This window comes from Rhamphochromis sp. 'chilingali' (genome assembly GCF_963969265.1).
Source record: "Rhamphochromis sp. 'chilingali' genome assembly, chromosome: 12".
In the NCBI taxonomy this organism is placed as follows: domain Eukaryota; kingdom Metazoa; phylum Chordata; class Actinopteri; order Cichliformes; family Cichlidae; genus Rhamphochromis; species Rhamphochromis sp. 'chilingali'.
Window position 1 is genome coordinate 32,625,620 of NC_137939.1, and position 208,253 is coordinate 32,833,872.

The window sequence follows — 208,253 nt, forward strand, 5'->3', positions numbered from 1 at the left end:
AGTGTACTCCTAGTGCATCTCTCAAGCTAGGTTAAGTTGGGAGGAGGGGCATTTGGTGTAAAATATTTTCTAATTTTCAAATATGTGAAAAGAGTTCACATCAGATGGGTCAAGCCTGGGTTAACAGCAACCACCACTGCTGGTGTTGACTGGAGCAACTGGAGCGGCCTGCTTCAAATCCACCTCCATCGTCCCAATACCCATCAGTAACTAATTACTGATTACTTCCCCAAAAAGTAATCCTGTTACTTTACTGATTATTTATTTTCAAAAGTAATTAATTAGTTAGTTACTTAGTTACTTTTTAAAAACACGATTTACAACCTGAATAGGTGATAAAGCAGTACATCTTTCAGCCCAATTTTACTTTTTCTGCATAATCTATCATACAAAATGTAATCAAATGGAAAAGTCTATTTTTAAAACTTGTTTTATTAGTTTTAATCTTTTACTTTATGTATCAAGCAAAAATTTAATTATATGCAACATTCTCTGACTGGAAGAAATTTGTTTAACATTTAAACCTATTTTCTGCACATTCCAGCACATAAAATAAAATAGTTTTTGTGTTTACGTCTTTCAAATAAATGTAAGTGAAACACAGCAGAAAATAAACAAAATCAAAGACTCAGCGGTCCTGTTGCTCTGTTTTCACCTGTATAGCAGGCGGATGTTTGCCCTGGTGCAGGTGTGCCGCAGCGGTCAGTGGAAGAATCCGCGAGTTTGTCTGTGAATTTCCCATTCCGTGGTTATTGTACTCGGTGCTTGCTCGGAAGTTAAGGGTTTTTTTTTTCGCTGTAAAAAGAAGTTTTCTTCCCACGCAGTGAACAGCGGACAGTAATGTTTTTGTCACTTTTTACGGAATCAAACTCAAAGTAAGGTCAGTACTGTCACGCTTTAAACGCTGCACGCTCATACTCTCTCCCGCACTCGATATATTATCCATTGTTGATCTGCACACAGCTGTTGCCACGAATGTCGCACTCGCTTACGTCATTGTCATGAGACACTCTCGCAAAAAAATCACGGTTTTAGTAACGCAGTAACGCAGCGTGCTCACGGGAAAGTAACAGTAATCTAATTACCGTTTTTGCAATAGTAATCCCTTTACTCGTTAATTGAAAAAAGTAATCGGATTACAGATTACTGCCCATCTCTGGCCCTCACTCCCATCATCACAAAGTGCTTAGAGCACACTTCAAATCCTGTCTCCCCCCCACCCTGGACCCCCACCAATTCGCATACTGTCAGGACAGGAGCGCAGAGGATGCAGTCTCCATCGCACTGCACTCTGTCCTCTCACACCTGGACAACAACAACCCCTCACCAGAGTGCTGTTTATAGACTTCAGTTTAGCGTTCAATGCAATCCACCCCTCACAACTCATCAGGAAACTGACAGACCTGGGCATCAGTTCCCTCATGTGCAAATGGTTACTGGACTTCCTGACCAACTGCCCCGAAACATGTCCGGCTGGATAACCGCTGCTCATCTACAATCACAATGAACACCGGTGTACCACAAGGCTGTGTGATGAGCCCTTTCCTTTACTCCCTCTTCACCCACGACTGCAGACCTGCCAATGGTTCCAACACCATCATTAAGTTTGCAGATGACACCACGGTGATTGGCCTCATCAGTGACAACGATGAGGCCGCCTACAGGGAGGAGGTAGATCGTCTGGCTGAGTGGTGTGACACAAACAACCTGCTGATTAACACTGAGAAGACCAAGGAGCTCATTGTGGACTACAGGAGGAATGCTGACCCACATCCACCCATCTACATTAAAGGGACGGCTGTGGAGCGTGTGAGCAGCTTCAAGTTCCTGGGAGTCCACATCTCCGAGGATCTCATCTGCACGACCAACTGCTCCAAGCGGGTCAAGAAGGCTCACCAGCGCCTCTTCCTCTTGAGGACTCTGAGGAAGAACCACCTGTCCTCAGACATCCTGGTGAACTTCTATTGCTGCACCATCGAGAGCATCCTGACCAACTGTATAACAGTTTGGTACGGGAACTGCGCTGCCTCGGACCGGAAGGCGTTGCAGAGAGTTGTGAAAACTGCCCAGCGCATCGCCGAAGCACCACTTCCTGCCATAAAGGACATCTACAGGAAGCGGTGTCTGAAAAGGGCTGGGAAAATCATCAAAGACCCCAGTCACCCATCACATGGACTCTTCACCCTCCTGCCCTCTGGGAGGCGCTACAGGAGCCTCCAGACTAAGACCACCAGGTACCGGAACAGCTTCTTCCCCACAGCTGTCAGACTCCTGAACTCTGCCTCCTGACATCTGACCCACATTAAACACATGGACAGGACATACACACACCCACAATGGACAAAAACAAATAATGGACAACTGTACCCTCATACACACAATAATAACATGGACTGAACCACCACTCACAACCACTAGCACTTTATATAGCCTCTTTAGAAATTATCCACATATTTCACTTATCTTACCTGCACTACTGTATAATTCTGTATAAATAATCATTCTGTACAATACGATAATTTTAATTCTACAACTGTTTATAACTTGCATAGTTCACATTTCTGTATAGTTTTTCATATTTATATCCTGTTCATGGCCTCTACATAGCTTGTACACCACTACAGCCTGCACATACTTATAGTTATAGCATATAATGTACACGGTACCTTCATACCGTGTACATTATAACATACCCATAATAGACCCATATTTTGTACCCTCATACCTACAACAGACCCATTTCTGTCTATATTATTGCTAATATATATTGTAATATATCTATATCATGGCTAAAGCACTTCTGGATGGATGCAAACTGCATTTCGTTCCCTTGTACCTGTGACATGACAATAAAGTTGAATTCTATTCTATTCTATTCTATTCTATTCTATTCTATTCTATTCTAGCAAGACACAGGTAGAAACTATGCTACTGAAGCCAGAGGAGGGTGAGGAGGAGAGAGGGAAGGTGTATTCAGAAGCAAAGAGAGAAGGAAAGGTAGGCATGTGGGTCTGAGAGTAGGGTTTTAAATGTCCGTACTGCAACAGAAAAGGGAACATATGTATGTGTTGCCTGCACAGGAGATCAGGTGGAAGGGAAATAAGGCCAGAAGCATCGCCAGTGGATCCAAACTGTATTAACATTGTGTAGATAGGAAGTGAAATGAAACAGGGGTAATCTTAAGCATGTGAAGATTTTCATTGGGAGTTACCAAGAGAGACAGGATTAGAAATGAGTACATCAGACAAACTTTCAGTTTGATCAGTTTGGAGACAAAATTTGAAGAAGTAAATGCCAGGCAGGAGAAAAACAGGAAAGCCTCAGAGAAGATTCATGGATGAAGTGAATGAGGATGTGCAGAGGGTTGGTGTGACAAAGGAAAATAGGGGCGGTATAAAGATAATCCATTGTAAACGACAAGCAAAAACAATAAAGAGGAGATGATTTCCAGTTAATACTTATACTACACTTTATTCAGTAAGACTTCAAACCAGCAACTGAACCAATCGATCAATCAATACGGCGTTTACTCAGGTTACAAGTCAAGTGAGCCAAGAGCCACTTTTCGATGGACTTCTTTTTGGAGCAAGTGTTGCCCCCTGTTGACCATTAGAAAAACTACAGGACTACAGGACTAAGCATTTTGGCACTGGCTTCCTTTCTAAGGAAGCAAGATTCACTTTTTATATAAAAAGCTTGAGAATTTTGTAAACCTGCCACCGGATCATGAGTGAACATCTTCAGTCACATGGGGAGGATGCAAAAGAGCAATGTTCCAACCACTATCAGGCTTCTGAACACATTATGACCTTTTTATTTATTTATTTAAATTAGTTGTCTATTGCCAGACATGCTCCAATATTTTTGTATCTAACGGTGTCTTGGTGTGTTTCTTTTTATTGTGATCTGCTATTCCAGAGTTTTTTCACCCACTTTTTTACTTTTGTTAATCTGTGATGTGACAATAAAACTGAATCTTAATCTGAAATCGATTGAGTAACAGTGTCCCTATACTGAAGGTAAAAAAGTACAGAAAACCTATTCTGTCCTCTGGTTGTGGCCAGAGATTTTCCATAAATGAGACCATTGTTGCTAAAAAGATCACCTGTAAGGATCCAGTACACTTACATAATGTGAGCAAACTCTGTAATAATGATAGGCTCAAAGATATTTTCATATTTAATATCAGTTTAATTTTATTCATGCAGGCACTTTATATTATAAGGTGAAGATGCTGAACATTATAGCTAGAAACTCAAAAATCCATTCATGCCAAATGACCAAACACTTGGTGACAGTGGGGTTAAAAAAAAGCTTTTCTTTTAGCTGGAAGACATCTCCAGAAGGACCAGGCTCTGGAAGGGGAAGCCATCCGTGACAGGCTGGGGGATTAAGAGAAAGAGAAGACAAAAGAGAAGAGCATAAAAACAGACGTACGACAAACAGGACTAAACCTAAACCACAGGAGACGGTAGACAAGCAGTTGACAGACCTTCCTGCTTGCATAAACGGGCAATTAAGAGGTACAACTGCCCCATGATGATATGACCAACGTAGTGAAACACAAGATTCAAAGACTGTGAAGAAGCTAACAGTTTGGTCCTGACTGTAATAATGTTTTAAGGGTAAAAAACACTGTGAGGCCTGTGAGGACGAGTCTGTCTTTAAAAATATATTTTGCACCAATAGATAGCACAAAAGCTTTCTGTGTCTACTAATATATATAGGAATGCATATAATCTGGATATAAGCTGTGAGTAATATGAATTGATAGATATATTGACAGTGATGTGCAAGGAGAGCAACACTGTTCCCTTTATTGCCCTGCTAAAGCTAATTTCTGACCCATGAAACCACGATTTTGAAGAGAGGAAACGTTCCAGGATGCCCCGACTTTAGCACAACCCCTAAAGGTAAATCATTGCATTACATGGTCAAGTAGTCTGAGCCGATAGGGATGGTTAAGAATCACCTGTTGGCTGTACACTGGAAATAACTGATCTTAAGTTCAAACACACACCTACCTCTCATAGGCCTCAAAATGTGTACTTGCCCCACCCATTTCTCCCTCCCTCTTTTCCTATTTGTAATCCTCCCTCATAGCAGAATCTCTTGGCCCTGAGGAGCCACTACAGAGCATCACAGATCATTCGTTCTTATTTTGTGGTGATCTTGGCAGTTGTTAGTTCTGTCAAATCAAAGTAAGAATTTCCTGGGTTTGACTCCACCGGCTGGCCGGGGACTTTCTGTGCAGAGTTTGCATGTTCTCCACATGCTTGCAAGTGTTGTCATTAGGTCCACTGGCTTCCTTCCACAGTCCAAAGATATGTATGGGTTAGGTTAACTGGCATTTCTCTAGGTGTGGATGTTTCCAGCCTGTTTACTGTCTCAGCATCCTCCCAGCTTGTACCCTGCCTTTCACACTATGACAGCTGGAATAGGCTCCAGCCTCCTCGCAACCCTGAATTTGATAAATTCAAGAAAATTGATAAATAAAAAGTTTTAAGCCAAAAAGTAGAGAGAGTAGGCCTAAAGTGGGAGCTGGTTGTACAGGAGAGGGGTCTCACAGGTGAAGACGCTGCCTCCCATTCTGCTTTTCAAAGCTTCACAAAATGAAAGTAAGCCTGCACCCTGAGAGCAAAGTGCTCTTTTGTGATAATATAATGTTATGAGACATGAGACACGATGATTCAGGACTTTGTACGTGAGAAGAAGGATTTTAAATTCAATTCCAACCTTAACAAGGAGCCAGTGAAGAGAAGCTAATAAGAGAGAAATATGATCCTTCTTTCTGGTCCCTGTTAGCTCTCTCTCTACAGCATTTTGGATCCGCTGAAGGCTTTTCAGGGAGCTTTTAGGGTGTCCTGTTAATAAAGCCTGTAAGTAACAAATGCATGGTACAGCTTTTCTGTATTGCTCTCTAATTAGAGAACAGTACAAATACTGTATGCACCAAACAACAACATCAGTGCTACAAAGCTGCTGCAAAGATTGGGCAAAAATCTGGTTATGGTGAGATCCTGTGCACGTGACCAGCATGTCTGACAGCAGTGGATATTTGCTCAGATGCCAGCCAGTCTGCAAAACAGTGACATATTTAACTATTAAAACACAGAGTCCTCTAATGTAGGTTCAATATGTGACTAACACAAACTGTGATAACAAACTGTGTCTCAGATTATCATGCTTTATAATATTCTTTCCTTGGTAGTAACAGTTAAGGTGTTATGTGAGTTACATGGACGCTTCAGACGCCTTTTCTGTCGTGTGAAATGACAGCACTCAGAGCCGCCTCACAGTGAAGATTTGAAATAAGGAAGTGAATTCAGTTCAGTTCAAACCTGCAGAGGAAACTGAGACGTGCATTGTCGTGATCCGACTTTGTGGTCTAGAAAGACAGAGCGAGAGAGAGCGAGTGAAAGAGAGACACCCCGAGCCGCCTTTGCTTCTTGTTTCTGCTCCATCTGTGCGTCTGGAGCTCTTCTTGTGGAACAAACAGCCAGGAGTTCAAATGGGCTGAAGCAGCTGTTTGCTTCACTTTACCACCGATCCATGTGTCAGGATGACCAGCAACAGCAAAACGGTGAACTCCGCTGCAATAAAAGCAGAGATCAAGAGGCATGATTCCCTTCAGACTGCAATCAACAGACTGGCCAAGCAGTTTGAAAGGGTGGGGGATCAACAGCTGCGCTCAGGCCTTAAAGTTTACCTCCACAGTATTCAAGGTAAGCTCCTCTTTCTTAAGCTTGGCTGCTCTTTGTGATTGACCTTTACCTGTAAACTGCAAAAGCTGTTGTCACAATAACAGGATATTCATTTTAGTGTTATTCTTGGCGTGTTAACATGGGAAAACAGCTTACAAATGATAAGTTTTAATGCTATGGTGGGTGAGAACAAGACAGTTTAGGTGATTTATATCTTCCCCTTCACTTCCTGTGTCAGTCGGTGTGACTTTTCAGTGGAAGAGAGGCTCATTTCCATTATCGTTTTACTGTGAAGGAAAACATTTACCACATTGCTGCAGGTGTGTACTGGCATTTATTTATCAGCCAGGCTCTGGACATGGGCAACCAATGGCGACACCACCTCAGCAGCCATCGCCATGGCAGCAGCATAAAACCTGCTGTGCGGCCTACTTCCTTTCTGCCAATCTGCAACTGCCCTCAAAGCCACTTCCTTTCAAATAAACAGGGCCTTACATGTAACGCTGATCAGTTTTACATCATTTCCTCATCCTACTTCCCACCTTTTCTTGTTAATGTGACACGAGTTACTGTTGATCTACCTGTGATTTTGTTTTTAGATTTCTGTGGAAAGGTAGTGCACAGTAAGTGAGATGTAAAAGTAGGGGAAGTACTAAAATTGTATGTTTAAGTTAAAGGAACAAGAGCACAAAAAAGCTTTTGTCACTGCTGCGTGGAAAGGACCCGGCTTCACAATTTGATGTTGCATTGTCAGTTCAGTTCACTTCAGTTTTTATGTGTATAGTGCCAATTCACAACAACAGTTGGCTCAAAGTGCTCAATAAATACTTAAAGCACATTTAAGTATGCCAATTAATTGTACTCACTATATAAGTGGTGCAAAGTAGGGCAAGGTCAATTTAGTGCATGGCAAACACACAGCTCATCTTAATCTCAGCTAGCATAACCACTGCATATTTAAGAAACAGCAATCAGAAACCAAACACGTTCATGTGTTTCCATTTCCTTTCATGTAATGAAGTAAATCCTAAAGAAAAGGTCAAATTTAACTAACCACACATTTATAAAACTGATGATTAGGAGCCTCAGACATCTTAAGCAAAAAGTCTGACTTAATGTGGAAGTTAAGTCAGCCTGCTCTTACTATATGTGACTCTTTAAAGGCACAATACCTTCACACTTTGTTATTAGTTAAGATTCAGAGAACTTGCTGAGATGCTTTCCACTGATTTCCGTTTCTGTTTAACACTAGTGGCGTCACAAACAACAGGAGTAGTAATGCAATTTCCTGAAAACAAATTACTTTTCTGTGATTCCCACACTTTGATGTTACTTTCTGCCCCACCTCGGTGCCTACTACACATAAGACCAGCATTTAGGTTAAAGGTTATTTTTAAATCAGTGTAATTGGCCGATGACCGGTCCACTGTGTACCCTGCTTCTCACTACCTGTGAAGGACGTGATGGACTCTCAAAGCTTTGATCACTGAGTCATTGCTTCTGTGTGACTGAGAAAAACACACACATCAAACACTTTCAGTTAGTCCTCTGTTCAGATGACGGTGGTTTATGTTGCCAATTGAGTAAAACAGGTTTTAAAAGAAAAAGAGGAAACATCTTTAGTTCTAGTTTTGGCCAGTTAATATAATTTTAGAAGTATAACAAACATGAAGAGGCTTGATATATAGTTTGGGTCTCATATTTTCACTGAGCATAGTTTTGATTTTGATACCAATTCTTTTTAGATCTTCCTCTGATGAACCGCAAACTCACACTGAAAAAACTTAAAATCAAACTAAACATCCGTGGACTAAACAGGAGGAACTCAACACTCCTCGGAAACGGACTGAGTCGAAAACAAAAGTGGAAAAATGAACTAATGAGAAATTTACCGTTAACTAGCAGTGTGGTGAACTGTTTAGTATGCTGTGACAGCTAGAGGAGTTTCAAGATGAAAGGAAACGCTCACATGGTGTCATCCTGTGCAGCTGTGGATGAATGAAATGTGCAGTAGTATGCGAGTAGTATCAGTCTCTCTTTGCTTCCCACAGGCCCACAGACTGACTGTGAGAGGCAATGTTTTAAAGGATATTTTGATATTAAACAACGTACATAGTTTAGTTCACTGACCTCTTTTTATAAGGCCAAGCTGTTAACAGTTCCATCCATAGCTTGTACTTAAAGACGAACAACAGATCACCATTATAATGGGAATGGCTGAGACTATTTTATATATATATATATATATACATATATATATATATATATATATATATATATATATATATATATATATATATATAAAACACCCAGCACGCCCCTGCGGGCGGTTTATCCTTCAAGCTCGGGTCCTCTACCAGAGGCCTGGGAGCTTGAGGGTCCTGCGCAGTATCTTAGCTGTTCCCAGGACTGCGCTCTTCTGGACAGAGATCTCCGATGTTGTTCCTGGGATCTGCTGGAGCCACTCGCCTAGCTTGGGAGTCACCGCACCTAGTGCTCCGATTACCACGGGGACCACCGTTACCTTCACCCTCCACATCCTCTCGAACTCTTCTCTGAGCCCTTGGTATTTCTCCAGCTTCTCGTGTTCCTTCTTCCTGATATTGCTGTCATTCGGAACCGCTACATCGATCACTACGGCCATCTTCTTCTGTTTGTCTACCACCACTATGTCCGGTTGGTTAGCCACCACCATTTTGTCCGTCTGTATCTGGAAGTCCCACAGGATCTTAGCTCGGTCATTCTCCACCACCCTTGGGGGCATCTCCCATTTTGACCTCGGGACTTCCAGGTTATACTCGGCACAGATGTTCCTGTACACTATGCCGGCCACTTGGTTATGGCGTTCCATGTATGCCTTGCCTGCTAGCATCTTGCACCCTGCTGTTATGTGCTGGATTGTCTTTGGGGCATCTTTACACAGCCTGCACCTGGGGTCTTGCCTGGTGTGATAGACCCCAGCCTCTATGGATCTTGTGCTCAGAGCTTGTTCTTGTGCTGCCATGATTAGTGCCTCTGTGCTGTCTTTCAGTCCAGCTTTGTCCAGCCACTGGTAGGATTTCTGGATATCAGCCACCTCCTCTATCTGCCGGTGGTACATACCGTGCAGGGCTCTGTCCTTCCATGATGGTTCCTCGTCTCCCTCCTCTTTCTTGGGTTTCTGCTGCCTGAGGTATTCACTGAGCACTCGGTCAGTTGGGGCCATCTTCCTAATGTATTCTTGGATGTTCGTTGTCTCATCCTGGACTGTGGTGCTGACACTCACCAGTCCCCGGCCCCCTTCCTTCCGCTTAGCGTACAGCCTCAGGGTGCTGGATTTGGGGTGAAACCCTCCATGCATGGTAAGGAGCTTTCTTGTCTTTATGTCAGTGGCTTCTATCTCCTCCTTTGGCCAGCCTATTACCCCAGCAGGGTACCTGATCACGGGCAGGGCGTACGTGTTGATGGCCCGGATCTTGTTCTTACCATTCAGCTGACTCCTCAGGACTTGCCTGACCCTCTGCAGGTACTTGGTGGTTGCAGCTTTTCTAGCGGCCTCTTCATGGTTCCCATTCGCCTGCGGGATCCCCAAGTACTTGTAACTGTCCTCTATGTCTGCAATGTTGCCTTCTGGTAGTTCAATCCCCTCAGTTCTGACTACCTTCCCTCTCTTTGTTACCATCCGACTACACTTCTCCAGTCCGAACGACATTCCAATGTCATTGCTGTATAGCCTGGTAGTGTGGATCAGTGAATCGATGTCTCGTTCACTCTTGGCATACAGCTTGATGTCATCCATGTACAGGAGGTGGCTGACAACTGCTCCGTTCCGTAGTCGGTATCCGTAGCCAGTCTTGTTAATGATCTCACTGAGGGGGTTCAGGCCTATGCAGAACAGCAGTGGGGACAGAGCATCTCCTTGGTAGATCCCGCACTTGATGGTGACTTGTGCTATGGGCTTGGAGTTGGCCTCTAGTGTTGTACGCCACATCCCCATTGAGTTCCTGATGAAGGCTCTTAGGGTCCCATTGATCTTGTACAATTCTAGGCATTCCAGTATCCAGCTGTGGGGCATTGAGTCATAGGCCTTCTTGTAATCAATCCAGGCAGTGCACAGGTTGGTCAGTCTGGTCTTGCAGTCTCGGCTGATTGTTCTGTCTACCAGTAGCTGGTGTTTTGCGCCTCTGGTATTCTTGCCAATTCCTTTCTGTGTCCCGCTCATGTATTGACCCATGTGCCTGTTCATCTTAGCCGATATGATGCCTGACAGGAGCTTCCATGTAGTACTGAGGCAGGTTATTGGTCGGTAGTTGGAGGGGACCGGTCCCTTCTTGGGGTCCTTGGGGATCAGGACCGTCCGGCCTTCAGTTAGCCATTCCGGGTGTCTCTCGTTAACTAGCAGCTGGTTCATTTGTGCTGCCAGACGCTCGTGGAGTGCAGTCAGCTTCTTCAGCCAGTAGGCGTGAACCATGTCGGGCCCTGGTGCTGTCCAACTCTTCATACTGGAGACCCTTTCTTGGATATCTGCCACTGTGATGGTTACTGGACCCTGTTCAGGGAGGTCGCTGTGGTCAGCCCTCAGATCCTCTAGCCACTGAGCATTGCCGTTATGGGTTGCATCCTTCTCCCATATGCTCTTCCAGTATTGCTCCGTCTCCAGCCTTGGTGGTGCTGTTCTCTTATTGTTCCCTTGCCACTGAGAGTACACCTTTGCTGGTTCTGTGGATATATATATATATATATATGAACTGACCTTGTCATTTTGAAATAGCATTAACTTACTAATTAACAGATCCTTGCTTTAAGGTTAGAGTTTTTTTTTCCGGTCTGAGTATGAATTCTATGCATCTATAGTTTTCTTTAGCATTAAGTATTACATTAATGAATTACATTAATGAATACATTAATCATCATTAAGTATTAGAGCCAGTCCCAATGAATTTTATCCATTAGATTTAAGCCAAAATTATCGTTTAATTTAGCCTACAAAAATGAATTTTGTAATAAGAATTAAGATTTTCAGTTAACTGAAAATAGAAATGTTTAATTCCTTTATTGTAAATCGCTAGTCAAGGCCTATCTGCAGTACCTTCATGGTCCACAAGGGGGCCAGAGAATGCACTTTGGGATTAACTGACCTAATGAATTCAACCTCTCAAGTCAATCATAGCTATCATTTGCTAACCTTGGTCATCACCTCAGAGTTGAGAGACGTTTAACTTGGGGTTCGCCCATTTTTTCTTGCTCACAGGTCTTTTTCGTGTCGTTGCTTCAAGTTTCAGAATCTTACATTTCTTTGGTCACTGTTCTTATCTTTCTCATATGATTAAAGCTAAACTAAGCAGAAATCTAGAAAAGGCCAAAATACAAACCCAAGCAGATCTCCTCCTCCTTTTTCTTCATGCATCTCCTTCCAGAAAAGCAGAGTCCTGTCCAGGTGTGTCACAATAAATAAAAGATTCGTCTCCTAATTTTGTTTCATGTAGGATTGAAACTCCACCCTATTAGGTGAAAGCCGTTTGCTTAATCCATTGTATCAACATAACACAACCAGACAGATTTTCTGATGCCTGAAAACAGATCCAAGAGGAGGTGCAGTCGGGTTCACATTATTATCATTTTTTCCCTCTAATGAAAAAGAAAAAATCACAACCACTGCTTTATTCAGAGCAAATCTCAATTATGCACACTTTTTTATTTTCTGTAAAATAACTCATCTAAAACAATCGGATCTTTGTTCACTTTAAAAGTATGGAAAAACTTGGGGAAAATGCATTTGAGCAACATGGCGTGTCATTTCGCCCATTCAACTAAGTGAAACACAGCTGTTAACGTTTTGTTTGTTTGTCACGTAACAGCTCAACAAGATGTGCAAAAAACAGCAATCCCACAGTTTTTAGGTGGTTTCCATTGTCATTTGGGTCACTGATGATGAGCTAACGGGGTTACATGCTAGCCTGTTGCTCTGCTCGTCTGTGAACTGAAGGTCAGTAGGCTCCCTGATGGATTCTTTTGAGCTTTGAGGTCTTTTTAGGGCCTGGCAGATTTTGACACACTCTCAGAGGCATCCCCTACCTCTAAAAACATTCAGCTGAATTTTCTGTGTAATTAGGCTGCTGGAGTGTTGGCGCTGTAGTGAGCGTATCCTCGGCGGGGGCCTGGATCTGTGAGTGTGAGAGTTCACTGCTGCTAAAAAGAGAGCCACCGCTCGTTTGGACTTAATGAGCGAGTGGGACGTGGTCGACTGACTGTGTGCCAAGGAAAAGGCTGAAAAAAGGCAGAGGCGAGGCGTAAGAAAAAGGTGCTCCTGGGAGCTAAATGAAGACATTTAAATGTGAATCTGACTGGTGTTCACTGCAGCACGGCAGCAGAGCGAGAGGCTGAGGTGGGGGGAAGAGAGTGAGGGCAGCTCATAGTGAAGGAGAAATAAAAAATCACCCAGCATGACCACTGCCCTTGGCCACTGTCCATCTGACAGCACCCGCTGCATGAGTGTCAGTGTGTATGTGTTTGTCTGGGGGTAGCTTTGTCTGCATGCATGCCAGTGACAGTATTTATGTGTGTCTGCCTAATTTGGTTTTACATGTGGGTGTCTTTTTCCCAATAATGAGATTCACCAACTGCAGCACCCCAGCCTGCACTTTCGTGTCGTGTCCCTGCTCGCACTTGTTAAAAATGGATTTTACACTCACATAATGTCACAACTCGGTGTGTGTGTGTGTCATTTAAAAAGCAGCTCAGCTTGATCTTCCTGTCTGAGGTTTTTTATCACGACTCCTCTTCGGCGTTTGATTCATCGGCCGCTGCTCCTCTCAGGTCGTGTGTTTTCCCCTTGAGCCAAAGGCTGGTTGTCAGAGGTCCTTTGTATTCAGCGCGAGTAGTTATTGCCCTCTCGCTGACTGTGGAAGGGAGGGGGAGCGGGCTGAGCAGGTGGACAGTCACATCCTGTATTATGGGATGATGGTGGGAGGTTGAGAGTGGTGCAACCGTGCCGGGAGACATCCTCTGATTTCACTTTTTTTTTTTTTTTTAAGTCAGAGAGTAATTAACACAAAATTACACCCGGTAATAACTCACGAGATGGATGTGTAATCATGTTTGCTGCAGTGCTTCTGGTGTTGCACACGGCATAATTGCAGCAGTTCCTCTTGCGCTTTTGTCTTAGCCGGCGAGATTAAGATCAATCAGCCACTATTTTAATATTAAATTCCAGTTTTGAAGGAGAACAATGACAAAAATCTATCTTTCAATCTCCTCAAATGTGTGAATTTTCTGTCATTAGAGTGAATGTTTGAAAGTTTTAAAAACCAATTATTTTATTATATGGCATTTCATTCAGATGTTCTTGCATTTTTGCACTAGTTTCCGAACAGTGAAGGTGTAATTATGAAAACAGCAGACAAGTCTTTTTTCCACGTGCTGTTTGTGCACAAGTTTCACTCACAGGCGATTTCCTGTATCTTAAAACACAAAGAAAATCTTTTCATCACATGAAAAAAATGCGAATAAAACATGTGTGATTAATTATTCTGGTCATATTTTCCACTCTGCGGTTCAAAAATTGATGTCCAATACCCTCTTATCCTCTCATGCTGTGAGCCCACCCACTTCTGCTAATGAACACACGCCGTAAAAGGCAATACACTGCAGATCAATACACTCACAGGAAATCTCTTTCACCCACACACACACACATGGACACACACATGTTCACAAAGACTGTTTTTTATATCCAGGGAGCAATTGTGATAAAGGATGTACAGAGGGAAAGAAGGAGGAGGAGGAGGAGGAAGGACATGGAGGAGATGATTGTGCCACCAGAGCCAGGAAGATTGTAACACCTTAGCAACAAACAAGCCAAGCCTCCTACTGAGGAGGAGCTACACGAAGCCCCACACACACACACACACACACACACACACACACACACACACACACACACACACACACACACACACACACACACACACACACACACACACGCACATTCACATAAATAGACAGCTGAATGATCTTGATGAAGATTTTCTGGCACTTGGAAAACACACCCAGCCCACAAACACACATCCTTTTCCCACTCTTTGTCATTCTTGGCTGAACCCTGCACACTTGCCTCTCCTTACCACTGATCTCTTCTCCTGCAGCCTCCCCTCATTTAGCAGGTCCAGTTTGTGTGTGTGTGCATTGATGATTTACCACCAGTCCCTGCCTCTCACCCCCTCCTCATCCTCTCTGGCATACAGGGAGAAAGATGGAAGGGAGGGGATGGGGATGAGCCGTAAAAAAGCAGGGACCCTGCACTGTCTGAGAGGAGCAGCAGGAAAAGCAGAGGGAGAGAAAATAGAGGAGGGAAAAGCAAGGAAGGAGAAGCAGGATCGCTCTGCATTGTATGGATCGCCTATTGGAACAAGGAGGGGCATGTAGAGGGAGGGACATCAGAGATTCCTATCAGTGAGCGGAAAGGAGAGAGAAACGCAGAGTGCGAGAGAGAAGAGCTGTGCATGTGTGAGGGTGCGTTGCATGTGTGTGTGTGTGTGTACGTGATGCGATTTGGACTCGCTGAACCTGTGCGACGGTGTCTCTGTCAGAAGGCTTCACAGGCAGTCGAGGAGCTGTGACTCGCCTCAGCGTCTCCACTTGTGCTTGGCGCCTGATGCGCTCACAGGACACTGGCTGCCCAGGAGACAGAGAGAGGGGCGTGATGGCCGGACGCGCCCTCGCTCGGTCATGCATTTCCCCAGAATTCCATCCATCTTCTCCTGGCTTCTGCTCCCGATCCCCTCCAGCCCTCATCGGTGTCCTTCCTGTGCGTCTCCATGAGGCTGCTTGCTTTTTTGCCGCCGCGCTCTCTGAATGGATGCTGCTGTCAACACGCATGTGAGGTGTGCAATGAGAGCCCATGATTTGGACTGGACTGCATTCAGCTCTGGAGGTTACTGTGCCATGCTGCTTTAGGGTGACGCTAATGAATCTTTAAAGACTTCACCTTTTCACTTTACAGCTGCTCTCCAGCACATCCTTGATGACGTATGATGCAGGGCAGCTGTTATTCCGAATGAATCAAGATTTTTGAAGCGGTTGGACAGAGCAACATGTAAGCTGAGGGAGTGCTGCACATAAAATAAGGTCATGTAAATGATTACCATAAAGAATGAGGCATCAGACACCATAATGAAGATATTTTTGTCTCAGTGGCTGCATGCATGTGTTGTGGATACATTTTAATTGGGTGTTTTCTAGGAACAAAAGAGCTGCTTCCACTGTACTGACAGTGGTCCTGAAGGTTGTCAGGAAGGGTGGGTTTTGTTTTTGAATCACAGAGAAATGACAATTAGAGTGAGAGAAGAAATCCGTGACGGAAATTAAAATCCGAAACAAAGAAAGAGGGATTTGGGGGATGGATGAGCCCAAGAGTCTCTCTGCTGTTGTGTCTTCCGAGGAGAAACTTAATCTTCCTCCGTGTAAGTTTTTCGTCCTTGTCGTGTCGTCAGATTGTTTCACATTCGAACACGCTGGAAAAGCGTCAGTTGCTCATGTTGCTCTGTCTGGTTTCATTCATCTACTGTGTGTCTACTGAAGCCTGACCACATGAGCGGAGGCGGCGCCCTGCAGCAACGCACCACCTACCTCATTTCCCTCACCCTGGTCAAGGTAGAGGCTGTGGAAGAGAATGGAGATGAGGCCAAGAACAGCAACCAGGGGAAGGAGGTGGAGGCCAGACCAGGAGATGAGAGAGTGGAAGCTGAAGGTGGAGCTTCCACACGGACTGAAAATGGAGCTGGAGTGGTTTTAGGGGAACCACAAAGAGCTGAAGATGCTGTCATTGTGAAAGGGGGCACTGATGAACTCAAGGAAGGAGAGAGGAGATCCCTCAGCCCTCTGACAGATAAACTACCCTCAAATGTCCCCAGTAAAGTGGCTGAAAAGCCACCATGCAACCTCTCTATCCCCTTACCTGCTGAGAGAGTCACGATTCAGAAGACAAAGTCAGCAGACGTAGTCGAGAAGCCGTTTTCCAGCCCAGAGGCAAAGCAATGCAGGTCTCCATCTCTAACCACAACACCCCCTATGGAGGTGGCCGAGCCCAGCCGCACCCCAACCAGGACCAGCCTCCCTATCCGCCCTGCAGGACAGCGGCCCGTGAGCCTGCTCAAGTCTCACAGCAGCGTGGCCACCCGCGGCCGCGACTCCCGGGAGGGTAGAGAACGCAGCCCTACCTCAGCCCAGAGCCTCGATCGCAAGGACTGCCGCGTGACGACGCGCTCGCCAGGCCCCTGCAGGGCCTCCTGGGCCGAGGCGAGCAGGACCGAAGGATGGCGGGACCTGCAGGATGAGGCTCAAACTGGAATACAGCTGGAGATTGGAGGTGGCATGGCTGCAGTGATGAGAGACATCCCCAGAAAGGACAGGCTAAAGAGCGGCTCAACCTCCCTACCTGCACCTCCTACCCAGGCCCCCAAACCGGCTCGCAAAGGCAAAAGCCGCACGCTGGATAACAGTGACCTGAACAGCCTCTCTGAAGACCTGGGCCTGGCAAGAGAAGCTCAGCAAGGACAGCAGGGCCAAAGAGGCTCTGCTAAAGACAGAAAGATGCTCAAGTTCATCAGTGGCATTTTCACAAAGAGCAGCTCGGGGGCAGCGGGGTCATCCTCCACAGCGCCTCCCGTCTATATACAGAGAGACTCCAGTGAGGAGGAAGGTAGGAGGTCACAAACACATCATCACTGTCACCTCTTCAACTTCAAATCCATCCTTCAGACAGGGACTCCTGTATGCAGCCAAACATTTATCAGCCTAGCCCCTTCATCCGTGCACGGGCATCCATTAGAAATGATTTGGGTGGGGTGGGGTTGATCTTTTTAAAGAAGCCTGCACAGAATCTATCTGCAGGCTTTAACACTGTCACGTTTCCCCAAAGCCATGTGCGTCTGCAAATTGATGATAGATGAAGTTCTTTGATCTGAGGATTGACAATAGAATCATCTTGGACAGTTTTAACCTAATTCCCCTCAGAGCGCGGGGCCAATTTCACATCGCTAGAGGGGTAATCTGCACGCACAAACACTGACACTAACACCCCCAACACACACACAGTTAAGCAGTGTTCCCAGCATGGCTTTAAGTCTCCTAATGAAGCCAAAAGGGAGACGAGCTGGTGGTCGGATTGCGTCGCTCCATAAAGCTGGAATGATTAGAAAAGAGGAAAGACATAAGATGATATTCGTTCACCCACGTCAAAAAAGGGAAGTGAGGATTCACAGCGAATCAAGAACATCTCTAATCCTGTCTTTGATAGTCCACCCACTGCATGATCTGCCACTATAAGGAGCTTGATTTTTTTTATTTTTGCACCTTCTTTCTCACCCTCTTTGTCTCCGTCAGGTTGAATTTAAATTCATGTGTGAACCTCGCGTGTGCCTTTTCTAAGCTTCAGGATTGTTGGGTTGTGAGTTGAGTGGCTGCAGCGTACAACAGTGCATCTCTTTCACCAACATGTTTGCTCAAAGACGAAGCGAGTGTCGGCCTGTGGGAGCCAGCGAGCGAGGGAGTGTGTGTGTGTGTGTGTTTATGCATTCATTCACTCATTGTGTATTCACACTGTTACACATGCACACTGTGGATTCACTCAAACAGTCAGACCAGCCTCGCCAACCGTGCACACACACACACACACACACACATTCACACACATACTCAAGGCAGGAGGAAGTGTTGCCATGGCAACCGGCAGGACTGCTGCTTCTGCTGCTGCTGCTATAGAGCCTGATGAAACATAGGGTGGAGGAGGTGTGTGTGTGTGTGCGTGTGTGTGCATGTATGTGTCTGTGTGCAGTGACACATGCTTGAGAGACAAAATTTCCTAAAAACAGAATTAAGTTTTGGATGTCAGCTACAGGCTGCACACAAGGGATGTGAGGGATCACTCGTGATTGGTTTGGAGAGGGTACTGAGGATAATTGGCTTTACGTAGGCATGTGTGTGTCGAAGCAGCAGAAGGATCACATTGTCTGATCGTTTTTGGCACCAGCAGCAGGCCATAAAGAGAGCTTTGAGTCAGAAAGACAGACAAAGACATGCAAAGTCTGTGTGTGTGTGTGTGTGTGTGTGTGTGTGTGTGTGTGTGTGTGTGTGTGTGTGTGTGTGTGTGTGTGTGTGTGTGTGTGTGGTAGGAGTTGGCCTTTTTCTGAGGGAGCTGGCTGCAGCAACAGCTCGTGTGTAAGTGCCTTTTTTAATCGTGTGAAACACATCATCGCTGTGTGTGGTTAGACTTAGAACCAGGCCTGAGTTTAATCATCATCTGTTTTTGAAGGACACATCACACATTCACACTGAGGATAATGGGCAGTGTATCTATCAGGGTAGTCTGCCAAAACCTCCCGGTCTCCCGTTGTCTTCCTCTAGTTCCTTTCCTGCTTTGTATTTTCTGATAAATGCTTTTTCTTTATCAGAAAAACAAAAAACAAAAAAGGAGAACACAGGCAGCATGGCTCCTGAATCAAGACTAATGCCTACCGTTATAAAACCTGAAAAACCTTGTAGAGGCATTAGTGGTCCTTGAAGCTGAAGATTCAATGTTGTTTGAGAGGAAAGCCACTCTGCAGCAATCTTGGTTGCGAACCAAGATATTCTACAATCAACCCACAGCAAGAAGAAGTGTAAAACTTTTTTTAACCATGGAGATGGAGCCCTGTGCAGACAGCTTTGCAGCTGTGTGTACTGATCTCCATCAGCCACCACAGTCATCACTGTTTCAGCCTCCAGATCTTCATCTTCAATCTTATTGGACTATTTGAGGCTAACAAGACAAAGCTCATATCTATACAAGAATAGCCTAAGACTATGTACCTCCACCAAGGCTGAAAATGTCCTCCACACTGTGCATCAAGACAATATTTCCCAGTTGTTTTTCAGTTTGTTGCATATATGTGTCCATAAAGTCCAAAAGTTAATAATTTCCAAGTTGGGCAAGACCCCGCCTCTAAAACTGTCGTCCAAAGGACTCCATAACTTTTCTCCTGCTAACAAAGAAAGAGTCATAACCACCTTGATGAGATGGAGATGTTAAACTTCTACAAAGCGTGTGCAGGATTAATGGCATCACGGCTTCAGTCCAGAGTGCTACCTGTCAACTAAGCCTGCTTGACACCTGCTAAACATCAGAATTAATGCTGCTACCGTGAGCATGTTTATCCTGGCTTTAGCATTACAGTGCACTCAATCTGAGCTGCTACCATGTCAGCAGACTCTATTGTACACCTAACAAAAATATGAATCCAGTCTAACACGACAGTCGTTCAGTAAATCCTTTTTTATGAGGTGTTACTGCAGGACTGTCGTGTTTCACTCCTCTAATCTTTGTAAACACACTCTGTATCTGCATGTGAGTTTGCAGATATCTGTGAGCAATGTTTGGTCTTTTTTGGTTACTGTTTGTTGTCTGAGCCGTATAAACCAAACATGTTTGACTGGGTTTGGCTGCATGCAGGTAAACAATCCATGAGGAGAGTGGAGAGAAAAAAGAGCATTTTGAGCCAAGTACAATGCTGAAACCAGCATTTGACCTGTCTGCAGCCTGAAACAAACCCTTAGCTCTCTTCCCTTCCCTATAACCTCTGTGATCTCTGATAGGCTAAAAGTGAGATGACCATAAAAGGGCCACACTGATGTAATTATCTGAAACTTGGCCATGTTTAATACAAATCCACCATCGTAACAGTATGACAAAAAAAAAAAAATACAGGAAAGCCTAGTAGGTTCCCTTTGATGTCTGCATTCATAGTAAAATTGTGAAATCACACGCAGTCTGTGAAACGGGAACTTTAGGGCAAACTATCAGATTTCGAAACATCTGCTGGTTACACCGGAAGCTGTGAAACATCAGCCGCTGCCCCCAGAGGATAGGTCATTAGGCAAGCACTGATGGGTTCCCAGACAGAGCACCTAAACTGGCCACTGATGCTTTTTATGTCTATGAATCAATTTTTCTGTCTGTCTTTCCCTCCAATGGCTCTGGAGCTGCAGCTGGGTTTCTGGGTGTTGGCATCGCATCATATCGGGTGTATGCCACCTCTTTTGCCCAATAGGAACGCTGGCACAGCTGTCTGCGACCGAACCACTGCAGACAACTGTGTGCCACAATCACAGACACAATTTCAAGCCAAGTTTGCAGCTAAAATTGGCCCCTGATGATTTTAGAATTAGTCGATTAGGTAAGTCGCTGAAGAGGAAAGGAACCCCAAATAACTTTTCATATTTATTTTATTTATCCAGTAATTCCTGCCATTTTATTTTATTTATATAAAGTGAAAACTGGATTTTTGGAATTTTGGGCTGTTGACCAAACAAACCAGACATTTATATGATCTTGGTCTCTTGACTCTCTATGACTTAGACAGATACATGCATAGATTATGAGTTTTAGTTTTAATGATAACCTTCCTTTAAATTTGAGAACTTTAAAACAAACTATTTAATATATGAATGTAGTCACTGTATCGTGTCCCACTGAACTTGGACTCAAAGCCTCGAAGATGGACAGACTTATAAAATATACACAAACTTTGCGCAGCAGGTCACATTATCTCTCAGTTAATACCATTAAAAATGCTCCATAAGGCAGAAGTTTGGTGTAGATTTCCAGTTCAGTGGCTTCACTTAGCAGACAGGTAGCAACTGCACACCGGTCATTTAAGATAGCCAGACCCCTAAGTTTAATCCAAACTGGTGATATACTAGAATTTAGGTATATCATGTTAAAACAAAAAGGCAGTTTTATTGCCTATAATAAGTCCAGATAATAACATTAGGTTAAAAAAAAAAACCCAAACAAGCCCTTTAAGGCACAAGGGGTTGAAGATAAGGAACACAGAAATCCACAAAAGACAAGCAGACAATCCAACAGTGACAGAGGGAGAGCGGAGATTATGTATAGACAGAAGGCTGATTGTAAAACGAGAGGCATGAGGGAATAAGGCACAAACAAACAATCACAAAGCAGATGAAAGGAACAAAAAGCAGGTAGTAAAACCAAAACAGGGCATAGGAGAGCACTGAAACACAAGGGCTGACACTAAACAAGGAAGACGGGGGAAAACAAGACAAAGACCTCTAAAAACTGAAACAGAAATCAGCTAAACAGACCAAAATGTTTTATTTATTTGTTTATTTTCATATCTGGCTGTAAACATGATTTTCTTCATGACCGTACAGTTAATACTGGTGGGGGCTCTGTGGGAACTAATTGGTTTTGCAGGCAGTTCATTAGAGGAATCACTGTTTTTTGGCACTCTTGTTTGTTTGTTGTTTACCTCTGGATGCTGCTGCTTGGTAGAAACTGTGCCAGCTGTCAGGCAGAAAAGCAGTTGAGTCACTGAAGTTATTCTATTTTGGTGATCATACTTTACTTTCTCTCATACGCCATTTATAGCTGTTTCACCTCCACATGTGTCCAGGTTATAATTTCATCACGAGTCAAATATAAATATATTTAGCTGTAATTTCTTTTAGTTCAAACCTAAAAAGGTGCCTGACATCTTTGAGCAGCAGCAAGTTGAACACTAAAGGTTTCCATCGCTCAGCGCACAGCTGCCCGTCATTTCCAGCACGGGGAGAGCAAAGTGGATAAAGAGCGGTGTGGCTCCACCTTGTTGGATCCCCCATCGTGACTGAAAGGTTATATTCATTAAGGCGACCTGCCAGGCCGCACGTGAGGCCAGTCACGCAGCAGCTGTGTGATTTATTGCCCTCCTGCAGGCTGTTAAGATGGCTGCCCTTTTTACTGTATGTAATCTAAATGATGTGTCACCGCCTCGCTGACTGTTTGTCCCTGTCTGTCTCTCTCTCTAGTAAATATTGCCAACAGCCAGGAGTGGACGCTGAGCAGATCCATCCCTGAGCTGAGACTGGTGAGAAAACCCCCTTCACTGCCAGAGCATTAGAAAAAGAGGAATCTATTACAGTAATTTATAGTTAATTATCTGTATTGGAGATGAGGCTAATGCAAAAAGATATATGTGTATATGTATATATATTTAATGAAAAATGAAACAATCATCAGTGAACCACTTTGAAGAGAAGACTCAAGAAACAAAATATGTCACATCTTATGTTCTGCTGTAAGATTCTTCTTCTGGTGTGTTAAACAGATACTAAAATTACACAGTTTTTGGTACAACATACCTCTAACCTAAATCTGAGATTTTAATTTGAGATGAGAGAGGATCCTCGGGATCCAGGACAAAGAGGGAAACAAAATAACAAAAAAGCTGCAAATTAAAATCCAAAAATTAGCAAAGACCAAAGGAAACAAAGCAGGAATCCAAAACAAGCACCAGGTAAACTGGAGGGATGGGTTAGCCAGCTAAAAGAGCTTAAAGTCCGATTTTTCAGTGTCATAAAAGTGGCTCTCTCTTTACCTGTTAGATCACCACGGTAACTGATGCTGAAGACATCACCTGATGTGCAACAGGTTCAGAGTTTTTGGTTAAAATCAGATGAAAAAAGTGTGAAATCGTTTCTCTGCTGCAGGAATCTCATTTATATATGTGACTTATTGAGCCGTACCATGCCAGCATCACCAAATGAATCCGTACTCAGTGTACTCAATGTACAGGTAATAAAAAAATGTTTCTTTGACACTGTTAGAATGAAAAGAAAAGCAGAGGCGGCACAGAACAAAAAGCAGTTACCAAAATAAAACAGGAAGTGGAAAACGCTTCGCTTGTCTCTGAACAAATAGACAAGTCAGGGGGAGGTAAGGGTAACAGATAACAGGAAGTTCAGAAACATAAGAAAGGAGAATAGATATCAAAGAAACCAAAACAGGAACCAAAAATACTGTACAAGAGTCAAGGACCGTGAAAAGCAGGTCAGCAGAGATCTGTTGGATATTACGAGCTTAAAAAGGTAAAGATGATTTTTTTTAAGTCCCGAGTTCTGTCTGCAGGAATGAATTTCCAAACTAGGCAGGACGTTTGTGCAGAGTAGAGGAAGTATTCAAATTCTTAAACTAAGTCAGGGGCGAGCGTAGGGTCAAACCTCAGTTTCCAATCATAATGTCATGCATGCAGTGCACTGTAATTAATATTAATGGAACATGTTGTTTCCACATTTGCAAACCTCAGTTCAATTGGATAAACATTACAATGTTACCTTCAGAAGCAGCCTAGTTAAGTGGATGACCTTTTGTAGTGTCTAAGAGTGAAACTAGTACTACTTTTTAGAGTGAAAAGTCAGAGAGTTCAATCTAATCGACCCGTTTAAGGGTGGAGCCTTTAGGCAAAGATACAGTCATTTAGGAAGTTAAAGAACCATTTGTGAAAAAGCAGATAAGATAAGAAACATTATTTCAGTCTGTTAAGCACATAGAGGCAGTCCACCCAATCATCAAGCACTTAAAATATCATTATTCAGTACAGACACTGGGGAATCACCCTGCCAGTCTGCAGACCTGTACACAAAGCAAACTGGTAATAGAGTTGTTTTATATTAAAGTGTTTTAATTCAAACTGTACAAGCCCTCCTTTTAGTATGCAGACTTGTGTGCTACTGGAAAACACACAAAGCCTCCACGACTTGCATGAAAAACTACTTTTGTTTTTCCAGCTAACTTCACTTTTTGGTCTCTCGTTCTTAAACCTCTCTGTCCCCCCCCCCCCTCTCTCCATCCTCCTCACTCAACTAGACACTAGAAAATGACAAAAATATAAGAGCAAGAGGGAGATGCACAATCGACAACAGTACAGCAGACTGTTTAGTTATGTGAAATCATCATCGATGAATGTGTGTAAAACAGAAGCTGCAGCGTTATAATTCTTGGTGAATTTAAATGTTGCAGTGAAAAAATGAGAGAAACTGTAACCTTAAACATAAACCATATCAGCTGTACTGTAAACAAACACTGAAGCCCAATTTGATCAGAATAGGAAAAGAAACTTTTAACAAACTAAAATAATAATACACATCAGCTCCTTGGCTGGCAACTCGCAATATACCAGCCTGACTAGTGGATCAGAAGGTTAAAATGAGCTAATAATCTCTGGTAATTTAAGCTATATTAGTGAACGTGTTTGACACTCTTTAGAGAACTAATAAAAATAAGCAGACACAGTAATGTCCCCACATTATCAGAACAATTTGTACTTTGCTATATTTTAGTTAAAGTCTGTTTTAAATCTGCATCACTGAAATTAGCACTTGAGGACCTCTAAAAAGGGTCTAAATGTACCTGTGAATTAAGTAGAGGTACTCATATTGCACTGCAGTGATGCTAAATAACAATTAAAAAGCCTGGATTAAAATGTTCTGTGAGCATGGCAAATATTAAAAGTAGAAACACTCAAATAGCCAAACAAGCCCTCTGACTAACATCATGTTAATTTATTTTGTAACCGTTTTTGCTGATGAGTTCATTTAAACGGCATTTTACTGTTTTGGTCGGTAATTTTAACTGTAACTAATCATGTTTTTCATAATGGATGCTGATGCTCATTAGCTTCTCATTTGAGTTGCAAATTTTCAGACAATGGTGTGAAAATCTTCTCGCAGTTTCCCACAGTCCAAAGTGAACAATGCCCTTTTTTGTTTAAACAACGGAAACTATTAAAGTAATGAAAAGGGAAGAGAACAAGTCCTCACAGCAGAAAAGCCGGAATCTTTAACAACGGGCATTTTAGCAAGAAAATAAGTATCAGAATAGCTGCTAATTGATTTTTCTGGTGGAAAATACTTGCTCATGTATATATTGGTAGTACTTTGGCTTTAATGGAAAATCTTAATTTTGTTCACCCCCTTTGAGTGTTAGTAGAAATGACATGACATGAAGTGTGTAACCTGAGCGGTGAAATCCGCATACTGACAGAAGCATGTCTTGCAACTCAGCAACCATCTGGGCAACAGCTCAGGGCCGTGATTTTGAACCTCCCAAATAAATGAATGGGTAAAAATCCAAAACCTTTATTTCATTGGTCACTAAGGCCATAAACCCTGTACAGGATCACAAATCACAACAGAAAAAGACAGTCCAAAAAGCTCTGAAAATTTGTCCCAAAACTAGATTTACCCAAGAAAACAATGAGTACATTTACCTACATTCTCAGAGAGATACTAAGGTTGCCACCGCACACCTGTCTTCACTCTAGGCAGTACAACACAAAGTGGTTTTAACGATATTTTATTATATAATTATGACCACTGATTCATAGTCCTGCACCTAAAAATTCCCACCTTTATTTTCATATCCCTAAACATTTTGTCTGTCCGCTCTCATATAAACTGACTCAGGTCCATGTAAACAAAATTCCTGTTTTCCAATTTAAAAAAAATTCCCAGTTGAAGGCCAAAGGGGCTGTGATAGCGATTCATTTCCCTGCCGACACCAGACTCACAAGTTTGAGTCGTATGCTACATATTTTTCACACTTTAGCCAAAATTATCTGGTCACGTTTAATCATAAAAACTACTGGGTTTAGTTTAGAAAAAGATTAAATTAAATTGTATTTAAATAGTGCCAAATCACAGTACCAGTTGCCTCAAGTTGCTTTAGTTTTCCTAAAAAATGAGCAAGTACTCTGTGACAGTGGGAAGGAAAAACTCAGGAAGAAACCTCCGGCAAAATAAAACACTCAACACTTTTTGCATTGTTGGTTTTTTTGGTCGCCATGTTAAAAAAGTAGCTCTATTTTCTGACTAAAAAACAACTTGACTTGAGACTTTGCCAGTGAGCCCAGAAGTTCCGCCCACCTGCCATCCAGACCTTCGGTTTATGAGAGGCAGCCAATCAGAAGGAAGTTGGCTTGAAGCAGTTAAGGATTTAAAAAAAGGGAAAAATATAAAGTGAAACACGGTTAAATGAATAAATGCTGATCTCAAATTAACTAATGTTCAGTTATAGCCATTTTTATTTTTATTTTTATTGTTATTGTTATTGATTGTTCTCTTGTGTGTGTCTGGCTAAAAAAATGGAGCACATGAAATGTTATGTGCCACAAAGAGCTTTAGAACCATGTACAGAGCGGTTCCCAAGCTCTTTGAGTGCCAATACAGGTTGTTTCAGACACCAGATGAACTGAGGTGCTGCACCAAGCCCTCGTACTGAGCAGTGAATCGTACAAAGCCTCTCTAGTGAAATCCAAAAATAAAAATATGGAGCTAAAAATGGGCATCATACTTTCCCCGTATATTTTTGAACACGGGACTTTTACCAGATTGTATTACAATGAAGCACTTTTATAGCACTTTCAGAATTATCTTCACCTACTCACTGCTGCACATTTCTATATGTGGATGACAAAGCAGTCTACAGGTGGAAAATACAGATTAAATAACAGACAGTGTAAACTGCCTAAAAGGAACCAAAGCTTATCCGATGGAGGAACTGAAAGTCTGTGTCTGATGCGTTTTAATTTAGTCTGAGAGTTATATTTGCTGCATGGTGCTGTAAATGTGCATGCAGGCTGAACCTGAATCAACTTGTGTGTGCTGCATTTCCTTCCTCCTTCTCTCAGGGTGTTCTGGGAAGTCTGAAAAGTGGCAAATCGGCGCTGGTAAACAAATACATCACAGGCAGTTACTCCGCAGTCGAGAAACCTGATGGTAAGACACAAGCACATCCTATCTAAAAAGTGGCTTCTTGTGTGCGTGAGTTTTGTATCCCTAACCTCAGAAACCTGGTGCGTGATATGGCTTCATCCTCGGGGTGTCACTCTGCTGAATAACCTGTCTGTCACTGTCACTGTTCCTGACAGGTGGACGGTACAAAAAGGAAGTGCTGGTGGATGGTCAGAGTCATTTATTATTGATCAGAGAGGAGGCTGGACCACCTGATGCACAGGTGCTTCTTTGTGATGATGTGTATGTGTGTGTTTGTGTGTGTGAGTGTGACAGACCTGTAACACTGCACATTTCATCATCCATCAGTGCACAGTAAGATAACATCTGTCCATCTATCCTTTTCCTCCTGCAGTTCAGCAGCTGGGCTGATGCAGTCATTCTGGTCTTCAGCTTGGAGAATGAGGCCAGTTTCCAGGAGCTCTACCAGCTCTACAGCCAGCTCAGCGCCTTCCGCTCAGACATCCCAGTCATAGTGGTCGGCACACAAGGTAAACGCACAAATCAGTCATGTACCCTCATATATACAGAGCCCAAACCTTTATTAACTTAAGTTAAGTTAATCAGTCGGTCACATGACAGGAACTCAGTGCATTTAAGCTTAACTAATGAGAGACTGTAATATTCAGTGAGCAGCAGTTCAATTCAATTTAATTCAATTTTATTTATGCAGCGCCAAATCACAACAACAGTCGCCTCATGGGACTTTATATTCTAAGGTAGACCCCACAGTAATAAAGAGAAAAACCCAACAAACATGACCCCCTATGAGTAAGCAACAGTGGGAAGGAAAAACTCCCTTTTAACAGGAAGAAACCTCCGGCAGAACCAGGCTCAGGCAGGGGCGGGGCCATCTGCTGCAACTGGTTAGGGTGAGAGAGGGAAGACAGGATAGAAGACATGCTGTGGAAGAGAGCCAGAGATTAATAACAAGTACTATTCAATGCAGAGAGGTCTATTAACACATAGTGAATGAGTAACTGAAGGGATGCATCATGGGAATCCCCCAGCAGCCTACACCTATTGCAGCCTAACTAAGGGAGGATTCAGGGTCTCCTCCCTTAGCAGCTCTCTGGGTGTAAATGCCATGTTTTGCCAGAGTTCAGAGGAAAATTGTCACTGCTGCAAGCTGATAGGAACGCTGCAATAATTCAAATAACCACCCGATACAATCAAAATGTCCAAAAGAAGCTCGATAAATGCACAATCCGTCAAACCTTGAAGCAGCAGAGACCCCATTGGTTGCCAGTCCTGTTAGTTAGGAACAGGAAATTGATGCTATAATGTACACGAGCTCACCAAAACTGGACAACAGACAGTCGTCACATGCTCTAATGAGACTGAAATTCTGCTTCAGCATTAAGATGGCACAGTAAGAATCTAGCACCTAGTTGAATCTATGCCATGAAGAATTAAGGATTACTGCCAAGATGTGCAACGTGTCCAGCGAGTTGCATTCATAGGAATGGGTTCCTAACATCCACAACAAAAGAAGATGCTTATGGGACAAGCAGGTGTTACAATGTTGATATTGTTTCTTTCTTTAGATAAAATCAGCAGCACCAACCCTCGCGTGATTGAAGATCAGAGAGCCAGACAGCTGTGTATTGACGTGCGTCACTCCCTCTTTTACGAGACCTGCGCCACCTACGGGTTCAACGTTGACCGAGTGTTTTCAGAGGGTGAGCTGACTCACATTTTATAAGTGATATCAGCATCAACAAAAGAACAGGCTTAAGGATGTGATTCACAAGGAAAATAAAATTTAAAAAATATCCACCCATTACTATTTACACACTGACATTTGAAACAGACTCAACTGTTTGAGTGTTTGTTTTTCAGCTGCTCAGAAGATTGTAGCTCAGAAGAAGCAGGCGGCACTGCAGGCCTGCAAGTCTCTGCCTAACTCACCCAGTCACTCGGGAGGCTCCACACCTGGATCAGCATCGTTCCCTGGACAGGTAACACGTCCTTTTTCGGTTTTACTGCTGGGTCACTCCCATAGGAGATACCCCATATTGCATTTGCAAATTTAATGGTTAATGAAACACAAACCACACTGATAGCCTTATCTTGATAATCCTGACATTTTCAAGCCTTTTTCTAAGTAACTACCTAACTTTTTGCATGTGATCGGTGGACTTTGTGTTACACATTTTGAAGAAACTGTGGCAGAAAAGTGGTAAATAAAATGAAACAGTTTTTTGTTTGGTAAGCAGAACAGATCCGTTTTCAAAACTTAGTGGTAGAAGATCTTATCTCACCACATAGAGCTTTTCACAAAAATGCTCAGCAGGTGTTGGGGGTAACTTCCTTTTGAAATAAATTTTTACTTGTTCACTTGTTTATATCGCTCAGTTATGTGATGATTTTTCTTCCTGACTAAAGAAACCATTCTTTAATGGGGTCGCTGATGAAAGTGTTCTGCTGTTGCTATGCTGATGCTGTCTTCATCATTCACCGTTCTTCTAATGCCAGCTGATCATGTTTTAAGCTGTGCTAGCAGAAAGACTCTGGGGATGTAAGTCAGCAGCACACCAAATGCATTGCAAGGAAATTTGGCACACATATTTATTTACTTACTTACCGTCAGACTGGATCAAAATAACTTTAGTGATTACTTAATCAGCAAATATTCTTTATGTTAAAGGAAGTCCATTGAATACATCACATTTTGCTCAAAGACAAATCCAAAATTTATTTTTCATGAGTAATAACAAAATGTTGCTTATACTGCTGTTGGACTGGTGCCATTTTGTTTTCTGTAGCCAGAAGTGACCATATTTAGATAAAAGGGTGACGTACGCATGTTGCATAGATAAAATGTACAGGTGCAATGCACAGAAAAGACACCAATTAGAGCTAAAAGGCAAATAAAGCATACATGCTCCAAAAGGCACCGGTATTACAGGTGGAGAGGTTAGTCAAAGCAGCCACGCCCCTAACTCCAGAATCCAAGACCAGACCCCAAACTGTCCTTTGTCAGACTGTAAGTACGTTACACAATGATACAAATATGGACACTTTAACATGAGAGTCAATGGAGGTTGACTCTCATCCAGAGTCACCTTCTAGTGGCCATTAGGGGAACTGCAGTTTTTGTACACTGGGGTCATTTTTCCTCTTAGAGCAGGTTTGCGGGAAAATAGTCACCTCTGGCGAGCAACATACAGTAATAAATCATGTTGCTGTTTTTTGGAATCATAACTCCTTTTTCTCATTTTTGAATATGTTGTTTCATGATGACCTGCAGCAGTAGTGACACTTGAGCAGTTTCAGGTTATGTGACATGTAAGTGAACTTTCACTGATCGTGTGAGCAGGTGGAAGTGAGCATTAACCTCAAGGCTTCGTATATTTGTAGCGCAAATATAATCAAAAGAGGATTAAATATATTGTATATTTAAAAAATACATTTTGAAAACTTATGTAGCTTTAAGCAGTGGTGTGAAGCGATACATTTACTCAGGTACATAAGTCTAAATGTTAGATATTTGTTTTGTTTTTTGTGATATTCAGAGGGAAATATTGGATTACTTTGAAAACAATCATGAATCAGGGGGAGACAGAGACAGGAAGTACATGTGAACTTCAAAGTAAAATAGAAAATAATCATAAAACAGACATGAATGCTAACATTTAACAAATTGTTGCTGGTGGACCAAAGCATTATCCCTGGAAATATCCCAGTGACTATAAAAATAAAACCTAAACTCCAAATATTATGCGTTTATATTTATCTCAGAAATATAATCTTCATCTATTACTGGCATCAAGGCACTGATGTTAAAAATGAGCCCACCCTGTAGAGTACAGTACATCGGACACGACTTCCAACTGTTACTATTTTCCTGTTTTTATTTAGAACATATGATTTAATCGTGATATTTAAAATGTAAATGACATTCAAAGGATCATCTAAGGTTGTGTACACCAACGCTTGTGTCGTGTTTGATTACTTTAGCTTAGTCAATGAAAACACAGCCCGCCCTGTTCTTCATCCATCAGTTTCCATCAATCACACCGATCGACTGAAGACTTCACGTTGTCACTCATCATCACCTTTTTGTGACTCTGTTTCATCTTTCACCCCATCCTCACTCTCTCCATCTCTTCTCATTCCCATTCCCATCCTGCATCCTGACCTCCTGACCTCCTCCACCTCCTCCTCCAATTCCTCCTCCTCTCAGGCCAGTAATGGCCCCAGTATCGGCTACGCCTACTCCCTCCCCTCCACCCCTGTGGTGAGCCACAGAGAGCTGCGAGTTGCACAGGGAGACGGGGGAGGCAGCGTCAACGCTCGCTCGCTGAAGAGCATCCCCAGACGCCCCTCGCTCTTCAAGGTCAGTCACCTCCAACTGCTCGTGTCTCACACCTTTTAGTCTCCTTCATCTCATTCTCATTTCACTCCATTCGCCCCCCTCTGACTCTCCTCGCTTAAATCGTCTCCTCTTCTTTTTTAACACTTTAAATTCTGTTGGATTCGTTGCAGAACCGGGACACAGACAAAAAAGGTGGCGACGCTAAAGGCGACCTGAGCAGCCTGCGGGGCGTTCCGATCAAACAGGTTTGGTTTCCGTTACAAGCAAAAATAAGCCGAATATCCAGTGATGGGGGTATTTACACGCTGCAGTTATAACAATAACACGAGCCAATTCCCTTGTCGGAAATAAGATGGGAACAGAAATACATTTGTCTATTTATTTTGTCTTACATAAGCAGCACAGAAGTCTGTTGTTTCATCCTTTTCAACCTTTCTCAAGGGTGTTCTATTAATACAAGAGCTCTCAGCTATTGCTGTCGAACTCTTTCTGGTACACTTTGAAGGGGCGGCTCTAAATTTAGGCAGATTCAGACTGTGGTTTGCTGTGACTGATGCGACCCCCGGTTGATGCTTTTGACAGGGCATCCTGTGGAAGAGGAGTGGGAGCTCTCTGAATAAGGAGTGGAAGAAGAAATATGTCACCCTGTCCAACAATGGCACGCTGTCTTATCACTCCAGCTCCAGTGTAAGAAAACACCACAACACCGATCAATGCGACAGTAAACGAGCAGGGGGGAGAGAAGATCTGCAGCTTTTCACATTTAAAGGGACCGGTTATGCTTTTAGATTGTTTTTGTTATTGGTTTTTGAAAGAAAGACCCATTCTTATTTGTTACATCTACAGAAATTTAGGTATTCTAGCAGAATTCATGAGATGTGATGCTATTTGCATCATATTTTAATTCAGTTGTTTAAATCAGGGCCTTTTGAGAAAAAAAACCCCCCATGACTGACTTAAAGACTGTTTTGGAAAACATTACAGATCACTAAGATGATTAAAAACATGCAACATCTTGTCCTCTTCAGGACTACACGCAGAATACCCATGGAAAGGAAATCGATCTGCTGCGTGTGACTGTTAAAGTTCCCGGGAAACGTCCTCCAAGAGCAGTCGCACCGACAGGCCCCTCGCCCGCCCCCCCTGGAGCTGTACCTGGAGTCAACGGGCTGAGTAAAGAGCTGCCAGCCGCTGATAGCACCAGTACAGGTACGTCTTCTTTAGGAGGATAAATAGACCATACTTTGAAGACTGTATATAAAAGATGGACATGTCTTCTTATCTTTTTGATAAATCCACTTATTTAGAGTAGATCTGACCAAGAAATCGAGGATTGTTGTGTTTACTTTCTCCTGAAACACACCCTCCTTTATCATGCGTTTTAACTCTTAACTGTTACCATAATATTATAAAATGCTAGTTTTGTCATGGCCTTTGATACAATCTGCTTTTTGCACCTAGAGGAGTCGCCCTCTGCTGGCTATTAAAAAGATTGCAGGTTCTAGTTTTATCTTCCTTCCATATGTTTGTTCCTGGAATTTTATACTTGAAAATAAAGCTTTAGATAACAATAAATTTACATTTCTTAGCCTGAAAGATCATAAAAACATGGCCTATTGTACATAAACACTTCACTTTCTCTCTCTTCATCAGTTCCTCAGTTGTGTCCAGCTACCCTCTCTGTCGTTGCCGATGACCGGTCTGGCGGTTTGTCCCCTCAAGGAGGTGAGCGAGGACTTCAGCGCTGCCCCTCCTCATTGTCCACCAAAGCACAAAGTGTCGGTACGTACCGCAGGGAATGAAACCTTTCAGCCACCATCGCCGGCTCAGACACTCTGGGTGCAGCCTCAGCTCCGCTGCGACTGAAAACAATTCTGTCATGTATGTTTTGTTATGTTTGCGCCAAATGTCAGATGCCCTGGAAGCGACAGCCGGTTCGTTTGGTGGAAAAGATCCCAGCCAATCATCTCCCATGAGCGACAGGAAGAAGAACAGGAGGAAGAAGAGCATGAATCAGAAAGGGGATGCAGCCGTCGGGCAAGCCGAAGGTAACATCATCATTCCACAAGGCGCAACTACTGATGCTAACAGTTTAAGTTAAATAAGAAATTGGGTTTTCTATTTGCTTTATATATACAGAAACAATTTTACTCAAAATAATAACTAAATAAAATCTTTATTCTTTAGTTCTGAGAGATTTTTATATTCTTTACTTTCTACTAAGACACACTTGCTTATATTCTGACTTTTCTTGTTTTCCCGTTCTTTCTCTTCTGTGTGGATAAAGATTAATAAACGTGCTTGTCTTTCTCTGAATATTTCGTATCTGCCTTTTTTTCCTAACACTTGCACTCCTCTTTCTCTTCTCTTGCTTATCTCTCGCTCTGCAGCCAAACGCAAAATGTGGAAATTAAAGAGCTTTGGTAGCTTGAGAAACATTAATAAGACAGGTAACAAGTGAGGGTGATGGTGCTGACACAGCTTGTGCTCTCTGACTGTTTTCCTTCCCTGTGTGCCTGACATCCATAATCTACACCCCATTGTTTGTTTGAATTACCCTCAGCGTGAATAACCCAAAGATTTTTCTGTCCTCATGTCTCAATCTAAACCACTTTTTTGTTTTGTTTTGCTTTTCATTCATTTTTCCTCCACCGACTGAAAGTTCAATGGATTCATTCTCTCGGTTTGTCGAATGCAGCAAATCTCATGTCATGTTTCTCCGGCTTCACCCTCTCTTCGCAGAGGAAGAGAATGCCGACTTCATCATAGTGTCGTTTACTGGGCAGACGTGGCACTTTGAGGCTCCGAGCATGGACGAGAGGGACTCGTGGGTCACAGCTATAGAGAGCCAAATCCTGGCAAGTCTTGGTTCCTGTGAGAGTGGCAGAAACAAGGTAAACATGTACAGAAAACACATTTCAGAAATGGATTCTGTACTTATTCTCACCATTTTTCCACCTAAACTAAAATGATTTTGCTGTCTAAAAACATCATTTCTTGGAGGCTTAAAGAGAAGAATATTGCGGCAAAAATAGAATCCACAAGCTGTTCCCTGCTCTTGAACTTTTCCTTTGGATATCTGCGTGAAGGTTTGATTGACTGATCACAGCAAGACAGAATGAAAGTGCAGTGTGGGGGCAGAGAGCAGAGCAGGAAAAGAAAGCTATGCCAGGAAGAATACAGGTCAAATTTTAAAAACACTTGAGTCAAAATCTGATGGTGCTTGAGTCTCTGCTGTCACCGATCCCAGTCATATCCGATCAAATCACACCCGCACAGTCTCACACCTCTTTTCCAATAAAGAAGACACATTTTTTAGAGGCGCTATATATTTGCAACCTAAAAGAAATTCACCAGAAATCCAGCCCACGAGTTATGAAATCACCGTGCACCAAACTTCCCTGAACTATAGCCTTATGAATCTTTTGGTTCTCAAATCTGTTAAAATTTAGGTTGGTTCTTAAAAGGCAGGTGGGTGGGAAACGAGCATTTACCGCGCAGATTACTTAAAGGTTTTGAAAGATAAGGTTCGTGGATGAATTTTTGCAGGTAAATTACTTCAAATGGAAGCGCTCTTAAGTGAAGAACATGCAAACCTACAGTAGTCTATATGCATCACAATCTTAATTTAATTGTTGGAGTGAAACCTTAATGGGAAAAGTATGTCTAAAAGATTTATTTGTTTTTGTTTTTGTTTTTTTAAATAAATTACATATTACAATGTTTCTAAAATCATCCACTCTTTCTGTGACACCACAGAATACGTCTCGTACAACTGCTCTCCTGTTTTGTTTAAAATATAATCATAACATTTTAATACTGCAAGTAGGGAAGAGAAGCAGGGAACTATATAAACCCAGGAGAATGATGCACTAAACAGGAGGGGGAAAATAGCACTGATTTAAACAGATGTCCTTAACTCTTACCCTCATAAAGACAAACTCTGACAGCCTCCTCTGTGCCCTTAATTACTACATATATGACACCTAAGTATATATCAATAAAGATTCACTTTACAATTAGTTGTAAAATCCTGCAGTTGCAAAAAAAGAAGAAGAAGCTGTATAGTTTGATCTTTGACCTCAGTAAAACTTTCCTGATGACTTCATGGGCTCAGCTGATAGCTTCAAGTTGTGGTAAATTATGGTCTTCATTAGGGGAAATTAGCAGAGTATATTTAATGTTGGCGTCTAAGTGACATGACTGATTATTCTGTAAACTACAAGAACGTCTGTTTGGTCCATGTGGCTATCTCTATCTTTAAAACATCCTCATGTTGTGCTGCAGTTATTTTGGCATCTTTACAAAGCCTTGCATGATTGGACGGTTAGCTATGAGTTGTTTGTGCCAAAGCAGAATTTCTAAGTGAAAACATTTACTCACTCCAAATTAAGGCTCTCAAATAAAATGTCAGAAAGTAAATGTTATTAACTTTAAAAAATAGTTCAATTTAAAATGTCTTTGTTTTGCAGTTTTAATGCCACGTGGTGTCATAATCTGCTCTAATCAATGCGTGTTACTATTCATTGTGTTTACTGAGGTAGCGGTTGGATTTTAAGCACCACTTGTTTATGAAACAGAAACACTTGTGTGGATATGAATAAATGATGCAAATGGGTGTTTGTGCAGGCGCGGAGGAGCAGTCAGAGCGAGGCCGTAGCGCTCCAGGCCATCCGAAATGCCAAAGGCAACAGTCAGTGTGTGGACTGCGAAGCACCGAGTGAGTTCCTAAACGTTGGCACATTTCCCGCCAGCTGCACATTTACTCTGGAGCATAATTCACACCATGCACAGACTGTGGTGGTGCAGCCATTGGCTCATGGTTTTTTCTTGCTAAGCAGTCTCTCTTCTCCCATCCTGCAGATCCCACTTGGGCCAGTCTCAATCTGGGTGCGCTGATCTGCATCGAGTGCTCAGGGATCCACCGAAACCTGGGGACTCACCTGTCCCGTGTGCGCTCGCTGGACCTGGACGACTGGCCGGGAGAGCTCACACAGGTGCTGGCTGCCATCGGAAACCACATGGCCAACAGCATCTGGGAGAGCTGCACCCAAGGACGGACCAAACCCACACCGAGTGCGACACGGTGGGTTGAGCCAGATCACAGCACACGTCAAAAACTGCTGTAAACTCCTGTACACCCTATACAAGTTTTAAGCAGATAAAATAATAACGGATTGGATTTATATAGCGCTTTTCAAGGCACCCAAAGCGCTTTACAATGCCACTATTCATTCACTCTCACATTATCACAAGCTACGGTTGTAGCCACAGCTGCCCTGGGGCAGACTGACAGAAGCGAGGCTGCCATATCGCGCCATCGGCCCCTCTGGCCAACACCAGTAGGCAGTAGGGTAAAGTGTCTTGCCCAAGGACACAATGACCAGGACAGAGAGCCCGGGGATCAAACCGGCGACCTTCTGGTTACAGATACGCTTCCCAACCCCCTGAGCCACGGTCGCACATTAAAAATGTACAGAATCATTTTAATAAATTAGAATAATAACGAAGTCTAAAATAATATTAAATATGTTATTTAAGCAGATTTGTACACAAATGATTACATTTGTGTTTAGAGCTACTAAATGAGATTTAAATTATGAATAAAACTCATTGATGTCCATTATTAGGTTTATTAGTAGGTTTAAAAAAAAAAAGGTTCATCAGTCAAAATCAAAATTGATTCATTGTCACAGAAGGGCTAAAAGTAAATACATTAATGAGTAATATTATTTAATTTACCCTAGTTACAGCCATTTAATTATATTGTTGTATGTTATATTATAATGTTGTCAGGTTTCCATCACAGTGTGATCAAAAAGATTTCATTTGGACAACGATCCAACGATCTTCTTCAGGCCCTTTCACTGAAAGCTAAAAGCCAGCCTCTCCCTTAAAACTTGCAAGCGCAAATTTACGGGCCACAAAAAGTCTACAAATGGACACGAGTAGTTAGAGCAGGACTTCTAACAGGAGTACTGGAAGTGCACCAGGAGACAGCTTTGAAGGGGAGATCAGACAAATTTTAATCCTTTTTTTTTGCATTTTATTTTTTGTTTGTTTTTATGGCCGGAGTTGCAGAACTTTTTTGCACTCGTGATTAAACATATATGAAATGCTTAAACTGCATCTGCTCATATCTAATGTACATTTATTTAAATAGTTAAATATGGAGTCAAAAGTGATGCAGAGAAGTTGTCGGTGGTTTCGTGTGTAACGCGGTTAAAGGACCAGGGCGCCTGACTGCAGCCTCATAGACAATGAGCTATCAGAATAAGATTCGACTATGGAGCCTGAGGGTGTGAATAAAACACAGGAAACAAAAGTAGAGCTCAAATATATATATATTATGTTTGTTATGAGAAGTGTATAGACGGATGTACAAAAGAAATAAAAACATATGCATATATATCACAAACAAAAATGTTGACAATACAACACAGCTTAGTAGGTTCCAAAAGGAGGTGGGATGAGGTGTAGTCCAGTATGTGATTTAGTTTAGTTCCATGGACCTGTGATAGGTCATTGTCAACAATTTGTGATTCAGTCCATAGGTTCACAATTCCTACCGCAACGTAGCGGTGGTCGGGTGGCTCGCCATCTCGCGCTGATCAGGGCTGATCGCGGGAGAACAAAAAAAACCTGACCTAAACAAGGTCAAAAAACAGAAATTATGATTCACAGAAGAAAATGAAACAGCATTCTACTGCTGTGACAAAAATACATAAATCCATAAATAACAAAGTCAAGTAATCAATGCCACGTTTCATACAACAATCAATAAACCATCATCTCTTATAATGAATGTCATTCTAAATACTATTATAGAAAGACATTCTCATGGGTCCCATCAAAGTATATCAGCGTTAAAGCTAATAAATATTATCCAAAGTTAATCAAATATATTTACAAAACTCATTTAATCACAGGTGTTGCGCAACAGATTCAATAATGTAAATGGAATTTAACTCAATGCAAAATCTCATAGGCCGTTTCGGCATTTCATCAGAAAAGTAACAAAAAACATCCAAAACGGACAAAACTACAAAAATCAAATCACTCGTTCAACTCTAGATACGTTAAGTCAACATTCGGCCATAATGGAATAAACAAAAACAACAATATTCAATAGATGACACTAGTAATTGCACTTACTGTCGCTAGCCTAGCATTAGCTTACCGGCATTGTAGGATGTGCGATCGCGGCTCCGCATGTACATTAATTGTGACAAAACAAAACAAACAAATAACTCACCGTTGAGTCGAGTGTGAGGTAGTGTAAAGATGAATGAATCGGCCGGGTTATTGCACGCTGTCAACTGGCCTGTAGTGCAAAATTTGTCGTGATCTGACAAGTACGCCAACCACAGGGACAACAGCAGCCAGAGGAGCAGGGACATGCAGCTGATTGACCCGGAACTTATACAGGATTCATTCCCGCCACAATAAAGGGACTGGCGGAAGTGGGGTCAGAGGTTACCGTGGTTACACGTGTGCTTGTGGGAAAAATCAAATCCCAGACCCAAGAAATAAACTAACAGAAAGCAGGTAAAAATCTGATCGCTCAATATCCAATGTGTACAAACGTGAACAAATAACACCCATGGTGGAATTTCTAAAAACCTGCAGATATGTCAAGTTTTAAATGTAAGCAAAGTTCTGATTCGCTTACACTGCAGTGCTTCTAAGAGTGTCTAATCTTACATGTGTGTGTCTCCTTTGTATTGTTTCTGTTTTTCTAGAGAGGAGCGAGAGTCATGGATCCGTGCCAAGTATGAACAGCGAGCCTTTGTGGCGCCTCTTGTGCCGGCCTCAGGGGCGCAGCTTCCAGAGGATGGTGTGCCGGTGTGGCTGCTATCTGCAGTGACCAACAGAGATCTGCCCAGGCTGCTGCTCCTTCTGGCCCACAGCACTAAAGAACAAATCAACGCTCCGCCGGCCGGCTCGCCTTCGCTGCCGCGCACGGCTCTGCACGCTGCCTGCCAGCTGGGAGATGTGGTCATGACACAGCTGCTCATCTGGGTGCGTATCTTCTTTGTGTTCACACTCATTCATATCGGTTTCATATTTCCTCAGGCCCAATGACGAGTGTAGAACAACACGACTAGTTCATTAGTCCTGTAAATCACAGTAAAAGAAATAAGGGTGGAATAAACTACTTCAAAAACTGACCGGTAGAAGTGTGCATGCATGCACACCATGATCGTGTAAATGCTTAGTGATGGACTCTTCTGTGCTTTCGAAACTGTGAATGCCTCTGCAGACACGTACCCTTGCCATTCTGTGATGAGTGTTACTCTCTGTGGAGTCATATTGGCAGCTGCCTCTTTTTTCTCTGAGGGAAACAGGAACTTTCAGTCAGCATCTGCACCAGTTTATACCCTTATCAGATGTGCCTTTGGAGTTTTTCTCAGGTGCTTACAACATTTCAAAAACATGCTGCCCTCTTAATATTAAATTGTTTGTTCTTGTTTGTCATTATTAGCTTTTATAACGACATTAAAAAGCTGCTGTACTTTGCACAGTGTGGTTAGAAGCCTGCACTCCTGCAGACTCCGTGTTTGAGGGCTTTATAATAAGCACTCAGTGTGCCAGACTCTCCACAAAACCCACAGAGTCGACGTCTATAGTGAAGGGTGTAGGAGCTGTAACTAGGCCAATAGATATCTGTCATCAAATATCTGACCAGACATGTGGCATAGATAAGATTACAATCAAATGCAGGAGATATTCATCACTTTACAATAGTGTTTGGTAATGAAATCACATCCTGTGTGAACAGCTGACCCAAAAACTTCAATCAAAAAGAAAAAACTATGTGCGTGTAATTTCAGCCAAGCATTAGTGATGTTAAAACTGCAATTCTATCCAATTTAATGTAAAAGAACTGAAGCTGAAGAACACTGTCTCATTGCTAATCGCAGTATTGCCAGCTGGCCTCTTCACTGAATGTGCTGACTTCAGTAACCTTCAAAAGAAATGATGACAGGCTGTTTTTAGTGCACCTGGACTCTGTGCTGGGATCTCCACAGTGTTCAGGTGGTATTTAATAAATGTGCTCTACCCCTGGAGTTCTTCTGTAATGGAATAATTTTCCCTTACTAGACTGAGTCTGTGTTAACAGACACTCAGCGCACGTTAAAACGAGTAAAGCAGTTTGAATAACAAATTAGTTTAAGAAAAACTAAATGTTGGTCCTGAGATCTGATGACCTGTCATCATAGACAACACTGAACGTCAGGGAAGCAAGTTCTGAAAAATCAGTAATAAATCAAATTATGATTATGCTGGTTAGACTTATTTATTACCTTAACTCTATATACTGTCTATGCAAATCAAAGAAAATCTGTCCAACAGTAATAGAAGAGGAGCAGCACATAATTTTTCAGCTGTATGCTCCACTTCACTTCAAACTGTTCAATCATCTAATCAATATCTAATCAATAAACAGGCTTAAATATCATGTTCTGTCCTTTGCCTCTTCCCTGCAGTATGGAATCGATGTGAAAGCGAAAGATAACCAAGGCCAGACGGCCATGATGCTGGCCACGAAAAAAGGGAGCAAAAGCTGCATCGATATTTTGCTCCAGCACGGCTGCCCCAACGAGACGTCGCCCACCGCTGCCACGCCCATCCTCAGTCGCCGCTCCAGCACCGCCAGCCTGGGTCGGACCAGCTCCAGGAAACGGTAGCGTGGACTGAAAACGCTGCCACAGAAAACATTTTTAATGTGTGGAAACGGGCAGAGCTGATCGTGGAGAGGGGTGTAGTATAAAGAAATGACAGCACTGGATATCATTAGTATAACGGATGAAAAACATTGTTTCTGAAGACTGAACAACATATCAAACCACTTAAAAAGCAATATTCATTCAATTTGTTGATTGCAGGCATATTGCTGAGTTATTGTGCCGTTGACCTCATTTCAAAATGACTCAAGTAGACCTGTAGCGGACTGCTTCTGTTTCACTTCCTCTGCAAGAAGTGCAATAATTCAGCTACGATGATGAAAAGCAACAAATTTTAGCGCAGATGACTCAACTCAGTGCATCCAGAGGGTGATGCTTTTATTCAGACCTGCTGTGACTGGACCAAAACTGCTACTTTTTTTTCTTCCTTGGCTTAAACCAACAATATGTCATGGTGTTAGTTATGTGAGCCTGTCAGTTCGATTGTATAAACTGTTTTCCAGCAACGAATCAGCTGAGATTATTCTACTTAGACTAGAAAAATGAATGGTTTGGAGTATGACCTATGTCAGTGTTAGGACCACAGGTCCGAGATATGACGTTTTATTCTACTATAAATGTATCTAGACTACATGCTTAATGTTAAACTCTGTAACGAAGACACAACTGAAAAAACCAGACTGCATTTTGTAGTGATTTCTTACTGGTAGTTCTAAAAGCTTGTTTTGTTTTGTTTTCCATTGTCTTTTATAATTTCTTATTCTCTCACATAAAGCAGTAAGCGGATGGTTTTACAAGTATGTAAACATGTGGATAAAGTTTTATTTGGGATATCGAGAGCGAATACGTGAAGACTGCGACATAATTCACATTCATCTTACTGTTGTGTAGGTCGATCCCATGAGTTTACAGTGAAGCGGCCGAAGGTGAGTCATGTGAGTCCCTCATGAGCTAAAACAAATGGTTACCAGAATAAAGTAATAAACTTTTTTTTAAATAAGCATTAAAAAAAATGTTGTTTTTATTGTCTTTGTGTGTGGGCCTATCTGCTGCACAGATTTATTTGACTGTTTTTAGCAACGTTTGGGTCAGAGTGGTATGTTCACCATATAGACTGTATATAAAGTCAAGCAGAGTTTTATTGTCAACCCAACAATATACAATCAAGTATACATTGGGACGAAATTTCTTCCTCCTGGATCAAAGGTGCAAATGGAAGAAATAATTTTGGGAGCCTCACCAACAAGTGACCATACTAGAAAGAGATATAAAGCTATCAAGCTTGGCTAGTAAAACGCATCTATTAATTGTTCCAGTGCTATACACTGAATAGATGCCTGCTAAAGAAGTGAATTATAAGGTATTTTGGACATTTTGATGCTTCCAACTTCGTGGGAACAGTTTGGCTGTTCCACTATGACCAAGGCCACGTGCACAAAGCATGGTCCATAAAGATATGGTTGGATGAGTATGGTGTGGAAGAACTCGATTGGACCACCCACATCAAGAACCTTTGGGATAAGCTAGAATAGAAATTGCAATTTAGGCTCTCTAGTTCAATATCAGTGTCTGACCTCACAAATACTCTTTTAGAAAGACTGGGAAATTATCCACACTCCCCTCCTGCAGTCAACAGCAGGAGTTCTATGTTTTGTGGACTAGACAGTGGTCGGGGGCATAGGCCCTGGTAGTCTAAGCCTTGGTCGACAAATCTGGCTTAAGGAAAGTCCTCGGTCATTTAGAGCAGGTCTGGGGAACTCCAGACCTCAAGAGCCGGTGTCCTGCAGATTTTAGATATCACCCTGGGCCAGCACACCTGAATCAAATGATTAGTTCATTACCAGGGCTCCGGAGAACTGCAAGACATGTTGAGGAGGTGATTTAGCCATTTAAATGAGCTGTTGGATCAAGGACATATCTAAAACCTGCAGGACACCTCCTGAATCTCCGTTGTTCCACTGAAGGAAAAAGCACCCCAGACCATTATGGTTACATCTCAGGTGGGATCTGCTTGTCGTGGCAGTAACTTTGGAAACCATCAGGACCATCAAGGTTCAATTTTTTCTCATCAGAGAATAAAACTTTCTTCGATCAATGTCCTATGTTTGGTGTTCTCTTGCAAAGTCCAAACAGTCAGTTCTGTGGCGTTCAAGGAGATGAGGTTTTTGGGGGGGTTTTTTGAAGCCCTTCTGTCTCAGATTATATCTGATTGTTGTGGGGCTGCAGTCAGCACCAGTAAGGGTCTTAATTTGGGTCGGGGATCGCCCAGATGGACAGCCAATTGGATCCTCCGGCTCCGTGCTGGTGAAATTGTCTTGGGTCTTCCACTTAACTTTTTGTTCCATAAACCTCAGGATCATTTAGGAAATTCCAAATGACTGCCTTGCTGTGTCCCACCTCAGCAGCAATGGCGCACTTATGCAGTTTAACAACCTGACCATGTTCAAAAAGGGAAAGGTTTTTTTTGCTTTTGCCATCAGACTGCCATGGCAGTGTGACTACCTGACAGAAAATGACAATGAATCCATATTTTTGCACAGATTGGCCTTTTAAAGGCATATGGTCTTAAACTTTTGATCAGCTGTCAAAACAGCCTGTTTCAGTTTAAGTGTTGTTTTCAATAAATTGCATGATCAAAAAATGTTTTGTCTCACTCCCATTTCTTCTTGTTGCATGTTGAAGCTCAACTTGGAACCTTGTTAACATCCAACCATGCAAAATATGATTTATTTATTTAGTTTTTGCCATTTTTCAAGTGGTCTTGAAACTTGATGAATTCTCCTCCCTGCAGTGACGCCTCCGGCCTGCAGGGGGCAACGCCGCTCAGCTTTGTTGACATGCGTCACCAAACTGCGACGGATGGATGGACCATAAGAGCAAAGGCTTCTAAAATGTAGAATGAGTGCCTGAGCGGTGCAGACCGAATGAAAACAAAAAGGAAAAGGGGATTTCTGAGCGCCGGCGGACACGTCTCAATGGGTGAGTGATGGTAACAGCAACGAGCGGGCCTGCGCTCACAGTAGGAGGATTATTTTTTAATAAAACCTCTGGTTTGGGTGAGTAGAGTTACCATAATGTGTCTGGATTGTCTGCGATAGAGAAAAAACTGTCTGGGATCCTCTAGCTTCTTTTTAAACTGCGGAAAATTAAGAGTAATTGTGCTTTAAACACAAAGAGCAGCAAAAACAACGCGTTAACACCGTTTAAAAAAGAAAAAAAGAAAATTTAATTTACAACATCTGTTACTGCAGAACAGTTAGATCCTGCTTCTTTATACAAAAACATAAATGCTTAAAAAATAGAATCTAAAGGAGTAAACTGTCATTTTTATAATACCTCTGTTATTTATAAAAGTGAACCTATACTGCTTTTCTTTATTTTCTGCCATGCATAAATAAAGAACATACATAAATGCTCCTGTTAAACACGGCCAAAGTTTCAAGCAATGAGAGTAATCCGTACCAGCTAAGAGCTCAGACTGCTATAAACAGTTCGTTTAAAATAACTTTTTTTTTCTATTTTTGACTCTCTGTAATGTCAGGGAAAGGGTATCCTTAATAGCCCCCCCCCCCCCCCCCCCCTTTTCAGTTCAAACCTTCTGTTTGTAGTGAGGGGCCAATCAGAATAAGGTTTCTGTAACGAGGGAGGAGCTAAAATTCCTTCTTTCCGACAGAGAGTCCAAGATAAAAGTCAGAATGGGAGATGCATACATGTTGACTATCATGTTGAAATGTACTATGAATCATCCAACTAACTTCAGGTTTAACTTGATATGATGGTGGTTCACGTCTTATGTCACCATGGTAACTTGTGCTGCTCTGGAGCAGGTTGTGTTTAAGATAAGAGATCAACAGTAATAAAATCACAGCCTGTTGACAAACCAGTTCTCCAGAAACCATTGCTGAAAGATCCCTCAGACCTTGCATTCATAACCCCCGGTTTGTTCGATCACAATGGGGGCTTTATTTACCTGTTCCCATGGCGAATCATGGTATCAGAGTGCAATTAATGGATTTCTTTCATTACTTCCTCATACAGCTTACCTCAGAGTGGATCGGAGAAGACTGAACCGATTCTAAATCTGAAAACTCAGAATTTAGATTTAAACTGTTGTTAAACCTGTTTTATAAAAACTGGAGTGAAAAACTGGTTGCCACATACTGGACTGCTTTTTGACAGCCACTTTACATATTTTATCATGCAGTAACACATTTTATCTATATAGAATAGAATAGAATAGAATTCAACTTTATTGTCATTGCACATGCACAGGTACAGGGCAACGAAATGCAGTTTGCATCCATCCAGAAGTGCTTTAGTGATATAGATATATTACAATATATATTAGCAATAATATAGATATGTGAGTATATTACAGAAATGGGTCTATTATGGTATGTTATAATGTACACGGTATGAAGTATGTTGTGAATATTCTATAACTATAAGTATGTACAGGCTGTAGTGAGTACAAGCTATGTACAGGATATGAACAGGATATAAATATGAAAAACTATACAGAATATGAAATAAATAACTTTACAGAAATCTGAGATATACAGCTATACAGAAATGGGAACTATGCAAGTTGTAAACAGTTGTAGGATTAAAGATTATCGAATGTACAGAATGATTATTTACACAGAGCTATACAGTAGTGCAGTTAAGATAAGTGAGGGTGTAGATAGTTTCTACAGAGGCTGTATAAAGTGCTAGTGGTTGTGAGTGGTGGTTCAGTCCATGTTATTATTGTGTTTGAGGGTACAGTTGTCCATTGTGGGGGTGTGTATGTTCAGTCCATGAGTTTAACGTGGGTCAGATGTCAGGAGGCAGAGTTCAGGAGTCTGACAGCTGTGGGGAAGAAGCTGTTCCGGTACCTGGTGGTCTTAGTCCGGAGGCTCCTGTGGCGCCTCCCAGAGGGCAGGAGGGTGAAGAGTCCATGTGATGGGTGACTGGGGTCTTTGATGATTTTCCCAGCCCTTTTCAGACACCGCTATATTTAACAACTGGATTATCACGCTGTTTTTGTTGTTTGTTTGTGTCTTTTCACTGCATCAGCGTATGAATACATTTTCATTAGTGATCCATCTACCACCAAAAGATGGATGACTAATCACCGAATATTTGTCCCCTGTACTGCTCTGATGATTCTGCATTTCCTTCCCTGCAGTTGGATTGTAGTGCATTAGGAGCTGCGGCAGGGATGAGGATCCGGCTGCAGTGTCCCGGCCACGCTGCCAGCCTTCTCTCTGAGCTTAACCGTTGCCGCCAATCACGTCAGTACTGTGATGTGTTCCTGCAAGTTGGCAACCGGACATTCGCAGCCCACCGTGCAGTGCTGGCCTGCGCCGGGACGTACTTTCGCAACTTGTTCACCAGAACTCCCACCGCGTCCAGCGCCGCCTTCTCTTTGGAGTTTATCTCCCCAGCTAACTTTGAGAAAGTGCTGACATTTGTCTACACCGGGGAGATAGTGACTGATCTCATAGATGTCGGGGTCCTGTACGAGCTGGCCGAGCGGCTCGGGGTCAGTGAACTGGTGAAGGCTTGTCACGCTACCTTCCCTGACCTGCAGGCTTCTGTGTCTGCAAACTGCAATGTCAGCAGTCCCGGTGATGTCACCCTGGACTCCAGCATGGTGGCCGCTCCACCCACAGTGGTTGCAGTTAGTGCAGCTTCTGTGCCGTCTGTGTGCTCCTCCGCCGCCTCCTGCTCCTCTCTGTCTTCATCGGCTGGCCCGTCTGCTGCCCCGACTCCTGCTGCTGCTCCCTCCCCTCTTTTCCAAATCAGGATGGGCAGGTCAGGCCGCGAAGTTCAAGCCGGGCCTCTGTCTCTGGACCTAAAGGCAGAAGATGTCCAGTCACATATCGGCTACGGGCAGATGGGAGCAGATCATCAGTTACCAGGAGGACCGCCTTTAACCACCAGCAGCAGCAGCCTTTCCCTTCAGGCTGACGGCTTGCAGCCTGTGGGACCTGTGCTCCAGCTGAAGACCGAACACGGGCTGAACGATGGGGAGGCGGGAGGCTGCTGTGAGGACGGTGACACAGATGGTCAAATGGTTTCTGAGAGCACGGGCGACTCTTTGTCCCGGAGCAGCAACCCTGTTACGTCTGAGTCTTGCTCCCTCCCTGACTCTTCAGCTCAGCTTGGCGCTGAAGCCTGCGCCCCGACATCATCCTCAGGAGAGTCTCCAGGCAGCCTTCAGGTGGCAGCGGTGGAAGGTGGCGTCGTCGACGTGCAGCAGGACAGCAGGCTGATGTTTGGGGAAGTGGAGGAAGGAGACACTGAGGAGGAGAGGGAGGCTCTGCAAGGTAATGGAGCAGTGGAGGGAACAGAGGAAGAGCAGTGGAGACAGTTGGCAGGAGAGATCATCGAGCTGAGCGATGATGAGAACTTCATGGAGGAGGGAGAGGAGGAGGACGAGGATGAAGATGACCTTGTGTGTGTGGAGAATGGAGATGGAGGGAATGCGAGTAGCCAGGTAATGTTTCTGTTTGTGAGCAGTAGAGTAGTTCATGTAAAAAGTCATTCTGTATAAAATCAAATCAGCTGAAGTTCTGTAATGTTTGTATTTCTAATGAAGCGACCAAGATTTGACATCGTGCTCTGAACGTTTTCTGAGCTACAGACCTTCAGAGGACACAGGGATGGGTCGTATTTTTTTTCCACATAGGAAATAATGGTCTTTGCTCCTCCAGGTGACAGGAAGCACGGTGACATGTAAAGCTTGCACAGTGGCACTCCCAGCAGATCCAGCTGCCATCAGAAGACACGGTGAGACGCACCTGACGGAGCTGGGGCTCTGCAGGGTGTGCGGAGCCTCTTTTCCAGACCGTGCTGCGGGCATCGCCCACTCCTTCACCCATGTGGGAGTGCAGCTCTTCACCTGTGACATGTGCCACTTGCAGTTCTGCAGTCAAAAGAAACTGCTGCGGCACCACCGCCAGACAGCATCCAGTTACACCATCCCACAGGGGGCGCTGACCAACAGCAGCCACAGCCAAGAGCTGCAGTGTGCTGTATGCACCAAATCCCTCAGCAAGGACTTCCAGGTTAGTGGATATTTATGGAGTGTTTTTGACATAAGTCAGACACTTTAAACGATTGCTTGATACATAAATGGCTCCATATGTAAACAGACACTATTTAGTTATGATAAATGCGGACTTGATTTTTACATTAATCGTTAAGAAATTACAGCCATTTCTATCTCCATGAACTGAAATGAAGTCGGGCAGTTCATTAAAAAGCGGTTCTTTTGTTTTATTCACAAATTATTAAGATAAAAAGCCCCAAATGTTGCGTTGGCCTTTGTAGGCTCTTTCTGTGAGCCACAACATGCTGTCGAGCTCTCGTTCATTAAACTGTGTCATGAATGAGCTCACTGTGGTTCACTTTAAGGTTAACTGAAGCGTTTACTTTGTAAATAACGCAAGGACCAGGTGTGTCTAAGAAGCACAAAAGTGAGACTTGAGTTCACAGTGAAACCCACAGGAAGTCTGATGTTTGTATGAACAATGCCTGACAACCGGTTTGGTGGCAAACATGAGCAGGAAATAAGAATGAGGAGTCCCCCTGCTACACACCTGCTTCCTCAGTGAGGCTCCTCAACTTTTAGTTTTGTGTTTCTCTCCTCCTCAGACTCTCAAAGACCACCTGCTGAGCCACGTGTGCCCCCAGAGCCTGAGCTGTGGCGTGTGTCACCTCCCCCAGCTGTCCCTGTGCTCCCTACTGTGGCACGCCCTCGCCCACCTCTCCCTGCCCGTCTTCACCTGCCCGCACTGCGCCCGCTGCTTTGTAGAGCGCGCCCTGCTGGACAGACACATGGCTGTGCACGCTGAGGAGGCGGCAGCTAAGGAGAGAGAGCAGTCGGCGCTGAGGGCTTACGGAGTCAAAGCAGATGGAGGTGGCAGTGGAGGAGGAGCGGAGGAGCTGCATTGCTTCCTGTGCCCGCAGACGTTTCGCTCGTCCTCTGCGTTTCAGTACCACCTCAGTCTGCACACCAGCGACTCCACGGGGAGCGGAGGAACCGCTGGCGGCCAGGGGTGGTTAGGGAAACGTAAAGCGGATCAGTCTCTGGAGTGCCCGCCGTCTTCCTGCTCCTCCTCCTCGTCACGGGACGTCAGCGGGCTCGTTAAAATGAGCAACTTCGGTTTGGGTTTGGGAATGGGCATCAGCGTGTCAGACAAGTTTTTTCAAGGGCCGATGCACGGCGTGTCCTCTGGAGTCCTGACGAACGGAAGCTCCAGTCAGGACAGCGGTGTCGGACCTGCAGGGGTGCGTGGGAAGTGGTACCGGTGTCGCTACTGTGGTAAACGTTTCGCTCACTCGGGGGAGTTCACCTACCACCTCCGTATCCACACCGGGGAGAAACCCTACCAGTGTAAAGTGTGTCTGCGCTTCTTCAGGGGGCGCTCCACCATGATCTGCCACCTGAAGACGCACGCCGGCGCCCTGATGTACCGCTGCACCGTCTGCGGCCTTTACTTCTCCACGCTGAAGCTGGTGTCGTCACACATGGAGCTCCACAAGGACCACTTACCGCCGGACTTCAACATCGAGCAGACCTTCATGTACAATGATCACTCTAAAGAACCGCTGCCCACTGTGGACACCTGATCAGCTCCTCGTTTCCTCCCTGACGCCTCCTCTGTGTCTGGTTGTCGTGGACCACAAGCTGCTGATAGTAGACTAGAGCTTTAGCTAACTGATGCACCAACATCAGTTAGCACCTATCAACAGATAGGACATTTACTGATGACTCATGCACATCTGTCTTGTTACATCAATTTAATGCCGGCTAACTGTTTAAAAAAAAAAGTCAGAAGCGCTAGAAGTTTCCATTCTTGTTTTTATTTGGAGGATTTTTTTCATTTCCTGGCACAAGATGCTTTGGCTGAAATATTATTATAAACACTGTTATTAGCCCAGTGCAGTGATTTTTCTAATGTTTTTAGTTAATCACGTAGTCTCTAAATTATTGTAAAAGATCTCAGTATTGCTTATTTTGTCCAGCTAACTTTCTCAAACACACAAATGGAACCAGAACTACATAAGAACAAAACCTAAAAACTCTAAAACTAGCCATTACTATGGATTAAAGATGGACGATTCTCCTACTAAAGACCATTTGCACTGGTCAGATTCTTGACTGAGTCTGTTTAAAAAAAAAAAAAAAAAAAGTAGCATCATCAAAATGATTGTCTTAATATGTGATTGTAATTACAGTGTAATTACACTGCAATTACCTCAATGTAGAAAAGTAGACAAACACGAAATATTTTCATAAATGTATTATTTTCTTTCCACAGTGTTTTAAAGCATTGATTCCCAAACAGAGAGCGGTACGAGTCACACTGAGGGGCACGTAGCAGGTTTTTGAGGGGCTCTGGGGTTTCACGTAATAATGACATCGCGATTTGAGCGGTGTCTTCTTTGTGTAAGTCCAAATTTTACTTAAATGAATTTAGAAAAAAAATTAGAAATTACAAATCGATAATAGAAAAGCTGTCTGCACTAACACAACAACAACTAGTTAATTCAAAACAGTTCACTTAAGATGTATTTATGTAGCAGTAAGTGCCTTTTATTGTAAGGTAAAGCCTTTTAAAATCTTAGTTAAAATAGCTGAACATAGTGCATGAAAAGGCTAAAATATGGTTGTATTACATTAATAAATTATCAGTATATACGACTACGATTATTTGAGCTAAAATGATGACAATAGTTTTAATAAAAATGCTACGGGTAAATGTAAAAAGCGCAAAACTGGCCTCAAAAACTGTCAACTCTTGCTGGAAGTGCACACTAACTGACTGATAACTGTATAAAATGAATTTTTAACACTATTTAAACTTGACTAAAACAAAATGAACAGTTTTTGGAGTATTATGGGTGTGTGTGTAAGTTAGCACCCAGTACAGGAGTCCAGTCAGCACATAAATGAGTCTCCCCAACAACTTTAACAGAGAAGGATGCTACTTTGGGAGTAAAACAGCTGGAAGAATCATCTCCCTAGACTTTTAATTAACAAAGTCTTCCCAGCTACCTCACCCCCACTGGCCAACTCCATCCCCCCTTTCTCATTTCTTAGTTTCTACATCCTTGCATCCTCTCCTTCCGTCTGGTCCCTTCCACCAGAGATCCAAGCAGAGGAGAGAGGAGTCAAGGCAACAAGGATAAAGTCAGCTGCAGTATCTATTGGTTGTGTTCGTGATGTGTGTTGTAAATGGCGACTGATTCCCTAAAATCCAATACATGTGAAGAATTTTTTTTGAGTTTTAGTAAATATGTAAAAAAAAAAAAGAAGTGGGGACACTTTTAATCATTCACAATATAAGTATGAGAAGATATACCCTTTTTGAGCCGTAAAGGGCAGAAATTCCATCCCTCAGTGGCTTGGTCCAGGTTGCAGGTGCAGCACTCTAAGCAGATATACTCAGATTTCCCTGTTCTCAGCCGTCTCCTCCAGCTCATCCTGGGAGACACTGACGTGGAGGAGTCGTCCCTCCCTAATGACCAAGCTCCTCACCCAGACACCTGTTAGAAGCAGCCTATTTCAGTCATTAGCCAGAGCTTCTGGCCATAGATGTGGTTAGTAATGTAAAACTGTATGGTTGAAACCATCCCTGTGCAAACTGGAGGTTCATTGCTTGAAGCGAGTCATCGCAGTGATGCTCCTATGCTGACAGGCACATTTCTGCAGGAGGATGCAACCCTGCTGCTTACAGCTGGTTTTTGAGGAGATCTTCCCCCCCCCTTAAAAAGGCCTCCGAGAACTCTAGCATCAACCTCTTTTTTTTCTCTTTTCTTTTTTTGATATAGGCCAGAAAATAAATTTTTAAAGCTGGGAATCACTGTTTTAAAACACAAAATTAGTATTTTTATAGAATAGAAGTAAAGAAATAGATTATTTTTCACTTACATCTGATTATTTCTGTATCTGTTGATCGACTGAGCGTTTACCTGGATTTTTATAATGCGGTCGCCATATTTTTTTCTGTTAGATGCCGTTCAAACTGCAGGTTTGGTGTGTTTGAACTAAGATAAGAAGAAGCCACTTGGTGGCAGTGTATCCTGATGTTAGCAGGTGAAAGAAGGCAGCTGTATTATGCAGCAGATTTTATCTACTGTAATATCAGGATAGGTTTTTGATGTCAGTGATTGTAATTACAGAGTAATTACACTGATTGCATATTGAAGTAGCATGCCGTTTGTAGCATACTAATTCTATTTGCAGTCACGGTTTTAAAACCCTACAATTTTATTTAGTCTGTTCTTATGGTGCATGTTTCACTCAGATAAAACAAATCCACAGTAGAGAATATTTTTGTCTTTGAAACATAATGGTGTGCGTTTGAACTTACACAGACTAATTCCATTTTAAACACAAGCTATACTGACTTGTTTAGAGCGTGTGACGTATGTTGTGCTGTAGAAATGTGACATTGAAGTGCCCATTTACACATTTCTGTGCGATTTTTGTGTCTTACCTCATATTTATGACAGCAACTATTTATTATTTTTATGCCTTTCGTTGTCTATTTCTAAAGCTAAATATGTTTATATGTTTTTTTTAATATTGTTTTTGCAATAAATGCCTCTAGGAAGACTGTTATCACCTCTGAATTATTGTTATTTTTTTATCTGTTGGATGAGCTGCTCCATCATCAGAAATTCAGTGATGAATCTGCAGAAATCTGCTTCCCCTGTTTCCAGAAGCTCAGACCTTTGCCCTTGCAAAGCCTGGTCTCTTCCTGTTATTGTGCCGTTTGTGGACACACAGACCCCGCTTCTTTTTTCCCCCCCTGCCTTCTTATTGTTTAACCTGTTGAACATGAAACATTCCAGAAACGGAAGTAAATGTAATAAAGATGAGCAGAAAGGACAAGCCATCTGCAAGAAAGGCAAATTTCCTTGTTAAAATAAACAAGTTTCCAAATGAGTGGCTGTGCTTTGTCATCATCAAATCATCTTACAAAAGCCAACTCAGCTTTTCCAGCTTGGATCGAAACCACCAGCGTTTAAGGGAGTTTTATTGTTTTTTTGTTTTGTTTTGTTTTTTTACAGGTATGACTACATCAGCATCCAGATAAATAAGCATTTAGTAACATTAAGCTTTGATTTTATGCAATTAAACAGTTACATTTTCACATTTGCATTTGTGTATACTGATATGAGGATTTCTCCTGTGGGGCACTGCAGCACATTTTGTTGACACGAATTCCTGGAACATTCACTGTGCCATGAGTTCCAGTGTGAGTTGAGCAGCTTTGCAGGAAGACATCAAACATTTCCTGCCCTCCTGTGTGTGAAACTGATCAGGTACATGCTTAACAAAACAGGAAGTGGACTATGAGAGGAAGGTATGAGCCCGATCGATGCCTGTGATACTTGGAAGCAACAGGGCTGAATTTAGTTCGGTCAAATATACCGCGACTGGAGCTTACTTGATCCTTAGCTCAGCTTCATCTTATGATCCAACATCAGAATGGCTGGTGCTGGCGTTACTCCGCTTTCCCAGGTCTGTACCGCCCTCATTTGCAGTTTTGGCGTTGGCTCTGGGTCCCACCTGTTCTGCAGTCCCCTCTCTGGGAATGTAGTTCAACATGGTGTTGATCAGGTTGTTCCGAAAGCTCTTGCTGAGGAAGTTGTAGAGGAAGGGGTTGGCAACACAGTGCAAAAGCGAAATGGTCTGCACCACGCTGAAAGAAAAGTAGAGCACTTCCACCGTGTTGCAGCTGAATACATAGGGCTCAAGGTCGTCTATTATCATCAAGAACATGACCAAGTGGTAGGGGAGCCAGCACATTACAAACACAAGGGAGTATACGTGCACCAGCCAAACATCCCGTCGGTTCTGCACATCCGTCGCCCTGTTGGCTGTACGAGCAATCAGCACATTGCAGGTAATGATGACAGCAGCGGGGACCAGGAACTGGAAAACCAGGCACAAGAAAGACACAGTGACGAACCATTCGGTGTAGTTGTATTCAGGCAGCATGTAACAACCTGGCTCTTCCCACTCCAGAAGATTCACATGGACGTTCTCTAACAGAGCCAGAAACAAGGAGAGCCCCCAGAGGCCCCCACAGACCACCCACCGCTTCCGGCCTCCCGCAGGGAAGAAGCTTGACGATGACGGTCTTGACAGTGAGAAATAGCGTTCGAGGGTCATGAAGGCCAGGAAGAAGGAGCTGCTGTAGAAGTTGATCACGTAGATGAGGTGGGTGACCTTGCAGAGGAAGCGACCCCACAGCCAGACCTGGTCCATGGTCACCTCCATCATGAAGAAAGGAAGGATCACAATCACCATCAGGTCCGACAGGCTCACGTTGATGATGCAGAAGAGGACCGCATTGGAGGAATGCCTTCGGCGCCAGTTGACCCAGACGACCAGCGTGTTCTCCATCAGGCCCACCATGAAGATGAAAAGGTACATCAGGAAGAGGGCGATGCGCCGGGAGTTCGTGTTGAGCTGGAGGGTGCAGTCGAAGACGAACCATGGCGTGCCGTTCAAGTAGTCAAGCGAGTGGTTGAAAATGGTCATGTTCTGGAGTGAAAAAGCAAAGGAAAGCTTTTCATATCCTGACAGGGTTTAAATTTATTTTGAGGTTAATCTGATTATGTTTTAAGACGTTGCATAAGAGGGGCACAGGAGGAGGAGGAGGTGGTTTACTCAAAATGTTTTTGAGAGGTGAATACAAAAAGCCCAGCAGGTTATTAGAAAACTATTTCACAACCTACAGTGTTCAGTTCAGAGCAGGAGTGCCTCGCGTTGAGGTGAATGCAAGCATGGATATGTTTAGAATTCAGATTTATAGCATGTTTTTCATTCACAACGCTCCACATATATAACTCTGCACATCTAAAACACAGACGGTTTCCATTCCAAGCATTCTTCTTTCTCACTAAGCTGAAACGAAGTCAAAAACTCAGAAACACTCATGCTATGTACAATAAAAACCATGAAATAGATCTTTCTGCAAGAAGTGTTGCACAAGTTTTGACACCTTTAGATTTTATCCTCACCTCCATGCATCTTGGAGGAAGGTGAATTTGTCCACAGTGCCTTTACTTTACTATTCTCATCCAAATCAGCCTCCCACATTTCCCCAAATTGCAACCTGAAACTACTGACAAGCTTGCCTTTACACCAACAGAAAATGCCCAATTAATAGCTTATTTTTCCTGGAGATGATTTCAACAGATTCAACTTTGCACGTCTATAACAGTGAAAAAGAAAAAAAAGTGCTTTTCATTTCACACATTCTTCTATCTAAAAAAAATCCAAAGAGGTCAAAACTCCAGAAACTTGCATAAATAAATCAACACAATCTGAAACACGCTGGTAAAGCATTACACAACAGAGTGTTGCTGGATCTCTGACCTCTTCAGACTTGCAAGTGTCAGATTTTGAAGCCTCCAATCTCTTCAAAATCACCTACACCTAAATGCAACCTAACAACTGACGATCTCTATCTATATTTCTGTGTAAAAATATATTTCTATGTAAAAACAATAACATGATTTTCCACACCTGACAACAGATAGATGTATAAAGTGTTTCCCTTTAAGATCTAGACTAAAGGTAAAGTGGGGTTTAACAACCTTGAAAATGACTGAGTTTTCTCGTACCTCAGTGGCGGTGGCAGCGTACACAGGAGCTGAATGGGGAAGGTCGCTCCTGAGACCTTATCGTCTAGTGGAGAATCTTCTGTGTGAAGTCTGCAGATGGGAGATGTGCCTTTTCAGCTCTGCTGCTCAGGACTATGTGGGCAATCGAACAGGAGTTTCTACCCTCCCATTTCCCATAAACAAACACACACACACATACAGCTATGGCATCCTCAGTGAGCACTGAGTAGGACAACTGAAGTACAGAGACAGCCACAAAGCTAGTGATACAATAATTTAAATAAAGAAATAATGTATTGCGCATGAATAGAGAAGTTATATAAGGAGGATTTCCAAAAGTAATTATTGCTAGAAATGTGCAATAATGAAACTCAAGTTTCTCAGTGACCCAAGTTCCCTTTGTAAAGTTCACGCCCTCGACAAATCACAGCTGTCTTCCATTCAAGTAAACCCATATAAGTATATAAAAATGAGAATTCAATGTACAGTTTTAATCTAAAAAAATTCAAATTTGCTGTTGAAAGCTGATTGTTATTAAATTACATTAAAAAAAAACAGATTAAGCTGTGAATAATGCAAAGGTTCTACTAGTAGAATAAAAGTGGGTTCTATTAAACCCCTTTTAATTAAAGTTGGATGTCTGCACCTGAATCACATCGTGTCTGTCTGATTTGAGATCCACTGTGGTGGTGTACAGGGGCGAAATTGCAAAACATAATGCATCATTGTTCAAATATTATGGGCTTACCACTGGTAGTTTAAAGGCTGTTCTGTAAGAGAGAATAACTGTAATTCTCCCCCTGAAGGGAGAACGTAATCGGTTCTGGTTGCTTGTCTGTCTGTCCAGCATCCATAGTTTCTTTTTAGATATGTTTTTATGTTGTGTGATAGTAGATTGGATTAAAGTCGCACCAAATGTGAAAAAAATCAATTAAAACATTTTATTACCCACAAATTTTTATGAAAAACTTACTTTACTTCACAACAATATACTAGGCCTCCGGGGATATGAGTACCCAGGTTGGCTAAGTATTTAACCTCGACCTTTATTGTTAGTACCCAAGGTCAAAGTTGACAGTGGAAAAAAAAATGTCAAAAAGAACCATATGAAGATGCACGTAGAGAGCTGCACAACACGCTTTTTTATTTTTTCAATGAGACACAATGAAAATGAAATGATGCCATAAAGTTTTTACAGCTCATAGAAGCCAAAGATTTCGGCCAATTCTGCCCCAAACACATGGGTAAAGATAATAAAATACACCATTTTAGTATGTAATGCTTCAGGACCATAGGTCAAAGGTCAGACATCAGCTTGCAGGTAGCATCTGGGTTACCTCGAATTTGATAAGCTGTCATAAGATAATAATAAATCATCATATATATGTTGTATTACACATAACAGTACTACAATGTTGCAGTAAAGTCTGGTTATTTTGCTACAGTAGACCAATGATGGTGCAATGTCGCAGCTGATAATGTTTCTAACATTTCAACATCTCCTTTATTTTCATGGTCTGAGATTCTTTGGGCTCATTTCAAGTTTTCCGTTTATTTTTGAGTTTTTAAGTCTGGTTTTCTTTGTTAACTCTTCAAGTTTGGATTATTATTGTATGTTGAGTTTTTGTTGACTTGTTTCTGGAATCATTTTTGTTTTGTTTGAATTGTTTTTGTGTCTAGTCTCTGTGCTTTCTTGTTGTCAAGTCCCTGTGTTTGTATTAGACGTTTGTTTCCCTGTTTGAATCCTTTCTGTTCGGTTTCATTTTGTCAGTCATGTGTCTCATGTACTCCGGCTTCTTGTCTTCTTACCTTGATTAAGTTCAGGTGTGTTTTGCTCCCCATGCGTTTCCACTGCCCCTGATTAGTCTATTTGTGTGTATATGTATACATGGTCTCAATTTCCTTTTATCCTTCGTCTAAGCATTTATTTATCTTGCCTGTTTGTTCCTTTGTATGCATCATGCTCCAGTTTCCAAGTTTGGATTTTGTTTCTTTTAGACTTCTTACAAACTTTAGACTCCTAACAAAGAGCTCAGATTTTTATTTACCTGTCTGTCTGCAAGTCCTGCATCGTTTTATGCATTTGGAATAATGTCCTTCAACATAAAATTGTGAAGAATATGTCATTATATAGAATATATAATATAACCAAAAGAAATCGCTATGCACAAGAAACAAGGACAAAAGTTAGTATTGGATGCCTGTTATTTAGAATGGTCACGATTCGTTTTTTACCAGCTGGAAGGGAAGCAAGGACGGAGGACTCAAGGTGGATTCAAGCTGCTCTGCAATGGTGTAGACCAGGAGTGTTAAACTCCAGTCCTCGAGGGCCGGTGTCCTGAAACTTTTCCATGTGTCCCTGCTGCAACACACCTGCATAAATTAGTAGTTCATAGTAGAACCTGACTGTATCCTTAGATGGGAACCCCTAACCCTACTGAAGTAAATGTAAGGATTTAGAAAACCCTTCTAAAAGTAGTTTTATTGCACCATGTTCAATAAATCATGAGCTGCTGTGACATGAATCAAATGGGCAAAATGCCACCTCAGCATTCAGTCAAATTCTAGAGTTTTGCTAATGACCTGCTAATTTTATTCATGTGTGTTGCAGCAGGGACACATGGAAAAGTTTCAGGACACCGGCCCTTGAGGATTGGAGTTTAACACCAGTGGTGTAGACAGAGAAATGGAATAACCCTAACCTTGAAGGAATGGCATGAGAATAGTGTTGTGGAGATGAAGAGGGTGTCAGAAAAGAATGAGTTTAAAGCTAGAAACTGAAGTGTTACGTTAAATGTTGTCAGTCCCTATGCCCCACAGGTTGGATGTCAGAAGTGAAAGAGAAATTCTGGAGGAAGTTGGATGAAGTGAGTGTCCAGAGGTAAGACAGCACACTTCAATGTACATGTACATGAAGGGAACGGCGGCGGTGTTGGTTAGGTCTGATGTTAAGGATATAAATGGTTTCGTGAAAATCATGGAAATGGCTGTGGTGAAGACACAGAGTGGAGGCAGGGACACACAGATTGACTGAAGGCCTTGTGTATTTCAGCAAGACAATGCTAGACTACATGTAGAGCATACTTTTGTAGTAGAAGACTGCTGAACTGGCCTTCCAGCAATAATCAAAAAATACAACAAAGTCGAGCAGGCAGAATCTTGTTCAACAGCCTTGGCTTAAGTGGTTAAAAGGTTTGCAGTGACTAAGTGATGGAGGGGGAGGATGCATTTGTTAGTTATCTCACATGATCCTGTAAGTATGATGCCAGTAAGAAGAAATAGTATAAAGAGAAATAGTATAAAGAGGGCCCACATAGCAGAGAACAATGCCAGGAAGCCGTACTCTGTGCTGCGATTTGCCGAGTGTAGAGCAAGGTGGGAGCCCTGGGCCACCCCAGCCTCACTGAGGAAGGAGGCTCTTTAATCTAGAGAAGCACACATCCTCATCATCACAACATTTTAACACTCTTAAAAGCGAGCTTGGCTTCATCTCTGTGGTTATGCATCAGGTGATTTAATGACTGAAGTACTGGGACAAAAGAAAGTTAAGATTGGTCTTGAGGGATGGTGGAGGACAGTGCACGTGATGAGTGAGCCCGGATAAGCCATGGCTTCACAGTTGGGGCTAAACCAAGGTCAGCAATATATGGGGAGAATGCAGGAACGTTTGTTTTGGCCACGATTCACACTGATTAATGGGATCTGTTCTCTGGACTCAACGTTCCTACTGTCTCTGGGGGCGGTCAGCACTTTGTTGCTTACTGACCCTTCAACTGCTCCCTCTTTCTGTGCCCATCCTGTTGACTGGGCCCCCCTTCGGTTTTCTGGTGAAACAAGGAGGAACCAGTCAGCAGATTTGATCTCTGCTGATGAAACAGGAAGGAACCAGTCAGCAGAAACACATCTTTTGGAAACAGTGAGACAAAAAGCAGCCCCTGACCTTCATCACATTATCTAAGAACAGCTCTAATGTCAACACCTATGCTTTATCTGATTATTCTGACCTGCAAAATACTAACAAACTACCTCCAGGGTAACCATTTACTCGCACTGCTTGCAACTCTAATCCAAGACATTTTCACTTGCAGATTTATCACTTTAAATCTGCAAACGTTTGACTGTATAGCCCATATGCAACCTCATTTTTCTTAGGATGGTTACTGACTGAGTATTGTAAGATTAACAGGTGTCCAAACACAACCAATCACCTCAGCTGATGGGGCTTTTTCAGTGTTTTTCCCATTATTTTAAGCTCCAAATAACTGTGCTTCAGCTTTAGTGAGCGAAATACTAGAATTTTATACACTTCTGGTTTCAACTGCCTACATGGTAGTTACCAAAACACCAACAATGAGCCTGAAAAATGGGCTTTATGTATATCTCTCTCGCTCTGGATAACATCGTGGTAACATTATACACCTTTGGAACATCTTGAAGAGGATGTGGGACCTATGGAATCTTCAATATCCAACATCCAAACAATTAGTGGCCCAGCGTTCCAACATTCTGAAAAAAAAAAAAAAAAAAAAAACCTGCTATCACAACTGAAGATTGATGATATATACAACACACATGCTACAGCAAAAGTGAGCCAAGACATCAAAGTTTGACACAAGGAGCGTTGAGTGTGACCTGAAAGATCAGGTCACACTTGGTACCTGGACCCTCCGTAGCCAGGTACCAAGACTACCCTCTGAAGGTCTACTAGATGATGTGAATGCAGCGTTACGGACAATCTCTACAGAGACCATCATGGGAACTAACCAGCTGATCTACACCATGGTAGCAGTGGTCACGGAGATGCTTGGCTACAAGATGAACAGCCAGCAGTTCCCTCCATGGAGGAGGAGCCAGGATCACGGTAGCACGGAGGGAAGTCAGCCAATTATCAGAGCTGCAGAAAGATGCAATGAAGAAAGGGGTGCTAAGAAATACAGCAAGCTGCCCATACCTAAGGCCTTGGAAACTGCCAAGCAAGGTATCACAGCTCATCTTGTACCCGGAAGGTTGCCGGTTCAATCCCCAGCTCTGTCTGTCTTGGTCGTTGTGTCCTTCACCTACCGCCTACTGGTGATGACCAAAGGGGCCGACGGTGCGATATGGCAGCCCCGCCTCTGTCAGTCTGCCCCAAGGCAGCTGTGGCTACAACTGTAGCTTGCCTCCACCAGTGTGTGAATGTGAGAGTGAATGAATAGTGGCATTAAAGGTCTCGAAAAGCGCTATATAAATGCAAACCATTACTATACTGGCCAGCCACTTAAAGAATTAGAGATAAAAGGCAGGAGAATAAAACCAGCTGTACTCACTCCATCTCAAGCACTGATGTTAAGATTTTTACTGGGAGTAAAGAGGGCGGGCAAGATTAGAAGGCCAGCTCAGGTTGAGCGGCTTGGAGACAAAGTTAGGAGCCAAGCTGAAGATAATTTGGACATATGTAGGAGGGATAGTGGATACACTGGTCAAAGGATGTTGACGATGGAGCTGCCAGGCAGGAGGAAAAGACGAAGCCCACAGAGAAGATTCATGGATGTAGTGAAGGAGGGTATGCAGAGTGTTGGTGTGACTGAAGAGGATTCTAGAGAGGGGGGCAGATGATCTGCTGTGGCAACTCCTAAAAGGAGCAGCTGAAACCGTAGAACCTCAAATCTCCCCCCCCCCCCTCATTTTATCAAATTTTTTTTACATTTAGAAGTTGAGATAGTGAGCATACAGCTCTCCCCTCACCCACCAACCCCCCCACACACACACACACCAACACGCACGCACACAGAGTTACACAATTACACAAGAATGATGAGTCGAACACTTTCCAGAAATTCTTGGTAAAATATATTTTGGTCCAAAAGCTGATTTGTAAAAATACATGTGCAATCATGGAGTAGATGAGGCATCATACAGAGAGTATCACTGCCCTGTCACTGTTCAGGAATGCTGTTTAATATCCCACTGCTGTAAGGCTGAGCGACTGAAGTGTTTATATCCAGAATGTTTCACACGGTACTCTGGTCATCACTAAATCTCAAATACCATTACATTACACACATGATACTTCATAATCCTAATGCTACTGTGACTCATATCGGTCATTTTAACACACAAAATACTACACCAGGAGTCAGAATCATGACGGATGGGCTCATTCTCAGAAGCTGTTTTCATATTTATTTTACAACAACAACAACATCAAAAACACATGATTTTTTTAAAAGGCAGAAATGATCCTTAAATATTTGCACCTTCATAAATCACCTTCAAACTACCGAATATCCTAACAGGCTAAGAGATGTGTGCAGGCCAAATCGTCCCATATGCTTTCTATTTTCTTCTTTCTGGTCGTTTAACTGTGACAACGTTGCTCTACACATTTTAATGATGAGAATAATGGAGGCTTTGGTGGAAATCAGCATTTGATCTGCTCAAACTGCGTTTCATTTACCTGCTCAGCAGCAAAACACTCATTCAAAGTGCAAATCCTGCTTTTATAAAGCTTTGATCCCACACATTTGGCACTGGAAATCAAATGGCATCCATATATCCATAAATAATAATATTCTTCAAGTGCAGAACCTAGTGTACTACTGCATTTAATACCAATCTTCATTAAGCTCACAGGGTGTAGGGAATATGTTTTGTTGCCGAGAGAACATCTGCCTACTGGCACCTCTAAACCTCATCAATGACAAAAACTGTCTAAGAAAATGAAGTTGTGGTTTTATCATGTATTTAAAAATCTATTTAAAAAAAGAGATATACATCTTTTGTAGATTTTTTTTAACTAGGTTATTATTTTACTGAGCCATTTAAGATCAGATGGGGTGTATGCAGTCTGTGAGTTGACTGACATGAAAGCATCACTGCAAGTCAAAACTAAACTCTTCTAACTGATTTCTGTCTTTTCATGTGATGAAGTATTTCTCCTGATAGCAGCGCCTCCTTCCACAGAGCACAAGGGTTCGCTGAATTCTCTCGTGAGAATGATGCAAATCTTATGCTACGGCCTTCACAGTCACCAGATTTGAGCCCAGTTCAATAAACCGAGATTTGGGACAATTTTGAATAGCATTTTTGCTTGAAATAAACCTCATTGACATTTTTGGGGGGGGTATCTGTAAAGCAGACTTGATGTGGTGCCTCAAGTCTGCCTCAATCTGAGTCGTTACACTCAGATACTGATGGATCGTTCACACAGAAACCTCTCATCTCCAAATGTATCGTCAATCAGCAGTTATCGTCCAACCCAGAGATGTTAACCACAAGGTTACCTCTGTGGTGCTTTAGAGGTGCATATAAGCAGATTTTTGTTACTTTTGGAAAGAGCTATGAAACCCATTCCCCTCTACTTCCTTTATTCTATTTAAGCCAACATCTCCTATTTATTTAACACATGAAATTAGTGTTCTCATCTAATCCTCTGCAAAAGCAAAAGTTTAATCAATCTAAGTTAAGTTCACAGCTGGAAAACCAAAGTAAAGCAGAGGAAAGAGACATAATATCTGAACTTACACAGATGCAGTTTAACACTTTCAACACTGATCAACAGCAGGTACCCTATTGCTCCAGAGTTAATTCATTAAGTGTTAACATCTACAGAAATACATCTTAAAAATAAATATATGCATCAGAAGTAGTATATTATATTGCTACAACTTAAGTCTTGCCTCAGATCATCAACTCTAAAGAATGACCTGTGTGTGTGCATACTACTTTTAGTCTATAGTAGAAGACTTTTAGCTCTCAATTGGATCGACCTGTGGCAGTGTTACGCAAATATGTTTGAGATGAAATCACGAAACCTTTTGGCGTATTGCTCGGGGTGGACTGTGGAGATTTCAGCACCAGCCTGGAACACAGAGAGAGGGGGGGGGGAACAAATAAATACATAACATTGTCAGTAAGTAAGTAAAGTAACATTTTATTTATATAGCACCTTTCAAGATAAAAATCACAAAATGCTTCACCGAAGCAGAAAATGGACCCTGAACTTAACAGGGAGACACTGCAGTTGGCTCAGCAGGGGAGTGGCATGCGAGTATTTGGGATACTTTGTCAAAAGCCTAGCAGCAGCATTCTGAACACCCTGCAGTCGTTTCAGGGAGGCATTATAAGCAAGTAAACAAGGAATTACAATAATCTAAGCGACCAGCTTCATCTGTAAATTTCTCGACCTCCGTACGGGTACAGCAGAGTGTTTCGAGCGGCTGACAGCAGCCCTCCACCTCTCTTGTGCTACTCACCCCGTGTTTGACAGTTTTTGCTGCATGAGCGGCTTTCTTCTTGGTGTCATACTGCGTGAGCACGTCAATCAGGCCCATGAAGTAGACCTCCCTCTGAGGGGCTCCTGAGATTAAAAGGCAGAGAACAATCTGGGTTATTTTACCAGGCTTGTGGTGACAGCGGTAGTCACAGGTCTCATTTAAAAAGCATCAAACCAAAAGCTCCCTGTTCAGATATTAAAATTAGAACCACTACAGCTATATTATTACATTACAGTCATTTGTAAAAGGCTTTTCTTCTTTTTTTACACTGAATAAAAGAAAATCAACCAAATCTGAAACACCAGGCTCAACTTCCAAAAAGATTTCTTCAGGATCTAAAGTTGTCAGGGTGATATCTCCAGGCTGTTACACAGAACATGTTTCTCCTTTTCACAGCAATAAACAACAATTACAAGGATTAGAATATGACTTTCTTCAAAAATTATTCTCAAACAACAGACAACCTGCCTGGTTGGAGAAAACGGGTAAAAAGGAGACATTTCATATGCCACCTTCTGACATCTTGATATGACCTTTGGTAGTTTTCTCCAGACAGGAATAAGACAGGTAAAAAAAGTCACCGTCCTCTGTGTCATAGCCTTTAAACTGGTGCAGTAGTATTTGAACCATGACACATCCCATAATACTCACGCTCAAAGTTCGCCACACAACAAATCGCAGAATACAAAAACAAGTTAAGGTGCAAGTTTTAAACAGATGTTTATTTTAATCCCTAAATATTACACGACCGTCTCCTGCTCTGGCTCAAAAATGCTGGGAGAAATAAACCAGCTTGAGTGCTAAACCCACCCCCATGTACTTTGGAGCCTGGAGCTCATAAACTATTTATAGCACGACAGCATAATTTTGCATGGCAGAGACAATCGGCTGATTGTGAGGCACTGATTGATTCATCACACAATGACTCAAAACATGTAGAAACAAACGGTTGGTGTTGGTTTAAAAAATAAAATGAAGACAGAAAACAGTCACTGGTACTGGTTTGATCAATGCAGTCAGCTAACTTTCAGGTTTAAGCATCCCCTCCCCACCAGTATTCACCTGGGCAGCTCCTAACTGCATACACGTCCACGTAGGGGTCGAACTCCCCGGGCCCCAGAGGCTTGACGGAGGACATGTAACCAGCGATTCCCTCCGGAGAGTTGCCATAAGAGCCCACCGTAGGACCCGGTGCAAGGCCGTTTTCTGCCTCCGGATCTTCCTCTTTGACCTCTTCCTCACACTCCTCCTCCTCCCGTTCAGCTCGGCCGATGTCGTGGATGCCGAGCAGCAGGCTGTAGTCCATGATCTTCAGCCTCACTAGAAACTGAGCGAGGAGAGGACAGTGTTTTCTAAAAGGCTTTTATAACCAAGCTTAAAAAGAATACCTACTTCGATTTTCAAACTCTTAAAACACGATAGATCTGCAATTTCCTCATAAAACTGAAACTTCTCCTCCTTCACTAGTAATTTAAGTAAATACATTTAATATTTCCTAAACAGCAACAGAGGAGCAACCTCAGCAGGCTGATACTGCCACTGTGTGGCAGAGGAGAGAAACAACAACAACAACAACAAAACCGCTCACCCACCTCGACATCTCTGTTTAGCTTCTCCATGAACTTTTCCTTCTCCTCCTCAGTCACATAAACCTTCTGCATGTTGTTCCTGAAGTCCATGTCTTTGAAGGTAGGGAGCTCTTTGACCTTCGGGGTAAATTAATAAATTATACATCTCAGGAGGACTCTTGGCTTTGAGATAAGACAGAAAACAACATAATGATATGAAAAGAGGACAAAGGAAGAGGTTTCTTTTACCCTTTCTTTGTCGCTTGCTTCCCGATCCACCAGAGAGCCCTACAAAGAGAAACTGCTTTTAATATTACCACTGACACATCAAACAGAAAGAGTGAGAGACCATCTTAAAGAGCAAAACACTAAATTAAACGGATAATCATTTTGTTTTTCTAATAAAATCATGAATAAATTTGGACCATTTCCAAAATCTCAACTTGTGGAAACTAGCACGACTTCCTCATTAATTTGTGAATCACTGATGAGAAGCAGTGATTAAAAAAAAAAAAAAAAAAAGGTCAGACTGCCATGCAGTTCCTCTTCACCTTGAGGTCGTACTTCCTGTGCACCACCAGTCTGTGGCTGAACATGTTCCTCATGACCATCAGGTAGGTCTCCTCGCTGTCCACGGTGACGCGGTACATACCCAGGAACTGTGGCAGCAGCGTGTTCCCGTGACACTTCACTATGTGCTGCAAAGAGGAAATGACTGTGAATTTGCATGACAGGTGGAAAAGGAGGATTAATGTCAACGGCAGAAACAACTTCACAAACACAACGAACAAAAACTGAAGTTAAAGCTTCAAACATTCAAACTCTCTTTTGAAGCAAGAGCGATTAATAACTCTAGTTTCATGTCTGTGCTGGAGAAATTGAGATCAATGTCTCAATTTCAATTCAACTGAAAATTTAAATTGAGGGTCTTTGCAATGCTTCATATCGTCTCTCGTGGAGAAATGAGATTCATCATAAACTTTAAAGCCCTGACACATCATTATGTGTTGTACACTTGGGTCATGCTTGGTCTGCTCCTGTTTCTTACTGATCCATCCTTTGTTGTACCTACGCTGATTTGCATGCAAACATTATTTGCTTCTCTGGTAAACTTCCAACTATTTTCCGGAATATCGTCTTGGTTTGGCTGCCAAAATGTCTCAGGATAAAGTAAACTTACTCTCTGACCTCCCCCCCGCTGGTAAGTAGCAACTGAATTTTTAAAACATGAGATGGAAACACATAAAAAACAAGCAAAAATATACTTGGGCAGTCATTAATAAGCCTGGCTGGCTCGCAAGCATGCATGGGAAACGCTGAAACTCGAAGTACTTCTTGTTTTCATCTGGTACTCCATCACCAACAAACTAAAGTTAGACAGACCTTTGCACTAAGACCGGTTGAACAACTTATTTCAGCAGCTGTGCATAACGGCAGCTTTCCTAAGAACAATATACCAAATGTGGTTTACAAAGTGTTTACTTAGGCATCGAGTTTCATTCACACATCAGTAGGTAGAGGACACGCCCACTGTAGTAAGATGACAGTGCCCATCATTTTTACTGAATTAACAATTGCTTTGACTTCAGAATGGGCCAAAAATCTAGCATCGATAACTCAAAAGATTATCAACAAACCCAAATGTTAACTTCACAAGTGATGGAGGCCAATTACTGAGTGTATCAGGGTCAGACTTTTAGCTGTGCTCAGCACTCGCTATAGCAGTCAGTTAAAATAGATGCTTCCCTGAGACTGGCCTCATTCAGTGTCCCATCAGACCAATAGATGCTCACAGTGTTAAAAAGACATCTCTCTTTGTGTCCTAACACCATTTTCTGACCACGAGGCTGTCAGAGGATCTGCAGCTTGCATACATGTGGATGCTTTTCTGTTCAGCTCAGCTATCTGCATGACTTTTATACATAACTCGATAAATGTTGTGTCAAATTCAAGTTCAAATTGAAGCCTTGACTACATGAAGCCTTCATATTTTACACTCACTTGATTCACTGTGGCACACAAGCATTTCAAAATTATGGCTAAGTCAGTAAACCGCTCCCATCTGTGTTAAGAAAAACTTGTAATGTGTACAAATGAAAACAGTTTGGAGGCACACCAAGAAAACATGCACCATAAGCAGTGGGATATAAAACATCTCAATGTGGTGGTGCCTCACCCAACCAGCCCCACCCTGGAGTGTATCTAGAGAACATTCTTAGATAACTGCATGAACAGGCGGGTGTACATGCGTTCCTAATAAAGTGCTCATTGAGTCTACAGTGTGGGAGGTTAAAGTTTTGAAGGTGTTGTTAAAATTACTACACACACAGAAGCTGTGCTGTTAAGATTTACATGCAAAGTGATCACAGGCATCACCTTTGCTTTCTCCATCACCAACCGAAGCCAGTGACACATGTTCAGCCAACTGTTCATTATCACAACATTATCTAGCAACAAAGCTGGTGAAATGACGTGATGATCAGATGCGCACGCTTAAACTATCTTTTTCCCACGCTGTAAATAAACCAATACATGAAACCCCAAACCAAAATGCAAATACCTACCCAACAAACAAATATCATGAGTTTCCAGATTACTTCAAATAAAATGTTAATCTGCATTTCCAAGACTATCTGGTCAACAGATTGACTATAAACAGGCGCCAGGAAACATTTGGAAGCAAGAAAGTTGCCCATTCTCTGGATGCACATCACTGTTGTGCTGATGCTCTTTTTTACAGTTTGTTTTGCACTCTTTTGTTACTACTGGCTGACGAAGACACAGGACTACACTACTATGTGTGCGAGCAAATATAATGTAATTTTATTGCAATGCATTTAAAAATGTTGCTATAAAAATCCTTCTATTTTTGACCGTTTAGCCAATGAAGCCCATCGCATTTGTCGTAGAGCGAGAGGCGAGGTACACTCTAGACAGCTCACCAGTCTATCACAGCATCAACAGACCAGATCCTCAAGACAAAATCCCTACACCTGCCAAAAAACCTCACCCAAAATATTGTCAAAATTAATTTGAGTAATGCTAAAGTAAAGTCAAAGCTCTCATGCCCGGTCCAAGCGAACAAATGTTCTGCAGGCTAAAAATGTAGCACAGAAGTTAAATATCCTCCAGAAAACTCACAATAAACAAACTGATCTACAAAACAAACTAAAATGCAGAACGCACAAACAATGAGTTCATTCAGTGCTGAATGAAGTAAACGTCCTGAAACAGAGCTGCCATTTTCCTCATCTCCCTCGCACTTTTATGTAGGCTGCACAACCACAGGCTACACATTCCACCGAGAGCCCAAAGCAGCCAAAGGTTTGCTCAGTGGACTGTTTAGCCTGAAGTGAGATCTAGTTTTGAATCATCTACATGACTCAGCTCCACCAGGCCGAACGGCAAATGGCAAATAAAACCTGACGTAAACAAACAAAACAGGAAAGAAAGCATGTCACCGCTCTGATCTCCCCTTCAAATGTACTCTGATATTTACATGAACACAGATGTGGCGATATGAACATTTGAATATCTTTAATAAACCAACAATATAGCGTGTTTGTTCAGCCCTGTGCGCAAAGGTGTCCTGTGACTGTAACAGAAAAACAAACAAACAAAAAAAAACAACCTTGGCTAACCTTGATGATGAGAAATGCTTTGGTCTGCAGAAGGATATCGTCTTCCAGTTGGGCTTTCCGCCCACAGGAAGGTTAACGGCCTGGCTGAGTGTCTGAGAAACACCTTAAACCAAATCCAGGATCTCCATCAAGGATGATTCAAGACAATAAGAAATTATTTTCTTACTCACAGCACCAGCCTGCTGCCAAATCTATAAATAGTTGTTTTCATAATCTGCACGAAATGCTTACTTCCAGACCTCCAGGACAAATGCTTTTGTTTTTTTCAGCTGCAAAGGTCCAAATGAAGGAGACAGAAAATACGTGAAGTAGGACACGCGCAGCAGCAGACACACAGCTCAGGAAAGCAGACAGGAGGTGAGATGGACAGACAGACTCCGGGCTGACTGAATGAGCAGCAGGCAGAAAGGACTCAAGATGCTCATGGGGAGGTTTATTTATAGTTGCACTGCAGGATGAAAAAGAAACAACTGGGACAGTCTCCAACTTGCATGTCACCCTTTTATTAATGTCACTCTTCCTGCAGCTTCTCAGCAGATTACTGTTGAAGGAAACGTGATCTTTCAGTAAAGATGTGAGGTTAAAAGTCTCTTGATGTGCCCCTCACCCTATGACACTAGAAAAAGGTTGAAGTCTGACCCTAAACTGGATAATTGAAAGAAAATGGATGGATGGGAAAAAAGATAATATGAAGCAAGTCAGCCTTCGAATTGGTCTAACTTTGTTTTGACATGAATTTGCATAAACTTAACTAAAATTAGTGTTCGCTCAGCTGTCTTCTTATTATTAAAATCAAATACCTGTTCTATCAACGTTCAGAAAGGGCTTCTTCCTGTTTCTTCCTTTCACAATAAAAGGCCCTGACATCTACATTGTCTGCTTGACTCACAAACTAAGTGCTCAGCCAGACTGAAAAACAGGAAGTTAGTGTAGAGCTATACAAGCATATTAATAAATACAGGAAGCCAGACAGAAAAGAGGAACTTGTACCATATAAGGAGTTGTTGAAACTGTGTGACATGTAAAGTACCAAAATAACACCTATATGAGACACATTTTATGATTCTAATGTTAGAGATCCTGCAACTGGCGTTGGGCTGTGCAGGGCTCTCTCTTCCGGAAGATGATTGAATAAAGAATTATAAATGTTTTGACCACTATGAGTCGGGTTTTCTCTGTTCTATCATGGGGATCAAAGAATCGGGTTTTAATAACATATATATATATATATAATTTTTTGTTTGTTTGTTTTTGCTAAGAATGTGTGTCACCAGTTAAATATTAACTGACATTTACAATATCAAATAAACTCTGTTCCTCAGAAAAGAATGTTTATGAATTCAATTTTGTGATCCACAAACAGGATGGGTTTGAAAAAGATTTAAAAAACAAAAAAACAAAAAACAAATCTTAAGCATTAGTTGCATAAAATAACTATATTCTCCACCTGAATGAAAAAAAGCACAAACACTGTCAGCTTAAAAACTCTCAGCTTTCACACAGAGATATCATTCGGCTCTCTCACTATCATGTCATAATCTTGTTTAACTCACCATTTTAATGTTCTTATTTTTTAATGAGAACAAGGCTTATTTAACAGCGCTGTGTTTTCAAAACTAGCTTGATCACAAAAACCAGCCCTCATAGGAGAGTCTGGACTTCTCTGAAGTAAAGGAGATGCAAAATTAACAGGCAAATGGCTGCGTGGGGATAGTACTGGCTGCTGCACGATGAGGAAGACGCAAACAAGAACAACTGAATTCATATCCTCATTTTTTTCAGAGTCAAATCAAAGGTTTATATACTTTTAAATACTTACTAGAGTATTTAAAAGTAGAATGGGAGCGAGAGCATTCAGTTTTCGGGCCCCTCTTCTGTGGAACCAGCTTCCAGGTTGGATTCGGGAGACAGACACTATCTCTACTTTTAAGATTAGGCTTCAAACTTTCCTTTTTGCTAAAGCATATAGTTAGGGCTGGACCAGGTGACCCTGAATCCCCCCTTAGTTAGGCTGCCAGGGGATTCCCATAATGCATTGAGTTTTTCCTTTTCAGTCACCTTTCTCACTCACTATGTGTTAATAGATCTCTCTGCATTGAATCATATCTGCTATTAACCTCTGGCTCTCTTCCACAGCATGTTTTTTGTATCCCTTTTATCCCCTCCCTGAGCCTGGTTCTGTCGGAGGTTTCTTCCTGTTAAAAGGGAGTTTTTCCTTCCCACTGTCGCCAAAGTGCTTGCTCATAGGGGGTCATATGATTGTTGGGTTTTTCTCTGTATCTATTATTGTACGATCTACTGTACAATATTAAACGCCTTGAGGCGACTGTTGTGATTTGACGCTATATAAATAAAATTGAATTGAATTGAATTGAATTCAGGTATTTACACTTTCTAACAACCACGCTTGTTTCCGAGAGGCACATGTCGGCCGTAGCTCAATCTAATGAGAATATGATTTAGAGGCTAATCGGCCGTCTCCTGTCATGGCAGATCAAACCATACAACTAGAGTCACTTATTGATCAGTGACTCTCCCTAGTAATGCTACTTTTCTGCAACAAATTACTCTAACCATGCAACATCATATTAGTCACTGACTTGAGTGTGTGGATAGTGTTATCTCTGATACACCACAGGTATACATTGACTAATCTGCTCATCAGCATTTATAGAGCTGTACGTCACTGACCTTCAGAGTGTATTTTTATTGAAACCATTTAACCAAAACCATAAAACTTGCAACAGACATTGCCATTGTTGTCTTGTTGATATTAGCTGTAGTCAATAGGAATGTAGGACTTCAGGCAAAACCACTTTGATTTCCACTGAACTCTTCACCAACTCTTCAAAGATCGCATCTCATCTCAAATACCTGAAATAGCTGCGCAGAGTTGTCACAGACCTGTGTTGTGTTAACTTTACCTGGCTGGACCTCATTTTCATTTTTGTTTTGAAGGAACTCTACACAGGCTTTCTGACAGACACCTGCAGCCATCTTTGGCTCTGCATGTGTTGATACAGGAGGATCTAATCTCACAGCACCACACAGGCTTTTGTCTGTTTGTACGCGTGTGTGTCTTAAGAAAGACAAAAATAGTCCCATAAACCACTTGGGTTTTGGTTTTTGGAATTTCGTTTATTGTTAAACTTAGAAACTAACTGCTAGTAAATCTGTTTCTCATTGTTACCTAGATGGTATGTTAACACCTGTAACTAATCACTCGATCGTAGTTGAAGGAATTTACACCCATTTAACTGCCAGTGTTGTGCAAGTATTTATCTAAATATGATCTGAAGAGGCATTTGGACCGGAAATGGCTAAGTGCGTCAGACTTGACTAGAACTCGCGCAATGTAACGTGTAGTTACATTTCAGACAGGCTTTAGCTACTTCAGTTAATGACACTGGGGCGATCGTGGCTCAGGAGTTGGGAGTTCGCCTTGTAATCAGAAGGTCATTGTGTCCTTGGGCGAGACACTGTGAATGTGTGTGTGAATGGGTGGATGACTGAATGTGTAAAGCGCTTTGGGGTCCTTGGGGACTAGTAAAGCGCTATACAAATACCATTTACTGGTTCCACACAACAAGGCAGAGACCCTTTAAAAGTAACCATCAAACAACAAACAAACAAGCCACATGCCACAAACAAATGTGGCGTGTAAACTTATTAACAATAAATAAACTTTTTATCCTGCATATACAATTTTTGTCACCCAAGGCTTAGTTTACCAGACATGCCATAAGCCTAGCCCTAGAATAAAAGCAACTGCAATGTTCAAACCTTTCTTTTAGTGTTAGTCTTAGGTTTAATCCAAGTCTGGGAAACTAGCTGGGAGGATTTAAATACAGTTTTGTTAATAACAGGAAAAGCCAAAGCCTTCTGTAAGGTGAGCCAACACAGACTCTTAAGCCTCAACTATATGCAGACCAGTGCTTCCATGAAATTTAATCTCAAGCCAGGAAAACAAGGTAAATAATCTTTTAAAAAAAAAGTTTTAAATGTCATAAAATACTATAAATAATTACACTTGGAAGAGAAAGAACTAAGAAAATAAAGCCATGGGATTTAAAAATGACGTGTGCTGATCAGAGTTGTAATTAAAGGTTTGGGCAGGCCAGAAAAGCTTTCTACACGTCTAAATGGCCTGCAGACATCACTAGTTTGGCTGACCTGACACACACACACACACACACACACACACACACACACACACACACACACACACACACACACACACACACACACACACACACACACACACACACACACACACACCATGCTATAACCATACCTGGTGATACTCTGACAGGATGTTGTGCATGTCTGCCACATCCTCGCTGGAGATCTGCTTAACCACCAGCGTCCGGTCATAAGAGTTAAGGAGCAGGCCTTCTCCCTGATCATCAACGCTGAAAGGTGGGCTGCGAGTCAGTGACACCTGGAAACGTCACACGGGTTAGCACAGGCACTCATCTTTAGTAAAGTACTAAAGACAAGAAGTAATTTCAGTCATTTTTTATGAAAACAAGCTACGATCATCCCTTATGGTGCATTCGCCCCAAACATGCAGTACCACCAATGAAAGCTCCGCCTCTCAAATGGCTTCAGTACAGCCATCCTCCATTTCTGATTGTCGGTGGTGCCAGGAGATTTACAACTAATACTTGCTGTCTTTGTGTAGCCCAAAGCAAATTCAGGTCAATTCTCTTCGCTGCGCAGACTGTTTGTACTCGAGCCAGGCAAAAACTTCATATTTGTTTTGAATGCGCCATTCAACAGTATCATCAGTGATCACCAGCCAACGACTCAACTTTACACACCTGATAGTCCAGATCCTCAATACCAAACCGTTCCCTTAGATTTCGAAAGACCTGAGGGCAGTATTCTTTGAACTTGAAATGTCCTGGGAGGTTTTCCCTGTGAGAAGAAGCAGTTAGGAAACTTAACTCATTCCAAGACAAACATGACTTATTTCTCACTAAATTTCAGCTCCAAAACATTTGTCCAGCTCTACAGTCCAACACAAACATCCAGTCTTATCACTGATTTATACCCCGATGGTTTTTTTTGTAGTTTCTCAAACGCTTCAAGGGGTCAGCAAGTTACATTTTCACTTGACTAGTTATAAATTTCAATCTGTTCCATGTGAAAATGTGCTCATTTCTGAGTCTTACTTGTTGAAGAGGTGGTTGTTGACTTTGATCTTAGTGTTGGCTTTGAAGTCATCGGGCAGCAGCATGACGGGAACAGGCACCTGGTTGAGATCATTAATCTGCAGAAAAAAAAGAAGCAATCATTAAACAGAATTCAGTGTCTGAAATAAACCCACAACTGACAAATATCATTTTGTTTTTACAAGCAATGAAAGACAACTGATCTTAATGTTACAATGGGCTTCACAGAAAGATTAAAAATGCATTAACCATTCAAAAGAAAATGATTAAAAATACTTGAAAATGACAAGAAACAAGCCAAATGAAGAGAAAACAAGTCAGGCAATAAGAAGAGATTTTTAGAAGAGATTTAGAAAACAAACATTTGTAACTCTCAAGCTGTAAGACAGCACTGTGGGGACTTGTCAGTTTTCTGATGTTGCACAACTAAAGCGGCTCATTAATCATTTTAAGAGAATCCAAAATGAGGCCATCAAATGTCTTTCATGTAAGAAGAGAAAAAGCACCAGATTGCTGATATCTTGGATTAAAGCAGCATCAAATGTTTAGTTTAAAATTACTTCATTACTTTTCAAAAATTTCTTTCAATCTGACACTTTTTAAAAAATATTATTTGTAGTTAAGAATGAGCTACTTTTATAAATGAAGTATAGAGTGGAGCAATCCTCTTGTTACTCAAAACCACAGGCAAACTTTGGGGCACAAAGTCTGCATGGATCTCAGCTAATTTGCTCTGTGACCTCAGCAAACACCTTCTTCATGACTTTATGGGCTCATTCACTAGTTTCAGGTCCTACTGAATAAAACATGGAGTGCGGTTTATAAATTAACGCATCCACCAATAGCTCCAAGAAGAAAATGCTCAGCAGCCCATCACGTTCATTGAACAGTAGGACAAGAATAAAAAGAAGAATAAGACATTTGAGCTGTAACGTGTTTCCAATATTTTAGTTGAAATTTAAAGGCTGTTATTGTTAAGATGTGGTCATTATTTGACAGCTGTGTCAGAGTTTCTGCATGATTCAGCACGTTTAACCTTCAAGTGGAGTTTTTTAGAACGTAACAATGCTTTCTACCAGGAATCTGTTCATTTACACAGTTCTATTTTTTTTTTTGTTTCTTTACAGGAACTGACCGATCAGTGTGGCAATACTGAAGGAAACCTGTGAGGTCATGTGCACCCCACCCACAAAGATGCACCTTTTGTATTTGTAAGCATTTTGAGATATGCACAAAAGATTTACAGACTGAGCCACATGCAGACTTTAAGTGAGGATCTTCACCCTATACAAGTCATCATACAGCGATGCTGGGATAGCGTGGAAGGAGAGACAGTGATCTCAGAGAGAGATTACTTTATTTTAGTAGTCAGCTGCTCAAACTTCCAGTTTTCATCTCATCAGTTCCCTATCCTTTATTTCTAGCGCCCCACCCAAACACAACAGACTAGAACCACCCTGATCTCCCCTGCTTGACACATTTAAAGGGGGAATTCAAACAGATCTTGAAATATGAACATTTTAATTTTAGGCTGTCAAAACACAGATGGTTTCTGTGGTCTTATAGCCCCGTATGTGCCAAGTTTGAATGTTCTTGTATTAATGTATACTTGTCTTTTATGTTTGTTTATGCCATTCATTCATCTGTTATGTAGAAATTGTGACAGGTGTTGTGACCCCTTCAAATAATATATACATCTGAAAGTTCATGAATATTAAACTACACCGGGAATTCTTTAGCCAGGATTTTATGTGAATGATTTTCACTCGTGAGAAACTTCAGCAGGACAGAATCACATTTACCTGCTTTGTAAATAAACTGTACGACTATAAAGACCTTTCAGCCCCGTGTGCCGCAAAACAAGTTCCCACCGTTTGTGCAGCTCTGTAAACATCCGTGTTCTTCTCCAGGTGAACGTGTACTGTCACTCAACCAGACGGATTTCGATCTAACACCCTCACCTGTCCGGGGATGTTACCTGTACTCTGGCTAGCTTTCATGCTAACACTGAGTTAGCACCAACATTAGCATTTAGTGATACGTTAGCTAACACCGACTCACCGAGTGATTAACGCCCCACATGAAGACGCTCAGCACGGGGTCGCTAGCCCGGAACACCTTCACCTTCTGCTGCACGAAGTGCTTCTTCTTCGTCTTCGTTTTGGGCGCCAGGATCACCATAGGACTGGAGGTAGCCCCCGTGTTACCGAGGGCAGCCATAGCCGCAGACCGTCTCCCCCTTGTGCCCTGCTCCGACTGGCGCTGGTGCGGGCGGTGACGCCTCTTCCTGACGGCTGCCGTCACCCGTAGCTCTCAAGCTAAAGCGGCTAACCTTCCTCGCGCTGTTCTGTCCAGGCTCGCAACAACTAAAGGTCACCAGACCCGCTCAGCTGGTGTCAGACTGACGCTGTTTCCCCAGAGCACCGTTTAACGTTTAAACCGAGGAGATGAATCATTACTAACTTCACCCAAGCGTGACTTCACAGGTCCATGTAATCACTGACAGACAGTCCACCACCGCCCCCTCGAGCCCACCTGTGTTATTATAGACCACGTGGTCAGTGTACGATTAATTTCTCCGTCAGTTGGATACGGTTTCTTAAAAACTGGATCATTTCAAATGTTAATTCATCTCTGTCATAGATCTGAAAATGAGAGTAAATATTATCTTAATACTGATATATAGTAATGTGCAAAAGTCTTGAAACAGCCTTCATTTCTTTATATTTTGCTTCTAGGCAGCCAAACTTTAGAATAAAGTTTTTTCAAGTGGTTTTGAGCAACAGTTCTCCAGTTTTTCAGTCATTTTCAGAAATCTGAAAAAAAATAAGACATCCCCACTTTTTCTCTCCTAGTGGCTCTAATCCTCTTCTGTGCTAAAGAGCAATTATCCAAAAACTTGGCATATTTCAGCTAGGTGTGCAGTGTTTCCTTAAAAAAAATTAAGGAAAATTGAGAAAAATGTATAGGTGGAGAACAAAAGAATAAGTTGAAGATGTAATAATAATAATTTTGACAAATAACAAAAAATATTGTGTGTGTGTGTGTGTGTGTGTGTGTGTGTGTGTGTGTGTGTGTGTGTGTGTGTGTGTGTGTGTGTGTGTGTGTGTGTGAATATGAATATGGCACAATAAAGATTAGTATTATAATATAATACAGCTGTTTTAATGCAATAAAGTAGTGTTGCTATTTTTAATGTCTTTAGCTATTTAATAAAAAATAGAGTAAAATAAAAATGACTTTGTAATTACAGTTAACAGACATAAAAAATAAAACAAGCACAGTAAATATATGATGGCTTTTAATTGGTTGATAAGGGTGTAAATGTGCAAATTGTAGTAGACAGAGTTGTGGGTGATTGCCATAAAAACACACAGAATAACATACAGATTTTTTTCTGTCATGATTTTTCTTCTTCTCCAGGTTCTGCTGCATAAAGCAGATTCCTCAAAACCAGCTGAAATTCTATTTATTCCACCATTGTGGTGCCAGTGCTGATGCAGAATCAGTTCTTGTGTTGATATCTTCGGAGAACTGGCCCACATTTTGACAGGTTTGAGAACGAATCATTATGTATTGTGGCTGAAAGAAGTTAGTGTAATTTATCACTTGTTTTATAAATGTTGTTTGGACATTTCAAGGGGGTTTATCCAAGCGTAATACAATTTTCAGCTCTTAATTTCTGTGGAAATTTAGAAATGGACAGACTCCATGGATTGTTTCTGATTATCATTAGAGAATTTCTTTCAGTAGCCTGTCCCATTTGAACCTACTGATGTCATTGGTTCAACTGGTTTTGTGATACCTTACTAACACTGGCATTTTTCAGCATAAATATGTGCTCTTTTCGCCAAACTATGTGGATCCCAATCTGACTGAGCATCTGTAGAATGCTCTGATAAAACAGATCTGATACACTGATTCTCCAGCCGCACAGCCAACAGAACCTAACGGTTTTACCTCCAGCATCCCATCCTCAGAGGTCCTGTGTCCAAGCCCTGAGGGACTGGAGATGTTTTGAAAGCATAAGATGGAACCAATAAGTATTAGGCAGGCATTTGTTACTGTTGTGACGGATCTGTGTATAATGGGGGCCATAGGGGCCCAACAAGAAATTGTATTTATATCATTTGACTTTGGGACTGCTATGTAAAGATATGTAACTCACTTAAATAAATGCAAAACGTTGCCTTTATACCACTATACAGTAATCTTTATAGTTTCCTTTTTTCATATTTAGATGCGTAACCTCTAGGGGGCAGCAAAACCTCAAAATTCTGTGAGGTTACTTTGTGTGGAGGTCACTAAGAGATCTCACAGAAACAGCTGCCTTGCTTTAGCTTGTCTTTAAAGGGACACTGCAGCCGATTGATATTGTACTTCTACAAAGCCTCTGGACCTGTTGGACCAAATCTGTGCAGAACAGTCTCTTGAAATGTCCTGATGGGATCCCAGACTGCTGGATCCCATTTTGCACTAAACAGCAGAGATGAAAGATCCATATCTTTCAAACTCTGAGCTAGAATATGCAACACAAATGTGTTTTTAAAAAAGCTAAAAACCTGACATAATCCTGTTTGCATTACGAAAATTCACAAATGAAGTGCTTTGCAAGGTGCTTAAGACCAAGCAAGGTATCTGTTATAAAAACACATGAAAATAATTAACAGTTTCCAACAACTTCAACAAAAATTTATCATTTTATCTCATTTAAAACCAGAGAATTGAGTTGACTTTTGATTCAAATATAGAAATAGGACACACATGTGATTTCTGCAAAGGATCATGTTTGCGTCTTCATTTTCTCCAAGACCTTCAATTCATATTATGCATTTATAAAGAGATATGAGATATTCTATGCTGTTACCTTGGAAACAGGCATGTATCTGGTCCCTGAGCGGAGAAGCAGAAGAAAATTATCCTTTATGTGCCTACTAATGGCTTAAAGGCAGCATGACTCTAATGTGCTCTAATGTGTAATTTCTGTTTCGCTGCTGGCAGCTGGTTAGTGTGACTGCAGAGGGGATTCTCAGAAAATGGATATAAGCACAAAGCCTTAAATCCAAGAACTACACAGTACCATGCTTGCATGCAGGTAATGATTCAAAGAAGTCTTACTTGTTCATGATTAGAAAAATGCGAAAGTTCATAATGTTTGCGTAGCAGTGCCCAAAAAAATGAGACTTTAGTGTTTTTCCCTTTATGAGATCAGATTTGATTTGTCACACTTTATTGTTCCCTTTCAGGCCTAAGTGTTTATAGCCATTAAGTACACACTTGATTTAAGCTTCTCGTGTTTTGTTTTGTTCAGAAAAACCTGTTGTGGAAATTGTTTTTTAATTTTCAAGTGGAGCCTTCATCCCTGAGATCAGGACAGAATATGCAGAGTGTTTAACAACAAATAAGCTGCTGGGGCCCATTCAAGGGCCCTTTCTGCAAAGATTCACTGGGAAGTGTAACTCAACATTATATATGAAAGTATTAATTTTATGCCATTACTGTGTATTCAAATTATATCGATAGAAGCACATATAGTTTTATACAGCATAGTCTTTAATGCTTTGAAGATTTACTATGTTTTACTCATAGGATGTATATAAAAGATGGGAGTCATTTCCAGGTCTGACAGTGAAGCCATATGTCAGCTTCGAAAGATACTTTAGGCCGTGTCGGGTGTTAGAGGAGGATGCAGAAATGTGGAGGTAGACTGAGTTCAATTTCAAGCAAGCCATTTAATGACTGTTGCAAATGAGAGACAGCTGAACTAAATCACAGAAGCAAAACAAAATAAAGCAGGAAGTGTGATAACTAAACTAGGAAAGCAGACACATGAGTGAGCTTTATACTTGGCTCGACTCAAGACGATTGACTACTGAAAATTCCAAAATGGACCAAGAACAGGACTAACTACAGTAATGCGGGCAAATAGGTAAACAATATAAACACTGAGAAAACCAAGAATTACATAGAGTAGTTAAATAAACAAAACTTGAACGTCTAAAAAACTCAAACAAACACCGGGTAAACTGACCCAGGGTCATGATAAGTGCAGTTTAACTGCCTTGAAACTGTATTCTTTTCAATATCCATCAGAGGGTGACTCGTGTGATGGCTAAAAGACTTCTGGTTGTTTAGAAGTCTAATGAGTTTTCAGCCCCTTCGTTTTGAAGCCTCAGTAAAAACTTTCCTGATGACCTCATGGGCTCTTTTGCTAGTTTCAGGTCAAACTGAATGAAACATGATGTTCTTTTGGTAAATTGTTCTCATTATTAGAGTCACGGTGGACGGAAAGTCTGGGTTTTGGCAATGAGGGTGCACTGTCAGCTCAAGGTTTCACAGCAGGTTGTCACTAATGAAGAGCCGGCATCATATCAGCTACGTCCATCGTTTATATACAGTGTGAAACAGGAAGTCGCCAAATGACCTATTTAACACTGACTGAAGAGTTAGAATTTACCCAGTGACTTTTCACAAGCAGTTCAGGACAGTGCAGTTTATTTCATTCCCCAATAAACAACAATGGTGAACTGTTGTTTTGATTCTTAACCTGCACATTAGATGCACATCATTTAAACCACACTAACAAGTGACTGTGCGCTTTGTGGTAAGCACTGCAGTGAAATTTGCAAAGCAGTAAGGTCGAAGTTTCAAATACAACTCAGTTCCCTGTGTTCGTACTAAAGAGCCGTTAAAAAGAATCAAATTGTATTTAATATCCACATTTTAGAATCACGTTCATGATTTTAAGTCTCGAGCAGTTATAGGCAATGACAAGATTAAAACACAGGTTTGGTAGATAAGTCCTGGCATGCAGTTTTGAGATAAATACATATTATATGGACTGGTTTTTTTTAATAAATTAGTAAATCCAAATACTTTTTGACAGTTTAAGTAGTGACGCTGTGCTCTCTCTCTGTTCAGCCATTCGTCTTTTTTTCTTTTTCTTTTTGTTTTACTTCAGAGTGGTGCATTATTTTGAGTCTACAAAGCAGGGTGTCATCTTTTATGCATTCAGTTTTGGATTCAGATTTTCATGCTTCATCATTCTCATAACACTGAGCCTGTTTTCTGATTAGTATTTGTTGATTTTTGGATGCATTTCAGGGTGATTAGTTTTGAACTCCTATTTTTCATTTAAATCTAGTTCCCATTCTGACTTTGTTATTTCTCATATTTACTCCCTTGAGTGTTTTCCTGTCTGTCTTTTTTCCTGTTTGTCTTGTCTTTCTGTGTTTATTCTCTAATCAAAGGAGCTTGCAAAGAAAAGCGTCTGGACTTCTTTAAGTTGCTTGAAGACGTTTCACCTCTCATCCGAGAAGCTTCTTCAGTTCTAAGGTGAAATGGCACTTACAACATTGCAAAACACCTTGCTACCATCCTTGCACCTCTCGTGGGGAACACCCCACACCACATCAAGAACTCCACCGACTTCACTGACAAGGTCCAGAAACTTACCCTGGATACAGATGAAACCATGGTGTCCTTTGATGTAGTCTCCCTCTTCACTTGCATACCCACCACGGAGGCAGTGGACGACTACAAGAAGACAGCTCCTTGGAAGACAGAACCAACTTCACACCCGATCAGATCTGCACACTGTTAGACTTCTGCCTTACCACAACATACTTCAAATACAATAAAGGCTTCTACAGACAAAAACATGGCTGTGCCATGGGCTCCCCCGTGTCACCTATTGTAGCCAACCTTTACATGGAGGAAACTCAGGAGCGTTTTCTCCAAGCACGACATCCCAGTGCATTTCAGACCCAGCAACACGCTCAGACAGAAACTGGTTCACCCGAAAGACAAAACTCCAAAACACAGACTTAACAATGTGGTGTACGCTGTACAGTGCAGCGAGGAATGCCCAGACCTCTACATTGGAGAGACCAAACAGCCACTTCACAAGCGCATGGCACAACACAGAAGAGCCACCTCCACAGGACAAGACTCAGCAGTCCATCTGCATCTTAAGGATAAAGGTCACTCTTTCGAGAATGCCAATGTTCACATTTTGGACAGAGAGGACAGATGGTTTGAAAGAGGAGTGAAAGAAGCCATCTATGTCCACTGTGAGCGACCATCTTTGAACAGAGGCGGGGGTTTACGACACCAACTGTCTGCCATCTATAATCCAGTTTTGAGATCCCTTCCCAGACGCCTTAACGCCCACTCACATCCTGGGCCATCTGACATCAGGAATTCGCATGATAAGGTGGGGCCAGGTTTCACAATGAACACACCCGAAACTCTGGCTGATTGGGACCCACACCCGCTTTCACACCTTGGCTCAGGCGATTAGAGGATCATCAGGGGGTCCTTTGTCCCTCTTTGGGGGGATACTCCCACTAGGTTTAAATCTGGGACTCCCCTATTTGACCTTAGAACTGAAGAAGCTTCTCGGATGAGAGGTGAAACGTCTTCAAGCAACCTAAAGAAGTCCAGACGCTTTTCTTTGCAAGCTCCTTTGACTACGATGACCTGGATGACTGAGAACCTTCACAGATTTATTCTCTAATGTTTCCTGGTCTCTGATTTGATGTTTAGTGTGGATCTTGTCTTTGTGAATAGTATTTTCCTTTCACTTCATGTTTTAGGTGTCTTTCATATCCACCACTATTTTTACTTCCACGTTTCCTGATTCTTTTTACCTGTCAATTAAATTTTATTTATGCAGCGCCAAATCACAACAACAATTGCCTCAAGGCGCTTTATATTGTAAGGTAGACCCTACAATAATAGATACATAGAAAAACCCATCGATCAGATGCCCCCCTATAAGCAAGCAGTTTGGTGAAATGGGGAAGGGAAAACTCCCTTTTAACAGGAAGAAACCTCTGGCAGAACCAGGCCCAGGGAGGGGAGGGGCCACCTGCTGCGATCGGTTGGGGTGAGAGAAGGAAGACAGGACAAAAGACATGCTGTGAAAGAGAGCCAGAGATTAATAACAAGTAATGATTTAATGTAGAGAGGTCTATTAACAGATAGTGAGTAACGTGACCAAAGAAGAAACACTCAATGCATTATGGGAATTCCCCAGTACCCTACACCTATTGCAGCATAACTAAGGGAGGATTCAGGGTCCCCTGATCCAGCCCTAACTATATGCTTTAGTAAAGAGGAAAGTTTTAAGCCTAATGTTAAAAGTAGAGATAGTGTCTGTCTCCCGAATCCAATCTGGAATCTGGTTCCACAGAAGAGGGGCCTGAAAACTGAAGGCTCTGCCTCCCATTCTACTTTTAAATACTCTAGGAACAACAAGTAGGCCTGCAGAGCGAGAGCGAAGTGCTCTAATGGGGTGATATGGTACTACAAGGTCATTGAGATAAGATGTCCCATTCCTTTTCCATTTTCAGTTAGTTTTAGTCCTCAGTGTGTATACTCACTGAGTACTTTATTACATACACCTTTCTAACACTTTTTTCTTCAGAACTGCCTTAGTTCTTCATGGCATAGATTCAACAGATTCAACTGCTGGAAACATTCCTCTGAGATTTTACTCCATATTGACATGGTAGCATCACAGTGTTGATGCATTTGTTTGCTTCTTGTGAACTGTTGGGGCCATTAGAGTACAGTGAACTCAAAAAATTGGTACCTATGGTTATGGAAAACTTGGGCCCTCTCGCTACATTTGCCAAACCTTCTATCAGGACCCTTGGTGTAAATTTTTTTTTTTTGCCTGTCCCGTTTGGCTCTTTTGCCATCAGAATTGTTGTCTAAAGGCAAAGAAAGATGCCCAACGGATTTACTTTACCAAACTGACCATCCCAGCCTTGCCGTAATGGTCCATTTGATTCACCTTTTATTGTTTATTTTATTTTCACTTACTGAATACGGGACAGACTTGACTGGGGGAAAGAAGGGGAGAAAGAAAGAGGGAAAGAGAAACAGCTGAGAAGAGGGACGGGGGAGAAGGGCAAAAGACAAAAACCAACAGAACGGGCAGAGAAAAAAAAAATGCATATATCAATCACCTGGATCACCTGCTGAGAAAGAAAAAAGAAAGCAAGCAGAAGAGAACAAGAGTAATAGAATAAACAACATCACAATGATATATGGGAATATGACAGTAAATACTAAATGTTAAACATTATTGTGCAGCACATAAGATCAACAGAACACAGTGTGCTTTGAGGTAGGAGCCAAAAAGGGTGTAGTTTGTGGGTGTGATCACCCGTGTGTACACCTGTGAGCATGGACATGCTTGTTTTTTGTTTTTTTAAAAGGTTCCTTCATGTAATAATCTGCTAGAGGGTGTGGGGGGGCCACAGCCCCGTCCTCCAGGGCATGAAGCAGGTGTGGAGGAGATCAAAACTCCAGACATCCAGAGGCCCCCAGAACACAAGAGACCAAGGAAGACCAACAGAGGGGCAGCTGCGCCACTGTCCCGGAAAGAGCTGAGGAGAGTCCCAGATGAGGGCTCACTCAGCAGCCGCGGAGCAGAAGCCAGGGGGGGTTGCAGTGACGCGCCCGTGAGCTCCACCGGCAGCCAGCTGCGCCTGAGTGACCGAGCCCCAGGCCGAGAGGCCGGGGGCACCCCACCTCCGAAGTGGCCCGAGCGAGCCCCAGGCTCCAGGCCCCGATAAGCGGCCACCAAGGAGCAGAGGTGGAAAGAGTACTCAAAATTTGTACTCAAGTACAAGTACTGTTACACTGGTTAAATTGTACTCAATTACAAGTAAAAGTACTGGTGTTAAAAAAAAATACTTGAGTAAAAGTACAAAGTACTGTTCTCAAAAACTACTCAGAGTATTAATTACTTTTTAACAGACTGATGTTTTATTCTGTTGTCAATAGCAGGCATTCAACTCGATTCACCAGTATAAATATTTATGTTCAAAGCACATTTTTCAGATGAACAAGGTATAGAAAGGTAACTTGTTTTGTAAATAAATGTAGATATAAAAGAAGGAATTGTTTGTTAAAACAATGACAAAAATGTTTCTGAACATGCGTAGAACCATTTAAACTTTTCCCCATACACTGAACAACAGGCAGGTAAGTGTCTTAAACTCTTAGCATTTCTTTCACACTTTACTTTCTGAACCTTTTGTTCAGTTTCAGCAAGAGCTGGTTTTCTAAATTAACAGAGGCAATCCGACTTCGTTTGGCAGTGAAGAGTAGACCAGCACAGCTAAAAAGTCGTTCACACGCAGCAGAAGCAGGCAGAGCTGTGTTCAGTTTAAGAGAGAGGTTTTTGATGGCTGAGAAGGAGTGCAGCAGCTCCATGGTGTCTGTGGCACAAGCAAGATAACCATCAAGCTCAACTGCACTTTGCAGCCTTCTGGAGATTGGTCTGGAGAAGAATTCATCTTCATCAGATGACTCTCTTTGCTGATCCTCACTCTCATGCTCTGTCGTTTCAAGATGTTGTTTGATGTATGTCAAGGCTGTAATTGCAAGTAGATAACACAATTTTGTTATTTAAATTTCAGTGATTATTCCTGAACACAAATTTAAAATCGGCAAATTCTCAAAAAGGATTGTTTAGTATTCAGGACAGACCATCAATAACTTACAATGTATTAGGTGAAATACTCACTTAAGCATGTGTTCAAATGTAAAAATACACAAAAATGGGATCACATGAATCCTTACCAGCCTCTATTACATCTGCTCTGTCAGTCCAGGAAGTCTTGAACTTGGGTAAGAGGACTGCAGCTGCAGCCAACTCTGGATCCTCCATCATCGCTCCAAAATGCTTTTGAAGGCCATTTTGCAGGACTCTGATGAGTGGCACGCATGTCTTGCTTGATGTCTCCAGCCTGCTAAGTTTGGACAGTAGTTGTTGGATTACTGGCAGGAGCCATCCCATAAAGGAAGTGGACTCAGACTGAAGGATGTTTGAAGCTTTCACCAGTGGCTTCATGGTGGTACAGTACTCCCTTAGGAATGCAACTTCTGCAGGACTCAACCTGTAAGACACAACAACAAAACCCACCATGACTATAATAGGGATCTTCTGATTTAATATTAAGAGTCTGCTCACGTTTTTAACCATACATTAAGGAAAATTCACAAAATTTGCAACCATATTGGTAGGTGTCCAATTTTACTCACATTTTCACCTTGAACTCCTCACAAATGCTCCTGGTGGCATCTTCCCCCTTCTCATCAATGGCAAGGTAGGTTGAATTCCATCGTGTTGCATTGGGACGAATGATCTGTAGCTCACACTTGTCCTCTACCACTTCATTAGCCAAATGAGATCAGCCAGTTTTGTTCCAAATGGCCTGGCATTTTGCAAAGGTTGCACGGGAGAGCCTCTTGTAGGTGTCATTCATGCTCTCTGCTAGGGCAGCATCAGATGTTGCCACAAGGTTTAGCAGGTGACATGCACATCGCTGATGAGGCGGAAGTTGATACTCCAAACCAGAGTCTTCATCAAGAATTGCACTTGCCTCATGGTAGTCAATATGGTCAGTCAGGTCAAGAGTTTCTGGGTCTGCTTCATCTTCAGCTTCATCTGCATCATTTTGTGCCCCAAACATGTGGAAGGCCTTGACAAAGTTGGATCCACTATCAGTTGTGGTTCTTACAACTTTGCCTCTAATCTTGTATTGGCAATGGATATCATCAAGCGCACCAGCAAGCATGTCAAATGTGTGAGACCCTCTCAATCTTTTGCATGCTAGTGCTGCAGATCTTCTTTCCAGGGACTCTTCCTCTATCCAATGGCATGTGACTCCAAGGTAACTTTTCTGATGAGCTGACCAACAATCAGTAGTGGTAGCAACAAATTTGACTTTATCCAATGCTGCAACCAAAGTCATCTTCATGTGATCAACAGCTTCACAGATTCTGGCACGGACAGTGGGTCTGGAGATGACTTTGGCTTGAGGTTGTAATGTGGTAACCAATTCTTTGAAAGATGGCTGTTCTACCACTGCAAATGGCTGTAGACCCTCACATATGAAATTGATGACAAGCTTGTCAACAGTTGCTTGTGGAACATGTTTGTTTGCAGCTCTCAACATCAGGTCTGGTAACTTGGCTTGCGTATTTGCTGAGCGCTTGTTTGGTGTGGCTGTGGTCTTTCGCTGTCGAGATGTTGATGCCACAGTGATATTGTACTGCTCAATCTTCGATGGATGTTTCCTCTGTAGAGATAAATATTATCATACGTCAGGTTCATACATTACTTCATAACATCACTGTGATTAACACTAAAGGAAAACACATTTTTAAAACATTATTCAACTAGACTTGAGCTAATCTTTGATTGTTGAGCATAGTATAAAAGAGTGGTGAATTGGTCAAATTTTGCAGATATATTGCTGTATTTATTTACAAGTGTAAACCAATTTTGAACGATCATTGCAAAAAACATGAATTTCTGTATACATTCTAAGTTCTGTAATATGTATACTATCTGTAAAAAGAGTATCGACCAATGTATCAGTATCTAAATTTTTAACTCCTTTTTATCAGTATCACCCTAAAGTTTTCAGTATTAGTCAGGTCCTAAAAATACTAAGAGAGCAAAATATGTGTATATAGCAAATCTAATTTAAGAAAAGGGATCACATACACAAAAATGCTGCCCATACAGCTAACAAATAAAAACAATCCACATTATGTTCTTTAAAAAAATATATCATATTGGGAAACATATAACCCTACTGATTAAGAGCCACGTCACTATGATAGACCTATATCAGGCCAATGATACTGATCAACTGATCCATCAATCGGGCTCTGGTACATGTCAGCTGAGAGCTGGAAGATTAATTTGAGATGCAGCTCAGCATTGTGTTCAAGTTTTGTTTTGAATATATATATATATATATATATATATATATATATATATATATATATATATATATATATATATATATATATATATATATATATATATATATATATATATATATATATATATATATATGCCAGCTGATTGTAGGCCTGTGAGTTTTAAATGACTACAAGTTTAATTTATTGTAATGACGGTGGTTATCCAAATAATAAGCTAAAACATTCCTACGAATTGTAGCTCAATTATGCATGCACACACAAGCACATTAGCTAGCTCCGTCTTATTTTAATATCAGGCTAACCAATGGCGGTGACAATATCTTAGCCAAACTAGTAACCTTAACACACATGAAAAATAAGAAAGCAATATCATACACGTATAGTTGTAAAACCTCTTACCTCAATGTGTTTTTTTAGATTAGATGCTGAAGTCTTGTAAGCTGAAATGACTGTAGAGGTCAAACAAAGTTTGCACTGCATCTGGACGCTGTCTCCTTTTCTCCCTCTGTACACGAAAAATTCCTCCAGGTATGGCCACGGGCACGCGTCCTCCGTCTTTTCTACGTCGTTTTCATGGTTGACAGTGTTATCCTCTGTCTCCATTTTGGCTTCTTTGTCTCCAGATCTTCCGTCTATAAAGTAGTTTATACTCCACCATTTAGCACCTCCAGACACCTGTGCCTGCTGCTGCAGCGGAGTTTATTCTTTGCTTACGTCTTAAATTGGCGCGGGAGACCGCGCCAATTTAAGACGTAAGCGTTATTGGCTGCAAAAATGCAGACGAAAGGTTTGAATATTAATTCAAATTGTGGGCGTACTCAGTAGTGACTTTTGATTTTATAAGTAGCGAAGTAGATTACATGGTGTAAGTTGTACTCAAGTATGAGTAAAATTACAAACTTGAAAAATTACTCGTAAAAGTACAAGTACCCAAAAAATGTACTTAATTACAGTAACGTGAGTATTTGTAATTCGTTACTTCCACCCCTGCCAAGGAGTGAGCCGGTGTGTACCTGGACGCCCATCCCCTTGGTGTAAATTTTGACTCAGCTCTGACTTTGGACACTCATGCTAACTTACTGGTTCACTCCTGTTTTTATCATTTAAAAAATATTGCTAAGCTGAGTCCCATTGTATCACGCTCAGAACTAGAAATGGTCATCCATGCATTTGTCTCATCTCGTTTGGATTATTGTAATTCTTTGTTCACGTGTTGTGTGAAGGCTCTGTGGATCGTCCGCAAGTTGTTCAGAACGCTGCCGCAAAGCTTCTGACCAAGTCTTCTAAATACTCTCACGTTACACCTCTTACTTTATGTTCAAGAAATCATTTTAAGATGATTAGAGTTTTGTGAAATGCTGGAAGCATGCATGTTGTATATGCCAAAGTCTGTTCTTAGCTGACAAGAGTGGGACCTGGTGTGGTCTCTGCTACTATAGTCCATCTACATTAAGGTTTGACATTGTACTTTCAGAGATATTCTTCTGCATATCTTTGTTGCAACGAGGGGTTATTTGAATTACTGCAGCCTTCCAACCAACTTGAAGCAGTCTATTTACTCCCTTCTGACTTCAGTCATCAACAACGTATTTTTACCCAGAGATCTGCTGCTCACTAGAAATTTTCTCTTCTTCAGACCACCTTCTGTAAACCCCAGAGATGGCTGTGTAGGAAAATCCCAGTTGGTCAGCAGCTTCTGAAAAACTAACACCAACAACCATCCCATGTTCAAAGACACTTAAATCATCTTTCTGCTCAATTTTGATGTTCAATTTGGATAATAAACCTAAGATGTTTGTGCAATGTGATTGGCTGATTTGATATTTCCATTGATAAGTAGTTGAACAAGTGTACCTAATTAAGTCTTGATATACACAGCACTGGCTCTAGCTGTTATCAGTAAACAAATGTTGGTCCAAACACACATTTGGCTTTAGCGCTAATTAGTCTTAGTTTTGCATTTAAATGCTACAAACACTGGCATTATGCAGTCATACATCTATGTATAATTTATAGTACACATAGTGTATTATTATTTCTTATAGCTTGAGACTTAACTTCAGTCTACTGTAAAGTGTTTTAATCAGTGTAACTACGTCCTTTTTAATTACATAATTGCTTGTTCTTGTTGTGAAAATTTGAGCCTAAAGAAATTATCTTTACAGCTGTTTTCTTCTCTTGGTCACTCCCTGGGTGATTAAAATTGCTCTCAAATGACATATTTCACAAAAGAAACACACACAACACCAGTTGTTATATTAATATATGTTTTATTCTTCTCTATTTTTTATTATCATTATGTTTTATTTTCATATTTGCAAATCTTACAGGTCCTTTGTGCATGGACCTTTCATCACGGCACACACATTGGCACAACAAGATTGGTCAGAAATAGATAAATTCTAATCACACTTTAATAGCACACAATTTCATGACTTTTGCAAGGACTCGGGAAAGACATACTATAACAATAACAAATTTGATCTTTTTTTTCTGTACTGAAATCATAATTTTAAAAGTAGGATGTGCCAAAAGAAAACATAATAGTAACATGGACATTCTTAAATTCTCAAATGAACAAAGCATAAATAAACAAAAAGGAAAATTAAAAACATGAGATCTAACCATAAGATGTACAGCAGTTGAATAGAGCTCTGATGAATGTGATGAGTTTTGCCATAAAAGTGCCTCTAAAGCACAACACTTCCCCTAACATGAAATAAAATAATCTCTGTCTTTAAATAAGAAACTGCTGACAATATAAAAATACATGGCATTGTACTGTAGTTCATTAAATAAACCAACAATTCATATATAAAATATTATATTGACGTGTATAAAAATATGCCTTACAACTTTTTGAAAAGGGTAACAGCCGTAAGCTTTTTGTCTGCCACTTCAGAACACACAGTCGACCACAAAAATCCAACATATGTACAAACAATCAACCAATAAGCAGTCAGAACGCTATTTTGACAAAGAAAGTGAACAGAAGCTTCCAGGATCATATTAGTATGACTTTTTTTTTCTCTCTGACTTGACATATATATATAAGATACTGTGAGATTCAAGCAGTACTTGATGGAAATACTCAAAAAAAATAAATTAATAGAAAAGAAATATTCTGTCAATTATAAGTATGTTGATGTCAGTGTATCTTTGGAGAGAGGGAGAGAGGACGGTGAGGGAGACACTTTTTTTTCGAACGTTTGTGTCACATCACCTGCGTAACAGTATTTCAGCCCACTGAGATCAGAACAAACACAGGCAGTGTCAGCTATCCTAAAGTGAAAAGGGAAAATAAAAATCTACCAGAAAGCCAGGACAAGAGCCAGGGAATATAGAGATCATTCGGAGAGATACAGCTTGGATCACTGAGGCAGTTCACGGAGCAATAATGTGAGCATGCAGCGCGCCACCACACGACGCAGAGGACATTGCTGCAACTGTTGAACATTCAGGCAGATGTTACTGTTGCTACTGCTGGACTGTGAGAGTGTGTTTGTCTTGCTTATAGAGAGGACATTAACTGGTGTGTATTTTCCATAGGAAGTGGTTTATCCCTGCTCCCTCCTGTCCAGGCAGTGTCTAGCACAAGCTAAAGCCACCCCCTCTCCCCGTGCTCCTGCTCCTCCACCTCCTCCTCGCCCTCCTCCTTCTCCACCTCCTCCAGGCTGAGAGCAACCAGGCGGACTTGTCCCTCACTCGCCATCGCATGGTATGGTACCATCTTCGCTGGCACGTGAAGGCACGGGCGTGCCGAGCTCGTCTACGCACCAGCAGTGGCCACGCTGCATGCCCTTGGAGGAGCGGCACTGTGTGAAATTAAAGGAAAGAGAGGGAGATTTTTATAGGGAAAGAGCGCCGAGATAGAGGGTAGGAAAGGTGGTGAGGGAGGCAGAGAGAGAAAATGATATGTCATCATAGCGCAGTAGTGATTCTCTGAGCCCACAGCTGAGAGGCTCAGAGAGAGGTGTCAGTTATTCTCAGCCCCTGTGGTCACACACTAATCTGTGGATGCACTGAACAGAAAGCTGCAGTGGAGTGCAGCTCTGACACATGTACAGTAACACCAAGTCAGTGCAGCAACGAGACATTTTCCCATCACATAAGCTCAACAAAGTTCCACTGTCATGCCTCACGATAGCTCTACTGATAATGCTCTACCTGCTTTTTCCTGTAGAAGCCACGAGTGTCACAGTTGGGTATATAGATGTCGCGGTCAGACTGGAAGATTGTCAGCTCAAGACCCCTCAGGACGCTATTGAGCAGCTTGCGACAGGGTGCCTGAAAACAGCAACGCAGAGTGTGACTTCAAACACCGCCAGAGGCAAACAGAGAGAACCTGCCTTAATATGAAGAGTGGCAGTGGCAAGCTGCTATCCCCCTCAGGTGATTGTGTTGGCAGAAATCCTCTTTGCAGAACACATGTCGATGTGAATCACTAAGGATTAGCTACGGTGATGCAGCATTCCAGCCAGAAGCAGAGAAAATGCACATTTCTATATATATAGATCAGATGTCACATATTGTATATCATTATATAACCATATTGTTATACAATGCTTTTGATTTTCAGGTCACTGAATGGTTTGAAGTGACTCTGCGTTTTTGTGTCACTTTGAGAAATTGAACTGTGCAATAGCCACCTAAATATGACCATTTAGGTGGCTATCGCATTCTACTTATAGCATCCATACTGGCTCAGACACTGCACAGCAAACCAGCTCACTAACTGAGAAATCTGTAGCGGCAGCGGCCGGCTCGAAACTTTCCTGATTCACATCATGCTCAATTAGTTCTGCCGCATAGCAGCACACACATCATGCACCATAATGCATGGCTTCAGAGCAGTGTGTGCGTGTGTGTGTGTGTGTACATGCCACTGCAACACCCCAAACGACAGAGGATCTATGGGAAGAACTGTGTAGATGCAGCTCAACATACAGCCATAACAGGGTTAGAAATGTCAGATTTTTAATGATTTAGGTGAAGATGGAGTAGCTTATCTCACAATAAGAGGATGAACTTACTTTTTCAATGTCACCACTGTGTGAAGGATGTGGACCTGAGAGGAAATGACACGCCGACATGAGAACATTGAAGCATGATACCGGTAAAACAGCACCCATTGTCAGATCATACACTATATACTTAAAATAATGCACTCACACTTTGTGATATAGCTTTGCTTCTTTTAGCGTAGTACATTAATGAACCTTCAGTAAGAGGACATGCATGTGTGCTGGCCATTTAATGAGAGACCTAATTTCTGTCAGTACGGCTCCTTTTCAGATAGTTAATCGCAGTATCTCAGTTTGAACAGTAGATGGAGATCACTGCAATAAAAAGCAGCTTGATCAGAATGTAGGTGACACTGTTACAGTTTTCACATTCATTCTAAATTCTCTACAGAGAAGCCGGCTTGTTGGACAGATCATTGTCATGCACCCTGTCACTGAAATGGATGGTAACAATAACACTTCATGGGTGCATATCTTCACTTACAGATCCCCCAAAATTGAAGAAAGCTCACACAAGGTGTAGTTTTCTCTTTGTTAATGTGATTGTGGTGATTTTCCACCATAAAAGGAACTGACATTTTCATCAACAGCGAAGCCAGAGGTGCTGCGGAACAGATGCCAGAGGTCTGCAAATTCATTAGTGGTGCACAAAATGCAACCAGGCTTAAATGCCACATACTAATTGTCCCTTCTTGTGCTGGTAAGTGACACAGCATCACATGCAATTTATAGCAATACTGGGGGAGGCACACTGTATATACACTAATGTGTGGCTGTCGCCATATATCCCCTTTAAATCAAGCCTATATGCAGTTGCCGTGCAAGCCCCTGTTTGCATCTGTAGGTGCGTGCCTATGTGATTTCATGCACGTGTGTGTGTAAATACAGTATCTTACCTGTGGGGTGGGGCCTCTCGGTGGGACTAGTCTTGCTGTACTTGGCGCAAATGCCCCTTCCCTGCAACAGAGCCTGGAGGGGGCTGTGCTCCCTTGGTGGGGGAACACAACGGAGCCCCTTGGCACAGGTCAGGGTGTACACACCACAGGGCTCTCCTTGGGCCAGCACTGACGTGCTGCCAGCAGCATTATGGTCCCTGGGGGGCCGACCTGCCCCCAGTGGATCCTTGCAGGAAGGGCAGACCTTGAAGGGACCCAAGCGGTTCGCCCCGGTCCATGATCCGCAGTGAGCAATGAGCAACAATACAACGGTTGTTAAGTTAGAAAGGATAGGCATTTTCTGTCCAGGTCTCAGGTTCTCCACACTGTCACTCTCTGTCAGTTAAATGTAGCTGATGCTATTTCTGGATGTATATTTCTCTCTCACTCTTACTCTCTTTCCCTTTCTCTCCTCTTTCCTCAGTCTTCCTCCCGCTTCTATACAGTAGCTCTCCTTGGTGCTTTGCCGGTCGAGAGTCCCCTGCAGTGCCAGATGAGACAAATGGAGATCGTGAGAGACACGGCAAAGCACCAGCTTTTAAAGATCTGAAAGGCGGTGATAGAGAGAGAGAGTGAGAGAGAGAGAGCACAGTTATGACACCTTCAGGGGCTGGGACTCAGAGAGAGAGAGGGAGAAAGAGAGAGAGAGAGGGAGGTGGCAGGGAGGGAGACAGAGCAAGTGGGGGGTGGATTATGTTCTTTCAGAAATTATCAAAATCTCCCCACCCTTTCCTGGTATATACGAACACATTCATCTAGTCCTTCTTCTTCCACTTATGTTCAACATCACCCATGCATAAACAGTAGAAGTCACGTTCAGCCATTTGCACTTTTTCCAATGTCAGAGACCTTTCTGGAAGAACATTTGCCATGGTAACAAACACAAATGTATAGTATGAGCTTCCATCGGCGGCGCTGCCACTGCATTGTCATTCGCCACGACAAATGCACAGCTGTGTGTTCGCTCCTGCTCGAGTTCGGTTTGAGGTTATGACAGAATGTTTCCTGAGCAAACATGTAATCCTAAAACTGAGCTACACACCTGTAATACTCCGTCTTTCTGTCACACGTGTCAAAGTTCACAGAATGAGCTGGATTCAGAAGAAATACACCAAGAAATCCAGCGTGCTCATACACTGATGTAAGTTTACTCCACGCACCAACTGCGTGCATCAGCCTAATCACTGCCATGTCGGATATTGCATTACATCTAATCCAGTCTTTCATAAGCTGTTAAACCTCTAGATTATATTTCAGTAGCTATCAGATATTAAATGGCAGTTGGAGCTTTTGCTTGCCAGGTGTTTGACTTGGAAGAGTAATCATCTGGATAATTAGAGGGAGGAGGAGAGGGACAAATGCACAAGACCAAACTGAATTATGCTCCACTCAGTGAGGATTTTCTTCAGCTACTGATTCCTCTGCGCTTCTTCTCAATGTACAACACTTGACCGTGGCATAATAAAATGGACACCTCAGCCCAGTTATGTTAAATATTCTCATGTGATTCAGATTATTCAGTGTATCTAAATGATGTTTTTACAGCGCACAAAACTGTAAAAGGCACAAGTCTTGTTTTCTTACAGGCATATGCAAAAAGTAACTTTGCAACTACTGCAGTTGAGAGAGTGAAGTGGTTAGATCAGACCTCTCATTCTTAGTCAAAGCTGCACTTTTGTGTATAGTCATTTAGTTAGAAAAAGCATTTATGTTTTGGGAGCAGTTCTTTGTTTTTTTGTTTTTTTGCCACTCTTGTCACTTATGCCCAACTATCCCTGCAACATATCACAGGATTACAACATCACTGGTAGAGGTTGGCCTAATATTGATTGAGTCTGCCAAAACAGCTCTTATCCATCAGGGCATGGACACGGGAACTCTCTGGATGTCCATTCAGCTGATCCTTTGGGTGCTGTGAGTTACAGGGGTGGGACCTCTGTGGTTTTGGCTTGTTCTGGCACATCATTGGGATGTTTGATCAGACTGGGGGAGGCCAAAACTCAACACCTTAGGCCCTTTATTGTGTTCCTTTCAGGTTTTGTAGTCTGGTAGGAGCTTTGTCCTGCTGGGGGAGTCTGCAGCCGTCAGGGAGTGCTGTTTCTCAAACAGTGCTTATGCGTGATAATAATCAAGGTTATAACTTTACCTTGCCTTTCACTGGTCCGCATACAGATGTAAAAGCAAACAAACAGGGCATAAATATTTATATTAAGCCAACAACGCTGAGTGGTAATGACATTTCTCACTAGCTTTTTTTTTTTAATACAGTGCCTGACCTTAAGACATTTAGTTGTTAAAACGTGTGCCTGGCTCCCGCAGTAGCAGCTCAGACTCTGCAGAGCATACAGACATACCCACCGGCCTGTACTGGCTGGAATTCAGGGCTACATGAGGCCAATTTCGGCCTTGCCATCAGCCGCCTGCTGTTCTGATTAATCTTGGCAAGAAGGGCAGAAATCACCTGCCGTCTTGTGTTCCCATCAGCTTGCTAGCCGCAGCACTTCTAGTCCTTTTCCACATATTAGGAGAATGTTCCAAGACACTTGCCAGACCGACGGGGGCTCTGTTTTCCACAGTGCCCTGGATTATTCATTTTTCCTCCTTCGGGCAGGCTAAATACAATTTCTTCCTTCTCTTGATTCCTCCATAAAAGTTCAGATCTGTCCCAACTGGCTCAGAAAGTTTCTCTCTCTGCTGCCACTTCTTCTTCTACACAAACCCTGTGGTGGGGAGTGGGTCAAATCCCCTCTGGACCCCTACTGAGGTAGCCAACTGCCTAATTCATATTTATAGTAATGTTTCAGTTTGGGATAATGAAACAGAACCTGTGAACAGAAGGCGAGGTTTACAGAGTGTAAAGTGTGTGGTGAGGGATTCATGAACATAATGAATGGTGCCAAATACATGGCTGATATATACATCGCAGAAGCGGGATTGGCCAAGTGGCTTCTCACCACTTCTCAAACCTCGCTGCAATTGGCCCGTTCAGCGGAATGGGGCGTGACGTCACTGGGAAGCGCCGTTCCCAAAGTTTACACAAGTGTGCCGCTGATGGATGGATAGCTGATGGACGAAAGTGAGTTTCTGCCTCATTTACTGCCTAGATAGCAGGTTAGCGAGTGAGTTATCGGAAATGACGGCTACACTGACGCAAAACTCGGCTCTCCGGCTTTAGGGAACAGTCTCTCGTTGTTCTCTTTGCTTTGCGCTGAAGCATAAAGAGGCTATCGCATTAGCCGCTAATGACGCTAACCTGCGTTTAGCTCCCTGGCCAAATTCAACCGCTTTCTCCCCCTCTTCGTCTGGTGAGCTGATGTTTGTAATTTTGGAGGCTCGTTTAATCATCCCTTAACTGTAACCTTCAGCTAACAATACACAAGTTACCTGTTTGACCATCACCTGAACTTAAAACTAGCATCTTCGTTAGCACGGCAGCTGGATGACAGATGTAAACATCGGCACGCCCCCTTCTTGCGACTGTGACGGCGAAAGCTTTACGTTTGTATTTCTAGTGTACCGTTTCTCTTATGCCTTGGGGTCATTGGAAGCAAGAATTTTATAGAATTTAAAACTTTAATAAATGTCAATAACTATCATAACTATGATTTATTCTGGCTAGCTTCAGTGTGTGTGCCACCTGTTTCTTCGTGCTGATACATGTTTAATAGTTCATAAAATGGTTATAGAAAGTAGGTGACGATTAAGACTGAGATTTATTTAGGAACTCATCTGTATGATTGACTGGCGGTTTATACATGTTATTAAGTGTATACAGTTCTCTGAAAAAGCAGAAAGGCTATTTAAACCTACCTGGCCCTGTGTGAAAAATAAATTCCCCCTCGTTAAATCACGAATGAACTGCAATTAATCACATTCATTTTCAACTGAAGTTCACTATATTTGCCATATTACTGATTGCTGCCAGACTTTTTGTCTCAAGAATTCTGTTAAATAGAATCTGTCTGATGAAGTGAAACAGGATAAAAGCAACACATCATGCCACAATCGAAAGAAAGAACAGATGAGAAACAAAGTCATGGAAAGGATTAGAGAGGCATTCTTGAGGGTTTGGGACTGCAGTGAACCACGGTGAGAGCCATTATCTGCAAATAGAGAAAATTTGGAGCAGTAGTGCTCTTTCCCAGGAGTGTCCGGCCTTCCAAAATTACTCCAAGAGCGCATCTACGACTCATGCAGGAGATCACAAAAGAACACAGAACAACATCTACAGAACTGAAGGCCTCAGTTAAGATTCAGTGTTCATGATTCAAAAATAAGAAAGAGACTGCATGTCATCTATGGGAGTGTACCAAGGTGAAAACTACTCTTAACCAAAAAGAACATAAAGGCTTGCCTTACATTTGCCAACAACATCTTGATGATTCCAAAGACTTTGGGAGAAAAAAGTCTGGGAACTGATGACAGAAAAGTTTGCGTCTTGTTACATTTGGCGTAAAACTAACACAGCATTTCATAAGAAGAGCGACAGCTTTTGGTCTGAAGTTGCTTTGTTGCTTCAGCGTGACTTGCTGTAACTGATGGAAACATGAATACTGCTCTCTACCAGAAATTCCTGAAGGTGAATGTCTGGCTGTTAGTTCATACCCCAAAGGTCAAAGTATGTCTTTGTGCCCCCTTCTCCCTGTTAATGCCCTATCGGCCCCCCTGGCTAAACTTTGCTAGATCCGCCCCTGCACAGTTACCAGCTGTCAGCTATGTAGAAAAGGATCCTGGTCTAGAAAGTAATATTAAATAAATTCTAACAAAAGATTATCAAGCTTAAACGTGCTGCTGTTGTTCAGCCGCTGGTTTCCTCTTTCTGGCGCGAAGTGGGCGATAAACAAAGAAGAGAGACGGACTTGCGACAGAAAAGCCAATCAGCTGATCATTGATCAGTTTCACGTTTTAAGTAGCAGCAGGAGAGGGAGGAAGAGAGAAGAGGCAGTCGCTCCATATATCGGTCGTTAAGCTTAACGTGTGAATGCTTTACAAACATTCAGAGATGAACTTACACACTTGCTTTACTTCTCTCTGGGATCACTTCCTCGGAGATAAAATGCTGGTTTGGTAGCGAGGCTACAAATACACACAGCCGCTCTATCACGTGACACATACTGCTCCGACGTGCTACGGTTATGAACCGAGTTACGCCGTGTCGTAAGTTTTGTGAGGTGCTTTTTTGATATTTAATGGATCGGATTACATTTTTTATTTCTCTCCGATATCTGATCCAGGAATTTACGTCAGTATCGGACCGATACGTAATATCGGATCGGTCCATCTCTATTAACTACTAAATTGTTGGACAGACCCCTCAGAATCCTCTCCCAGAGTTCTGGGAGCCTCTGGAAGAGGATTTATATAATTTGAGAGGTCTGTCTGACTTCCTCGACTTCTCTTAGACTGTTTCTCAGCTATTTTCTTTCCAGTTACTCCAAGGAATAAATAAGATAAACAGTCAAACTGTTGCATTCGTCAGTGTGAGAAGGGGCTTAACTGAAAATGGGAGGCTAGAGTTGATCAAATAAGCCTTCAAGCTGATGTCTGTTAGCTCTGTAGTGTAGTGGTTTACATATTTGCCTAACCAGCGAAAGATCCGTGGTTCAATCCTGGGAGGAGACAGGGCAGGGCAGGGATAGCTCAGTAGGTAAAGTGGTCGCCCCATGATCGGAAGGTCGGCGGTTCGAATCCACTTAACGGCTACCCTGAGGTACCCCTGAGCAAGGTACCGTCCCTACACACTGCTCCCTGGGCGCCTGCTTAGTGGGCTGCCCACTGCTTCACTGAGTGAATGGGTCAAATGCAGAGAAAAACAAGTAATTTCCCCATGGGGATCAATAAAGTATCCATTATTATTATTATTATTATTATTATTATTATTATTATTAAATACCTTTCGGGTTGTGTCAGGAGGAGGATGTAGTGTAAAAATCTGCTAAATCAAATATGCAGAGCTGTGGAAACCCCTTATGAATAAGGTAGCAACTAGAGCAGGGCGATATGGCCAAAAATATTTATCACGATATATATTTGAAAATTTGCGATAACGATATAACTGACGATATAATTGATGCGAGACAAAATACAACTCCACAACATTACTAGCGCAAAAAGACAACCTATCATTTATTTTCACTTAAACAAGAAGCTGGTTTTTATGTACATTAAAGCTTTATAAAAATGTAACAGTGCAAATGCAAATTCCTTGCTGAAAGTTTAACCAAAAGGCATTTCCAGTAGAAATGGGCTGACATATCCTGAGCATAACCATGTATAATATCCACTGAAGTTAAAAAGAGGTGCTTTGCAACATTAAACTGCAGTGTGCAGTACGCATTTTTCGGACCATAAGGTGCACGGGATTATAAGGCACATTAAGCGAAACAAAGCAGTCAGATAAATCAAACTTTATTAAACTCATTCTTCTTGCTTCCTCCACTTCTGTACCATTGATTCATTAATGTTGAATTCTCTGGCAGCTGCTCTATTCCCATGTTGTTGCAGTATATTAATGACTAACCTCGTATTGTGGATGGATTATCTCAGTTGTTCTCCTGACTGAAGATTGGTCCTTTTACAGCATCCTGCCATGCGATTGCATTTGTCTCTAACCATGAGGAACCTTAACGTTAACTTTTATAAGTGGAAAAGTGTTAGTGTTTGTCCTCCAGCTTCACTGTTTATGTTATGCTAACATAGCTGTGTCGCTAGCGATCACGTAGCACATAATTATATACCAGCTAGCCCAACTTCAGTAACCCTACAAACGTCACTGCTGTTTAGTTTCCTGTCTTCATTTATGTTGGAAGTGATAGCAGAGCTGTACGTTTGATTTTTTTCAGAAATCTCTCAGTCAGAACATGCAATATCATGCTTAGGTAACTAGCGAAACTAGCGAGCTAACTTCCGCTAGCTTCCTGCTAGCTTCTAACTCCGTTAAATGTAATAACTTTTGTTTTCATGGATGCCTGGAAGTTAAACTTCATAGTTACACCTGGTAAAGCAGCAATGCTGATCGTTTTATTAAAGATGAAAGAATTTAGACAGTTTTTAACTCTTAGTGATGCTGCAGTGTTCGTTTGACCTGAAGCATACGGAGTTTAGGACCCAGATTACTCCCAGATTTAAGGGCATCTTAGTCCGACGGCCGCTTGCATGTTCTGCAAAAAAATGTGCTTTGTCGTGTATCTGACGGACAAACACCAAACCAGTTCCACATCACTGAAGTTGCACCATTTTTACAAACCAATTCTGGTTCATCTGTTTCACTCAACAATCGGCCATGTGCGTATGAAAACAAAGGCACTGCGCATGCGCGTTTTACTCATATTCTATCGCGATATTTCATTTTCCTATCGTAGCCTAACATTATACCGGTATTACCGTGAACGGTATAATATGGCCCAGCCCTAGTAGCAACTAAGGCTACGTTCACACTGCAGGCGAAAGCGCATCAAATCCAATTTTTTTGACCCTATGCGACCCATATCCGATCATGGTATGAAAGTGTGAACGGCACAAATCCGATATTTTCAAATCCGATCTGGGTCACTTTCGTATGTGGTACTGAATCCGATACATATCCGATGTTTCAGAAAGCGACTGCTGTTTGAACGGTCATGTCGCATTAAATCCGTCTTTTACGTCACTGACACAAGACAGACGCCAATTATCAGCGCCAGAGAAGACATCGTGAACGCTTCCTGGCCATCCGGTGAAACTGCTGGGAAGACAACGTTGGAGAAACGTTAACATTTTATTTGTACTGCATAACCTGCAGGTTCTGACAGAAATCTGCAGCTATCCTTTGAAGCACCGCTCCTCTAAAACAGCAATAAGGATCATTATTAGGTTATCTACATTATTATGTAAATAACAAAATAACTTAAAGCAAAAATCGGGAAACATGAAGTCCGAAGTCTTTATATTAAGGCCATCAGTCAAACAACAACAGTTTGTTCTGGGTCTAAACAGAGCGCGTTGTGTATGACGTCTTCTTTTGCGCATGCGGGCCGCTTTGAGGGTTCACACTAGAGAGCGCTTGCTGTCGCATTTTATTTGTAGTGTGAACGAGCAGACAAAAAAATTGGATTTGATCAAAAAATCGGAATTGAGCATTAAGACCTGCAGTGTGAACGTAGCCTATTGAGCAGTGCTTAGGTCAAGTGCAGAAGGGTGAGACATAAATTGTCCTCACTCTTAGATTTGTTTGACCAGGCACATGTAAACATCACTCCAGGTTGTGGCTATGAAGAACAAAGAGTTTGGAATAATTTGTGGAGAACATAAAGAATTACATGTCTCAGAATGAAGTCAATTCATCATTAACCGGAAACCGGACATGCCCCCCCCCCCAAAAAAAAAGAAAAGAAGAGAGATTAGACAACAGATTGGCCTGTGTGATTTGGTAGTAAAGATTACAGAGCCTGCTGTACATGATCATAAAGTGCTTATTTTGTTTTAACAGTTCCATTTTCTTTACTCAGATGGATGACATCAACGTACTACACCACAGATGCCTCCTGAATCTGAGGCGTCGTGTCAGAGACATCGGTGATGGTCGACCAGCACAGGAGCGATATATGAGGCTGCAGAAGGATGGAGACACACTCAGGTCAGCCTGTTCTTAAATGCCACTGTTTGGGGATTCACTTGAAGAGATCATTTGGCTTTGTTGAACAGGGTGAAGAGAGGACTGTTTTGTTTTGTATTGCTTAGACCTTTGGAGCCTCTTGTAATTACTGATGCACATTAGGAACAGTTATCAGTGCCATGATAAATATTTTCATTTCCAGTAACAGTCAGTTTGGCAATTTATTTTTTTGTCAGTTTATTTATGTAGAACATAATCCTGGGAAAGGTTCCATCTCCCGTGTGACTCTAAGATGGATAAGTAGGGAAGAATATGGGCCAGCATGGACCATCATCAAAGCAACACTGGTGATGGTAGAAATTTCCTGACATGAAGGTTTAACAGGCTTGGAAGTTCACACACTAAAGATGTACAGGAGGTTTTCTGGTTGAAATCTCTAAACACAGGGTTTTTCTATACAAAATAAAGTCACCAGACACTTCAGTAGATACAGAGGCCACTACTGCCACGAGCTCACCAAAATTGGACAGTTGAAGATTGGAAAAAACGTTGCCTGGTCTGATGAGTCTCCATTTCTGCTGAAGCATTTGGATAATAGGATCAGAATTTTGGGTAAGCAACAAGGAAAGCATGGATCCATCCTGCCTTGTATTAACAGTTGAGGCTGGTGGTGGTGCTGTAATGGTGTGGAGGATATTTTCCTGGCACACTTTTTTCCCCCTTAGCACTAATTGAGCATAATTTCAAAGTCACAGCCTATCTGAGTATTGTTGCTCACCATGTACATCCCTTTCTGACCACTGCGTACCCATCTATCATCTTATGGCGGCTTCCAGCAGGATAATGCACCATGTCTGGAAGCTCACTCCTTGCCTTAACTACTGTATATGTGGCCCCATTGTGCTTATGTGTGCTATTTGAGCCAGGAATAGCGACATGTCTAATTTATTTGCATAGCTTAACATTTTTGTTCTCAACAAATTCTTCTTATTTCCAAAGAGAATTGATTTGAGTCTGCACAAATGTATAGCTGTCTGCAGAGACATTTCATCATGGATATATTTATTTATTAATTTTCAAAATTGAATGGCAAAGGAAATAAAGCAGCAGTGATCTGCTCCCCCGATCAAACACGCAGCAGACAACAGTCTCAAAAGAAAGTCCACAAAGGGCAGAAACAATTGCAATCATTACACGTGTGTGGTTTATTTGAATTATATAAATCTGCTTTTGTTATTATTAGCATTTTAATGTCCATCTTATTTCTCACATCTGTTGCTGTGTCGGTGTGTGCCTATTGATCAAAATCAAGAGGACTTTGTGTGAGATGAGATGTATTCTTTCTGACTGTGCATACAGCAATTACTAGAAATCACCCATTGTTAACCTGTAATTTCTCCTCTTTAGTTACCAAGGGAACTCTGAAGAAGTGGGATGCTATGTGGCTGGCCGGCCTTTATCAAAGGGAAATTGCTACTTTGAGGTAAGGCACATCGATAGTGATGCTGCATGTCAGCATTGTTTTATTGTATTCCAAGTACCAGGATTTATTTGTTCTCTTGCTTCCTCTTTGTAATGTTTAAGTCCAGCAGAAGTGGATGAACAATATGAAATCAGTGGATCGTTATTCATTATATGATAGCCCACATACCACCATCCTTGGTTGTGCCCGCGATTGCTTTTCCATCCAGCCATTTTATCCCCTGGAATCCAGTTGCTGACAATTTTCTCAACTTCATATTAAATTCTCGGTGCCCCCCTACAGCCTCAGTTCACCAGTGCAAAACCACTACCTCAAAAATGTCCCAGCTGCTTTGGAATGAGGGATGGGGTGTCAGTTAGGTGGTTATCTGTAAGCGCAGAGATTAGTCTACCACACCAGTGTTTTTCAGCAGACAGGAAGGCATTCAGACTAGCAGCAGGAGAGGTTATTATACATTTATATAGCAAAGCTGATGCGTCAGTTCCTTCTGATAGTTGTTATCCTTACGGACACGGGCGGAGCCAAGGGGTAGCCTGGGGTGGACACAGTCACCACAGATTATAGTCTGAACATCCTTCTCACTACCGCACACAGCACTGTTGTAGCCAGTTAGGCAGTGTCCAATGTTTTCCCCTACCAACCCACAAAAAGCAAATTTTCATCACTACATATATATACTGGGAATCTTAATCTTTAATAATAAAACATATTTTATTAGTAGATTAGATTTAACATTAATACTCACACGTATCTATACTCCTAAATCCAGCATCCACATGGGTAAGTTAGACAAAAAAATCACCCTTGAGGGACTGTAGTTCTTCAGGGAACTACTGAGCTGGTAGTCACCTTGAGGCCGTTCCAAGAATTTGCTGGTCTGAAGTTACTGGTCCTGTTTGAATACATGTGGTAACCAGAGACCATGAAATGTCAAAGAATCTCAATGGCCTGTAGTGAGGTGAAAAAACTGGATTTACAAGCCCCGAGTGAACCTTAAAATCAGCTTTTAGATGAGGCATTGATGCAGCGACCGATTCACTAGTAGGATACCGATGATTGGCATGTGAGGGGGGTGGTACATATGTTACAGGGTTACTGACGCAATGGGGAGCCTGGAATGTCCACTAGCAACCAAACATCAGCCACAAAGCGATGCATTACGAGCAAATCGTTTTGAACGGGGCTTGATATCTACTGAACCAGTCTCTTCTGCTGGGCTGCAAATATACTAAGACAGGACCCTCCAGCAATACCATACTTCTTCAAATGATTCACTTCTTCTAGTTTTCTTTTCACATCTTTTCTTCTTGACATGAGAAGCATCATTTCAGATATATGTTAAAATATTCCTCTACTGAGACTCTATGCAGGCTGGCAGCATGCTTTGACATTATTTCTTATAGCTGTGAGGTGTCCCTGATATGTGCCAGAGTTGACATTTCTCTTAAATCTGATGTCAAACTCACATATGACCTCTCTTCTCTCCCCTGCAAGGAAAATCTTCACAATAATAATGTTTATACTGAAACAAGAATCACATTTGGAGGATGGATTTCTTTGACATTTAGTGGATTTTACGTTGGTCATTACCCAGAGGTTTGCGCTACATTATTCTCCACTCTGTGACGCACATGCTGTCAGTTCCCAGGATATCTCAAAATTCGGAAGAATTTATTCTGATAAAGGTCGGGGTTCTGTGCGCGTCTGCGTCACCGCTATCCTCGTGTTTCCCCATCTTTCAGCTTTCACAAAGAATCCATTTCAGCTCCGTTGTCAGTACCGCTGCTCGCTCTCCACTTCTCCTCCTCATCGCTTCTTTCAGCCCAGACTGAACATCTGCAACATTCCACTTGTTTTAATAGATTTATTTGAAAAAGTCAAAACTATCATAACTTAACGGAACATCATGCGTGCATTCCTGCTCTTTCCTAATCTTAGTTGTCACACATGTTTTTGTAACTTTTATTTATATCATACAGACACAAATGATATTTCAACAGCACAGAAGTGGTATTGTGCCTAGGCCAAGAATGTACTTTTTTACAAACCAGTGATCTACACTATAATCTCTCAAATGCCAGATTGGAAAGGAATCAGACCAGAAATCTTTAGTAAGGGAAACCCAAGAAGTTTGGTTTCACATGTTGATATACTTAGAGAGACAGGTGGGATGAAGGAAACCTAGAGAGGTGAGAAATAACTTGGAGTGTTCGCCAATAACATAACGGAGCTGATACAGATTTAAACCGGATGGGGCCATTTTCCTGTACAGGATTAGGATTGCATAACCTCTGACTAGTGCTGGGCAATATCAGCAAATCGTTGTAGTCATATGAAAAGAAACTTTTATTAATGATTTTTTTTTACAAGACTGCATCGAGTTCTGTGAAAAACTAAGTATACCTTTACTGTTTCAACACCAGTTGGAAAAAAGCAGGTTTTTTTGCATTTTGCAGGTTTGAACATTCAGGTGTGTGTTAAACAAAACCACAGTCTTCCCAGGATTAAAAGTCCCAGCAAATTCTCTCCAACAGCAGACTGTGCAATGCTCAGAGAACGTGCAAAAACCCCAAAAGCTGATTCTGCTGACCCCAGTTAGCGTGTTATCCCTTTATACCCAAATACAAATGTATTCTAATGTTCCAGATTCCTGAACAAAAACAGAATGTATCAGTTATCAGTTATATCAGTTTTTTAAAAACTATACATAACCATTTAAGATTTGTACATTTATATTTTCATCAGTTTTTCCTCCTCCTGTTATCTCTTCCCTCATCTTCACCTATCCTCTTCCTCTTTTATCACAAGCCTCATCTTCTGAGCTCAAGGCAGGGATCTAATGCAAAAAACTGCACATAAATATGCTTATGTAATTACTAATACCATCAGCAGAACAGACATGCAACTCTCTCGTCTCTGGATAGCTGCTACATAGAATATATATAAGCTATATAACAGACATAGCTGTTGTTGTTATAGCTGGCTAACATTATGCTAGCTAATGTTAGGCTCGAGTGTTTAAACATCACACTGTTTTGATAAACAGCTTCATTACATTCTCATTTCGAAATAGAGCTTATTTGCTATGCTTGAGCCTGACAATGTTAGATCTAAAGAATTCAAAGAAAGCTTCAGTAACACCAGTTAACAGTGGCTAACATTGGCAAAAACACAAAAATGTTTACCGAGAGAAAAGTTCAGGTAAAGTAGCATTTGTTACTGATGAATGCCAGCCAGAGCATTTGAGGTGAATTGGGTGTAAAACAAACAAACAAACAAACAAACAATAAAATATTGCAATTAACCTGAATTTTTGTGAAGTGTTGATATTCAGAAGTGTTGAGGTATAGTGTGTACAGAAGTGTTTTGTACACAAACAGTAACAGTAGAAAATGTCAACGGCCATTGTGGGGGAAACGAAAAGCAGCTGGCTATGGCTGTTATGGTGTAAACAACGTTAAGTGTTGAAGCTTGTGACTGAAAAAGACTGAACAAGTATGGTTTGTTTGGAAAGATTGCAAGGAGAAAGCCTCTTCTATCTAAAAAGGTCATGGCAGCATGGTTTACATTTGCAAAGTTGGGTCATGATTGGGTGATGTGGGGTGAATGTGATAAACTGAAAAATGAAGAGCCAAGCTTTTGCAATGGCTCCAAGTCCAGACCTCAACACGATTGAAATGCTGTGGTGGGACCTTAAGATAGCTCTGCATAAATGGATGCCCACAAACCTCAATGAACTGAAGTGACATTTTAAAGAAGTGTAGGACAAAATTCCTTAACAAAGATGTGAGAGACTGATAAAGTCATACAGGAAACAATTACTTCAAGCTAGTTATTCTTGCTAAATCCCCGGTTCGAGACACAAACGTAGCTGGTCCCTAGTGCCAGTCCCAAGGCTGGCTAAATGGGAGGGTTGCGTCAGAAAGGGCATCCGGTGTAAAATCTGTGCCAAATCAAACATGTGGTCCATCCACGGTGCTGACCCCTTGGGAAAATAGGGAGCATATGAAAGTACCTTTGTATTTTTTGAGAGTATATGGAATATAATATCCCAATGCAACACAGCAAGTTACTTGTATATCAGAATCAGAATACTTTATTGATCCCTGGGGGAAATTATTTTTTGGAGGACAGCGTGCAAACACCATCTCCATTGGTTTCGTACTAACAGTTCTTTGCTCTGCATAGCCAACTACCTCTGCCAGCAGACACTGCAGACCACCAAGAGACGTGGTGGCACTGAATTAATTTAATGTGATTGTAAATGACCTGGATACAGTTAGTTCAGGCTGTGAATTTCATATCTGAATATTATACCCTTACCCTTGCTTCTGGCATTAGACACTGACTTTTATCGATGTTTTAGGCATTATTGGCACTGTGGCTTAAATGAACTGTAACTGATGCCACTGTAGTGTGTTTTCAATATAATGTGTGTGTCTTTGTGTAGGTGACCATAGTGGACACAGGAGTGAGAGGGACCATTGCTGTGGGCCTGGTGCCTAAGTTCTACAGGCTGGACCACCAGCCGGGCTGGCTGCCATACTCTGTAGCTTATCACGCTGACAACGGCAAGTAAGTCAAACTGGAGTTGCCTATACGCTACAGGGCAGTGGTGGTTTCTTGCATGGTTTGGCTGCTGCATTTATATATTGGTTCGGTAGTGTTAACTTGCTCATTTCCTCATTTCTTGGTTTGTTGATATTTTGTTTTGTGTGACTATTTTAATAGTAGCAAAAAGGAAATTTAACAGAAGTAGTTTAAGGTTACTTTTTCAGAGTATTTTTTTCTTTTTGTTTGATGAACAAGTAAATAACCAGTTCATCAACAGTTAAATATTTTACCTTCCAGTTTTGCTTGCTTCATCCTATGAATACTGTGTGTTGGATTTATACACGTGACTTACTTTTCAAAGCAATACATTCTGCCTCAGGAACTGATTCATATGTCAGCATCTAATTTCACTTGATGATACCAAATTTCAGCACCAGACAGATGTGTGGCCAATTATCAAGCCAAAGTGAGCTGTAATTATGCGCTTCAAAGTAATTGTGTTTACATATTTTTAATTTCCTTTCATGTTAAGTGAGATAATGGAACGTTTCGTCTTGTCTGGCTGCGTTTACTGAATATTTGAAATAATTTTTGCATTCTTTTACTTGTTTTGTGGTAGAGTGCGACAGCTGTGGCAACACAAGGTTTACGTAGTGAAAGCTGTACAAGATTACAAAGTATGCGGTTGTAGTTCAAAGAAGCTTGGACTTTTCTTAAAAGGATTTTTATCTCCTCTTTCCATTTAGGTTGTATAATGGCACAGGGATAGGGAAGCAGTTTGGCCCGAAATGTGCTCGTGGTGACCGCATTGGCTGTGGAATACACTCAGAAAATATAGAAGCAGGTATCACAACAGTCTTTTTCACCAAAAACGGGAAAGAGGTAGGTATTTTTGTTTTAATAATAACACGCTCATTTCAAATGGGCATGCAGGGTTGTTTATTCAGGATTTTTACATCCGCTTTCTCTCCAGGTGGGTTCAGTAGAGGTTCCTGTGTCGGCAGAGGGGCTGTTCCCCGCTGTGGGGATGCACTCTATGGGGGAGGAGGTGAAGGTCGACCTGCAAGCTGAGTGGTTCCTGGAGGAGGATGATAGTATGATGATGGTTGACAGCCACGAGGACGACTGGGGACGACTTTATGACGTCAGGGTGAGCGGCACGGTAAGAGCAGGTTCTTTTTTTCCTTCTTTGCTTGATTAAAAGGGATGTTTGGAAACATTGGAAGTTCAGTGCTTTTGGTTATATATTAGTGGAAAAAGGTTATCGTAGGTGTTAATTAATTTGCTTGGGCTGCCTCCTAAACATTACTGATCAGTCACTCAAGCCACATCGAGAAGGTGAAGGAACTCGTGTGCTGCTTCTCCGACTCTCTCAGCTCTGATGTTTAATGTTAGTGAAGATTTTGTAAAACCTCTTTTTTTTTACTTAATTTCTGTGTAATTTTTGTTGTTATATCACAGTTGAAGAGCAAAGCCATTAATTATGGGATGAACAGTGTCAGAAGAGTCCATTATGGGATGGCTGCCCTGCATTTTTTTTGTGTTTGTGAGACGTAGTGAAGAAGAAATGTTAACCACCAGACCTAAAATCAATTAGTTGAAAATATTTAGTAAAATATTTGTTCAGTTCAGTGGTTCTTTAATTTTATAAGGACGATAATTATGAAATCCCCTTTATAATCCTTTATAATAATAGGATAGCTTATGTTAAAGCATATGTTAAATGCATTTGTCCTATTACCTCAGAAGACTTCAGTGTGCCTGTGGTGTCACGTTTTTTCGGTTGTGTTTTGACCCTCAAATGACAGGAGGAGTAGAGCATATAGGTCAGCATGTGACTTAAAATCATGAAACTTTACCTGATTCTCTGTGCTGTGGATGCCTGCAATGTGGCTTGATGCAGATTCTATTGACAGAAAATAGACCTGGAACTTTTTATGTTGATACAAAGGGATGTTTCTTTGTATCAACATCTTTCTTGGATGTTTCTTCAAATTAAGAGCAACTTACAACCAAATCACAGAGACACCAAGTTTGTGTTAGTAGTCCCAGGTTTGGTGCCTGTCCAACTCTGGCTATTGTTAGCTTACCTGTCTTTTGAATGGGACAGATTATAGTGTGGCTTTTCTGCAGCTTGCTCTTCTGTGCAGTTGTTGACATTCCACCATGTTTGTTCTGTACTCTTACAAGATCCTTCAACTGCCTGTTCTTTACCAAATCCCTCTTTGTTGACAGCTGTGCTTAATGCTCTCTAAAGTTCGGGGAAAGCTCCAGACACAACCACTTCAGTTTGAATTATTTTGTCTCAGCCATTGTATCATCTTGCCGTGACGGGATTTGGGTCACCTTTGGAGGGGTTTTGCAGATTGCTTCATGACATCCGCTCAGGAATTTTCCTTTGAGTCCTGCACACATCACTTTCATTAACAAGATAAACAGCCGACTTACAGTAAAGGAGTCGTGTCTGCTGTGCTTTCTCTGCCTTTCTGCTGTATCAGAGTCTGGGGTGATGCAACAGTTTGCCATTTGTACCCTCAGAGCTTAAGCATGCAAGCAGGGCCGTATACCAACTTTTTATCTGCACATGAATCTGAACAGGATCTACCAAACTTCCATTAGGTTGCTGGATGTGGCAGAACGCTTTCCACATGGTAATCATTTAACTGCCATCATAATAAGCAGACATAATAGTACTGTGTTAGCGGTCTAACGAAATAAAAAAAACAAAACCCACTCATACAACACTCACAAAACATTTGGTGTTCACATTTTCACTCAGGTTTACAGTCACAAAAAAAAAAAATTAAGGCTGCTTAAAGTTCAGACTTCTTTTTAATTCTTGGATTCAACCACCCCAGCTTTGAATGACTTACCGTTTAAAAGTAGCCCTTATTTATCTTACACACGGCTACTCAATTCATCCACCATCTGAAACAAGCCATCTATTGCTGCCTGAAGTTGATCTATTATGCTAATTTTTAGCTCTGTGTTTTTATTCTAGCTTTGCATCATTTATTATTCCAAAGTCCTACTTTATCTTACCCTGGGCCTCGCTGCAGATCGGCCAGTTATTCGCTGTCTGATATAATCAGTTTTAGGTTTTATGCCTTTTAGACGTTAAAGCTTAAAAAACAAAACAAAAACGTGAGGGCTATTCTAAAACTTTGATGTTTTATGATGTTTTTTTTTTATTACTGACATCAGCCTGTTATGGCGTCACACTGTGACATCATAGGGCGAGGTATTGAAAAATTAAAAAGGGGGTTTACAGCTCTCTCCATGGATTACTCGATATGGTTTCTTTACATTTTTTTCAAGGTCAACTTTGACCTCGGGCGCTAACAGTGAAGGTGAAGGTCAAATGCTTAGCCAACCTACATACTCATGTCCCCCGAGGCCTAGTATATTGTTTGAAGGTAATCCATAAAAAATTGCAGGTAATGATATTTGGTTAACAATAATATTTGACATGACTGATTTTCACAAGATTAAATCATATATATAACGATATATATCGGATGACGATATAAAAACATCTATCGTTTCCTATCACGCTATCGTTTGTTTCGTGGTGTTGCAAAATAAACTGTTTACAGCAATATTTTTTCATAATTTTGATGGTCACTGTAGTGGCTATATTAATTTCTTAAAGTTCTCTCTTTCTCTTATATTTAATATAACCACACTACGGACGGACAAGCGCCTGTTTTTACGTGTTGTCGTTAGCAAAAATGATGGTAAAACCATTGCCTGTCTCCGCTGTCCGCTTGTTTATTTTCCACGTAAACATTTCACAATAAAGCTCTTATTTTGAAAAGATCATGTTGAGGCTTTTCAAAATAAACTAAAATCATGTGAATGAGTATGCCGAGTGTTTGCGAATGAGAAGCAAAAAAGAGCTGTCAGGTGCTAAAAAATAAATGAACAGCCTTTTCCCCACAGCATGCCGTGTAATAAATACAAAGAAAACGGCGGCTGTTACAACTTATGTCTAAAAATGTATAGTTAAACGACGCCCAGCTGGAAACACTAAACGCAAGTCGAGCTGCCCGAGATTCACAGAATTTACAGAAAAATGTTAAACTTTTGTGATTTATATTGTTGTCTTATATCGGGATATGAGATTTTGGTCATATCGCACAGCCCTACCAACCATCATACAGAAGTGATTGAAAATGATATCTTGATGACTCTGAACGTTAAACTGCTAACAAACAGACAGACAAACAAACAAAACTGAGTACTACACGATGAAGACTTAATTGTTAAAAAGAATATGTTTAAAGCATTACAAAGCATGTTGACAGTCTGATATGTGGCAGCTAACTTATTAGTCTGGATCCTGTTGGGCTTAAATTAGATTATTGGCTGCTTTAAGATAAGGTGAGGTAGGGTAGTTAGTGCCTCAGATTGGTAAAGTGAAATTGTTTTATTTTCTTAGCCAGGTACGTGTATGTCTGTGTTTCAGCCATAAAGTTTGTGATGCATCTTTATAACCAACCGTGCTAATGTTATCTGATAACTTGGTACTCCACACCCTCTCAGATACGGTAACTTCTGGCTGCAAAGAGGGTGACGTTAATGTGGCTACCTCTTATATACAATCTGATTATGATTCAACAGTTCGTGGTGGCGGCTTGAATGGAACTCATTGTTGGCTCAACTGTGTCATCAGAGGTATCACAGATCTTTATTCCCACCTGTTTACAGTGGAGGTCTATAACACCTTTGTTCTCCTTCAGCAAGTAGCCACAGGGCTACAGGTAGGTCTGTCATTGGCACAGGGGAGATGAAGGCCAGTGTGTGGGTGAGGAGGATGATTCAGCCAGCCGTCTTGCTCATTGTCTCTCTTTTCTGTTTTTCTGGACCGCAGAGTGGCAGTGGCACAAAAAGTGTTTTTGGAGCCAAGTGCCTGGCAGCACACCAGGTTGTAAAAATTCAATAAGTGCAGGAATGGGACTCTAAGGAATCTTTTACTTTTTCTCATGTGGTTGGAGGTTTTCACAGCTGGGCTGGCCTGGCCTGGCAGTGTGGGCTGCTCGGCAGTCCGGCAATAATTTTTTTTCTTTATTCTTCCTCCCTTTCTTAGTCTCTTTCATGAAGAAACAGACATTAGCCTTAAAGGGACAGTTCACCCAAAAGTCAGATGTATGTAGATTCCTGGAGTATGGAGTGCTGTTTTTCCCTTTACATTATTTTTGGCGTGTCTTGCCCGGTTTTGGAGATATGAGCTGCATTGATTTTTACCTTTTATTGATTATACTGCAACTTAATTGCACTTGACTGATGGTGAGGTTTTTTGGATATATCCTGGGAACAGATTCTTGGAACACTCAAGACATGCTGGGGAGATTACGTCTCTGGTCTGACAGAGCTGCAGGTTGGGCCAGGGAGGTCTGAGTAGACCTGGATAAGTAACTTCTGGTATCCATATTGATGTTGGGTTGTTGGTCCTTCAGTTTAGCTTGGGCCAAGGAAAAAAAAAGACTGTCATCGTAATAATAAAAAAACGTATTTGTAGTAAAGTGGAATGGAATGGTAAAACAACTGAAAGTGTCGCCTCCAGCTATTGTTTCCATTGTGTGCTTTTTTTTCCTTCTTCATCATTGTTGTTTCCTGCCTGCTCAAGATTTAGAATATCCATAATTCTTCTCCTTTCTCTCTCCCTAACACAAGAATTATACAAAGGACACAAACACAGGATCTTAAATATGGCTTCCCGAAAAGAAAGAGCCCTTTCATCCATGAAGACTTGCCTTACTGTGGCAGGTCTCTGTAATATTAGCTAGCTGTATTCTTCTTTTGGTTGTATCTCTCCATCCAGCCAGCCACCTTCTTCTTCTTATCCAATTCAAGGTTGCAGGAGGGTTTTAGCCTATTCCAGCTGCCATGAGTTAGACGTCGGATACACTCTGGTCTGGCCAGTCTGCTGCATGGCTAACACAGAGAGACAGATAACCATTAGAGTCACCAGTAACCCAAACATGAAAGTCTTTGAACTGTGGGAGTAAGCCGGAGGGCCCACAGACGACACATACAGGCACACAAACAATGTGGAAGCTCTACACATAAAGGCCCCAGCTGGTGGATTCAAACCCGGGATCTTTTTTCTATGACGCACAGAAAGGAAACTAGCTCCTACGTGAAGGTGGTCACAGCAATTTGCGAATTATTTTTAACTGGAATGGTCTAATTTTTGGGATGAGCTGTACCTTTAAAATCCATTATGTGATCACCGTTGTGAGGGTTTAAGTGAGTGCTAATACTCAGACTGATAACGCTGTCAGGTTCTGACATATACAAGGATTTTGTGTACACAGTGAAGACAGTGAAAATTTTGGCTTAAGGGGGAAGCAAGCAAGAGAGAGAAAGGGAAAGTGTGACAGAGGAAATGAAAAGCTCGTCGGAGAAGTGCAAAGTTTTGTCTTGATCGTTGGAACTCTTTGCGTAACAGGATTATGCTTCAAAATTATGTCAGCCACAAGGTGGTCTCATTTAATCTCTTTGTTGGTTTTGACTTTTAATTCACTTCATTGTGCGGTTTTAACCAGTCTCAGTGTGCCTCAACTTTTCCAGCTGTCTTTGGACCTGCTTTTCCCTTCTCTGCCCTTCTTCTTTATTCTGCTGTAGTCAGTCTGCTTTTACTCTTGTCCATCTCCTCTTTTCATGTTTTTTCCACTTTCCTTTTTATCTCTCCTCCTGTCATCTGCCCTCATTTTTCTCCTCTACCATCAACTCCTTTCCTGTCTCCTTGTTGTTCCTTCTCTTATCTCCTCCATACATGTCTCCTGTCCTCTCCCTATTCACTCATTTTTCACCTACTGTACCGCATACCCCCCTCTATCCTTGTCTCCTGTCCTTGCCTTTACTTTTATCTCCTCTTTACTGCCCTGTGTGTCCTCTTTCCTTGTTCCATGTCCTCCTTTCTTCTCGTAGTTTCTCATCCTAGTCTCCTTTACTTCTCCCATCTCTCCTCTACTCTTGCCTGCTTTGTTTCTCCTCTTCCTGTTTATTCCATTTTTATTATAGTCATGTAGATTTTAAGTGCAGCCTAAAGCTGTGAGGTAAATTTTAAATGCCATGGGATTTTTTCTTTTCTTTTTTGTACATGTGGCTATGCAACAGACATTTCCAGTGTCTGTGGTTTCTGAAGACTTGCGGATCTACCGTTACGTTGCCATAGATGAATTAGGCACCAACACCTCACCAACATTTAGTCAAAACGGTGGAATAGTTTTTACATGTTAACTATTTAGCAAGTATGGATAATCACTGTTCTGGAGGATGGTCATCCTTGGTGGGTGGATGGGTGGCGGGGCAGGATGATGGAAAAGACTGCTGCAAGATAAATGAGTTATTTGGCTGGTATGCTTTTGATGAGAAGTGCAAAGCCGCAGAATGCACAGAACACAATGGCGATGGTAGTGACTTGTCTGCAGCTAAGTCTTTGCCTTTGTGAACTGTTTATTTTACAGTAGGGGGATGGCCACTCCTGTTTAAATAGGTGGGTTTCTCATCCTAGAGCACTCTTCATACCTACCTTGCCAAATATGTAGACCTCTTGCTCTCTTTGATGCAGTCACGTGTTTCTCGCTGTCTCTCTCTATCTCTCTTTTATAACTCTTTCCATTTTATGTCTTTTCACCAAATATTACACTTGCATAATTCATCTTGCATGTCCTTGAAATGGCTCTGACGTAGCTGGTATAAAAGATATTACTGCTTTGGCTCTGGCCTCTTTCTTTCTGTTTTGAATAATCTTTATTTTGATGCAATCTTTGTTCCTTTCAAACTTTTTATCACTCATCTGAAGGCCATTTGTTGAGGGTAATAAATGCTCTCAACTCATGCTTCTCTTTTAATGGAAAAAATGAAGTAAATCAAGTGACTTATAGTTTAATGGCTGTGTCCTTGTGGGCATGAATTTAGCTTTAAGGAGTTTCAGTGAAAGCTTCATGTGGCGAAAATAGCTTTGTCATTAAGCAAAATGTAAACTTGGAATGTTTTCAACAGATGCAATTGTTTCAGTTTAGGAAATATAACAAAGACCTCTCTTTGCTACAAGCCTTTTTATGCACAGTGTGATCATAAAATTCTGCTTACAAGGAATGAAAAACGTTTCTTTTTTTTAAGCCTTTTAGGATCAAAACCACAGAATGTGTAAAACACAGACAAATCCATTGTGGTATCACAGGAGATCATAGACACTGACACTTTTTTTGGGTACCTGTAAGTTACCATGTTTGAACTAGAAGGCGTAGTGCTAATTTATTAGCTAACATTTGCTAGCTATGTCTATAAACTATGGGTGTAGCACTCAAACCTGCGAATAGATGCTAAAGCTTCAGTCACACAGGCCCAGAGACCAGTTGGAAACCCTTTGGGAGCCAGTAGCTGCAAGGGAAAATTGTGGTTAGTTGCTGAAGATCGCTGCCAGTCTCTGTGAAACCCATACTTGGATAACATTCGAGGACCGCTTGGTAACCGCAGAGAGGTATAAAACTTTGCTATTGATTTGGTTGGTAGCAGGTAGCCAGGTGGTTTGTACCACACGATAAACCATAATATTAGTCAGATAATGCCATTAAAAATGCTCCAGAAAGCACCAACATCACAAAAATAGTCCAGAAATCCAGTCCAGTGACTCCTGTTAGTGGAAGTGAGGCCTTGCAGACAGTGCCTGTGATGGGACCGCACTGACTCAACTTGAGCCAGACCTGAAACTTTAGAGTCCAGTGGGTTATTGGTTTTGAGATGTATGGTACCTCCTTCAACATTGGAACTGCAAACCTCTGCAGATTGAAGTTGTAGCCAGGGACCAAGCTCTAATTACCAGTGATGATCCCCAGTCCCAAAACTTTGAAATCAATGGTGATATTGCCAATGAGCATGTGTTTTTGTTAAGAACGGGGAGTTTACAGATTATGGAACCTTCTAAAAATAACAACTTTGGAAGTGGGACAGAGGTGCTTAAGGAGACAGCCTTCAGCTTTTTAGTTGGTTACAAAAACATTGATCTCAAAATAGAAAAGATTTCATGCACTTGATTTAGCAACCAGTTTACATCTGTAGACTCTGGAAAGGTATGTGCAAGATTAAATAAGCTATAAAATAGAATTACATGTGCAATACAGAAGGTACAAGTTGAGTAAGTACATAGTAAATATGCTTACAAAGCTTAAAAACCCTCCTGACTCACTCACTCTAACAATTAAAAACATCCATCCATCCATCCATCCATCTTCATCCGCTTTGTCCGGGGCCGGGTCGCGGGGGCAGCAGCCTAAGCAAAGAGGCCCAGACCTCCCTCTCCCCAGCCACCTCCTCCAGCTTATCCGGGGGAATACCAAGGCGTTCCCAGGCCAGCCGAGAGATATAATCTCTCCAGCGTGTCCTGGGTCTGCCCCGGGGCCTCCTCCTGGTGGGACATGCCTGGAACACCTCACCCAGGAGGCGCCCAGGGGGCATCCTTGTCAGATGCCCGAACCACCTCAGCTGGCTCCTCTCGATGTGGAGCAGCAGCTGCTCTACTCTGAGCCCCTCCCGGATGGCCGAACTTCTCACCCTATCTCTAAGGGAGAGGCCAGCCACCCTTCGGAGGAAGCTCATTTCTGCCGCTTGTATCCGCGATCTCGTTCTTTCGGTCACTACCCACAGCTCGTGGCCATAGGTGAGGGTAGGGACGTAGATCGACCGGTAAATTGAGAGCTTCGCTTTTACACTCAGCTCCCTCTTCACCACGACGGACCGGTGCAGCGTCCGCATTACTGCAGCTGCAGCCCCAATCCGTCTGTCGATCTCCGGCTCCCTTCTCCCATCACTCGCGAACAAGACCCCGAGATACTTGAACTCCTCCACTTGGGGCAGGAACTCATCCCCGACCCGGAGTGGGCACTCCACCCTTTTCCGGCTGAGAACCATGGCCTCAGATTTGGAGGTGCTGATCCTCATTCCCGCTGCTTCACACTCGGCTGCAATTAAAAACAATACAATCATATTCTTGGTATGTGAGCTATTTAACTATAGTATAAATCACGATGCTCAAGGGCAAAACAACACCAGATTTGAAAATGTTGACATGATTGGTTTCTTAGAATCTGTTTTATTTGTACCCTGAGAAAAATTATTGAAAAAGTACAAAAAACAAAATCTAAGGAGAATTTAAATCAACAGTTGGTTTTAATAGTTACGTATTGGCAATCAAGTTCAGTTATTATTTAGATTGTTTCAAATTACAGAAAGAGTACAAATCATGACATTTATAGTGTTAATAATCTTATCAGTTTCTGGGAATTAAAACATACCAGTGGCACGACGTACATTCTAACATCTGAAAAAAGAGAAATGTGTCATTGACAGTTATTTTATTGAATATGGACGTTGCAACCCACAAAGGGTTTTTTGCAAGTGAGCCTTGTCCTTACTATGATGACAACTGTCTTAAACTGACAGAGCTTTCACTAACAAAGCTGCAACTTAGAAACGTGTTCTAATAAACAAGAACAGATGTGTGAAAATGCCAGTCACTCAGGTGTGCTGATGTTGTGACAACCCTCTTTCTGTATTTTTGCGATGGGGCGTGCAGCGCACTTACAAACGAGGCGATATTAACCGGTATCTCAAGGACTAGAATGGCCGACAATGTTACCACCTGTCCTTGGCTTTTTCGTTCATTATCTTTCTTATGTCAAAAAACCTTCAGTTCTTCTTTGGGAAGCAAATGATGTGCCTTAGTTCAGCAGATGTTACCTTTTCAGTTGAGGTTATGTACATCTTTAAGGATCATTTGCCTGATGGATAGCTTTAGCTTTCATACAAAAGATATCTAGGCTTTCAATAAAATGCAAAGACAAAACAAAAACTGCAGCATGTACTGGTAAAACTATGACTCAAACACGTGATAAGTTTTTGGCTTTACATGGTTACACGTACTTTTAAATGTAACACATTTCATTCACTGTTGTTTGGGGAATTTGTCTGCTTTACTGTTTGACTAAAGATGTTTTCATGGCATTTGTCTTTATCAGTAAGCACATATCTGATGTTTATACTGTACATGCAGGGTGCAACATATACAGTGCAACCCTTTTGATAAATAATGTAATGAAAACTTGTAGAGTTTACAGTTTTCCTTTAATGCCTTGACTGAAAGTACTCCCTATTTAAACCTATATTTTAAACCACTAGCAGGTGACGTGAATAATATTGGTCATCTCTAACCCACAGAACTAGCTGGTTATCAGGGAGCTTTTAAAATAAAAGCAAAGGTTGCTAGTAAACTGATTGCAGAGGGTATTTTTCTTTTAGCAAGATGAGAAATAAAATTGAAAAAAAAAAAAAAAAGCCAAATATATCTGTTCAACCTGTTCAAGTAAAAGTTAATATGGGAACAATGAAATAGAAAAGTGTTGCCTCCAGTACCAGATAATTAATATTAATAAAATAATAATATTTTTTATACATGTCAGATTTCTGATTTACTGTGAAAGGTAGTGAGTCTCTACATTTTCTCTTCTTCTCTCAAATAATATAATATTTACTTGATTCATTCTTAATTCTCATAACTTTGTTTAATGATGGTCTTCTGTCACGACTAAATCGTATTATGAGACAAACATTCAGCATAAACCTTTTAGTTTCTTTTCCCTGTGGGTTAATGGAGGTGTGAAAGTGATTGGATTACCTGACATTAACAAATGAAAACAGCTGTTTCAAGCACCGGCTCGGGCCCTTACCGCTGTTGAGAAAAGGCTTGATTGATTGTTTAGCTTCAGGGTTCCTGTTTTACACTGGTAAATTTAATGTACCTTTGAAAGTGATCTCAAGTTCTCACACATACATCGGGAGATTTATTTTTTTCTACCTTTCTCTTGACTGTCAGCAGCTGGTGTCTTAGGCAAACACAACATGTTTAATACTCTACATGAATGATGTTTTTTCGCTCGCCACCATGCTTCTGCTCTGCTGTTTTTTCTTGAGAGGAGGCATTTGGCTGGCTTTCCACTGCGTACGTGCGGCTCAATGCGAACATGAGCCTCCAATCCCCTGCCTCCTGTTGTCACAGCAGTCACTGTGCCCACCAGCTTAATCCCCTCAGCTGCGGATGAGCGGGCTGACAAGTAAGTGGACAGCACCTGAGTCTACAGTTATCGGTTTTCCCAAGTGTACCGTCACCCCCTCACAGCCCATATCTCCCTCCACCACTCCCCGACATGTAGAAATTGGAAAAATATTCAGGCCGGCATTTTTTTGCGCTGTATTAGTGCACAGAAGTTTTTCAAAAGCAAACAAACTTGTCGACAAACTGCAGTATCCTCACAGGAGCATCTCCTCGTCTGCCACGCAGCAAAGTGTATGTGAATGTGAACCACTGTCCTCCATCGCTGCTCCATTCCTTGTTTTACCTTTTCCACTTGCCAGAGCCAGCTGTAATACCAACGCCCCTCAAAGGTTGCCTGCTTCCTTCCTTCCTTCCTCTGGGAACAATAGTCATGAATCGCCACCATGACACTGCTCCTGGATGAAAGTTCACAACTTTCCCATCAAGTTGTTGTAGTTGCAACCTGATGATGGCACCATCATGATCGCCTCCCATTCTTTGAACTGATCAGCGTGAGAAAAGAGGAAACTATGAATAACTTAATCCAGGCTGGGCAGAGTGAAGCCTCTTCACACAAGATAACCCAGCTGGATTTATAGCTGACCCACAGGATGTTTTAGATGATTATGAGTTAGAGATGGGTGTCAAATGGAAGGAAAAGCCAACAAAAGATGTCTTAGTAAGGCGTTGGTCCGTCAAATGTTGCCAGAACAGCTTCAGTGCGGCACTGATTTTCTGAATCTATGAAACTCTTCTAGCGGGATGGGATCCTTCTTTCAAAAGGTCGTTCTTCATCTGTTTTACAAGGCAGTGCTACATCCCTGAACCCAATGTTTTGACCTGGCCTCGAAAACTCTTGAAATCTTTATCTGATCATGAACCTGCCGGAAGTGCCACAAAGCCAGATCAGTATCCCACCCCACCACACCTTAAAGTCCTGGTTCCAGACTTTACAGAACACTGCAGAAATCCCACATCAGTGTCCTGAAGAGTCTGTTTTTGGCACAAAGAGGGATGTGCGCATTATTAGGCAGGTTATTTTAATGTTGTGGCTGGCCAGTCATCACCATATTCACAACGGTCGTCTCAAAGCGCTTTATAATGTAAGGTAAGAACACTGTAGTGCTACAGAGAAAACTCCAACAACCAAACAATTCACTGTGAGCAAAAAAATTGCCAACAATGGGAAAGAGGATTTTGTTGTAACAGGAAAACCCCACCAGCAGATCCATTTTCAGGAAGGCACAGCCATATGCTGCAGCTGGTTGGATGGTAAGGGAAAGCGAAGACAAAGGGAGAGAACAGAGAGAGAAGAACAAAACTCTGATCAAATCTGATAGCATGTGGTATATAAACATATGAGATGAAACAAGATATATACAGAAGGTGCATCATGGGAAATTCTCCAGTAGCTTGAGCCTATAGCAGCATAACTAAGGAATGGTTCATGTTCTAATGAGAGACCTTTATCAAAATGTAAAGTTTAGAGCTTTACCTTAAAATTAGAGGTAGTCTCTGTCTCCTGAATCCAAAGTAGGAGCTGATGCGACAGCTTGAAGGGTCTGCCTGCTGTTGTAGTTTTGGATATGTTAGGAACCACGTGTAAGCCTGCAGTCTGAGAGTCAAGTGCTCTATCGGGGCAATATAATACTGTAACGTCTTGAGGATAATTCAGAACATTACGCATGAGGAGAAGGATTTTAAAATCAATAGTTTATTTAATGAAAAGATGTAACAAAACATACATAGCATATCTCGCTTGATCTAAATGCTGTACAATTCACGTCATTTTCACATCAATCAAACCATTCAATGACCCCTTGTGTCCTTTAGATGGGGATATTTCCATCCTGCGGTGGCTTTTGTAGTCATCACATCTTAAACCCACTTAAACACCTGTGCTTTGTTCTGCACTGATGTTTTAAACAGTGCTTTCCATCACATCATCAACGCATCAGATCAGGAGATAAGTGGTGTTAATCCCGGTAGTTGAGCTCCAGAGACGTGCCAAATTCCACTAAAGATTGTGGAGGTGTCTTGTGCCTTGTCACATGGCCTGGGCAATTTACGTTGGTTTTTCTTTAAATTTTTCACTCATCTGAAAGTAATGAAGTTTAGCTGAACTAAACTCATAAGCGAGAAAATGTGTTTGAATGTTTGCATTTGCAAGTATTGCTTTGCAGTAATGCTTCTGTACTTACTGATAACCTAAAAATATGAAATGTACCTAGAGGGCAGCCTAACGCATTTGCAGATTTCAAGTGCAAATGTTTCCTATATATGCATTTATGTTAGTAAATCTATTTCTCTTGAAATATTCTTGGGGAATACAGTTTGGCTTAGACCTTGAAAAGGTGTAGTCTTTGGACAATAGTGTTGACTTGGATCCTCATCCTGTTATAAAACACCTTCCTCATTGCTCTGAATTGTGCTCTTGTTTCAAACATACAGCAGCAGTCTGGCAGCATGAAGTGTTAGCACTAAGAATTCATTATTCTAAACCTATATGTGTTGCCATCTTTTCATGGCATCCTCTCTCGGGCGCTATTTATTCCTTACCCAAGAGTAATGTTGAGGGTTTTTTTGGGGGGGGGGGGAGGGGGAGGGGGGGGGGGGGGGTTCTGGCAGTGGCAACCATCCTGTGAAACTGTTAACTTTTTACGACTTTGTCCAAATAAATCAGCACTGGTGGCAATACCTGCTGGCACTGGAGCCCCGAGTTAATTTGGGCAACATCTTCTCAGCAGTGGTAATGGTGATAATAAATGGAGTGTATTAAAAGGTGACGAAAAGCTCCGCGTGGCCAGTGAGCAATGAGGTGTCAGTGAAGGGCAACAATGTGGGTCTTTGCTCGCAAAGGTTTCAGCTGAATATTCTCAGGGATGACTGATTGATTGAACCGTCAAATCACTGCGTGTGCCTATTGTTTTCCTGTCTTGTTTCATGAAATAACTTGTGGTTTGTGTTCAGGTTTCATGCGTACTCTCTCACTGTCTTGGGTGTTACTGCAGGTGGGCATGTTGCCTTTAGGCATTCTGCATGCACCCAGGCAAATATCATCTCCTCTTCTGACGGTAAATGTTCACATTTCTTCACCTCGCTTGTTGTCAGTTTTGTGGTAATTATAGGTTGCGTTTAGATTTTGCATATAGTTGGTGCCAAGTGAACTTCTGAAGGCGGTTTGAAAAAAAAGAAAAAAAGTTTGTCCTAAAGGAACGTTCATGAGATGTTTTTCTGCAAAAATGCAAACAAGATATTTTTTCAGATTGAGCGGGAAACCTGCTCTAAGCGTTGTTTGGGCATGTTTGCAGTGCTTTCTAATGAGTAGGTTGTAGTACGTTGTAGTAATTTTGTTCAGGTAATTTATTCCTAGGTAAAGTGGTGCGTTGTGCTTGTAATGTAAACAGAGTCATGACATGAAGAAGACAGAGTATCTTTTAACTGTGTTCCGTATCAGTGGCTGCATTCAGTACTCATAATCTGTTGGCTGGAAGCCCATTAAAAAGCAGCAATGACAGAGTGGCTGTGACCAGCTGCAGCATAATGGCAGTAGTTTTCATCTGGGATACCTCATGCATTAAAAAAGTGACTGATGGACAAGTCGGATTTAGCTACTGGAGGCCATCCAACCCAAGTGAGAGATGAATTAGAGCAGGGAATCACAGCCTCTGTTCCAAGGACAAGGCCAGCTCATATATTTTCCAAACCAGGGTGCCACTTTTGGCCTGGATCAGTCAACTTTCTATGTCCATATTTTTTTAGTTTTTAAGCACACAAATGGCGAGGATTTATTTTAAGAAGGATCATGAACAGAAGAAGAGAGTAAGAGGGCACAAAAAAGAAGGTGAAACAATGAGAAATGGAGATGCTCAGATATTGATAATGTTTTAAAATAACAATTTAGCTGATTCCAAATGATTTATATGTATTTATTGTAATTGCCCCTTGTATATGTGCCACCGTAATTAAATCTTCATTATAAATAAAAATGGAACTAACCTAAGCTTTTAGCCTTTTATCATATTACACTGTTTCCAACTAAATTTATTGAAGTAATGCAAGCAGGACTTTCCAGCCTCGGTGTAGTGGCACATGAATGGGTTCTCTGCCTGTAGCACGCTTCGGTTAGCATGCTGCAGAACTTCCATTGCTACCTGCAGTCCAAGAGGGTGCAATGGGAGTTACATGTCACTTTCTGGGAAGACCCGATCATCTGGTCACCCTACATTCATATAGGTGACAGTACTAAACACTGCACCATCGTGATGTCCATAAGTTAGCGCATATGCAATAAAAAGAAAAGCAAACAAATCCAGGAAAAACATGTTCAGAATGAAAAGAATAAAATACATAAATGCAGTGAAAACCCAAAGAAGTAGTAAGGATGTTTCAGCAGGTGATCAAACTGTGTTGACAGTATCAGGGCTGTTTTAACTTTTTGTAGCAGTTAACAACATCACAGAGCATTGCTTTGGTGATTAAAGTGTTTTACCCAACAGAGCTCTTCTTTGAAGAGTCTTGATGCATGCTCAATCATTAAGGTAAGGAAATCCCAAAGAGTTGATTCTGTTCATCTGGACGTAGCGTTTTCAGTGGGAGAAAAAGAAGTCACTTGGATGAGTGAGCAGTTTGAAGCGAAAAATCAAATCTTACTTTAAATATCACTGACATATGTGGAATATTGCAGTATTGTTAGGCTTACCAATCCTCTCATCTGCAGACTTCTGTTCTCAAACTCAGGGAGTCGTGAATCGCTTTTGTTGACTGTGTATTTCTGTTTTGCTCTGACAGCCTACATAAAACCACTAAGTAAAGTAAAAACATGGCAGAAGTGTGCTGGTTTGTCGGTCTGTCATCTGCTTTGCTTTCTATTTTGACGGATACTGAGATCACACAGGTGTTGTGTTTAATCGGGTTAAAATTTGGTCTTCAGATTTGATTCACATGATAAAGAAGCAGTCTCCTAATTTCATTTTCACCTTCTACTTAAGTTTCCCTGTTAGCTGTGACAGGAAGCTGGCAAGACCAATGTCTGGGTGTTACATCTGTTTCCCAGGCAGCAACTCAACAAAACATGGCCTTGCACACCAACATTACCATTCTCACCGCTTAGAATTATAGGAGTGAGATAGCAAGAAAAAAGAAAGGGAGAGGGAGGCTGTCAGCTGTCTCAGTGAGGCATGCTTTGCTCAAGGCTACATCTCTCTTTTTCTGCCCGCTTGTCTCTCTCCTCCTTCCATTACTCAGCAGCAAGAAGCAAAAAGAGGTGTGACTGAGTGCTCATCACACCGAAACTCTTTCCTCCTCTCCCAAAGGAGAAGCAGCTGTCCAGGCATGAACTGCAGCAGGTTAAGGTGGAGGCTAATGTTGAAAGCTATCCATGAACAATTAATCAACACGGTATTACAAAGACTAAACAAATGAGGCTTTGGCACCGGTTACTGTGGAGATTTCCTTTGTGAAAGGGAGAAGAAACTATTCAGCCTTTAATACGGCGAACAATCTGCAGTTACTGCTTCTCTGTTGATTGCAAATCACTCAAAAGTATAAAAACTTATAGATGTTAAGCAGAAAAAGTAGCACTACAGATTAAGTTTGCGTTTAATCTTAATATTTTCTGCTACTCAGGCACATACTGTGCTGTTAAAATGTTGACAAACACACATTACACACACATTTCTGCAGACAGTTACAGTTAGCGCTTAACAGTATTGTCAAACTATAAGCAGACATTAGTTAATAATGAGTATTAAAGCATACAAAAATATGTTTTTTGTGCAACAATATTTCCAGAATATAAGAATAACATAAAAAGGTAATTGCTGGGCACAAAAGATGATGTTTGACCATAATTGGTATCCACTGTATTTGTGATGTCAGAAATCCTGTTTGTTGATCACTTAAAAGCAGATTTTTTTTTTTTTAAATAATTTTTTTTAGTGAAGACAGAACATGTATACTTTAATTGGTGATGTCGAAAATTGCACCAAGTGTCAGACTCTGCATTTAAAAATCTAATCGAATTTAAAAACACTAGTAGAGATGGTAAAATTCAGATCTAGTGCTGGTGGCGTTTTGATTGCTGTGGAACATGCGTTAGAGTGAATAATTTTTTTATTTTTCTTAATAGTACACAACAGTGCATTAATGAAAGAAACAAAGTAAATGTACCTGGAAGGTTAGAGATGAGAAATTTTCAGTTGCGATAACTGTTGTTGTTGTTACCCTCATTTTTGTGTCTGGACATAGACTTTATATAAAAATGGTCACTGTCACCCATTTGGTTTGTGGACTCTACATTTTGAAGCTTCAGCGTGAGCATCTTGGCTCCTGCCTTGTTAGTTTTTTTTTTTGGACCTAGAAGTGACCATATTTACATGAAACAAAAAAAAGGAAATAACAAAATTAATAAAGAGATTTTTATGACGATAGAGACCATCAACAGAGAGCCAAAACCATTAATCGTACCAGACTGTTAGCGTAAATTTTAGTGATGCAAAGTTGGACATTTTCAAATTGGAGTCGTTTTTTGGAGCTAGCCTCTGGTGGCTTTTAAAGGAACTGCAGATTTTGGTGTTGGCTTTATCTTTTAGCACAAGAGGAACTTGGACAACAAAAACAACAACAAACACAAGTTGGAAATACTAGGACTGGGATGGTGACCCTATCAATGAAACAACAAAAAATAGCCTTAAAGTCTAAATACTAGTTAACATTTCCATGTATGTAATATAGTAACTTTAAAAAATTGGCATAAAACCAAGCAAATATCACTTGATGCTGATTCTGCAGAACAAAAGAGGAAATATTTGTTGCCACTACTAGGCATCTATCACACAGCAAAGCAATATGGAGAAGACTGCAAGAAATAAAAGACAAGAAGATGATGGGATGTTACATTACCAACTGCTGGCTGGCTATTAAATCACTTCAGATTTTCTGCATACAGAAAAACTCATGGAAGGTATGTCAGGGTTTTTCCTGACTCAAAATAGGCCTTTGGCGGATTGACTAAGCACGTAGGGGCGATTGGCCCAAAGATTGTCTGTATTAGCTCACTTAGGGCAAATTCATCCCCAGTTGTTTAACTTGTTTAAAATCACAGTCCTGGTAATTTTCCTTTGGGGGACGGCCAAAACGTCTTTGGTGGGCAGCACATTTATCCAATATATAGGAAAAACCTTGTGTGCAGGACTTCTGCAGTGGGTATTTATCCCCAGGTAGCCCCCAAAACTGAATGCTTGCTGTGGCTGTCCTTGTGTATGGCAGTGGGGACCAAAAATTTATTTCAGCTTGTGGCTGGGCTTCAGGCACAGGTCTGTGAGCAGGTTGGTCTCCACTGGCATTTTTACATCCTACATCAAAGAGAGCGAGTGCTGGGATTCCCAGATGGCACAGGGGGAAATTGCTGCAGCAGTTGGAAAACATGGGTTCTGCATAAAACTGTGGAAAAATCTTCACTACTGATATTTTTTTGTCCTGTTTCTGCTTGTTCGATTCCTCTCCCATCATTGAATCTGTGATTTCTATAACTTTTTCTGAGCAGCCAGGAAAAGACTGCAGCGAATGAAGTGTAAATGTTCATGGCACTATGCTGATATCACAGTCCTCAACCAGTGATCGATGTGTCCACTGACTGGTCGAATCATGAGGTGTACTTAGTTTTTCTGGCAGAGAGTCGACTGTATGTCCCATAAGAAAAGTAAGTCCTAGGTAGTGATCGTTAGCACTATAAAAAGATCTTGAAATCAATATCCTGCAATCTATTACATTGGTTATCTCATATAACAATCTGATATTGGTTGTGTGGTTTCCTTAGTCTCTGCATACTTGGAATGCTGCAATAACTCTTGGTTTTTATGTCTGTTAATAAAATGCGTGTAACTACATGAACTACACAAGTACAGTCCTATTCAACCAGTTTAATCGCCTTCGATTGCCTCAGCTCCATTTCTGAATCATTTTCAGTTTGACAGATCGCTAAGCAACAGCAAATAACACAGAGAAAAAAAATTGTAATAACTTAATTGAGACACTTGACTTTTTTGACATACATGTTGAATAGCTTTTCCCACCAGGTGTGTCGTTTTAAGTGGCTGGCTACTGAATCGTAGCACACCCAGGTGGTGTTGCACGCTCAGAATCACAGAGGCTTAATGCAGAAGTAATTTTGTCCACCCCCACCTCGTCTGTCATCCTAGCCTTTCAGCCTGGGGGTGTATTCTTCATTGCGCACATGCTCACACATTCACTCACATGACATGGAAACTCCGCTCAGACTAAAGGCTTTGTCTACCTACTCACCTGTTCCCACCCATCTTCACCTGTTTAGATGCTTAAGACCAAAATAGAATTGAAAGTAATTGTATTACCATCAAGTAATGGATCTTCAGTCTGGAGTGGCTGTTCGTACTTGTAGGATAGTCCCTGTGGGCGATTCAGTGAGGGTTTGACTGGGTTTGGAAGTGTCAATCTATCATAATGCCCACTCACTTAGGATACACTTGTAACAGCTAGTTGCGTGGTTAATTAAGTCCCTGGCCTCTATAACAACACTGGGTCCTGCCCAAGCTTGATCAGCTGTGTTTCCTATCCACCCTGCCTTCACAGAAACAGGTGAGACATTTTTGAACGGTGTCTCCTCTAAGGCATTCATGGTTTTGTTTGTCAGCCCTACCAGTGGAAAGTCTAGGGGATAAGTAGAGTTTTTATTTATCTTGAGGGAAAGATGAATACCTGTTGGGATTTCATGCTTATCCATTTTAAAGTTAATTCATTTAGAAGCCGAAAGCTGCACAAACAACAAGAGCTGGTACAGTTGAGGATTATATGGACATTCAGATTCAGATTGCAGAGACATTTCCAGTGAAGTGCAAAATGAAACTCCCACGGGTCTTGATCATCTGCCCTTTCCGCACCTGCAAAATCTTTCAGCAGAACTTCCAATGAAACTTTCACAGCGGAAACGGGATGTTACTACACGATCTTGGGCATCTTACGGTGATTCTTTCGCAATGAACGATGAAGTTCACTAGACCAGTGGTCCCCAACCCCTGGGCCACCGGTACCGGTCCGTGAGTCGTTTGGTACCGGGCCGCGAGAGTGTGAAATTCATAGTTTTCAGGGTTTTATCAGTTTTTAGCGTTATTTTGTTAATCGTTTTTATTGTTAACTCGATTTCCATGGTTTTTTTTCGGTACCGGTACTGGTTTTATTTTGTTGTATTTATCCGCGACACCTTATAGGCCGGTGAGTGAAATTATTGTCGGACTGTGGTGCAAAAAAGGTTGGGGACTGCTGCACTAGACCACTGAAGAACGCAAAGGTTTATTTGAAGATCAGTGAGGAGAAGAAAACTCTCGTAAGATCTGAAGGACTCACCAAAACCATCTAACAATGAACCGTCCAGGAACAGTGGCACAGGTGAAAACAAAGAAAACAATTCTCTAACAACACTAAAGACTGGACAGGAGGGACCTTAACAGAAATTCACCTAACACCCAAAACCTGGAGTAAACTGGTGTCCTCTTTGTAAAATCTGGATATTTAATATCAAAGGGATTCATTGGTGTGGAATCAAGAATATTTGTACCATATTTCAATGCATGTATATAGATGATATTTAGGATGAAGCAGACAATTATAGTGCCAATAGCAAGTTATGGGATCAAATATGTTGCCAGTTTGACACGATGGATATTCAGTACCAAATTTCATGGCAGTCACCAATAATTGCTGCGATATTTAAAAAAAAACAAAACCTTGATAACCTCTTTGTACTGCCAGAGAAAACCTCAGAAGATGACCAAACACTTCATTATACAGTGGCCATGAATGCTTACCCAAACATTATTTGAAATACATCCAGGGTGGACATTATATTGCACGTTCACCAAATATGGTGAAATTTGAAAACCACAAAAGAGCATTGGTTACACTAAACTATATATGATGCCTGTGACTCATGCCGAATAGGTGTCTAAAATCTTGTGCCTTTTGGTCAATGTTCATTAAGAACAAGTTAGTGTTTTGTCCAAAAAATGACCCAGTGGTGTGGTTTAAGAAACGTAAATGATTGAAGCTAAAAGTCTGTATAAATTCAAAGAGGCTGAAGTGGTCCTCTGCAAGGACTTGGTCATTAATACAAACTCTTAAAGAGTTGAGAAAGTAAGAGAAACACAATGACAGCAGTGGCTGAGCTGAACAAACAACGGGTGCCCGTTTTCATGGAGATTACATGTATGTGCTTTGAAAACATTACCACAGTTCCCTGCTTGCCTGCAGCTGTACCTTTGACAACCATTACAAAAGTAATGGTAGACCTCAGCTAGGGCTGGGCGATATATCGAGTTTTTTAAAAATATCGATATATTTTCATACGAGATATAAGATGTGACAATATCGTTTATATCGATATAGTCTATGTTACGTTATAATTATACTTGTGGAGCCGCAGGTTTGCCTCTCTTTCGTCCACTTTTGTCTCTACGCAACGTTACTCGGCCTCGCCTCTCCTTCACTGAACACAACTCCGCCTCCCCCATAACTTCACCTGCAGGCAATGACAAGATGAAAGCGGAAAATCTCCGTTAGCGAGTTACCGTGCGTGGGGCTGGACGGCGTCAACGTGTTAGCGAGCTAACCGTGCTAACCGCGCTAACGACATGCAGCCAGGAGGGGCTGCACGGCCTAAAATCCTTTCATTTTCTCAAAAATCGACAGCGCGCCTTATGTATGAATTCTGGTTGTGCTTACTGACCGCGAACCGATTTTATGTGGTACACAGCGCTCAGCAATCTGTCAAAAAATGTTTTAACATGACTTTGCTAAGCTACGGAGCTGCACCGCTTGATGGATTGTCGGAGGATTACGGCTACCGGGGAGGAGCCTCGCGGAGTGATACGTACTGTGCTTCAACGTAATATTACCGTACTGTGTGTGTATAAGGACCACAAACGGCACCTGTTCAGAGACGTGGTGCAGCTGTGAAATCTGTCTCTTTGTTATTATGCTCAGCGTCTTTTAGTTTACATTTTGACTGCACAATTGTGAGCTTTTTGTTATGCACAAAAACAACATTGTTTTCTTTTATTTATGGACCATGATTATTTAATAAATGCTGATAATTTATTTTTGAGTAATTTCTTCATGTACATCTACGCTGTATATAAATAAAAGTGCCCGTGTGACATCGGGGACACAGTGTGACTAAGAACTCTCTTTTTGTTCTTAACTTATGGCTTTAAAAAAAAAATCGAGATATATATCTTATATCGCCATCCAGCTAAAAAATATCGAGATATGAATTTTGGGTCATATCGCCCAGCCCTAACCTCAGCTGCATATTTCTTTATATTTTTCCCCCTAGTTGCACCGCTACAACGATTCAGGGGCTAATACTTGTGTCATAAATACAGTTAGTTGCAGAACGGAGCCAATCACGCGGAGTCTGAAACCCTGCAGTCTTTTGTTGGTAATGTGAGTCTGTTGTTTATTTCTCAGCATATTAACCCCCATTCTTCTTCTTCTCTGCATGTTTTTTTTTCTTTCTCAGCTTTTGGAGTATGTTGGCAAAGGAAAGAGTATTATGGATGTGGGTTTGGCCCAGGCCCGACAGCCACTCACCACCCGCTGTCATTACTATGAAGTGGAGATAGTCGATGCTGGGGAGAAATGCTACATTGCCCTGGGCTTGGCAAGAAGGGTGAGCTTTCTAAGAAAAGAACAGCTTTTGACATTTTTACACCTACATTCACTTTTTTTTCTTTTTTCTTTGGGGGAAGGGGTGTTCAGCATTTAGCCACCATGCCTATTTTTCCACATTGTAATATATTAAAAAGCATAGCTTAATGGTTTCAGAGCATGTGGACTGCATGAACACGTCTCCCACTGACTTATTCTTGGATTCTACTCACTCATACGCGCCCTTTCCGTTCCCCATAGTTCGACAAGTGGTCGAGGTAAAAACATGCTAATGATGGAAAACTTTGACAAAAGCCTGAATTGGGAACTAGGCAGATAATTACCATGTACAAAATGTTCCTCAGGCCCTGTCTTGGGAATGTTGTAATGTTGGCCTGATGGAAGAGCAGCGGCACTCTTGTCCTTTTATAAGTTCTTTCACATACATGCAGATCCCAGTGAATTGAGAAAATAGGATGAGTTGCTAAGCTGGTAAAACTGTTTTTAGATTTTGGAGCATAGTTCAGTAGTAAATGTATTGGTACTGTGCCTTTATAATTGATTTTTATTCCCATTATCCAGCAGTTTACCCATTCTTTAATGGCCTACTTTGGGGAGATGAAACACCTTTAAGAGGAAAATACAATTAACGAAATTTTAACACTCTCGTTTGAACCCCTATTTCTTTTTCCAAAGTATGCACATGCGGTTCCAATTTCAGCATTAGCACCGCCACTTCGAGTGCTGGCCGGCTTTAAAGAACGAAACAGGCAGAATATAGTGAAACTGATAGACAAGAGATGCTGAAATTGAATAAATCTACGATCAATATGTCAAGACCTTTCAATACACACCTGCAGAGATTTAAAATAAAAGGAGTAATAGGTTCAACAGAGCTGTTTTAACCCTCCTCATGAAAGACAAGATTAAACTCCGATGACTCAGGAACTATTTCTTCATCTATGTGGGTTAATGATTTGTGAGTTTTTTCCCCACCCTTTAAGTGTAGCCTTGAGTGTTATGGATGTGAAATATTAGTAAGTGCCAAAGCCAAGGCCTACAGAGAGCTGCCAGCACTGTCTCTCCCAGGGTCAAAACTCGGCTCCTTTTAATAACAAAAACAAAAGATGAAACTTCTATAACATCTTTCAAGGTTTCACAGGGAATTTATATAGAAGAGAAACGAGGGGATGCATAGGTCACCTTACTGGATGACGGGAAGATATAGAGCTATACAGATGTATAGGAGAAGGTGAGTGGAAAAAATAGACTTGGACAGCATATGCGTGCTCCACTTACACGTTTCCTTCGTAGCTATGGAATTCTTTAAAATTGGCAAATTAATAAAATTGTTTAAATGGACTACGTTGTGATATTAGCAGAGTTTCTGCACATGTACTGCAAGCCTATCAGCCTGTCAGGTGAAAGCATTGGGGAATTTTATAAGTTAAAGATATTTTTTAGACACAAGCTGCAACTATTTGTTTAGTTGGCCTGTCTTATGGCCTACTGTTACTGTTAAGCTGTTGTTTACTCACAAAAGAAAGGCATAGGACAACTCGAAAGAAGTTAAAAAGTTGACTTCATGACTCAGTTGTTTATCCAGTGCCTTTCCCTAATGATATTTCAACCAAAGGCATCAGGTATGCAGTGTAAGACAATGGGTAAAATGCCTTAAATCTACATTCTTTGTAATCTCCAGCAGGGGGAAGATCATAAAAATGATATGGGAAAATGATGCTACTTTTCTCCATGACCTCTTTAAACACTTTTCTGATGGGTTTATAGTTACTGAACATGATGCTCATTTTGTAAATTATGATCTCCAGTAGAGTGTAAAAGAGGGATAAAGCAGGGTATGTGTTAGGTCGGGCCTGCCTTGTGACTGGAAAGGTAAGAGCGTGGAGTATCACAGTTTATTGCTTTCATTCATTCGTTTCACAATCAGTGCAATAAGTAGTTCTGTAACAGTTTCTACAATACTCAGTGAAAGTAACTAATGTTTTGATCCAAGGAGTAACAAAATAAGTAATTATAATTTTCATTTTAGTAGCATTTCAGAATCCACAAATGATGATAAGAACTCTTTTTTTGTTTCAGCCAACACTGATTTTGCAACAAATACACATGTCAAAAATGTTAGTTGACATTATTGTTATATTTTCAGAATTATTTTATATGCAGAAAAAGATAAAACCAGACAAATGTCGGGTTTCACACATGTAAGCAAACACATACAGACAGTGCTGGGTGAGGAAGCGGTTGAGCGGCGATTACTTAAGTCAGTTTGCTTGCTTTCAGGTTCCCTCACCTTTTTTAAAATGGCTGCATTACTTTTGTTTGTTGGGTTTAATCAGGGTTTTTGGTATAAAAGCTTTAAGCCTAAGTTCAGGAGCGATGCCAAAGCAGCTTTTCCCTTTTTAATACACGTTACGGTATCAACAGCAGCCCCAAGAATCCTGTATTATCCATTATTATGACTTTTACTTGAGCATCACTATCCGAGCAGATTTTCAGAATACCCCTGAAGCTAATAACATTCCTATTAGCCTGCGTTGCACTCTGTGTTAAATGCAAATTAGTGAAAGTTAGCATGCAAATGTGCTAAACAAGCACACGTTGGCTCAAAAATGAAGCCAGCATGGAAGTGCCAAAAACTGCAGTTCCTCCAGTGGCCACTGAAGGATGGCTCCAAAAGTGAACCAGTCTCCGTAGACTCATATGTTAACATTGCCAAAATTTAACAGAAGATAAAAACATGTTTATAGCCTGGCATTTCTCGCTTTTTTAAACCTTATTAAGCGTTAAGTTTAGGGAATTTTTTTAAGCTTTAAAAAAACACTTAACAAATCAAAAGAAAAGACGAAAAAGGAGGCGGGGGTGGAGTTAATTTTTCAATCCCCTAAGCCACTATTGCCAGTTTCCTGCAAAAGGGAAAGTCTGAAGAATTTGGGCTATGTGATAAGTCTGAGTTCTTTGTGTGTAAAGTAAATGCTGTTGTTTAGCGTGTTTCATAATCTAAGATCTGTTTTGACCCCGCTGCCATTCCTAGACCTGTCATGACCCCCTTGCTTTCTCTCTCATTCCTCTGAAGACGGAAGATAAGGGTCTTTATGAATGTACAGCATGCATACGCTTGGTAGCACAGTTGTTTTTCATCCGGTACACACAGCGGTTGCTAGGCTGTGGGACAAAGAGATCTAGGATTAATTATGGGGTGGAAGAGTGTAGAGAGTAGATGGCAAGGTGGGGAAGCTAGGTAAAACGTCAAGAGCTAGAAAAATCAAGGGAAAGGGAAAAACACAGGTGAAAAAAAACGAAGCAGGAAAGCCCTCATGTTTTAAAAAACAAACAACCGCCATCTGCTTAAAATCCTACAAAAAATGACGGTAACCCTGTGGGAGTATAGATACAGCTGGGAGAGAAAAATGGATGACAGAGGAGTGAACGGAAAGTATTTGATTGAGTAGCCATCAGTGTTTAAAAAAGACAGATGGTTTTCTCAGTTCACCCTTGACCCTCTTGTATTGAGTCTCTGGTAATGTACAGCAGCCCAGTCATAAAGCTACACACACACAGCAAAGCCTACACGCTCGTACACACAAACAAGAAATAAAACGGTTTCCTCTGTCCTGGTGTGCCCCGGGAACAGGTCCTGGGAACAGCGCTCTTCCTTTTCCTCTTGTGATGCAGCAGTCCTTCTAACGGGTTTTTTGTGCTGCTCCAAGAATCTCTTTCTAGCAGGGTCAACTTAGGATAAAACAAAGGATCAGTTACTGTGCCAAGGCCTCTGATCACAACCAGTGCAACAACAGTGTCAGGGATGCTACTTAGTATAAATTCCGCTTTAAAGAATCATTCGTTTATAATGCAACAATGCTAAAACAATCACTACTTCCACTTTCTAAAACTTGACTATTTTATGCTTTCATAAATCTACTACTTATCTGGGTCTAAGCTGTGGCCACCCAGCTTTTCCGATGGGACAACAAGGCATTGCTAAGCCAGCCAAGCTCCGTCATCTCACAGCATCTTCTGGGTTTGTTGTGGGGTCTCCTCCAAGTTCAGCATGCCCAAAACATCTCAACAAAGAGTTGAACAGGATGCATCCCCGGCAGCTCGACTCTGAGTCCCTCCTCAATGAACAGGTTCCTCACCCTATCTCTAAGGCTGAGCCTAGACAGCCTTGGGAGGAATCTCATTTCCACTACTTTTATCCAAGATCTCATTCTTTCGGTCACTACCCGCAGTGTTTGGCTTTAGTTGAGGGTTGAAGTGTAAATTGAAAGCTTCACTTTCACTCTCAGCTCTCTCTTTACAACAGCAGATCAGTACAGCGTCCACGTCAACACAGATGACAATCCATCTTCAGCCTCCTGCTCTACTTTCCCCTTTCTCGTAAACAAGTCTCAGACATACTGGGCAGCAGCTCCTTCATGAATGTGGATTAAACTGTGTATCTTTTGGGTTTTGGACGGTGCCTAGATGGAAAAAGATGTAAATGATGTCTGAAGATGTTAACTTGAACTATGAAAAGGTATTATTTAAAATGGATAGATTTAAAGATGAAGAACATCATATTCTTTCAGTCTGTCCTTTTCTTTTGTACATTGGCATGTGGAATATTTTCTTGGCCACTGGACAGAAACAGGAAGCTCTTAGGCTGGGAGTCAGCTGATTGATGAGCAGTGTAAGTTGGATAACTAAAGCAGAAAGAGAAGTGGAAGACATCAGAGCAGAACTGGACATGAAGACAAGCATAAATACAAGTTGAGAAGCAGGTTGTAAACCCAACAAATGGTACACATAAAACCCAAACTGGAACTTGTTTATGAAAACCGCTGTATGAAAGCTTTTTTTAAAAAAAAATCTTCTTATAACAGCACAGTGATTGCAAGCTGTACCAACATGAGCAGTTTGACTTTGAACGCATGAAACTGCATTAGGTAGTACAGAAGTGATGGCTCCTGAAAGTGGGCCTATGTAGATACTCCACTAAAAATCACTAACTAACTTATGAACATTTCTGATAATAAGACAATAACTGCTCTAAGTGACCCCAAACTTTTAATGCAGTAGTCTAAAACATAGGTTTTCAAACTTTGTCCCCAAGGTACACCAGAAGGCAAGTCTGAATGCATTCCTGCAGAACATTTCCTCTGTTATCTGTGTAGTGGCATAGCGGGAGCTCTGATTGTATTGACAAATAAAGGTGCTTTTAAGTACGATATCTGTAATTTATTTGCTTTGCAATAAGCTCCACTAACATATAATTCTGTCCCCTTATCAGCTGCTTTCACACAAACCAACAGGTCTGCTGCCTCTGACTTATATCTGGTTTTCTATTCTCTCAGAGGAGATGTTTTGGTTTCCTGGTGCCTCCTTGGCACCATTTGCAGTAGTTTCCAGTAGTATTTGTAAATAGACTTTTACCTCTGCCTCAGTCAGAGGCTTTAGTGTATTGTACTATTTGGTATTTCTTTGGAAAATAGCTATAAATTTTGCGACACACTCCTGTCTTAAATGAAAAATACGCTGCCACGCTAAACATCAGCTATGCAATCTCTCTGGCACTCGTTCAATAACAGAGCTAATTTAGCAATTTATCTGATTTCATCTTGCATTTGAACTTGCATCCATAAAAAGTGATGGACATGCCCAAACAAATACACACAGATAGGCTGTTGTTCTCTTCTCTCGAGTCACATCAATGGCTAATGACAGACAGTTGCTGTTATGTGGGCAGCTGGAGGTTTTAGCCTGATGACATGGGGTTAAACAAACAGACCTGCATTAGTTCCCTACACAGCCTGTGTCCAACCCCTATAGGTGAGGCACGTACAAACAGAAACAGTACTTTCCCTTCCCGCAAACTGTGACTTCTTCACACACGTATGCACGCAAACACTCGTACATGCACATCTGCGGCACTTCATGGCTTGAGTTATATTTTTAGACAGTGCTGTGATATGTCAGTGCGATAGCAGCAGTAGGTGATGGGTATCTGCTTCCACATGGTTTTCCTTTCTGCCCGCACCTTCCCAGTCATACTTTTTCAGACTTGTTTACTCTGCCACAGTGTGGAAATGCAGGCTGCTCTGATAGCAGCTGTGGATCTGATATCGAAGGCTTTTGCTCTTCCATGCTGTGGATTCAAGTCTACCGTTTATTATTCTTTCCAGGAGCTTACAGTTCTTTGCATTGCTCTAGGCAAACAGGGGTAGTGACCATGTTTCAAAAGTTTGGGTTTTGTGAGAGTAAACCACCTGGTTAATTAATCCAGTCATCAATAGAGGAGTGTACATGTGATTACTGGCACTATCACTTATTGAATACCAAAATTGCAGCACTGCAGAGAGAGTACATATCTATGGATGGTTTCTAACTGGGGATAAAAACATGTAAGAATGCAAACGCTGTAGGAGAATATTAACACAGGAAGTTAAATAGTTTATTAATTTACACTAAAAAGTGCAGTAAACAACTTTTAAATATATCTGTATGTCGTATTCTAGACTGGCTCTGATGTTGATATCAAGGCTCAGCGTGAGGCCAAACCAGCTACTCCAGGACTCCCTGTTGTTATATGTTTAGAGCATTTTCATGTATTCATATGTGTCTGACTGTAAACGGGATTACACAAGAACTATAGGATGGTTTTAATGAAACTTGGAGAAGTGGGGCATCCTCAAGAGAATAATGCTTATCTCTTGGCTAAGTTTGAATTATACAAAGACTGTGACTAAAATCATTCATTTATCACTCATCGCCAAAATGAAGGGGAACTAAACACTATCAGGCTCTGCTCAGATTGTTTTCTTGGCACAGGTTAAATGTGACACCAAGGTGCAATCCAAGAAATAAATGTGAAGCAGGAAATGGGGCGAATACAGCCCACTGTCACGCTAAGAGATCCAGGCTAAAGTTGCATGACCAAACAAAAATTCAGCACCCTTCTAAAGGAAATAAAAATATTCCTATTATCATAAATTTGTGATTATTTTTTAAAACATTACATTGCATGTAAAAGGCTGCCAGAATATGGAGTGTTTGGCCAGCTTAACACTGTTTCTGGATAACCAAACATCAACCTTCAGGGCTAAAAAAAATGATTGGGGAGATGCCAAAAACTGGTTGGTTGAGGCTGACTTCAAAAACAAATCAATCCATAATGACTCCCATATTAAAACGCTTTTCGTTACATAATTTTATAACTCATACACCTTAATGTGGTCTAGTTTGAGTCTTTAAAAGTATTTGTGCTGTTGGTACCTTCTAATAGATTATCTAGAGGGAGCAACCAAAATAAGTTTTTATCTGACTAATATGATTTGATAGAGACTTCCCAATCAGTCTCTAATACAGTTTTTATTATTGAATTCATCCATTCAGTTGATGGCTACAGTTTACTAACTAATCTTCCAAGCATTAGTTGATCACTCGTCCCAAATATGGTCACTTCGAGCTAAAACAATTGCACTAAAACAATAATTTTCTTTAGGGGTCACCACAGCGAATCATCTGCCTCCATCTCACTCTGTTCCTAGTATCCTCGTCTGTCACACCAACCCTCTGCAAGTCCTCCTTCACGACATCCTTGAAGTCTCTCTATGTTCTTACTCTTTTCTTCTTGCCTGGAAGCTCCCTATTCAACATCCTTTGTCCGCTTTATACCCACTTTCCCTCCTCAGCACGTCCAAACCACCTCAGCCTTGATAACTTTGCCTCTAAAGCGCTTGGTCTGAGCTGCCCATCTGATTATAATGAATCCACGGTAGACCCGACCATATTTTAATGCTTTTCAGCATACTTTCTTTATTCCTGGTTGCTGTGTCTTACAGACATGGCTGCAGCTTTTCAGCCGCCAAACGAACACACACCAACAACTTTCAATTAAATTCAATTGAGTTTATTTATATAGCGCCAAATCACAACAACAGTCGCCTCAAGGCGCTGACGTCAGTCTTTAAGTCTGACGTCATTAGCCGTGCCTGGGCCCAAACTCTGCTGCAGGTCCCTAAGTCCAACGATCACTGCAGCATCACTGAGAGTTAAAAACTGTCTCTTTCCTTTCATCTGTAATAAAATGATCAGCGTTGCTGCTTTACCAGGCATAACAATTAAGTTTAACATCCAGGCATCCACAAAAAACGAATTTATGAAGTTTAACGGCGTTAGAAGTTAGCAGGAAGTTAGCTCGCTATAAATATAATATACCATGTTCTGACTGAGAGAGTTCTGAACCAAATTAAGACGTACAGCCCTGCTATCATTTCCAACATAAATGAAGATAGGAAACTAAACAGCAGTGACGTTTGTAGGGTTACTGAAGTTTGGCTAGCTGGTATATAGTGATGTGCTACGTGATCCTTCCGATCACAAGACGAGCTGCCAACTCTTGAGCCACGATCGCCCTAGCTATGTTAGCATAATATAAACAGTGAAGCTGGAGGATGAACGCTAACTTTTTTCCACTCAATAAAAGTTAACGTGAGGGTTCCCGAAGGTTCGGTACAATTGCAATCGCATTGCAGGATGCTGTAAACGGGCTGAAATTCAGTCAGGACAACAACTGAGAAAATCCATCCACAATACAAGGTTAGTTATCAATATACTGCTTTAAAATGATTAGCGGTAATAAAAACTGAGAGAGGCCGACAGTGATCACTGACTGTTTTTAGGGGCTTTCAATAGAACAAGATACAAAGCATTAAAACATGTAAAAAACACAAAAGCCTTATTAAACACAGAGTAGTTTGGGCCCGGAAGCAGGATTCATCATGTCATCACTTAAAGACCGAATATTGTAAGGTAGACCCTACAATAATGAACCAGGCTCAGGGAGGGGCGGGGCCATCTGGTGCGACCGGTTGCGGTGAGAGACGGAAGACAGGATAAAGACATGCTGTGGAATAGAGCCAGAGATTAATAACAAGTATGATTCAATGCGAGAGGTCTGTTAACACATGTTGAGTGAGAAAGTTGACTGAAAAGGAAATACTCAATGCATCATGGGAATCCCCCAGCTAATCCCCCCTAAATGACAGACAGAACCCAGTTCAGACTTTAAGCCGGCGAGGCGTGATTGCAGATGCCGCTCAGGTGCGTCCGCCTCCCCTGCAGCGGCACCGCAGACCTTTCACTCCACACTGATATGCTCATTTCTAATCCAGTCCATCCTAGCACCTCCAGTGTCACTGTCTCCAAACCTTACACCACAGTGAGCCTCACTAGCATCTTGTAAACTTTACCTTTCACTCTTTCAATGCAAAGTCCAGAAACCAGTGGATGATGTCACAGTGGCTACATCTATTTTTCATATGCAGTCTATGTGGATGACATCAGTTGAGGTTGCTTTTTCTGTGCACGTGTATGTGCAAACTTTTCCACATGTCAAAGGTTTTTGATTATAAACCAAAGTGTTGGATTAATTAAATCTTTGACCTAACAAATTATGATCAGTCGAGCCACCTGAGTTCACAAAGATGACAAATGTCTTTATTGAATTCCCTGATAATCCATCCAACAGCTGTTGAGACCTTTTACTCTAAAAAGTATCTCTCATTCATTCCCCCTGTCCTATTTATTAAAAAAAAAAAAAAAAAAAAATGACAAAGGATGAACTGAAGCTCTGCCATCACGTAATGTCGCATACTGCTGTTTCTGATGTCATTTAGGAAAAAAAAAAAAAAAAAAAAGTATAATTTTTTTATCCCGTGCGGATAATTTTCATCGATGAATAAAATGTGTGGTAGTCTAGCCAATAGGCATTATTAAATCAGAGTTAGTTAAATCAGTAGGTTGTGGAAGGGACACCATATTTATTTTGATGGATGGAATACACTGAGGACATGTTTTGAATTAGAAATGATGGACACAACAATTACCACAAAGACATCTATGAGAACAAGCATTTAATGGTTGATCCAGTTATCAGACACATGTCTGCGGTTTACATTAGAAACTCTAAATCTTCCCCTTATTTGCTTAGCTGTTCCTAATAGGGCCTTATTTTAGAAATCACTGATCAGGCTCATCAATCAGGGAGAAAACACCCAGACGTTCCTTTCCTTCTCGGGGAACCCACATGCCAGTCAGCTGGAGGAATCCTCAGGCTTGTGGTTGAGACGAGGGGGAAGAGGAGCAGACTTGGCGGATCAAGGGGTTTCAGGCTTGGAGCGGTAGCTGCATTCCTCCATGTCTCTCTCTTCTTCTGCTGATGTCTCACTCTCGTCTTCTCTCGCTTTCCCCCCCTCCATCCATCTCCATTTCCTGTTCCTCCAGCCCCAATGGGGTTGTCAGATGGGATCGTTGATGTTTCCCTGATGTCGTGGCCTCCGAATGCCTGTCCTGGCCAAGCTGTCTGTCTGCACTGTCCCCGTTGTTCACCTCTCATCCCACACAGGTGCTAATAGTAATAATTTCATCTGGCTTATATTGCTTTGGGTAATGTATTACCTATTCAGTCTGCATCAGTCATCAGTCAGAGCCTGTTTGAATAAAAGCACAGCTCCCTTCACAGCGTCTTGCTAAAGGCTGATTTGTTTTTCTTTTCTGGACGTCATCCTCGTCATATTTGGATTTCTTTGACAAGATGAAAATGAAAGGTCTTCAGGTTGCCTTTTGTGTGCTAATACTATATGAAAAGAAGTGCAGTGGGAAGAATTTACTTTAGGGAAAAAGAGAGGATGTACAAGTAAGCATTTAGAAGATGTTGCCCACTGAGAGATAAAAGAAAACCATAATGTCATTGTGGCTCTTTTCTCTCTTGCTCAGTAGTGTGTTTCTACAGTAATGGATGTGCAGCCTAGAAAACAGATAAAAATCTTTAGTAATTACCTCTGAGTCATTCTGTGATCTTATCCAAAAGTTGGCCTGATAGTTATTACCGTTGGCATGGTGAAACCTGGAGAAAGGCGCACACACTGTACATGCAGACAGATGGAAAGAGAGAGAGAGAGAGAACACAACACACCCTCAGCAGACGCTGACAGGTATCCAAAACAGATGATCCTCACACCCATTAGCATGTTAACATGGATAAAGAACCCATTTCAAACTCCTCTGGAAATCTGAAGGCTGGCTTTGCAGAGCTGCCTAGATCTAAATCTGCCACTGTGTGTGACGTGCACGCTACCTGCCAGCCTGTTTAGCATAAATGAATTATAAACGGACATAAAAAACTAGGATTTGCAGCCTATTAAATCATTTTAACCTTGTTATTATAAAGTGAAATCATTTTTTTTCTGTCTTGGTGAGAGACGAAGCTTCACATCCAGCTCAGTCTGAGTGGAGCTGCTGTTTCGACACAGGATGGAGCCGGTGAAGCTGTGGCTGAATGCCATTTAAAAACTCCTATTTGAGAAACATATACCAGTTCTGATGTGCTCATGCCATAGATGATATATAAAAATAGACGAGTGGAAACTCTGCATTTACGACGCCGTCCTTAAGCACGCCTTCTTTCTAATGACCAGCAGGAGGCGACTCTTCTAGCTTGAAAAAGAAGTCCAGTTGGGTAGAATTGGGAAAACAATCCTTGGTTCTGCTCCTCTTTGGCCTCTGCACACACTTTCCTGTTGAATTATTGTCTCATTTGTTACTTTGAAGTCTTACTTAAAACAACATGATGTTTAGTGTTTTTAAATGTAATGAGGCATGAAAAAAGCTGGACAAAGACGCAGACTAACAGCCCCAGCTACGCACAAAAACAGCAGAGCATTCATGCAGTCGAGAACAACCGGACTCTTCAATATTTCCAATGTTTTTCATTGTCTCTGCTGTCTGAAAAAGTATGACCAAAAATGGGTTTTGTCGAGCAGTTTCTGGAGCATAAATGGCAAATAAAGTACGCACTGTTTTACCTCAAACCCTTATTGAACAAACCTCTCAGCTCTGAGGGGATAAGTGACACTGGAGGCATTTCTGTCATTGGCCCGTGGCGATAGCAGTATCTAGGTGGTGACTGATAGGCGGCTGCTTATAAACCGAGTGGTGTTTTTTCCCCCTCAGAAGTTTCATTGTTTGAGTTAAGTGAGCTGCAATAATTCAAAGAACGGAGACAGTTTGACATTTTCAAGTTAAGAATTCATAGATAATTACCAGATGGATAGATTAAATCTGTTTTTTGCTTGGTAATGTAAACGTTTGGAAATTTTAGGATATTAAAAAATAAACCATTTTAAATTTTGACTTTAAAACTGATCCACTTTAGAGTCACGTTTACAAGGGAGGTAATCATACCTTATACAGTCTAGAGTTCGTAGTCAAAGCTTAAGCAAAAGTCTTTCAAGTATTTGAGCTGTGCAAATACATGAAAAGTGGTCTGTTAGTTTGGAGCTGACACAGAGTAAAAGTTCATTAAATGTAAACATTTAATAAACATCACCAGAGTGTCACAGCACCGAGGCCTTCCCAAGACAGCCCAGACATGTGATCTTTCCAGCATGTCCCGGGTCTGCCCCAGGGTCTCCTTCTGGTTGGAAATACCCACACACCTAACCTAGCAGGCACCCAAGAGGTGTCCTTGTCAGATTCTTAACAATATCAACTGGCTCCTTTCACTGTTGAGTGATTGCTGCGCTACTCTGAGCTCTTCCCGAATGACCTATCTGCTCATCAAATCTCTCCGGCTGAGCACACCCTTTGGAGGAAGCTCATTTCCGCTTTTTGTATCAGTGATCTTATTTTTTTGGTCGCTACACAGAGCTTGTGGCTGCAACTGGCGATAAGGACATAGATGGAGCATTAAATTAACGCCCAGCTCTCTCTTTACTGCAACAGCTTTGTCATGACTGCAGACAGTGCAGTTCATCAGTCAGTTCCTCCCAAATGCCTCAATTTATTCCCAACCTTGAGCACTTCATTCTGTTGTAAATGAGAACCGTAGCTCTTAAGTTCTGAGATGCAAATTCTTATCCTAGCCCGCAGGTGATGAGGCCAGCAGGACTTCGTTTAACAGACTCAGCCCATGAGTCTGTTTTACCTTTATTACTTTGAAGTCTGTGTATCTATCTGTTTTTCTGACCGCTTGAAACTCCAACTGTCAAAAAAAACATATGTTTATGTCGATGTGAAGCTGTTTGTGCCGTTCATTAGCTCGTCTGTTAATCTGTTATCTGTTAGTCACTGAAGCTACCTGGTGCAGATATCTATTGTGACCGGTGTGTCTGTGTTTGTGCAGGACTACCCCAAGAACAGACATCCGGGGTGGAGCCGAGGATCAGTGGCCTACCATGCAGGTGAGAGATTTTAACTCAGTTTCCTCTTTTTTTCTTATTTCCCCTTAGAGGGTTGGGTTTCACAGAAAGAAAGTCATGTGTTGATTGTTTGTCTTGTTTTTTTTCCTCTCGGTGTGGAATTACCCCCGTAGAATACATAAATTGGATTTACTTCCTCTGAAGCATCTTTTGCTGCCTTTAGATGCCAACATCACAGAGGGACAACTCGGCTTAATGTTTAAGGTGCCTAACACAAACAGAGATCAAGGAGGATTGTAGACACAAAGGCTGATAAAACATACGGTGACAGCATCAGAGAGATAAAACGGACCAAATCTCTGTTTCTCTTTATCTGCTTTTCTGTGGGAGTTCGGTCAACTTTGTAAGTGATGAACCAAAACCCGAGTTTAGTTAAAGTTATCTTTATCTCCCTTTGCTTCCACACACACACGTTCAGTCTTGATTGTTTGTGACAACAAGCCTGTGAACATTATCTATCCAGGCATCTGCACAAACCCCCACAGTTCCCATTCCAGGCCTCACTAACAGCGCTAAGAGATTAGCTATCAAACGCTTGTGCCATGATATGGGAATAGAAGCAGCTAGGTAGGTGGTTGTTATTACTTGGTGAAGCTACTGTGGGTAGCCAGCTCTTTATCTGAAAATCCAGTGTCACAATTCAGATCTTGTTAGTCCTTATCTGACCAAAGCAGTTACGAGCTAGCTGGCTTTTATCTGCTTTATTTTGTTCTGAAGCATCCCATTGTTATTCTTTCTCAAAGGGGGGTTTCTGCTGCTCTTATTCTGAATGATTCACCATAACACACTATAAATGTCACTTTCCGTTCATGTTTTTCCACCACAAAAAGGGTAGGATTTTATTTTTAGAGGAATGTTTATATACTTTATTCCATTTGACCTCCAAATAAGCTATCAAAACACATTTTCTTGTTCAGTCCGCACATTCCATTTATGTTTTGAGTTAATGTTTATAATCCCCATATCCCTTTGCAGATTCCATTTATACTTAGGATTTATTAATAATAATAATAGTTGATGCTATGCATCCTGCCGGGGTCTGTGGATGATGCCTCATTGCTGAGTGACAGACGAGGCCTGTCTTTCACAGAGGCTCACTGTGCCAGTCCCAGAGGTCTTGCGCTGCGGTCTGCCTGGTTTGGCTGCTGTGCATTGAACACCACAGCAATGTGCACGCCCCAGTAGAGCTCGCATTAATCTTATTTGTTACAGACTAAAATGATGTATGTGGTTTTCCACGCTGTGCATATGAGGTTTGCTTTCCATGCTTCGGTTAATGTGTAGACTCTGATCCAGCAATTCAAAATCAACAGTCAGAGCCTTTTCTTCATGTCTCCACGCATCCAGGATTTTCACTGAAAGGCTCGTCAGTCTCAAGAATTGTACATGGATGCGCTTTGGCAGGGTGACAAAAGTAAAAAAGCAATATTTTTTAGAGTACGTTGACGGTTTTTCGAACATTTTGTTTCTTAGGGATACCAAACTACTCTTACTAGCATTCTTTGCTAAATGTGAGACATAAAGCTGCAAATGTTTGACCTTCATCATCCGCTCTAGTTGTTTGTGGTCTGCCTTTCTTCCTCTTCCTGATTGTGTCCATCTCAGGGCACACTCTTGGTCTGAAGATGTTGCATATTCAGTGAAGACACCCATTGCAGAAGACCTTGATTGGTTGGTAGAACTTCACATCGCTGTTGTAGAGGCTTAGATTTGTGTTCTGTGTAAGCTGTCTAGATTTCCAAATGGAGCTGAGCCTTCTGAAAGCATCCTGTGCTTTATCTAACCTATCCTCGATAATAAGTTCCACCTTAAAGTTCAGGGTACACCTGTATTCATACGTGAACAGTTCTTCCTTTAACTGTCAGATGACACGTTACAACAGCCTGACTTGGCCTAGCATGAACCTTCAGTGAGTGTGTCACCACTGCTTCAGCATATGCCATACTACGATCAACTTATTAAACTCATAGTTTTGTCTCAGTTTCAGATCAAGTGATCATGTAAATAGATCTTTGGTTTCCTGTTGTCCTTTTCCAACATCGGAGTGCTGGTGGCCAATGCAGGGCCAGTTGCATACATTGCAGTTTTTCATTGGACATTGGCTGCTTGTCCACTCATTTCAGTTCAGCCCTGACCATTTTCAGAGGAGTTTTCCCCCCTTTCTTAAGCAACTTAACACTGAACTATGAATCATACATAAAAAACAAAATATTAAACATAAAAATGCATCTAGCTTTGTGGAGTCACCCGTATTGTGTATTCACATAACAGCTCGACAACTTAGGAAAGAGCAAATTTTAAATTGTATCTTTTGGCACTTTGCTACTAACAGCCTGTCACAAAAAACAGAATTTGCTCCAATTTCTTTTGTTGAATCTATGAAAAATGCCAAAGATAACCAAAGTTTTATGGGCATAAAATAGTATTTTTGCAACAACAAGGTGATTTCCAAATGGCTGTTAGCTGGAAACTTGGCATATCTCAGAATGTGTGCAAATTAAAGAAACCGGAGAAGTGGAAGACCTAAAAAAAAAACCTATCTACAGCAGATTATCAGTATCTGAAAGTCATGAAATAGGAAAACAATCCAGCAAATATCTGACATAGGACCAGGTATACATCAGTTGTTCCCTGCTTTGCTTGCTCATAGGGGGTCATATGATTGTTGGGTTTTTCTCTGTGCCTATGAAGCGCCTTGAGGCCACTTTTGTTGTTATTTGGCGCTGTATAAATAAAATTGAATTGAATTGAACTTTTTACTGAAACCTCATCAGAAATGGTCTCAGTGAAATGGTGACTGTAAAGAAGCTTTTCTCAACGAAGGGAAACTGGCTGAGGTATGCCAAATTACACAAGAATTGCCCTGAAAATCAGTGGTGATGGAGGCTTTGTCATGGTTTGGGGCTGCATTTCTCAGTGATGTTAGGGGCCTTGTCAGAACAATAGTTGTGAATGTAGAAATGTACTGTCAGATTTTGATCCACCATTCAGTGCCATCTAGAAATTATTGTTTACTGCCAGTGCAGTAAAAGCATAACTGTGTAGAAAAACACACAATGTAACATCATCAGTCATGGATTCGCCTCTCCAGAGCCCGGACCTCAACATTATTAAAGCAGTGTGAGATCATCTGGACAGAGGACAGAACAAAAGGCAGCCAGCATCCAAAAAGGAGCTTTGAATGTCCTCCAAGACTGGAGAACTATTTACGAGGGCTACTTAATGCATGATTTTAAACATTATCCATATAAATATAGCATTACATTTTAATTACATTTTCCTTTAATGGAATCACTTTTTAAATGCTTTGCATAGCTTTGCACTCGTGCAGTGTTAGATTAGTATGAACAGTCTATCAGAACGTACAGAACATGGCTACAGCTGAGTGGATATATACTGTATCAGTTTACTCTGACAAAGCCGACACACTTATCTACATCAAAGTGCTGCAGAACAACACTGGTTTGCACAGCTATCATCTGCTTTCTTTCCACCTTGCTTATTTAACCCTTTAAGACCTACCATAGAACCAAGTCCGCCAGAGCTTGTATTATATTTTTACATGCTGTAGTGCCATTTTTGGGAGCATTTCAAGTTGCTATACATAAATACAACCATTATAGCCCAAATTTTAATAATATGTATGCATTAAGTGCATAGTAATTACATAAATTGCAAAAAAGTGCAATAAACTACAAAAAAAATTGAAAATTGTTTTTGTTTTTTTTAACATACATTCCTAGTTAGAGAAATTTAAGAGGCTTATCCCTCAAAACTGTAAATACAAAAAAGTTGCACAAAATAATTTCCCACCACAGGAAATTTATTTTGAGTGTCTTCATAGTTTTATTATTGAAATACACCAATTTTTATATACTGCAGGAAAAATGAAAATAAATATTATAATCAAATTTGCAAAAAAACAGCATGTGCATCAAAATAAACTATTTCCAGCAGTGCAATTTGAGTCCTAAGCATAAGTCATAAAGTCAAACATAACCTTTAAAGACACCAGTATGCTTGTATAGGCCCTGAAGGTAAACAACCACATTTCCGTGTCATGACGTCACTTCCAGTTTCGGGCAGGTCATGGCGGACATGCGATAGTTCGCGCTGACGTCTATTCCAACGTAGGAAGAGTTACGAACAGCTGATCGGATCAGCAAAGTGTGTTTCTGGAATATTATGTTTTTGTTGCTGCAAGTGCTTTTTATGCAATTTTTGCAAAGCCATATGTGGAAGGAAACCATGACCTAGGACAAGCTGATGACATGAGATGTAAGTACAACTCCTCTGGTTTCATATGCAAAAAAAATTATTGCGCTAGCTTATGTGGTTGCAGTGCTACCGGGATTTAAAAATAGTTACGCAAAACGGAGCGTGCCCGCTCCGACCGGCTTTAAAGGGTAAAAACGTCTTCTCACAGAAAGAAGGCAGGGGTTGCTGTAGTTGCATGTTTCATTGTAACATAACATAAAACAACAGAGAAACAACTGTTAACTTGTGGTGTACATTACAAAAAAAAAAACAATAATTAGTTTAAGGCCTAGTAACGTTTTAATTGTCTAGTTACTCGTCACACGTGTCTTTACTTTTAATCGAGGGTTGTTTTCATCTTCACGTTTCTTTATTACCATTGGACTGCTGGAGCATTGTTCTGAGATAAATTTTTGTAGATCTCTTGGTTTGATATTGAATTTAAGTTTGTAGCGGGCAAGAAGGATGAAGGTCTAACAAAATAGGGTCTGCTCAGTTCCACAGAAGGGCATGTTTCTGCACAGAGGTGTGTCTGTTATTTTATGGTTGTGTTTTTGTATTAGCCCTCAGTACCTGAACCAGCAAATATCTGCCAAGTTATTCTTGGCAGGTCTTGGCTCCAAATAAACACTTAAAGCTGATATCTATACTTTGATCAGTGCTGTTTTTCTCTGCATTGGCAGTACAGGAGTTTATCATTATCTATTAAGAAGAAGGTAACGCAGTAGATTGTGTGATTTACAGGAAAAATGGCAAATTGCATCACGCAGGGTGACATTTGTCCTTTTTGTATAAACTTTTATAAACAATTTGTCACCAGAGCTCTGTTTCTTTTGGCCTGATTTATGGTACATAGCAGCGGACACGCAATCAGTGCTGAGCTGCATCACATTTGATGCGTATTATTGACTTTTGAGGCTGTTATTTTAGTCCTGATAAGTTCCAGGTATTTACACAAACTGTATTTCCAACAATATCACTGCTTCTTTGTACAGCTTGTATAGTCTGAGAGATCTTTGCCCGACGCTGGTGTTACAACGAGTGTTTGCATTGGAATTTTGCCCAGTGTGGACCTCCATCCTTCGTGCTTGCTCCACACATTAATGGGCCATGAGGTCCCTATGCTGTTGGTCCCTGTGGGCCCTGTCAGGAGTAACCAGCCATCCAACCAGTGAGTGCTCCTCAGCAAGCCTCATTAACCCAATCAACCCCCCGCCCCAAACACACACACACACACACCCCTCTTCCAAACACCCCTCCATCAGTGACTCACACGTGCTATGACTCAACACCCGCAGCTGAAGGTTGTGCCCGACCACCACAACCACCATCCATCCCGCTCAACCACGCCGACCAAGATAATAGGACTCAGTCTAACTTCAGTGACAGGGTTTAATCTGATTCAAGCTCAAGTTCTGCAAAAACAATTATTCAATAGCAACTTGTTACGTAAGGGAGATAATATCACCCTCTTACCTTGGGACAGATTAGTTTTGGATGGCATTGTCTGTACCACTTAGGGGCACAAAGAGAGGCTGGTAAATACTGTCTGAATCTAGGCTTTGTGGCTATAATTCATTTCAGTTAATTTCAATTTATATTGTGCCAAATTGCCAAATCACAACAACTGTTGCCTCCAGGCGCTTTACATTGTAAGGTAAACGCCATACAATAATACAGAGAAAATACTATACCACACAGTGGAATTCATTTGCAATAATTTATCTGACATATTTATAATGTTACGACCCGAATCTGCTAGAGTTCAGAGGGGGTAAAAACAAAAGAGAGTCTCACTGGGGAAGAATGGAGTCGGAAAAGTTTTTTTTAAAGAAAAACCTCAGCGAACTGAAAAATAATAGCGGCATTGACTACAAACAACCAACCAATACAAAGCAAAACAAGGGGGGGGGGGCGTAATAATAATAACAGTCTCTGATTCTGCTCATTCCAGCTTCATAATTTTATTCTTGGACTCTCTTAGAGTAGTAAAGTAATGAATCACTTTTCAAAATAATCCTTATCCTCGACCTCGGAGCAGCCCGTCAGGCAGAACCCGCATGTCGATGCTTCAACTACAGCGGGTGTAGCGACTTCCACAGTCGCTAGAGGCCGGGGATGAAGCCTGCCTATTTGCCTGACGCGCTGTCAACTTTACGCAATAATGCGAGAGGTGGAATTGTTTGCTTGTTTATTAAAGTGCTTTGCGATTTTTACAGAGTAGTATCATCGGCTCCTGATTCAAACTCTTACAACATCACAGGCTCTAATATAACGAAGCGAACATGTAGTGCAGCGGTCAACAAAAACTACGGCTACCCAGCCCTCGTCTCTGTCAAAATCAAAACCAGTGAATGACAGACTGACAACGCCCATTTATGTCACCGCTAGCACCCACGTGACTCCCATAACAACCAAACAAATAAAAACCCAGTGATCATCAAAATTCAATACATTCAATTATGGCTCCTACACACCAGCCCCTAATTATTAGGATCCCTTCTAATAATTACCCATAATTAACCAAGTAGGAGACATAAAACATGCAGAGAAAAGTCAAGCATTTACTGTATTTCAATATTACCCACAGGAATCCTATAGGTAATCTTAAAGTCTATCTTAAAAGAAAAATGAGAGACATTTTATGTCCAAATACAATCAAAGTCTGATAATTGGACCCAGAAGTCTTTAACTGTGATCTGCCTCCAGCAGTAGACACAGTTTGGTAATAGGTCGATCCAGGCAACTAGTCTGAGTTTTAATCCGAACTTGACGAACGAATCCTCTTCGGTCAGGAAAAGTCTTTATCACACGTCCCATTGGCCAAGAGTTTCGAGGTGCCGAACTGTCCATGATGAGAACCAGATCTCCCACGATGAGGTTCCTTTTTACTCCAATCCATCGCTGACGTTCCTGTTGCTGTAGTAGGTATTCCTTCACCCATCTTTTCCAAAACAAGTCAGACATGTATTGGACTTGTTTCCATCTTCTGTGTGTGTACATATCAGTGGAATGGAATACTCCTGGTGGTAATATCGGTGAGGTCTTTAACAGAAGAAGATGATTAGGGGTCAAAGCTTCCAGGTCGTTAGGATCCATTGAGGCTTTGGTCATTGGGCGGCTGTTAATGATGGCTTCAACCTCACAAAGTACAGTATGAAGACCTTCTTCATCCAGGTTTTGTACTTTCATTATGGAATTAAGTACTTTGCGAACCAGTCTTATCAGTCGCTCCCAGGTTCCTCCGTGATGTGAACCTCCAGGTGGATTAAAGGTCCATTTAACTCCCTTTTGCAGAAAGACGTCATTGATTTTTACCTGGTTCCAATGTTCAATGGCAGTTCTAAGTTCACGTTCAGCACCTACAAAATTGGTTCCGTTGTCAGAACGCAGTTCTCGAACCTGACCTCTTCTTGCATTGAAACGTCTGAACGCATTAATGAAAGAGTCAGTATCCAGTGATGGAGCAACCTCAATGTGAACAGCACGGATAGCAAGGCAGGTGAATATAACACCGTATCTCTTCACCACGCTCCTCCTACTTTTTACACTGAAGGGTCCGAAGTAATCCACTCCCACCCGCGTGAATGGAGGTTCATCTGGAATGATTCTTTCATTGGGCAAATCCGCCATCTGTTGATTCACTGGTGGAGCATTAAGACGTCGACAGATGACACATTTAGATAACACTTTTCTTATTGCTGTACTAGCTCCAATCAACCAGTACTTTTCTCTTAGCTTAGACAGCATGTGGTTACAACCACCATGTCCAACTTCCTGATGTATGTGTCTAAGCAAGAGCTCGGAAATGTGTTGATCCTTTGCTAGTATTATGGGATGTTTCACCTCAACTGGCATCAATGATCTACTGAGTCTCCCACCGACTCTGAGAATTCCATCTTGCAGCTGTGGGCAGAGTCTTCTTAGAGGACTTGATTTTATAATGGGTTGTCCCTTCTCCAGATTCACAAGCTCCAAGGAAAATCTCCTCCTCTGACAGAACTTGATAATGACAACCTCAGCTTTGTCCAGATCTTCCACTGTAAGATTCTTAATCACAGATGTCCTCTTAAAGTTCCTCAGCTTTTCTTCCACAAATGATTTCTGTTGCTCTTTGGTGACCACTGGCTGTGGTAAGCTTGAACACAATTCTCTCCTTTTCTTCACAAAGGACAGAAGCAAGTCCTTAAATTTTAACAGCCATGCCACTGACTTCTTAAGACGTGTCCAGGTGGAAAAATGTTTAAACAAGCGAGTAACAGAATTTCTCCAGCTTGCTCAACACTCACTGTGGCAACTGTTTTTACCTCAGGATCATCAGATGCAAGCAGACTGATGTCATCTGGGTAGACAGGCCATTCACTCCTAGATTGTAGAAGATACTGAGGCCCAAACAACCATTTTGTATTCTTCATAAAAACATCGACTTTCACTCCTCTTGAGGCCATATCTGCTGGATTACTGGCAGTGTCCACATATCTCCATTGCGAGGAAGATGAAACTCTTAAGATTTGTGAAACTCTGTTGGTCACAAAAACCTTGAATCTTGAAGTCTCACTCCTGATGTATTTAAGAACAGAAGCACTGTCTGTCCAAAACACAGAATCCAGAAGTTCCATCTGCAGCTCTTTCCTCCAGAGTACATCCAATCGACTGGCCATGGTTGCTGCAATGAGCTCCATTCTCGGGATGGTAAAGGATTTAAGAGGAGCGACACGAGTTTTTCCCATAACAAACGCACAGTGTCGTTCTGAACAAATGTTTTCAATCAGCAGGTAGGTCACTGTTCCATACCCATCCTCACTGGCATCACAGAAATGGTGCAACTGAGCACTCGTGATTTCTCCAAATCCATCAGGTTTCAGACAACGACTCACTTCAAACTTGCTCAATAGCTGGAGCTGCTGGAGCCATGTTAACCATCTTTTGGAAAACAGCTCTGGTACGTTATCGTCCCAGCCGATTCCTTCCTGGCATAGATCTCTTAGGATTTTCTTAGCAGTTAAGACCACAGGACTTAGCATTCCAAGAGGATCGTAGATAGAACTGACAATTGAAAGGATTCCTCTTCTGGTGAGCGGTCTGTCCTTGAGCACAATCTTGAACTTAAAAGAGTCTGATTTTATGCACCACTCCACGCCCAAAACTCGCTCGATCATTGAGGAATCCAATTCCATGTTCAACTCTTTCATTCCTGTGGCTCTGTGACTTTCAGGAATTGATTCCAGCACTCCAGGCTTGTTGGTGATCCACTTTTTGAGCAAAAATCCTCCTTTGGCACACAAAGAAACCAACTCGTGGTACATTAACACTGCTTCCTCATCAGTTTCAACGGACACAAGACAATCGTCCACATAAAAACAGTGCAACAACTTCTTCACAGCTTCCTCACTGTAGAGATGTCCAAAATCATCCGCACACTTTCTGAGTGCAAAGTTGGCACAACTTGGTGACGAAGTTGCCCCGAAGAGATGTACATTCATCCTGTATTCAGATGTTGGTTGTTCCAGATCACCTTTAGGCCACCAGAGAAATCTCAATAGATCTTTATCTTCAGCTGGAACCATGACTTGATGGAACATGGATTCAATATCTCCCATAATTACAACTGGCTCCTTCCTGAATCTTGTGATCACTCCTATTAAAGAGCTTGTAAGATCAGGTCCTTGTAAGAGTTGGGAGTTTAAAGATGTTCCATGATAACTCACTCCACAGTCAAACACAACTCTGAGTTTCTTCTTGGTCGGATGGTAAACACCATGGTGTGGTATATACCACAGCTTGCCATCATTGCGATTGATCTCCTCTTCCGGGACCTTTTCAGCATATCCTTTAGCCAGAAGCTCATTCATGAACACTTTGTACTCAGTATGAAACACTGTGTCTCTCTTAAATCTCTTTTGTAGAAAGCGCAGACGTTGTTGAACAACTTTCTTATTGTTTGGCATACTGATACTGGCATTCCGAAAAGGTAATGCTATCTGGATATGACCACCCACATATTTGGCAGAGTTAGTCACTATTTCCAGAAATCTCTGATCCTCTCTTGACCATCCAACCTGCTCATCAGCTTTGCTCTCAGGAAAGTCATTCTTGAACTGTTGCTGCCAAAGCTCCTCCAGCGTGACAACAGAAATTCTGTTGACTGTAACTTGTGGATGCTTCTGATCACTTGTAGCTTCACAGTTTCCTGAAAGTGGTCCATTGATGGTCCAGCCAAGCCTTGTCCTTACGGCATACGGTCCTCCATCAACACTACACACCACTTCCAGAGGTTCCAAGGCTTTGGGAATGTTTGTTCCAATCAGAATTCAATACATAGGTTGGACTAGTTAGCTCCCTCTTACTAACTTTGTTCATATAGAGCAGGCTTATTACTAAAGCAAAGATCAATGCCTCTTAGATTTTGATGCTGAGCTACACAAAAAAGCCCACCGCTCTCCCATGATAGTTTCATAATGTGATGTGATTGGCTGAACTTTTTAGTGTGAGCAGTGCAAGCATAGTGTATGACATCACTCCATTCACACTGACTGAGAAGTGAGAGCACTAAAGCCTGAATAATGTACATTTAGAGGTTGACTGAATTCCTCCTATTTGAAAGAAGCTGTTTTAGCTCATGCTCCTTTAACTCTTTCCCCCATAAAGACAACATTTTATGACCTCCCTTGCACCCATAATGACAAGGTTTTATCCTCAGCATATATTGATAAAGACATGGTTTTCACGACAACTAGGATAGTTTCCAGGCTTTTCCAAAGGTAGCTGCATAGATCGAGACAACCCTCACTAACCAGACTGAGTCATTTTGTTCAATTACCAGGCCTGAAATATATCAGAAAACATAAGAGAATGGGACACAATAGAGAACAAAATAGTTCTTAGTGCTTGGAAGTAGTGCAAAGAAAAGACTTGGTCTACATAGAGTCTGTGTGTGATTGGCCAAAGTGATGGGGGTTACTCATACCATGGCTCGGATTGGTGAGGTAGGTGAGCAGGGGTGGGGTGTTGGGGGAGAGTGTTTAATGGCATTCTGAATGGCCCAGGGACAGAAGCTGTTTGTGAGATAAATAAAGAAAAGAAAAATAAGACAAAGACAATTTTACAAAAAAATTGTATGTGTTTAAACGTAGGACAATAACATTTTTAGGCTCATCAGAGATGGTTGAACAGATAATACTCTAAAAACTTTGATGATTTGAGATGGAATGACCCCATTAAATATTAGGGAGAACCCATCTGTGAGATCATAGAGATCCAAGACCAGAATATTACCTGAAAACTGAGCCTTAAAGAGTTGTTATGCTTAGTATTACCATCTACCATTGTAACATTATACATTTTAAAGAAAATTAGGAAAAGCAGAATAGTCATTTGCTCAGTCAGGGGATTATTAAAGTTGTTGCCATCTTTCTCTCAAAGTGCTTGAACTAATTAATTGACTGACTCATGGTTTTTGGCTGTAAGGGGATTATATTCCTCAGTCAACCTTCCAGCATGTTTGCACATGTACAGTATCTGCATTATGTTCATGCGGCCATGACTAATTTTAACCCACCACATATCATCCACTTTTTTCAGATGTTGTTTTACTTCGTGTGTAAAATGTCATAAATATTGAAAATTTTCCAAATTCTTTCTTTTTCCAACCAAAACCCAGAGAGAGTCAAACTGGAAAAGATTTAGCCACATAGTATTTGAAAAGGTAACCTAAAAAATGAAAATATTTGTTTAAATCTTGATCCATTAATCAGCTTAAAAACCACCAAAATATTAAACATCACATTAGTACCACTATATATCGTAGAAACACCTGAAGATGTGCTGGTGTTGATGATGTTGTCCCTACAACGGTGTCAACAACAGCGTTGCTACAGCATCGTCACTGGAACTGACTGATCACGTTTTGCAATGTCATAGCTTTGCCGATTGGGAAGAAACACCACACGTGGGAGAATTTTGCCTTCAGGGCTTTCTGCCTGAAAGCCAAGCCAGAAAGGCTTTTTAATACATGGGTAAGATTGTGAAAGAGTCTATTTTAATGCAAACCCATGAACTTTTCCTAAACAAATCCAAGTAGTATTCGTGCTTAAGCCTAACAAAGCAGTTTTTTTTTTTACCTAAACCTAACCATACTCATTTGGCAACAGATTTTTTTAAAATAATAAGTCCAGTAAGTCTAAAAATAAAAACTCCACGCTCACTTTTAGATTCACATGGGACACAAAACCCAGACTCATTGGTAAAAGTCCCATGTTTGATCCCTTCACACACAGCTTTGTCTTTATGTGGACTTTGTCACTTTACATCATTAGCTGTAGTTTCTGTGAGATTTTTAGTTTTTATTAGTTTCTCACCAAATGCCAACTGGGAGAGCCTCCAGCCACCGGTGACACTCGCAGTTGTAGCCATGAGAGCATGTCCCATGTTGGGGGTGCTTTAGAGATGATGCAACATGTGGAGTTGAGACTCTCACCACCAAATAATATCTCCTGTTAACTGTACATTGGTTATTAATGGTTTAATAGATGATTGTTGTGTACAGTAGGTGGGTACTTACTTTGTATCTTGTATACGGCTCTTTATTTTATACCTTTGAGGACTCATTTGGAGTTGGGTATCCTACCCAAAGAGGACTCAGGCTTGTGGAACTGGAGATTGAGCCACCAGCCTTATGGTAAGACAGCAACGTGCTCTACTTCCTGAGCCACAACTGCCTAAACTGATCTGATAATAAGTGTACATGAAGTACATAACAGTTATGCAATAGCAGCTATGCAGTGAAGGAAAGATCTAGAAAATACCTTCATGATAAGAATCCACATCCACAACTCACACTGTTATATTCACAAGGAAAACGAGAACATCAGATCATCAACTGACTGTTGTTATTGGACTTTGCTGTACATTAAGGTGTACAGTAGGGCATAGAAATGGGGCTATGACATATATCTTGTACTTTTCATACTCAAAAAATGGTTCTTTTGCTCATTAATCACACTTCTTGTCAAAGAATCTGGGCTACCATCATATTTTAGCCCTGTAATAGACTGGTCCAAACTGTGCCCCACCTTTCTCCTTATGATTAACTACAGGGAGTGCAGAATTATTAGGCAAATGAATATTTTGTCCACATCATCCTCTTCATGCATGTTGTCTTACTACAAGCTGTATAGGCTCGAAAGCCTACTACCAATTAAGCATATTAGGTGATGTGCATCTCTGTAATGAGAAGGGGTGTTGTCTAATGACATCAACACCCTATATCAGGTGTGCATAATTATTAGGCAACGTCCTTTCTTTTGGCAAAATGGGTCAAAAGAAGGACTTGACAGGCTCAGAAAAGTCAAAAATAGTGAGATATCTTGCAGAGGGATGCAGCAGTCTCAAAATTGCAAAGCTTCTGCAGCGTGATCATCGAACAATCAAGCGTTTCATTCAAAATAGTCAACAGGGTCGCAAGAAGCGTGTGGAAAAACCAAGGCGCAAAATAACTGCCCATGAACTGAGAAAAGTCAAGCGTGCAGCTGCCAAGATGCCACTTGCCACCAGTTTGGCCATATTTCAGAGCTGCAACATCACTGGAGTGCCCAAAAGCACAAGGTGTCCAATACTCAGAGACATGGCCAAGGTAAGAAAGGCTGAAAGACGACCACCACTGAACAAGACACACAAGCTGAAACGTCAAGACTGGGCCAAGAAATATCTCACGACTGGTTTTTCTAAGGTTTTATGGACTGATGAAATGAGAGTGAGTCTTGATGGGCCAGATGGATGGGCCCGTGGCTGGATTGGTAAAGGGCAGAGAGCTCCAGTCCGACTCAGACGCCAGCAAGGTGGAGGTGGAGTACTGGTTTGGGCTGGTATCATCAAAGATGAGCTTGTGGGGCCTTTTCGGATTGAGGATGGAGTCAAGCTCAACTCCCAGTCCTACTGCCAGTTTCTGGAAGACACCTTCTTCAAGCAGTGGTACAGGAAGAAGTCTGCATCCTTCAAGAAAAACATGATTTTCATGCAGGACAATGCTCCATCACACGCGTCCAAGTACTCCACAGCGTGGCTGGCAAGAAAGGGTATAAAAGAAGAAAAACTAATGACATGGCCTCCTTGTTCACCTGATCTGAACCCCATTGAGAACCTGTGGTCCATCATCAAATGTGAGATTTACAAGGAGGGAAAACAGTACACCTCTCTGAACAGTGTCTGGGAGGCTGTGGTTGCTGCTGCACGCAATGTTGATGGTGAACAGATCAAAACACTGACAGAATCCATGGATGGCAGGCTTTTGAGTGTCCTTGCAAAGAAAGGTGGCTATATTGGTCGCTGATTTGTTTTTGTTTTGTTTTTGAATGTCAGAAATGTATATTTGTGAATGTGGAGATGTTATATTGGTTTCACTGGTAAAAATAAATAATTGAAATGGGTATATATTTGTTTTTTGTTAAGTTGCCTAATAATTATGCACAGTAATAGTCACCTGCACACACAGATATCCCCCTAAAATAGCTAAAACTAAAAACAAACTAAAAACTACTTCCAAAAACATTCAGCTTTGATATTAATGAGTTTTTTGGGTTCATTGAGAACATGGTTGTTGTTCAATAATAAAATTATTCCTCAAAAACACAACTTGCCTAATAATTCTGCACTCCCTGTATTTAAGTGGATGGAAAATGTGTGGATAGAGCCTAACAGGTTCGTTTTTTAATTTTTGGTTTAGTTTTGGTTGGTTATAAAAACCTTGAGCTACAGTTCTTTCACTACAGTATTAATAGTTGAAAAGCTGATATGCTGTTGTTATTGTGTTATAGCATATGCAGTATAACACTCTGTGGTCCACATATTGACACCTGTGAATGACCAAATCGAAAGCTTTGAAAGCTACTGACTTGCAGGCACCTGTTTGAAACACAGCAGGAAGTGGCAAGACCATCCTAGAGCCTGTCACTATCTTATAAATTCCTGGCAGCATGATTAAAAAGTGTGATTTGGTAGGTTGCCATGGGTGCTCAGTTTGGATCCAGGTAATCCAACAGCTCACCAAACCATCAGCTGAGCTGTACATCCCTCTGAGGCTTCCTCTGCCTCAGATCTGGACCAGACCGTAACAGGGGAGTTACCTGATGGAAACTTTACTTTAAGTCTTATTTCTTTGAGAACATTTGCCATCAACCACCAAGGTATACCATAGCTTCACTGGTGCAGAGACTCTGCAGCCCTGCCTGTATTGCTTAATTGTGCAGTTTCTCTAACCAAGGAAGTATATTGTTCACATATGCATCAACTGGGGCCTCACTGGAAAATGAACCCAGGATGTATGTCATATCATATATCATCATCACACGGCATCTGCCATGCGGTTTTAACACACGGCAGATGCCATGTGGGCTTATCGCATTTTGTTTGTGATAAACCCACACGGCATCTGCAAATGGAATTTGAAGTACATTTTTAGCAGCATGTGCACATGCATGTGTGGGATCACGAAAGAACATAAATATTTAGGTTTAATTTTTCATGTTTTTGGAATCAGTGAAGTCATTGTTCCCTGGGCAGGGAAGCCCGCTCTTTTCCGGGCAAACTCTAGTGTTACCAGAAAGTTTTTCTCTTCCCAGCTGGTCTCGGTCGTCAGCCAGGCGCTCTTAGTCGCTCAGGAGCCACAGAGCCTGAGCTCTCCTTCTGAGGGCCCAGCGCCAAACCCTGAGCCCAGATCCATTTTTCACCCTCTTGTTGCTCTTGCTGTAGATATAACACCTGGTGGTGATGACAGCTACTGACAGTCTAAATCTATTATCAAGACTTCCAGTTTAACAGCATCACCAATCTGCTGCTTCGTTTAGCTTCCTTGGTCAACACCTCTATGCTAATTTTAAACTGCCTATTTTCCAGCCCTTTTTTCCCCTTTCCAGTATAGCAGTTTTCATCCTCTTTTGCACTAAAACACAGCAGATGCAGTGAAAGGCCCGCTATAAAATAAATAATCATTTTGAACCGTGAATCATCCAAAGCTACTCTTTAAGAATCCAGGAATAAAAACATGGAACTGGAAATGAGCAGATGAGGTCCCCTTTAAGGGTCATTAACTTCCACTTACACCCACCATAAATTAGCTTTGAACTGGTTAAAAGCAAATATATTAAAGGCCAATAAAAGGGATGTGAGCATCGTTAGTTTTAGTGAAACCAAAAAGCATTTTATCATTCATCAGGCCATCAATAGAGTTGCCCGTGTGCAGATCCCGCAGGAAATTGAACCTCATAGCTGAAGAAAGGAAAAACAAAAAACATCAACAGTCACTTCAGAGGTCAATAAGAAATATCAGATACCTGAAAAACTGAACACTAATATGGGCAAATATAGGTAATAGTTATATGTCTATTATTTTTATTATTTTTATCTGTGTAAAAGTCACTTTTTCAAGAGTGACCTGATGAAAAGATCTTTTAACAATGACAAACGTAAACAGTCACACAAATACAATGACACACAGTACAAGCGACCACAGACCACGGAAAAAGACGTTTGTTATGACCAGTAAAATAAATAGTGGTTTACTCCATGCAGCAAACAAACTCAGTGACATTGAGCAGCTTCAACCAAGGTCATGTGACATAACTGCTGATGACGCAAAGTAGGTTCAACTTTTCATTCCAAGAGTTTGATGAACTACCAATGGGTGCAGCTGGTTGGCAAATGAGGGGACAGTAAATGCGTTTAATGGTTACCTGAACAACCAGAGCCTTTAAATTTGCTCACAGTAACTAATTCTGATTGCAGTACTTTTGAGCACCTGTATTTTTTGCAGCAGAGCTTTTTGGGGGGCAAATATGTGGAAAATATAGTAAGAGTGATGGTCATGTTGATTATGGTTTTTACACTACAGCCGTAAAAGCCTCATGGGGTTTTGCCATCACTCTGCTGGGCGGGCGGGTGGCCAGGCAGCGTGGACATCCAAGTTTATGAATGCAATAACTTGAGAATGAGATGACGTAGGAGTTTCAAATTCATACCACACGGGTATGAGTCTCAGTGACCTTGACCTTAAGGTGTGTCACAGGTCAACGATTGTTACACAGGTGTAAGACTCTATGGAGAAGAACTGGACTGAGGATATGAGAAAGGTGTGAGTGTTGATTTATGGGGCTGCTTTTGTTAAACCTTCATGATAATTATGAGGAGATGCTTAAATTCACTGGGTAGATTTTTGAACTTAAATGGCTGCAGTTACACTGGGATCTGATGACTTTGAAAGTCAGAATTTTTCCAAATGGCGCCCAGCCGAGTTCATTGTTTTATTTCAACATGTTTGTCCTTACAACACATCCACATAAAGTTCACAAGTATCCAGATTATGATATCTTGGCGTCTGCTGCAGTTCCATTATTTTTTTATGTTTCTTGTGGATGTGCAATAGCAAATCTACTAACTGCCAGCAAACTGTGAGCAAGAATATATAATTTGCTGTAGGAAACATCCCTCCAGCCACAGCCCTTGATGCTCTGCCAGGCTCTTCCTACCTTTCCTCTCCCAGTCAGCTAGCTCCAACCGTGGGCCCCAAACCTGGACTTGCACACCCGAGCTCACCTCTAGCGCCAGTCCTTGTCGCTCTCCAAAGCCCTGCTCGTCTATTTTTAGCTGTGCTGCGCCTCATGCCGGCGTGGCTCCACTGTTTGCCTAGTGTGTGGTGTTGTGACAAGGGCCCGCATGGGAGCCGTAATGATACAGTGTCTCTGTCTGCCTCCCGGTGCTCAGATAGAGATTGTTTAAACAGTATCCTGAGCCGGGGACGGGTCCCATGACAACTCCATAAATATTTACCAGCAGCAGCCACGCCGCTTCACTTGAGGAAAGCTTGTCTGCAGGCTACCTCTGCAATGTTTTTCTTTTGCCCCGTTTTTCCATTGTCGCTCGAAACTGTAGTGTGTGTTGTTTTGGTGATTTCCTTTAGATGTTGTTGATGCCTTTTTTTTCCCCTTCTTTTGAGAAAAGTGTTTTTAGTAGTGGCTGGTTTTTTTTCCGCCTTTACACGTCATCATCCTGCTGGAATGTCAGGATGTCCTGTATGTTAGCGCTACGCTGGATGTACACACGTTGGCCTCTGTGGTAAACACATTAAAAGAAACACTGCGGTCCAGTTCACTCAAGTTCAGCCTTACAGCTTGAAACTTTGTTGCCTATGTTACAAATACTTCTTCATTAAACACCTACAAATTAAAAGCATTTCACCAATGAACTGCTGCAGTCAGCCCTGTCAGGATGCGTCACACAAAAGTTATTTACAAGGGATTGCAAACTGTGGCGGTGTCCACAAGTGAAAGTTGGAGATACATTTGAGAGCAAGTGCTCATGTATGCTCATTAGTGGTTGTTTCTTTGGGTTACTTAAACTTGTCTGGTGTGTGAAGGAAGCTAAAATCATGTTACAAGCTGCAGCTTGCATGTTTAAGGGTTGGAGTAACAAAGCCAGAGACGCTAAAAGTTCCTTTGCTACTATTACTCCTGCTGCTACTAGTGTCAGTTTTTTGCTTAGATTTAAGTGATTGTGCAGTATTTATTGCTTTTTAATGAGTTACCCGTCACGGTTCGAGTCACGTTAATTTATTTAAATGTTTAGAAAGTGCTGGATACTGCAGGAAACTGCTAGAATATTATGTAAGAAATAATTATAGGCTGTATTGTTGGTGCTGGTTTCACGTCATGCTTTCATAATTTGTCATAATGATTGTGGTTTGAAAAAAAAGTTCAGTGTAATTAATCCTGCAGAAATCCTGAGCACAAATAAACAGAGGAACAAATTCTTAATAAACTGGTTAAATGGATAGCTTACAGTTTATTTCTCTCACTCTCTCATAGATGATGGAAAGATCTTTCACGGCAGCGGAGTCGGAGATGCTTTTGGTCCTCGCTGCTTCAAAGGCGACATCATGGGCTGCGGCATCATGTTCCCACGAGACTACATCCTGGACGGGGAAGGTGAGAGGAAAGCTGCAATTACACTGTCACTCATTAAAGAGGTTTGTTTGTCCTGAACACACCTCCGTGATTGTATCGATGCCGTCATCTAAGCTGGTTATTTAAATAAACTAGTGAAACAATTGCTTGACAGTATTTCTTAAGGGCAAGAATCAGGCGTGCAGAAGGCGACTGGTTCACAGTCGTGTACCTGTTCCAGTCTTAAACATTCCAATTTCGTGGATTTTTTAGGTAACAGAATGCACGAACAAATGCACTTATTGCCACTACAGAATCAGATCTGTTTTTGATGTTTTAAGGCAGCGGTCTCCAACCTTTTTTGCGCCACTGACCGGTTTATGCCCGACAATATTTTCACAGACCGGCCTTTAAGGTATCGCGGATAAATACAACAAAATAAAACTAGTACCGGTACCGAAAAAAAGAAGATTTATTCATAACACACGTGAAAAGACCCAGGAAAACCGCGTTAACGATAAAAACGATAACAAAATAACGCTGAAAACTGATAAAAACCCTGAAAACCATACATTTCACACCTGAGCCTCTACTCTCGTGGCCCGGTACCAAACGACTCACGGACCGGTACTGGTCCGCGGCCCGGGGGTTGGGGACCGCTGCTTTAAGGGGCTCAGGATCTCAGCCAGTTAGTGTAACTGTTTGGCAGATAGAGATTCATGTTGACTGACTCTTTTAATGATATTATGAACTGCTGCTGATGAAATCCCATATTAGATTATTTTCCCACACAGGTTTGAATGGTGAACCCCTCTTTGTGTCTGTTTTTGCACCCAATCACACTGTTGATCTTTTGCAATTTAATTTCAAACATTATAAGATTTCTGCTGTTATTAGTTTTACAACTTCTATATTTTGTTATATTCTCAGTTCTTCTTACTGTACCATTTTCATGTAAAAAATATCAAATTATTCTTTTTTCTAAACTTTGCATTTAATTTTTATTTACATTTTGTTCAGTTTCCCAGGATTTTTGTATTTACTGCTATTAAGGAATGTGTTGCACGTGAAAGAAATAATGTTCAAACTTACAAGTGGCCTCAGACAGCAGCTTATGTCATCTAACCATATCTGTCTCATCACACTGTGTTACCTGACCTTAGGTTTTATTAGGGAATGACTGTGAAGTACAGCAAGCTGCAGCCTCTTCTTAACCCCACAGTGTGTGCTTTGTCGTCAGGGGACACAGATGACTGGGATCGACTGGACATCCGCCCAGGTCACGCCAGCGTCCAGAATGTTCTGTACCTGAATGACGAGGCGGAGGAGGAGGAGGGGGAGGATGGAGAGGAGGCGGGAGAACAGGAACAGGAGGGCAGGAAGGTCACGGTGAGGAACAGTTTTAAACACAACACAACCTTGTTTAATTTTTGCTGTATATATGTAAGGTGAGGTATGTGTGTTCAGGGTCTTTGGCCTGGGGCGGGGGGGATATTCAGTGCTGCCCTTGGTTAATGAACCCCAGTGATACTTCTTGTGAAGAACAGATAGAATAGCAGAGCTCTGTGCTGATGCAGGTGCAACAAAAAGCTTTCGCGTTTTTTTCCGGTACCTTTTGGAGCAGTTTAAGTAGTAACATCCCCGAGGATTGTACCGAGGTTTTGGTGATTGAAGTGTTTTTAGAGCTCTTCTTTGAGGAGTCTTGATGCATGCTCAATCATCCAGGTAAGGGAATCCCAAAAATTGATTCTGTTCATCTGGAAGTAGCGTTTGCAGTGGGAGAAATGTTTTATCACTCATTCAGTCTGAGCTGACTGCAGGTTTCCCCAACCTTATAAACAGTACATTTGCTCAATGACTGAAACTAGCACCACTGACGAAGAATGGGCTGTGAGGTCAGTTTCTTGATCATTAATATGCAAATTGTCATGACCTTTGATCAACAGCCACTGATCAATGACAATTGACCAATGGCCATGAGTTGGGGAATGGCTGCAATCACAGCATTGTAAGATGGCGAAAGATGTACCCTTAGGCCCACTCCTCGATTCAGAGATGGTCTTTCCCTTTTCCTTGACTCTCCGCTCAAACCAGCGTTCCTCCCTGTCCATGATGTGTGCGCTCAGAGTGTCCACTGTCCTGTAGGTGTAAATAGACTGCAGAGTCCTGGCCTGACGAGGTAGCTCTTCTGTGTAGTGCCATCCGCTTAGCCAGAGGTTGTTTGGTTTCCCCGATGTATAAATCACGGCAATTCTCCTGGCACTTAACAGCGTACTCTATGCTACGCTGTTTGTGTCGGGGGGACCCGATCCTTGGGGTGGACCAATTTTTGGTACAGTGTGTTTTGGGGTTTAAAAGCCACAGAGACAATGTTTAGAGAAAATGTGTCTCCGTGTTTCAGGAGTATTTCATATGCCATTAATCTGTGGTTGTTGATCAGTGGTCATGACAATTTGCATATCAAAACTGACCTCACAGCCCGTTGTTCGTCAGTGGTGCTAGTTTCAGTCATTGAGCGAATGTACTGTTTATAAGGTTGGGGAAACCTGCAGTCAGCTGACACTGAAGAAGTCACTTGGATGAGTGACGAAATGTTTCTCCTACGTCCAGATGAACAGAATCAAGTTTTTGGGATCTTTGAGGAGCACTTCTCGTGCTCTGGTTTCTCCGACTATTGACTAACATGTTAGGTTAAAGCTGCCTCTATCAGCCCATTAAATTCTTGCAAAAGAGATTATTAATCCAAAGAGTTTCACTTCCTGGTTAAACAAATAATAAATGAAGTACAGGTCAAGACCTTTGCACATAGACATTAACTAGCTTGATTTGAGCCTGCAATTCAATGGAACAACGGGCTCATTTAGTGCTTTTAAAGTTTTTTGCTTCACTTTAATAAACAATCAATAAACATTTCATATTACGTTCTTACAAATATTGTAATTTACCCTTTTTACTTTTATCTCACATCCATGCGTGTACTTGTACAGAGTATATTTTCCACTTTCTTTTTCCACTTCTGTATTTTCTTCTCAAGTTTGCTCTTAAATGCCCTAAAGTGTTAAATTGAACTTGTTTATACCTGCAGACATCCTTAAGTACAGTAATGGAAGATGACCGTGGGTGCTGGGAGGAGTTTTTAGATCATGAGCTCTGCTGCAAAAGCTTGGTATTGTGCCTGTGATTGCCTGAGCATTCATGCTGCTATACATGATTTATCACAGCTATGATGTTTTCCACTTGCCAGCAAGAACCATAGAAGTCTGAACAAGTATCCAAAGTCAGCATTGTTGCAGTAAGATCTAAATTAATGTTGATTCTGGGAATTAAGAAGGCGGTATATACTTGTTTGCGTCTGATTTCACATGTCAACCAGCCACTATGGGAAACCAACTGAATGTGTAAATGTGAACACTGAGGTGGTGACCATCTTTGAGATAACGCATGACCTCTCACTAGCTAGACTTGTGGCAGGACTTCCTGTCCCAAATTCCTTATGTAAGTGCAGATCCCGAGTCATAAAAATCGATCTTTTGGCAGCATCACGAGAGGCAGAGAGAGCTGCAGCAGATAGTTTGGCTCCAAATGGATTACATGAAGACGCAGAAAATGCTGAGACAAACTAAAACTTCAGAAGAGTTGTGACAAACTCTCCAAGATGCTAGAGGAACAAACAACCTACCCTCTTATACACTGAAAAATGCTCGTCTATATTGAAGATAACTGATTATAAATTAGATGGTGGCCACTGCAAATATTGATTTTCTTTTTTCTATTTACAAGAAACCGAGGTACTTAAAATCCTCCAGTCGGAAAGCAACTCGTCCACGACCCGGGCACTTCATCCTTTTTCCAGCTGAGGAAAAGGCTAGGTAGTGACCGAAAGAATGAGATGGTGGATACAAGTTGAGGAAATAGGCTTTCTTCTTAGGTTGGTTGGCTTATCTCTTAGAGATGGGGTAAGGAGTTTAGACATGCAAGCAGAGAGAGGCTAAGAATAGAACCGCTACTCCTAAACATCAAAAGGACTCAGTTGAGGTCGTTTGGGCATGTCCTACCTGGAGAAGGCCCGGGTTAGACCAAGGGCACGCTTGAAAGATTAGCTGGGCTTCTGTGCTCAGGCTGCTCCCCCTTTGACCCGGGCCCCTAATAAGTGTGGATGGGTGTGGGTAGTGCAATTCCTTTAAAGTAAATTGGCTCTTGTTCTCCAAAAACCATGAAAGGTCAGTAAAATGAAAGCTTTTCTCAACTCTGAGGCGAGTGATTGATCTGCCTCCTGTGGGGTTCCCTTATTCTTCGCCGCCTTCTTCTTCCCCAGCCTTTTCTTTATTGCCACCTTCCTCGCCACGACCTTCTTTGTCTTCTTTTGGTGCATTGCTGCCTCCTCTTCTTTGGTGGTTGTCACCAAAAATGAAGGATTCTCCACTTCTCTGCTATTTTGAGGTTGCTCAGTATTACAGCTCCTCCTGAACCACTGCCGCCCTGCCAAAGTTATTATGGTTAAACTAAACTACTAAACTAGACCGTTGAAAAAAAAAAAACTGAAACAGTTTTGTGAACTTGAAAATACAAATAAAAAAAACTAAAATTATAGAGGAAATGTTCTGGGATTTCTGATTTTTGTTATTACAAACTAATTGGGGATTGATGGATCTTGTGATTGAGGCTTTGGATGTCTATAAGACAGATCTTCACTGGTTTTCTTCAATATACAAAACTACAAAATACAAAACTATAATAACTCTGCCGTCCACTTCAGTAGACTTTCTACATTGTGTTTTTGACCTAATCTCTCTTTCCATAACATTTCTTTCTTTTCTTTAATGAATTTGCTTCATAATGAAAAAATGCTTTACTGATGTTTTCTTATCATGAATAAAGTAGTCTCTATGTCCAGTCCAGAGTCTGCTAATTACGAGTTTGACTCTTCTATTGATCACTATGTTTCTTGATATTACAAAAATTTTATTTTGCACTGAGTATAAATTCCTCCCTGTTGTACTGCTGTCCCAGTTAAGTTGACACTCTCCATCTTTGTCCTTATGGATAATTTAATATTTAATTCTGTGTGAGCTTTTTTGATCGTGACTTTTACCAGTTTGTTCGACCTCTCGTTGCCCGGAATCCACACATGTGCTGGAACCCACATAAGTGCTATTCCCTTCCTGTGTCCTTGGCACCGGAGCGCTCCCCTCCCTGGCCTTGAGTACTCTGGCCTAATTGCTGAGGAGAATCAGCTACACAGAAAGGTGGCACCTAAGGCTGGGAAGAGTTGAAGACACACCCACAAAGGCAAAATCACAGCAGCCCCTGCTCGAGCCGTATCAGTTAGGGTTTTTTTTAAAAAAAGGTAAAAATGGCAGCTGCCACTTCTTTAAAGAGCTGCTTCCTTGCTTAGCTGACTTTTCCCTGGTGAATAGTCTGAACATCATATGTGCTACAGACACAAAATATGCTTCCAATTGAAATATATCCAGAGTCACAAAAAATGAGTATTCAAGTCCATGAAAATAACATATAGATTGCTTTTTATTGTGTGTGTGCGACTTCTTTACATTTTGCTATCAGCCCTGGCGGCCCTGCTTGCCATCTGGGAATCACTCTAATTTAGCATAAATCAGTGGCTCTCAGTTTTTGGGTAGCGGACAATGAGATGGAAAAAAAGGAGGTGAAACAAGGGGAATAAATACGTGGAGCGGTGGGGGAAGTGAACTAGTGATTGAGACCACAAAAATTTCAGCAAAGTGTTTAACAAACCCATAAAGCAAATGAGAATTAAGACTACACAAACTTCTTTTTGCCACTAGAAGAGTCACCACCTGCTGGCCACTGGAAAGAATGCAAGTTTATTTAAATATACATTAGGTGCACTTTTCAGACCCTCAGGCTATTCTTGTCTCTGTATAATAATTGAATACAGCTTTGGAGAATTTTCTTTAAGTAACCGAGGCACAAATCATGTGTAGTGTTTTGGATTGTTGATTGTTGGTGAACTCTTATAAACAGAAATTTCTGTGCATATTTTGTTAAAACCTACCCCGAGGACTTCAGCGTGTATATCCGTGAAGCTTAAAAAATGCAGAGCAGGTTTACATATTATAAGAGTTAAAGCATATGTCCTGTATTTTCTTCTCGAATGTAATCCTCCTCGTCTCCTCTGCCCTTCACTCTCCTGTTCGTGACTCAATGTCCCATTTTATGTGGGATTGATACAGAAAAAATGTCCCACATTTTGATTGGTTCTATTTTTAAAAGTTTGAACACATTTTACTAGAAATGGGTGGCGCAAAGACGACTAAGAGACAGAAAAGACCCAGAAATACACTCATCTGCCACTTTGTTGCGTAAATCTCGTCAGGTTGTCCTTTCAAAGCTGCCCCAATTCTTCATGCATTCCTGGGAGATGTTGGTCCATACAGACATGATAACGTCACGCAGATGCTGCAGTTTTGTTTGGTTGCACATCCATGATGCGAATCTCCCATTCTACCACATCTCAAATGTGCTGTATTGGATTGAGAACTGGTGACTGCGGAGGCCATCTGAGTACAGTGAACTCATTGTCCCGAGCTTTGTAATACATCATCCTGCAGGAAGTAGACGCAGACGATGGGTACGCTGTGGTCATGATGGAATGCAACAACGTTCAGGTCGGCTGTGGTGTCTCCACCATTACAGCATCAGCCTGAACCGCTGATAAGAGGCAGGATTGATTTCATGTTGCTTTTGCCAAATTCTGACCCATCCATCCAAATGCAGAAATCAAGGCTCATCAGACCAGGTGATGTTTCTGTTGTCTACTTTTTGTGAGCCTGTGTGAACTGTTGCCTTAGATTCCTGTTCTCAGTTGACAGGAGTACACCCTGCGTGGTCTTTTGCTGCTGTAGCAAAACAGCTTAAGGATCAGTATGTTGCACGATTAGAAATGGTACTAACAAGTGGTTATTTAAAGTTGCTGTTGCTATCTTATGAGCTCAAAGGAGTTTGTTAATTCCCCTCTCACATCTGGCAACAACAAGGCTTTTTCATCAAGATAAATGATGCTCACTTCAAGGAGGAGCATCACTATGGCATAAGTCTGTTAAATAGTTAAAGCATCTAATATGTCAGTTTTTGTTTCTGGGTACAAACGTTTACGTTTTCCCTGTATCCAAAGAATTTTTATTTTTTTGTTAGACTCGTTGTCTTTTTTAATAAGGATTACCAAAGGTTTATTAAACCTAGCAACAATCATGATGTGTAAACATCTGGTCAGCGGTGTAAGGCGGTGCATGGAGGAGATGTATGTGCAAAACCAAATCAAGAAAACAGTGGTGCTGCGGCAGTAGACGGCACAGACACCGTCACAGGAGCGGAGACGGGGTGTGATTTGAGCCCCGAGCACTTGCCAGGTGTTCCTCATTTCCTGTAGTCTCCACCATCACACAAGAAACTCCTGCAAAAAGCCCTGGAACCGTAACAGCACGTCTCACGTTGTCCCACCAAAACGTCCTCTTTGTCCCTCGTTTGTGTTGTATGAATCTGGCTGCTCAACCTCTAACCTGCGACTCCATCTCAGTACACCATCTCGATGATGGTCGTGTTCTGTTTTGGTTCCTCTCCCCTCTGAGTGCATCTAAGGAATTAAGACATCCTTCAGGATGAGATTATAGAGAAATGATGGCACATTGATGCTTTCCTTGCTGCATTAGCGCCACCTGTTGATCAGTCGAGCAGTGTGAACCAAGAGAGAACCGTTAGAAAACATTCCTGAGGAGAAAAATATCTCTCCTCAGCGTTCAAAAAACTCCTCGAGGTACCTTTAACCTATTTATTTTCTGGCAGCTCTTCACGGAGCGCACTTCGCAGCGGGATCTCGGTCATTATTTTATATTACTTACAACAGCAGAAACCGCAGCGACTTGCCTCACAATGATTACTTTCATATTCGTGTGTAACACGGCTCCTGTGGGAGCCATCGCCGCGGCCTGCATATTGCAACCCACACGCGTGCGCCGTCTCACCACGCCTCACTGTAATGTGCACCCAGCAGCTCTCTGTACACTCTAACCATCTAACCACTTCATGTTCCAACTGTTGTTTTTTTTATTGTTTTAATTACTGCAGTTCTTTACTCTGTCTTGACTCGTAGCTGCTCGGCTCGCTCGCCTGCACCGTTGTGCAAGCGGAGGCCGAGAGGTCACCGAGCGGGTGTGAGCACGGAAAACGCAAGTGGGTGAGAATAGAACGGCGTAATCCATGGATCTGTCAGTGTTTACTCAGCAGGACACGTTTAAGTCTCAGTGCACCGCTCCTTAACGTTACACTGCACCGCCACGCCGCTGTTGTTCAGGCTAACGAAGTATGTTTCCCTCAGCCTTCATCTCTAATTAAATAGGCTAAGCCGTTCTTTTTCGAGTGGGTGGTACAGTAAATGTTTGATATGTGACTCAGTCTGATTTTTAGAAGACGCAAACTCGCCAGTACTTTGCTTGTTGGTTTAGTGTATCGGTATTTGCTCTCAGACTTGAAAAGAAGCCCTCGGTATTAGGATTGAAAAGCTTGTTGATGTTCTTTTGAGAGCAGCTGGATAATGTTTGATCACTTGCTGATTTAGTACAGACATGTACTGTAAACACTGACACCCCCCCCCCAATCGAGAATCCAGACATTACCCTGTCACCCATTTCCTAACTGGACATAATTCCTGTTTACAACTGGCACGCTGCGTGCTCTCAAATTTTAGTATCGGCGATTATGTGAAGACTTTCGTTTCACGACCAATTATTCGAGCATCATCAGCAAAAGGCTCACGTGTGTGTGTGTTTTAACTGTTTGATGCCCTGCAGGTGTTTTTCACGAGGAATGGGAAGCTCATGGGCCGGAGGGAGATGGTCGTCCCTCCTGGGGGCCTGTACCCCACCGTGGGGATGCTGAGCAGCGGCGAGAAGGTGAAGGTGGACCTGCATCCCCTCAGCGGATGAGCCTGGGACTCGTGACGCCTTGCAAACAGCCGACTGCGCTGTAGAGCTCACAAACGGTAGCCTAGCATGCTACTAACACTCAGAACGCACTCACTTCAGCTGCACTCATGCACATCGCTGTCGTCTTCCTTCCCCGACTTTTATTTATAAGACTTGTACATTTCACAGCCGTCACGGCAGACGGCCAGCCTCGTGGCTGTAAAGAAGCAGTGACAGGTCCTACGTGGGCTGTGTAGGTTACAGAGTACTTGCTGCAGGAATACACGGCTGCACCTCAAAGCGAGAAACTCCAGAGAGACATTTAACTGTTAATTCTATGCAATCTGCACTGCTGTCGTCCTCTCCTCTAACCTCCTCCTGCATGCAGTGTGTGTCTGTAATACTGAGCTGTTAAATCCCTCTCATGAGGTCTGGCACACTTAGTTTATTTCATTTGTCACAACCCCAAGCAAAGCAGAGCAAGGCCAACAGTTGTGCCGAGTCAGAGCTCGTTCGCAGTTTATGTGTCAGGGAATAGACACCCCCCCTCCTCTTCACCTCCTCTCTCCTTGCCACTCTCCTTTTCTTTGTGTCTCTCACTCTCTTTCCCAACCTCTCCTCATCCTCTCTCTGGGTGAGGGTGCCCTCCTCTGAGCGATCGGAGACCTGCTGTTGCCCCACCTCGCTCGCTGCTCTCCCAGAGCTGGCTGCAAGTCAGCAGTGGATCTGTCTCAGACGTGCATTAACATTCATTTTTTTGCTTTTTGTTTCTTTGAATCTGGATTATTGCAAGTACGGTAAACACAACCAAACATAAGACGCTGCCACTGAGCAGCACAGACGTTTCCTCAGAGCGGACGAAGAGCTTTTTGAGTGTTTTGTAGTGAGATTACAAATGAAAATATATATAAAAAAACATGTCAGGTATATTTTCTATGAGGAATCTGTGAAATATACTTTTCAGTTTATCTTCTATGTCAGAAGTTCAGGGAATGCGATTTGTTGCACTTATGTGAAAGGGAAGCTGTTAAGGGAACACATGCACACAGCGGGTGGACAAAATAACAGAAATAAACAGTGAAATGCTGCCTGATGCGACACAACACACTACAGCCATAACAATAACCGCAAACCTAACAATAACCACAAATAAAACACCTCTGAAAGGAAAAGCCAACTCTGCAAACCTCACACACAAGCATCAGGCGCAGGGCTGTTGGATTCGATTGCATCACACTGTACTGTAATGTAATATTTTTGTACTCCTTCTGCATGTTTGCCCACTACATGAAGAATTATTCAGCATCTTCATTTTCTTTCCCTCAAAGTTTTGAGTGATATCTTTCGAAACAATCTGCTAGTTTCTCTCCCTTTGTGATGTAATATTAACTATATTGATGTTTATTTGCCGTTTGTGCGACATGTCAGAAGAAAAATGTTTTGTCTTTGTGTTTGTGGCCACCAGCACTTTAACATTGTGTTTGTGTGACTGTGCAGAGAGCAGAAGCAGCACCGGGAGTCTGTGTCACAAAGTTTGATTCGATCACTTTTTCTAATTTTGTGCATCCAAATTGTTTTTTTCCCCTTCCAGTCACCGTCTAGCAATGTAATTGACTTAAATTGCTATTAAATGTAATTTAATTTCTATCCTGCTAGTAAAAAAAACCCGAAGCAGCAGCTTGCATCAGTTGCTCAGAATCAGAATCAGAATCAGAATACTTTATTGATCCCTGGGGGAAATTATTTACTCAGAGGGAGAAAAGGTCGCACTTCAGCAATATTTTTCAAGTGATAGAAGGCAGATGTGGTGGCAGACCCGACAGAGCACTAAAGTTAAAATCTGAGTGAAAGATCACTCCTGGCATTTCTTTCTTGACGGCTTGGTGCAAATCCAGGAGAATTCACTTTTGCAATCAGTTTTTGCCTCGAAGCTTTAAAAGTGTTTGTTTATCCACACACTGAATCTCTCAGACATCATAAGAAAAGAAGGGTGATGTCAACGGTTTGTCTCAGTTTATCTACTTGATAACGAAATCCTACAGTAGGAATTGAAAGAAATCAGTCAGCACAACCCTTTGAGGTTAAATTGTAAGAAAGAAATGTGTAAAATTACAGAAAAGAATGTCCTGTAATTAAAAAACAAAACAAAAGAAGTTTTATGTAATTTAATTGTTTATCTATCAGTTAATTACTTTGATGTAGTATGAATGGCTGTGAGGGAGGTCTTTATCAGTCGTAAAAGTCTGAAAACAAAAAAGAAAAAAAGGATATATAGTCCAAAACTTTTATCCTCCACTTCTTCCAAAGAAGTACAGACGGCCAGATTGGAGTTTTTGCCAGGCCGAATCTGGCCCCCGGACCTTATGTTTGACTGGATTAGTAAGCGCTGGCTATCCAAAGAGAACGAGACCCAGGTTAAGTTGCACTTTGGGACACAGACTCCGGAGCTGAAGCAATCTGTCGAGTTTGTCGGAGCTGGTTTCCACACATTTCTAATTTATGGTTAAAGGGAGAAAAGTCATCATTGTTATTCTGTATCAGCCAAATCAAACTGAATTCCTCTGCATCTTCCTATTACAACATCTGCATCCCTGTAAAATAGACATTCCTCTGCGCCTTCATAAAAGGTGCAAGCAGCAGGTTTCTTTAGCATGTACACAAAATCATCCACAGGTCACTGCAGACGGTGATGCTAGAAATCTAATGTGATGTAAAACTAATACACAGGGTTACCTATTAAATCACATCTGCTGGAGAGTGCGTGTTTGTATTTAGTCGTCACGTGTTTGTTTGTTTTAGAGCCAATGATATAAAAATGTAATCAGATATTTGTTTTTTCCTTCACATGCAGGGCTGGATAGAGACTTATAACTAAAAACTGTAAAGCTAGACAGCGCAAAGATACAAATGAGACACCGATGTGGGCGATGTTAGCCACATCTCTGTCCAGGGTTTTGAAGTCGCTTATACTGACGTTTACTCAGTTCATCAGTTTACAAAAAAAGTTATGCGGTTCAACCAAATTAGAGCTAAATGCAGTGAGAGTTTTTGTAGCGTCTCCAAACGTGTTCACCAAGAATTTATGTACCAGTTTAAAAAATAAAAAATTCTTTGCCTTGTTGAATTGCACTATAATGGCCTCGTTCAAACATGTTTAAACGTCAATAAAAGTTTCAGTAATGTAACAAAGTGATTGTTTTGATTTCTCCGTGGTGGTGGTCCATAAGTGGATTTGGTGTCACTCTCAGGTAAGTCAGTGTTTAATGAACAAGGGTAAAAATGTAAAATGTTAGTGTTACAATGAAGGGAAATGTCCTGTCCTGCAAGTAATTTTACTTTATTTTTAAGTAGTTTTATATCATGCTTCCTGCAAATGTTTTGTATTGCAAAGCTTTAATTACTTATTTGAAATATAAATCTAAAACATTATGTTGTAGTATTTTAGCTGCAGCTCCATTATTACAGTGATATACACGTTATATACATGAATCAGTAATTATTACTCCAGTAATATAATGTTTAGTCCTGTTAAAGAATCTCTCACGTGAATCTTGTGGAGGACGTTTTCTTTTTATCGTTCGTTTGCAGACCTGCTGCTGTGCTCGGGATCTCTGTCGGCCCCGTTTTGGCCCAGCTTTAGCTGTTGGACTGATCTCCTCACATTCGACTCTAGAATGTTTTGGTACACAGAGGAGTTCATGGTCGACTCGATGACTGCGAGGTGCCCAGGTCCCGTGGCTGCAAACCAAGCCCAAACCGCCACGCTGACAGCTGGTATGAGTTTGTGCTGATATGCCATGTTTGGTTTTTGCCAAATGGGCACTGAGCATTATGGCCAAACATCTCCACTTTGGTCTCTAAAGAGGCATTGTTCCAGAAGTCTCCACTAAGCCGTGCTGCCGTGTTCTTTTTTTCCTCCTGGCAGCCACACTTGTAGCTTTTGCTTTTTCAGTTTTCTGCTCCTGGGAAGATTGACAGCAGTCTTGAATGTTTTTCACTTGTTTCTCAGCATAAGATGATGCACTTCAGATTGTTTGGTCAAGTGACTGATTAGTATCTGACTGCTACTTACACTCTTAATGGGAGCAGTAAGATGTACTTTCCTCATAACTGCATATGATCCTGTATAATGAGAACCTTTGTGCAATAAGGCTGCTGCTTTAGTTTAGATTAAAACTTTCATTTAAGAGTCTAAATTCCTTGTTTGACCACTTGTCAAAAGTTCTTGTAGCGTGCTGCTTTTTCACGTAACCTCAGGGATGCACCTGGAGCAGCTGCACTGCGTTATGGCTCTAAAGCAGATCGCTTGTAGTCCCACCAGACCCACCGCAGTGAGTTTCAGACACTTCCCAGAAGTGGCAATTCACACTGCACCACTTTAAACGGTGCCAGGTCTTGTTTATTTTCCCCCCCAACTGACGCCAGGTCAAGCTGCAAAGAACAGATGAGGAGGGTCCAAGGAGAGTCTGGTCAGATGAGAACTTAATGTGTGTGAGGTGCACATAAACATGAAAATAATACCACAGTTTTTAAACAGTGGTCCCTTTTTATTTGTGTATGTATATATTTCTTTTATTGTGTTTCAGTGATAGTTTTCCTGGACAATGAACTCCTAATTCAGGCTAGTGAAGTCATTCTTGCATGATTAGGATCTTAGCTTTTGGTCTGGGGTACAGATGCAGAAGACTGTAGGAGGGGAGTTTCTCTAGCCATTCCCATCTGCCTCTGACACTGCTTTGTCTTTCCCGCTTATAGATGCCATTACAAGGCTAACTAGGATTTCTGTGATATGTCTGAATAATATGAAACCAAATAAAACATCAGCCAAACTTTAATGCGAAATTACAAAAGTACATCACAGTTTTTGAAAACAATCTTAAGCAGTATGTCAAAAGATACTCAGAGTTTATTTATACAGTAGCGGGTCAGGCTGTTTGGTCCCCTGGCTTAAAATGTTACAATAATTTTGTCCAGTTTCAACTTGTCAGAAGTGGAAACAAATGATCATTAGTCTCTTACAGTTCAATGCGTTCATGGTTACATATGTGACAAATTAAAGGGAAAAAACAAAAACCTAACCCACGCAGTGAGAGGTGGCTGTGTGCTAGTCTGGGTCCACCTGTAACATTTCCATCCTGGTGGAAGTCTTCTTCTGGGTGACAGTGCCTCCACCTGGACACGAGGGCTCACAGTGGTTTGAGGGTGAAAATAAAGTTACTCATAGGCTGCGGCTTTCACAATCAACACATCTCAAGCCAAATGAACGCCTATGGGAGATTCTGAACAAGCGTTTTAGACCGTGCTCTCAACTCGCTCACCATTAAGCTACCTGAGTCAATGCCAAGGTGCATTAAAGCTGTAGGTTTTTCCTTTAACTGTCATCCATCTGTGGGATCAAGAACTCAAAAGTCACAGCTGGATTCTTCTGAGAAAAGAAACCAAACTTATTATTTTCTACTTTGTCTTAATTCAGAAACTTTTCAGTCACAGCTGAGCTGCAGTCTAATAAGACCGTGCAGTTGGTTTCTCATGACAGCAGTTTGATAATGAAGCATCCGATGAAAATACAAAATTACAAAAGTCGTGTACACAAAAAAAAAAAAAAAAAAAAAAACATCTATTCTGTGACTCATAACATTTGGGTTAAAAATATTTATTTAAAGGGGAATCATTTTAAATATCTTTTTAAAAAAAATTTGATTATTCTAAATGTCGTGAAAGAGGCACGAATAAAATTCACTCTGGACACGGCTGCAACTTTATATCACGAAGAGAAGAAGAAACTGTCTGAAAAAGGAGGAATGGCAGAAGATCAGTTAAGCGTCCGTGGATGTCGTCGTTTTGGCCGAGAGCAGAAAATTCGCTTTATACGTCCCCTTCTTCCTCCTCTTCTTCCTCCTCGTAGTGTCGGTTACGTTTAATCAGCTCCTCCACCGTCAGCTCCTCATGCTCTTCCTCGCTGTCCCAGAAGCCCACGTCCTGAGACGACCGGCTGGCCTCCACCTCTGCCTCCGGAGAGGAGACTGCAGTCGGCTCAGTTGGAGTCTCCTGAAGTTTAGCATCTGGCATGTCTTCCTCCAGCACGCCTCCGTCTTCCTCCTCCATCTGCTCCTCCTCTTCACCTTGTCCTCCTGCAGCGTCATCGAGATCCTCCTCTGTGGGGAGATGATGGTCTGTAGCGTCTTCGCTCTTCATCTCCTCTTCCTGTTCTTCCTCTCCGGAGCTGGTGTGCACATCTACACAGCTGTCCTCGGTGGGGGTTTGGCTGTCTGACGACTGGCCGCCGTGCTGGAGGTCCATGCTGGCGGGTTCAGGACTCGGCTGCCGCTCTACCGGTGCACTCTGCTTTTTGGGCTCAGGAGCAGGAGGGCTGTCAGGTTGAGCTGCCGCGGTGAAGGGCATGCTGCGCTCCTTCAGGGGGGTGTTTCGACGCAGAACAGGCGAGCCCCTGGCTTCCTCTGGTGGTGTGGATGGGGAGTCTTCCTCTGGAGGCCACTTGGCTCTGATTGGTTTACCCGTGGAGACTACCTCCGTGTTGGCGGCAGCTCCACCGCGGCTGGGCGTGTCCTCAGGCTCAGTTTTTGGTGGCCAGGAGATCTTCAGCCTGCGGGTCTCTGTGGGTTTGTCAGCCTTCTCTGAGGAACCTTGTCCCAGAGCCTCCATGGTGGCCGTCAGGACGTTGACTTTAGCCAAGGGTGAGTCCTCCACACTGGGGCTTTCCTGGTCTGAGGGTGTGGCCGGGCTCTGGGCTGTTGGCTTGGTTACAGATGTCGGCGAGGCCTCAGCGCTCTCGTTTTTGCCCTCCCAAAGTTCCTTGTGCGGCCGGTGGCCGAAGCCCTCGTCGTAGTTTCCTTTGGCCTTGAAGAGCTGGGAGAAGTGCGGCTTGCAGTAGACGCTGTTGTGCAGGGAGGCATAATTTGCCAAACTAGACCAAAACAAAGGACAGTTTAGAGAAAACAGACCTCTTCTAAAAAGAAGTCAAAGTCTTGATCAGGAATGGTTTGAAAGAGATTGTTAACGTGGGTTCATAACAGGTTAAAATGGTACTTTTGAGTAGTTTTGAGAAGGTTATTGGATATTTTTGATGGAATAAATAGAATCAAAATAAACAGCAGAACATATCTTTAAATTCTTTAGATTACTGGGAACACAGGACCTCGAGATAAAGTTTAATTTAGAGGGGGTTTTTTTTCTCCAAGTAACCCTGCAGAAAAGCTTTAAATGCAGTAAAATCCTTTGTAAATGTTTGCCTGGGTGTATTGTCTGACCCGATCTGCTGTGGCCTCACCTGAGTTTGGTGTTGCAGTGTGAACAGCGGAAGCAGGAGCTGTGGTAAACGTTCTGGTTGGCCACGAGCCTCTCCAGAGGATAGACAGTCTTCAGGCACGATGCACAGGTCTCCCTCACCGGCAGACGGAAGTTCTGCACACGCATAAACATGATTTCCCCCCATTTTTAGTCACATATGGGCACCAACAATGACTGCTGAGCCCATCAACCCTCCCCAAAGCTACTCTGTTAAAGTCTAAGAATAAAAATAAGGAGGTGGAGATTAGTGTAGGGTGCACAGGTGTGTGTGAGGTGTAAATGTTTGTTGTGAGGGCTCACCCTGGGAGTCTTTGACTGGGACGAGTCTTTCTGATTGGAGGACGCAGGAGTGCCGGGTCCTGAGCCTGAGAGAGCAAAATAAGAAAAAAAATTTAAAAAAAAAAAAGAAAGGCAGTAATGCAGAACCAACACTAGAGGGAGCCATCTGCATATTTGATAAAGCCCTTCCACTTACAGGATTACAAACTAAAGCCAAGGACGGACAGTTCATACCGAGACGTGAGAACCTCACTTCAACTTTTCATCACGAATTATCTGCAGAACTTACCGTTGGTCTCTGAGGTGAAAATTCTCCTGGTGTTCGGTTCAGACTCTGGACTCTGAAACGGGAGAAGAGATGTGAAAGAAACAAAACAAAAAAACATCACACACTGACACACGTTTAGATAAATGCGTGTCGAGATGAGCCGAAACTGATGCACTGGAACAAAAACACCTTCAGGCTATAAACTCTCACCATGTCCAGAGTGCACGGGGGGACGTTCTCCTTCTGCTTCCCACTGAAACCATCCAGCTGATCATCCTGAGCAAAACAAGAAGGACGAGTGGAAAGTTAACAACGGAATATAAGCCATCGGCATCACCTGCTTCATAGGAGATAAACCTACTGGGTATCACCTGTAGGGTTATTGTTAACAGAGCATCCACAATGCTGCACACTGTGTGGGACTGCAGTGTCTTAGGTATATGTGCCATTTGGCTCCAAGTAATTTTTAAGTATACAAAACAGATGTTTAAACCTATATCAGAGAGAGCAGTCACTGCCTGTTGACCAATAATGCAGCTGGTCAACAGCAACAACAACTCCAGGAAAAAGTAGGTCCACAAAAACACAATTACTACATGTGCATCTTAATCATGCAAATATCTTTGCTGGGATCACATGTAAGGAGTCATTTTGTTTCAACTTGCTTCCATTAGCTAGTTTGTCTCCAAAAATCATCCTAGAAAATACAAAATTCCCCAGTGCTCTGCCCCACGGGTGTCCATTCAGGCCTGGAATAATTCAGGAACATCGGTGTGGTGGTGATGGCACAGAGTTCACAACCCAGCTCGGCTCCACAGAGACCGATTTACACTGTTTGTTTGGAAATACTTGCAATCTTAACTGCGCTGTCTAAATAATAAATAGGCTCGTGTTACAAGCGTCATGCACCCAAAGGTCATGCATGATTCATTTCCTGTTTCACGTCGAGGAAAAGATAACAGCTGAAGCATGTTTTTCACAGCAGGGCTCGCTCAGGCCACTGAATGTCCATCCTCTGTAACTTAACCCAATTATTTTATAATGTGAAGGTATGCAGATCTTTTAAGGGCACATTTTTTAAATTCTCTGGTTGATTTGTGTTATTTCATATTCAGCTCCAAGACAATTAAATAGGATTATTTCAAATTCACTAACCATGAATACTCCACCAATCTCACTTTTATTAGAAATTTATAAACCAGAAATGAAAGTTTCCAGTAAGGCACAAAAAGCTCACATTGACTGAAGCGGGAGGGACTTCCTGTTTGGAGATGGCTGCTTGATAGAGGGCCATCCGATCACGGAGAGGCGTGGACTCGGCGAGGCTTCCATCTGCAAAAAAAAAAAAAAAACACACAACACTAGAAGTTATTGCCTAACAAACACTTCAGCTATTTTAACTCATCTTTGTGGGCACATCATGTCTGAACAGTGTTTTCTGTGCTTGCTGTAACCTGCAGACGCCACTTTTTTTGTTACAGTTCATTAATTGCTGTGAATGCAGGCTGATGACGGGAACACGGGGTCAGGAGCTGCGTGCAGCGTGGAGGGAAACTGTGGGTTTGTCTCTTCCTGTGCTCTCTTAGGCAGTGGGCTGATCACAGCGCTTACACAGCAGCCCGTGTCGTCACTTCTGAGCTTTTTCATTTCGGGGAAGGATGTAATCCATCCAGGAAGATAGCAGGAAGAGACTCTTTGTAAAGAAAAATCCCAAAGACTTTGTAAATCTGACACCGTTAACGAAGAGCTCCAGTTTACCTTTGACATAGCAGATGTCTTTCCGTTTGTTTTTCCATCGCTCATGTTTTTACTGTATGTGGTTAAAATGACTGCATACGCACACGAGGTGCCTTTTTTGGCTGTCATCACAAAAGTCAGACAGCTGCTGAGACCAAAACTGAGCTAAAAGAGGCCGAACTCTGCATTTATATCACATCAGGGGACTCAAATGTGACTCCAAACATTAAAACCGAAGTATTATTCACCAACTGACTGCTCTTACTGCAGACCTTCACTTCATCATTTTCCTGATACAAGCTGTTTAAAGTCAGCCTCTTTTTAAGCCAGACAGCATGATGCTCAAGAATAAAAATAATCTCTGTAAACAGAACTCAAAGGGATCTACTTGATTCTGTTTGGTCAAAACTGCTCTGCCTAGAAAGTACATTTGAGCAGGCTTGCATTATATGCAGGTAAAGAGATTAAAATAGAGGGAGGGCATTTGCCAAAATGCGCCAGATACCTAACAGCTATTGACAATAATAAAGCTTTAAGCTCAGCAAAACAATGTGCAAAACAAAAAGCCTGGGAGCAAATATCCAAGTATTGGCTGTTGCTTCATCAGGTCACTTAAGCATCTACTTTATTTGGTGCTTATGTTACTCAGCTACAAGTAAATATCAAAACTATCACGATCGTCTCAGAGTTGACCAATTTGTTAGCAGAGAGCCACACTTCTGGTTTATACCTGAATTCTGGGAAATTAATCATCTGTGCATTTATTTATTTATTTATTTATTTCTACCGTAGCCGTATACAAGATTGATAAGACAGCTAATCATGAACCTAAACAATGAGAAGAGCAGCAACAACACGCTTCTATAAAGCTGAAGTGGACCGCAGAGTCAGCAGCTTTCGCTCTACTGAGGAGGTTATGTCACGGATTCTGGGTTTACTAAAAATGAGCCCTTTAAGGTCACATGCAGGGGCTCGTTTTCTCAGGTTTCTCCTCAGTCATTTAAAAAAGAACAAAAAAGAAAAGAAAAAAGGATGACCTGCCTCTTACATGTCAAAGAGTTTCACTTCCTCTTTAAATTAAAACCACCATGAACCATTAGCCAATGAAATGACTGAGTGCGCCGTCTGAGTCGCATGTGGTGTGGAGGATATTTTAAGATTCGGCAGAGGTGCGAAGTAGCGCACAGCTGTCTTTTTATCCACCGACAGCAGTTTTTGAAGATGAAGCCATTCACCGACTTACATTCAGCTGAGATGTGTATTACAGAAGGTTTCCATTCTGCCAATAATAAAACTGTCGCTTACTTTTTTGGTATTTGATGACATTAAAATTTTGTCCACATCTAAAAAGAAATGAGAGGCTCGCTCATAGATAGAATAAAGCACATAATAAGAAACATGCAACACTAATTTCACATCAGCCGTTGCCGTCTAGGTCATTTGGTGTGTGTTGTCGATCACCTCTCAAACAAACTGCCCCCTAAAAACCCTGAAAGCACATTAAAGAGAAGCATGTACCTCCTAGTAGTTGGTCCATGCTGCCAGTGTTTCCTCGGCCTGTCTGCTCTCTGGATGCCTGCAACGTAAAAACAGACAGATGAAGAAAACAAACCGACATAAGGCAAAGAGATGAAAACACATGCAGTCCTTTGATGCTCACATGTTTCACCTGGTAGAGCCAACAGGCTGCAAGCTAAAGCCCGGCCATCAGAAAGATCAAAGAGAGACCGAGGAAATGCAAAGGTAAGAGAATCACAGAGGTCAAGAGCGGCACAGTGTTTGTGCAGTCCAAACCACTTTAATCCCCTTATGAGCTCAGTGTCTGAGACAAGACACCCCGTCTGTCCTCAGCCACCAGCCAGAAAACAAACCGATCACCTCTCTGCTGCAGGGCAGAAAAGAACACCTGCTGCTTTATAACAAAGGAGCATCTGCCCAGAACGTGGGGAATTCCCCAGTCGGACATCTCCCCCAAACTTCAGGGCACAAAATCATCCGTCTCATGCCATTTAAGGTACGGCTTACGCAACGGGACAAACAGCGGCACAGCACATTTAGCCTTTAGGCTGCAGGGGCCACGGGGAGGATTTTGGCTTCGGCCCGAGTCCTGACAGGCTCGGAGCTCTGCAGGCTTCGGCAAGTCGAGCTCAGGAACATTTCACAACATAAAGCTGAGGCAGAGTGGCCTTACATCATGGAAAAAACTGGATGAAAGTATGTTTGAGACAAGTTAAACCTCATTTGTGTAACACATTATGCATTTCCACTTTATCTTCTCTAAAAAAATAAATGCATGAAGGTGAAAGAAGAATTTATTTAACAAGCGTTCAAACCTCCAACGAGCATTATCTGTACATCTTATCTGTTATGTGCCACAGAGTCAGTGAGTGGGAACTGTACGCATTTTGAAAAGACAAGAACAAGTTTTCAGTTAGACTGACCGTGAACCTGTGTTTGTGTAAAGATGTTTTAGAACAAAGTGCTAAACGCCTGATATGACAGATGCGTTCCTTAAACTACACACTGGAGAGTTTTTGGTCTTCAAAGACTTTTTATATGTTGGTGCAGCGTCTGCAGTGATCCGTTTTGGTGAAGAGAGCTGAACGTGGAAGTGACGCTTCGAGTTACCAGTCGATTTCTTTCCCACCATCTATGGCCTCGAACTGGGTGTAGAAGGAAAGATCGCTGACAAGTGGTGGAAATGATCTTTCTTTGAAGGTCGTCTGGGTTCAGTCTTAGAGATAAGGTGAAGAGCTCAGTCGTTCAGGAAGGCTTAGTAACGCTGCTACTCCTCCACACTGAAATGAGGCTCAGGTGATTCTCATTCTCATTAGGATGTCTCCTGGACAACTTCCAGGTGAGGCATCTCTGGCATGCACACCTTGGATGAAACCCCGGAGCGCACACATAACATGCTTGAGAAACTTAGTCTTTTAGTTGGCTTGGGAATACCTTACTGTGCTACCTGCGGGAAGCCTGAGCATCTCTGCTCAGACTACGGCCCTGTGACGTGGACCCAGATGGATGTTTACATTAAACACATAAGAAAATTTCATTTTTGAGGTCAACTCAGTGCAAATGTCCACCCTGTCTAAAGTAAATGAAAGTGGAGACAGCGTCCACAAACTCACTACTTTTGAGAGAGAGGAAAAAAAAAAAAAAAAAAAGTGTTACACTGGGAAAGTCCAGCCTCATCCTTTAAACTTTCGTGTTCCCTCTTTGTGGGAAAACCTTCACAATGTTCAACTGCTGCTCACTAAATGGTGCCAGAGAATGTCACAATTACAAAAAAGTGGTGAGAGTTCAGCAAAAGGTGATAGGAAAGGTGTTAAATCCTCCAGCAAAATGAGAGAAACTGCAAAATCAGATAATTCTCTTCACATTGAATAACTCACATGACTCTAATAAAAAAAAAAAAGATTATAACAGCTTAAAGAAGCAGGATTTCCAAAGCTCGCACCTCTAGGCTTAACCTCTACCCCTTTAAAAACCGAGCAGTGACAACCAGATCATCACAGATGATGTAATCTGAGGGCGGGTAAGGGGCAAATCTGAGAGTCTGAGTCAGGAGTGAGTTCAATAATTAATAATGCACATTATGGTTAAGAAAGAACTGAATCATCTGCTGTGAACAGGAAAACACACCAACACTCAGGCCCTAAGCGGGGCGTTAAGAACAGAAACGAATCACAACAAAGGAAACAGTCATCTTTATAAGAATGGATCTATTCCCCCGGGTGGATTAGCTTCCACAGACCGGAGGTGCAGCTTTGTGGATGAAGGGGAGGATGAGGAGGAGGGGGGTCCGAGACTGGTTTGCATGCATGTGTGTGCATGAGGGGTTGAGTGGCATGTAAACAAGCATACGAGGCCAGGTTGTGTCTCGAAAGGCTGGATCAGTGGGCCAGACAAAGAATCTGATGCTAATCCTGATACTATTAAAGCTCCTAAACAGACAGACCGAGCGAGCTTCAGTTCCCCTCATGACCCCACCTCACACACACCAGAGTCTACCAGAGACAATGACTTCTTCTTACACTAAGACTTACCCAAACAAAGAGCAGGAAGGCACCTGCAGCATCAGTTAACACCCTTTAAAGGTGTTAATATACCCAGTTCAAGCCACACAATAACACTGTTTTTAAAGTGAGCTGACACAGTTGAAAGGAGCTACTGATAAAGTCCATAAAGTGGACTCTGAGAAGCCTTAAAAGGCCCCTTTCAGCTGCTGCGCAAACATCCTCGTCCAACACAGAAGTCAATAAAATAACAAGCAGGGAAAGTAAAAGTGGAGACTGTCTCAGAGCCAAACAAAGAAAGCCACAAACACCATATGTCATAGCTACCTCTCGCGAAGACAAATGAAGAGGGAGGACAAAAAAGCCACAGAGGATGAGGAGTCGGCGGCGAGACCGAGGGGAAGGCGGTTCTCACGGAGTTTGATCGTGTGTTTGAATCCAGCACCGGCAAGACCTGCAGCTCCAGAGCGGGGAGGCACAGACTGTGGCTTATCGCAGGGGAGATGTGGGGTAGGACCCTCTGGAGATGGCTTTAGGGGAGGGGGAGGAGGATGAAGGGCAGGGTGGGTGGGAATATTCGAGGCGACAAGGAGCAGGTGTTCCTAGGGGGTGCTGCTCAAAGAGGGGTGTGGTCGGATGAAGGTGGGGATGATGACGGGAGTGTGCCGTGGTTTTACAGATGGTCTTTCTTTCTTTTCTTTTTTTTCTTGTTTAAGTGTTTCACGGCCCCCCAGCATCAGAATAAAGCTTTGGGCCTACAGAGAGGAGCAATGTGGGGCAGGAGGGAGGCGGAGAAGCAGCAGCTGGTGCAGTAAGGGGGGTGACTCAGGGAGGTGACTCAGGGAGGATAGGGAGGCTGGGGCTGAGCTGGGCTGTGTGGGAGGGAGGAGGGGTGAGGGTCAATTAATTTCAGAGTGCATCGAGTCGGCCCAGAGAGGGGAGTGGATGTAGAGGGGGGTGTTTAGATAAGAGCTGGAGGAATAAACGCAGACAAACTCTTTACCGATCTGTTAGTGCGTTTAGCTTTTAGCTCAGAGAGGCCAATGTGAGCATGCTCACAGTGATGATGCTAACGTGCGTCACACAGACGACGATGAGGCTGGAGAAAGTCGATTTTGTTTGAGTAAATCTTCCTAAATATCCCCCAAATTATAGGTAGTGAATATCGATTCTGTTACTAAAGATGGTATAAAAAAAAAAAAATAGGCGGAAACACCGTGATGTCACATATTGGCTAATTAAATCTCAGACTCAAAACTAGTGACCGAGCCCATAAAAATCATCAGGAAAATATTTACGGGGGTTAAATAAAAATAATGAAAGCAATTCCACACTGGCTTCATTTGTCAGATCCCAAAGCTACGTCTGTCTGTCACACCATCTAGGACTCCCAGTAATTCACACGATGGTGATATTTTTTGCTAATGTGTGTCCACAGTTGGACAAATGCAGAGGTTTTTTCCATTTTATTATTAGGCATCCCCACCCCTTTGATATGAGGCATAAAGCAAGCAGCAGCAGACAATTTCTACAAAAATCAGCCTGCATTAGCAGAATGCTAGGACATGCATCAGGTTTTAATTAAATTCAGACTCATTTACTGGTAAATGGAGTGGTACTTATAGAGTTAAGCACTTAAAGCACACGGTTTTATCTACGCCCATGTGTTCAAACATCCACTCACACCGATTCATAAGGGGCAACTCCAAGAAAACTTCAGCATGCAGAATGAAGGAGTCGATTGATTGGCAGACAATACCATATTTGCAAAAACAAACTTATCGTGCATCAATTTACGCAGAAAAAGTACTAAATACTAATTTTCGCTGAGGACCACCTCATGTGCAAACATCACAACATCAAATTTCAGCTAATAGTATAGCAGTACTAAAAACAAACCAAAGGAAAGTTAGGTCCAAGATAAAGAGCGCTTAGCATCTCCATAATGATCTGAGATTTATCCGGTATGAATCCAAACTTGCCAATATAAGCCGTCTTATCACTTGGGGACTTTCCGAGTCCAGGAGCATTGGGATTACTCATTTTGCTGCTTGTTTGAAACACTTTGTGGAAAATACACCACACGTCATGCTTGGCCGAACAGCCAAGTTTTTGTTGCTTTTACACTTTTCCTATGTCAGCGCCAGTCAGCACACAGTGGAAATTTATAATATATGTACTTAAAAAAATAAAAATAAAGTAACACTTTTAAGACTGTAAAAGGAGAGATTATGATGATGATTTTGACCTGGACTTGAATGCTTAAGTGCAAAACTGACATTTTGGTGTCCGGAGAACACATTTTGGTCAAAGCTTTAGTGATTGCTGATATCAGTCCATGATTTCATACCAAATATATTCAGTAGTTGTTATGAAAATGCTCATGACAGTGCGAGAAAAAGCCAGGGGACATTAGAGGTATTAGACCATTCACCTCAAAGGAATTGCCATCCGAGATAACATGACTTCAAAGAAAAGAAGGGTGGAGGTCTTTGATGGGTGGCAGTGAGGGTTAAGAGAGAAAACAGGGGCGAGGTGGAGCTGAGGAGCAGAGAGTGGAGCACAAGGGTGATTGATGAGGTGGGGAGGGGAGGCGGAGAGCTTTGACGGCCTTGGGGGGAGACTGTCTGACGAGGCTCAGAGTGCAGATCAGCTGTCTGCAGTCATGAGTCTGCCAGCCTGCTGCACCATGACATCATCTGCCCCGTGAAGGGGAGCTCAACAAAGAAGCAGAGAGCCCGCCTCGGCCCTACAGTGGAGCCTATTGTACAAGCCCCGGACACTGTGTCTACAGAACTGTATAGATCCTGTATTTCAGCTCGAGGATTTCCCCAAACAAGCCCTCCTTTGGAAGGACAACTATGCAGCGAGCAATAAAAAGACTCCTTCCCTCCAGCTCCCCAGAGTGCTCCTTCATCTCACTTTTTAAAAGCCCACATAGGAGGCGGGTGTGGAGAGGAGAGTGGCGGATGTCTTTGTTTAAACGCCACGTTTTACTGCACGTTTCTTCATCCCATGTTTCCTTACAACCCCTTCTTTGTCCTTTGTTAACAAAAAAAAAAAAAAAAAAAAAAGTTTCCATGAAGAATCAGACTCTTAAGCCAAAACTGAGAGAGTCAATCCTGCTCAGCATTATCTGTGCATCTTCCTCCTCTGTGCCACATTAAGACCTTAATATCCAGGTGCCATTAATTTGTATTAATGGCACCTGGATATTAATTTAATCTCTTCCTGGACTGAAAACCAAAGCTGCACTTCCTCAAATTGCCACTTGAAGGTGGAGTTCATCCCCACTGACCTACATTATAAAATGTCCAATTTCACAACAGAATTAGAATCAGTATATGGAAGCACCTTAAAGCAGCGGTCCCTAACACCGGGCCTCGGACTGGTACCAGTGCATGAATCGTTAGGTACCAGGCCGCGAGAGTTGAGGCTCGGGTATGAAATTTATGGTTTTTAATCTTTTTTTTTTTTAATCGTTTTTATCGTCAACTCTGTTTCCCTGGATCTTTTCCTGTGTGTTTGAAATAAATCTTTGTTTTTTTGGTACCGGTACTGGTTTTAATTTGTTGTATTTATCCGCGACACCTTAAAGACCAGTCTGTGAAAATATTGTCGGACATAAGCAGTTTGGGGACCGCTGCTTTAAAGCATGTTAGCATCAGCTGAAAACTGAGCCGTCCATCCGCTCCTCCAAACATTGGGAGCAGCATGAACACGAAAGCTGAAACTTGAGAGAAGAGAGAAAAAAAAAAAAAAGAGCAAACACATGGAGATAAAGGGAAGGAAAAACTGGAAGAAACCTCGGGAAGAACCAAGCCTCTTGGGGTAACCAAGATGACAAGAAATAAACCAAAGAAAGCCAACAAATTCACCATTTTCACCTTTTTGTCAACAGTTTATCCTTTCTGGCCTAATGACAATTTATACATTTGTAACATTTTTAAATACTGAGGTCTTCTTCCCACTGAGCACCACAAACATCAAACAATCAAATTTAATAATAGAAAAATTGAACCTCTGTCAAAACTGAGTGAAAGTGAATCAACAGTAAGTGGAGTTGTTGATTTTGTAGGACTGAGAAGAACTGCAGAGCACACGTCTTTCACTGGGTCCCATTATTAACGCCCATTTTATTGTTATGCTGATGACTCACTTATTTTCCCAGTAATCTAAATCAAATCTTATCTCATCTCTCTGATATTTAGAGCCAGATGTCTCAAAATTTCCTATGTCCTGGTGTATTTGCCCCCCCGGGAGCTGGACACAGCTTTTATTTCCAAGTAAGCCGTTTAATCATACCGTGTCTAAATGAATTTTTTCCTCCCTTTCTAGTGGCGTTCTTGAGAAGGTCATACATGCTTTCATTTCCACATCTTTATTAATAAATATTATGTGGTCATGTCTTAAATATTTAACTCACCACTATTAAAGCACTCATTAGCTCACACATATGAAGTTTTTTTCCCATATTTAGTGTCTAATCACCACATTTTTAATTACTGTTCCAGTTTGTAATGAGCCCTTTAACTAGAAGTGTTTTTGTTATATTAGTATTTTTATTATTTTAACCATTTTTTGTCTTTTTTAGTATTTGTATTTTAGAATTTCTAACTATTACTTTTATTATTGCTGGTGTATTTATAAGTGGTCATGTTTATTTCAGTATTTTTACATTTACATAACTGGGAGGTCACGGTAGTTAAAGGCTAAACCCCAAATTTAAATTTGTAAAGCACATCGAGTTCGGACTCATCAGTCCACCTCTGAAAGCCTCACAGTGGCTCGTCATAAAATGGTCGCTCTCTATTGAGGAAACAGCGTGGCTCTTGTTAATGTGCCACACTTTGGAGTATGAGCACTTTTCATTTTACACGCCTTGAGCTGATGCATGACTGGACGTCAAATTCCTCGACTTTTATGCTCCACAAACAACAATTAGCTGCCTCGGGGAGCACGAAGCAGAGATCTCTCAGGGATCTTTGCAGAGAGAAATGTGCGAGTCAGCTGAGAGTGTGTGTTTCTTTTAAAGGAGGAGGATGTGAAGTGGGGCTACACCATGTGACTATCAGCATGACGGCACTGGGGGGGATCTGACTTCTTTGAGAACAAGTGGACAGTTTTAGGAAGCCCAGACTACTAACTTATCTTCTCAATTTCTGATTCATTTTAATGTATGATGCTTCATCAGAGGAAGGCACACGAAGCTAAACTAGGTACTCATGAAGATTTTATTCCACAGCTTACTCTACTTACAAAGTTTCTATATTAAGACTGAAAATAAAAATATATTTCACTGAAACAGAAACGCCTAAAAGTTGAAATGAGGACAAACTCACAGAGAAGCAGTACTTGCCTTTTCTGGGCTTTCTCCTTTCTCGAACATCATCTTGAGGCTGTTGAGGGGGATGCTGGGCTTCTCGCACTCGGGCACTTCAGCTGCCGATGCCGCCGCTCCCTCCTGCTCCTCTGAATCTCTGCTGGGCTTCGCCTCCATGTCCGTCATGTCCTGGCTGGTCTCTCTGGTTACTCTGTGAACCTGGATCTCTGTATCCTGGTCCTGTGAGAGTACTGTAGTTTTTAGGGAGTCTTGCTGAAGCTTGATTTGGGATGAAGGTGCAGATCTGGAGCCTGGTAACGTGCTGACTGGAGTCAGAGGGGCCTGAGATTGGGATCTCTGGATGGACGGCAGTTCCTGCTGTTGCTGCTGCTCCCAGCGTTTCTTTAAAGCACTCAGGTTCCCGCCACACAGTGTCGAGGGTAGAGCTTCCACAACCTGAACAGGAAACAGTCACTCGGTTAAATTTTTTACCTCTGTAGCATCAAAGGTAAAACAGTTTTATAACTGTTAGTTTCAATAAATCTTAAGACTCTTTATCTCAATGTCAATTTAATTAACACCATCTAGGTTCATTTTCCTCCCATCCTCAAAAAACAAAACAAGATATGGACATAAAAATATTGGATATGCAAAGACTGAAACATATTTCCAAACAATACAGAGCATTTCTGATTATACATCCAAAACCTTTCTGCTGTCATATTTTGTTTGTGTGTCAGGAAACAAGAAAAGATTCATATCTGAAAAGACAACTCGATGTGGGTCAGATGCACAAGTCTGTAATGCGCTGCAGTGCAAGTGCAGTTTTCTGTCATTGTAAGAAAGTCCTGGGGAAAAAAAAGTCATCTGATGGTAAGCTTCAAGTGTAATTTTTGTCCAGATAACCATTCAAAACAAGTGTAGCATCACATTTTTAGAGGGAGTACACGCTAGAATACGTCTGATGTTTGTGCAAATTAATCAACTGTTAAATCACCTGACGAGTTTGGCTTTAAGCCTCCAGGTCACAAGAGCCTAAAAAACTGATTTAAGCATAAAAAGTCTATTAATTTATATTATTTACTGAAAAATGTCACAAAAACAAATATAGACTCTATATGTTAAGAATCTTGAATCAGAAAACCTGTTGAGTGTCTGCTTAAAAATGAATCAGCAGTAAAGATGTTTCCACTCAGTAAATAAATCACCCAATGAGCTGGACTTTAATGCACGAGAATGAAGAGATACAAGAACTACAAGAACCTGGGACTGACCCGACTGTAGCTGTAGCTGTAGCTTTCTGTTGTTTTGGTCATTTAAGACTCAGATGCCTCGTTTAACTATGACGGTTGTTCTAAACACGAGTTAGTCCAGCTCTTATCTGTCATTTCAGACGTTTTTATCGTCACTTTGGGCACCAAGTATCTGCCTTCAGGCTTCTGCAGCAGGAAATCTTAATACTCCATGGTTCACTGCAAAACATTACAATGCAATCTAATTAAAGTCTGCATGCATACATTTCACAAAACCTCCCATCCATGCCTTGCTGGTTAACTTTGAGAGTTAACCAGCTCTAGTTTTGTGTATCGTGCAGATGCAATGAGATGAAAAGGTTGCTGGGTGAAGAATTCAAACACAGCAGAGACCACAGAGAAGATAACCCTCATTTTTACTGCCAACCACACAAACAATCACACAACAAACTATGATGACTCACAATTTCTGAGGCTCTGGCAGAGGAGACTCCCACTGAGGGATGCTAGCTGCTCTCAGTCTGTTTTTAGTTTAGTCAATAAATTCCATCAATGCTGGACACACGCCACTTTGACTCTCCGATTTCTGAATGACGCTAAAAACATTTAAACTAAATCAAACAGCATCTGCACTGACATTAAACTACATGTTCGCATTCTTGCAAGCAGAGTGTGCACAGTCTGAGCTAGGTAACAAAAGGAAAAGACATGAAAAGGAAACAGGAAGTCCTGCATGAAAGACAAAAGAGCCGTGAGTTGCTCTGCATGCGCATCTATAAACCTGGAGCTGAAAAGAAAGCTAGAAAAACTTTTTTCCTTTTGTGTGTGTGTGTGTCAAAAACCTGAGTGTGAGGCAGACGACCTGGCTGTCCGGTTGAAAATTCTGTGAAAGTGTGTGTGTGCTGGTGTCTGCTGACCGGCTGGAAGTGCTACAGGCTGTCCCAGATGTGAGAGGCTTGAGAAGTGATCAGAATGAAGCAGAATGAAGCAACTAGCCCACCCCCCCCCTTTCTATGACACAGAGGAAAGGAAGGAGGGAAGGAAGGAGAGGGAGTGAAGGGGGCGAAGGGTGAGGGGGCGGGGAGGTAAGGAAGGAGGGAGAGAAAATCAGAAACAGACAGTCGATGAGGGAAAGGAGGGAAAATAAAGACAGGAAATGTGAAAAAGGTAAAGGGGAGGGAGGTGGAAACCTTAAAAAATAAAAACTCTCACAAAGAACTGCACAGAGCCTGAACAAATACCAATCTCCTGATAAGCCTCCCGGGCTGGTATCTACATCTGATGTTTAGTTTAGAGATTGGATTTGATAGGAACACCTTTAGCTCCAGTCTTCCTCTCAGGAAATGAGGGATTGCCAGAGAAATTCGACAGAACTGCCATTCAGCATTTACACGAACAACAACAACAGATTTGACACCCTGAGAAGTTTGACGTGGGGAAGGAATGCAAGATTGTCTTTAATGATGAGATGTTTTGCAACCTGGTAGAAAATACCAGGGAGAGGGGGCGGGGTTTGGGCTTTACAAGGCAACTTCAGGTTTAAGCTCAAGTTTTCAGGGTTAGGAAGGTGTGAGAGAGGAGATCAGCAAAACCCACCACCTACGGACTGATCACTTCTCTGGACCTCATCGCACAGGAGGGTCTAAGGTTTTAGAGGCAGCAGAGTTTTCTTTGTATTGATGAGGATCAACAAGAAAACTTTGCTTATATAAATCCTCTGGCTGCACGTAGTTATAAAGCAGTTTCACAGTCGTGGCCCTAACATAGTGACCATGTAGTTGGATCCACTTTTCTGATACTGTTTACAAGAACTTTAAAACAAAAACAGAAAAAAAAAAAGACCAGGTAGCTCAAACCAAAGTCTTGCAGAACTAACCCACATGATATACACAGTAACTGAGACCTGCTGTAAAAAGTGGCTCTGATTTGATATTTAATGAGCCTTTAATTTGGTTAAGAAGTAAACTCAAAGCAAAGAGTGACCGGCGTATAAAGCCGCCCGTTTAACCTGAAGCTACGTCCACAGTTACATCTGTGTTTTCCACTTTACTTTCTAAAAAAAACATCCCACCTACAAGGATACATTGTGAAAAATAGCTCCATCCACATCTAAACAAAAATTACAAAGCAACAGGTGATGATTTAACCAACTCTACAGAAATGTTGGCCAATCAGAAGCCTAGTTTAATTCTATTTTCTTTATATAGTGACAAATCATGACGACAGCAGCATCAAAGCTGAGCAAGAAAATATTATCAGGCCAACTAAGACAGCTGAGAGGGGAAGAAGTGAGTGATGTTTGGACAGGCAGTGTGGTGCTACTACTACAACAACAACACGTGTGCGTTTGTGAGAAAGCATGTACAAACTGCAGATAATAAGATTAACAGAAACAATATTTGGTTCACATCCACCACTACAGAAAATGCCCTTACACTAAAGAGACATACACCTCTGATGCTGCAAGAACAAAAAATGTCAGAGTTACTTAGAAGGTTTTTACTTTTTACTTCATTTTCAATGACTTAAAAGAAACAAAGGGGTCAAAAGTGTAGAAAAGGCTTCCCGTGTGTGGAAAGGGCCCGAGTCACCACGCTGACCAGGTGTGACGGAGGCTCCTTGTTATCAGTGCAGCAGAACAGCTGATGCCCAAAGCAATAACAGAATAATTTCACTGCTGGAGCTTGCTGCATGCTGGAGATGTTTCCAAGATTATCGTCTCCAAGCAGTTATTTGAGTCTCCGCCAGACTGAGAGCAGTTTAGGGTTTATATTTTAACACTGCATTTGAAAGGCCAAATATTATCCTTTCAACTGCTCTGTTATTAGCTGACAGCTGGAGTTCCCTTAATAAGGCTTTTAATCAGCTTTCAGAATGAGTCACATTACTACAGTCGAGATTTCCACACAGAAACGGAGTAAACAAAGAGCAAGTGAGGTCACTGAACTCCAAATTCTGAGAGAGAACGAGGGTTTGGTCTGTGCATGTCCACATAGTTTTTGGGAAAATGTTAAGAAATGATGCAGCAGAGCATGTGGGTCTACGCAGTAGTTTATACTCGTATGAATATGGGGAATGAGATGCTGCTGATGGGTGAAGTTTTCCCCTCTGTGAATTAAAAATAGAAAGTGTCGAAGCTTTTCAGATTAAAAAATGTGGCACGTTTGGGATACAGGACTCACTGAATGGAGTTCGACTTCTGTGCGTCTGTGTTAACGGCAGCAGCAGCATTAATTAGCAGGTCTAAACATGGCAGCAGGCTGTGTTTTAATGATAGATACTGGTGGTTCTGGTGCAGGGACTACTAGGGTGGAGAGGGTGAAGCACTTTGTTTTTAATTCTGAAATTTAACTTGAGGCCAAGTATTGAGGCCATGATAGAAAACACTTCTTCCACCGCTGGGAAGCAACGAATCGTCACAGACATACAGGAGTGAATTTGAATGTACGCACCGTTTTCTTCTTCTCTATGCTGCCCTCTTCTGCTGCCATCTGGTACCTGTGGAGGACAAAAACTGCTTCAGATAAACAATAACTGAGAGGATGAGGCCCAGTGAGGAAGAAGCAGAACCGCTTCCCAGGAAATTCGTTAGAAAAATAAATAAATGTTCCCGCTTCTCTCCAAAAACAATAAATTAGTTAATGTGTTAAAGTAAAACTGTTTGGAAAAACATCATCACGTGTCGTCTTGCAAAAAGTACACAGAGGGAGTGGATTCATTGTTTCAGAGTGAAACAGATTTTATTGGCCAGGTTTTATTTAAGATAAAGTATTTTAATTGATTGAAGATTCATTTCCTGTTTTGTTTCTGAGACCCCGATAACCAGCAGGAATTTACAAGTCTGGATGGCAGCAAAAAGTATGTGACTTGTATACATTAATATAAGCCATCAATTAATAACCCACAACTAATCCTTTCAACAGAGCAAACATCATCACACAATTAGTGAAACTAATCATTTTCATCTTCTCATCATTTGCCCTGTTAAACAAAGGGAATTATGGTCCTTAATCTCTGTCTTATATTAATGTGTCTGCTGCTGAGAGGTTTACAAGTTTTAACAAGTGACTCGTTCTGCTTAATTTCTCATTTCTTGTGTGTGTCAGGAGAAAGTTGATTTGTTGACAAGCAGGCAAGAACAGGGAAAACAGTGGCAGCGGATTTCGCTGAAGTTCAAATAAAACATCAAATATGAATAACTGTGGTATGAAAAATACAAAATTCTCCACAGTCGACACTTTTTATTGTTCAACGCTTCAGATCTTCAGCCTCAGACTGGCTGCACCACACATTTTAGCCCCAAACTGACAACAAACACGGCCAGTTCGTAGCTGAACCACTGCTGTCCTTCACAGGTGTTTCTACCCGGAGACAAAAATCATGTTTGGGACAGTGAGTCCAAATTAAGTTTGGCTCAAAGCCTCTCAGCTGTGCTGAGGAAACATTAACACTAATAAGCCAGATGTGGCTGTTTCTGCACAGAGCCAACAGCAAAAAGAGACATTGTATCTAATCAATGAGGACAACAGCCAGCTTTAAAGACCGACTCTTGAGTCTTGCTCTGAATATTTAAGTTTTGCTAACAGAACCTAAAGACTAGATTTTACATTGCTGGTTATGTGGGTTTGTTTGTTTTTTCCACTCCTACTTGGTAAGGAAAAAAAAATGAGACACTGCAAACATTTATGGAGAAATGATAATGCCACCATAGACTTAATTTGGATGACATTCTTCATTTCCAGCTGCCAAGATAATATGATAGCTCATGTAATATGAACTTTTGCTTTCAAATCGAGGCAGGTGGTCGGACTTATTCCCAAGTGGGTCTCCTCCGCCTGCTGCAGAGCAGATTTCAGGTTTCATTTACCTGCCAACCCCTGATTATGTTCATTTTTGTCGTCATGGCTCTTGCAAATAGTGAAGTTCATTCGCATGAAGATTGTCAACAACTGGTAAATGCACTCACTTCCTTATCTGATCTGTGTCTACAGTGTCTTCTTTTTCTTTTGACCCACTGCACACACAAAGGGCAGCTCTAACCAAAAGCTTCTCCCATTTCAGCTGATCAGCAGTTTTCTTCATGTAAATTTACACCAGCAGCATGATGGAAAACCATCTCAGGAGGTTGTCGTAAAGAGTGACCCTGCAAGGTCTCCTGTCTTTAGATGTGAGAGGGCTGCAGAGTTCAATGGCTTAAAAGTTTGTTTTTGTGCATAGTAAGGATAAGTGTTAAATACACAATTAATGTTAATCAGGAAGAAAAACACAAAAACCTGCATATTCCCCACCAACTGACAGACTACTACTATCACCTAGTGGTCAAGTTGATCAACTACCGTGCATTGTCTCATTTTCCAAGTTAGTCACTTGATATGCGGTAAAGGGGGATGCCCCGAATGGTGAGGGGCCTCCATAAAGGATCTGATCCTGTTTTACTCTGTAAAGTCTGAAAACCAGACAGGATGAGTGAAACTGGAGCAATTCGTAAAAGGTCGACAATGTGATAGTCACATCTTTCAAGAAAACGGGAAACTGAGAAAAGCTGAATGGCAAGAAAACGTTGAGAAGAAACCTATGACCTAATTTGTGCTCATGACGAGAGCAGAAAACTCTGAAGTGTAAAAAGTCAAGACAGATCTGCTGAGTGGCTGCTGGTAAATTATTAAACTTAAGGTTGGACTTACTTGGAGAAGCGCTCTGCGATGGCGGTGTTTTTACCCCGGGCAGAGACGATTGACAGCTCTTTGGCGGTGACCCTGAGCGACTGGGATGCCCACTGCCTGCGGCTGAACGGTGCAACGGAGGCCATGTTTGCTGTAGGTCTGAGTGATCGGTCTGCCTGTCAGCTTTCCAGGAACACAAGTCGTACCTCTGAGAGGAGGGGACACAAATAGAAGGAGCACCTTCAGCCAATTAAACACTGAGCTAAGGCAAACGAGCGCGTCGTCTGGTGCCAGCTTTGCTTCCTTTCGCCACTCTAAATCAAGCTCAGAGGAACACCCTTCCTGTGCATTCAAATTTTTATGACACTCATCTCATGGTGCTAAAAACAGTCTGGGTCTGAGCATTTAAATACAGGCTTTTATATCAAGGGAAGCAGTTTGTTCATGTGTAAAACTTCACACAGAATCAATACATTTTGTCACACTGCACAGCTGGTCCATGTTACCACTGCAGCACGGAGCGGCCTCTGCATCTGAGTCAGAAAGTCAATAGACCGCGTCACACAGCCATTGACCATCTGTTCCCTGCTCTGACTGAACGCCAGGGGCGACTACCAGCAGACAAAAAACAACCGATACGCCTGCAATACAAAAAAAAAAAAAAAAAAAAAAAAAAAAACCCTCTTGTACACACTCCCTTTCACAGGAAACACAGACACACACGTCTATACCTGCTTGCCTCTTCTGCAACATCACAGCCTGAAGGCCGTGGGCATGTGACTGCATGCAGCCGTAACGGCACCTCACCGCTAATAACAGTCATCCGAGAGAGCTATCCATGCTCTGGATGAATGAAAGAATGAGACTGGTGACGCAGCCCCCTTGGGGGTCTCTACATCACTCAACAGGTGGACTATAGTGGGATGTTGCCACATTAGGAAAGGTTTGTGCATTACTGCAACACTGTTGAGTGTAACTGGAACTGTTAAGCAACACCCAAAGAAACCTGGGATTTGTATATAAACACTAAGGGACACTAGGCTCAACTCACTATAAAAGAAATTAGAGGTAAATGGTACCACCTTTACAGACAGACACAAACAACCTGCCCGAAACCACATTATGAACCAGTATAAATACATAAATTCACGAGATGTTCATACCAAATTTGTTTTACAAGTTCCAAGTGAAAGAAAACTGAAGGCCCTTTTCAGTTGTAGACGCATTTATATAAGTGAAGACAGGAGTTAGTGCGACTCCATCACTGTCCTCCTGCTGCTACAACTGGTGCAGGTGCTCCAAGATGCAACAATGGGATGTGGGTAATTATCATTTTCATTCCCAAATCAGCTTAGACTTAAAAACCTGTCGGAATTCAGCAGTGACTGCTTGGGTCATGCCTGGCCCATCCCATAATACTGATACAGCGTGCATCGTTTCCAATCATCCAAAAACCCATTCAGGTTCAAACCATCAAACTTGTGACATCATTACCAAAACATGAGTCACCTGTTGCTTCTTATTTAGAATCACTTGTTTCATTTCCCCAGTCATTATAAACTAAGAACTTTCCTACATTTAATGATTCAATGATTCAGATCTTATGCTAATATTAACAAATAATTAGATTAATAATTAAACCAAAATTAAAAAAAATGTCACATAAATGAAATGAATAAATGTAGGGCAGCTTAAATATGGCAAAAACCCACCAATCACATTGATTTTGGTCAATATTAAAATAACAGTAATGAAAAAAAAAAAAAAAAAAAAAAAAGGAGCTTTATTAAACTGACAAAAGAAAAAAAAATATTGATGATTAAGTGAATTTCCAGTAACTTTGATTATAATTCTCTGATCTAACCTTGACACAGTCTGGTGTGAGGCGATTTAGACTTCTGAATGAATACACTGAAACAATTCCACAGCACTACATTAAAAAGTCAGAAAAGTGAGGGCGACTATCAACCTGATTTAATTCAATTTTATTTATACAGCACTAAATCACAACAACAGTCACCTCAAGGTGCTTTATACTGTAATGTAGACCCAACAATAACAGGGTCGACCTTATTATGATGTCTTTAAATGTCATGTTTCGCCCAGCAGTGACTCGAAAACTCAAAGACACCCAACAAAACAGTCCAAAAGCAGCATCCCGTCACCCTACTGAGGTGATAACAGTCAAATGTTAAACCACTGGATTTAGTCTAGCCTGATGCTGCAGTCACGTCATGTGATCACAGCGCTCCCTGCTAAAATACAAATGAGGGGTGATAGCGACTCCAGAGCGTTTCAGGTCACCACTGCTGCTGCCAGATGACAAACAAAGCAGCTTGTAAAACAGAGGCGGCCCATGCAAAGCTGAACTTTAGCAATAAAAACAGTTGAGAACAAAAAAAAGAACAGAGTTAAACTGAGGTGAAAATAAGAGGGGGGCCAGATGTCTGACCTTAAACTTCACAAGTACAAAGACCACAGTGATGCTCGCCTTTAAATTTGATACAGAAAGTTGACACAGTTTAATCTGCCATTTTCCTTCCTAATCACTGAAATTGTAGAAAACTTCAGAACAAAAAAAGTTTTAAAATAAAACCACCAACCTGTGACTGTCTGCGTTTTGACTCAGCTGTTTCAGAAGCCCACTGCTTGAAAATTTCCTTCTCTTTTCACTTCCCAGCTGCTTTCATTCGTGCTTTTGAAAAGAAAGGGAAGTAGGAGGAGACTAACCACTCCTATTTAACTCCTCTCAGCCAATAAGAAGCAAGATTCACTTCCACCTGGCAGGTATGAGCTTCCCCTCCCCTGCTGATCAACAGCACTGTGTCAATGGCAGTATAAAGCAAACTGAAGGTATGTGAAACCAGCAAGGCTGTGGGTCGAACGACAAGGCAGACAAGCTAGAGGGAGGAGGGGGAGGAGGAGGAGGGGGGGGATTCCCACACTGGATTCCTGGAATCTGAGTGACTCTTGGCTGCCCACTTTCTCACAAGGTCAAGACATTAGAGGATGTGACTCATTCACATTACTCGCTGACTTCACCGAGGAGGAAAAGGAGTATGGAATGAAAAAAAGGAAGAGATGCATCAAAATAATAAAACGAAAAGGAGAAAGAAAAACAAACTAACATGAGTAGAAATGTTGTTTGGGAAGAAAACGATCTGCGTCTGCATCCAGCTGTCAGTCCAAGCAGCAACACCAATAACAAATAACTAAAGCTTGAACACAAACAGGAGCTGTGCACAGAGCAGCAGTGAGGCTGGAAAAGGCAGAAGACGCCTTTAATCTTCCTTCTGTAGATCTGGAGGTTTTAACACAGCAGTCTGTGGAAGCTGACTCACTTCTGCAGCCAGCCTCTGGTGGCCGTTTGAGGAACTGCAATTTCGGGTCTAGAGGATGGTTTAAAGAACTTTAGATTCAGGGAGTCTGAATGAGTGAAGACTTTGGGCTCTTCATCTTCCTCTACATGGTTTTTTGAATATTTTAGGGTTTTGGTAATACTAAGGGAGACTGTTGCCATTGGTGATTGCAACTGCTTTTTTTGCAGCAGGGGTTAATTTTTTGACACACTTGGTGTATATTGGAACCATTACTGGACGACCATTTTCATTATGGATTAATCTGCAATTGTAAACCAATTTATAATCTGTTTCTTCTCTAAAGTTTACAACAAAAAGTTCATCGAGACTTATTTTTGTCTGAGCATTGATCAATAAACAAAGATTGTCACGTTACTTTACATTTCCACTGAATTCATGACATCCTTTAAACTAATGTTTTCCAGCTTTGTTTGAAAAACGTGATTAGGAGACCTATTAGGGAGTAGAACATTACACAGAGGCCCTCTGGGATGATTAAACTTCATCCTCGTGGTGTCCCTAAAGACTTCCAGCTCCATCAGTGTCACTTCCTAACAGTGGGGCTAATCCCAAACACATGACGGATGTGGGTCTGACTTTGTCTTACCTTAGAAATTCCCAACAACTCCTGCATGTACGATTCTAGAGAAATTCAAAAGGTTACAAAGCTACTTTGATTTTCACCTGCTGAGACAGAAAACAATAGAATAATAATGACTTTAACATGCACGCAAACTTTCATTTTCAATTCACAGCACTAACAATGAAACAAGAAGATAAGGAAGTTATTTCAGGGAAGTCTCACTTCAACAAAATCCGTTTAGAACAATTGATCGCTGTCAGTTTTCCTATTTTACCTCTAAATAAACTCCAGCCTGCAGGCGAATGAAGGCCCTCGAGTGTATTCAATCATTTACCACTTTTAATTTTCTTCACCAGGAAGCTCAGAGCAGAGCCACAGATCCATTTCTCTCTAGCTTGTTCTACTTACAGTAACTCACTAAACTTTCCCAACACTGACAAACACAGCTGCTGTGAAGAAATGAAACCTCACTAATGGTATAAAACTGTAAACATGCACACACACACACAAAATCACAACTGCAAAGCAACCACAACACAGAAATGATGCATAAGTTGGGTATTTAAATTGCTACTCTGTCCTCAAAACGTTGAGGAGCCCTGCTCTTGGTAAATGTGGGCTAAAAAGAAAAGCATTTAGTCTTTATTATTACTAACACATGCCCATGCAACTGGTGTTTGTGCTGCTGGCAAACTGGTAATTAAAAATTAACCCATTTTTATGGCTTCCCTGCAATGCTGTATTCGGTTATCAAGTTGCCTAGATACTTCTTTACATCACATTATACGGACAAGAAACTGGAAAGACGAAAGGACTAGAAGACCTGGCGGTAGAATGAGGAAGCGCAGGTACTTATTCAAAGAAAGAGGTCAGCAAAGAAAATGTGGGAAAGGCCGGGAGATGAAAGCTTTAGACAGAAGTAGCTGAAGCTGAGCTAAGAAGAAAGGTGTAATAATTTAAACAACAAAAATAAAATTACATCAAAGCACTTTTTAAAAACTTCCAAAACGTCCATACGGGAAAGAACACGTGGCTCACCTGCAGTGAGGTTACTAAGCCTGAATCATTGCAGACTTTGTTAAGTCACTCCCACTCGATGTTGTAAACTTGGAAGGGTCATGCAAACAAAGAGTGACAGTCTTTGGGATCTTACCACAAAAACCACACACCTCATCGTAAACTGATGTTTTCTTCCATCCCAGCGTCAATGCAAAACATTGAAGAGTCATGAAAAAACATTGCACTTTTTGCATCACAACATATCTCTCCAACCTCTAAATGTAGACTTTTTCATCATTTAACAGTGAAAATTATGAACTTTGTGTACATGGGTATGATGCAGTACATATGGGAGCAGACAGAAGAAATATCTCGTCCAGGTGAGGAAAAAAAAAAAAGTGAAAAATTCATGCCCAAACACAAATCGTTGTAGTGAAACTGCACTGTTTCTCCTGGCTAATACCAGAAAATTTTGACAAGTTTTTCCACAATAAAAGATTTTGTAAGACTAATGCGACACAAAATTACGTAAAGACATTGTTCTTAAAACTCTGAATCATTTGCCAGACAAGACAAGAGATCCAAAGACAACATCATGGACCGTATCGCCATTTCTGATAAAATGCCTCTCTAATTATCAACAGCAGACCCACAGAGCAGATTTAAGTCTGTCTGTGCTCAGTAACGCTCGATACCTTTACCTCACTGAGCACAGACGCAATCACAGAAATGTCACAGTGTCAGCAGACACACACTCCTCTTCAGATATGAAACCATCGCACAGATCAGCGTCTGTGTTGTGACTCAGCGTGTCATTAGGAAACAGAAAAGATGACTGCCGTCTTTTATTAATCAGAAACCAGTTTAAACGCGTCACAAGACACAGACGTCCTCCCAGATGAGGATCCTGTCTGATCCAGCTTCAGTTTGTCATTTATCCTGATGATCTGATCATCGATGAGCCTCCTGTCACTACTGCTTTATTCAGATTGCTGCATTCAGGGAGGAAGAAACCTCCCCTTCCCATCATGTTATAATATCTACAGCCTCAATAGGACTTAGCAGGGCAATTTTTCCCCACAGGGTCACATGAGAAACTGGGACTGCTGTGAAGTCTGCACCAGTACCCTGAACTCAATTCTGCTCAGTGTTGATTTTATTTCTTTACAAAAGGTTGCTGGTGCAGCCCTCCCCACAGTCGAGTAGATGTTACACATTAAAACAACCTTTTTCATGACATGAGAAAAACCATAAACAGCAGCCTGATGTTTCACTGGCTCTGGAGGAACTTTGTAGAGACTGAAAATATCCTTTTATGCAATTTATGCCGAGAAATCAAACCAAACTGACAGCGCTTTGTAATTGCGCCACATTCGAGCTAACTGAAATATTTTCCACATGTTCGCTTCAGTTTATTATTCCAAAAAACAAACAAACTGTGTTCTTTATCACATTGATCATTGTTTTATAGTCCAAACATTAGGAAACATCTTTACAAAACCCTGTTTGGGTGCAATCAGATTGTCACAAAATCTTATGTTAATATCAATTTCATATGATACAAATCTGTTTCCATAGATTTGTTTATTCTGAGTTTATTTAATCACCTCTGAAATAATGTTTTGTGTTGCTATTGCTCTTTTGAGTTTATTAATTTTTAACTGGACAGGTGAAGCTGATTTAAGACAATTTGACATGAAAAGGAGGACACACAATTTTAAAAATCCTGAATGTGTGTTTTTATCTCATTATCATCATTAACTGATAGTTATCATTAAGAATACAGAAGCTAGAATATTTTTAAATTCCACTGTCACGTGTCCTGGTGTCACGAGGAGCTATGGATATGGTTCACATCCAGCAGATAATATCTAGAACCACATAAGCCAATCTCCTGGTCGACCCGACCTAACATTTCCCACAACACCAGCTGGTTAGCTTAGGTAAGACAGGTTGTCTTCCCAGGACCTTGAAACAGGTACAGCTCAGGTGAAAACTGACTCACAGGTCTGTCTGGACATGAAGCAGCTCGGTGTTTCAGTCCTGTTTACGCACGTTTCCTGCTGACTCATTTGCTTCGTCTGCACTATTTTTTTTTTCTCTTTGTAATTTCTCACACTCACCTGAGATTCTACGGGAACTCTTTTCAGGAACTCACTCTCACCTGAGCCTCAGGGACCGCTCACATTTCACAAAAGGCGCAACAAAGCTTCAATTAACCCAGTTTTCATCCGCGCTAATTGGCTGAATAGTATCGTTCCGCCAGACAGCGGACTGATATCTGGATCAAGCTGTTCTGAGGTTATAATAATAATAATAATAATACAAGTTATTACCAGAAAGATAAATAAATAAATATACAATATAGCAAGAAAAATAAGAACACAGTCAGTAGCTGTAATACTTTTAGAAGATTAAATTAAGTCACAACACCTCTCTTAATGTAAAGACAATATTAACATAACTTGTTAATACCTCAAATGAGCAGCAGACTTGAACAAAGGCGCCTTCTTCTTTTTCTTTTTCTTTCTTTGTTTACCTTGTTCACTACCTGAAGTGTCGTTTGTGTGATTCTTTTCAAAATAAAGTTCTCTTTTTAATCATCACAACACGAAACTTATAGTTTAGCCCAGCAGGTGGCAGTAATGTCAATTATTTATGCAATGTTCCTACTTCGCCACTAGATGGCACACGAAAACCACTATTACACACTTCGAGCTATTTCCACCTTAGACCATGAATGGCCTGCATGGCTGTGTCATTCCACATACCTGGCAACCTACCTACATACTTATATAAGTGTGACTTCAGAAGCTCTACTGTCCGCGGCTATTTTTAGTCTGTTTGTTCTGGTACATTCACACATTGAGCATTCACAGTGACACAGGTATGCAGGAACACTTTCAAATGAACAGACAAGCAGACCGTCCAACAGTTTCTGGCCAATTATAAATGGAAAGCCAACTATTTTTAATCAGAAAGTTTTACTACTAATCTCCACACGATGCAATAAAAACAATCAGCACAATTAGCTGCAAATAAGTTAAGAACCAGATCAAATGGGTCTTTTAGGGACTCTTTGTGTTCTATTTGTGTTGGAAGGAGACGTGTGGGGTTCTCAGTGAACTGTGAGAGGATGTCAACAAACAAACAACACTATGTCAAAAAAACTTAAAATAAACTAAGTTGGATATAAGGATCTTTCTCTCTAACGCTAAAGAGGTTGAGTTTGTGCCTGAAGAGCCCTACTTCAGCTCATGGCTCTCACTTGGCCACTTTGAATGGTGTCAGCAACACCTTGGCCTTTCTTCATGTGAAAAACTGATCAGGAATGCTAATGTAGACTTGCTATTCTTTGATAAAGAAT

The 208,253-nt window shown here is 41.7% G+C and overlaps 7 protein-coding genes across 15 annotated transcripts; 3 read left to right on the forward strand and 4 right to left on the reverse strand.

Annotated features, from left to right (window-relative positions):
- The first annotated feature begins 6,423 nt into the window (after positions 1–6,423).
- agap2 (ArfGAP with GTPase domain, ankyrin repeat and PH domain 2) lies at positions 6,424–42,305 on the forward strand. Of its 3 annotated transcripts, XM_080897826.1 has the most exons (20): positions 15,017–16,144; positions 16,263–17,382; positions 22,530–22,588; positions 27,188–27,275; positions 27,428–27,513; positions 27,646–27,781; positions 28,838–28,972; positions 29,133–29,251; positions 31,480–31,632; positions 31,782–31,856; positions 32,194–32,298; positions 32,640–32,820; positions 33,265–33,393; positions 33,525–33,659; positions 34,002–34,061; positions 34,354–34,505; positions 36,241–36,331; positions 36,475–36,697; positions 39,354–39,633; positions 41,103–42,305. In XM_080897826.1, exons 1-20 carry the CDS (start codon positions 16,085–16,087, stop codon positions 41,301–41,303), a joined length of 3,588 nt encoding a protein of 1,195 aa, XP_080753952.1. In that variant the 5' UTR covers positions 15,017–16,084; the 3' UTR covers positions 41,304–42,305. The 3 variants fall into 3 exon arrangements, with proteins under 3 accessions (XP_080753953.1, XP_080753954.1, XP_080753952.1); XM_080897827.1 differs by lacking the exons at positions 15,017–16,144; positions 16,263–17,382 and adding an exon at positions 6,424–6,725; XM_080897828.1 differs by lacking the exons at positions 15,017–16,144; positions 16,263–17,382; positions 34,002–34,061 and adding an exon at positions 6,424–6,725.
- Positions 42,306–44,163: 1,858 nt separating this feature from the next.
- zbtb39 (zinc finger and BTB domain containing 39) lies at positions 44,164–53,131 on the forward strand. 2 transcript variants are annotated; one of them, XM_080898501.1, is made up of 4 exons: positions 44,164–44,279; positions 46,471–47,784; positions 48,002–48,355; positions 48,945–53,130. In XM_080898501.1, exons 2-4 carry the CDS (start codon positions 46,504–46,506, stop codon positions 49,920–49,922), a joined length of 2,613 nt encoding a protein of 870 aa, XP_080754627.1. In that variant the 5' UTR covers positions 44,164–44,279; positions 46,471–46,503; the 3' UTR covers positions 49,923–53,130. The 2 variants fall into 2 exon arrangements, with proteins under 2 accessions (XP_080754627.1, XP_080754628.1); XM_080898502.1 differs by having other exon boundaries at positions 44,267–44,356; positions 48,945–53,131.
- A 177-nt stretch (positions 53,132–53,308) lies between these two features.
- Positions 53,309–56,407, reverse strand: ackr5 (atypical chemokine receptor 5). 2 transcript variants are annotated; one of them, XM_080898512.1, is made up of 3 exons: positions 55,941–56,407; positions 54,407–54,855; positions 53,309–54,240 (listed from the first exon to the last, which is right to left on the reverse strand). In XM_080898512.1, the coding sequence occupies exons 2-3, from the start codon at positions 54,806–54,808 to the stop codon at positions 53,776–53,778; spliced, it is 867 nt and encodes a 288-aa protein (XP_080754638.1). In that variant the 5' UTR covers positions 54,809–54,855; positions 55,941–56,407; the 3' UTR covers positions 53,309–53,775. The 2 variants fall into 2 exon arrangements, with proteins under 2 accessions (XP_080754638.1, XP_080754637.1); XM_080898511.1 differs by having other exon boundaries at positions 53,310–54,855; positions 55,941–56,405.
- Positions 56,408–61,756: 5,349 nt separating this feature from the next.
- pip4k2ca (phosphatidylinositol-5-phosphate 4-kinase, type II, gamma a) lies at positions 61,757–77,106 on the reverse strand. Its single transcript, XM_080898510.1, has 10 exons — positions 76,643–77,106; positions 74,582–74,679; positions 74,228–74,324; positions 73,699–73,845; positions 66,315–66,461; positions 66,013–66,051; positions 65,788–65,901; positions 65,258–65,522; positions 64,175–64,278; positions 61,757–63,780 (listed from the first exon to the last, which is right to left on the reverse strand). Exons 1-10 carry the CDS (start codon positions 76,799–76,801, stop codon positions 63,700–63,702), a joined length of 1,251 nt encoding a protein of 416 aa, XP_080754636.1. The 5' UTR covers positions 76,802–77,106; the 3' UTR covers positions 61,757–63,699.
- Positions 77,107–90,627: 13,521 nt separating this feature from the next.
- igfbp6b (insulin-like growth factor binding protein 6b) lies at positions 90,628–97,724 on the reverse strand. 2 transcript variants are annotated; one of them, XM_080898514.1, is made up of 5 exons: positions 97,698–97,724; positions 94,260–94,779; positions 93,373–93,407; positions 92,507–92,626; positions 90,628–92,154 (listed from the first exon to the last, which is right to left on the reverse strand). In XM_080898514.1, exons 2-5 carry the CDS (start codon positions 94,594–94,596, stop codon positions 92,041–92,043), a joined length of 606 nt encoding a protein of 201 aa, XP_080754640.1. In that variant the 5' UTR covers positions 94,597–94,779; positions 97,698–97,724; the 3' UTR covers positions 90,628–92,040. The 2 variants fall into 2 exon arrangements, with proteins under 2 accessions (XP_080754640.1, XP_080754639.1); XM_080898513.1 differs by lacking the exon at positions 97,698–97,724 and having other exon boundaries at positions 94,260–94,848.
- On the forward strand, positions 97,308–177,283 carry spryd3 (SPRY domain containing 3). 2 transcript variants are annotated; one of them, XM_080898508.1, is made up of 11 exons: positions 97,308–97,374; positions 102,785–102,912; positions 104,299–104,374; positions 108,825–108,949; positions 109,675–109,810; positions 109,902–110,090; positions 132,583–132,732; positions 145,894–145,951; positions 165,079–165,198; positions 166,397–166,545; positions 173,982–177,283. In XM_080898508.1, the coding sequence occupies exons 2-11, from the start codon at positions 102,785–102,787 to the stop codon at positions 174,114–174,116; spliced, it is 1,266 nt and encodes a 421-aa protein (XP_080754634.1). In that variant the 5' UTR covers positions 97,308–97,374; the 3' UTR covers positions 174,117–177,283. The 2 variants fall into 2 exon arrangements, with proteins under 2 accessions (XP_080754634.1, XP_080754635.1); XM_080898509.1 differs by lacking the exon at positions 132,583–132,732.
- Positions 177,284–178,754: 1,471 nt separating this feature from the next.
- lima1a (LIM domain and actin binding 1a) lies at positions 178,755–207,149 on the reverse strand. Of its 3 annotated transcripts, none has more exons than XM_080898504.1 (11): positions 207,010–207,149; positions 199,967–200,153; positions 197,735–197,780; positions 193,066–193,485; positions 185,206–185,263; positions 183,188–183,282; positions 182,161–182,226; positions 181,972–182,023; positions 181,704–181,768; positions 181,384–181,517; positions 178,755–181,020 (listed from the first exon to the last, which is right to left on the reverse strand). In XM_080898504.1, the coding sequence occupies exons 2-11, from the start codon at positions 200,089–200,091 to the stop codon at positions 179,961–179,963; spliced, it is 2,121 nt and encodes a 706-aa protein (XP_080754630.1). In that variant the 5' UTR covers positions 200,092–200,153; positions 207,010–207,149; the 3' UTR covers positions 178,755–179,960. The 3 variants fall into 3 exon arrangements, with proteins under 3 accessions (XP_080754630.1, XP_080754629.1, XP_080754631.1); XM_080898503.1 differs by lacking the exon at positions 207,010–207,149 and adding an exon at positions 202,549–202,661; XM_080898505.1 differs by lacking the exons at positions 197,735–197,780; positions 199,967–200,153; positions 207,010–207,149 and adding an exon at positions 194,304–194,471 and having other exon boundaries at positions 178,756–181,020.
- Between the last annotated feature and the right edge of the window lie 1,104 nt (positions 207,150–208,253).

Excerpts from the sequence above, each read along its gene's own strand:
- agap2 (XM_080897826.1), top strand. The coding sequence starts at position 16,085 with ATGAGCCCAAGAGTCTCTCTGCTGTTGTGTCTTCCGAGGAGAAACTTA. Across the intron at positions 16,145-16,262 it reads GAAACTTAATCTTCCTCCGT|CCTGACCACATGAGCGGAGG; the intron begins GTAAGTTTTTCG and ends TGTCTACTGAAG. Across the intron at positions 27,782-28,837 it reads CATAGTGGTCGGCACACAAG|ATAAAATCAGCAGCACCAAC; the intron begins GTAAACGCACAA and ends TTCTTTCTTTAG.
- spryd3 (XM_080898508.1), top strand. The coding sequence starts at position 102,785 with ATGGATGACATCAACGTACTACACCACAGATGCCTCCTGAATCTGAGG. Across the intron at positions 108,950-109,674 it reads TATCACGCTGACAACGGCAA|GTTGTATAATGGCACAGGGA; the intron begins GTAAGTCAAACT and ends CTTTCCATTTAG. Across the intron at positions 145,952-165,078 it reads ATCAGTGGCCTACCATGCAG|ATGATGGAAAGATCTTTCAC; the intron begins GTGAGAGATTTT and ends ACTCTCTCATAG.
- pip4k2ca (XM_080898510.1), bottom strand. The coding sequence starts at position 76,801 with ATGGCTGCCCTCGGTAACACGGGGGCTACCTCCAGTCCTATGGTGATC. Across the intron at positions 73,846-74,227 it reads TTGAGGATCTGGACTATCAG|GTGTCACTGACTCGCAGCCC; the intron begins GTGTGTAAAGTT and ends TGACGTTTCCAG. Across the intron at positions 65,523-65,787 it reads AGCTAAACAGAGATGTCGAG|TTTCTAGTGAGGCTGAAGAT; the intron begins GTGGGTGAGCGG and ends CTCCTCGCTCAG.
- zbtb39 (XM_080898501.1), top strand. The coding sequence starts at position 46,504 with ATGAGGATCCGGCTGCAGTGTCCCGGCCACGCTGCCAGCCTTCTCTCT. Across the intron at positions 47,785-48,001 it reads GAGGGAATGCGAGTAGCCAG|GTGACAGGAAGCACGGTGAC; the intron begins GTAATGTTTCTG and ends TTGCTCCTCCAG. Across the intron at positions 48,356-48,944 it reads CCCTCAGCAAGGACTTCCAG|ACTCTCAAAGACCACCTGCT; the intron begins GTTAGTGGATAT and ends TCTCCTCCTCAG.
- lima1a (XM_080898504.1), bottom strand. The coding sequence starts at position 200,091 with ATGGCCTCCGTTGCACCGTTCAGCCGCAGGCAGTGGGCATCCCAGTCG. Across the intron at positions 183,283-185,205 it reads CATGGACCAACTACTAGGAG|ATGGAAGCCTCGCCGAGTCC; the intron begins GTACATGCTTCT and ends TTTTTTTTGCAG. Across the intron at positions 182,024-182,160 it reads CCCCGTGCACTCTGGACATG|AGTCCAGAGTCTGAACCGAA; the intron begins GTGAGAGTTTAT and ends CTCCCGTTTCAG.
- igfbp6b (XM_080898514.1), bottom strand. The coding sequence starts at position 94,596 with ATGCCTATCCTTTCTAACTTAACAACCGTTGTATTGTTGCTCATTGCT. Across the intron at positions 93,408-94,259 it reads CGAGAGGCCCCACCCCACAG|GTCCACATCCTTCACACAGT; the intron begins GTAAGATACTGT and ends ATTTCCTCTCAG. Across the intron at positions 92,155-92,506 it reads GCTTCTACAGGAAAAAGCAG|TGCCGCTCCTCCAAGGGCAT; the intron begins GTAGAGCATTAT and ends AATTTCACACAG.
- ackr5 (XM_080898511.1), bottom strand. The coding sequence starts at position 54,852 with ATGACCATTTTCAACCACTCGCTTGACTACTTGAACGGCACGCCATGG.